Source organism: Sceloporus occidentalis, unplaced genomic scaffold (genome assembly GCF_023333645.1).
Source record: "Sceloporus occidentalis isolate IW3139 unplaced genomic scaffold, rSceOcc1.0.p SCAF_13, whole genome shotgun sequence".
NCBI lineage: Eukaryota > Metazoa > Chordata > Lepidosauria > Squamata > Phrynosomatidae > Sceloporus > Sceloporus occidentalis.
Window position 1 is genome coordinate 13,336,809 of NW_028316993.1, and position 245,029 is coordinate 13,581,837.

At 44.0% G+C, this 245,029-nt stretch overlaps 6 protein-coding genes across 24 annotated transcripts; 2 read left to right on the forward strand and 4 right to left on the reverse strand.

Moving 5' to 3' along the window:
* Window positions 1-2,394: 2,394 nt before the first annotated feature.
* NFYC (nuclear transcription factor Y subunit gamma) lies at window positions 2,395-43,797 on the reverse strand. Of its 5 annotated transcripts, none has more exons than XM_089478558.1 (10): window positions 43,632-43,797; window positions 21,973-22,082; window positions 18,697-18,768; window positions 16,469-16,582; window positions 14,630-14,725; window positions 8,246-8,419; window positions 7,439-7,597; window positions 4,692-4,799; window positions 3,226-3,285; window positions 2,395-2,766 (listed from the first exon to the last, which is right to left on the reverse strand). In XM_089478558.1, the coding sequence occupies exons 2-10, from the start codon at window positions 22,072-22,074 to the stop codon at window positions 2,647-2,649; spliced, it is 1,005 nt and encodes a 334-aa protein (XP_089334684.1). In that variant the 5' UTR covers window positions 22,075-22,082; window positions 43,632-43,797; the 3' UTR covers window positions 2,395-2,646. The 5 variants fall into 5 exon arrangements, with proteins under 5 accessions (XP_089334684.1, XP_089334687.1, XP_089334686.1 ...); XM_089478561.1 differs by lacking the exon at window positions 43,632-43,797 and adding an exon at window positions 43,356-43,378; XM_089478560.1 differs by lacking the exon at window positions 43,632-43,797 and adding an exon at window positions 43,249-43,270.
* A 5,664-nt stretch (window positions 43,798-49,461) lies between these two features.
* On the forward strand, window positions 49,462-96,097 carry LOC149305020 (regulating synaptic membrane exocytosis protein 3-like). Of its 2 annotated transcripts, none has more exons than XM_089478382.1 (7): window positions 49,462-49,844; window positions 74,317-74,581; window positions 83,904-84,045; window positions 84,691-84,803; window positions 86,248-86,349; window positions 87,327-87,466; window positions 88,275-96,097. In XM_089478382.1, exons 1-7 carry the CDS (start codon window positions 49,764-49,766, stop codon window positions 88,485-88,487), a joined length of 1,056 nt encoding a protein of 351 aa, XP_089334508.1. In that variant the 5' UTR covers window positions 49,462-49,763; the 3' UTR covers window positions 88,488-96,097. The 2 variants fall into 2 exon arrangements, with proteins under 2 accessions (XP_089334508.1, XP_089334509.1); XM_089478383.1 differs by lacking the exon at window positions 49,462-49,844 and adding an exon at window positions 62,999-63,193.
* A 1,495-nt stretch (window positions 96,098-97,592) lies between these two features.
* On the reverse strand, window positions 97,593-130,875 carry LOC149305021 (stromal membrane-associated protein 2-like). Of its 3 annotated transcripts, XM_089478173.1 has the most exons (11): window positions 128,819-128,893; window positions 118,788-118,922; window positions 109,650-109,783; window positions 108,104-108,189; window positions 107,658-107,736; window positions 107,062-107,142; window positions 106,221-106,299; window positions 102,149-102,243; window positions 101,468-101,633; window positions 100,263-100,582; window positions 97,593-98,853 (listed from the first exon to the last, which is right to left on the reverse strand). In XM_089478173.1, exons 4-11 carry the CDS (start codon window positions 108,184-108,186, stop codon window positions 98,728-98,730), a joined length of 1,029 nt encoding a protein of 342 aa, XP_089334299.1. In that variant the 5' UTR covers window positions 108,187-108,189; window positions 109,650-109,783; window positions 118,788-118,922; window positions 128,819-128,893; the 3' UTR covers window positions 97,593-98,727. The 3 variants fall into 3 exon arrangements, with proteins under 3 accessions (XP_089334299.1, XP_089334298.1, XP_089334300.1); XM_089478172.1 differs by lacking the exon at window positions 118,788-118,922 and having other exon boundaries at window positions 128,819-130,875; XM_089478174.1 differs by lacking the exons at window positions 118,788-118,922; window positions 128,819-128,893 and adding an exon at window positions 110,989-111,248.
* Window positions 130,876-135,116: 4,241 nt separating this feature from the next.
* On the reverse strand, window positions 135,117-161,905 carry LOC149305022 (uncharacterized). 7 transcript variants are annotated; one of them, XR_016271838.1, is made up of 14 exons: window positions 161,814-161,905; window positions 154,258-154,317; window positions 147,702-148,365; window positions 140,500-140,684; window positions 138,946-139,000; window positions 138,784-138,863; window positions 138,623-138,683; window positions 138,251-138,306; window positions 137,909-137,966; window positions 137,631-137,764; window positions 137,365-137,503; window positions 137,110-137,276; window positions 136,878-136,962; window positions 135,117-136,763 (listed from the first exon to the last, which is right to left on the reverse strand). XR_016271838.1 is itself a non-coding variant. In XM_089478731.1 (9 exons), the coding sequence occupies exons 3-8, from the start codon at window positions 147,783-147,785 to the stop codon at window positions 138,253-138,255; spliced, it is 519 nt and encodes a 172-aa protein (XP_089334857.1). In that variant the 5' UTR covers window positions 147,786-148,365; window positions 154,258-154,317; window positions 161,814-161,905; the 3' UTR covers window positions 137,775-137,966; window positions 138,251-138,252. The 7 variants fall into 7 exon arrangements, 1 of the variants encoding a protein (XP_089334857.1); XR_016271837.1 differs by lacking the exon at window positions 137,631-137,764; XR_016271840.1 differs by lacking the exons at window positions 137,631-137,764; window positions 154,258-154,317.
* A 5,027-nt stretch (window positions 161,906-166,932) lies between these two features.
* Window positions 166,933-218,705, reverse strand: KIAA0319L (KIAA0319 like). 6 transcript variants are annotated; one of them, XM_089479556.1, is made up of 21 exons: window positions 218,356-218,705; window positions 211,264-211,424; window positions 195,530-196,224; window positions 188,810-189,083; window positions 186,436-186,537; window positions 185,637-185,734; window positions 184,644-184,731; window positions 181,991-182,083; window positions 180,911-181,043; window positions 176,699-176,927; window positions 176,296-176,419; window positions 175,887-176,019; window positions 175,234-175,382; window positions 174,517-174,668; window positions 173,857-173,995; window positions 173,442-173,601; window positions 172,479-172,621; window positions 171,347-171,469; window positions 170,699-170,789; window positions 170,491-170,618; window positions 166,933-168,936 (listed from the first exon to the last, which is right to left on the reverse strand). In XM_089479556.1, exons 2-21 carry the CDS (start codon window positions 211,403-211,405, stop codon window positions 168,749-168,751), a joined length of 3,384 nt encoding a protein of 1,127 aa, XP_089335682.1. In that variant the 5' UTR covers window positions 211,406-211,424; window positions 218,356-218,705; the 3' UTR covers window positions 166,933-168,748. The 6 variants fall into 6 exon arrangements, with proteins under 6 accessions (XP_089335682.1, XP_089335680.1, XP_089335681.1 ...); XM_089479554.1 differs by having other exon boundaries at window positions 218,667-218,700; XM_089479555.1 differs by lacking the exon at window positions 218,356-218,705 and adding an exon at window positions 211,535-211,871 and having other exon boundaries at window positions 195,572-196,224.
* Window positions 218,706-219,034: 329 nt separating this feature from the next.
* Window positions 219,035-234,063, forward strand: NCDN (neurochondrin). Its single transcript, XM_089478524.1, has 7 exons — window positions 219,035-219,142; window positions 226,611-226,750; window positions 227,112-228,089; window positions 228,586-228,827; window positions 230,172-230,396; window positions 231,416-231,558; window positions 232,297-234,063. The coding sequence occupies exons 2-7, from the start codon at window positions 226,625-226,627 to the stop codon at window positions 232,731-232,733; spliced, it is 2,151 nt and encodes a 716-aa protein (XP_089334650.1). The 5' UTR covers window positions 219,035-219,142; window positions 226,611-226,624; the 3' UTR covers window positions 232,734-234,063.
* The last annotated feature ends 10,966 nt before the right edge of the window (window positions 234,064-245,029 follow it).

The following is a 245,029-nucleotide window of genomic DNA, read 5'->3' on the forward strand; positions in this document are numbered from 1 at the left end:
GAGGCTGCCTACTGTCTCCCTTTCTGGCTGGTGATTTGGTGATCTTCTATTCAACCATTGGGATTCAGAGTTAATTCCAACCTGAGTGGCAATTTAACATCGTGTCTCTACCTATGTTGATCTTCCTACCTGCCAGGAAATACGGCAGAGAACGCGTGGGTTTCTGTGGCCAAGCAATGATTCGATCCTGGGCATTTGGAGTCATAGTCCTAATGCTCAAACCAGTACACCGTTCTGGCTATGAGAGATTCACACTTCCAATATTTCTGAGCTTAACTAGGAGCTTGAGATACACCTGTAGAGACCCTTTTTTTGCCAGATAACATTTTTTTTGTTTTCAAATCTTCTTTTGAAACCATTTCCACACAAATTGCCAAGCTTAAAAGACTGTAACAGACTGGATCTCTGGCCAGCTTTTAGGACTATTCAAATGCTTCCGCTAACCAGTAAGCACAATTTCTTCCCCCACACTTTCTTGAGTTGGTTCCCCCTGGACCATCCAGATGTCTACAGAAACAAGATGCCGACGCTGGACGGTCTTCCTGCTTTCGCAGCTTTTTTTACAGTCCAACTGAAGGGGAAACCATGACTGTCAGCTATTTCTTAGCACAACCATCGTTCAAAGGGAGAAGAAGAAGCTTTCGTTTCTTAAAAAAGGAGGTGGTCCTACCTACTAAGCAGCATGGCAAAATCAACACATTCTGCATGTGAAATTATTACATCTAGATTTTTAAAAATGTGCCACAATTCAGTCTAACTCAAAGCAGAGGTAGAGGTTACATGATGTTTTTGCCTAGCAGTGCTGACACAACTTACAGCATGATCCCTAAAAACACCTATTGAAAGACTGAGATATAAACCTGACTCGAGTCCCATCTCTGTTAAGGAATTCTTGTTGTTGGAAGCTTTACAAGCAGACAATACAAGTGAAGACTCAGAACACTTGAAAATATGACACAAATGTTAGATACTATTACAATGTGCAGGGAATCACATCTTGGCTGAAACATCAATGTGGAGAGGTTGTACAGTGGGCCCTCTCCTTATGCGGGGATCTGTTCTGGATCCCCCTGCGTAGGGGAAAATCCACCTATGCTCGAGCCCCATAGGAAATAATGGGGTGCGTGCATGTGGCGGAGCGGCGTGCATGTACTGCAGGCACATGCGCCACTGTTTCCCTCCCAAGCAGCTTCCGCATAAGCTGAAAGCCATGTAAAATGCATCTGCACATGGCGCAGGCGCACTGTATTTGAAAGCAGTCATCTTAGCCACCATCTCACTCACTGGTGCATGCTATGTATTCAATTCTAGGTCAGGCCCACAGTGTGAAAGCAGGTACAGACCAAGGGTCTAGGCCTGGACACATCTGTAAACTCCAATGAACACATAGGAATAGGTGAAAAGAGCATGAAAAATATAGGTGATGAATAAAGAGTACACCGGACAGAGATAGAGACTCATATTATGGGTTTAGGCAGCAAGACATTCCCCATCCCTCATGCCATCCCAAATAAGAATTAGATTTGACAGTATGGATGGACAATGAGCTACTAGACTGATCTTTAATAGGTCAGGGCCAAATCTACCAAGTGAACTGCCTCAGGCAGTAGATTCTGGGGCCATTAAGTGGAGCAACTTGTCAATTTTATCCCCGGAAGGGAAAGTCATTTATATCTCCTACCTCGAGGGACCCAAAATGTCTATGGCCATTTCTAATCAAGCGGGAACTCTTTGGGGTTGTGTTCAATTGACTGGAGAAGCTGAGAGAGAGATGAACTACCATTGGAAACAAAAAAAAACAGTTTATTGCATTTCATGCAACTTTTGAACACAGGCATTGATTAAAATTTATACAGATTGTTCTTTTTTTTAAAAAAAACACCAAAAACAACAATGAACAAACTTCACACCTTGAACTAAAAACGTACATTTGCATGTCCAGAACTCTTCTAAGTAGTTCCAAAATAGATTAAGGCCGAAATATAAGCCTTCAGAAAATAGGTTTAATACATGAACAGCTGGCTGTTCTGCCTTCTGTTATTTTAATTCGAAGCTACCGATAGCAATATTTCAGTCTGGGACAATTTTCAGGCTCTTCAACCATCTCTTCCCTCCACACACATACACACTCATACCCTTTTTTGACTGAAATAAACAAAGAGACATGTCCACCTAATACTAATGCAGGAACGGCACAGGATGAAAATCCTGGCAGCTGCGATGCATTGAAAAGGGAGGTGGACAAAGAGTCAGAAAAGACGCTGGACCACTGAAGAAACTACAAAACGAAGCGCAGTCACAGCACTCGGCAACAGCCCTACAAAAATCATCAATTTATTCAGAGAGGCATTGTAGAGCAATAAACGATTTACAATTTCCTTTTTTAAAAAAAAAAAAAAAAACAACCCACACATAATAATAATAATAATAAAAAAGGTATACTGCGTTGTTGTCAGTTCATGGGGTATCCTTTTTTTTGCCCAAGAGACTGAAGAAGTTCATATAATACAACAAAGAGCGCAGCCCTTGGCAGCTGTGTTTCAAATGAAGATGGGGAAGGGTTGAAGGGGAAGAGAAGAGTTAAAGAGAACCCCAATTGGTTGGTGGCGCATCAATCCAGTTAGTGGGGCTCCTGCCTGGATCAGTTCAGTCTCCTGTAACCTGTGGGGCCTGTCCATCTGTCGTCTGATTGGTGGATTGGATGAACATGGGCTGTGTGATGTCCTGACCGGCAGGCATGGTCACTTGCTGGATCTGGTACAGTTGCTGCAAAATAAGAGGCAAAGAGACCCATTGATCCTTCCCACATGTGGAATTACAGTATCTTAAGAAAAACCCAACCCTACTACTATATGGGCAAAAGCAGGAGCCACTCCAACCACTATGGCTGCTCATGCCACATGCACACATCTGTAATCTTTGTTAGTCAACTCAGAGTAACTCCCAATGGCCAACACCAACATGCATTTTCTCCATATTTAGGGAAGGACTCAACAGCATGGAAGCAACAGCACTGTTTACCACCTTGATTTCAAAGGAGCAGCTAAGAGTCACAGGAGGAACTTCATACAAGCTACAGCATGAGCTTTTTCGAGGCATTAGTGAAAAGTGTGGCAAGGAGATGGGACTTCTCCAGCCTCTTTCTGTTTGGGCAACACTTAGGAGGTCCACCTCCTCCTGGAGTGCTCCAACCACATCCACCACCATGGGTCCCAAGGCTCATACCTGTCCATCTGTAAACTGGCTGAACTGCTGCTGTCCTTGTTGAACTTCTGTCTGTGCAATCTACAAAAAAAAAAAAAGATGGGTTTACTGACTCTGCTGCTCCATCCTTCAGGGATAGGAGTAGATTAAGCATGGCTTAATTGCAAACCAAGAAAGGGAGAATATACAGAAGGCTACATTTTGAGTGCTAAGGCCCACTTGACCCCACCAGCAAAGCTTTTCTTCTCTGGCTGGTGCCTGAGCCACTTGATGGTATTAACACCTTCTTGCCCTCATCTGAGTAACTTCCTGATGGAAAGAACAGACCAAATGTTCCACAAAAGTACAGCCCCTTGCAAAACAAACTTTAGCCAGAGAGATCACATGGACCAGCACTACCTGCGTTTGAAAGGAGGGAGAGGGCAAGAGGATAATGACGGCAGCTTAATATACATGTTAGACTTTCCCTGCACTTTGCAAGTGTGTTTTCTGGTTGTGAAAGTTAAGCATGAAAGCACTAAGTAAAAGAAAGTATTAGAAAGGAAGTAGTGGAGGAGATCCATGGGGTGTGAAAAGGGAAGACTCAAGACAAGACTTTTCAAAGACTTCATATATTTGAGTAACAGGCCTACTTTCTGAGACAGCTCTTATTTGGAAGGGGACAGAACTGGTGTAATTGCATGGTTGGGGACATAGGCATGGCTTGCACCATGACTGAGACAGGAGAGGAACCAGTGTTTAAAAGGAGGAAGCTATGTGTGTATGAACAATGAAGAAGGTAGAGATTCATTTTTTAAAAATAATAAAATGGTTCCCCTACGTTGTAGGTGAAGGTGTACCCTAGGTCAGAAAAGAACTGAAGACTACTACTATTCAGGATATACACGCAAAAGGAAGGATGCATTTAATGAACTTATTTAGCAGTGGCAAAAATAGTTCTTGCAAAGCCTGGGAAATTAGATACAGCGCTTGCACACAAAAGAATGACAATGTCAAGTCTGGCAGGTGGCCTAAACAGAAAAGCTGACCTATACAAAAGCTGGAAAGGGGGGGGGGGGGAGGAAATCAGCTTTAGTTCCATTGGCAGAAAGTTTGTGACAAGGTAATGGCCCAATTTCACATTCCAGTATCAAAATGCCAGGTTGTATCTTTTTTCTTTGTTGTGTATCCTGAAAGCAGCCGTTCTCTGCAAACATCTTCCCCGCCCCTGCCATTTAGTTAAGGGAATCATTTCCGGGAGTTGCTTTTAAGGTGACAATTGTGTGTGTAAACCTGCTTTGATATGTATGGTGGAGCAGGGCCAATGCTAACGTCCCCCAGGTAGCTGGATTATTTTTATCTTAATTAAAAATGGCAAGCACCAGGAACTCGAGTTCTGGAAAGCAAGCTCTTTCCTTGCTTCAGTAGCCACACCTTGGGAAAACCGGTGACTTTCCAACAGGGCTATTTTAGCAGCTATTAGCAACCCTTTGGAGGTCAGTCTGTACCTGCTGCGTGTTTGCTGCAAGTGTCTGGATCTGGCCCTGGACTACCTGGGTGCCAGAAACGGGCTGGGCTAGGCGGATGTACTGCAGTTGGCCGGCGTTGAGCTGAACCTAGAAAGAGTGGGAGGGAGGAAAGGAACACAGAGTTGGTAACCTGAAGCACCTGAGCCTGCTCCCTTGTTTCTAAGAGACACAGAGAAGAAAACACAAGCAGGAGGACTGATGTGAAATGTGAACAGATCCCCTGATGGCAGTGGACTTCTCTCTGCTATTCCCAGCCCAGCAGCACCACAGAAGGAAAGAAATTTACCCTGACAGGAAAGAAAACCATGGAGGAATTTCCAGCTTCAGCCCTGAGTGGTAGAAGGCACCAGGAAATAAAAGGTCTTTGTGCCCAACACCAGACTTCTCCCATTGCACCTTCACAACGGAAGGACTCCTACCCCACAAACACACACACACACCCTGAAGTGCCTTACCGGACACTTATACTGCCAGCTTTCCTGGTTGCGAGGAAGAGAAACCAAAGATGGGGCATTAATGTCTGGCAGGAAACTGTCACACATTTTCCCCACCCCATAAAAGAAAAAAGGCAGAAGCAAAGCATAGATTTAGAAAGGTACTGAGAGGGACCCCTGCAAAGTTACTAAGTAGTACTTTATTTCATGGCTTCTCTATTTTCACCAGTCGTCCCCCGACGAAAGCTTATCTTGCAGAATATTTTCTTCCACAATGTTCAAGACTGGTATTGGAAACACCAGTAGAACCTTATGCCAGAAGGAGCAGAAAAACGTGGGGAGACAATCATGGGCTTTTGCGTGACAAATTTAAAATGTCTTATGAAAAAATAAAATAAAGACAAGTTGGTTGAGCTCTGCTTGGTGGAAATACTCGACCTAAATTTCTTGACTTGTCCGAACACTACCTTGTGGCACACTGAAATATTTAACTTATGCCCTACCCTGTTCACAAAAAACCCTTACCCTCAGATACTAGTATGTTGTTAGACATGAAAGCATCTTTTTAAAAAAGGAAGAGGTAAGGAAAAATAAAGAAGTGCCTTAACATCTGCTACCAGTGCCTCAAACCTCCTGAAGGAGAAATTAGGAAGCTGAGTTTTCCTGTCCACTGATTTCTTCAAAACACAACATTTGTCGCTCACAGCAACCACTGAATGCAAAGAGCCCCCCCACACACACACACACACAAAATAGATGTTTCATGTCAGCACTCTATCCATATGTCTCTCCAGCCCTGAAGTATGCTGGCAAGTGTTTGAAAAAAGAGACCCCTAGTTAGACTTTAACTAGATTCCAAATGGACATGGCCCATTTTCAGGTATTTAACTTGTTGCTTTGCTGCACATAACCAATTTGATTTTTTTGTTTTTGCCTCAGAGGAGAAGAGTTATAATTAAATACTCCCCCTTCCTGCAACCAGCAGCTTTTAAAGGGCGAGTTTCAAGAAGTGCCTGCAAAAATACATTTTGCTATGTTGAGGAGGGACTATTTTCAAAGACCTGTACAGAACTTGTGTAAATGTTCGGCATAATACTTTAAAGTGATTTTTATTTGGGAGCACACAATGCGATTTACTGCCAAAATGTTCTGCATGGGAGAGACCAGTGACAGCACTTCCTATTCAGAGGAACAGAGAAGGTGGGTATGACGGAGATGTGTGAAAGTCAAGCAGGTGGTTCAGTGGATGGATGTGAGAAGGCACGAGGGCAGGACATGTTTAAAAATGTTTGCACTCAGGTCGCTTTGTAACACTTGCTTAATCTTCCAAGCCCTGTATCACACTGGAATAAAAAAAACAGGAAACCTGCTCCACCTCCCCAAAGAACTGCATGTTATGTATATAGCCTGCTGTTCCCTGGGTAAGGATCCATGGAAAGGGCCAACACAGGCGTTCCTCTTAAAAATCAGCTTCCTGAGAAAGACACAGGAAGAACCTCTTGAGCTGGAAATTCCTTTGGGTTCCCTGCCTTTCCAGTTTCCACCAATAACAAACACCTTTTGCAAAAGTCACAATTACAATAACTGCTCATTTGTGGACTTTTTGGATTAAGGATTTTTTTTGGTTCTGCTGTAACATTGTTCCTCCCCCAAAATGTCAGCTCTCTGAAACCCAGATGTCATGTATAATCCCCACCACCCACTACCAGCAGATACAGCCAACTCTTTTGAGAGCCACCTAGAAAAGCTAGCAGTGGTTAAAGAGAGATGGCAGAAGGTAACTGATGGAAGCAGGAAACATAGGCCCACAGACAGCCCTGGAGGAAAGAAGAGCTTGCACAGAGGACAATGGAAAGTGGGTATGGATTTTAGAGAGACAGATGATTCAGATATTCAGAAAATACTTGAAGATGTGTCAGGGGTGTGTTGGGGGTGATAAAGTTTGCACTTTCAAAGGCCTCTACATGCTAAAGGATGCCCTTTGTGATGACAGCTCCAATGACAGGCGGAAGACTTTACCTTAACTGTCTTCTTAATAACCTATATGCATTGCAGATAGCAAAGCAAATTTATTACTTCAGGGAAACTGTATGAGGTGGGAGCAATCCATCATACAGCCCTTTCTTATGGAACTGTACATTCCTGCACATACCATGTATGCTTTTTCTGAACCTATGAATCAGAGTAGAAGAGGACTTGGAGAGAAAAATTAGAGTAACAGAAGTGGCTTGATTCTGTGTGTGTGAGAGAGAGAGAGAATGTGGTGTTGGCATTAGCTGTCAGGTCTCTCACCGGTATTTGCTGGATTTCGCCTGTGTTGGTGATGATCTGCTGCATGACTTGCATGGTCTGTCCAGTCCCGCTCTGCGCCGGCTGTGCCTGCCCTTGTGGCTGCGCCTGGACAATCTGGACCTGCTGCCCTTCACCTACTTGCATGGTCACAGGAGTAGTCTGAGAGGAGGAAGCACAAGAGAAGCATCCTCAATTTGGTGGTAGTGAGGAATCTCATACAAACCTTGAAGTCCAGCTGTTGACAGGCAATACATTGAGGTCCCCTCCAACACACACACACACACACACACACACACACTCTCTCTCTGACACACAAGTCATGCTGTACAGGTAACAGCTGCTGCATTTTCAAACTCCCATGCAATCACAGTTGGGGAAAGAAAATAGAAGCAGAAACAATCAGTGGTGAGGAAAGTTGGCATTTTCTGCTGTTGGGTTAGAACCCAATGTAGAGGTCTGGTAGATAAAGAACAGGTGGCACCCGGGTATCTGGATGCACAAAAGCGCATCTGAGTTGAACAGAAATACCCATGGTATGGTGGCACAGATGAGGACCCAAATGTTGCACTTCTGTAGATCTTCTGTTTCAATTTTAAGAAGATGGTCAGAGGCATACCCCTGCACACTCACCTATTACACCACCCTTTGTAAGTCAGGGAAGCTTATGAAGAGCTTACGCCTTGCAGCTTTCCCTCCAAGCTAGCCCTCACAGACTGACATAGCGCAGCCAGGACACAGTAGGCTTAAGCATCAAAGAACACAACTGAAGATACTCTCCAGTCTTGCCCGCATAGAGAGAATACCCACCTGCCCTTGCTGAGGCTGTGCTATGATGATCTGCCCTGGCTGGATGGTTGTCGTGGAAGTGGTCGTCTGCTGTCCTTGTTGCTGCCCTTGCACCTGGACGGCTGCAGGTTGTTGAGCAAGGGTGAAGTAGTACTGGACAGGCTCTGCTGGGGTCACAGCCTGGCGCACTTCCTCCTGAGAAGAAAAAGTAGTAGGAGTAAGAATAGGAGTAGAAACAGCAAAAAAACTAAATTTGTCCTCTCCACCATACCCAGTGCAACAGCCAAAGGCCTATCAATACAAAAATGAGGGATTTCGCTAGATATAAGATACATTCTTTAAAAGTAAAGGCACTTAAAAATTAGTGAGAAGTTGCCACCATTCATCCCACTTCCATCCCTGTGACTAGCAGAGGCTTCACGTTTCAATGAAACTGTGCAGCTACTTGCTACTTTACTAAATGTTCCTCCTTTCCTTCTGCTCTTGAGATAATCTTTATGTCCCTTCTAGTGGTGCCATTTCTTTCCTCTGTACCAGCGATTTAGGGCAGAGCGTGCAACCAATACAGACCTCTATGCGCACATGACCCCGTTTACAGTTTCACCAGATGTGAAAGTTAGTGCTGGAGAGTCACTGATGGTTTTGTTGATGATCAGTCCAGGGCAGAAGGCGTAAACAACCTTCTCCCAGCCACCACAAAGTCACAGCTGAGAGTGTAGGATGTTTACACACACTGCTACACGGAAAATGCTGGATCAGTAGGGCCCAGGCCAAATGAATGCCACTGTTTCCCCACATAATCACAGAGGCAGAGGAAAAATCTTCATCACAGCTTTAAGTCAAGAGGTCACAGGAGTGAGGTGACTTTTCCCTACGGCTCTTGAAAGCTGTAACTGAGTTCAGCTGGTAAGTCAACAAACTTAGCATCCACAGGCAGCTGAACATCTAGTTCCGAATAATAGTAATAACAACAACTTATTTATTTACCGCCCACCCAATCACGAGGAATCCGGGTGGGTTACAACAATAAAAATATGTGGAATACAATAAAATCCAAATTTAGTCCCTTCCCAACCCCCCTCCCACCCAATACTAAAATTACAATTAAACTATCACAATTTAAAAAGTTAAATACAATAACTTAAAAGGGGGGAAATAATAGGTAGACAACCGACGCAGAATAGGTAGACACATGCATGATCTGTACAAGTCATTAGATGCCATCTGCTATGACAGCCCTCATTCATGCTCAGCTAAAGTCTACTTCAAGTGTGGCAACCTGCGTCCCTTGGGTGATGTAAGGCCTTCCAAGACTGCTTTTGTAGTCCTGAGCCCCTTCAGAGTCCCCAATTGGACGATTTAATGCTGCTCCAAAATCATGAACCGACTTGTGCAGAGGCCTCTGGGAGTGGAAAGTCACTTTTTAAATAGCCCCTTCACTCAGTACTATTTCACATTAAAAAAAATACCTGCTTTTCAAAACCAGAAGTGGACTTCTGCCCATTTTTGCTTCTGAATTTATTTATTTGGGGGGGGGGGGGTATTTTTTGGCAGTCAATGAAGCCCTCTGCCCTCTGATAGTCTCAGAATATGGACCACTAGAACCACTGCAATTGTGCATCCCTGTCTACTTCAATGTCCCCAGGCCACCCCAAATACATTACGCAAAGTAGTTTCCTATGATCCACACATGCAAAATCACTCAGAACTTTTTTGTTTCTAAAGGGCTTTGTGAATGAATGACTGCTTCGAACTGGCTATCAAATGGTCATTCATTCCATTTGCCAGCAGCCCTGTAGGTTAGCAGAGGCTGAGAGGCAATCCTGCCAAGAACGGAGGAAAGGATTCCTTCAGCGTCAGCTAAGGGTCTCTTGTGTGAAGTCAGTAGTGTGTGTCAAAGCAGCTGACCCTGGATTTACTGAGTGGGACTGGAATCTTTATGGAAAGAGGGAAAAGCAATCCCTTTATGACTCTACAAGAACTGATGACTGCTTTGCCAGCAGAATCTGGCTCTGCCCCGGCTTTTCATCTCAATAACTGACTTTAATCATCTCCTCACCATAAAAGAAAGCATAGCATTCCCGTCAGCTCAGTGGGGTAGGAAAGGGATAAACAGACATAAGCGGAACCTGTCAGAATATTTTGCAGAGTGCTCCCTCCCCCGAAAATATGCAGGCAAAGCACAGCCCACCAACTCTACTTGGTATAGCCAACGGTGAGGGATCGGTCTGACTGTTGTGGTCCAAAGACTGCACATGGGCTTCACATGACCCATACCATCCCCAAGAGGAGACAAAAGCCAACCAGGAATCTTGTAAATCTGGTTGGTGCCTCAGTGTGAGTTTATGTTCGTATGTGTAGACTCCCTCTGCTGGTGCTATATAGTGCTCGGTCCAAGTGTGGGGAACCCTTCTACGCTCAGGGCTGAATTCAATTTCATATAAGTTGGAGGAGTGCATTCCAGAGATTGGTGGAGACAAAGATAAGAGGCAGAGAGAAAATGGACGATGGGCTGAAAACAAGCAAAAAAGGAAAGGAGGGAGGAGACACTCCAAATCCGTGAAAACAAAATTCATTCGATTTGAGAACTAAAATAGTTCTCACCTCCCACCTCCACTTTTTTGCCCCATCAGCTATCCTAGTTTTGGGTCTGTTGGTCCAAAAATAAAAGAGCAAGAGCTGGTGTTGCTGATGGCAGGATGTGACCCAGCTCTAACTGTGTGACAGCTAAAGCCATTTCTTGCTTGCAGCGCGGCAAAACATTAACTAGCAATGCAAGCTATTCAAATGTCCAAGGGTGACTTCATTCTGGGCCAGAGCTCTGGCATGTTGCAATCCTTGGAGCCGATGTTGGGAGGAAGAGCCGCAGCTGACCCCCCAGGTGAGGCCTCCCGGGGCAGAGAGAGAACAGGTTTGAAACGGCACCTAACCTGTTCTTGCACTTGGAATGAATGGCCCTGCTGAAACCAGCTCAAGTGTGTTATTTTAGAATTCAGCCAGAAAAGAGGGGAGTTTGAGCCAACTCTGGAGTGTTACAGCCTGCCCTGCTCCAACAGTGGCTGCTGGTTAACGCAACTTGGTTCTTTGCAACTTCCCTGTGATGAAGCAAGACTGTTCTCATGCCACACCCAAATTCTTTCAGATTGGAACGCTGTGGGCATTCCTGCAACCTGTTAAGTCAGACTGCAGAACATCAAGTAGGCCTCGGGTTCAAACTGCCTGCTTTGTTTTTGACACTGTTATCTCTCCCCTTGTGCACTCAGGAAGCAGAAAAGAATTTGGTACACAAGGTCAGGCTGGCTCATTCCCTCCATTCCTGAGGTTCAGGGGAGAGTGTCGGTTCTTGTGCAGCCAAAATAGCACTGTCCAACGAGAAGGGCGGACTGTAGGCGTAGGAGAAGACCAAGGCTTAGCAGCAGTGCAAGAAAATATTTAAAGCACAAGGGGTGGGGTGGCAATTCCAAAACAGTGTAATGAGGACTGAAAGCATGCTCAGCAGCCACAGGGTGAAGGGAGAAACTGGTAAAGAGAGGATGGAATATACTGGGACAGTCTACACTGCAATACTTTCTTTCAGGTTCAACTTGCAGATCGACAAGCTTCTGCTCAACTCCTGAGTGTGTTTTATGCAACGAAAGATGCAAAGCAACATCTCTTGAATGATGTGAGTACATTGAGATGTTTCTGCCAAGCTGCAAACAGTGTCCTTGCTCCAGAGAGAGAGAGAGAGAGAGAGAGAGAGAGAGAGAGAGAGAGAGAGAGAGAGAGAGAGAGAGCAGGCAATGGTTCCAGCATCACTGTGCGTTCCTTTTATGAGAGCCACTTTCAGAAATTCCAGACTTGTATACACTGCCCTAGCTGGAATGGAATTTGGAAAAGGCACTCCTTGTGGTCACCAGACGATAGAAGCGCTGCTGTATTGATGTGGGATTGAATTTCAAAGGCAGTAGGCTGCCTTTGCAGCAATCCTGGGGAGGCAACTACCTCAGAGCTGAGGAATCAGGGCTATCTTAGGCCTTCTAACAGGAACTCTGGGATAACTCCATCCAACAGAAGACCTGATCCAATGTGAAGTAACTACTCCCAGGATCCCCTACATTTCCCAGGTCTGGAATATTCAATAGATATTTGAATTACATTGAGCTTCAGGAGAAACCCAGTCCACAATTTGATAGGTTACTGCAGAAAAAGTCATGTCCAACTGCTATCTAGCTAGCTACTGATTCTTTTTGAATTAGCTGTTAGTCCTGAAATTGTCTTTCCATACTAGCAAGCATTTTGCAGACGTTCATATGATAAGAATTGTTTACCACATTACTACAAACATCAAGCTGCATGTAACTATCTTTTTAAAGAACAGTTGAAGATCACAGTTTCATATAGCAAAGCATAATTACGGGTAATTGCATTTGTTCATACTCATCCCTTGTCACTTTCTCATCTGCTGCCTCCCACATGGTCAACATTTAGACTATAAACTTCTATTTATGAAACTCTGTCAGATGGTAGTGAGTTTAACTGGCACGTAGCTATGGAAAGGCACTGTCTCAGCCATAGGCAGGTGAAGGGAGGAGGTGAAAAGATACCACCTTGACCTTCTTTGAAGGAGGGAAACAGAAATAGTAACTTCTACAAATGATAATATGAAAATATGTGACAAGATCTATTAGAAAATCTAAGGCGTGTGTTTGTGTATTAGAGCGTATAACATTTTTGTAAGTTCACAATTATCTAGTTTTAAGGCTGATTTAATCTGGAGTTTCCCTCGAGCCCAGACATCTTCCTGGAGTGATTCTTCAATACAAACCCATGTGGTTTCAGGAGGAATGCAGCAGCCTGCCGCTGTAAACATCCGACTGAAAGCCCCTTCGAGCACCATACAGCTTCCAGTCAAGGATGTTTACAGGAGCAATGACTGCCTAGACAGAGTCAGGATACTTCATTCCTTGCTGGAAGGATGACGGACACAGGGTCTCCAAGTGATCCAAGATGGTTGGCCCCTTGAGTGGCTAGGAAGATCTGGAGTCTTCTAGCAGATGGCAGCACTTTCTATTAGTACAATTCTCTGCTGTTATTGTTCTAATAATCTGGTATCATACACACTGGTCCAACCGATAGGCCAAGATTGGCTGACCACACCAATGCCCAGGCTCCAGTTAAAGTTTGAGAAAGCTTTGAAAAGAGTAGCTTAAGCTTGCATATGTCCAATCTCTAATCACCTGGCATAAACCTATGGCACTGTGTGCAGGTTACTGCTTATATAACGGGAACCTGCTGTGCAAGAAATCGAGTGCCCAATTGTGTGCCTGGGAAAGGGGGGCAGACAGCACTTCAAATCAATACTCATGCTGCTTTCCACTATTCTTAAAGCATTCAATTATCCATCTCAAAGGTACAAGTAATACTACTTGTCACTCCGACATGACAGAAAAAATAAGGGTTTCAGAAAATAAAATGTATCAGATGCAGCTGACAGTTTAACCAGGCCATTCCCCCACCAAAAGTAGAAAGACTGTTGATGCTGGATTAAACAATACACCCCCAACAGAAGAGGACACAAACTCTGGCAGGTATTTAGGTCAGTGACACTTCCATCTCAATCCCAACAATTTATGGCCCAGCTCCAGTCTGCGTCCAGGACCTGTAACAACTCTGCCCATGGGCCTTCTACCACTGATTTGTGCTGCCATTCCTTTTTTCCTTCAGTCCCCTCTACAGTAGTCATAGATCTTAGTCTGTAACCCATCAATTAACTTTGTGGCGTACATTTAAAATCCACAATACTAAAACTGTGCTCAGTTTACATTGCTGCTTAACTTTAAATCATCTATTATTTACAAAGGCAGCTAATATATCCTAGGTGTTGTACAAGATGATGGAACAGGAGTATTGTGTTGGCACTGTATTAGTTAAGGCTACACTGAACATTTGGGGGTGGGTTAGAAAAGAAACAGCTTTCCACCCGAGTATGAATTTCCAAAACCCTTTCCTGCCACTGCCACTTTAATATTATACTTTTCTTCTTGGGAAAACTGGTTTTTGGTTTCTTTTATAAACAGATTCCAGTCAATCTGGCATCACCTAGCGAACATATCCCATAAGGTTTCCCAACCCACCAATTTGGGAGCGTGACAACATCAGTATGGGCAAAACGGGGCTGGTTGAGAATGAATACAGTGCTGCTGGAATGGTCCCAACACCAAGTAGGACTGGAAGAGCAAATTAAGGCTGATAAGAATAATGGTTCCCAAATAGCCCAAACAAGTTTACCCAGAGAGAAGGGAAGGAAAAGAGGAGAGGGCATATTTCCACAGGCAGAAATCTTGGTAAAAATTCTACAATCTCATGGTCAAATGTTAAGAGACTGTATGGGTGAACATAGCACAGGCTCTCTTTCAGCCTCACCTGGCGTTTGGGAGGCTTAAGCTCATCCCTTGGAACGATGTCAATGAGGAAGTCAAACTGGTCAAACTTGGTGATAGCCATGGCAATGTCATTTCTCTGCAACAAAACAGAAGACCATTATATCATTTTACTCAGGAGGTTTTATAACTCTTGCCTGTTTTTATGCTGTTAAAATTAGTCTTGCCCTGATTAACAAGCTACAAAGCTACAAAAGCATGTGGGAAAGAAACACACAAACTCTTTCACAACCAGAAGTTATATGAAAACCTCTATGGGAAAGTTAATTTCAGACTTTCCAACCCCCTGACATTATTCATCACTCAATGTAGTCAATCAATATCTGAACTTTGTTAAGATTACCTAACCAGAAATACACAGAATTCAAAAATCTAAAGTTAAGGGCACAAATACCATAAACTGCACAAAGGAGCCATGTCATTAACAGTACTAACCAGCTACCTTTTAATTAGAGCTGCAGACAGTTCATTTTCCCATACATTCCTCCTTGACTCTGTTGGACAACTCTCAATTCTGAGAACCTGAGTTTTCAACTTGTCCTCTCTACATCAGATTCTAGATACAGAAAGGTGAAAATTTTGTAGGCTCGAGGAATGAAGCCTCCGGGAAAGCTCCATGCAATGACTGGGGCCATTTGATTCAGAATAGGGCGGAGGTACGGGACATGTAATGCTTTTCAACTAGATGAGTGTTCCCCAAACTGAATCTTTCTGTGGGAGCTTTACCAACAATGTGAGGGCCCAGCATTTAAGGGATTTTTGTTTAAACATTGCCATTCCGATAATGAATCTCTCACTCTTAGGTCTACTTCTGTGCAACTCACAAGAAATCTAGGCTCACTATACTGGAATTTCTCCCCATGTGTTTGCTCAGGAAACTAGAGAAGCGGGATTCACAACCAATTCATCTAACTATATGAATGACTAGAACGGGGTAGGCAACCTTTTTGAGCCGGGGGCCGGGTTGCTGTCCCTCAGACAACTGGGGAGCCGAAGCCAAAAAATAAATAATCAATTTTTTAAAAAAAAAATTAAATAAATAAATAAACCGGGACAAATGTAGGACAACATTTTCAAATGGAGGACACTTTTATAAATAAAAAATGGAGGCCACGCGAAAAAAATTGCTGATTTTTTTAAAAAATGTTAATATAAATGCATGTTTCTGAGGCTTCTATAGACAATTGGCCCCCCTTGCCCCCGCTTGCTCCCCTTGCTCCCCCTTGCCCGCCTCCTCCTGATAGGCCAAAGGCCCCGGTGGCAATCGGCGGCAGGACCAGGCTGGGGCCGGTCCCAAGGCCTCCCCAGGCCGGATTCGGCCCACGGGCCGTAGGTTGCCTACCCCTGGACTAGAAAGAGAAGGAGGAACACTTCAGAAAAAGGGATACTTCCTCTCCCCATTGCTTTTACTTTCAAACTGCTGCCAGATATCAAACCAGTTTGGAAGTCACTAACAAACTGTGATTCTGCTGGTGGTGATGTTGGTGAAACTGCACAGAAATTTAGTGGAGATTCCAAGAATGCTACATTACAGAAAACACAGGGGCCACTTAGCCAGGTACCCAAACTGACTGGCAAGGAATAGTTCCAGTCTAACCACACTTCTTCTGGCCACCACTGAAGGGATGTGCAAAGAGCAAAGGAGATGTCGTGGCACTTGAAAAAGTAATGGGGAAGGACATGTTGCATGCCTGTAGTTGTAGTTCTTCAAGTGGTCATCTGTACTGCCACAGATGAGTTACCCTGCACCTGCGCAGTACACCTTTCAGAACCTTCTTGAGTGTCACAGAAGCATTTAGAGACCACAAAGAAGAAGCATCACCTGCAAGGTCCTGCGCTTGTTATCCTCTGTATGAATCCAGGCCCGTAATGTCAGTTCCGTGATGAATATCTGAGCAGCCTTGGCAAACAGAACAGGTGCTTCAGCACTAATCATCTACAAAGAAAGCAACAACATTTTAGCCCAATTGATATGGTTATGAACAAATTAAGTGCAGAGCTCCCACCCTAGTTTAAATCCACAGACCAAGTCAATTCATTCTAAAATGCCCTGGGACACAATTTGTGTTTTCTTTGGGGAGGGGGGAGTTGGTGCTTAAACAAACGCAGTAAAAGCATGAGCTGCACCTTTGTGGTGATTGTATTCTATAATGAAGGTGACACCGCTCAGAAGTCTCTCCCTCTTGCCGATACATAATGTACCCAAAGAATCTGGAGAACAGCCCTCCTGAGTCATCAGCAGGTTGATATGGGGAAGAGAAGCTCATCAGCATATTGATGGTAAGTCACTCCTTATCCTGTGATGCTTGCTTCTTATAGACATTTAAAGAGCACAGGGGATAGGATGGATTCCCACAGCACAAATGCCATAGAGCTGAGCACAAATGCCTTCTATGTCATTTTCTGAAAGCAACCCCGGGCATAGAAAGGACTCTATCACTATGCTTCTGGCATCTAAACCACAGAGTGGATCTGATATGATACCATGGATGATGGGACTGAAAGATCAACAGATTTCACTCCCCTCATCCACTCAGTTCTCTCTCAACAAAGACCATTAGCCATTTCCCTACAAAGCCCAGACCAGAAGCCAGGCTGGCATGGGTCTACATCAGGCATAGACAACTATTGAGCTTTGATGCCATTTTACCCTCCCATGGACTCTGGTGGGCAGCACTGCCACCCAAGTTTTCATTACAAGTAATTTTTGTAAGTCTATTCCTCAACTGTGCCCCCAAAGGGTTTGTAAATTAGGGTTTTTTTTAATTCAAAAAATGATTAATGGACTAAACATGTATGCAAAAATATACATTCAGCAATTTAAATCAAAGTTGTGAAGTGCTACAAGTAATGCACCCTCTCCACTATCATCCCCTCGGAGTCCACACAGTTCACACTAGCCATTTCCCCAAACTGGAAGTACAACACCAAAGCACTGTGTGCACATGCGCGCATACACACACTTCTCATCTTTTGGAGAGGCAGTTTTGTGTTCAATCCCCAAACGGTTACAGGTCGGCAAATGGTTTGTGCACTGGGATTTAATAAATTAGGATCAGTCTGCTGCATGGTCAGCATAAATATACTAAATGCAAACAAGAAGAAGTAAAGTGTTTTCATCAACCATACGCCATCTGCAAGGAAACATAGCTTCAAGTGCAAGGCCAGACAAGTAAAAATGGTAAGCAAGATGTGGCGACTGAGATTAAAAACAGTATTATTCAGATACTTTTGCCCAGCTGCATGAACTTGGGACATTTTAATCATCATTATCTGAAGCAATACAAAAATGCTGAAGTCAGGTCCTGCTCAAGATCTATGGAAGTTTTTGCATTTTCCCACAGCTCAGATTTTCTCCAATAATGCAGTTTTCAGCAACGCTTTCCCAGGTTTGAGTGCTGCCAAGGCTAGCTTGGAAGAAGACAAAAATAACCTGTCCCCAAATCCTGCTACTAAGGCAACAGAGGGGCAGAAGCAAATAGAAAGACTTTGCACCCACTCCTGCTCTGTAGGGAGACCTGGCAGCACCTTCTATCTGTGCAAAAAATGAACTTGGTCCTGTTGGCAGAACTAGTACTGATTAGTAATGCCACTCCAACTCTGTAAGGAGAGGTATTCTTGCTCTGCATGTACCATTTTAGCAACCATCCTAGTGATCTACTTGGCTCCACATTTCAACACAATGATTGCATGTCATGCAAATTAAAATAAAGGGAGGAAATGACCTGCTTCACCCTGTGAAAATGAGCACAACCAGATTTACACATGTGAGAAGCTGACGAACGCTCCTAAAACAGGATCCATAGAAGGCCCCTGGCATGATGGCCTTTCCAGGTCCAGGTATGACCTACTTCCATCCGGCAAGCCAACCCAACCCACCTGCGCCATGGCCTTTCATGCCCGCATCTGCGCTTCTGTTGCCTTTTAACACTCAGACCAGGATGGGAAAAAGGAGGAGTCTTCTCAGGACATGTTTTCAATAATAAAACAATGGGGATCAAAAGTCATTTATTGCCTTTACATGGGGATCACGCTTTTTGCCAGCTTTACCTTCACATCCTCATCTAGTTTCATGATCTTCTTAATGCGTGCCAAAGGAAGCTCTTGGACTCTGAAGTCTTTCTGTAGAAATCAAAAGAAAAGATGTGTGAGCCAGATATTCCAAATTTAGACATTCTACCGTAACCACAAAAACATGCAACCAGCCTAATTTGGCATAGAAAGATACTGAATGGGATACTGCTCATATTTCCCAAGTGGAGGTAAGTTTGGTAACTTTGTATTTGGTGCTCACCTTATCTTTCATTCCTGTTCCTTTACTACAGGTATACAAGCAGCCCACATTTGTTTTCTGGACAGTATGGTTTACTATAATCCAATTTCATTCTCTACAGATATCCAGGAGGAAAAGAATATAGAAATATATAGCAATGGTTTCCATCTGTGTTCAACCCACAGCATGCATTTAACTCAAGTCCACTAGAATGCATGCTGGCCACCAGCCAGCTAAACCAATTTGGGTCAACAATTCCTTGGGTTTCTTTTCCCAAATTAGGCAAACAACATAATCTTCAAGCCTCTGAACTAACTCAGGAACTGTGACGTGCCAGGGATAGAGTTGTGTGACTGCAAAAGAGGGTATCCAAAAACATAAACTTCTCCCCCCAAACAAAAGCACAAGAAACTAGGCTTAAGGACAGTAAATTCAACTCCCGAGGCTCTAAAATTAATCCTGCTTGAACAAATGAGGCTTGCATGTTATTTTTAAAAAAATAAGCCAGGAAGGAAAACCATTTTAAAAGTTCAAGGGGAAATCTGCTCTACAGCTTCAGGGACATTATGAACGAGACACTGATCTATCTTCCAGCTGTCCTTTAGTTCTCATGATGAGAAGACATGGAGTTTTTGTAGGGTCAGGAGGTTGTCATCTCGATCCTTAGAAGTTGTTACCTGTTAGCTCTGACTGTCTGAACAGTCTCAACAGTGAATCCTCTCCACAGTGTAGCCAACGTCCAAAACAGTTTAGCATGCTGATTAAACCTCTCTGGAAACAGCATCAGTATCTACCAGTCTCCCTTACTCTCAGCCGAGTTCTCTTTTTTAAACTTTATTTGTCATTACAGTGTATGTTCTTAAAAGCACAAAATCTTGCATTTTACTGTTTTATACTTAACATACATTGTACACTGATATTTTGTACTCTCGGCTCTGTTCTCTGTGTGATAAGATTCTGGGAAGTGTGCATTCCAACTGTAGATGAACATTTAAGCAGGTAGTACTTGGCAGGCAAGTCAACATGCGAGGTATCTGTTGAAACCAGGGATGTCTGAAAACTCTGCTTCTAGGACTGAGCCAGTGTGGTGTAGTGGTTTGGTTGTTGGACTAGGACTCTGGAGAGCAGGGTTCAGATCCCCGCTCGGCTATGAAAACCCACTGGGTGTCCTTGGGCAAGCCATACTCTCTTAGCCTCAGTGAATGGCAATGGCAAACCTCCTCTGAATAAACGTGGCAAGAAAACACTGTGCCAGGGTCGCCTTAGGGTTGCCCCAAGTTGGAAACGACTTGAAGGCACACAGGACTGGGGAAAAACAAAGGGGATGGGGAAGCAGGTATTTTGCTTGAGTGATCTTTCAAAACAGAACTGTGACAAGGCCAATGATGTCTCAGTCAGATAGCTGATGGAAATAAAACTTGTTCAGCTCCTGTGTACTTCAATGGACTACACACAGCTCAACAATCGATACCAAGGTCATCTCAACCTAAACATTTTATACACCTGCTGGCTGTATGGCACATGTGTAGCAGTGTGCTTCCATCTGCGTAAGCAGATATGTATATTTATACAAAGCTTTGAGTGGACTGTTCCTACAGGACATAATTTCAGCACCAATTAGAATCAGGGTAGCTGCAGAAGTCTCTGTATGTGTAGCAATTATTATTCTTTCACAATCCCTATTAAAACATGCACTCAGGCAGATGGGTTATTGCTTGACACTGAACGTTTTGTTCACTCACAATGCAACAAACTGATTCACATGGCCAGTGCGTGAATTTTGTTTTTAAATGCATCTTTCTTAGAAAGCTGAAGAGTAAGACTTTGTGCCACGCAGAGCTAAAATCGCAAATCTACAACTTCCATGTCCGAGAGCTCAAAGCATCGAAGGATCACAGCAATTAATTCTGGTTTTTATGCATTGCGATTTCACCAATGGCCCCTGAAAACATCTATTGAGTATCACACACCAAGAGAGGAAGCCTATCTTTAGCCTTGCTGGTTCTAAGCTGGCTTCTTGGGTTTAATGGGTTGCACTAACTTAGCCACTATTTGTTCTCGGAAATTAAACAACACTCTTCTGTTTAGAACCAACTACTGGAACATGGTGGAGATACAGATCTCTAGGATCATTTGGTGAAGAAATCTACAGAGAGCAAAACTAAACTGAAGTTTCTATTTTTCCTTTTCAGCCCCACATAATAATTGCACACAAACATAAGACAAAATCAGCTGTTTCAAAGAAGGAAGTTTTAATACTTCCTCTGTGGCTCCTCTTCCCTGTCAAACAAGACTGCAAATCAATGCAATCCTGACTTATGTTAAAGAAACCAATAACCAAACAGTGTGAAGGAAGCCACAGCAAGTGTGAAAGAGTTTCCATTTCTACACAAGCATAAAAAGACACAGTTAATGGATAAAGGAAAACCTTCTCAAGACCTTCTACATGATACTAGATGTTTTTTGTTTGTTTTTTAAGTAAAGAAAGACATGTTTTTTGGAAACTCACAAACGGGACATATGAAAATAGAAGTGTTTCCCCACTGCCTGACCTCTAGTGACAGGTATCCAGAAACACACATCTTCCATTTAGCTATCATGGTAAATGAACACCAGTTAACACTGAAAATGGATCCTCTGTGAATCTGATCCTCTTCAGCCGTCAACCTTTTTTGTTGTCCCACAGCAATTCCTCTACAGTTCCTGCAGAGTTATTTTCAATACTTTCCCGCAAATGTTTTACAACTGTGTCTCTTTTTGCAAAAACATGGATTCTTGGATTCTAACTAGAACTACCTGAGCTTCAAAAACTGTTCCAAGATTCTTCTGAAGGCACATTATCACATGGATATTACTTCTGTGAAATATGTGAGTTCACAAGACTGGGCATTTTTCATGACGGCACCAGTTTGTTGGCGCAACCTCCCAAAAAAAGACCTGCTAGGATTCCTCATTTACAGCGCTTTATAAATAAAGGTTAATAATAATAATAATAATAATAATAATAATAATAATAATGCTAACCAAGCTTTCTGGAATAAGGAATCTCTTACCACTGTTAAGTTCCGAATCTCCTCCATGACCCGAGGCCAGAAAGACTGGAGGCACTGCTGAGCATCGCTGTTGCCTCCTGCAAAGCCTCCATCCGTGGACATTATGGTAACTGTAAAGAGACCAAATGACACATTAAAAGCGGAAGGGAGACTATGGTTGAAGAGCTGCAAAGTTCACATTTTCAAAAAGGCCTCCAAGATAGTTTGCTAAAATGGACACACACAGAGCCTTTAGCGTCATCCAAAAAACTGCAGAAATTTCCTGAAACTCCCTTTCATTCTCATTAAGATTTTATATGTTCAATCTTGGAAAGATTTTAAAAAGTTATCAAGGGATTTTGCACGCTCAGATTCCACTCCTATGCACCGTGCCTGTCTGAATTAACTAAAAGCTTGCATTTGTGCCAAAGCGGTGTACACTCATCCCTCCATATTAGCGGCTTTGATATTTGCAGCTCTGATTATTCACAGTTTTGATTAATATGTTCTCTCTAGGAATATCTAGGTCCTCCTCTGGTGCAACTCTATGGTCAACTTTAACTAAAAGTTGCACTGAAAGACCTAGAGATTCCTAGAGAGAATACTCTACTAGGCCTTTGTAGCTCCTCTAGTGCAATTCTATGTGTAGTGTCTGTTGGATGTTGACCACAGAGTTGCACTGGAGGACCTAGAGATTCCTAGATAGATATCCTCTCAGGTAAAAACATGGTGTTTTTGTTATTTGTGTTTTTTCCATATTCACGAGGGTCTCGTGCCCCTAACCCTAGCAAATATGGAGGGACAAGTGTATTTAGGATGCATCTTCTCCTACATGAACATTTTTTGTCTCCCTAGATGGCTGTCCATGCTGTCCCCATACTGCCTTGGCTTCTTGTCGCTCGCCCCCAAGAGCCAGATGATGGAGAAACAGGAGACTCAGAGCTGGTAGTCTCCTCCTCTTCCTCCTGCCACCGACGTTCTCTTTTTGCTGCTCCACTGTTGAGACTATGCAGAGCCAGTAGGACCCCAGCCAATGCTGCAGTATAATATACAGATAGTTGTCAACTTACAATCCCACGTGGAACAAGATGTGATACTACAGAGATGGAGCGTGTGTCATATTTGTGTTAAGGTATTCATTCCCAAGCCACACGCCATACAAAATGAGAAGAAATAGAATCAAAAGCTCTGACTCGCCCTACCCATAGAAGCGGGTGCCCACTGGATCTCCTCATAATATTCACAGCAATGCTCTTGCCTCTTTCCTATCAGATAATTCTGTGTGTCTGTGGTGAGTGCAATAGAAAGATTTAATACAGAGCACTCAAAAACTACCAAACTCCAGAGGCTACAGATTTTACCAGCTTTGGATGCTGCCCATTATTTCGCTTCATGAGTCACGGATCCAAATTTGCCACTTGGCACACTAAACAGAAGCTAACTCTAAACCACAAAAGAAAAGCTCCTTTGAGGGCAAGGAATTTCTGCCTACCCACGGTAAGACGTGAATCTTGTCAATTTATTTCAGGGGGGAAAAGTGTGTATTGGCTACAGAGCTGCCATGCCAGAAAGCATTCATTATCCTTTGGGATCCAGCATAGCACCACGCAGGATGGACAAGAAGATTAGGGCGTTCTGATTGTGGGAGAAGCATCTGCAGAACCCTTCTAATAAATGCAGAAACCAATTAAGTAAACCTATCCATTTCATAATGCCTTCCAAATATGTTGATTTATGTCCATGCCACTCTTCTGCAACTGTAAAACGTAGAGAAAGTGCCATGAACCTTTGCGGTTTCATTCATTATTCTCAGCATCAACTCGAATAACACTTCAAGTCACTATATTCTTAGACTCTTATCCCTCCAAAGGCTAAGCATGAGAGGACACAAAATGAAGCTTCTTAGGATGAACCAACCAGGGTGGTAGAACGCGAAAGTTTTCCACATATCCTTTCCAGGTGTTGTCTTGCTTTCGGAAAAGACGTTGGGAGAATTACTTCTTAAGACTTATATAAGACCAACTTCACTTTGGATCCGGAAGGAACTACTAGCTAGAAGATTCTTCATTCCATTAATGACACCAGATCTGAACAGTGAAAGAGACTTGAGTCCAGTAATCTGTCATCTATGAGGAAGACTGCCTTAAACTGATTCCTTCTAACTAAATCATAGTCGTAGGTTCAAAAAGTCCAAGGAGAACACAATTCAAGTTTCAGCCAGGAAACAAACTGTGGACACATTAAGACATGTCACCTCTTCAAGGATCTCTACAGATCTGACAAGAACTTCTAGAGAAGTGGCTGCAAAGAGACAGTATATTTCTAATAACCGATTATGCTACTAACAACTGCTACCTAGCATTTCAGAAGATAGGGCAAAACACTCTCTCCCTGATCTATGAATGTCATGCTGGAAGTGGAGAGGAAAACAATTCAAGTTAAAGAAGAAGAAAATCTATAGACATGAGCTCCTTCTACAGAAGCAAAGCTCAGACCCTCACTTCATGGTTGGTAGGCAGAGCAAGTGTGGGAGACTGGAAAATCCTCCCAAGGAGAACTTAATCCCCAGCTGGCCTTGCCTCAAACTTGGACGGGAAAGGATGTCCCAAAGGACGGTAAACACTCTCTCTGGTCTACATAGGATAACTTGTTCCTCCAAAGGAACAAGAAAGTCGAGAGCAACTACCTGCTTTTGCAAGGGGCAACTGCCAGGACTGGCCGGTGAATTTTTAAGTCTGCAGAAAATGGACAAGGAAAAGGATTCCAAAGTGGTTTTCCAAAACGGCTGCATTCAAGATCTTTCCGAATTTGCACAGAGGGCTGAAAAGAAACTACAGAACGCTTTATTTAACAGTCTGAATACACATAATCATTCTGTGTGGTGGCGTAATGGGAAATGGCTTGAGGCCAATAACAATTCTGACATAAGTGAGTACGATTCCCACTGGCTTATGATCCATTGTGTGTGGTGGGTTTTTATTTTGGCCTTTTCTCAGGAAGGGAGAAGGAGGGACAAGAATTTCTACACTTCCTCCCCCCGCCCTCCAACATATACACCAGAATATGACAATACTGTTGGGAACATGAGTTGTCCAGGAGCAATTATTATGCAGACTATGGTTCACACTGTGTAAAATACTAACTTCTTGGGAAGGGGGGAAATTACAGTTCTAGATAATATTATGGTGGAAAATTATTAGCGGTTAGGTCTGCTGATACAAGTATGTGAAAAAACAAAAGTGCCAGAATATAAAAGAAAGAAGAAAAAAGTAGAAGCCTGCTAGGACTGGTTAAGATTTCTGAGGGTGGAAGTTAAAAAGAGTTTGTAAGTTGGGATGAATAGTCCCTAATGACCCAGCATCTGCAATGCTTTATGGAATTGACAAACGCTTTCTTGCCTTCTTCTCTAGAGCTTTTGGTCAGAAGAAGCTAATTAAAAGACAATTAATCCATTGATGTAAGCTGTTCGTTGACAGCTATAATACATTATGCAGCTACAGAAAACATGTATGCAATTTCCATACTGCATTTGGTACAAAGAGCTGGTTAGGAACTGAAAGGGCCCTGTGACACAAAGACACCCATCAGCTGGGAGCATATTGCCTTCTGATGGGATTTATATTGAGGAGTAGCAAGGTCATGACAGGAAAAAACACCTGATGACAAGTCCGCACCACCCAGCTCCTTGTCTCTTAATCGCAAGCACTAAAGAGGCCTCCAAAGAAGGTAAAGATCTCTGTGCATGGCGCATAGGCAGATAGAAATGGCAGCCCCGGCTCAATGGGCCACTTCATTCATTACACCCTTTTCTTCCAAAAGAAGTCGAGTTGTGGCAAGGTGATCTGCAACATCAACACGAAAGGCACAACATCAACACATAACAACATCAGTAAATGTTATAAAGAATAAGTGCCATTTCACAGAAGATTCTCAGCTCCTTTGGGATAATACCGGGGCCTAAGATTCATTGCTATAGTCAGGCAAAGTGAGAGTCCATCAGACCAATCCTTCCCAAGCTAACTCATGAACCAGACTAGCATTTCACCCCAGGGACCACATTTGTGCCCATTGCCTACAATTGTTTCTTTCCTAGAAACTCTCCAGAGACCAACACCAATCCAGGGACCACCATCTGAGCAACACTGCATTATAATGCCCAGAATCCGCAACAGCGCCTAGGTTCCTTAGCAAAGAAGCCAATGTGGGAAGGGCTCTCCTAGTAGAAAAAGAAAAATTCAGAGTTTTAGAGAGCTTTTGCTGACAGAGAAGACACCTCTATCAAATGAAACACAGGATAGAAAACTCTTTACTGGGGCCTGTTTATACTGAGAAGATCACAGACTGAAATGTGTCCTTATTTGCTTTCCTACACAAAGATGACAAGTATGGATTTAAGGACACACAAACTAATCCATCAGATCTGCTCTGCCTTGGCAGGAATCTCTTATGTAACTGCTCTTTCACTATCGGCCACTAGCGTTGGATCAGGACTTTCTTCTTCCAAGCAGCAATGCAATCCACTCAAAAAGGTAAAATTAATGAACAATTTTCCTTTACTCAAAACATCTATTTTGCACCCTGATCTACTTAACCTGTGCACTTGGCTAAAAGAACACATTAAATGTGCCAATTACTTGGCCAATGCTCACTTCCAGCGATGCTTTAGTGTCACCATAACTGTTAGGGTGCATCTCAGAGTAAAGGGTTTTATTTTACTGTTTCAAAGCCATGTCTAGGAAAAATACACATTCAAACGAACATGAGAATAGAAACAAAAGGGGGAGGGGATCAAAGTGATTGAAATGAAAATATCTGGCAATAAATGTGAAAAACAGGGGGAAAGGAAGGCAGTTCATTTGTTTCTCCCGTAACAACTGATGGAAAAAAGCCATGAATAAAGCCAAGTAACATGAGACACACTTGACAGTGGTACAGTACTTTCGGTGCCGAACCTCTAAAGAAAGCAAAAATCAAGGAATTTCAAACCCATTTTACCAAGTCGCATAATACCTTTGGCAGTCTTATATATAAACTGTTTCCTAACTTCGTAGCCCGCCTTTCTACCAGGATGGGATCCAAGACAGATTCATACAGTGGTACCTCGGGATACGAATTACCCACGTTACGAAATTTTCAGGATACGAAAAAAATTAATTTAAAAAAACTGTTTCGGGTTAAGAAAGTTTTTTCGGGTTACGAAAAAACTTTTGGTGCTTTTCGGCGCGATTTCGCACCAAAAAGCGGCTTTTCCCCATTAGCGCCTATGGGGATTCGGCTTGCGAAAGCCTTTCGGGTTACGAAATTGACAGCGGAACGAATTAATTTCGTAACCCGAGGCACCACTGTATTTAGAAATTGTACTTATTTATATAGTACATAAAAAAGGTATACTCTCAATTGCTTAAGCCTCTCACCAATATTTTTCCAGGCATCTCCACCTCCAGCCCTGTGAGGGAAGAATACAATGTTTTGCTGGACATGGTAGTGTCACCGGAAGTAGGTGCTTGACCTCAAACTCTTCCTGGCTCTAAAAACCTGTCTTTGTCCCAATGACATTTAGCCCAAGGGTAGGGAAAGTGTATCCTGAGGAAGCACATATGGCTCCAAGCTCTTTGGAAACCCAACAAGCCACCCTGAACTCCACAACTTTCTTCTGCTATGCATCACATCAACTGTCAGGGGCATGGAAACGTATTCAGGATGAAATCACCACCCAGGTAACTAAGTGTGCCTAAACATTATGAGGAAGATGTATGTGGATTTCACAGATCAGCAATATTTCTACTCTGATCTCAAGTGCAATGTGTAATTCGACCCTAACACAGGCCACTCTCATCATTTCCATACCTTGTGCGAGAGAGAATGGCCTAAGGCCACAAAGCGAGAGCAGAAAGTAAAAGCAAATCCACACCGCCTTGCAACAGCTACACGCTGGCAAGTTTAATCTCTGAAATGTTGAGGTAGCAATGGCATTTCTGCAGAAGCAACCCCATTATGCCATTTCAAAGCAGCCTTTGGAACAATAACTCTTCTGTTTTGTCTCTGCTGCACAGGGCATCTTAAAACCTGTCCAGCAAAGCTAATTTAAAAGGGTATGGGGTGGTGGGAGCAGATGTGCCTTAGAGTAAGATGTGCCAGCAAATTTGGAAACGTCTACAAGCGTTTTTAAGGCAAGTGGTATCAAAATGGCAATCCTGCCTGAAGCATTTCATTTGAAAATTAGGCAAAAGGCTGTTATGACCCGGCTCACAGAACCAAATTACCAGCTTACAGTGATTCCTCTGGTTCTTTTTGCTTTTGGAAAATGACAGCACAGACTGCTTGAAGTCGGCTGGGCATGTTCCTAAAGCCTAAAAAGCCCATCAACATTAATAAGAAGGAACAGTTCTGGCTCTCAGTGTAAAAGAGCAAAGCCTGGGAACGTACAAGTAATGTCCAGCAAAGGCTGTTGTGGACAGGAACAGAGAAAGGAGTTTCCTCTTTATGATTTTATGAGCTAGAACTCATAAATGCCTCCTTCCTCCAAGGTGAAGGGTCTAGCAAGATTCCCAACCTCAACTCAGGGGAAGAATAACCCAACAGCTATATATGCAAACAACTCAATTTGCATATCTTAAAATATTTAATAGAACACTGCTCTGGAACAAAATGGAAATGAAATTCCAGTCTAAGGCTGTAGCACACTCAGATGCCTTTAAAGCATCTATTAATTTTCCATGTTCAACTGCGTCGTTCTATATTTATCCTCCCAAACAAGACCGGAGTGTAACGCTGTATATATTCCCAGCGCTGGCACTTTTAGAAATACAGGATCATTCTTTGTTTGCTTTTCCTAATCTAGTTTCCCAGCATCAATAAACTGGGTAGCAGGGAGAGGTTGGGTAAACTCGGTGCAGAGGCTCATACATACCTCGGTCCCAACAAGCCCTCAAGGTTTATACGACTTTGCAGAACTCACAAGCAATCCTTTCCCCCCTCCCTACTTTCTTTTCTTTGTTCTAATTTAAAACTGCAATATTTGCGACTTTTGTCGTGTGTCTTTGGGTTGTTTCTGACTTGCGGCGGCCCTAAGGTGAAACTATCACCTTTCTGAAGCTGAGAGTGTGTGACTTGCCCAGGTCAGCCAGTGGGTTTCCATGGTCAGGAGGGAATTCAAACCCTGGTTTCCAGAGACATAGTCCAACCTTCAAACCACTACATCATGCTGGCTTCTCCTTGGCACCCTTTACAATTCAAAATAACTGTTATTTTGGGAACATAAAATCCATCATATATAATTTGGTTAGGCATAATGGTACGTTAAAAGCAGAGTTTATTCAGAATGTAATTGCAAAACTGAGCTTACTGTTTAAAGTTTTACTTTTTGTCTTATTAACTGAACTATAAGACCACGAACTATAAGGAACTATAAGCAAAAAGAAGCACCAATGACAACAGAAGAAGTAATTAATCAGTAAAAAGAACAAGATGAAAATGAAATCAAGACCAGGAATTGTAGTCATCCAATACTATAAGTAGTATCTTCCTCTTATGTAATTTTTAGAAATGATCTTGAAGTGGTAAATAGGGGAAAACCTTGTCTTAAACGGTTTGTTCCTAATAACCCAAAACCCACTTTCCTCCATTTTTCTTAGGAAAAATGCTTTGAGAAAAACCAAGGGAAAGTATGTTTTCCCCCCCTGGTTTGTCCATATCCACCCAGTTTTCTCTTCTCTAGAAAAAGTAGAGCAAAATGAGTAAATTTTTATTTGTTTCAAGTAAAAGGATTGCATATCAACACAAACAAAAAGTCAAAAACTTGTCTTTAAAAAAATAAATGAATGAGAGAAAGAACTGCAGAAACAGAGCCAGGGAAAAAAGTCTCTCTTCCTTATCAAGCAACTTTGCTGAAGGGCAGGAGTTTCTCTCCCAAAGTTACTCAATGGCGGGGCTGCTCCTACAATGCCATTAATGCATCATTACATAACTTGTTTGTGCACCCTACAAGTCTGGCCACATCCCGCCTACTTCTAAAAGCAACCAACACCATCCAACATCATGGTGCCATGGCCCAAGAAGTCAAGCAAGGCAGCCAGAGTCTAAAGGGAGTTGGACAACGCTCTCTGGTCCTTCCCTTCGGTCCAACAGCCACACTCCTCTGGCGCCAAAACAAACTACAGTTCCCATATTGCCTTAGCATTGAGCCATGGCAGTTAAAGCGATGTCAAAACCGGGTTATCTCTGCAGTGCGGATGCAGCCTATGTATGCTGCATGGGTGTGGAATTAAAACAGCTCAAGACCTGACAGCGTTTCCAAAATAGCCCACCTTAAAACAGAAAAACTAGACACGAGAAAATGCTATTGATGACTGAAACATCCAAATCTTAAAACAACAACAACAAAAATCAATAACATTTCTATTTCATTGCAGCAACTTAGTAGACTTACTCTACATCAGCCCCATTGGGAAGACTCAGGAAAAATCCCATTTCTTCAGGACAGTTGCACATACATATTGGGGTTGCCATCCCCTTCAACTTATAAGGTGAGTGTGTGGGACTCAAAAGGGTCAAATTGTGTACCATAGGTCTACATCCAGGCCTAGAACATTCCTGGAACCTTTTTCCCAACTCTACCTGCACAAGTACTGCTATAAAGGCTACAAATCTCTTCATACCGGGTGGAAGTTCTGTAGATATAATGCAGAGAGAACAGGGTTATATGGATCAACGCCATGTCATTAAGAACTAGAGTAAGCATATTCAGTCACAATGTCCCACTGTGGACATAATACAGGAAGCAGATATGGACTGATGTCTTTAGAAAGGGACTAGACAAGCTCCATCAATAGTGATCGGCCACAGTAGATCAACTGAACATCTGTGTGCCTCTAAACATCAACTGCTCTGCAAGTAAAGACGGGGGAAAGGCTGGCGCTTGTGTGAAAACTTCCCAGATGTACAAGGCTGTCGTTGGACTGGATGGCTCATTGATCAAATCTTAGGCAGGTATTCTATAGTAAAGTATGTACTCCTATGCGTCTAGAAATGAACTGGGCAACACAGGCTTGGGCAATGCAACTATCTCAAGATCAGCTGAGATCCTACATCACAGTCTATGTTTTGTAACTCGACAAATCTCTAACTATGTTACAGAAACACAGCAACCCCCTGTTTATGAGTTGTCAAGGTGAGCATCCCGGCACTAGCCAAGAGAGCTGCAATGCACACCAGGCACTCCAGATGCCCTCTGGACACTCTTGTTGTGCTACAGCACTTCTTCACAGGTTTCTGAATGCAATTCGGGGAGCGACACAACATGCACCAGTGCTCACAGCACATCACCACTGTTTTGCAATGGATGCCCACAGGTTGCAATGTAACGACAACCCTTGGAGAACAGACATTGCCACTCTGAATTCTTACTGAATTCTGGTTTGCACATGTTTGTCATTGTATGCTTTCGAGCCGTTTCCAACTTATAGCGACCCTAAGGCAAACCTATCACCTATTACTTGGCCAAGATCACCCAGTGGGTTTCCACGACTGAGCTGGGATTTGAACCTTGGTCTCCAGAGTCATAGTCCGATGCTCAAACCACTGTACCACCCTGGCTCTCATTTTGCACATCTTAGGGCCGTTTCAAAGATCTACCTTAAGTCCCAACCAAAATGCCAGCCATCATTCATAAGAAAAATGTCTAGTTCTTATGCCTGCACAGGGAAGTTCCTGAGAAGTAGTTGTGTTAACAGCAACGAGAGTGTGAACTTTTCTATGCAACAAACCACTTCTGAACAGAGGTACAATCTAGTCCATGAAAGTGAGCGCATACTAGAGGTACTGAAAAGGGGCCTAAACGCTAGTACGTTTATTCTGAACACAAAACTGAAAATGGCTGAGCTGACCAGCAAATCTGGTTAATGACATCCAATGCTATATATCCCAGGCCACAACCCAATGTGTTTTATAGAAGACACAGTGTAGATATACACACCACAGCAGTACCCCATTTTTGAGACCAGTGCTCCTTCTGAATTGGCATCTGAATCTCTTTGTTGGTCCAACAAGCACATTCTTTGAAAACAAGCTTAAGATGTAGCCTTTCCAGGCATCTTGAGATGCAAGCAAAAGCACCCTTAATACTTAATTTTTGAGTAAGCCCCCGTTTCAATAGCTTATTTTTTTAGGTGTTTACAGTTAGGACTAACTAAGCACAACAGATGTATGTCTCAGAAAATTAAGCTTATTTAATTGCAATTCATATGTTAGAGCCACAGACCAGGATAAAACCAGTATGCAGCCAAGGTTCAGAGGAGAGGCATGCCAGGCACAAATGAAATGACCTTTTCCTAGCGACCCGCCACAATCACGGTCTATCTGGAAAAATGCTTCACCTGCTAGGTTTAAAAAGTAATGTATTAAGTGAGAAGTAAAGCTCACCAGCATTGCTATTTGCATCAATAATTGTTGTTGCCTTTAAACCATATAGTTCAAGGACGCATTCAAAAATGGTACTTCAAAAGTTAAACATTTACTGGGGCTCGCTTTTTGTTGAAGGGTTCAGTATATAACTATTCCTCTACCTCCGCTGATGTCCTCCTGGAATGTTTTTGGGTGGTCTTTACCCAAAATCTTGCTCAACTCAACCTAAAAGAGCCGATAATTTACTGACGAAATAATAAAGCAGAGCAAGTAACAAACCGTAACAAAAACAGGACTTGTTATCCAGTTTCCCATTTAACAGCAACCAGTTCGAAGTGCATGAGAATATCTGAATTGCAAAAGGGGTAGAGCATTTTTCCTTTCTTCTCCACTACTCACTCGCTGTCACTGGAATGATTAAGTTCTCAGACATACCTGAAACATCGTATTAATCAAAGGCCTATTTGCTTACCTTCTATGAATCCATCTGAATCTTATTTGTATTCTGTTATCTTCCTAGTCATTACCACTGCAGGTAGTAGAAATATATTCAAACTATTTTCACTGGCTTGTGTTAACAGAATTAAAGGACATAAGAAAGTGAATGGATACAGCCAATTACTTTATACACTTAAGTCATATTCCCTCCCTTTTAAGGACTGCTATATGGAAATGTTGTATGTGAGGTGGGGTCACTATGGTCACTGGACCAACTGTTGCATTTCTCATGACATAACAAATCAAGGATCTGCAGGGACACTTGTTTGCCATAGACATGCCCTGTGTAATCCACTCCTGCTTGCAGCAGGATAGCTAACCAGAGCTTTACTTCACAGTTGAGTTATTGTGTTCTCACAATAATAGACAGGCAGCATCCTTCACTAGTTTGTTCCTCCCCAACAAACCAGGTTCATGGCAACCAGACCCTAGCCTACAGCCATACCACTCTGAACGTGCCCAATCTCGCCTAGTCTTGACTAGACACCTTGAATCCCATCCAAGGGAGAAAGGTGGGCTATAAATCAATTAAATAAATCAATGAGGACCAATAGGATTCAAACCAATGCATGCTCCTGGTCAGTTGAAAGACAGATCCAGGAACAGGGATTAAGCCTGTGTTAGATGGGGTTACACTCCCCCAGAAAACTCAGGTTCGTAGTTTGGGGGTACTTCTGGATTCAGAGTGGAGTCTGGAAGTCCAGATATTGGTGGTGACCAGGAGTACTTTTGCACAGCTAAAACTCATGCGCCAACTGCGCTTGTTCCTGGAAAAGTCAGATCTGGCCACGGTGGCACATGCCTTGGTTACATCCCGTTTAGATTACTGTAATGAGGCTGCCTTTGAAAAGTGCTCAGAAACTTCAACTGGCTCAAAGAGCTAGAGCCAGGATGTTAACTGGAGCTGACTACAGGGAGCATACAACTCCTTTGTTGCGACAGTACTATCGGCTGCCAGTCCGTTTCCAGGCACAATTCAAAGTGCTAGTTTTGACCTATAAAGCCCTATACGGCTTGGGTCCTGGTTATCTGAAGGACCATATCCCTGTATGAGCCCACTAGAGTCTTGAGATCATTGGAGAAGCCCTTCTCTTTGTCCCACTACCCTCTCAGGCGCATTTGGTGGGAACAAGAGAGAGGGCCTTCTCAGGGACTGCTCCCAAGATTTGGAACTCCCTCCCCAGAGAGGTCAGGATGGCTCCATCCATCCAAACTATCCTTCTGAGTCCAAGTAAAGATGTTTTTGAGCAGTCAGGCCTTTTAAGCTGATAAAGGCTGGGTTTGTAATGTTGTGCTATATAACTTTTAATGGTTTGTATTTTTAACATGTTATACAGCGGGCCCTTCCCTTACATGGGGGATCCGTTCCTTAAGGGGAAATCTGCGTATGCTCACACCACATTGCAAACAATGGGGTACATGCTCACAGCACAGGGCAGCACTCGTGCCATGGACATGTGCGCTCTTTCTTTAATTGTCACACAGTTACAGCGTAAGCTCAAAGTCGCATATAGTGCGTCCGCATATGGCACGGGTGCACTGTATTTTAATGTACAACTGTTTTAACTCTTTAAATTGTTTAATTAGTTTTTAAATTGTATTGTTTTATATTTGTTGATCGTCAACTTGATTTTTTATACTAGGAGAAAGGTGGGATATAAGAAAATAATAACAATGTACTGCCCCAATTTCTTTAACCTGTTCCCACATTGCCTGCCAAACAACAGAAGTGCAGAAATCTAGGACTCAACCCTATTATACTGCATGTGAGAGTGTAGTGTGCATACAGTAGCCTAAATCCAATTCCTAGTCTCAACTACAGTCCGCCCTTCTCTTACGTGGGGATCCGTTCCGGACCCCCCCCCCCCCCCGTGTAAGACAAAAAACACGGATGCTCAAGCCCCATTCAAATAAATGGGGCTCATGCCCGCGGTGGCAGTGCGCGGGGCACACACCATAGGAGCGTGTGCCATTGCTTCCTTCCGGTGTGCACCTCTGTGACTTCCGTCGCATGCAGGAAGTAAACTGTTAGATACGTTTGTTTATTTATTTATTTATTTGGGTATTTATATCCCGCCCTTCAGCCCTAATGGCTCTCAGGGTGGCTTACAATTATTATTTTTAATCCAACAGTTCCCTGCCCTCAGGCTTACAATCTAAAAGACACGAAACAAAAGGAGAAGGGAATGGTGGAGGGAAAGGGGATGAGGTCCAGGGGTTCTTCTCTCCCTCTGAGGCCTGGACCAAGGCAGGCTCATTCTGCTCTAGAGCTGAGGCTTGCAGTTGAATTTAGGCTAGTATTTCCATCACCATAAACAGGTTGTAAATGTATAAGCTGGCCTTTAGTTATCACTCCTCTGTTTATAAAGCTAGTGTCTCAAAAAAGACATAAAATATTTAAGCTGGGGAGAAAAGGAATTGAACTTAAACGACCATTATGTTCCCTTAAAAACAAATTATGGTGACCTATCAAATGTGCTTAGAATAGAGTGTGTGTGTGTGTGTGTGTGTATAAAGAGCACCACTAGCAAACACACCCAACTGCTGAGGTGAAGAACAGAACTAGTAAATATATATGTACTAGGTTTATTACTATCAAGTTGCTAATGGCCCCAGGGACTAGTAGTTGGAAGATACTCATTCCCATGTTCAGGGATAGACAACAGGATGGAGATTATATATATATCACAACCCCAAATCTCCCACTAGCCTCATGCCAACTACACAACCTAGTTTTTTCTTCTCCAAGTCTTATCTGACACCCTGCTGGCAGTCCAGACCATAGTGACGAAAAATGAATGCAAGACTTCAAAATTAGGCTCTGAGTAGAAGAATAATCCAGGTCATCAAAATGGCAACACTTATTTTTGTGTAGTCATCTACTACAATATCCAATTAATCAGTAGATTCAATTACTTCGAATCAATTACAGAATATGTATCTACAAGCCAGCCCTGCGGTTTCCTAACAGACACCTGTCACTCCACCTGTGTGCAAGTAGAGAAAGGCCTATACCTTTTGGCGAAGAAGAAGTGGGGAGTGACCAATATGTTGTGCTTGTAAACTTGTTGATCTGTTCAATCAGTAATGAGTGTTTTCAGAAAGAATATAAATAAATATAAATATGTGGCGTAGCGGTTGGAGCTCTGAACTACAACTCTGGAGATCAGGGTTTGATTCCCTGCTCGGCCATGAAACTTTCTGGATGACCTTGGCAGGTCACATGCTCTCAGCCTCAGAGGAAAGCAAAGCTCCTCTGAACAAATCTTGCCACGAAAACCCCACCATAGGGTCGCCGTAAGTTGGAATTTACAACTCGAAGGCACATAACAACAAATGCTGTGGGAAGCAATACACAGAGAAGCTCTGTTATGTAAGCCCCCCTGAAGAGGAAAGGTGTTCTTCCTACTCATTTAAGATGGTGCGCGAAGGAGAGCTTCTCCATTCACAACACTCTTTATTCATGAACGGATGCGCAAAGATTGTTGCAAAACCTGTGTGTCGGTTGCAGAGGAGAAAGATGGGAGACATGTGCATGCCAATGAGATGAGAAATCTTGCTTTTCCAGTACTCGCGATGCCACCAGGTCACCACAGCCTACATTCGAAAGATCTGGTTCCAGCAAAGGGCTGCCAGTTGCAAACAGGAACTAGACTTATTGAGAGGAGGTAGAAGGAACAGCAGTTAGGTCCCACGCAACAGAAAAGGTATCAAGGAGGAAGGGGAAACCTGATTCCGGTCTCCTTCAGCAATTTGTGGAAGGTCCCAGGACCAATCTTGAGCCACCAGGACCAATGGATGCCTAGATGTTTGCCAAAAGGGGTAATGAGCAGCTGATATTTGGAGGATCTGGTTCCAGCAAAGGGCTGCCAGTTGCAAACAGGAATCAGACTTATTGAGAGGAGCTATTTTAAACTTTCAGACAATCGTCCCCAAGGCTACTGGACAAAAGATCAGACAAGGGCATAAAATTTTGATCAGCTGAAATATCAGCTTTGTGGACGCTTAGGGAAGTAGGAGAAGGAAGACAGGCTCCTGGAGAGGTTTGCTTCTGGGCACTTGGTTAAAATGGCTTCAGGTTTTACTTCCCCAGCCTATTTCCCACCAACTAGCTTCCCCAGGTATTGCAAATAACTCCTTTCCCCCCTTCTCCTAACTCAGGATTCCTCTTGCCAGCAAAGAGTAGCATAAACAAACTTTGTCCTTCGGTTGCCAAAACTCAGGAGAAGCCATGCTTCAAGGTCACTCTTGCTAGCAAAGGAAGGAAGGCCTTGCTCCAGCAAGTTTTACTGCAACACTATTCCAACTATGAGGAACGGAGGGAGGGGAGGAAGCCAGTGAAAACTCAGGTATCATTCCTCACTCAAGGCAAACAGAACAGGTAAGACCTTTTGCTATGAAAAGCATTTCGGAGAGCACTTATTCCTCCTTCTCCCAGAGCAGACTGAGAGAGCTCAGTCAGAGGAAAATTCCAGTGACCTTCATCATCTGTTTGCAACGAAAAAGCAAAAGCGTTCTTAAACCTGTCAAAGGACAGCAAATGTCTGAGAAATAGATGTTAAGTCTTCTGGTACACACGGTAAACTCTTTCTTTTGCAGCCGACGACTGAAGGACGGAGTCTTTTTTGCTTAACCTAGATCTGGGGCACAAACCACAAGGACAAGAAGAGGCTGAGCTCCCCCCCCCCCATCCCTCTTAACTTCCAGGCATCAAAAAATGGGGCTGCTGGAGAGGTTTTAAGATCCCAGCGCATGGGAACTGACTTCGTGTTCGATGCCATACAGTCACAATGGCTGCTTGTCATAAAAGATGCGATCTATAAAAGCAATGCATCCCTCCCCCTTCCCACTTAAAACTACCCACATTAGAAGGGGGAGAAAAAGAAGCTGACAGATGGAAGAAAAATGCTGTCAGTTATATACTGTCAAGTCTTTCAAATGCATGGCATTTGCACCAACTCTACACACAGACACAGAGTAATGCATTATTAACCCAAGGCCCTTCTTATTCTAACCAAAAGATACGCTATGGGAACAAGTTTGTTCAAACCTTCCTCCCTCTGACCCACCCCCCAAAATATGTCCCTTGCAGTTCCCAAAATCAAAAGGGCACTAGAAGAACAACCCTCTTATGCTTTCTCCTTATGAAGGCTTCAGTGCATCTGAACAAAGACAAATTACAGGGAAGGAAGGAAAGAAGGAAGGAAGGAAGGAGGCAGGCAGTGAGAAAAGAAAAGAGCTCCAGTTTTTCAATCCAGCCTTACACCAGGGATTATACCTCTCTGCTCAAATTAATGGCTTTCCTCACACTTCATCCTTGCGAAGCTACAGAAATGACAGCAAGGCGGTGGGAAGGGAGGGAGTCAGCGAAAGGGCATGCAGAAGCCAAGGAGAAGCAAGGTAAGGTGAGGTATGCAAGGAATGCACAGGGGCCATTTTCTCAAACACTCTCAACTTATCTGCACTCCTGGATTCTTGGTTGCCACTACGTTAAATAAAAACAACAATTGTTTAAGGAGAAAAAACTTACCAGGGATTGAGTTAAGGTTATATATGGAGTTAAGTATGGCTTCTCTGACAAGAGCTCATGGTCTAAGTCATGGCTAGCCCTTCTCCCCAGGCAAAAGCAAAGGTGGAGGAGGAGGAAACAAAGGCTGCCGGAGATGCAGGAGGAGGTTTCCGGAGGGTCGGCTGCGGTGCCAAACCCAACAGCTGCCCTCCCAAGAAACTATTCGCCATTTCTCTTTGTCTTTCAGCTGACCCCTGCCTCAGTGGAAAAACTCCCAGGGACTCCACCGAAACACTGTGCAGCCTCCTTCCACTTTAACAGTCAAAGGCATTCAATCTAGCCTGCTATTTGACACCCAGCCTCGCCTCCAGCCGCATCTCACTGGCTCAGCCCTTCTGTCGAGAGAGACCCGAGAGCCGGCATTGGCTGCTCCGCTTGTCACTTACCTCCTTTTTGTATACTTCCTGTTTTAAAGTTACCTTGAGATGCAGAACAGGGGTCAGACACGGAGACTTCAAGCTAGGCACAACTTATATAAAAGAAATACCTGGCAAAGGCACACGTTTTAGTAAATGGCGGGAAAGGGACAATGGTCGGCTTGCCATCAGGCCACAATTGCATCCAGACGTCTGGCCCTGTCCTTCACGTCAGAGTAGGAAAGTCAAAGGCTGCCAATCCAGAGGTCGAGAAAGAAATATAAATAGATTGATACAAACTTGTGTGTGTGCTTTTTATGGCTAAACTGAAGCTTCATTTTTAAACACATAGCTTCACAATATAATTTCTTAGGCAGTGAAATACAAAATGACAGCAAGCCCCCACTTGACTGTCAAAGGATTAAAACAGGGAAGAGGAACCTTCGAAATTATCATTACAACAACCCTACAAAGCTGTAGAAGCAGGCTTTTTCAAGGGACTACCAGCAGGTTTGGATCTCTCTCTTCTCAGAGGGGTCTTCTGTCTAAACTAGTGGCTCCCCAAGAGCTTCTCTCACAACCCAGTCTTTTCCCAGATCAGCCTTTACAATAATGCCAGAAATGCAGCAAGCTAAAATAACTGTCAAGGACACATTCATTTAACTGCTCACAGACTCAGGTACAACTCTTTTAGCATGCATCTGGGTCTGGAGAATGTGTGCCTTCCATGAGAATTTCCCAAGGCTGCATTTGCATTGCTGGGCCTATTGGAAGGCCTCTAGCTCCTCTCTTGCCTTGCCTTCCTTCCTTTTTCTTTTAGGGTCATACCTTCCCCTCTTTCCCTCCTCCAGCTGAACCACTCTCTTCTCCGAAGGCCAAACAGTTCTTAAACTGTGTTCCAAAAACACACTATGGAAATGATCCAATTTGAGACCGCTTTAACTGCCCAGGGTCAGTGCTAGAGACTCCTGGGAGCTGTAGTTTATTGTGGCACCAGTGCTCTCTGACAGAGAAGGCTAAATGTCCCACAAAACTAATAATGTCCCCTTGGAGAGTGGTGGACTCTCCTCCTTTGGAGGTTTTTAAACAGAGACTGGGTTGTCATCTCTTGGGGTTGCTCTGATTGTGTATTCCTGCATGGCAGGATGGGGATGGACTGGATGCCCCTTGGGGTCTCTTCCAACTCTATGATTCTATACCATCGGCCTCTATCTCTGGCCTTTTTGGTTTGCATTAATTGTGCAAGAATAAGATCTCAGCTTAGATGTCTGGAGGGAGGGGGAAATGGATAAACTGTCCCACTGGACAATGCCTTACCTTCTATTAATGAATCACACAGGGACAGTGAAGATGTACTGAATGAACCATTGACAGGCATTGATTTGAATCAAGCACTGAAAAGACTTTCACAGCAATAATCTTCACAAAGATTAGCTTCAGTGGGAAGACGACGGGAACAAAAAGTGAGACGTGCAACCCACAAAAAGTATTTTACAGATAACAATTCACAGTGGAGCATAAAATGGCAGCTTACAGAGAATCACCGTACTGAACATTGGGCACTACTGCAGTGTTTTCACTGATGATAAGGTATTAAAGCTCATATTAATCCACTGAGTGACACACACTCTCAGCCTCAGACAATGGCAATGGCGAACTCCCTCTGAAGAAACATGCCAAGAAAACCCATAGGGTCGCCACATGTCAGAAACAGCTTGAAGGCACACAACAACAACGGCTCAAAACAGTTTGTGAGATACTGTTGTTTCAAGTCACTAGTGGTTGCAGGAGGATAAGTAGAAAGAAATTTTAACTTAACGTGCATAGGTCCAAAACAAAAGTTATGGTCACTTGCAATACCACTGAAATAGCTACAGGTATAAACCAGGATAAGGGAATATTCTGAAGCAACATACCCACAAATACCAACTGCGCACATATTCCTATGAGACACAGTCGTGAGTACCAGGAGACATTCACTCACTTCTATTACATCCACAGTTTATTCACAGCAATCCAGATTTGTGGGGGAAGGCTTCAACCTCTCCCAAAAGAAAACCCAAGGCCTCCCAAGAAGTAGAGCCAACGCTCACAGATGAGAAGCAAGAACAACTTGCCTTCAGACATGTCTCAGAAAAGAATTACCGCATGAGAAAAGAAGATTAAGAGGTGATATGATAGCCCAGTTTAAATATTTGAAGGGATGTCATATTGAGGAGGGAGCAAGCTTGTTTTCTGCTGCTCCAGAGACTAGGACCCAATGGAGCAATGGATGCAAGCTGCAGGAAAAGAGATTCCACCTCAAGATCAGGAGGAACTTCCTGACAGTAAGGGCTGTTCGACAGTGGAACAAACTCCCTTGGAGTGTAGTGGAGTCTCCCTCCTTGGTTGTCTTCAAATGGAGGCTGGATGGCCATCTATCGGGGATGCTTTGATTGAGATATCCTGCATGGCAGAATGGGGTTGGACTGGATGGCCCTTGCAGTCTCTTCTAACTCTATGATTCTATTCTCTGTGACAGTCTTTGCTGGAAGCTTAAGACAAAAACACTGTAAAATAAGCTGAAACTAGAGAGGAAAATCAATCCACACCCCAAAGCTGGAAACAGTATTATCAAGAAAAGAAGAGAAACTTAGGAGTATGGTTGCAAACACCTTTAAGAAATAACTAGGGTGACCGAAGTTGAAAATTAGCATTGGTAATATGAGTGAAAGATTACACCGTTATTCATCTATGTTTGGAATCAGGCATTTGTTTTGGTTACCTCATGTACAGAAAGCCCTTAAGGCACCTCTGCTACATCTGGTGGTGTCAGGTCGCAGTAGAAAAACAAGGCCATGTGAACCGAGATTTACAGATCAACTGTACACATGTGTACCCAAGCGTCAACGTAAGCGGTCTCCGTATCGCTCAACCCTCAGTAAACATGCACAGAGGTGGATCTCACAGTAAGAATCGCGCTTTGCTTTTTAGAGATCCGACCCAAGTTTCCTTCAAAGCAAAACAAAAATGAGGAAGGCAGCCTCACTCAAGAGACAAAATACATTTGGAACACACCTATTATGTATACTGTACCTTTGAGAAAGGAAATCAGCTACCTTCAAAGATGTTTTCTAAAAGAGGAGTAGGCACATCAGCTGAAGTGTAGCATGCCGTTTCCAAATGCATCTGAGGAAGTCGAGTTAAGTCTACAAAAGCTCATGCTACCGATTTCTTTCTTTCGGTTAGTCTCAAAGGTGCTGCAAGACCTCTCTACTCACAGAACTCATGCATTTCTAGCTACATTACAATATATTCACCTACCGTAAGTAATGTATGGACTTGCTAAAACTCTCCGGTCGCCAACCAAGGAGGTCTTCTTGTTGTCAACTGCCTTTGACTCAACCCCAACTCATGGCCATCTTATGGATGAGACATCTCCAAGCCCCACTGTCCTCCACTTGATCTCCTTAGACCTTTACGGAGCCTGGCAAATTCTGGAGTTTAAACTTTGGCGTCTCCTTTTTCTTTGTCCCACTTTTTCCCAGAAGCATCGCCTTCCCAAAGAACTGTGCAAACGTCTTTGAAATACTTATATCTTAAGGGGAAGCGAAGTGATTAAGACACAGTACTACAATTCCCAGTGTCATCTTACTTGCGAGACAGAACTCTGAGTATTACCTTTCAAAGCTGCTGCAGACAAGCAATTGACATTTGCCCATATGTAATGCTAAATGCAAAGAGTCAGGGAGCGGATGTTTGCCTGTGGACTTGTATTATCCTTGTATGGATGTCACCTGCTCTGAATTCACCCTAGTTCTTCTCCGATTTCCAGGGTTCGAATCCCAGCTCAGCCACTGAAAGCCACTGGGGGACCTTTGGCAAGTCACACTCTCTCAGCCCCAGAAGAAGGCCCACTGAACAAACCTTGCCAAGACTATATGATAAGAGTTGCCACAGAAAGGAAGCATGGCATAGTGGTTTGAGCAGGGGATTACAACTCTAGAGACCTGGGTTCGAATTCCTGCTCAGTTATGGAAACCTAATGGGTGACCTTGGGCAAGTCACACTTTCTCAGCCTCGGGGAAGGTAATGGCAAACCCCCTCCAAGCAAACATTGCCAAGACAGGCTTTGGAAAAGGGTTGCCATAGAGAGGCAGTGTTGCATAGTGGTTTGAGCGTTGGACAAGGACGCTAGAGACAGGGTTTGAATTCCTGCTCTGCCATTGAAAGCCACTGGGTGACTTTGGGCAAGTCACGCTCTCTCAGCCTCAGGGGAAGGCAATGGCAAATCCCCCTCTAAACAAACCTTGCTAAGAGAGACTCTGTGGCAGAGGTGCCATAGAGAGACAGTGTGGTGTAGTAGTTTGAGTGCTGGACTACCATCCTGTAGACCAGGGTTTGACTCCCTTCTCAGCAATGAAACCCAACCTTGGGCAAGACACACTCTCTCAGCCTCAGGGGAAGGCCATGGCAAACCTCCTCTGAACCAACCTTGACAACAAAACCCCAAAAGACATAAAGGGGCATCACCAGAGAAGTCAATCTGTGGACTACAACGCCCATAATCCCCCTCCTGCAACCAAGCGACCTCGATTTACCTAGAGACAGTTTTCTGCTTCAAGCCACGCCCCCGTTTCCCCTTAAGCCACGCCCCCTTGGCCGTTGAGAACCTCGTCCTGTCCTCACCCGGGTCTGTCCCTCGGCGGCCACCCATTGGCCGAGCCAACGTTCCACCCGCCTGCCTGGCCAATGGGAGCCGCGAACGACGTCTAGGCAGCAGCCAATCAGAGGCGCGGAAAGGGTGAATGGCGGCCAAAGGGAGGGAGAAGCGGGGGGGGGGAAAGAGAAAGAGAAGCGGCCAAGTCTCCGCTTACCGGTCTGTTCCGTGGCTTCCGTGGCGCTTGAGGCTCCGGCAGCGAGGAGAAGCGGCAAACCGGGAGCGAGGACGAAGGAGGAAGGGGGCGGGGATGTCACGGAGCGCGAACGAGCGGTGAAACAAGATGGCGGCGGGGCCGAGTCTGAGGGGGAAAGCGTCTGAGGCTCTACTGCGCAGGCGCGAAGCGGGCCCAGCAAGTACTCTTTTTCAAGCCGCCCAAATCCCACGGAGGCCACGAGATCTCGCGATAGTTCGAAGAAAAATGGCGACATCACGGAAGAGACTTCGCTTCCTTTTCCCGCAAAGGGTTCTGGGAATTGTAGTTTATTTCTGTAGTTTTCTTCTAGTGCAAGCTCTGAATCCCCAGGAAGTTCTGTTATTGTATTAATGTATTTTAAATATTTTTTAAGCTTTTTAATTATTTCATATTTTGACATGTAATTTGTTTTAATTATTGTCGTGATTTAAATCCTAAGTCTTGATCTTGGGAGATATACAAGTATAATTATTATAAATATCATAATAATAATAATAATGGCTATAATAATAATAATAAATATAATAATCATTATCAACTTTAACTCTGTTATTGCTTTAATCTATTTTTTAAATTATATTTTTATGGTATTTGAATTTTTGACATGTAATTTGCTTTAATTATAGTCATGATTTAATTCTAAATCTTGCTCTTGGGAGATAAATACATATATAAATATAATAATAATAATAATAAATATAAAAATATTTATATTATAATATAATAATACATATAATAATATTAAATATAATATTATAATATAGTAATAAATATAATAATAATAAATATAAAAATATTTATATTATAATATAATAATACATATAATAATATTAAATATAATATTATAATATAGTAATAAATATAATAATAATAAATATATAAATATTATAATATAATAACAATAATAATAATAATAATAATAGTAATTTAAATGTAGAGAATAATCCATTGTGGCACCGCTTTAAACTGCCAGGGCTCCATCCTACAGAATCCTGGGATTCGTAGTTTTGTGAAGCCCTTTAGCCTTCTCTGTCAGGCAGCACTGTTACCTCACAAAACAACAAATCCCATGATCCCGTGGGGCGCAGCCCATGGCAGCCAAAGCGGTGTCAAACTGCACTATTTCTACAGTGTAGTTGCAACCTAAGACCCTTCTCCCCAAACTACAAATCCCAGGGTTCTGTAGGATGGAGCCGTGGCAGCTGAAAGCAGTGCCAAACCGAATTACCCCCAGAGAGTGTTGCTGTACATTTAAATTACTACTATTATTAAATTATTATTATTATTATTATTATTATTATTATTATTCAAATCCCAGGGTTTTCACGAGATGAATCCCGTTTACACTTCCAGTTGTCCCTGTGTGATAAACTCCTTAGGGATTCCTTTGTTGTTGTTGTTGTTGTTGTTATCCACCCTTGAGTCAATCTCAACCCATGGTGACGAGATGAGACAGCTCCAAGATATAATATATATTATATATGTATATATATATATATATAATATATAGTTGCCCCTTGGAAACCTCACCCCCGTGAGTTCCAAATTTTGCGCACATTCAAGCCCCATAGGTTTCGAAGGGGCGCGTGCATGCGGAGCGCACGCCATGAACACGCGCCACATTGTTAATGGCAGTCGCCCCTCCGCAGATTTTCCAGTCTGTGGACATGGAAGAGTGACTATATATATATATATATATATATATATGTTATATTAGAGATTCCTAGAGAAAACCTATTAATTGGACCCACAAATAATCGCATCCGCAAAAGTCAAAGCCGCAAAAGTGGAGGTCTAACTGTACCCCCTCCTTGCCATAACCTATAGCAATGATGGCAAACCTATGGCACGTGTCCCAGGGATGGCACTCAGAGCCCTCTCTGTGGGCACATGTGTCATCGCCCCAGCACAGAGTTTGTTACCAGAAAGCCAGAGGGACATGACACTTTGCAATAAATAAGTGGGTTTTGGGTTGCAGTTTGGGCACTCGGCCTCTAAAAGGTTCACCATCACTGACCTATAGTAAAGCAATTGGTTGATCATTCAGATTTTAATGCTTTCAAGCCTTCCATTTTTCTAGCAAGGACTTTCAAGGGTCCTTGGTTGCGTCACTCCAATGTAAGAAAGATGCTGACAGACCTTCCGCCGCGCGCATCCGCTCCATCATGGATCTGGCTCTGGGGAGAAAGGGACCAAACTGGTCATGGATTTCAGGCCAGCTGGGAGGATCCAGATGGCCTCCAGATATTCCTGCCCACCTTGCCTCTTTTACTTCACCCCTCACCCATCAAGCAATGCCCCATTTCCCGTCTGATGGCTTTCCTCATCAGAAAGGTAGGGTTTCCTTAGAATGGCCAGATTGCTGTGCCAAAATCACATTCGCATATACACCTCTTTTTGCAGACCAAAGTTTGCAAAAGCGCCCAGCCGGTAAAAAAAAAGCTACATCTTGCAGAATGGAAGGAAAAGTCAGGTTTTTGGCACCAAGAAAAGAAAAGAAAAAGAGAGAGAGAGAGACTTTATTACTATTAAAACACATTCAAACACATTTTTGGACTGCAAAGCTAGGAAAGCAAAGAGACCGGGAAGGTTGCAGCATCTCTTTCTGACTCCAGATGGAGAGAGAGAGCAACCTTTAAGCCTCTCCTTTGGAGGAGACTGCTTTATTTTATTGGCCTGTTACAGACTGCCAAAATAAAGCTGCTTCGGGTCTCTTTGGAGGTATGCTATTTAAATGATGCATGGGTCCTAAGAGTCCGGAGGTCACGCCAAAGCCACACTCCATTCCTAAGCACTGGAGTGCAGCTTTGGTGCAGCTTCTGGATACTTAGAATGCATGCATCATTTAAACAGCATACCTCCAAAGAGACCCGAAGCAGCTTTATTTTGGCAGTCTGTAACAGGCCATTGTTTAATTTGAATTTGCTCTCAGGTCAGCTCTGATTTACGGTGATCCCACGAAGGAGAGACCTACCTTATACATTCCCATATATAAGTCTAGAAATTTCAGTCAAACAATTGACCCCCAAAAACCTGAGTCAACTTATCCATAAGTCAATGTCAGTACTTTAAGAGTGAAAGGCAAGAGCATAATCTGTTCTGGAAGCACTGACCCCTTTCTATTCTATCAACCATGCAGTTTTTAGTATGGACACAGTTATGCCTGCTGGGATTTTGTAAGACCTTTGGTATAATTTTCCTTCGCTTCATCCTTTAGGTCATTTTTTACATGCTCTTAAGTTTTTATCCAAAGGAAGAGGAGCGAAAATAGGAGGAAGGAATATCATCAATCTAACATGTTTATCACACTGGGGCTGATTTCGGCATTAAGGAGAGATTAAAGCGCATTTAAAGCATTAAAGTGAAAACGGTGAGGAATTGCGTGAATGATTATCACACGCAATTGTGCAAACGAAGTGACGTCGGAAATAAATTGGTCGCCGAAATCCCGAAAGTAAAAGCATGTGTTTTTAATGGTGACCCCTTTAATGGTGGGTTTTGTGCGACGTCGTGTGAAATCGTTTCGCGTAATTACGTGGTTTTTCCAGGATATTCACGGGGTAAACTCCCGATCTCCTTCGTGTGATAAACTCTATCGGGGGGCATTGAGCGTTAATCCGACATTAACCTGCGCATAAAGCGGCCAAAAGTAAAAAGCGGCTGATTTTGTCTGCCTTCTGGGTTAATATTGGGATGTTGGAAATGCATTGTCGCTGAAATAAGTAAAAAGATGCGCGTTAATGCTTCTTTGTGACCACTTGAACGGCGGGGTTTGTGCGACGTTGTGTGAAATCATTTCACGCGGTTACAAGATAAGAATTAAAGTACTGACATTGACTTGTGGATAGGTTGACCCTGTTTTTTCGGTTCAACTGTTTGACTAAAATTTCTAGACTTATACATGGTTCCCGGGATATTCATGGGATAAACTCCCCATCTCCGTTGTGTGATAGACTCCTAATGCTGATGACACCATAGAACTAGCAGAAAACCTCACAGATCTGGGCCGCCTGCTAAGGAAGAGCAAAGAAGAAAGCGCAAGAAGGCAGTCCCAAGTCCAGCAAATATATGGAGAATCACCTCTCTCTTTTTGGTCCCAAAAGGAAGGGCAGGGTAGTGTTGACTCCTAGAAAGCAGGCAGGGATTTACTGGCGATGGGGAATTATTTAATTGATCCCAGGTCACATTGGCCTCTATGGTGCAGCCTGCTGTTCCTTCGTAAGTAAGGCGCGGGCGGAGGGAAGAGCTGAGGACTCATTTCATTTCGTCATAGGTTGTTGTCATTGTTCCAAAATGCCCAGATCTGAGACAAAATGACCTCCACTCTTGCAACCAAACAAACCCCAAACCCTCTGAGGATGTAATTTGTTGCCACTGTGTGCTTTCAAGTCCTTTCCAACATTTATGGTGACCCTAAGGCGAACCTATCTTGGGGCTTTCTTGGCAAGATTTGTTCAGAGGGAGTATGCCTTTGCCATGCTTTGAGGCTGAGAGAGTGTGACCTGGCCAAGGCTGGGAATCGCACCCGGGTCTCCAGAGTCGTAGCCCAGTGTTCAAACCACTATGCCACACCTGTGAAAGAATCAATAGCTCCGGATTTGCTAGGTTTATGGGTGCAGGGTCCCCGTGAAAGTAGAAAAACCACACTACACCAAAGACATGTGCTCTGTGGGTTGTGTGTGCGTATGTTTGGTGTAGTGTATTCATTCTCTGTATGTCGTATGTGTCTTTGGTGTATTCATTCTGTGTGGGTGTGGTGCGTGGTTTATTCATTCTCCCTCTGTGTGTGTGGTGCATCTTTTGTGTAGTGTATTCATTCTCTGTGTTGTGTATATGTGTCTTTGGTGTATTCATTATCTGTGTGTGTTATGTGCCTGTGTCTGGTGTAGCCTATTCATCCTCTCTTTCCCTCTGTTGCATTCTTGTGCATCTGTGTCTCTGTGTGTCTTCCATACAGTGCGTTCATCCTCTGTGTGTTGTGTGCTTCTGTCTGGTGTAGCCTATTCACCCTCTCTTTCTCACTCTTTCTGTTGCATTCCTTCTCGCTGTGTGTGTTGCATTCGTTGTGTGTGTGTGTGTGTGTGTGTGTGTGTGTTGTATTCATTCTCTGTGTGTGCCTTTGGTGCAGTGCATTCATCTTTTGTGTTTCTGTTGTGTGCCTGTGTTTGGTGTACCCTATTCATCCTCTCTCTTTCCCCCTCTCTGTTGCATTCCTTCTGTGTGTGTGTGTGTGTGTGTTTGTGTGTGTTAGGTTTAGTGTATTAAGTCTCTCTGTGTTGTGTGCCTGTGTTTGGTATAACCTGTTCATCCTCCCTCTCTCTTCTGTCTGCCTTCCTTCTCTCTCTCTCTCTCTCTCTCTCTCTCTCTCTCTCTCTGTGTGTGTGTGTGTGTTGTATTCATTGTGTGTATGTAGTCATTCCCTGTGTGTGTCTTTGGTGTAGTGCATTCATCCTCTGTGTGTGTGTGCTTGTGTGCTTGTGTCTGGTGTACCCTATTCATCCTTTCTTTCTCTGTTGCATTCCTTGTGTGTGTGTTGTGTGCCTGTGTTTGGAGTAATCTATTCACCTTCTCTCTTTCCCCCTCTCTCTGTTGCATTCTTTCTCTCTCTGTGTGTGTGTGTGTGTGTGTGTGTGTGCGCGTTAGGTTTAGTGTACTAATTCTCTGTGTGTGTTGAGTGTGCCTGTGTCTGGTGTAGCCTGTTCATCCTCTCTCCCTCAATCTTCTGCCTTCCTTCTCTCTCTCTCTCTCGTCATTCATGTGTGTGTCTTTGATGTAGTGCATTCATCCTCTGGGTGTTGTGTGCCTGTGTCTGGTGTACCCTATTCATCCTCTCTGTGTTGCTTTCTGTGTGTGTTGTGTGGGTGCCTGGTGTTCCTCCTCTTCCTCCTGTTCCCTCCTTCCCTCCCTTTCTCCATCCCTCTCCATCCTCTCTCTCTCTCTCTCCATCCTTCCCTGTATCCCTCCCTGCATCCTCTTTCTCATCCACAGCAGGCAGAGATGCTCAAGCAGAGGCTGCCAGCTGAGAGAGACCCAGGAGGAGCCTGACTGACTGCCTTCTATCCTTCCTTCTTGGAGGGTCCCTTCTCCATCCCAATGGAGGACCAGGAGGACCAAGAGGAAGAGGAGGCTGGGAGCAGCCTTCCTGGGCAGAGACCCCCAGAGACCCCACTCCAGGTGAGTCCACCAGGGAGGAGGGCTTGCCTTGGCATCCACAAGGATGCCCACCCAAGAGATGGAAGGAACCAGTGTGAGTTGGGGGTTACTCCTTCTCCTACTCCTATAAAAACCTCTTACTCCTTTACTCCTACTCCCCAGATGTGGGGGAAAGCCTAGTTGCTTTGCTAGGCTGGTGTATGTGTATAGTATATAAGTGTCTCTCTTTGCCTCAGTCTCAGTCCCTTCCCCAGTGCACTATCATAACATTGTTGTTTGGGGTTTGCATGTACGACATACGACATGATAACAGGCATAAGGAGTAACAAATATATTTTGTTACTCCTTATTCCTACTCCTGTAAAAACCCCTTTGTATAATAGTAGTACTGTAGTAGTAGTAGTAGCAATAATAAAAGAAATCAGAGGCATAGCCCTGTTAGTCTGGGGAATCAATGTGCAAAGGGACCTGCTAGCTACACATCCCTTTGAATAATAATAGTAGTAGTAGTAATAAAATAAATCAGAGACATAGCCTTTGTTAGTCTGGAAGATCAGTGTGCAAAGGGACCTTGTAGCTATACATTTTTAATATAATAATAATAATAATAATAATAATAATAATAATAATAGAAATCAAAAGACATAACCCTGTTAGTCCGGTAAATCAGTATGCAAACGGATTTTGTTGGGCGATGACGACGACAATGACAATGACAGGCTTGTTAGTCTGGAAAACTAATATGCAAGATAACAAGATCCATTATTATTATTATTATTATTATTATTATTTATTTCTAAAAGAGACAGTCCTTGGAACCTGCTTTCTTACAGTCTGGCAGTTCCTTATTGAGGGCTAGGTACTTGGATAGGATTCAAATAAATCATGGGCTAAAACTCCAAAGGAAAGAGCTGGTAGACAGTGAAACTGAAATGATGAAGATGAGGATTATTATTATTATTATTATTATTGGGGGGTTAGAATTCAGTATTCTGTAGAGCTTCTACAAAAGTATTTTGCACAGACAGCTTATATTAATGCATGCACTTTACCCAGCTTCATAGCCTATGAATTCTTACACCTCCTTCAGCTTCCTTTCTTTGCCTGGAAAATGCAATCAAAAACATTTTTATAAGGTTTGCACTAAAAGCTGGAGCGGATACACCCCTCCAGGGAAAGCTTTCCCCCACATTCCCACTGCTTAACCCCATAGTATGTGTGTGTGTGTGTGTGTGTGTGTGATACCAAGACAATTTTGTAAAATGAAATAGCAGCCTTGCAGAATGAGCAAAGTGGGTATAATTCCTGGGAAAGGAATTGCAACTCTGGCTAAGTGACTACCTCTGGAAGGAAAATATTAAACAGGTGTAATTTTTAACTTCCTTTCAATATTATGAGAATATGCAGTTGCGGTATTTATTGTTTAGAAGATGGTCCCGTTGCCGTATTTGTCGTATTGGACATGAACATTACGCTCCTATATGGATTTTATTTGGGAACAAATGGAGCTTAGTGGAAGTTACTTCTATAACACAGGCATAGGATTTGGGTCTCAGGAAAATGAATAATCTTTTTAAAAGTAAGCACACACCAATGTTTATTCTCGCGCTGTGTAAATTTACAGTGCTTCATAAATAAAGGTTAATAATAATAATAATAATAATAATAATAATAATAATCCTACAATAACTGCAGAAGCACTATGTCCGGGTTGCCAATGTTTATACGGCCTTGTGCTCTGATGTCTTGGGGAGCCACTTCGTCTATAGATGTCTAGTCATTAGGAGGGTGCTGAAACATTTTTAAAATTATATTGAAATTAAACATTTATTTTGCCCTGAATGATGGACTGACAGACATATAAGTAGCGATGATATGATATTAGCTTGCTGTCTTTATAAAATGTTTGATTTTTGCAATTTGGTTGCATTCTTCTTCATTATCTTGTTCTCATGTTATGAGCAGCGTTGGGCGAGAGGTTTGCGTTTTTGCAGGGGTAAGAATGACTTCCGTAACAATGGTTGTGCTTATAAGCAATAAAAAACGTTGCCTCTTCACAGTGCCAAGTGACCAAAACCAGATCAGGAAGCAAAACCATGAACAGCTCTCCCTGTAGGCTTCCAAACAAGCCAAGGTGCCAGGATCCACCTTCTCGGAAATGAATCACAGGATCGCTCACGCCACTGAAAGTCTTGTGGGCGGACTATGGAGTTTATCATACAGGAGGGAATCAGCCAAATCCCGTGCAACACGGGATCGTTTTCAAACACATTGCATTGCGTATTAATCTGATATTAAACCACATAGAAGGTGGACAAAATTGGCCGCTTTTTACTTTGGGCCAATTTTGTCCCAAATCAATGCTGAATGCCCCCAACAGAGTTTATCACATGAAGGAGATTGGGAGTTTATTCCAAAAACAATCACGTAATTACGCGAAATGATTTCACACGACGTCGCACAAAACCCGCCATTAAAGTGGTCACAAAGAAGCATTAACACGCATCTTTTTACTTTCGGGATTTCCACGACAATGCGTTCCCGATATCACTTTATTTGCCCAGTTGCGTGTGATGATCATTCGCTCAATTAGTTGCCATTTTCACTTTATTTGCAACATGCTTTAAATACACTTCAATTTCTCTTCAATGCTGAAATCAGCCCCAGTGTGATTGACTCCGACATGTCCGAAAACGATCCTGCTTTTGCAGGATATTCCTGGTATTTAAATCCAGTTTTTGCGTGGGATTTGGGCACTTAGCCTCCCGTGTGATAATCTCCTATGGCAGAGTAGGCGGTTCAGCCTCTGCCCAACTTTGATATGAGGCCACCATGGAGAGGAAGAGCTCTTAACAAAGGATCTGCCAACCATCCACCTTCAGTAATCAATAAACTTGCTTCCAATTAGCTGGAATGAGATAGTGGCTGCTCTGTCCCTTCAGGGAAATGCGGCTAGGACTAATTGGTGGCAAGCTGAAACGCCTTGCCCCATTGCTGGGAATAAAAAAGCAGTCATGGGGTGGGGAATCGGGAAGCATGTGAGAGTGGGAATGAGTGCTGGAGGGTGTCCTGGGGAGCAGACTGGCACCCTTTTCTCTCTGGAAAGGCCTTGGATGCACTGCAGGAGTGGCAGAAATCTAACCGGCCAAAGTCCCCCTTTCACCCCAGCGCTATGACTTATTGCATCTCTGCCCTAAATTGGTGCTAGCAAATCTCTCCTTCTCTCTAGTCAGTGGTTGTCTTTAAAGAAGAGAAGTTATTTTAAAAGAAGAGCCAGGGGCTCCAGGGTCGACTCAGCCTGGCATCCTTCCATAGGTCGCTAAAATGAGTCCCCAGCTTGTTGGGGGGCAATTTGCTTCCATGTTGTAAACCGCTTAGGGAGCGCTTAAGTGCACTGATAAGCGGTATAGAAGTGGACTTGCTATTACAGTCAGCCCGTGCCATACGTGAGCTTCCCTTATGAAGCCGCAGTACAATTAAATGTATGTGCATTGGTTGCCCTGTTGCTCTATCCTGACTATAGTTTGTCTACGGCTCTATTGCAATGGTTCCAAAACATTGGTATTGCAAGCATTTCAGGTTTCAGTTCCAGATTCTTCAGCAGTCAGAAATTTGGGGAGCTGAAGTCCAAAACAACTGGGAGGATTGAAGTTTGGGAACCACTGCACAGTCTCTTCCCACCTGTTGCTTTGGTTATTTGGGGACCATATTTGAAGTGCACTAGCTTGGGTTCATTGCTGGGCACCTTTTCCAACAGGTTGCCTTCCCTCCAGATGATGGAGGCCATCAAGGCCCATCATCCTGATCCTCGGCCTTGTTGGCCGGAGGCTGGGAAGAGATATTTTGAAACATCTGTAGAGGAAGATCGATGCTTCTTGGATTTCACTCCGGAGAGAAGGAGCCCTCTGAAGCTTGCTAAACAAGCAATTAGCCAAGCGCTGGATTACATCAGCCGGAGCATCGAGAGAATATCTGGTGGCTGATTTCATTAGCACCAATGTTATTGGAGAGAGGCTGGCTAATTCTGCAGTCAATCCTGGACAGGCTATTTGGAGAGTGATGTTCCTTTTGTTTAGGAGCAGATCACACCCGCACCAGCACAACAAACCATTAAAAAATAAAACAGCAAAAAAAGTTGGGGAAAGCATCTCTTTATCTGGACTACAACAGCCGTGATCCATCCATTCAGACTCTATGATATGCCTTGTCACACTTAATCTGCAACTTTCTGTAGACTTTAGGAAGGACCAAAACTTTTTCTCCAGCTCTCCCCAAGCCTGGCTTTTGTTTGCAGAGTAAGCACAGTCTCTGCTGGGGTTTGCTCGAGGCCTTCTCCCAAAGGGAAGATTACGCCTTGTTGTTGATGAGGTTGCTTTGCCCTCGTGACACTCTGCCGCTTTGCTTTTCCAAGATCAGCCATTGCTTTTGTTTTATAAGAGGCAGCAAAACGCAGAAAGGTAGTCAGAAAGTAGGAATCAGCAGCTACTGGAGGATCTGGCCCTGTGGGTGCCATGGCTTGATCTATCCAAGTGCTGAGCGTTGGACATGTGCGTGTGCTGAGCATGGAACAGCTCACATCATTTGTGACTCTGTGAAGTCCCAAGAGAGCCAGCGTGTTGTAATGGTTTGAGCATTGGACTCAAACCATAGACTCAGACCAGGGTTCCAATCTTGGTTTGGCCATGTAAACCCACTGGGTGACTTTAGGCACATCACACTCTCTCAGCCTCGGAGGACGGCAATGCAACCTCCCTCTGAACAAATCTTGCCAAGAAAATCCCATGATAGGTTCTCCTTAGGATTGCCGTAAGTCAGAAATGACTTGATGGCACACAACAACAAGATGCACCAGAACTCTCTGACAGACCAAGCAGAATACTTTGCCAAGCTACAAATCCCAGGATTCCATAGGTTAAAGCCATGGCTGTTAAAGTGGTGTCAAACTGCTTTATTTCTGCAGTGTGGCAGGTCTAATATTGCCCTTCCCAGTAGACTCAGGCAAAAGGGAGCTGCGGCATCCTATCTCTTGCTTGTTCTTCCTCATTTCATAACATCTTGCCTGCTCTCTTATGTTACTTGGCCACTCATGTCCCAGTTTCCATCCATGAAATTTTGGAACATATGAAGAAATGTGGCATCCATACATTTGATGTGAGTTCCTTGTCAACAGATTACCAAGTAGGTGGCAGACTGGTGACTATGAAAGCATCTCAGGACCCAGAGAGACTTCCCAGCGATGCCATCAATAAGCATCACATCCTCCGCCAGTTCCACTCAGGAGAAATCTTTGCAGCCCTTCAGCTCTGATTACTTATCGATCTGGATGGCAGCTTCCATTAATCCCAACCGCTTTGTGATCTGGCCTTGTTTTACAGCCTCAGTGATGGAAAGTGTCATAGCTTGCTCCTCAAAGACGTCTGGGAACTGAAATTTGGCATGAGCCCTGAGGACAAACAGAGCAGAATCCTGTTGGGGGTCCCACACCTGTGTAAGGAGTTTATCACACAAAAGAGATTGGGAGTTTATCCCGTGAATATCCCGTAAAAATTGCATAATTACACGTAACCATTTCGCACGACATCACACAAAAGCCGCCATCAAAGTGGTCACAAAGAAGCATTTCTGATAGCACTTTATTTGCGCAATTGTGTGGCATAATCATTTGCGCAACTATTCACCATTTCCTCTTCATTTGCAGGATGCTTTAATCTCTCCTTAATGCCGAATCAGCCCCAGTGTGATAAACTCCTAAGTTTCCTTACGTGTGAGGTTGTAATTTTTTCCCCACCAATGTGCAGATTCAGTTTTCACGATTGTGTAAGTCGGGAGCGTAAGCATGGGAGTCATGTTTGCCAGGTTGACAAAACAGCAAAAAGGGACAGTTGAAATCCACAGCATGCTCTTCTGGTGCTCTTTCCCCCAATCCACCCAGATCTCTATGATTCTCACCTATTGCCTGGCTTCTCTAATGTGTTAGGGCTTGTCTACACAATTTAAAAACTGTACACAATTCCATAGCATTCAGCCATGGCAGTTAAAGCAGTGTTAAACTGCATTATTTCTGCAGTGCAGATGCATCCTGACTCTCGCCATCTTCACCCCTTGCTTGGCCACACACATCCTGCTTTTCATTTGTGAAATGTTGGAGATATTGCAAAAGGAAAAAGGAAATTATACACACACACACAGCCATACTGTATATACTCAACTATAAGTCGACAGCATGAGCAGTCAGTATTGAATGGCATCTGCTGGCACCCGGGCCCTGGCAGGAACCCACCTGCAGACCAGATGGAGCTCCCAAAAATGCCGCAGCAGAAAAAGCAAATAGGCGTGCGGCCCACTTGCTCCCCTGTGGTCTCTGGATCTCAGGGGAGGTCGATGTATGGCAGGCAAGTGAGCAAACAGATGGGCAGATGGCTGCGGCTGGTGGTCGTCTCCGTCTCCATTCCTCCATGACACAGCTTACTCCCTTGCCACATCTCCCACTGGGCATTGGGTCTACTGGAGCAAACAGGAGCTTAGCCATAAGAAGGGCAGGCATTGCCCTCCTAAATAAGAATTTCATTCCCCTACAGTCTCCATTCCCCAAAGATCTAGCATTGCAGTAACTTAAAACTTCAGCTGAACAAATTTCAAATTCTCCTGTATGATTTTTTTTTAACACCTTTTGTCTGATGAAGAAGCCAGGGACGCTAACTTGCAACATGTCTTTTGTGCATTTTGGTTGTCCCCATAAAGGGATCACTGTGAAGTTGAAGGCTTTCATGGCCGGCATCCATAGTTTTTTGTGGGTTTCTCGGGCTATGTGGCCATGTTCTAGAAGAGTTTATTCCTGACGTTTCGTCAGCATCTGTGGCTGGCATCTTCAGAGAATGAGAATTTCTTTTGAAACATGGGGAGGGAAGCATATCAACCGAACCCTAAAGCATCCAAGAATCATAGACCATAGGTCCAAAACGCACTGCAGAAGTAATCCACTTTGGGACTGCTTTAACTTCCCTGGCTCAATGCTAGGGAATTCTAGGAACTGTAGTTTTGTGAGACATTTAACCTCTGTTAGAGAGAGTTCTAGGGCTAAACTAATAAACTACAATTCCTTCCTTAGCACTGAGCCAGGGCAGTTAAAGTGGTCTCAAACTGGATTATTTCTGCCATGTGTTTTGGACCATAGTTTCTTGGCATCATCATCATAAATGGTGACGACAGGAATGTGGTACAAATGTCAAAACTAACCCCACGGATCCAATTTCCAGCCTATTTCTGATCCCTGTTTAGTGGGATAGACCCACTCTTTCCCCACACTCCCAGCTATTCGTAGGTTAGCATGAGAGCATGGGATGTGGCCAGAGGCAAGGAGAGATGGCATTGCCCAAGTGAGATGTGAAACATCCCTCTTCAGAAAGATGATTTTGGTGTGACAACCGAGCAGCTTGGAACCGATTCCCCTTCTCCTCTCCTCCCCTCCTTCTTCCTTGCAAATGTTGAGTTTGCATCCAATGCCTGCCTTCAAAAGTCTCCGTCATTTTCATGCAACCCAGGGATTGGGCAGCGCATGGCTGCAAAGTCCTGGAGAGAGTACGCAAACTGCAGCATCAGTTCCCTTGTTACTATGTGAGAAGTTTGATGCTCTGGCAGATCAGCTCTTGTGCAACCTGGTCACCAGATTTGTGTGGCTTTAGTGGCTGCGGGTTAAGACTGGCATCTTTGCCAAGGCTTTGGCCCACACTGGGAGTCTGGCTAAGAGTATTCATTTTAAGACAACGGAACACTATACAGTCAGCTCTCCTTATCCATGATGGAGTCCTTATCCACAGATTCAACCATCCATGGCTTGAAAATATTCCAAAAAATGCATACATTCCCAAAAGCAACAGAGTCCATTTGACTACAAAATTGTATTTAACGGGACTTGAGCATCCATGTTTTTTTGTATCCATAGGGAGTCCTGGAACCAAATCCCAGTGGATACCAAGGTCCCATTATATAACCACAGCAAGTTACTGAGTACAACATCAGAAATGTATGGTGCGTTACAGAGCACCCAAGAAGGGCACTCTGCCGCCGCCGCTGCCGGTTGCTACGTCCAGGAACCGCATCAGCCAAACCGGGCGCAGCAAGAAAGAAGCACCAAAATGGCACTTCTTTCTGGGCCCCGGAAGTGGCACTGCGAGGCGCTATTGCGCACTCACGGTGTCACTTCCACTGCTCGAAGTCTGGACGCTATGCGTCCACAATGTCAAAATGGCGGCCCCCGTGTGGACGGGCACCGCCATTTTGTACGGACTCAGTCCGTATTAGGGTTCTCAACCCTAACACGCCCCTTCCTAACCCTGGTACACCCCTTCCTAACCCTAGTATGCCCCTTCGGCACGTCTGTAACGCGCCACAATCTCTGGAAAGCAGGGTTCAAATCCCCACTTGTACATGAAAACCCACTGGGTGACTTTGGGCAAGTCACACTCTCTCAGCCTCAGAGAATCACAAGGGCAACCCCCCTCTGAACAAATCTTGGTAAGAAAACCCTGTGGTAAGCCTGAGGGCAGGGAACCATCTATCATCCCCTCTGTTGTAAACTGCTCGGATTCCCAGTGATTGGGCGGTATATAAATAAATCCTATTATTATTATTATTATTATTATTATTATTATTATTATTATTGATTTACCTTAGGATCACCATAGGTTGGAAATTACAGTGGGTCCTTGTTATCCGCTATGGTTTGGTTCCAGGATAACAAAATCTGTGGATGCTCAAGTCCTATGTAAATACAATGGCAGTTGAAATGACAACCCTTATATAAAATAGAAAATCAAGGTTTATTTTAAATATAAACTTTTTTTTTTTGAATATTTTCAAGCCATGGATGCTTGAATCCTTGGATAAAAAAATCCGTGGATAAAGAGGGCAGACTGTATTTGAAGGCAAACACACACACAACGCACATGACTTAGAGACTTGCCACACTGTGGAAATAAAGCAGATCGACGCCACTTTTAACTGCCATGGCTCCGTCTTGTGTAATCCTGGGATTTATAGTTGGATGAAAGGCATTACAGTAGTAGGCACTACACAATGTTGTTGCCCTGCAACTCCCAGCATCCTGCGCCATTGGGTCTGATGGGATCTGCAGTCCAACAACATCTGGAGAACCATTACATGAATGGGAATAATGGGGAAAATCCTTTGCGTGCCGCTTTTCAGCTGCAAATATGTTTCTTGGGCTGGTTTGGCTCTGTACAGAGAGGAACTTAGATGTTGCCGCTAATGCACACTACACTGGGGCATCTTATACTCCCTCCTTTATTGATCCTTGCTTTTGCTGTGCTTGAAACCTCAAACGCTGGTGGAGGAAGGACCCAGGCCCTCTTTATGGGCATGCACTCTGCAAAGTTTGCTCTCGGGCCTTTTCTTCTGCCGCGAATTGGATTAGAGGAATTAATCAGACATTTCCGAGGTCTCGACTCTCCCTGCTTTTTTGGGATTAAAGAAACTCCTGCCAGAGCTGTGAGCCACTGGTAATTGCTTCTCCTGGCTGCCAAAACCCTCACTTCCCTGGCTTCCTAGCAGTGAGAAAGAAGAGCTTCCTCTGCCTTTAGACGCAGGCAGGACAAGGATGAGATTATTATATCGTTTCTTGGCAGAACTGTGCTCCAGGGACATAGCTATAGGAGAACCAGGACCGTGAAGTCGGAGTCATAAGCAATTTGCACTTTAAATTTCTACCAACCATTTCCATTCCTACGGACTCTGACTCCCACTCCGTATACAGTAACCCCTTGGTATCCACTGAGGTTACCTAAATATGCGAATGCTCAAGTCCCACTAAATCGAATGACATCGTAAAAGAGCGTCCCTTCTATAAAAATGGCGAAATCAAGGTTTGCTTTTTGGAATTAATATACTTTTCAGATATTTTCAAGGTGTGGATGGTTGAATCTGTGGATGTAGAGGGGCGACTCCAAAGCTGACACTTAGGGAGTGCTTAAGCGCACTGATAAGTGGTATAGAAATGGACTTGCTATTGCTATTGCTATTAAATGCCAGTGGGGTAGAGTGGTTTGAGCATTCGACGTATGACTCTGGAGACCAAGGTTCAATTCCCTGCTCAGCCATGGATAAACCCACTAGGGAGTTTAACACACAAAGAAGATTGGGAGTTTATATCCCAGTAATTGTAATTATGCGAAACGGTTTCACACAATGTCACACAAAACCCGTCATTAAAGGGGTCACAAAGAAGCATCAATGTGCATCTTTGTGCTTTCGGGATTTTAGCAGCAATGCATTGACAATATTGCTTTATTTGCGCAATCGCGTGTGATAATCCTTTGCACAATTCCTTGCCATTTTCACTCTATTTGCAGGATGGCTTTAAATGTCCTTTAATCTCTCCTTAATGCCAAAATTAGCCCCAGTGAGTGACACAATCTCAGCCTCAGAAAACCCTGTGATAGGTTCACTTTAGGATTGCCGTGAGAAACAACTTGAAGGTACACTTCTCTTTCTCTCTATATATGTCCCCCCCGCTGTCCCAGTTTCCCCAACCATTTTTCAAGGCCAGTGTTGGAACTGGAAATTTGCATTTTAAGCACAACGTGGAATTTGAATGCCCAAATTAGGGCACTTTAGGTTTGCTGGCATCTGTCAGACGGTTTCATTTGGGCAGGTGTCAAATAGGAAGCCTCACCAGCGGTCACCTCTCAGATGGCAAATCCGATTAGACACAGGCTCCAGCACACACAAGCATGAATGTCACTCGGTATCTAATCGCACAACAAATCCTGTTTGTCTCTGTGATGGATGTCACAGACGGGAGCGATGCTCACAAGAACCTCTGCCTATTTATCGCCAACTCTGGAATTTGCAATTACCTAATTTTATTTGGGGGACAGTGCTGCCATCATAGCAATTCACCATCTTTCCATTTGTGACCCCTGCAATTTTGTTTAGCCTGCTGCATCTGTAGAGATTGTATGTTCCTCGATTCTGTTTCCTCCACCCCACCCTTGCCTTACTGGTTATCTATGCGCAGCTGCACATGTGTGCATGGATTAAAACAGCATGAAAGGACGGGATTTTTTAATGCAAGCACAGCATTAAGCGCCGGGATTCGGTTCCGTACTGTGATTTAATAAATGCACACATGCGCAATCGGAGCACGATTGCGATTCCTGTCCCCGTCGTGTTTTAGTCAATGGGCGTATGCGCACCTGCACATGGGTTTAAAGGGAGAAATATATGATTGAAAAATGCAGCAGAATTGTGCTCCTACCCCCTTTGGATTTCATTCTTGATATTTAGATATTCAGGACAAACTAAGAGAGAGGCTGAGTGGAAGGTGGAGTAAAGATACTCACAGCACAGACAGAGCTAGGCTTGGTGGACTGCTTTTGCTTGAGCCGTCTGGGGCCTTTGACCTGTAACGTTTGATTTGCGCATAACTATCCCCCGACAGACGCAGATGTCCTGGAGAGATGAGTGTGCCCATTTGAACCCAACCCAGGGTGGCAGGCAAATCTGGTTTAATCTTGGAGAAGAAGAGCATCCTTGGCAGAATTGGGGAGAATATTGCAAGGCCGCTGTATGGGACACACACATTTATCTTGTCTCGCCAGCCGTATTGTTAGCATTGTGGTACAAAGATTTTAAATTGTAGTGGTTGGAAATGATGCTCAAATTCAGGGATGTTTGGAGGACCAGAGAGGCACAAATAGCATGCTGTGAGGAAGTTGTTCTGCAAGGATGGCGGCATACATCTCTGCCCTGAAAGGAGATTCATGGATCACAAGGTCAGTACCAGGATGAGACGAAAGGTACGTCTACACTGTGGAAGTAATGCAGTTTAACACCACTTTAAGTACTGTAGCTCCATCCTATGGAACCCTGGGGTTTGGAGTTTACAAGTTCCTCAGCTTTTTCTGCCAAAGAGTGCTTCCTCACGAAACTAGAAATTCCAGGATTCTGTAGGATGGAGCTATGTTGGTTAAAGGGGTGTCAAATTGTGTTATTTCTACCATATAGATACACCCTAAGAGTAGTATCAGCCAATTCTGGTCTACCTCCCATTCTCTTGGTCTTAGCTTTCCTTGCCATCTCAAATTTACCATTCCCCCAACCTGGTGCCCTCTTAATGTGTTGAGCAGCATGCCCATCATCTCCCTTGGTGCTGCCAGCTGGGGCTGATGGGAGTTGCAGTCCAGTGCATCTGGAGAACACCAAATTGGGAAAGCCTCTTCTGACCAGTCACTTATGTCTCCCCCAGCTTGACACAGCAAGAAGTTAAAGAAATGGATAGCATAGGAGAGACAGAGAGATCTTAGCTGTTTCCTCGATTCTGTAGATTGCAGCCTGTCCTTGTACTGTATAAACATTAAAATATGCCCATTATTATTATTATTATTATTATTATTATTATTATTTACAAAAGCAGCATTGACTTCTGGTCCCTCGAGTTCTTAGCTTTTTGTGGGTTTTTCGGGCTATGTGGCCAAATTTGAGAAGAGTTTGTTTCTGACGTTTCTCCAGCATCTGTGGCTGGCATCTTCGGAGAATGCTGGCATGGAAGAGAGTGGGGTATATATACTATGTGACCAGAACAACCCAGAGATTAACATGTAAATCACTCCCTCTCAGCCAAGGGTCATACAATATACATATACCCCACTGTCCTCCATGCTGGCATTCTCTGAAAATGCCAGCCACAGATGTTGGCAAACATCAGAAACAAACTCTTCTAGAACATGGCCACATCACCCGAAAAACCCACAAAAAAACTATAGATGCCGGCCATGAAAGCCTTTGGGGTTCTTGTTGGGGGGCATTTATTTTATTTTATTTTATTTTATTTTATTTTATTTTATTTTATTTTATTTTATTTTATTTTATGTGTGGCTCCCAGAGGCAGAATTGTGGCCCACGGTCCCTCCGCCTTGGTCCACCCCTGCCTTAGAGAGTATGACTATCATGGGAGCCAATTTCCAATCATCTCTGGCATATTACCTTTGAATTTCTTCTCCCCTCAATCCTTCCTTTCCTTCTCCCTTTCTCTGATCCCCCCCTTTTGCTTTGGTTTTGGCTGTGATGAGAATTGGGTCAGTGAGGTAACCATGGCAATCCTTAAGCAAAAGAGAGTCTACAATCCCAGCTCCCTCCTTCTCTCCACATCATCTCTCTCCGGCTCTGTCTCTCCTCTTGCTTTGGAGATCCGCTAGTCTGTTTTTAAGCTGCATTTGGGGGGTCTTTGAGTCCCCTCCATTCGGAGACCGGGTGCATATGAGATAGGGCAGGTGCCAAGGCAGAAAAGCTGGTGAGCACCCAGGTTTCCATGATCCAGTGTGCGCTTGGATGCAAACCAGACCCATCTCTAGGTAAGCAGACTCCATCGTCTTCTCCTTGCAAGCACAGAGACTGAATTTTGTATTTGTTTTAGAGGAAGGGGAGAAAGGGAGAGGCACTTTCTTTGCACCATAAGGCTTGCCGGTGGCAATCTTTCGGGGCTCAACCCAGTTGTTGTTGTTGTTGTTGAGTGCTGCAAGAAAAGCATCCCCTCTCCGCCTCCAGCCTCACCCCATTCTAGACAGCTGAGGCTCTCTCTGAGCACCATCTCCAAACTGAGCCTGTAGTAAGATTGCAATTCGTGCATGAGCATCTTGATAGGATGGCTCAGCCACAGCCGTTGGGGAAGAAAGTGCAAGTTTTTGCTTTGATAGTGGACTCACCTATTCAGTATTCTCAAAGGATGCATGGAGAGTTGATGGTGTTCATGGTGAGAAGGATGACAACATCATCATCGTCATCATCAGCCATGATTCTATATCATGGTCTACATTGCATAAATTTACACATTCTTCTTCTTGTTGTCGAAGGCTTTCATGGCCGGCGTCCATAGTTTTTGTGGGTGTTTTGGGCTATGTGGCCATGTTCTGGAAGATTTTATCCCTGACGTTTCGCCAGTATCTGTGGCTGGCATCTTCAGAGAAAGATGCTGGCGAAGCGTCAGGAATAAACTCTTCTAGAACATGGACACATAGCCTGAAAAACCCACAAAAAACTTCTTGTTGTGCGCCTTCAAGTCATTTCCGACCTATGGCGACCCTAAGGCAAACCTTTTGCGGGATTTTGGTGGCAAGATTTGTTCAGAGATGGTCCATTGCTTTCCTCTGGGGCTGAGAGTATGGGACTCGCCTAAAATCACTCAGTGGGTATGATCGAGCGCAGATTTGAACCCTGGTTTCCAGAGACCTAGTCCAACACTGAAACTACAACAACATACTGGCTCTCGTTCTAGTGAATTGCAGAGGTGTGTATTGGGGCACTAGAAAAAGTGTCTGGGAGTGTATCAGGCTCTACTGATGTGCATTTGCACTCCCTAGCTAGTGTCCCAATGTGTATTGGGTGGGATATACTGATGGACACCAGCAGTCCCTTGGTATTGTTTGGATGGGCTAGGGAGGAAAGGGTTAAAACACACAAACACACACACACACTGCATGCAATCCTGATCTGTATTGCCTTCTTAGACGCTAGCATTAGAGGCATGCACACAACTTTGCATGACATGTTTTTACACATCATATATACCACAAGAGAATCATGTGGCCCTCTAAAATGGTGTTGGGCTTCAACTCACATCATCCTTAGCTGACCTAGCCAGTGTTGGTGAATGCTGGGAGTTGCAATCCCACGTCATCTTAGAGGGCTTCCCCATTCCCATCTCTGACTTATCATTCGGCCTTAAGGAAAATTACAAGATTTTTACAAGGCATCTTCAGAGCAATGCCAGCCACAGATGCTGGTGAAACATCAAGAATAAACTCGTCTAGAACATAGCCACATAGCCCGAAAAACCCACAAAAATCTATGGATGCCAACCATGAAAGTGTTCGACTTCACAAAATTATAAGACTTGGCCTAAAACTTTGACGCTGTAGAAGTAATGCGGATTGACACCACTTTGACTGCTATTGTGCCATCCTGCATAATCCTGGGATGTGTAGTTTGGTGAGGCATTAGCACTCTTTGGCAGAAAAGGCTGAAGACCTTGTAAAACTATAAATCCCAGGCTTCCATAGGATGGAGCCAAGGCACTTAAAAGTGGTGGCCAACTGTATTATTTCTACATTGTAGATGGACCCTAAGACTTGGCCCTAATTGTAAGACTTGGCCCTGATGCAACTTGAAAAGTTACAAGATGAAGTCTTAAAATTTGGCCCTATGACAGTTTATCCAAACTGACACTTTCCAGATGGATTTGAATCTGGAGCCCTAGCCAAGCTGAAGGATGATGAGTGTTACAGTCCAACACATCTGGAGGGTGTCAGCTTGGGCTAAGCTACCCAACGTCTTCGACATCACTTTCCCTCGAAGGCAAGGAGAGATCCTTCCAAATAAACACACTGCATTTAAAAGGCTAGAGATCTGATTGCCAAAGGATTCAAGGAAGCAAATAACAGATCCGAGAGCATTATTGCTATCTCCATTCCTGCTTTAGAAAAACAGATATATGAGATTCAGGAGGTAGTATTAAGGGGGCAATGGAGATAGTGATAAAGAGGTTGTGTGTTCTTTGGAAAACATGCAGATGTCTCCGAAACATTGCTTAAAAGAAGGCCGAAAGGGAATAAACCCATTAAGAGCAATTGGTTAGAGGACTTGAAAAACCCTTTTGGTCAACTAAAAAGGCTCATTATCTGAAATAGCTTAATTATTTCAGTACCCCAGCCTGAATCTTCTTGTTAGTTATTCACCTTAGTTTGTGGAATCAATTGAATTTAATGATCTCTTGACTCTGGGGTTGACAGTGAAATCCAAGATAGGGCTGCTATGCCATTAAGAGTTCTGCCCAGGGGTTGGCCATATGTTGTTGTTTTTGTGTGCCTTCGAATCGTTTCTGATTTATGGCTACCCTAAGGCACTCCTATCATCAGGTTTTCTTGGCACGATTAGTTCAGAGGAGGTTTGCCATTGCCTTCCCCTGAGGCTGAGAGACTGTGATTTGCTCAAGCTCACCCAATGGTTTTCATGGCTGAGCCAGGAGTCGAACCCAGATCTCCAGAGTCGTAGTCCAACACTCAAAACACTATGCCATGGTGGATCTCTTGTTGGCCATATTGCAAAGGACAGTGACATACGGCACCCACAAAACAGTGATACCAAATGGACAACCGAAATGCACCAAATACATGTTGCAAGCTTTCGAAGCTCCAGTGGCTTCTTCATGAGGCAGAGGTGTTAAAAACCATAGAGGGGGAGGATAAGTACTCACATGACTCAAAAGGGCCTGCCTATCTGAATGCCAGTACCCCCATGCCATCTGAACTGAGGACAACAACCACAACATCTTGACAAAATGCAGGCCTATGACTAACATCATCATATTTTTGTTTTCATCTTGTATGATTTTCAATACCTTTGCCTGATGAAGAAGCCAACGGAGCTTCGAAGGTTTGCAACAGGTATATTGTGCATTAAACGTATCACTGTTTTGTGGATTTGGCATGTTATTGCAATTGACTGTTGTGTTGAAGAAGGAATTTCAGTGCATTAAAGGTATTACTGTTTTGTGACCAATGCTTGATGAAATTCCTTCTTCCAGTAGCATAGTGGTTTGAGGGTTGGACTATGACTCTGGAGACCAGGGTTCGATTCCCAGCTTGGCCATGGAAACCCACTGGGTGATCTTAGGCAAGTCATACGCTCTCAGCCTCAGGAGAAGGCAATGGCAAATCTCCTCTGAACAAACGCCATGATAAGTTTCCTTAGGGTCACCATGTCAAAAATGACTTGAAGGCACAACCACAACCATTGCCTTGGTTTCATGTGGTCACCCTAACTGTCTCACCATCCAAAATGTACTTTTGTGAGTCTATTTAAGGGTACAGCTGCAGGAAATGGGGATAATGCAGGTATTACCTCCCAAAATAAGAATTGTGCTCCCCAAAAAGTTCTAGCCATTTCTAAATTTCTAGCAATAACTTAAAATGCCAGTTTGTTGTTGTTGTTGTTGTTGTTGTTGTATGCCTTCAGGTCATTTCTTACTTATGGCGAACCCTATGGTGTACAGTACCTATCATATCCCAGTTGAGAACTTAGGCATAGGGTTTAGGCAACTGAAGAAAAGAGGCAAGCCAAGTGACCCAGGGAATGTGAATCCAGCAAATATAAAGAATTCCAGGTATCAGTCTCTCGCTCTCTGCAATGCTAGACATTTGGGATCTGAAGGAAAACTTCATGGGGGGGCAGGATTCTTGTCTGGAAGGGCAATGCCCCATAGCTGCCATACAAAAAGGTGTTGCACAGATTCAGAAGTGAAGGGAAATAATGGAACCGACAATGAAAAGCAAAGGAGTTCATCCGACTGTTCAAATGATCCTCCGGTGCTTGGAGCAGAGATGCTCTTTAGTCTGGGGAACGAATCTGATGTACTCAACACAGTAAGCCGCCGCAGTGAAAATCGCATGCCAGCAGCTTAAAAGACGCTTCTGATTAAGAGCAGCTATGTTTAAAAGGCATTGGGATTGTTTTAACTGGTTTAACAGGCCTGCCTTCCGCCCAGCAAACGCCGGGGATTGCGGTCCCCTGAAGGGCGTTACAGATCTCTATAGGAGAGACTTCTCAGCACCTACAGTTTCCAAGATGCTTTGGGAGAAAGCCAAGTTATGTCAGTAGTGTTTTTGAGAATGCAGGTCACAGGAACTCCGGGAGATTTGTCAAGGTGAGGTTTGAATACCTTTTCACACCTTAGGTGAGCCCCGATCAAATATCTGGCTTTGTTTAATATTTATATGGGAGCCAGCATGGTGTAGTGGTTTGAGCATTGGACCAAGAAACCAAGGTCTGAATCCCTGCTTGGACATAGAAAACTCCTGGGTAGCCTTGGGCAAGTCACACTCTCTCAGCCTCAGAGGCAGGCAAAGCCAACCCCCAGCCAACAAATCTTGCGACAAAAACTTCCCAAATAATAGGTTTTACTTGCCAAGTGATAGGTTGCCATAAACCAGAAATGACTCAAAGGCACAGATGGTGAGACAACTAGGGTTGCCACATGAAATCAAGGAAATGCTTGCAAATTTGGTTTTGCCTGCTGTCTCTCCCAAGTTATTAACGCCAGGCAGCTTCCAGTGAGATCCTATATCAAAGAGATACGATGTGATGTTACACTTGCAGAATTACACCTGCACTACATCACCTTGTTATAGAATTGCAACATTGCACAAGCAATGCTTATGGCGCACTGATGCTCAAAGCAGAAGCATGCGTCACTGGCTGTCAGTGTGAAATGCACAGCGCACCATAAAACTCAGCAGCACTGCATGTGTGACTCTGTTTTCGTAAACTGTAGCTGAATATGGCCTTTCTGCCTGGGCCAAAACCCTCTGTCTGTTTGCGTAAGGGAACAGGTGCCTGCAACGGGCACCAAAAAGATGCTTGCCACTGCTTTCCTGCCCTAAAGGGAAGCTGTACAGTTTACATATTCAAAATGTGCACATCATGTATTTCCTTTAAAAGCCGCCTTGGGTATTGTGCACATCCTGAATGCCACTTGAGGAAAGGACCCCAAAGGGCCCAGTTGCGTATACAGTGGGCCCTTGGTATTCTCGAGTTTGCTTTGATACCAAAATCTGTGGATGCTCAAGTCCAAAATCTGTGGATGCTCAAGTATACAATGGTGTAACAAAATGGTATCCCTTATACAAAATGGCAAAATCAAGGTTTGCTTTTTTGGAATTTATATTCCTTTTCTAACATCTCCAAACCATTGATGGTTGAATCCATGGATAAAGAATCCGTGGATATGGAGGGCCAACCGTCAATGAAAGACGAAGTGGGTGAATGAAGAATGAAGGGTCCCATTATTTTGACTATTACGTTACGCCTTAATTTTCCCCTGCCGCGCTAAGTACTGCTTTGCCATTTACAACCGGCTTGGGAAGAAAGGTCTCCTGCCTCATTGGTTTTCAGGGGAAGAGAACAAGCGACCTGCTAACCCATTTTGCAGCACCGGCTGCTTCGTACTCTTGAGCAGCAGCCAAATCTTTGATTGAAAGGCTGGCGAATGAGGTCTATTTATCTAAATTTCCTGGGGAATGGCTGATATACAAGGCTAATTGGAGGCTGGGGGTGGCACTGGCGATTATTTCCATGCCATGTACAAGCCCTATTAGAAAGAGAACCTGGATCCTTAAGGGAGGAAATACAAAGAGGTTGCAGGCACTTTGTTCTGGGCTTGGAGGAAAATTCTCAATTCCACATCCAGATTCTGAGCTAAAGGGGCCAGGTCTTGCAGCTTGACTTGCAAAGCAAGCCAAAAGGGAGTTTGAAGCAGTCTACACTCCAATACCTTCCAACATTTCACAGATGAAAACCAGGACACTTGTAGGCAAGTGTGGTCAAGATGGCGAAAGTTACATGGACGAAGAAGAACATGCAAGCTAGGAAAGGGTGCAGTGGTTTGCTCTTGCTTGGGCCAACTGGGAAGAACAAGATTCCTCCCACTCCACTCTCCTCTCCCCTTTGAGTTAATGGAGTACAACATACTTTTGCACTTCGAAATTGCTTTGCTGGAACTGAAGTAAACAAGGCAGAGAAGAAACTGGGATATTTTAAAAGCAGATGAGGAGGCATAGTGGTTCAAGCACTGGAAACCAGGGTTTGAATCCTTGCTTGGCCATGTAAACCCACTGAGTAATCTTGAGCGAGTCGCACTCTCTCAGCCTCAGAGGATGGCAATGGCAACCCTCCTCTGAAGAAACTTGCCAAGAAAACCCCATGATAGCTTCACCTTAGGACTGCTACAAGTCAGAAATGACTTGATGGCAGACACCAATAACAAGATGCACCAGAGCTCTTTGACAGACCAGGTTGGATACCTCCCCAAACTACAAATCCTACAGGATGGAGTCATGACTTGAAGTTTAAAAGCTGCAGGTAGTAACCTCCTCACTCAGAGCCACTAGTTGTCACCGCTGCCTTTCTAAGTGGATGGTGCATCGCCTTTCACTCTTTGCAGGTTGCCCTTGTTTACAGGTGGATTCCTAAAAAAGCGGGTTGCCTTCCACCCACCCAGGCTGTGTTCAAGCGACTGCCACCCCCTCCTTTCACCACAGGATCCCTGGCATGCCCGCTTCATGCAGCCACTTGCCACCCACACAATTCATCAGAAATGGAGAGCAGGAGAGCCGGGTCCACCAAGCAGAAGTGGGCGTTGGGAGATGCCTGTAATTTACCACAATGGAGGGGGAAATCTTTGCTGGTTCCTTGCTGCTGTTTCTTGCAGGGTGGAACAGAGAGAGAGGAAGAGACGATACAGGATTTGCCAGCTGGAGGTGGAAAAAGAAAACCAGCTGGTGCTGAATAATTTCACAACATCTATATTCACGTAGAGATGCTTGTGATGTTACAGTATATGGCATCTGTAGTGGTGGAGGGACTGATGTGCTTTCCATTGTTCAATGGACACTGATGCACATCTGGGCACATCCCAGTGCACATCTTAGCACCAGTTAGGATGTGCCAAAGCATAGCAGGAGCACCCAGTGTGCATCGTAAGTGTAGCATAAATGCCCATTGAACATTGGAGGACCCTTGCTATGCCCAGATATTCATCTTGAATGTAAACAAATATAGGAATACCCACCTAACTTTTCCAAGCTTGGTCCCAACATCACACAATTGGGTGTCAATCCATGTGGAAGTTGTTCTCCACAAGTCCCATAGCAAAACATAACATGGCATGAGTAGGTGCATGCGGATAACCTGGTGCAGCAGCCAGTTCATTTCAGTGGAACTTGGGCAAAGGATCATCTTGCTGGATTGTGTCCCTTGGAAGGCAGTGACTGGGATCCTATTGGTGTCTTACACAGGTGTAAGTCCCACTACTGAAGTGGCTGGACATTTTTGACCTCATTCATTCATGGTTGTGGAAGCCGATTTGCACACGGGGTACTCCTGTTCATTGATATAATGGCTGTGTATACATTTTGTGCACAGATGCACTTTCCTCATCCCACATCCATGTGCATGTGCATTCGATTGTGTACTCAGTTGCACATGTTGTTAGTTTGGTTCGTTTGTGCAATGTCGCCATGTTGAGATGCATGCTACACCAACCACAGCCTGCAGATATTTAGTTGTTATGCTCCAAGGCAAGAAAATATCCTGGAATGGCCTGGCAGACGGTTTCTCTTCTTCGACTTGGTTTTCTGACCCTAAGAACCTCATTTGCTTGAGAGAGATGGGGTGCAAAATTGCTACCAAAAATGATGTAGATCTAGGCCAAGCTGAGGGAAGGATTCTGGGAGCCGTAGTCCACAAAAAGTAAATGATTTTCTGAGCAAGGGAGTTGCCTGTGCCTCTCAGAAATCCAGACTTTGCTCTTATTTCAATGTGATGGTGTGCATTTTTGTTTTGTTTTTTAATCCATTTTCTTTCTTACATCTGAAGCAGCATTCCTGGAAACGTTTTCCCAGGCGCCGGTACCAGCGCCTCCCTCCGTTATTACAAAGTGCCATGGCATGAATAATTTAGCTTCCTCTCAAAGATGGATCCATCCCCCATCCCATGGGAAAGCTGAATTATTGATGGCAAGGAGGAAAAGCAAGAGCGAGCAAGTTTCCCAGCCAAGTTTTTCACACCTTTTTGGGGAGGGGTTGAAATCGGACCTTCATTGGAAGTGTCACAAACACCGCAACTGGCCCAGAACCACAGAAGCAGCCCAATAACACCAGTGCATTTTTGGATCTTTAAGGGATGGGGAGACGGGGAGGTTCAAGTGGCATGGGATGTAAGGTTTTGGAAAGGTCCCCAATGATGCTAAAAACCATGCATGGTTCGCCATGCATCCGAGAAAGTAGACCAAGCTCATGCTACACCTTCTTTTGCCCATTTAGGCTGCATCCATGTTGCAGAAATAATTCAATGCGAAGTTGAAGGCTTTCATGGCTGGCATCCATAGAGGTTTGTGGGTTTCTTGGACCTTGTGGCCATGTTCTAGAAGACTTTATTCCTGACGTTTTGCCAGCATCTGTGGCTGGCATCTTCAGATAATTAAGAAGAATGAAGATGCCAGCCACAGATTCTGGCGAAACGTCAGGAAGAAGCTCTTCTAGAAGATGGCCACATAGCCTGAAAACCCCACAAAAATCTTTAGAAATATTTCAGTTTGGCACTACTTTAACTGCCGTGGCTCAGTGCTGTCGGATCATGGGAATTGTAGTTTTGTGAGAGATTTAGCCTCCTGTGGCCAGAGAGCTCTTGTGTCACAACTACAGATCCCAGGATTCCATAGCATTGAGCCATGGCAATTAAACCACATTTATTCTGCATTGTAGATGCAGCCCCAGGTATAGGATGGGGGATATTGGGATTAGTGGTACTCATGGGAAAAGGAATGTGGGATTTTGGCTGATAAAAGGTGAACATGACCCAGCCTGACTTTCCTGCAAAGCAAGATTGCATTGTTAAGATCGTAGCCTGATTCAGCAGAAGTCTCTCTCTCTCTCTCTCTCTCTCATATATATATATATATATATATATATATATATATATGAGATTATTCACATTAAATCCTTTTCAGAGGGGAAAAAGACCTTCTGGGATCACTATTTTCAATCCAAATATTGAAACTGGATAATACTTGGGAACGTCTGTAAGTAATGCGTTCTCTTGTGGATTACGCATAAGCCTTCGGAGAGATAAATCTAATGTACAGACCAGCCCTGTCAGTTTTTCTCTGGTCAGGTTTCAGACATGCAATTGTGAGCTTGTGTTAGCTGCAGATAGAAAGGTTTGCTTCTTTAAAAAACCATTCTTGCTTATAAAGGTAATGTGAGAATGTTCTTCCTTCAAGGGAGAGGTTATGTATCCCAAAAGGATTGAGAATAAAGACCAGTGTCTGCCATTGTGCTTTGTGTGCCTTGGTGAAATCAATTGGTTTATTCCAGGGCTTGGTACAGTTTGGGTGTTTTTGGACTATAATGCCCATAATTCCCCAATCATATGTGACAAATATAAATTTTACAAATGTGTTCTTTTAACTGGTTGGAAAAGGGATTTTTATAGCAATAGCAGCTTCATTTATATACCGCACTAAAGTAGTTTTTCTCCTTCCTTCCTTCCTTCCTTCCTTCCTTCCTTCCTTCCTTCCTTCCTTTTTGTAATGCCTCTCAATTTTCCTGAAGTTATTTTCCAGTTTCATACTGCTTTCTTGTAATGTTAATCTGTTTTTTGTGTATACCATCATGAAATCATCTTTAAGAGCAATGCACAGGCTATATATTTTGAATGAATGAATGAATGAATGAATGAATGAATGAATGAATGAATGAATGCAAGCCCACACACTCTCTTTCTACCACCTTCTCTCTTGAAATGTGTCTAAACCAGGTTACTATCTTGTGGCAACAAATCCCATTGACCATACAGTAGCGCCACATGGATTGATGGATGGTAAAGTAGCTTCTGGGGAGGAAAAGTTGCACTTCATGGGGAAAACTAATGGAGATTAGCAGTGTAATCCAGACCTTTTTTCATTGGAAAATTAACGCCAGGTGGAGAGACACCTTCCCAGGCCAGAATCTGCAAGAGTCAGTTTAAAGAAAACTATTAATTCAAGAAACCAATTACTTTAATAAGGAGTTGAGATCGTTTGCACCTGAACAGGTGTGGAAATAATGTTTAGAGGCCGCATGTGGCCTTCAAAGCCACATTTAGGGCCTTTGGGCCACTAACAGGTTCCCTTAAACCCCAGCCAGATTTAAAAAATCAGTGCAAAAAGAAGAAATAGTGTTCTTGCATGGCTCTAGGAGTGATGATTCTTTCTTTATGCAAGCTGCACATCAAATAAGAATTCGTTCCCCGCCAAAAACGGGAATGAATTCCCAGTCACTTCTTGGAGCAAAAGGAGAGAGAGGTTTGGGGTTGTTGCCTTGAGCAAAAGCACTGGATGAAAGAAAATGGGGGCTCTTTCGGAAAAGCAAGACACTGGAAAGAACGATGTGGCCAAGACTTGGCTTGCAGGCACTCAACGTTGAGTCTTTTGACCTTTTGGATATTCAAAACGTTTCTTACTCATTTCTGCCCTTTTGCAATGCAAAGGTAAAGAGAGAAGGGAAGGGCTAGTGCAGTGGTTCTCAACCTTCCTTTAATACAGTTCCTCATGTTGTAGTGACCCCAACCATAAACTTGCGGTGTCTCGGTTCCTAAGACCATCAGGAATATGTTTTTTCTGATGGTCTTAGGTTCGACCTCCCCAAAGGGGCCACAACCCACGTTGAGAAATGCTGGGCTAGTGGGAAAATGGCAAGGGTCTGCTGTTGGATAAGTTGTTTGACAGTGGAAATAGGCTGCCTTAGAAGATGGTGGACTTTTCCTCTTTGGAGGTCTTTAAATAGAGATGGAATAAGCCTCTTTCAGGAGTGGTTTACTTGTGTATTGATTCACAGCCTGTTCCTCCCACAGTTCCTCATCTCATCTCTTGCGTCTTCCATTGCAGATTCACCCTGCCAGCCAGGAGCCACTGAGACCCCCTCGGGTGACCATGCTGAACGGGGAGACGAGTTCGTCCTCAGCCAGGAACGTGATCCGAAGCTCCAGCATCAGCGGAGAGATGTACAACATTGAGAAGAGCAATGGGGGCAATCCGGATTCAGCTAGCCTATCGTCCACGAAGAAACGGCGCTCCAGCCTTGGAGCCAAAATGGTGGCTATCGTGGGTCTCTCCCAGTGGAGCAAGAGCACAATGCAACTCAACCATCCTGGTAAGGCTGACTCTCTCTTTTTGTGCTGCATCAGTCTTTGGATTGCTAGAGCTCCTTTTGCACAACCAAAAAAGTGCAACATATGTATAGGAGCTTACACAGATGTTAGGATACCAACAGGATTCCAGCCAGAGTTGCCCAGAGTCTTGGATTAGTGCAACCTAGAACCCAATATTAGCCATTGGATAGATTTTTGTGGGTTTTTCAGGCTATGTGGCCATGTTCTAGAAGGGTTTATTCCTGACGTTTCGCCAACACCTGTGGCTGGCATCTTCAAATTTATCTTCTCTGAAGATGCCAGCCACAGATGCTGGTGAAACGTCAGGAATAAACTCTTCTAGAACATGGCCACATAGCCTGAAAAACCCACAAAAATCTAGGGTTGCCAGCCATGACAGCCTTCGACTTCACATTAGCCATTTGACGTTAGCCATTTGTGCTGTAGCATCTTTGTCACAGGTGCATTCCCAAGATCCTGGGATGAGCTTGCTTGTTCTCCTGTGTGGTGGAGAACACATCTTGGCATCTAAACCCTTTCCCATTTTGTCCCCCTTCGTCTCAAGATGGGGTTTGTGTATGTGTGTGTGTGACATACATCTGCCTGAAATCCTGGAGAGCCACCATCACTAGTAGACTAGTAGACGCTACTGAGTCAGAAGGATCAATAGTCTGCCTTGGGAGGAAAAACAGATACTTGTCTTCCCATGCTGCTCCTGGCCTCTGCTATACTGCCTTGTCTTCATTTTGCATTTTGCCCTTTCCTCCCTACCCAGGATGTTTCTCCTTGAGGATTTTCACTCTGATCTACCCAGCAGACAATTTGTGCCTGGTTTTGGCTGTGGCTTAGCTGTGGACATCAGGGTCAGCTGCTGTGCGCTGGCACCGCACTTGCTAAGCCGTCGCCTTGTCCGCAGGAGTTAGGAAGGGTTAGCACATAATGGACAGCTCACGCCGGCTTCGCCACCTGCCCTTTCCGTCCCTTCTCTTGCCAGAACAGTGATCAAATTATAATCATTTAATGAGGGGAAATCCCATTGCCTTCTGTTCTGGTTCTCTCTTGTTTCTGCCCTCTCTCTTTCCTGTAACCTCTGACATTTGATGGAGGAAAACGTATCCAGCCATTTGACAGAAAGTACACAAGAGGGTCGCAGTAGGATGCTGGATAAGCCAAATGACAGATTTAGGACTGTAAGGATGAGTGGCCTGACTCTCCAACAAAGTTGGAGCAAACCCATCCCTCCCTCTCTCCTTCTCTCACACATGAAGGGTAGTTCATGCCATTTTGCAGCCAGCAAATCTCACGTTCATTCATTTCCTCAATGGATTTTGATTCCTGCAGCAGCTGGTGAATTTCCATCCCTGGTGAGCGGTTCATTGGCTCCAGGATTTAAAGGAGCTGCCCAAGGTTCTGGATGCAATTTGCAAAACATGTTTGGCACCTTGGCTACTTCCTTGTGTGGTGTAGTGGTTTGAGCGTTGAAGTATGGCTCTGGAGACCAGGGTTTTATTCCCCACTCAGCCATGGAAATCCACTGAGTGACGTTGAGCAAATCACACCTGCTCAGGCCTCACCTGGAATAATACTGTGTCCAGTTCTGGGCATCACAATTCAAAAAGGGTGTTGACAAATTGGAGCGTGTCCAAAGGAGGACCACCAGAATAGTGAAGGGCCTGGAGATCATGCCTTATGAGGAGAGACTTAGGGAGCTGGGCATGTTTAGTCTGGAAAAGAGATGGTTAAGAGGTGATACGATAGTCCTGTTTAAGTATTTGAAGGGATGTCATATTGAGGATGGAGCAAGCTTGTTTTCTGCTACTCCAGAGACTAGAACATGGAACAATGGATGCAAGAATAGGATCTGGAACAACAGATGCAAACTATAAGAGAAGAGATTCTGGAAGAGATTCCAGAAGATCCTAGGAGGATCTTCTGGACAGTAAGAGCTGTTCAACAGTGGAACACACTCACTTGGAGATTGTGGTGGAGTCTCCTTCTTTGGAGATCTTTAATCAGAGCCTGGATGGCCATCTGTCAGAGATGCTTTGATTGAGATGTCCTGCATGGCAGAATGGGGTTGGACTGGATGGCCCTTGTGGTCTCTTCCAACTCTATGATTCTATGCTTCTCTTGATTCTTGGCCTGGTTTGCCCAAGTTCAGTGCAGCAGAAGTTGAGATTGGAGGTAGCAGCAAATGGGACTATAACTGATGAGGGAAAAGAAAGGCATTTTTAATGAATAGAGCCAGAGAGGTTCCAAATGTTGTGTTCCATTGAGCGTGCTGTATCCCAGGCAACACACATCCCTCTTGGTAGAGTTCAACACCTTGGACAGCGAAGGTTGCTTTGCCACATCATCCCAGGATAGGATGCAGTTGACAGAGGAGCAAAACAGGTTCTGTTTTCCTTTCTAATGTTCAGTGCCAGGATGGAGGGGTGGCAGTGGTTGCTGGAAGACTGAAATTGCAGTTTGCCCGGTCCAGTTCCCCGTGGAGGGCCACCTGCGTCATGCCAGCCATCTCTGCAGCCCACGCTAAAACTGGAGACTTCCAACGCTTGCAAGCACCATTGGGAACTGAATTATATCTCAATTCGTAGCTCAGAGGCAGAACTAGAGAGGAGGGATGGAAATGGGATGCATGCAGCAATGAGCATATGAACATCTTGAGATCTCAACTCTGGAGCTCACCTTTCTGAGTCTTTCTGAAGTCGCTGATAGGATTTTATTTTATTGTTGACAGTGGTATCCATAAGAATTTAACAAAGCTGTACTCTTTGGCATGTTTAAAATTTGTGAGTAGCTGCTCACTTCCATGAGTAGTTAAACGTCTAGGGTTGATACTACAGCATTCAGATTTCTAGGGATGACAGAGAGCACTGGAGGATAAAGGCAACTTTGCAACATATGTTTTGTATGTAGATACAGAAATGCTAATAGATGCTCCTCTGTTCTGTACAGTTTAGGATTTGGTAGCTCCATATGTAGCCAAGAAATGCAATTTTGAAAAAAGAAGTTCAGTTTGCAATCATATTCTTAATACGTTGTACGTTCAATATATCAAATGTGATCATTTATGCCAAAGTTATACACAGTGGGCCCTTTGTACCTGCTGGTGTTTGGATCCCCCATGGGATGCTCCAGTCCCATTATTATACAGTAGCGTAGTAAAATGGTATCCTGTATATGAAACAGCAAGATCAAGAAATTGGCGGCATGAGCTTTCGTAGACTTCAGTTTATTTCCCCAGATGCATTACTGAAGTCTAGGAAAACTCGTGCTGCCAAGTTAGTCTCAGAGGTGCTACAAGATCTCTCCATGTACCGATTCTACGGACTTAACACAGCTATATCTTTGAATTCTAGCAAAATCAAAACCTTTTTGGGGGGAAAGAGTTCATGAATAGTTTTGAACTGTGGTTGGTTGAATGCATGGATGCAGAATCCGTAGATATGGAGAGCCAATTGTATAATGAATTTTACGTTTCTAAAATTACAAAGAGACGATGAAGAACCAGCTCAACTAGGCTCAAAGGAGAAAGAAAATGGTGGATGCATTCACAGAGAGGTGCACCTTGCTATCCTTTCCCCTCAGAGGATGCATTGTGCAAAAGATTGCACAAGATGACCAGAAGTAAGTACATAGCAGGTACACCCTCCGTCATGTTTTAGCATTTCAGCCAGAGACTTGCCACGGACACATTCCTGAGGACAACTGTGCCTCCATAGGGACTCATGTGCCCCTCAACTGGTGTTCCTGTTGCTGACGCATGAGTTAGGGAGTTTGTGTGTTCATGGCAGCTGCTATTCAGGCCATGCTCCACAGAGATGAATCACGAGGCAAGAGGGCCAGAGGAACTGCCATGTCGGATTAAGCCACCAGCTTGTCTGGCTTCCCTTCCTACGTCCGCCTTACGCTTCAGAAGAAACAAGGCAACCGACCGTCTCGTTCCTTGCTTCCCTCCCACAAAGCAGTGCGATGAGATGCTCTACTTGTGGAACACCAGCAAGTTCTCTCCTCTTCTTTAAATCAATGGTCTTAAGGTCATTTAGAAGATCTAAAGATGCCAGCCACAGATGCCGGTGAAACGTCAGGAATAAACTCTTCTAGAACATGGCCACAGAGCCTGAAAAACCCACAAAAAACCTCTCTTCGATAGTTTTTTGTGGGTTTTTTGGGCTCTGTGGCCATGTTCTAGATGAGTTTATTCCACCCTACAATCTGAAAGTGCTGCTGTTCCACTTTGACTGCTCTAGCTGCCTCTCTTCAATGTTTGATTTTGGCTGAATTCCTCTTGGGCACAATCAAAAAAATGATCAGAGGGTTATTTCATCCCTAACTTGAATACATGGTCAAATGCATACCTGATCCCACTGCAATAACATGAACACCCTCAAACCAAGGATCTAAAGAGAACACTTTCTCATGTAGATCTGGTTTCCCACTGCTGTCCGTTTCCTGTTTTTTTTTCTTTGCCTCTTTTTCTTGTCTTTTAACCTTTTCTGTTAATAAGATTCATTGCACAATTTTAAAACCATGAAAGAAAGAAACTAGCCAGGTGAATTGGGCATGCTAGCTTATTTGTTTTGTCTTATTTTTAGTGTTCTTATCATTCCCTTTCCGCCAGTCCCTCCAGATCCGCCGCTTTGGTTCGTCTTGTCCTCCAGATTCTCTGCTCCTTGGCATCATCGCAGGAGGGCCTGGTCCTCTTTAATTCCTGCCAGTTTCCCCCAAGGGAGAAGAAGACTAAGAGATCTGGCTTGGCACAAATGAGTATTAGTAAATGGAAGACAGAGCATGAACCCCACACATTTATTTTGCAGGAAGGAAGGAAGGAACTAGGGAGGGGATGTAAGTCAGCCAGATAGGGGAAGGATTGCTATAGCAACCTGTGAATGAGATACCAAAGCATTGATAAGGGCTGGGGAGGAGAGCAACGTGGAAGATGTTCCTCAACATTTTGCACAATCCTTGTCGCTTCTTGTTCAGCTTATTCTTCTGATCTACACCAGGTCTGCCTGGTTTTCTTCCCAGGGTTGCTGCTTTTTAAACCAGGCATGCTCCTGTGTCTTTAGTAGATGATCTTCCCAATAGCATCGCTGACTACCAGGTTTAGGATGGTCCATGCCACTGTAATTCCCATTTCTATTGTGAAAGCTGGACATTGAAGATGGGAAGGAGATCATCTCATTTGAGATGCACTGCTGGAGGAGAGTGCTGCAAATACGGTGAACTGCTACAAAGAGCCATAAATGAGTCCTAGAACAAAGCAAACCTGAACTCTCCCTAGAAGACTAAACTGTTGCATTTTGGCCACATCACGAGAAGACATGTCTCACTAGAAAAGACCATAATGCTTGGGAAGGTAGAAGGCAGTAAGGAACTGAGGAAGACTGCATTCAAGATGGATAGATTAAATTAGAGAAGCCAGGACCCTGAGTTTGCAAACCCTGAGCAGGGCAGTTGAGGACAAGGTGACCTGGAGGTCTCATTCATAGGGTCACCATGGGTCAAAATGGACTTGAAAGCAGTTAAAACACCAACTTCTTAGTTGTTGTCCTTATTGATATTTGCTAAACTCCTGTGGGACAATTAGTCATGGATGGAAGGGAGGCAGAAGACCTGTTTTCCCCTCCAAAACTCTTGCTTTCGTTTGAAGCAAAGCTTATATGGGGGTCACTTCTGGCTTCTGTGATAAAAGTCAGATGAGATAAAGGAGGCTGGGAAAAGCTGTTTACAGCAATCCTTATGGTCCACACACCACACAATTTCCATCCCTGTGTTTAGTATAGGCCAGATAATGTAATCCATTCTGCTTTTTAAAATGCATGCATAGGAATTCATTGCAAAGGTGAGTGATATTCCAGTGTCACATTGTAGGGATTTACCACTGAGCTGGGCTCAGGATCGGGTCGGACTTTGCTGGTGTCCGGTTGGTTCCAGCCCTGGCAAGAAAAACCCATTTGCCTACAGCCAGAAGCACAATCCAGTCACCAAAGATCCAGAGGAAGGATCTGCATTTCGTGCAGATGCGCTCGCCCTCCTCCTCAATCAGCCCCAAGGCATACGGAGGATGCTGCTGGTAGCTGCGTTTGGAGCTGGCGATGTTTAAAAATAGCTCTCTTTTTATTTTGGACTCTCCAGAGGCCTGGCAGGAGGCTTCTCCGCGTGAGGTTTCATTGCGCCAGTCAGCAAACAAATTCAGCAACTTGCAGTCGAGGGCCCAATCCACCCTGAACATTGTGAGAGATGGATCATGGAAGCAAGAAGGATGTGGACATTGCTGGAGCATGTCCAAAGGAGAGCAACAAAAAGGACCTGGAAACCATCAAGCAGCTTAGGGAGCTGGGGATGTTGAGCCTGGAGAAGAGACGCTTAAGAGGTGACATGACAGCCCTGTTTAAATATTTGAAGGGATGTCATATTGAGAATGGAGTAAGCTTGTTTTCTGCTGCTCCAGAGAACCGGATATAGAACAATGGATGCAAACTACAGGAAAAGAGATGCCACCAAAATGGTGAAGGGTCTGGAAACCATGAAACCATATGAGGAGTGACTTAGCCAACTGCTGGGTTTGTTTAGTCTGGAGAAAAGATTGTTAAGGAGTGATATGAGAGCCCTGTTTAAATATTTGAAGAGGTGCCATATTGATGATGGAGCAAGCTTGTTTTCTGTTGATCCAGAGAATAGGACCCATAGAATAGGAGCAATGGACTCAAACAACCAGAAAAGAGATTCCACCTAAACATTAGGAAGAATTAGTTTTCCATAAGAGTTGTTCAGGAGTGGAACTCGGAGGATGATGGACTCTCTTTCGGAGACCTTTATTGTGAGAGATAGATCATGGAAGGAACATGGGATGGGAAACCTCTCTTGTCACCATTGCAAAAGGTGACAACAAAAATGCACAGTAACACAATAAGCAGGGAAGGGTTAGGTGTTCAATTGTGCGAACTGGAACTTGTTTAAAAGGTGGATCACAGCTCCTGCACATTTCCAAAAACAATAGTCCGCCTTTCCCCCTTAAATAAAAGGGGCCTGAATTCGATGGTTAGTTTAAACTAGAGTGATCCAGAAAATGGTTTTGGGGGGACTTGTTGTGCAATGTCACGTGTCTTTCAAGCACACTCCAGGCTTCAGAAACAGATTCAGATCCTAACATGCGACTCTTGGAATCCCAGGCTGGCATCACGCTGGTTCCAGAGGGCAATGAAATTAGTTCATCCCTGAACAAGCAACAGACTACATTAAAGGACTTCTGAATGTTTTCTTTTTAAAAAAAGAGGTTGCATAAATCCCTGTGAATAATTTATCAAAAGGGCAGAGTTTGCTCAGGCTGGCGGCCCTGAGATCAGAAACCTGTTGTAGCGAACACACAGGCAGTGTGAAAATGCATCCCTTTTGATTATGGGTCTGTGATGATTTGTCTTACTCAAAGATTGGATGGTCTTTGGGAAGGGGACATTGCAACAAGGCTTCAGCTGCACTGCAGAAATACTGTATATACTCATGTATAAGTCTAGAAATTTAGGTCAAAAAACTGACCCCAAAAAACCTGAGTCGACTCATCCAGGGGTCAATGTAAGTACTGTATTTTATCTCTCATTTAAAAGAAGGAACTATCTCCTGGAGAAAAGCAATAGTATAATATGTGAAGCACTGACCCCTCTACTCTCTCCTCCATCCATTCTTAAGAGTAAGCACAAAGAGTTATGTCGGCTGGAATTTTGTCAATTCTTTGGCATTGTTTTGCTTTGCTTCATCCTTTAGGGAAGCGGTCCCCGAACTGTTCCCTTTAAGAGGTTTTGGACATCAGCTCCCAGAAGCCTCAGCCATATTGCCAATAGTCTGAGATTCTGGGAGCTGAAGGTTAGTTTGGGGACCATTGCTTTAAATCTTTTGCTATGCGGCCCTAAATGTTACCCTCAACTTATCCACAGGTCATAGCAAAATCCATCATTTTGGCCCTCAAACCTGCCCTCAATTTATACTGAGCATATACAGTAATCCAGTTTGGCAATGTTCGAACTTCCATACCTCAATGCTATATGGAATCCTGGGACTTGTAGTTTGTTGTGGCACCAGAGCTCCTTGGCGGAGAAGGCGAAATGTCTCGCAAAACTGCAGTCCCCAGATCTCCATAGCATTGAGCCATAGCAATCAAACTGGTGTCAACCTGGATTATTTCTGCAGTGAGGATGTACTGTGGTCAGACCAGTCACGTTGCACCAGCATCCCTACTAGAGGAAAGGGGCTGCTATAAAGAGCAGGGAGGCAAGCAGCCGTAGTTCAAAGTTGCTTTGGTGAGCCAACGGAAGAGGAAATTGGTTTTCATGTCATTCTTTGAAATTTAGAGCTGGACCCCAGGGGTGGGGAGAACTGGAGCAGAGGCAGATTTACTCTTCTAGATTTCTTGGTTTGTTGGTTTCCATTAGCCCATGGGCCCAGTGTGTATGTTGATGTTGTGTGCCTTCAAGTCCTTTCCGACTTACGGCGACCCAACGGTGAACCTATCATGGGGTTTTCTTGGCAAGATTTGTCCAGAGGAGGTTTGCCATTGCCTTCCCTCGAAGCTGAGAGAGTGTGACTTGCCCAACGTTATCCAGTGGGTTTCATGGCTGAGTGAGCAATCAAACCCTGGTCTCCAGAGTCATAGTCGAACACTCAAACCATTACACCACACTGGAGAAAAGTTATCACTTCCTTCCTCTTCTCTTCCATTTGCCTCCTAAATCTCCTACTGTTTTTATTGTCACCGATATTTTGTGCATTACTTGAGCAACTGAGCAAAAATACATTCATTGCAGTTGCCAACCTCACTCAGCCGAAAAAAACCAAATCTACATAAGAAGAGAGATATTTGCTTGGATATCCCATTTTATTTATCCATTTGCTTCTTTAACTATTTATTATCCCACCTTAGACTATTGAGTTAACCTGGGTGGCATCCAAGCTAAAAGCAGTATCAGCAGATTATAAGAATTTAAAGCAATCATTTAAATAGACTAAAACATATTAAAGTCATCACGTTAAAAGCAGGTTTAACAGGTGCAGGTTTAAGAGGTTAAAGAGGTTTAAAGTCACATGTATATATATTTTGGAGTAAGCCCTTTGTGCCAAAAGGTTTTAGTGGATAGCCACATTTTATTTGGTGTTTCTATAAAGCCAGCGCTGATGCAACATCACTTCTGGGTACCATTTTGGAGAAGAAAACAAGGAGAAGCAAGGTTTCTTTCTTTGTGTTGGAGAGAATGCAACCTTCAGAGGTGGAAAATTGGCTCCTAGCAATTGTTCACCTTCTGGTGTAATGGTTTTCTGTCGTCACAGATGGCGGCCCAAAGAAACTTCGCAGTAACATCCGCCGAAGCACGGAGACCGGGATCGCTGTGGAGATGAGGAACAGGATCACGCGGCAAGGCAGCCGGGAGTCGACCGATGGCAGCACCAATAGTAACAGCTCCGAGGGCACGTAAGGACCTCTGATGGTTAATATTCTCAGGCTGTATGCAGATGATATGCTTAGATGTTTGTGAGATAAACGTTAGTTCCCTATAGGGTTAGAATCATAGAATCCTTGGACCTTATTCCTTATGCGGGAAGTTTTTCAGCTGGGTTTGCAACAAAGAGTAATAACACGAAATTAAAGCAGACAAAAAGTCAACAAAAATGACACCTTTGGAAGAAATGTTGTCTGAAAAACATGCCGCATTTGCAGGTTTTTCCGACTTTTAAAATCCCATTTACGTGCGGGATTCGACTAGTGTGATAAGATCCCTAGAATTGGAAGAGACTCCAAGGGCCATAGGTGCTAGAGCTTTGCAAGCACTTCATGAAATGACAAATCCCAGGACTCCATGGAATGTAGCTATGGCAGCTAAAGTGGGATGAAACTGATAGAACTGCATACTACAGATGCATCCATAATCTGCTGGCTTTCGCCAAGCTGCTTCTCCAGGCCTGCCTTTCTTGGCAGCCTTTGCACCCACAATCTTTTCGCTCTTGCCACTTATGCCAGTATCATTACACCACTGTAGGGCACCAATAGGACTCCAGCCTGCTTCCATTTTGACTTCTCCCTCGCTTCATCTGCTGCCTTTGTTTCCCTTTTCTTTAGGTTTATTTTCCCAACGACTAGGTTGGGAGCCGAAAGCCAGTTTAGCGACTTCTTAGATGGTCTAGGACCGGCTCAAATTGTTGGACGGCAGACGCTGGCTACTCCACCCATGGGTGAGTGAACCTGTGGGACTAAATAATATGGTTTCAAAATTAAAATAACACACCAAATATAAAAGAGATCTCGTCACACCTTTGACTAACTAAAGAAAAAAGTTGGCAGGATAAGCTTTCATAGACCTTCCTGAGATGCATTTGGTGGAATGGAAAGCATCTGACAAAGTAGACTTAAGACTCTTTGCTTATTAAACCTAAATACTCATGCCCTCTCCTGATTGTCTGTGGAATAACACCCTTTTTTTGTTATGAACTACTATCAAGTTACATGTTGGTGTTGTTGTGTGCCTCCAAATCATTTTGACTTATGGCGACCCTAATGCGAATCTACCATAGGGTTTTCTTGGAAGATTTCTTCAAGAGGATAGGGAATGCACCTTTTTGTCTAGCGAACAAGACCCATTGTTGGGATCTGTTCCATCCGCTTTCTCTCCTTTGCACTGCGCACATCTGGCAGACTCTCCTTTGTCCTCTGCTGGTTAAAAACAGGAACGACAAGCACAAAGGAACGCATCCTATAGCTATGACCGTATGAGAAGGCGGCAATAGCAATAGCAATAGCACTTACCTTTCTATATCCAAGGCAAATGACGCCAAACATACTACACTGAGCTGGGAAAGTGTAGATTGCGCAAGGTCACCATGTGAGTTTCCATGCCTGAGTCTGGATTTGAATCCAGATCTTCTTGGGTCCTCATCCAACACAAATCATTACCCATCCTTATCTCCTCCTTTCCTGCTACTCATTGCTGTGAACGAGTAACCTTTGAAGTTTATCACACTGGGGCTAATATTGGCATGAAATAGAGATTAAAGCACATTTAAAGCATCCCGCAAATAAAGCAAAAATGGCGAGTAGTTGCGCAAATGATTATCACACACAATCATGCAAATAAAGCGATGTTGGAAATGCGTTGCCGTTCAAATCCTGAAAGTAAAAAGAGGCGTGTTAATGCTTCTTTGTGACCACTTTAATGGCGAGTTTTGTACAATGTTGTGTGAAATCGTTTCACATAATTATGTGATTTGTCTGGGATGTTGACAGGATAAACTCCGATCTCCTTCATGTGATAAACTCCTAAGAATCTAGTGCCGGGATTTCTTGCTTGCTTGCATTTCCTTTCCTCCCTCCCAGTCCCTTTTTGTTTTGTGTTGTGTCTTTAGATATATATCCTGATTTCTTGCCCATTTTTGCAAGCTGCTCTGGAACATTTTTGGAGTTTGTATTTTATCTGTTGTTAATTAGAAATCATAAATTATTATTATTATTATTATTATTATTATTATTATTATTATTGAGCAGGATTGAAAAGATGATTTGAACAACACACAAATCACAAAGCACTAAAACATAAGACAGATTTCCGGCATCACATTTTCTCGGCAAAAAAACACACACCCATCAAATTGTTTACATGCTGACTTGTCTCTGGTTCTCCAGGTGACGTCCACATTGGGATGGTGGACCGGAACGGACAGCTAGAGGTAGAAGTGATAGAGGCCCGGGGCCTCACTCCAAAGCTAGGATCCAAGACCATTCCTGGTGAGTAGCAAAAACAGAATGGAAGCCCAGTGTTAGAGGGCAACACACAAACATACAACCACAAGAGTTATATCTCTTCACCGCATCTGTGTCTAAGCTTGGGAAAGTTGGGAGTTTTGATACAACTTCCAGAATCTCCCACCTATCCAAATTTCTGAGGGTTGCTGCTTTAATTATTATTATTATTATTATTATTATTATTATTATTTATATCCTGCCTCTCCAAGCAGATCGAGGCGGCTAACAATGATAAAACACTGTTAAAACTCAATAAGACAGTTATCGTCATTATATCTCAACCCTCCCAAACCCACCCATCCACAATAAAATACAATTAAATATCCATTCCCTGCAGTTATTTAGAGACCTAGACATGTCTCCCTTATCCAGAATTCCCAAATCTGAAATATTCCAAACCCCAAAAAGTTTTTCATGGGTGACACCTTTGCTTTCTGATGGTTCAATGGACACAAACATTAAAATCATTACAAAATATTGCATAAAATTCCCTTCAGGCTGTGTGTATAAGGTGTTAAGTCAGCCTTCCGTACCCACAGATCCTTTATATATGGATTCAACGATTTGAAATATATTGATAAAAGTTATATAAATTCCAAAATGCAAACCCTGATTTTGCCATTTTATATAAGGGACATGCCTTTGTGTTTAATGGGACTTGAGCATCCATGAATTTTGATATCCACAGGAGGTCCTGGAACCAAACCCCAGCAGATACCAAGTGTTTAGACTTGGGTCCCATCTCCAAGATATCTCATTATGTATATACAGATAATATCAAAATCCAAAAAAAAATCCTAAATGCAGAAGCATTTCGGATACTTTTGGGTTTTGGAATATCTGTCAGATAAGGGAGAACCTGTGTCACTCTTTTGTGGATGAAGGATTTTGTTTTATTAGGCTTCATGGCCAACATGCCTTTGCCAGCCATTCACCTCCCTGTCTCTCTGCCGCTGCAGCCACTTACGTCAAGGTGTACCTGCTAGAAAACGGGGCTTGTTTGGCCAAGAAGAAAACCAAGACGGCCAAGAAGACCTGCGACCCGCTCTACCAACAAGCCCTGCTCTTTGACGAAGGCCCTCAGGGCAAAATGCTACAGGTGAGTGAATGCTTTCCTCCTCTTTGAAAGGTAAGAGGATTCTCACACACAACTGCTCCCCTAAAGTCTTTTGCTGGTGCAACGCATGGAGCATGGCTTCTTTAGCTGCCCTTGGAACAGGCCCTAGGGGATGCACAAGAATGAAGAGTCACCCTCGACCAGGTACCTACTGTATATGCTCATGTATAAGTCTAGAAATTTAGGCCAAAAAATTGACCCCAAAAAACTAAGTCGACTTATCCACGGGTCAAATTAAGTACTGTAATTTTAACTCTTGGTGAAAGACAAGAGGGTAATTTGTCCTGGAAGCACTAACATTATAGCTCTCCTCCATCCAGCATTTAAGGAGAACCCAAACAGTTGAGCCTGCTGGAATTTTGTAAGTCCTTTGGCATAGATTTCCTTTGCTTCATCCTTTAGATCAATGGTTCTCAACCTATGGGTCACAGAGTCTTTGGGGGTTGAACGGCCCTTTCACAGGGGTCACCTAAGACCATTGGGAAACACATATTTCCGTTGGTCTTAGAAACTGAGACACCGCAATTTAAGGGCTGGGGGTCACCACAACATGAGGAACTGTATTAAAGGGTTGCAGCATTAGGAAGGTTGAGAACCACTGCTTTACATCCTTTGTTACGTGCCCCTAGGTTTTGTCATCGACTTATCCATGGGTCATATCAAGATCCATAATTTTTGGCCCCAAAACCTGCTCTCGACATATACACGAGGTCAGCTTATAGTTGAGTATATATGGTACTTTTGGTTGTTATTTGCCCCGTTGATGTTTTTGCCCATTCCTTCCTTGTAGGTGATTGTTTGGGGCGATTACGGACGTATGGACCACAAGTGCTTCTTGGGGATGGCTCAGATCGTTCTAGAAGAGCTGGACCTGTCCACGGCGGTGACCGGTTGGTACAAGCTCTTCCCCACCTCTTCACTGGCGGACTCCACCATCGGACCCCTTACGCGCCGCCTCTCCCAGTCCTCGCTGGAGAGCTCCATAAGCCCCTCGTGTCCTTAAGGAAGACCCGGAGGAGAGACCCGGCAAAGAAGAACAGCCTGCGCCACCACCGCTTTTGGTAGCATGGTTTGTAAATACTCCATGTCTTTTTCCTCCCGTCTTTCCTTCTCTTTCTCCTTCTCCTCCTCCTTCTCCACCTCCTCCAAGGAGAGGAAAATCCAATGACTCCCAACGACTTTAGACATCTTTGTCCCTCACTCCGCAGATACAGGAGGAGAAAACTCCAGAAGGTGGTGGTGGGGAAGAGGAGGAATTTACAAAGGGGAAGGACAAAGAACGTGGGGCAAAGGAAGGGTACTATTACTGACCGACTCTCGATTCCAAGACTGTTAATGTCACCTTGAAACACATTGCCTTTGAAAAGGAGTCACTCGTTTTCTCATCCATAAAACATCCAGGAGAGCATCTCTCCAACTGACTCTTTGCAAGTAGCATGTTCACTGAGTAAGTTTCTTTCTTGCTCAGTATTGTTTTGTTTCCATATCTCTGAAGGAGAAGGTTGAACTTGTCTCCTGATTTCTTTTCCCCTTCTAGAGAAAGAAAGACAGAAAGAGATAGAAGGATGCAGTACTACTGGCTTATTTTTAAAGGGGAAAATGTAGCAACTCCAGACATTATGTAGCCTGCCACGTATTCACAGATCTCTCTGCAATATTTGTGTAGACATCTTCCCTCCTGAAAAGGAAGTGCCAACTGGCCACTTCCTATTGAGTTTCTGAATACAATCCTCCGAAGCGTTTGTGCAAGCACTTTTGTGTTTGCGGTTGTCTGCAGGAAGGGCAGGGGAGAGAGATTCTGCCAAAGCTGTAGAGGGGTAGAAACGATAACACGGTGCATTTGACATGACTGTTAAGTTTCGAGTGCATTTACGGTTCACATTTTGCTTGCTCGCCCTTTGAGCCAATTCATTTCTTCTCCTTCTCCAACCAAGGCATTAGATGCTGTGTCTCTTAAGGTCTTTGGGTGCAATCTAGGCTCTTGTTCGAGTCCCACAGAGGCGGAATGGGAACCATGCAAGAGCCCAGCTCTGTGCTGCTTTGCTTCAGCCGGGGATGTGCAAGAAAAGCGACAATCTCACTGGACTGTGTCCTGTGTGCAATTGCATGCCCAGCCTTTGTGCTTGGACCCATTCCATAGACCAAAAGGCAGGATGGTGGGCCACTGGTGTTCAAACAGAAGTGAAACGTACTAGGAAATACACAAGATGTTGAGCGCTCCTCTTCCAGACCCCATGAGCGGGCAACAGGGGAGCGTATCTCCTGGCTTTCTTACAAGGGGTAGTGTGAGTCTCTTGATTTACTAAATGTTTTGAATTCAACACAGTTTGGCCGCAACCGGAAAACACACGTGCTACGTAGTACGTAGCATTTACCCATCAAACACCCAGTGGGTTTTACATCTATGTAAATGTGCGTAGGATTTGGGGTTGTGAGTTGTGTGTGCGTCGTATGTTTATAAGTAGCAATCTGGCTCTCCAAAAGGAGGGCCAGACCCTGTAGCAAAACTGAGAATTAAAAGAAGCTTTTAATGAAGGTGCCTACAGAAATTTGATGAAAATACTCAGGGGAGATACTATTGGAAATCCTTGTTTCGCCGTTGTCGTTGTCGTTGTCACCATCATTATTATGAACATTTCACATGGACTGTACTATAAGAGAAGTAAGAGACCACTGGTGACCAGAGCAGGAGCAGACAGAGCATTTCTGTGCAAAGGATGCTTCACTTGGATATTCTGCTTTCAGGCTTGTCGGTGCTTGGACTGATATTTTTTCCGCATTGCACAAGCATATATATATATATATCGTATAGATCAAGTCAGTAAAACAAATGAACATGGGGTAGCCCTGTGGCTTCCATCAAGACAAAGCAACAAAAGGTTCTCAAGAAAAAACAACAACATTGGACTCAAAGAGAAACAACAACCACCAGAACAGATGGTTTTCCTCCATTATAATGGAACTGGAAAAGAAAGGAAACACTTTTTTGGTGATAAACGGAGTCGATCCTGCCTGTGCCTTCCAAGTGCACAAACAACTGTGCGGAAAGGAACACACCATTTTGGCAACTTGAAGCTGCTCACCTTCGTTTCTGTGTCCACAGCATCCAGACACTGGATTTCTGGGTCCATCAGATCAGACTTATCTGCTGTCCTGCAAGCAAGGACCTGGTCCAGTTGCTCTTTGGTTCCCAGATTCATGCTTTTCTCCCACTGTGTGCACTTGGTCGCTTGAATTTGTGATGGTTTTTCTTTTTTCCCTTCAGGATAAGTAATGTGCTGGTTTCCAGATTTTCACCCTAGGCAAAATTCTTCTCTGGTTAATATTTTAAAAGTCTCCAGCTCCAGCACACACACAAGCCACAAGTGTGCATTTCTGTGTTTGTCAAGTCACCACTCATGTGGATTGGTTTTCCCACCTCCGACTTCTGCATCGGCACATGTGAGCATGAATGAACACAGGCTGCCAAAGGAACTACTTTAAGTACCCTTACACTTTATCCATTGCCATTTGGGACACAGAAGAGTCCATGCATGTGGCTTTTCTTTTGCAGGTAAAGAAACAAAACGTTCTTGGAGGAAAAACTGGCCAGTCTCGGCATGAAAACCATGCTATATTTGATCTCATGAATTCGCCCTCCCAACCTACCTACTTCATTGTGGTAGTGGTGCAAGCGTGGCATGGTGGTTTGAGTGTGCAACTATGACTCTGGAGACCAGGGTTCAATTCCTGGCTTGGCCATGAAACTTGCTGGGTGACCTTGGCCAAGTCACATACTCTCAGCTTCAGGGGAAGGCAATGGCAAACCTCTTCTGAACAAACCTTACCAAGAAAACCCCATAAACAGTTTGCCTTAGGGTCACCATAAGTTGGAAACGAAGGCACACAACAACACGCAACGCCTATAATGCTCTCTTTGATACTGTCATGGCTGTGCAGGGACTGTCTCCCAAAGGCGCTGCATAGCAGAGGACTGATTTGGGATCAAAGTAAGAAAGGAACAGGGATCCCATGGGAAGGTGGCCATCCATCATGACTATGTACTTGTATTTATGTAATTTTGGTTGTGATCCGCCTCAATTCTTTGGCAGAGGCGGGATATAAATGAAAATTATTATTATTAATCTTATATTATTATGGAAAGAGCACAGCAGCCTGCAGTATTCTGACCAGTGAAGTCCCTAGATTTTCATTAGTGTTCGGAAGGAATGGCAGTGAGAGAACATGACTTCTGAACCCGTCTCATCTCACATTTTTCATCTCAAAAATTGCTGCAAGGCAGGAAAAAAAGGTGGACATCCAAAGGACAGAGACTTATGAATGTCCTGTATTTCACCTACAGTTGCATCCAAGCAAGGAAACCATGACATTGGAGATTCCAAAATGGGGCACAGTGCTCTTAAGCCAGGTTCTGGCAAGCCTGGATGAACCTATGGACCTTCTGGCCTTCACAATAGACTGGTTGATACAGCACTTGGTCATGAGCTGAAACCATCACGGACCAATATCACATCCATTAATTCCACCATATGTATTTCACCGACATCTAAGGAAGACTATATGGAATGAGGTTCAAGAAGGTTGTGGAGATATAAGGCCTGGCTGGGACATCAAACTGGTCAGCTCACATCTCAACATTTAGGAAGTACCGTATATACTCAGCTATAAGTTGACTTCATGTAAAAGTCGATAGCAGGTTTTGGGGCCAAAATAATGCATTTTGATATGACCCATGGATAAGTCAAGGGTAAAACATAGGGGCATGTAACAAAGGATGTAAAGGATGATGCAAAGGGATATGATGCCAAAGAACTTAGAAAATTCTGGCAGGCATAACTGTTTGTGCTCATCCCAAAGGCTGGATTGATAAGCTACAGCTTATTTTGCTCAATGGTCCTATAAGATCCCTTTGTGCAGTCTCAACGGTCCTACAATATTGATCTCAATATTGCACAGTGTTGTAACTATGTAGTGTGAAAGGGAGCGGATCCACTTCTCGACTGGTGTAGCAACACCCAGAGAAGCCACGAATTCTGCATTATTAGGGACTCGCCATATAGTTCAGGTTCATTTGTCTGCCTCGATTTCATACAGCGAAAGGCAGGATCCAAAATGCAAATCAATAAACTGATACAGATATTGCTATAGAAAGGCATGGTTTAAGGTGCTTGATGGAGAAGCTCCATCCAAATTCGCATGATTTGCTGTCACCTTGGATTAGAAGGCTCTGCAAAAAGACTTTGTAGCCCATTGCTGGCAATGTTTTCAAAGCCCCCAGAACCGTTGGGTACAGTGTATGTGAGATGGCAAAGGAGAGACCAGATGTGTCTTGACTGAGATGTGTGTAGCATTGTGGGTTGTGCGTTTTTTGAAGTCAGTGGTCTGTTTCCGTATGTTGAAGGGGTGGGAGGGAAGGGAAGAGGTGTGTGTTTGTATGTGTGTTCATGGCAAGACATTCCAAGCGTTGGTTGGAATGGTGGATTGTAGTCTGATGTTCTTTGCAAGGACCTTTGAAGCAATGCTTTCCCAGAGGCCAGAGACAACCTCCCCTCTTCTCTGGCTCTGGGCGCAATAGCCGATCCCGAGGCGGCGCGCCAGGCTCTTTCGCTTGGCGGCAGACCCCTTGGGACTGTCGACCCCTTTCGATGTTAGTGGCCTTGTTGGTTTTCTTCTTCTTCTTTCAAAAAGAAAAGGGCTGATTATCTCGTCGTCTTGTTAATGGTTGGTAATGGATTGAAAACCTTGTATTTCCCCCTCCGTTTGTATTTCCCTTACCTTTGCCCCTCAATAATTTCAAAAGTTAGGGTTGCCGATTTTTGAAAAATGGAGAGAGCCTTTGCCCTTTTAATGGTTGCACAGAAGGGGGAATTTCAGCAAGTGACCGTGTTGCACAATGAGCGACACATGCAGGAATTCCCTCTTAGGGCTTTGCCTGTTGTTGTTGTGTGTTGTTGTGTGCTTTCAAGACATTCCCGACTTAGGTGTGACTTTCCCAATGTCACCCAGTGGGTTTCATGGCTGAGCCAGGATTCAAACCCTGGTCTCAGAGTCATAGTCCAACACTAAAATTGCTACACCACACTGGCTCTAGAGTTTGTCTACATGGACAAATTACCCCAAATTACCCCCTGACTCTTTATGTCCTGTTAACATGATGCAGGGCCCAGACGCTAAATCGGATGCAGATTGTCTCCTTGATGTTTGCATCCAATTCAGGGCTTCCTCCCTTTAACATGCATTTAAACAACTCACCTTTTGATGCAGGTTTTTTTGGCTCTTCTTGCATCGACGGCAGTGACTGCCTTCATTCATGGTCCCTGCATGGCACTCAGTGCCACTGCTGCGAGTTCGAGTCACTCTTGAGATCAGATTGATGCGCCCAGCTTCAATAGCATGGCTGTATGCCTTGTTCTGGCCTCAGCAATAGCACTGGGCAACAAATGGGGGGGGGCGCATGGAAAGGCAGCCGCCCACCGTCCGCTGCAAGAGGCGAAAATCTGCAGCAAAAGAGAACAGGTAAAGGGGGGAATTTGGGAGGAATTTGTGGCCAGGAGCAACCTGGAGTATCCTTGACAGTGCAGACCCACCTTTAAAGGTACTGGAGCCTTCTCCAATTTTCAGTCTGGCAAACTTATAACGAAGTAGCACATGGATTGTGTCGAAGGACCCAGTGTCAGGATGTTCCAAGGGACCTTTTTCTTGAGTGTGGCCACTGCCACCATCTTGTCTTTCAAGGGAAGAGCTGGAGGCAAAGTCCAATGGTAGTGTTGCCCTTGATCGTTGTCCCAATTTTGCAGAATCTGTCATTGGAGACGGGAGGCAAGTCTACCTCTAAAGACTGCTTGGCTTGGAGCTGTATTAGACCTGGTGTGCCAGCTGGGCCTTATTTTTGTTTGTTGATGGGGGTGGTGGTAATTTTTATGCAGACATTCTGTTAAAATATATATATATATCTATAGCACTCAAGGCAGCTAAAAATGCCATTTAAAAAAAAAGTTTGTACCAAAAAACAAAATTCCACCAAAATAACAAAAGCGACAGACCAGTGCTTCAAATCTGATTTAGAAACTCAAGTTCACTGCCATCACTTTGCAACAGTAGATCGCAAAACCTTTGGGCGTTTGGGGCTCAAGCTCCCTGAAACCCAAGCCAAGGGTCAAGGATCATGGGAGACAGAGTCCCAAAGTCTTGAGAGCCATTGCACAAGCTTCTTAGTATGTATGGTCCGTTCCTTCTTCATCCAGAATCGCTGGCCTCTCAAGGTGTAATTCTGTAATTACATGATTTTTTTAACAGATTTTAATACGGTCTTTTAATATGAAATTTGCAGAGATATACACCGTATGAATCTGGTTGCAAGTGATCACATAATAATTAAACCAGAGAAATAAAAGGAACATTAATACAACGGTAAAACACAGTAAAGCACAGATTCAGCAACAAACAGGGATGCTTCTAGAAGTATGATGCAGAAAGGAAATGGCCAGAAAAGGTTTTAAAATACCAGGGGCAAAAATAACAAAAAGCAGAATTGGGAATATTATTTCCCTTGATCTAGACTCTACATTTCTACTGATGCAGCCTAGGATCATAATGGCTTTTTTTAGCCGCTGCATCACAAAGCTTCTGGTCTACTAAGACTCCCAAATGCCTTTCGCATTCAGGTTGCCAAAAGTAAACAGAATGAGAACATGGCAGTTTCTACTATTCAGGGGCAACTTTCTCCCTGAGTTGAAGGTCCCAGGTTGTCTTCAGGACAATCCCCATAACTGGAAAGGAAAAAGAAGACACCAGTTGCAGGAATGGGGCAAAGAAATGGGTGCTGTGACCAAGGGAGAAAGTTAACGTGAGCTGAGATGGTGCAGATCATCTGTTGCAGTAGCATACAATAGACATATACACAAGGCAGAAACAGCCATCTTGACAATAGCACAAAGGTGGGAATTGCAACTCCCAGCAGTCCTTTCCAGCACTGCTTGGAATTACAGTCCAAGAACACCATTCCAGCCCCAGCACAGAGTTTCTAAATCAGTTTTGGAAAGTCAAAATATGTCCCCCCCCCCCCCCCCCCGAAGATCAGCCAAGGGCACTTTCAATCTTTCTTTAAACCGGTTCCACTTGCCTACTATTATAATTGTGAAATGGTCTTTGCATGAAATGTATGAAATTGGAAGACAAAGAAAAAGCCCTAGAAATGAGGGGACAAGATTAGGAATTCACCCCATCTACTCACCCTGCCTCCGGTCCCAACGAGCACAAGAAAAGGCGGATGGGCTTACGACGGGTGGTGGAGAGAATGGTTACTGATGGACCAAGACAAAAATAAAACACACACAAATTCACACAAAATGGCAATTTTATACCTGTGCTCTGTAACGTTTTCTATGTGACGTGGTCTCTTTCCTAAATGTAAAACTCTTGTATTTTTTTCTGTGGGTTTATACGCAGCAGGACTGACCGCTTGGAGGGTGCACGCTCTATTTTGTAAAATATCCTCGATGATGACTTTTTCCCCCTCTTTCCAAAGGAGACAAGATGGGTTTTCAACAAAAAGTTAAACGTTTCTCCATTTGGCTTGTTAACTGCATGTACAGTATTTGGGCAGCAAGTAAAAGACCATTAAAAGTCAGTTTTGAAAACTGTTTCCATAGCGTGGTGCCTTTGTCTTTGGCCAACTCTTACCTGGAATCCGGTCAGTGTCTTAAACATGCATAGAATCACAGTCACATCCACTACCTTTCTTCTTTCAAGCCATCACTAAAAACTAGTATATAATTGAAAAACCATTCACAGATTCTTATTCCCAGACTACTCACCCCATCTGTGTTCATGACACTTGAAACTTTCACACAAGGGAGACCATGGCAGAATTGAGGAAGCAACCTGTGCGTGAAGAGCAGGCACTGAGCATAGGATGCAAAGAACTCACAGTTGCAAAATGGATGAATACAGCAGGCACAACAGTTGGTTCACAACAGTTGTATTCAGGAGGCCATAGCAGAAGCACTGTTGCGTAACCTGCCACATTGTGCATCCACGACACAACACCAGAAGTATCATTGCACAACCCACGATGCTGCACAACGACTAGCCATCCCAGTGTGCCACAAACAGTACCATAGCCATCCCAGTGTGCCACAAACAGTACCATAGCCATCCCAGTGTGCCACAAACAGTACCATAGCCATCCCAGTGTGCCACAAACAGTACCATAGCCATCCCAGTGTGCCACAAACAGTACCATAGCCATCCCAGTGTGCCACAGACAGTACCATAGCCATCCCAGTGTGCCAAAAACAGTACCATAGCCATCCCAGTGTGCCACAGACAGTACCATAGCCATCCCAGTGTGCCAAAAACAGTACCATAGCCATCCCAGTGTGCCAAAAGCAGTAACCCTAGACCCATTTCGTAGTAAGCAAGCTCCATGGGATACAATGCACAACTCAAGCGTATGTCCATGTATGTTGCCCTGTGTTGCTATTCTGCAGAGTGTTTGTGTACCATTGCGATGGGTGTATGACTGCATGCGGTTCTTTATGCTATGCTAAACTGAGGCCAAGTGGTCTCTGCACCAATTCATGCTTAAAGCAGTGGTTCCCAATCTTTTCTATGCCCCACACTCCTCGGAAGTGTTTGATTAATGTTTGCAACCCCCTACAAAAGCAGTATCACATCTGAAGATGAAGAAGTGTAACTTCTAATTTTTGAACCATAAATTGAACTACATGCAATACTGCAGGTTAACAAACTGGACTTTAAAAAGTAAGCTTTTAACTCGGTGCACAAAATGCAATCTTAAATTGAGCTATTAGATTCTAATTTATTTAGATAAAATTGAGTGATGATTTGTGACTTATCAAAGGACACAAGCCACTGTTTGTCGCACCACAGCTTGGGAATCCCTCTTTAAAAGTGTGCTGCCATCACAATTCCTGAAGGCCTATCTTGCATCCGTAGAAAGAGAACTAGAGATGGGATGCTCTATGCCACACATTGAATTGGAGCCTGCCAATAATTCAGTGAAAACGCTGGTTGGGAGAGTAGGAGAGAAGCAAGAGCACATAAATATTTTAAAACGGTGGTTGAAACATCAGGAGAAATGGGGTAATGTTGCACCGCAATATTTTTTATTAAGGAATTTACATATACACAAGGTAAATTAGACAGTAGAATGCCCAGCTTTTGCTTGCGCTGACAGCAGAAGTCTTTGAAAACACTGCAAGGTTGGATATTCTTCCCCATCGAAAAGGTTGAGGGGCAAAGGAGAACCAGGCTGACCCCAGTCCCGTGACTGGTACTCCACAACTACAACTTTCACACCGGCAAGTGTGCATGTTTGTGTGTCTCCATGTGTGATACACCAAAAAAAAGTGCAAAAAAAGTGCAAGGAGAAACTTGCCACAGGATCTTGGCCCATTTACAGAAATGTAAAAGAATAAAGGGCAGAGAGGAAATAATGTATTAACACCACAGGACAGATGGAAGCATAAGTTGGGCTTATGAGATCCCCAAATTCCAGGGGGAAACAAAACTAATTTGAAATTTTGCAGTCATGGGCCTCGCGGGAGAGTTTCACTAGCTCTAAGGAAAGTCAGTTTCTTGAAAGATGGAATTGTTTCTTGAAAATCAGAAAAGGAAAAATGGAATGTGGAAGTATGAGAAAGAGAAGAGAATCGAGATGAATGGGTTAAAGAAACGGAATATGAGATAGGGCAGTAAGGAAAAGAGAGGAACATAAACTCCAACTAGTATCAGAGGAGAGATGATGTGTTTTTCAATAGTTTCGGTCCACTTCTTTAAAAAAAAATAATGAGGATGCCTTCAAGGCAAAACCATCACCAAAGATATGAACCCGGAGTCAACTCGGCTACCATGGCTGCCCTTTCCAAAAGACCAAAGGTAAGCAGACTTGAAGTTATGGTTGAAATCCAACTAGAAAGTTCAGTTCCCACATTATGTCCCTCCTCTACAGCCCCCTCCACAAAAGTAAGAAATCTGCCCACAATTTAACAAGCCAAGACAGCAAAGGTTTTGATTCCATCAGTGCCTTAGATGTGGGCCGGGAAAGTAGCCCAGTGGTCTCCGTTACACACAAGGAAAGTCTGGCTGAGGCCATCGTCACAGGAAGGAAAAACTTACAGTAGCCTCAGGAAGCAACTTTAATACAGAAACAAAAAAACCAAACCAACAGGAAAACTGAAGCCAAAAAAAGGGGAAGATATGGTCCAAATCCAGATGCGTTATTTCCACACCTGGGAACTGAGGGTTTGATTGGTTCCTTGGGTCCCGCCTCGGCCCATTGACTGTCCGTACCCCATCATCCCATTTGTGCCGTAGAAGTTCATCCCAGCCATCTGCTGCGTCATCTGGGGAGGGAAAAGGCAAGAAACGGATCAGAAGACCTGCGCTCTCTTACATGCGTTTTGCAAGATTCCTTTCCGTGAAGCAGATTCCTGCGGTTTTCAACCCATTACACGAACGGGAATTGTGTGGGCCCTCAGACATTACCCAATTATAGCACTACGATTTCCCTTTAACTATTATGACAACATATGGAATCCTGGGACCTGCAGTTTATAGAGATACCTTCAGAATTCTTTTTCCAGAGAACAAGCTTAGCAATGCATTTATTTGTTATTCCTCTGAGCACTAGGGCCTGTTACAGACAGGCCAAAATAAAGCTGCTTCGAGTCAGTTTGGAGGTATGGTATTTCAATGATGCATGCGTCCTATAAGTCCAAATGCTGCACCAAAGCCGCGCTCCAGTCCTAAGGACTGGAGTGCAGCTTTGGTGCAGCATTTGGACTCTTAGGACGCATGCATCATTGAAATACCATACCTCCAAACTGACTCGAAGCAGCTTTATTTTGGCCTGTCTGTAACAGGCCTAGGGCATTCAATGTACAGTATATTTTAGAAGTATAATTAGATAATCAGATCCTATATCTGACCAGCCAGCTTGGTTGCAGCAGTTTGAACGTTGCCTTGTGACTCTGGAGACCAGGGTTCAAATCCCAGCGAAGCCATGTAAGCCCACTGGGTGACTTGGGCAAGTCACAATCTCTCAGCCTCAGAGGATGGCAATGGCAAACCCCCACTTGCCAAGAAAACCCTATGATAGGTTCGCCTGAGGGTCTCCATAAGTTAAAAATGACTTGGAGGCACACAACAACAACAAAAACAGCAAACCATTCTGTATCTATCCCATTTAATATGACTGACTGCAGTACAACAGCCCAACTAACAGTAGATAAATGTACACAGATATACAGTTGGCTCTCCACATTTTACTTTGACTTTTGCAGATTTGATTAATAAGTTCTCTCTAGGAATCTCGAGGTCCTTCAGTGCTACTCTGGTGGATGTTGACCATAGATTTGCATGGGAGGACCTAGAGATTCCTAAACAAAACACTCTTCTAGGCATTTATAGGTCCTCCATCATGATTCTTTAACAAACTTCTGGCGGATGTAGACAATAGATTTGCACAGGCAGACTCAGAGATTCCTAGAGGTGCTCTCTAAGGTTTTTAAAAAACAGTGTTTTTTATTTGTGGATTTTCCACTTTCATTGAGGAGTGGGGTCTTGTGCCCCTAACCTTAACGAATATAGAGGTCCCACTGTAATGTGGAAGATTTTCCACCATTCATTTCTGCTCTCATTGAGAGCACCAGTGTGGCCTGGAAAATGAAGGACGGGGAATGAAAATGGCCCCCACCCTCTTCCCAATTATGTACCCCTATCAGCCAGTCTAACCCCTAACACAGTTTCTTACCTGGGCCAGGTTCCATTGTAGCTGCTGCGCTGGTTGCACCCCATACATGGGTGGTGGAACAGGTGCCATCCCTGCCACATAGCCAGGCTGCTGAGCTGCCATCATGCCGTTGGGTACCCCGATGACGGCCGTCTGCATACCTCCAACGTAACCCGTGGGGATTGCCATTGGGGTCACCATGCCGGCTGCTCCTGGCTGTGCCATCATTCCAACCGGTGGGGCCATCATGCCGCCCATTACGCCACTGGGCGGTGCCATGCCTGGAAAACTGGGATATGCTGCAGGGAACCCCATTTGGGCCGGGGCCAGGAATACAGCTCCTGTGGAGGATTGTAAGAGTGTCAGTGCTGCTGGGAGAAATGCAGTGAATTTAAATAAATAAAGAAAGGGGTTTACAGTTGGCCCTCCACATTTGCGGCTTTGACTTTTGTGGATTTGATTATTCACAGATTTAATTAATATGTTTTTTTCTCTAGATCCTCCAGTATAACTCTAAGGTCAATAGCAACCAGAGGTCAGGCTGGAGAGTCATACAGAGAACACTTCTATAGGCATTTGTAAATCATCCAGCACAATTCTATGGTCAATGTCTGGCAGATGTTGACCACAGAGTGGCGCTGGAGGACATAGAGATTCCTAGAGAGCTGTTCTCTCAGGTAAAATAAATTGTGTTTTTTATTTGCGGTTTTCCCACTTTCACAGGCATCCCCAGCAAATGTGAAGGGTCCACTGTGTTTGCTTAGATGGGGAGGGGCTTCTCTTTCCCCAGGTCTTATTCTGATTTTTGAGTATACACATTTCTGAATATTAAATCTAGACGTGGACCTACAAGCAGAAGCCAGAAAGCAAGTCTTACATATCTCATAAGGGAGAATAAACTATTAATTGAAGGGATTATTACTTAAACGGCCATTCTTTTTAAAATGGTGGTCAGGGAGGGCACTCAGGGCAGACCCTGTTTGAAGTTCATGCTCTTTGGGTGGGAAAAGAAGGGGGGCATCACTGCCCTTCTCACCAACCGCAGCATCAACTCAAATGTTATCAGTGATAACTGCAGTGAGATACATCAGAACCCGAGCCACTCCAACATCCAAACTAAATTATCAGACGTAACTGTCATGCATTCATCTTGATGTGATGCATATAAAAGCGTCAGTGCAAAGTCGCCTTGCAGACTAGTGTTAGGTCCTCTTATCCCTGAGTACCTTGCGTAGGTAGTTGTGGTGTCTGGGAGCCATACAAAGAGAGGATGGAATCCTTGGAGAGCTGCTTCTTTCCCACCTCTTCAGCCTTGTTTCCAGGTTCAGGAAAAAGGTTCAGGTTTTCAGGAACAGACCCGGCACTTCCAGCTGTGGGCATCGACCCAACAACCTGATAAGAGAACATACCATATTTATCCCAGAAGGCTGGGGAGAAGCTGAAGAGGGTTGGAGAAAAGAACTCACAGCACTTTTCTTATAATGGTGAGAAACACTTCATATAAATATCTGCGATATAAAGACCAACACTGTTACTGACATACATGTGATTTCTTTTGGAGGGGACACAAGGGGCTGTTCTCAAGATCTGATTGAGATTCAGAAAGAAACAAAAAATGATACTGAATTCAGATACTAAAAATAGCATTAAATTAAGGCAAATTTGTTAACAAACAGCAATCAAAACATGGTCTGAAATGGGCGTTTGTTGCTCTCAAAATAGGCCATGCTTGGTTGCCTGGCGTGGCTGCAGATCAAACCATATTTAGGTGAAATGAATCAATTATGTGCTAGCCAGACCATCAAGAACATACATTTACCAGTAGCTTGAAAGTGTGCACTTAAACACCTCAACATGAATCTTCGTTTTTGCACATGGGTGCGCTGGCATGCTTGTACTCTCCTTACCTTCCTCTCAGAGGGCATGGAACCAAACAAGTCCAAGTCCTTCTCTAAACAGCTGCTAGACCTGCCATTGGGGAGGGTAGCCGAAACAGGGGCATCTGGGAAGAAAATAAGAGATAATGTTAGAGGAGAAGCAGTAAAAGGAGGCTATAATTCTAGGCAATCATAATCCAAATCCAAAGGGACTGGGGAAACCCTGGTGGCTGATATACCAAATCTAGATGACAAAGAATTACATTTTTTAACTTTCGACTGTAAATCTATCATTTAAATTGGAGACCAGTGTGGTGCAGTGGTTTGAGCATCAGGCTATGACTCTGGAGACCAGGGTTCAAATCCTAGGTCAGCCATGGAAACCCACTGGATGACCTCGAGCAAGTCACACACTCTCAGCCTCAGAGGATGGCAATGGCAAACCCTTTCTGAAGAAACCTGCCAGGAAAACCCCACAACAGGCCTGCCTTATAGTCACCAGAAGTCGGAAATGACTTGAAGGAACACAACAACAATCACTTTAATGATAGAATTCAAAGATATATTCGTGTTAGTCTGTAGAATCAGTATGTAGAGAGATCTTGTAGCGCCTTTGAGACTAACTGGAAGAAAGAAGTTGGCAGCATGAGCTTTCCTACTTCCCCAGATGCATTCGAAAGTAGACTTAAGTCTATGAAAGCTCATGCTGCCAACGTCTTTCTTTCAGTTAGTCTCAAAGTTGCTACAAGATCTCTCTAGATAATCATTTTAATGGCGTGATTTTAACTGTGTTTTACAATTTTGTTTTTGTTTTTAGCTGATTCTTTTTGAGAGCCACTTTGGGTCCCACTCTGGGACAAAGGCATCATATAAATGTATTTATTTATCTAAACAATATGTTCCTCATTCCTGTCCCCCACCCTTTGGTTATCCTATTCCCCTTTAGACTGTAACATTCAGGCTTCAACCAACAAGCAGAGTCAGAACAGAGAAGCAACCTAATCCCATTGTTTCAGTAGTTTGCCCTAGACTGGGCACTAGCCTCTATTTTAGTGGTCTGCACCATGCGCTAGTTTGGTCCCTGATATTCTTTAATCCCAGCTGGGTTTCATCCTTTACTTTTGTAGCACATCTTCCTGGCTTGCCTCTTCTGAGCTGCATCCCAGCACTGCAGCAGCGCACATGGCTTCTGCATTGCTGCTGCAGAAACAGTCAAAGGCAGCGTCCAAAACGGGTTTGCTCCAAGACGCTCCTCTAGGGAGCCACTCTTGGGCCGCTCACCCGCAAGCACAAAGGACGTGCCCACAAATTTGACGAAGAGGAACGGGTGCAATGCGGGGGAAGTGGAGTGTTTGCAGAGAGAGAGAGAGAGAGAGAGCGCATTTCACCAAGCGACATCTGCAGCTGCTTCCTTTAACCTCATTAAGCAGCTGATGCAAGGAGATGAGCAACTGCTCATCTCCTTGCAATAAGGGGAATTTCAAGCACGGCTTGCCAGTTTTGCTCTGCTGTTCTTTGAAGAAGATAAGCACTTAAAAACACCCTAATGAGGCTGGGCTCTAAATGTCAACTGTGTAAGCAAGAGGGAACAGAGCAACAGCATATGTAGCTCATTTTCAAGCTCAAGGCTACCTTGCTTAGATAGACTAAGGGCCAACTTCACCGCGTCATGGCTAACTTGGCTGGCCCTGGATCTCAGGTTTCTAAGCACAGAGAGGTTTTCACCCTTCAAGTCATCCCCAACACTGAGTGAGAAATATCTGCTTATCCAGCTGTTGTTAGATTGCAACACTCAGCATTCTTCAACACTGGCTATGGTCTGGGGCTGTTGGGGTTTGTAGTCCAACATCTGGGGAGTCACACAATACCCAGTCTTAGTTTACTGTTTTATCAGACTGGTACAAGCTCATACTGTTAGGGAACTACTGTTTGACTATCAAATTCCAGAATTCTCTAGCTAGCATGACTACTGTGAGATCCTGAGTTGGAATCAACAAAAGCTACTTTTTTGTGCTCTGTTCTGATTGAGTCTTGACATACCAGGTTAAAAACCACAAATCTAGTGGGCTAAAATTGTTGCCTCTGTCATCACTTAAGAGCGGTAATTCCCAAACTCTGGCCTTCCAGGTGTTTTGGACTTCAGCTCCCAGAATTTGAAACCACTGGCCAAGGTGACTGAGGCTTCTGGGTGCTGGAGTCGAAAAGACTTAGAGGACCTGAGTTTGGGAATCACTGAGTATATTTGCCTCTCATCTATCAGGGTTCAAGCATAGAGGTATAGTTAATAGAGTCAAAAGTTGTCTGAGAGAGTCGACTGTAACTCCACTGCACTCTCCTGTCCAGATAAGTCACAGTATCCTACTGGCACCTCTACTGGCTGCATGGTCAGGAACATGATGCGGCAGCTAACAAGGCCAATGTGATTTTAGGCTGCATCAATAGAAGTATAGTGTCTAGATCAAGGGAAGTAATAGTGTCACTCTGTTCTGCTTTGGTCAGGCCCCACCTGGAATACTGCATCCAGTTCTGGGCACCACAATTAAAAAAGGACATTGAGAAACTGGAGCGTGTCCAAAGGAGGGCGACTAAAATGGTGAAAGGTCTGGAAACCATGCCCTATGAGGAATGTCTTAGGGAGCTGGGGGTGTTTAGCCTGGAGAAGAGAAGGTTAAGAGGTGACATGATAGCCCTGTTTAAATACTTGAAAGGATGTCATGTTGAGGAGGAAGCAAGCTTGTTTTCTGCCGCTCCAGAGACTAGAACACGGAACAATGGATGCAAGCTCCAGGAAAAGAGATTTCACCTCAACATTAGGAGGAACTTCCTGACAGTAAGGGCTGTTCGACAGTGGAACAAACTCCCTCGGAGTATAGTGGAGTCTCCTTCCTTAGAGGTCTTCAAACAGAGGCTGGATGGCCATCTGTCGGGGATGCTTTGATTGTGATTTCCTGCATGGCAAGGGGTTGGACTGGATGGCCCTTGTGGTCTCTTCCAACTCTACGATTCTATGATTCTATGATAGAACATCAAGCCATTCCCCCTACTCCCTGGAAATACTTGGAAATTCTGTTCTGGAGTCTCTCTCAGCCAACCGGCCCTTCCAGGCTATTCCTGCTGCAAGCCAAAGGAAGGCAGATTTGCATCTTTGGGGGCAGGGAGAATGGAACTGCTTGTCACTCTGTGAATCTCTCAGCCCTCCAAAATCCTCATTATTGTCTGGTTCTGAAAAGCATGACATCATCCTACTGTGTACTTGCTGTGCTGCCTACCAATTATGTGAGGCAAGAGAACAGCACACTATGATAGCACATCACATATTTTGTTAAAGGAGATGTTATGAAGAAAAAGAAGAGGTCCCAAGAGTGTGGGCGGGAGGAAGAGACACTGAGTAACGGCAGTTCTGTGGCTCTCCGAATATTGAGTTTAACACCAAGGATCCCAGCAAGTACTGTTTCCATGCTTAATATTCAGCCAAGGAAGAAGCCAGAATGCTTTTATGTCAGGGACGCAGTGAACGGAGAGCTCCACGATGCCAAAGCTTAGCCCCAAAATAGGTTCAGTACCTTAGACCGTGCCATTAAATTTTGGAATAAAACCCATTGTAGAGTCACTGCACGCTTGCAAAACCTTAGGATCATACACTACACACACTCCTACATCTCACAAGCTATCTTTCAAGGAAGCCTGTCCATTTTCATCAGGGAGGAAGCTCAGGTTGAACCCTATTACCTTAGATGAGGAATTCATGGGCTAACAATGAAATCACAACAGGTTTCCTTTGTGGGAGAATGAGGAAACTGGCTGCTGCAAAGGAGGCCTGTTATGATTTCACTTTTGGCCCATCAGCTCCAGTAAATCTCATCAGCCCCACTTTGTAAGGAATGCGAGTGGGATTTCAAAACACTTGGGGGACCAGGTTTCCCACACAGACCTGTCCTACAAGAAGTTCTCTTCTCAAGAATGGATAGAGGAATCCTATTACTGCCACGCAACATTGCATCAACACCAGTTGTTTTTTTTATTTTGTGTAGGAACAAGAACATGACATCAAAAACATGTGGAAAGAACTGCCCCTCTTCCCTGGTTCAAGCCGAACGCTTACCAAGTCCTAGTAAGTCCATGACAGGCTCGGAAGATCTAGAAGGACTTTTCCTGGTTTGAGAATCATCTTTCTTCTGAGGCTGAAAGGAGTGAAAGTCACAAACAAACAAAAGTAAGGGGCTGCAACTGTTTTAAGGCAAAGTCTGGGGAAATGACCCTAAGGACATTTTGGCACACATACACAAAATTGGGGGTAGACAAAAATGGTCTTCAAATTGCTCAAAATGTGCTGAAGACACTGAAGCACTGACTCTCAGGCCCCTCCTGGAGTGATGGTCTGCATCCTAAAACACAGTCCCCAAATTGCCACAGAACTTTGTCTATCCTCAGTCCCCAAACTGCCAAAGAACCTTGTCCCCAAACTACCACAGAACCCTTGTATATCCAAACCAGAAGTAACTTCTGGTCACTTCTAGGTTAGGTTTTTGGCTAATTTTCAGCTCATGAAGACAAAAATTGGTCCCTGCACCTGCTCACCCCACCCTAATATACACCTAGAAAGAACAGTTTCAGTAGCTTCTCAGCTTTCAGAGACATCTTCTGTACCAGTTTGTCTACAAAGAAATGCCCATGCGCACACACAAAGAATCCTGGATCACATTGCAAGGCACACTCCAGTAGACAAAGAGCCATCAGGGGTCTCAGGCCTCATTGCCCCCTGGTTAAAACTGCACATCTGAGCTCACAATTCCCCTCTGAGCAAAAGGGAAAAGCATTAAGTGAGGGGGGTCCACGCTTGGTATGCCACCAGCCTGACATCACTCCTCTCCTCCTCTGCACTCAACACACCTCCGTCGGAAGTTCAGAAATAAACCACAAGCCACAAGAAGGGTTTGTCTTACCATTTTCACTTTCTCGAAGATAATCGGCTCCAACTTTTTTTCAGGGGGGCCCTCCTTTTTCCATCTGTCATCCTTTTCTCTCTGTGCAGACATTGATATTAAGTGGTAAGAGGGTAGGGAAACTAGCTGAACGTTAAAAATTTTATCTGTGGCCAAGTCAAAAACCTCCTCCATTAGCATGAATTCATAGAGCTGCACCCAGCTAGCCAATACAATAGACTCCCTACCCTGCCTGCCCCCGGTAGCAACTAATTCCCAATTCTCAAGCCATTTTAACACATAACTGCGGGATTAAAAACATTAAAAACAGTTCAGAATATACAATGAAAAATAACAGGCATCCTTGGTAGCACTAGAACAGGCTTCAGTGTCTGTTCAATTGAAGGTAGCTTTCTCCATCCAGCCCGCTCTAGACAGAGTTGACAACAAGCCCCTATCATCCCTAACTAAGTATCATGGATGATGGAAGTTGTGGCCACACACCTCAAGGCTGCCATGGTAGGGAAAACTTCTAACCATTGGAAGAGGAAGTTCTAGGCTAGCTGGGCACCACATATTCCTCAACCAGCAAGCGTTCTAACACATTTAACACTCACCCGTAATGCGTTGACATCAAGACTTCTGTCCAGGTATTTCTTCTTTTCATACTTGTCTCTGATAAAGCCCTCCACTGCTCTGGAGAGATGTCAGTTAAGGAGGAACAAGTCATACGCAAATAATTTGTGTATAATACTGTCAGAGAATAGTAAATCAAAGTCTACACCGTAATTGGACCACAGCAAAATCTAACCACTTCTCCACTTATCCTCATTATAAGGGTACGTACTGTGGTCATTCTTTGGCTAGGACTCTGCAACACTATTGCCCAGACGAAGAAGCAAGTGTCATTCTAGCATGTGCTATGGCACCATGTACCCAACACACATTCAGTGCCTTTTATTTATTATAATTATATTTATTTACCCACCACTGCCCTCATCTCCCCATATCAATATGAAAAGCCCCCATCTTCTCTGGGCAAAGAGAAACAGGAGAAGGATGCTGGTCTGTCTGAGGTCGCCTGAAGTTGTCTGGAAGGTAGGCTTCATAGAGGCGGTTTGCTTTGCCATTCCCCATCTCCTGCATGCACTGCAACAGAAAAAAATTATCAGTGGTAGCACATCAAGAGCTACCTTGTGCAAAAGGAGGCAAAAAGAGAGCATTGTGTCCCATGAGAAGTCTTCCCCTCTTCTCCCAAATTCTTCCTTTCTCAATTTCTAACCATGCAGTAACTGAAAACCTCAGTTGAGCATTTAGAAATAGAGTTTCAACAGCCAATGATAAGTGGCAAATGACCAAAGGAATGCAGATGTAGCAAATGTAAGAGTACTAGATATGAACTGCTTTCAATGTTTCTCTCTCTGTCTCTGCAATGCTAGAAATCTGGGGAGTGAAAGAAAATTCCATTCAGGAGGCAGAATTCTTACTTGTGAGTCAATGCCTTCATTCTGCCATTGTAACCCCTTCCCCATAACTACACCGCTGAGCATATTGTGTGTGTTTTGGAGCCTACAGCACAAATGTCCAGGTGGGTCCTCTTCATGCTGATGAAAGAGAGAGCAGGGAGAGAGTTTGCATCCCAAGGTGCACCAAAGTGGTTCTGGAAAGATGCTGTCGAGGGTGACTTAGCAGTTAATGTTGTGTCCTTGGTTTCTGGCATGTCAGCAGAAAATCGCTGGGTTTGTAACTGCCCCAATGAGAAAATCATGTTTTCTCACTAAAGGGACCTGCTGTGTGTTACCATCAATCTGTCATATTATAAAAGTAAGCCTTCTCTCTCTTTCTGAACAGCTCCATCATTCTAAAGCGCCGGAAGTAGCTTGGCTCAATGCATTTGTCCCATCTCATTCTTACAACGGCCTGCTGTGGATCGCTGTGGATCAACTTCCCCTCTGGCAGTGGCTGCTGTTCTTTCCCTACACTCTTACTCTAGTCTAGTTTTCTGGCTCATTTTGTTAAAGTCAAGCAGAACAACGAAGAATACCGTCATGTTATGGTTTGATGAGGCACTAACGCTCTCTGACTGAGGATGTAAATATTCCTCCCCAAACTAGAGCTCCCAGGACTCCATGGGATGTGGCCATGGCAGATGAAGTAGAAATATACTGCTGAGTGAAAGAGACCTTTGAGAAAACTAGGCCTAAGAATTCTCTCTGTAATATAAATAGGACATAAGGGAGAGCTGAATAGGCCAGCCCACAAGGTACAGGTTAGCCAGCCACAGATTATCTGGGAGTGGCATACTTGCCCCATTTTCTACTCACTTCAAACTTCCATGAGCCATGCATCCAGCTCCCCGTAAAACCCGAAGTGACTAAGACCACCTTTGTTTTTCCTTGAAGTGCTTTGGGGCCTACTGTCAATAGCGTGGGGCCTTGTTTCAGCTGAGAATAATGCACCTTAGAGGCTTACAAACAATTCTCATCTTGTTTTTTCCAGAAAAAAATATTTTTCCCAGATGAGGACCTGGAGCAGAGGGTGCTTGTCCTCCCCTAATACAAAAGATTTTCTCTCCAAACTGATGTGTAATCAGACACAAAGTGACTCACCTGTATTTGCTCTTGCGTCCATTGGTCCAAATTGACAGATTTTACTCGGGATATGTGGACACCCAGATTCCTGTGGATTCCAGCGCAGCGGATGCAGATGAACACCCCGATATTCCATGAGGCCCATCTTGGCCCTGCAGAAGAATAAGGGAAAACAGGTTACACACCTGGTCACCAGGTTAAATACCTGGGTTACCTTTGAGCCAAGGAGGCGCTGGCAAGCCAGACAGAAGAGTCCATCTACAGTGCAGAGCTGGCTTTAAAACATTCATTGTAGGAAACCAAGTATCACAAACATGCTGGAGAACGAGGGATTTATTGGGGAGACCCATGCTTCTTTTTCTTAGACAGGCATGAAACTGGGGAAAGAGGAAAGAGAGAGAACAGGGGTGCAGGCAGGAAAAAACTGTTTGACCATTTCTTTTCTGCCTACAACAGCTTCTAAATCTGCCCATCAGTAATCTGCACTCCATCTCACTATTGACTAATGTATGGCCTGAAATCATGTTGGGGTTACACAACTGTGTATGTTTTCTTCCATGTGTTGTTCTACTTTTCGAACCATTGTGCAACGGACACCGTCAACTCATAGTTATATAAGCCAAGTTCCAAGAATATCACCATTTCACATGGACATAAAACCTGCTCTTATTGACTCATTGTTCGACAGCTGGTTGAATGCTTTTTTTTTTTAACTGGGCCTAAAGAACAGGATACCAACCATGAAGTCACACATTCTTGGATGGCACATTTGATTCAATGAGACTGTGGAAACAACCATTATTCCCTATTGCACCATGGGAGAAGGAGCAAGCCCACTGACGGATACGTTATTGGTTGCACAGTGTCGGTATTCGACAGAATGTGGTGAGGAACAACCAGCATATAACTACATGAATGTAATTATTAGGCAGTGCAAGCACAATGCAGGATGCTGGCTATGATATTTTGAGCATGAAAGACTACTCTCCGGTAAAGAGATTTCTCTGCATTTCCTTTTGCACTTAGGCCTCTGTCTATACATACAAGAGAAAACAAGGTCAAGCAGAACAAACCATTTCAGACTGCAGGTGGGAGGGAAATACACACACATACACACAAATCTCCTTACAAATCTGATGGTTTTTTTGGAGCGGGGGCGGAAATTCAACTCCGCTTATTGTAAAACTGGCCACAACTCTGCTCCACACAAACCAGCAAGGAACAGCAATGTGGACCAAAGGAGGAATTGTTACTACTGGAGGCCGCAAGAGGCCGTTCACTTTGCTTGAATGCCCTTGAAACAGAATAATCAGATGCTCTGAATAGAGCCAGCAGTGATATGGAATCCGTGTCTCACCTGGGCAGCTGCTGACCTGTGCCCTGCCTGAAAGAGCCTGAAATCATAAGTGGAGAATCATTGTGGTGCAGACATCGGAGCTGCTATCCTCAGCCAGATGTGTGGGGAGTTCCCCCAATGGAAGTGTGGTTTTGATTTACAGATTTAACCCATTTTAACCTTCCTGGAAATGGAACACAATTCACAATCTGTACATCGGTGGCAATGAGTGAGGGGACACATTCAACAACATAGAAACTTAAAACTGCTCTAAAATGCACACAAACAGACTTTATTCATGAGTGGAGATATGCAAAATGTACATTTGGAAAAGGTGCGCACAAAATCATATTGGAGAAGAAAAGGGGAGAACATAAACCTGAGATGCATGAAATGCATAAGCTATAGTTTACCATTGTCTTCAAAGATGGCAACACAATCCCCCAATTTATGTTGAACTGAAATTCTCTCATTAAACACTAAGTGGGAAATGAATGCAACCTTCTGAATTAAGGATGCAAAATAGGGTTGTTTAGTGATTTTAACAAACCAAAACAGGGTTGTATAGTGACTTTTCTACTACACATTGTAATACTATATACTGTTTTGTCCTAACCCATAGACTCTCTCAGATCCGATACTGAGAGAAAGGTAGAGTATACATTAAATGAATAAAAATGCTCTTGGTGACTTACATTGGAATAACTCTCCGTTAATGGAAGTGTAAGACACTTCTTGGAGTGGCATTCTTAGTGGTGGAGGATAGAAGAGAAAATTACACCAGCATAGTTACAAGAACTCAGAATCAGCTTCATCTCATTTCCCAAAAGAAATACGTAGATAACACTGACCTCTCTTTGCAGGGCTGTGACTAGGAATATCAGACCATGTAACTCTTTAAACACTATATACAGTGGTCTTCCTACATTTGCTGGGGTTATGGGTGAAGGACCCCTGTGAATGGGGGAAAAACACAAATAAAAAAACACTATTCTAGGAATCTCCAGGTCATCCAGTGCAGCTCTATGGTCAACATCTGACACAAGTTGATCATAGAAACATGCTGGAGGACTGACAAATGCCTAGAGAAGTGTCTTCTCTGGGAACGTCTTGGTTCTCCAGCACAACTCTATGGTCAATTTCCAGCAGAATAGCACTGGAGAACTTAGAGATTCCTAGAGATAACATATTAATCAAAACCACAAATAATTGAATCTGCAAAAGCCAGAGCCGCAAATGTGGAGGGCCAACTGTAAACGCTTGGGAACAATGCAACTCAGTATAACTGCACCAAAGAAACCCAACTGGGGCAGGGGACCCATTGATGCATACACACATTTAGGTGGTTTGAGTTGTGTGAGACAATGCCTGGTTGAAGTATTATGGGAACAGACAGGCCACTACTGCCCAAGGTCAAAACCCCAAATCCTACTTTACTCTATGCATTTTCCCCACAAGCGCATGCAGGTCAAGGAAGCCAAGGGTCTGAATGAGGGACAAAGAACCCAACCAGCCACATTCTCAACTTTATTTTTAGTTAAACCAGGAATCATTCAGGGTGAGACCTGAAGCCCCTGTTATATTTAGCACCTGCACGGTTGAAAAGGATTAGCAACCTAGATAAAGCTCAGCCTCAGCATCACCTGGCAAGTTCACATCCAGGAATTCGCGCGCATGAGCTGGGGATGCTGGAAGCCTGGCTCCTGCCCCACTCACCACTCTGCACTACACATCCCTGGATGGCCATCTGTCAGGAATATTTTGATTATGTATTGCTCCATAGCAGGGAGTTCAATTAGATGGTTCCTTCCAACTCTATGATTCAGGGGGCAGGAGCAATCTGCCATATAAATAAAAGATTAGTGACTGGTAGTAAGAGTCACATGCCAATTTCATTACAAGAGCAGCTTTAAAATGCACAAATGAACTACAGTGGTCCCTCCACATTCGCTGGGGTTAGGGGTAAAGGACCCCCATGAATGTGGAAAAACTGCAAATAAAAAAACCCACTATTCTTTTTACCTAAGAGATCACCTCTCTAGGAATCTCCAGGCCCTCCAGTCCAACTCTATGGTCAACATCTGCCAGATGTTGATCACAGAATCATGCTGGAGGACCTACAAATGCTTAGAGAAGTATATTCTCTAGGAACATCTCGGTTCTCCAGCACAACTCCATGGTCAACGTCCATCAGAATTGCATTGGAGGATCTAGAGATTGTTAGAGAGAACATATTAATCAAAACCTCAAATAATCAAATCTGCAAATGCATAGGGACAGGTGTACTTGCTGTAGTACAAACATTTTGGGTAGGTGAGTAGCATTAGGTTGCATGTGCAATGGATACTTGTTTGGGAAGGTCAGGAAAAGAGGCTAGACAAGCCCAAGACGTTACATACAACAGTGTGTTTGTGCTGGAAAATGTAGCTGTGGTTGGTGGGAGGGAAACCCTGCCAGTACAGATAGAGAAACAGTAAGGACAAGCAATTTTAAGACATGATCCGGAACCCAGCACAAAATCCAGCATGCCTAAGCCCATTAAGCAAACATAACTTTGAGTTATATTGCTGCTTTATCTCTGGGACTTTCCAACAAACTTAAGTCACGGCTGTGAAGAAATCCACAATGGCCCCACAAGACTTATTTTTCCCCTTAAGAAAGAGGAACTGTAGTTGTCATTGTTAAAGGAAAGGATTATGCAGAGTTCCCCTGCTTTGGGTGGGGATCACAAGACTCCAAAGGTGAAACACAACGGATTAACAAGGAGTAGAAACCATCAGACAGACAGCATGGTAAAGTGGCTTGAGTGTCAGGCTCTGATTCTGGTGACCAGGGTTCAAATCCGTGGTCAGCCAAACTAAACAGAGCCATTGCAATCATAACCTGGTCAGCAAGTCTTCTTAGGACAGTGTGGTTCTCCATCTTCTTCAGATGGTTTGTGTGGTGTGTTGTTTGCCTCCAAGTTGCTTTCATCTTATGGTGACTCTAAGGCAAACCCATCACAGGGGTTTCTTGGCAAGTTTCTTCAAAAGGGGGCTTGCCATTGCCATAGCTCAGAGGCTGAGAGACTGTCACCCAACAAGTATTCATGGTCAAGTGGCGAAGCAAACCCTGCTCGTCAGAGTCATAGTCCAACACTCAAACCACTACACCATTCTGGTTCATTTGAGGACTGGATACTGAGAACAAAATCCCAGCAACCTAAACAAAGCCAATGCAATCTGGTCGGGAAGCCATCTTAGGACATTGTGATTCTCCATCTTCTTCTGATGTTCTACAGCTCTGAGAATTCCTGACTCCAGGCCAAAGTGGCTGGAAGTCCAACAACCTCTGGAGACTAAAAGTTGAAAACCAGTAGACTATGATAATCTAATAGTCTACTCCTGGCAGCCGAAGAAAACTGTAGCACAGCCTGGTCCAGCAAACTGAGCTTAAGAAGATTTCCAGAACAAGGAGGAAGAGTTCTTCTCATTGCGGAGCGATAAGCGTACATTCCGCGCGGCTTCATGCAGATTCAACTTTCAAATGCGCGCTAATACCTTGAAGATTAGTAAGGACAACAATCCAGCTGCTGAAAGGACCACTGCAGGGGGAAAATGCCTTACAACTTCTCAGTCTCCAAAGCCCAGAAGTATTAACTCGAGTCATGTTTTCTAGGGCAAGTAATGAGAAGAAGAAAAAGGCCAGACTACAGTTATGCCTTCCAGAGGGACAAATCTCAAGGGGCTTCCAGAATGAGATGTACTAGCTGCGTTGGCTGGGGAAGGAGACGTGTTACAACATGACTGCAAAACTCTGCACAGAGGCCTCCTCCGCTCCCATTTTGCTGCACTAAATTCTGCAGTGGCCACTGTGCTATATATAGTTTACTATCCCTATCATTATAACAGAGGATGCATCTGAACTCCAGAATTAATCCAGTTTGACACTGATTTAACTACCATGGCTCAATGCTATGGGATTCTAGATTTTTATAGCTTTGTGAGACATTTAGCCCTCTCCGTCAGAGAGCCCTGGGGCCACAACAAACTATAGGATGGAAGCCATGACAGTTAAAGTGGAGTCAAAGTGCATTAATTATGCAGTGTGGCAGCATCTACAGAAGGCAAACAGAGTGTGGGTAAGTTATGTGGGGGATGAGGAGACTGGCTAAGGACTTTTGACTAGGGAGTTCTGGGTGTTGCAGTACCCCTTCAAGTAACTTTCCCAAGTTCTGCAGTCATCTAATGCTTCACTGATAAGGATAGAATAAAATGCCAAACTTAAACATAGACAAAGTTCTTCTTTGCATATTCAGCAGAATTACTCCATTTGCAAGGCTGCAGTTTCTGCCAATTGCCTAGAAGGAAGTGGGGTGGCTTTCAGACTGGGTCAGTAAAGTTAGAGGGTTTTCAAACAGTTTCAGGGGATCATGGGCTTCTTTCATAAAAAATTCAAAGTCCTGGCTATGGTCTACAAAGCTCCATATAAGTGGGGTCCATTGCTGTGCACCTTTGAGTTGTTTTGGACTTATAGCGATACTAAGGTGAACCTATGATGGAGTTCCCTGGGGCTGAGACTATGTGAATTGTCCATGGCCACCAAGCAGGTTTCCATGGTCAAGTGAGGAATCGAACCCTAGCCTCCAGAGTCCTAGTCCAATGCTCAAACCAATACACCATGCTGGCTGTCAGCTTGGGTCCAGGTAACCTGAAAAAATTGTATCCTCCCATATGATCCTGCCCCAGGGTGACCAATGTCAAAATGTCCTCCATTTTGAGCATGACCAAGAAGCATGAATTTACATTTATATGAGTGTCTTTACCTTTTATTTGGTCACGTCCTACATTTTGCAGCGCCTTGTCCTCCTTTGTAGCTATGGCATCTGGTCACCCTGTTCTGGCCCTGCAGGGCCTTTCCTTTGGTCCAACTGCATTCATAGGGACATGGGACAGGTCCTTCTCTCACCCAGGAAAGGACTAAATTATCTATATCCTTGGTGTCTTACAAGTGACAGGAAAAGACCTATTCTTTTTAATTTCACTAGGCCTTCGGGATTTTTCCCCCCTAAAAGAAAGGGCTTTTGATCATGCGCTGCATGGCTTTTAAGCTGCTTATCTTTTCTCTTTTTCCCCTAATTGATGTTTAAATTGTTCAGAATGTTATGGATAATTTAATTAGATTTGAATGATAACCTTCTGAATATCTTCAGCTACCCTGCTTTTGGTTGGCTGCTTTTTGACTTATTGTAAAAATATACCAAGAAAACCCTTTGATAGGTTTGCCTTCAGGTCACCCGAAATTGGGAACGACTTGAAGTCTGAACATGAAATTCATTTATACTTCATATACACCTTTATACACATAGCCTGAGAGCAATTTTATACACAATATCTTTAATAATGTTGTGCCCTAAATAAAGTTTGCGTACACTGACCCATCAGAAGACAAAGGTTTAAATTATCTCAGCCGACCGCATGGACAATTTTTGGGTTTCAAAGCATTTTGGATTTCAGAAGTCTAGAGAAGGGATACTCAACCTGTATTTACAAAGATCCATTTTGGCTTTCACCAACACCCAGAACAACTTTCTGCTACACAGAAAGCAGGTTCTGTTTCAAGGGAATGCTTTTGTTCGCACTTTAAAAGCAGCGCATGTGGGTTTTATGAAGGCGTTCTGACATCTCTCAGAAGCATTTCATAAAACAGTCTCTATAGCAACCGCTCTACTAGTTTTTTTAAAAAAATTAAATTGAAAGTTCAGTTTTCTACAAAAAGAAGCTGTCTGTCTCGCGCACAAATCAAGAGACGCCAATTTCACAAAGCAGAGCCACAACCCCAGCAATATATATATATATATAATTTCATTGTTCACGGACAGGTAAATTTAAGTGCCAGCCTCCATTTTGTAGAGACGAAGAGTAACTTGGTGTCAAATGGCTTGCTACTAGCATTAGGGAATGTGGAGACTTCATCCATGTGCTATTTCAGTTTATGACTCCTGGTACAGTATTTCTAAAGCATTCTGTGCACATTAGAAAGAAGAATCCAACCTAGTCATGAATTCAAGAACATAGCCACGTTAATCTGGAAAATTAGGATACGAAGGGATCTTGCAGCACCTTTAAAACTAACGGATTAATAGAAGTTGGTAGCATGAGCTTCTGTGGACTTGAGCCTACCTCCACAGATGCATTCGAGGCAACCCTTGGTCACACTGGCTAATGGTCAGGTATTCTGGAAGTTGGAGCCAGTGGTGGCTAGTGGCTCCCATTGAATCCAGTCCAAGTCTTAATGTAGCTACATGAGCTGTCCAATGTGTCAAACTCTATTTCTAAGTTCAGGACCATGGATAAAACCTGCCAATAACTGGAATGGAGTCACTACTCCACTGACATGGGAACCATGAGCAGCCACTGGTTGAAGTCCAAAAACATCTTGAGGACCAGAGGCTGGGAATCAGAGACCTAAGCAACAGGGTCATCCCTTAGTTGCTAGCAGTTTGAAATATGGTTGATTTTGACCCTCCACATTCAGGCCGGTAAACCTCACTCAGAAAGGAAGAGTAGGAATCCGCTCCAGCCAACCAGTTGAGTGAACTGTTTGAAGGTTATCTTCCCCACCATTTTAGGGGTTTGATGAATCACACATCTACAGACAGAAAGGCTACGAATCTGTGTCTTCTCTACAAAATTGTACAGCTCATTGAAGATGTAAACATCTTAAACTGAAAAAAGAATAGACATAGTTATCAAGCTGGCCCCACAATTAACTTGCAACCGCAGGTCAGATCCATTTTAAAGCAAACTGTATATATTTTGCATCTTTAAAATCACCAACTTTGTTTTCTGGCACCAAGGAAATCCCACAGTAAATAAGTTGCAGGTGTAGACAGGTGGCATTTCCCTAGCATGGGACACAGAGAGGCTTATTTCAAGACAAAGCAAACCAAACCAATGTAATATTCCAGCCAGAATACCACAAAGGCAGATGTGTATATAAGCCAACCTCAGTGAGCAAAGCACCTAGTTGAATTCCGAATGACAATTCCACACTGGAATCGGGAATTCAAGGGGAAAATGGGATCCGATTTTAATTCTGGTACAAAGGAGCACACGTATACAAGCAATTTTTCTTAGTACCCTTGCCTTTATTCAGTAACAGCATGTGTTAATGGAATGCATCAGAGGCAAGGCTGGAAAAACCACCAGGCATGTAGAAATCTGACACTGGTACCAACAAGTTGTGAAATATTTATTTAGGCCTGTGCAGGGCTGAAACTAGAATTGCTGTCAACTACTGGGGAGCGGGGAGGTATATCTGTGCCTTGAAATTATATATATATATACACACACACACACACACACACACACACACAGCCTCACTCATGAGAAATATTAAATATCAAAGAGATGAATGAATGCTATGGTTCAGTACAAGAAAATTGAAAGAAAAGAGGTTCCACCTAAACATTAGGAAGAACCTCAACTATAAGAGATGTGGAATTGACTGTCTCAGAGGGCAGTCGACTCTGTTTCTTTTAAACAGAGGTTGGATAGCCATCTCTCAGAGTGCATTAGTTTTATATTCCTGCATGCGGGAATACACTAGATTGCAGTCCCATCCAGTTTTAAGGATTAATGATGTTAATAGCAAGAATTCGGTGCAATCACAAAGGTAAGGTCTTCACATTCACTTGGCGAGGTGCTACAAGAGGGCCAGGTTTGAGAGCAGGACTTGAGGAGAAGTTACCACAACACACTGGGGCAAAGAGGAGGCAAGGGAGAGGGGTAGAGGATGCTCAGACAAACTAGGAGGAGGGTTTACGGGGGGAGGGCAACCTTAAGCCGATGAGCAGAAACAGCAGAAGTTGCAATAATCCCCTGGTGGAGGCTCCATTTTGGGAAGAACCTGCAGGTCTTGTCACCAGTGGGTCTGGATCCAAAGGAACCTGTGGGGAAGACTGGGGTGTGGATCTGGAAGCAAGAGAGGAAGAGTTTGGGAAAGGGGGAAAAATCAGATACAGTACATCTACGCAACGAGTTCAGATTAGTGTTAAAGATTCAGAAAGAGATGCACATGCTAAGGAACTCCTATGTTAGCTCACTTAACAAACCATCCTCAATGTCCATGGATATGTAGCAGTTAATAGGTCAAAATCATACAGCATATTAGCTACTATACAGCCTGCCCAAAGACATGCTCTGTACGTGTTTTTCATGGTGGCTCCTGGGATCCAAGTCTCAGCTTCCATGTTCGTTGTTAAATTTGCCTGTGAACGATGCAATGACTTCCAGTGTTACCCATCTCCACTCTCATGGGCCACAAGTAAATACGGATGAGTTGAATAGCATTGTGACCACTAAGCAGAGACAAAGTGAAGCGGAGGTAGTTATAGATAGTGGAAGGAAAGAAAGGAGGCTGGGCAAACTGGACATTTTGTAAATATACGCCAGCTGTGTTAAGATGCTCACAACCAGGAAAGGGCCCAGCAATGCTAACTACAGACAGACCTTACTACAGGAACGGTGGGCAGCAGGTTTTGATGAGTGGCCAGTTCTGTGTGTGTTTGAAAATGTACTGCAGACCGCAAACATGACCTTAAGGAGAACTAGAAAGCTGTGCCAATTGTGCAACTTGTATTGATTATGCATTTTAAACTAATTCGCCTGATTGGGTCTGAATTTGCTAGGCAGCAGGAAGGGGGGGTCACTGAAATATAACCTGTAACTATTCATTACTACTACTGCTACTACTACTACTACAAGACAGTCACATATAGCTGCCTCTCTGACTTCTGAGATGTTTGTACACTTTCTGAAATGACATTTTCAGCCAACAAGGTTAGAAACTTGCTTTTCTTTTACAAAAAATAAAATAGAAAATAAAATAAACAGACTACAGTCTATGAATCTCAGAAAACCGAATTGTCCCAATTCACATCCAATATCACATTTTGCACTTTTCCCAAGCAGCTGCAAAATGGCAGCACACCAGCAGGCCTGCAATTTGAAGCAATTTCGTTTTGCGTTATTACAGGGCCGAACCTTTTGTGGAAAAGGGGCCATACGTAATGATTTCCCAATGGCGAAGAAAATGAAATAATTTTCACACACACACACACACGCAAATGGGGGTTAGCGAGGGGAGAGAAAGTCCTTTTCGAAACGCACAGAGGAGTCTGACTCAGCTTCGCCATCAGGCACTTGGAACGACAAAGGAGAAAACAATTTCATCATTTCTCTGTGCAATCGCAGGAAGTGAACACAACAGGATCTTTTGAGGAAGGCAGCCCTGGCAATAAGCAACCAAACTGACACACAGGAAGCTGGACAGATTGAAGACGTTTGGGGTTGTGCTTATTATGCTTACTCTCTCAATAACCTTTGTGCCCTGTATCCATGCATGACCCTCCATGATACTGCGTTACTACAAATCCTATTATCTCTCACTATCACCTATGTTGGCTAGGGATGATAGGAAGTGCAAGCCAAGTTCTGGAGTGCCATCCCCTGCCCACCTTACTCTATTTGCCCACTCTCTTGACCTCACCTGGAACTAGCCGTTATCAACAGGAATAAACTAAAATCCAGGTCTTTGTTCCTAGAAGTGCTCTTTTCAAGTTCCAGCCAGATTAAACAACCCGCTCTGGGTTGCAAAAGACAGTCACCTCCGTAATGTCTTTTGCCAACTGTTAAAAATCCAGAAAGCACAGTCAGATGCTCTGTTTAAGGCAAATTTCTTTGTCAGACCATTCAGAATGCCTACTTGGGAACAGGTTTCCATTGCAATCAATAAACTGGGCTGCAACTTAAAACTCTTAAACCCAATTTTAGAACAGAATTGGCTTCTAAGCAAGCCTCCTTATGACCTGACTGCCTCTTATCTCTGCTTTGCTCTTCCATGAAAACATGGTTTTTCCATTGGAAAAGACTGTCACGACTGCAATACGTACAGCACTGAACACATCTGGTATTAATAGATGCTGTAATACAGCAATAGTAACAGCTCCGCAAGCTGCATCCACTGAGACCTGGTTACTGACAGCACTCTGTGTGTGTGTGTGTGTGTGTGTGTGTGTGAAGTTTGATCAAAGCCACATCATTAGAGAAAGCTGGCACAGTTCGTATGAGCGTTCACACAAACGCATCCCCTGCCATCAAGATTCAGTCACGTTACACACCGCCTGATTAATCTTTTTGTTATTGTATTTGAAATTTAAGTTCATTCCTCATTGATGTGGCCTAAATGCTGGTTTAGACCTACGGCAATCTGCTTTATTGCCATTCCAGGTCTAAAAGATGTTCCTCATCCTGTACCCGCAAGGTTACTGCAGAAGTCTCTGTGCTGTGTGATATACAAGCTAAAAGGAAATTCAGGCTCAAGCCAAAAACAGCCTCCCCCATGTTCCCCCAAACATCCATTAAATACTATCACAGCAGAAAGGATTTTTCTCTTGATCTGTTTACTACCAGGACACAGCAGATGGTCTGACATCTAACCCCAAGCTTCACAGGCTCTGTGAGTGTTGCTGACTCACCCACCAGAAATTGGAAACTATGGCCTGTTACACACTGCCAAAATAAAGCTGCTTCAGGTCTCTTTGGAGGTATGCTATTTAAATGATGCATGGGTCCAGAGGTTGCGCCAAAGCCACATTCCATTCCTAAGCACTGGAGTGCAGCTTTGGTGCAGCTTCCAGAGTCTTAGGATGCACGCGTCATTTAAACAGCATACCTCCAAAGAGACCCGAAGCAGCTTTATTTTGGCAGTCTGTAACAGGCCACAGGCTCTCAAAGATAAAAGCTCCAGCATATATGTGCTTATGGGGTTCTTTCCATCTCCTCCATGGACAACCAGGGTTAAGAGCTGCACCTATATCCAGTTTTAACTATGGTTAGCACTAGCTAGGATCCCCATCTTTAACCAGGGGTCGAAGTGGATTTGCAAACCATAGGTTGGCATTTAACCACAAGCTGCTGGAAACCTAACTCACAGCAAGTTCATGTAGGGAAGGGAAACGTCTTGCAGGAGATGCGCCTGAGGAAGTAGACTTAAGTCTATGAAAACTCATGCTGCCAACTTCCTTTGGAGTTAGTCTCAAAAGTGCTACAAGATCTCTCTACATTCTTGCAGAAAAAGGAAAGTAACACAGAAGATCCAAGGTTCACACCAGATCTCATGCACATTTGCGCTGATTCAGACTACAGATTCTCTCTCCATCCCCTGCCTCTCTATTCATGGAGTCAAACCAAACCTGAACTGAAACTCAGAAACAAATTTCTTTTGCTTCCTCAGCCAGAGGAGAACCAGGGCCATTATTTCAAAAATTACTAAATATGAACCAGAGAAATAAATAGGTAAGGTTCAAAGGAGGGATTCAATCAAGCAATAGATATATTGAGGTACAACTCACTGGCTTTGTAGGAACCATGGTGAACATTTAAATGAGAACTAGTATCTGGAAGGGTTTCTGTATTTTGCAGTTTTGACAGGTTTGTTATGCTCTGTCCTCTTCAAGGCGTGGAGACCTGCTTCCTCTTTCGGATTTGATCAACCTACAAGGCACAGGATGGATGTACATACAATACAAAAAGACAGTCAACAAGGCAGAGGGCCTTCTTGGTGGATGCTCCAGATTTTTGAACTCCCTCCCTGGGGAAGCTAGGATGGCTCCTTCCTTCTGCTTCTTGCACCAGCAAGTGAAAACTCTTGCATTTCTAGAAGAAGCAAGAGATGCATCCCAAGATGCTCAAAAGATGGCAGAATTGTGAATTGTGCAGCAAAGCCTCACTCTGTGGGACTGAAGTGTTTCACTATCTTATATGAGAGTTAAAGACTGGCCAGCTTAATTTGGCATAAGATATGGTGGACTGCCACCCACTTCATCAGGCACATGGCACATTGTCAGTTGGGAGATATTTATACATAAGCTGGGGTTGGAGGGAGAGATGTGAAAACAGAAATGCAAAAGGTAGACAAGAACATAGGAAACTGCATTATGTGAGTCAGACCCTTGGTCCATCTTGCCCTTGTTGAATGGCTTCCCAGGATTTGGGACAAGATCCTTCTTTAGTCCCAGCCAGAGATCACTATTATTCCTGGAGGTCTCCATCCAGTATTAACCAAGTCTAATCCTGCTTAGCTTCCAAACTCAGAAGACATCAGGTGCATTCAGGGCCAACTGTGGCTATGGCCCCTGAACTCCACTTCTGTGGCCCCTGAAGCCCACCACCAGTCCTGCAATGCCATTCAATTTTTCCCCCTGAATCACACCGAAAGCCCCCAAAGCGTCAGAACATACAAAAATACTCTGAGAAGCACCTCAGAATCCTGTATTATTCCTGAAATACTTCTGCTGTTCGTCTGTAGTCCCTCTTAAAATGGTGTCAAGAAGTTGCATGACATCACTTTGGGTTGCCATTCTGAGATGGGCTGTACAGGAAAATTGAGGTATTTAGGCTTGCTATGGGATGGTGCGACCAACGGAGGGGGGGGTTGGGGTTGAATTGGCCCCTGGGCTCCATGCAAATGCACAGCCCAGTTTAGGGTGGTATGGCAGCCTATAGACATGGGTAATTATCTTAGCAATGGAGGTAATTATCTTCACAACGTAGCGTAGGTGACAAGAATATCCTAGCATGGATAAGCAAACATATGTATGGTGGCAGGTTTCACAAGCAAAGGTTGAGAAAATAAGGCAAATAATTATCTGCCAACTTGAGGCCATTTCATGCCTCTTGACGCATGAACTGCATTTACCACAATACCATGCTCAGCACAACCCAGTATTGCCTGATTCCAGAAGCAAAGCAAAGTGAGGCCTGGTTACTTTCATGGGGGATTAACAGGTGATACCTGGAGTCACCAGGTAGGTCTAGAAAATAAAAACTGGAAAGCCATATTCTGCTTGCCAGTCAGAGATGAAAATCCTGCTGTACATAGATCCATATTCTGACCTAATCATTATCAGGCACCCTCCTAAGTCCATACAAGCTAATGCCAAATTCAATTTGCCTTCTCTTTTCTGTTTTTCCTGTAACAGACTAACACAGCTCCACTGTTTTAGTTAATTTCAGGCTATTGCGAGCTGTCTGGCATCTAGACCTCCTCCCTAAGGATCCACCTGTCCTTCTATTACATGAGGCCTGGACTAATAAATCCAGGCTGACGTTTTGTACTTTGGACTCTACCTCTGCTTTCAAAATATACAAACTCACCCAGTCTGCTTTTGAAGTTCAGTGATCACCTTTTTCACACATGTGTGTTTTAAGCTTTCCCAATCTGTTTATGAGGTCCCTGCCGGAAAGGTTTTCAGACCATCTACCTGATAGTGTCGCCTTACACGACTTAAAATTAAATTAACATAAGATGACCCTGAATACTGTCAGAGGCGTTCCAGGGGGAACTTGAGGTTGCCTGCCTTTCGGTTGAAGAGTTGTCCCATTTGACCTCACCGTCATTCTGTAGAAAGAAAAGCAAACAAACCTGGAGAACAGTACACAGAGAAGGGCAGGCCCTACTCTATTGCTGATCTGGGTGTTGAGTATCCAACAAGCTAAGTTTTGAGAGATTAGAAACCAGATCTGAACCCACTGCCCTAGAAGCTGCATAGCCATGCTGTGTACCACACAATACTGTCTATAAAATACACACAAACACACACACGCCGAATCTTCCTCCATCCCCTCCTCCAAACCTCCTTCCATCCCTTCAGACTTTTTACTCCTGCATCTCTCTTTGTCCCTTGATTTATCAATATTTTGTAAATTACCCTCAACCGTAACTTCTTCTGGATAGCTTTCTGACAGCTTGGGCTCCAAGTGCCGACTGCCATTTATTTTTCTCATTTTAATGGCACACTTCAGTTTTAGATTAATTATAGGACCAAGGCATCTTGCTGTTTTACAGGCCACTCAAAAGCTAAGGCTGGCAGGGCCAGGTCATTAAAAAGAGACTCGAGGGGCTTTAATCAAGTGCTACAGAGAGAAGAACCATCAGCCTCCATTTCTCTGGAAATTGCCATAGAAATGTCATCCAACATAAGATGCTGGGAGACATGGGTGACAAAAATATACAAGAAGGCAAGTAGATTGAAGGCCAGGAAGTGGGAAGCCTTGTTCAAAACAACCGGAAGCAGCCACAGCTGGAAGATAGGCAGAGTAGGAAGAAACTGCAAAGAGCTTTCAGTAGTTTGAAGGGAAAGGGTAAGTCATTAAATACAGAGCTGGGCAAAATGAGACCCTCTAGATCAGTGATTCTCAAGCTTTGGTCTTCCGGGTGTTTTGGATTTCAGCTCCTAGAAGTCCTAGCTGACTTGGCTAACAGGAAGGAAGTCTAAGACATCTGGAGAACCAAAGTTTGGGAATTGTTGCTCTAGTCTGGTTGGCATCTCCCATGATCTCCCACTGTTAGCTAGGACTGATGGGTGTTGCAATACAGCACCATTTGGGCAGCTTTATTTTGCCTACTCCTGCCTGCATGTAATAGAACGTTGTTAAGAGCTTCCTACAGATTTCAAGTATTTTTTTAAGATACATACAGATGCACATGAACAAACATGGCACGGCGGTTTGCGTGTCATATTTAGACTCTGCAAGATCTGGCTAGGAATCCCTGCTCAACTATGGAAGCCCACTGTGTGACCCTGGGCAGGTCAACCCCTTTCAGCTTCCATGGCAAACCAGCTCTGAAAAAATCTTGCCAAGAAATCCCCATGATAGAGTTGCCATAAGAGAGAGGTGGCTTGAAGGCAGATGACACACACACACAACTTTTATCATGCGCTGGATCACAGCCACAGGCCCATCTAGTGCTAGTCAGTTGTGTGGATTGTGGAACCACAGTTGGGTTAGTAGAGTGAAAACTGGCCCTTGGCAGTCATGCAGTTGCCCACCCTGGTTAGTGCACATATGTGCCTACAAGTCACCTGTCGATTTATGGCCACTCCATGAATTTTTCAGAGGGTTTTCTTAGTCAAAGAATACTCATGGATGGTTTTGTCCATTCCTTCCTCTGAAATAGAGCCTACAGCACCTGGTATTCATTGGCGGTCTCCCATCCAAGGACTAACCAGGGCTGGCCTTGGTATGCTTCCAAGATGAGAGAGGATCTGGTGCCTTGAAGATATTTAGGCCCACCCCTGATTTAGAGCAAATATAAAAAGCTGCCTCGTAGCAAGTCAGAGCCTACATCAGTATTTCTGGCACCAATGCTGTTCAAAGTCTACATACATTCAATTTTGTGAACCATTGGTTACCAGTCTCTAGGAAGTTTTTCAGGAAAGAAAGATAAGATTGTAAATAATGGGCAGAGCATGATAACAGTCTCTGGCACACAGGGGAAAGCAACATTGCCAATCCCCCATATCAGATGGCTTGAGATACACTGTTCTACACTGACCAGCAGTGGCTTTCCAAAGTTTCAGAGGCAATTCTTCCCCTGCAAATGTAGGAACTGTACACTGGGGTGATGTCAGCCCTTTTGTTTCCCCATTTTAACATTCAAAGGCCAACAAGACTTTGCAGACACTCACAACAAGCAAAGGAAAAACATTCCTGCAAAAGATATAGGGGGGGATGGGGTGGGAATGAAGCCAAAGATATACAAGTTCTTTTGTTCCCTTTAAGGATCAAAGGAGTAAAACAGCAAGGACAGGGACCGGCGTAGAAGAGAATGCATGTTCTTGGACTTATCTTACGGATGCAGCAAAACAGAGAACGCACGCCCAACTCTGCGTATCTAGAGATGTGAAAGAGTACAGAGTAAGGCCAAGATCTAAGGAGTGATTTGCATGTTCAAGGGCATGCGCAGAGAGGGTTTTCTTTCTTCCTCCCTTTATAAAACATCCCCCAAACCCAGTTTTGGATGCAAGTTGCATGGAAGGCTGCTGTTTGAATATCACCACCCACCGATCAACCCCACAGGCCTGCAGTATACAGATCTTTGGATCCTGGCCTACATGTGCTTCCCTCCCAATGTGACACAAGCAAAGAAAAAGCAGAACCAGAAATGATAACAGAATTCAAGGGAGGCGACTCAAGGCTGCAGATGTCTAACATCCACAAAGAAGAATTGCTGGAGATCACTTTGGGTGTCCAAACATGCGGACCCTCCTTATGTTCAAATGTACCCTGTTTAAAATTACACATTGCAAGCCACGACAAAACAAGGCTGTGGCTTTTAGTGAGGATTGAATCGTGTTTTCACAAGATGTTCACACTCTCCTGCATGCCGTGCGCTGGAATGCGTTCCTGGTTTTACAAGGTCCTTAACTGCAATCGATATTCTTCTTTTTTCCTCTTAGGCTTGACAACTTTGAATCTGTGAAAACAAGAAGGGCCCTACCTTCCAGAGAAGTGAGCTAACTAACAACAAGAACAGGAAGCAGGTGTGGGTTAAGAAGGATGCCTGCAGAGCAAACATTGGCAGTTAACTCAAGCAAATAGACCAAGATATGCTTTGTATGTGTGTGTCTTCAAGTCTACAGAAGGAAGGGGGAAATGTTCTGTTTTCAGGATAACAGACTGGAGGGACACATCGTCTCAGCCAGAATTAGCCAGACAATGAGCAAAACCAATCTGCCTTCCAAAAAAAAACAATCTGGGAACCAATATTTTGAGTCAGCATTCTTCAGAATCCTTTCTAAAGACCTTGGAAACCACAGGCATTTTGGAAGGAAAGAAAAGACTGGGATCGCTTGATCCGTGCTCCTCAGATTTCTCAGCAGTCATGAGAAGGACTAGGAATCACTTCATTTAGTTAGTTTTGCATTTACAAGCAGGAAGTTGGGTCGCTTAAGATTTAACAAGGCAGGAGACAGAGTTAGTATTCAGAAGACAATATTGCTCATCGCTGATTTTAGTGTATGTATGAGTGATACACACACAGGCACCCAGATCTTCACCCTTCCCTTCCGATATGCTTTATGATAGGAAGGGGATTTATCAACAAGATTAATTCCTGACCTCCTCCCCTCCTAGCTAAAGGACTTATAATACAGTCATTGCTGTCAGTTTGCCCATTTGATGCCATTATGTAACAAACTGCATGCAGCATCCCCTAAACGATGCATGGGTCGTCCCCGCTTCCCAGCAAAAGGTACCAAAACACCTTCCATCCTTCCTAAACTCACCGGGACATTTATTAGATTTGATTTGATTTCTGGTCAGGACGAAAGAAGCGTAAGTGCCACCTGTTTGATCGCCCACCCCCTGGCCTCAGTCCAAAGAAAAGCAAGCATATACAAAGAGCAAACCGTTCTGACAAAGGGAACCTGCTGCATGGAAAGAAAAGCTCATCCCAACGGCACACGAAATTAGTAAAGCCAAGCTGAAATTCACAGCGTTTGGAGCTTGAAGCAACACGGAAATGTTCAGCAAAGGAAAATATAATGTCCTTGCTTGTGTGCACATTATATATATGTACATATAGGTGTGTGAGTGTGTGTAAATATATTAATATGCATACATATACATACAGTATTGTGAAGTCGAAGGCTTTCCATGGCCGGCATCCATAGTTTTTTGTGGGTTTTTCTGGCTATGTGCCCATGTTCTAGAAGAGTTTATTCCTGACGTTTCATCAGCATCTGTGGCTGGCATCTTTCTCTGGCATCTTTCTCTGAAGATGCCAGCCACAGATGCAGGCGAAACATCAGAAATAAACTCTTTTAGAACATGGCCTCACAGCCAGAAAAACCCACAAAAAACTATATACAGTGTTGTGTTTTAACACCAGCCAAGCTTCAACCACAAGGACGCTAGCATCTCAGGAAAGCCGGCCAGTTTTATCACCTTCTTTCCCGGTCCATCGCCTCCGGCTTGAAAGACTGACCCTCGCCAACCCCAGAATACAAGAAGCCGCATGTTACCTTTGGCCTGGCAGTCCGCACAGTATTTGTTCTCCTCTTCCAGCAGCAGATTGGCCAGGACAGCCTGATACCTGTCCACGTCTCGGACCGACTTGCCTGTCATTGCGGCAGATACAGAGACGGCTCTTTGTATGAGAGAGAGGGAAAGGGAGGAAAAAAGGAAGAAGATGCCCTTTCCTTCCTCAGTTCTGTAACAGAGGCCTCTCTGGGCACTGGCAAACCACACCCAAACCCCTAAAGTTTACCTGGCACCCCTCAACATCACCAACGCTCTGCTCTAAGGAGATAAGCTTATTTCCCCCCCACAAATACTTCCCTTCTGTGCCAAAAATGTCCAGCTGGGCAACACTTCGCTCACACCGATTTCACCACTGCCTCCTCCTCCGACCTGCCAATGGAAATCATGCCCCAAAATTACCCCGACATACAACATGCCACTGAGGGTTACCCTCCGAGCCTCTCGGCAGCCAGTTTCGGCACCCCAGGGACCCCCAAAATTGAAGGCATCACCCAGCAAAGGTATCCCTCCCTCCGTACCAAACCCTAAGCTCCGATCCACCAACTGCCTTTCAATCCACAGACTTAAGGTGCCCCCAAATCACCAATATCTAAGGGGTACCCCGAAACCAGAGACTTTGAAACCTAGCCTCATCAAGAGAATTGGGCACCTGGGTCCTACTGCTTCCCAAAACAAACCCAAGCAAAAGGGGTTTTCTTGCTGGTCTCCTCAGTCACCCCCAAATTTGCCAAGCAGAGTCAACTCCTCAGTCACCCCTAAAATTCAGGAAGCACATTCAATTCTTCAGACACCCCTAAAATTTGCCAAACACATTCAATTCCTCAGTCACCCAAATTTTGTCAAGCATAGAGTCAGTTCTTCAGCCGCCGCCAGCCCCCAAAATTCACCATTCGACTCGAGTCACCCCCAAATTTAATCAAACCTATCCAAGTCCTCAGTCGCCCCAAAATTGACCAAGCGCATTCAATTCCTCAGGCACACCCCAAATTTAATCAAGCTTATCCAACTCCTCAATCACCCTAAACATTTGCTAAAGGCATTCGACTTCTCAATCACCCCCTAAAGTCACCAAGGCTACTCAACTCCTGTCTCCCCAAAAACTTACTAAACCCCCTCCTCAGTCGCCCCCAAATGTATTCAAGCCTATATTCAACTCCTCAGTCACTCTCCCCTCAACTTTGCCAAGCCTATTCGACTCCACAGTGACCCCCAAAATACACTACAGTTACTCAGACACCCCCAAAAAGCTTCCAAGCCTATTCAACCCCTCAGTCAGCCCCCAATTCTTCAAATGTATCCAAGTCCTCAGTCGCCCCCAAAATGTCTCAAACCTTTTCGACTCCTCAGTCACCCCCAAAAATTATCTAACTTTTTTAACTCCTTAGTGACCCCCAAATTTTCTGAAACCTTTTCAACTCCTCAGGGACCCCAAAACAAAACAAACACCCTCCAAGAGTATTCAGTTTCTCAGTGTCACCCCAAAAAAGCCCTATAAGCCTATTCAAGTCCTCAGTCACCCCAAAATGTAACCACTCAACAACCATACAAGAACCCCAACACTTTTGGGGTGAGCACCCACTTCTGCCTCCTTAAAAAACCCCAAATTCAACTGAAATAGAGAAACAAGGTACTCTTAGGTTCCCCCCCAAATAATAATGTTAATAAACACCCCCAAATATTAATAATTAATATATAATAATGTTAATAATATTAATAATTGAGGGTTTTTGTTCCTCTCTCCTCCACTTCAGAGGGAATTCACCCCAAAATGGACCCCAAAAGCCCCCTTCAGCCTCTCTCTCCAAATCCAAGGCTGAAACACCCCATTTCCCCCTCAAAAACCCCCAAATTAGGCTCCTGAACCCCAAAACCCTCCCTTCAGCCCCTTCCCCTCCTTCAGTCTTTGGCTCTAAAGACAGGGAAAAGGCACCCCCAGCCCCACAATTAGCAATAATAAGTTAATTGGGGAAGGAAGGAAGGATAGAAGGAAGGAAGGAAGGAGGTGAAGTGAAAGAGAGGAGGAAATGGAGGGAGGAGGAGGAGGAGGAGGAGGGAGGAGCGCGACTGCGCATGCGCAAGGCGTCTCCAGGCAGCGACGCACCGAGCCGCCTCTTCATATGTGCGCATGCGCTCAACCCTCCCGGCCCTCAGGGAGGAGTTTTAGAGAGATAAAGGAAAGCCACGCCCCCTCCAGCCTCTGATTGGAGGAGGAGGCTATAGGCGATGGGCCAATCAGAGAGAAGGAGGGGCGGGGCCAAGCTGGGAGGATTCTAATGGAGGGAATGAATGAGTGGAGGAATGAATGGAGGGAAGAATGAATGAATGAATGGAAGGAAGGGAGGAAGGGAGGGAGGAATAAAGGAAGAGAATGGGAGAGAATGGGGGGGGGGTGGTGGAAAAGAAGCCATGGATAGGTAGATTAGATAGATGGATGGATGGATGGATGGATAGATAGATAGATAGATAGATAGATAGATAGATAGATAGATAGATAGATTTTTTATGCCACCTTTCTCCTAAAAGGCACCAAAGCTGACATATACACATACATGTATATAATATTATATACACACATACACACATATATATTATATACACATATCATATTATACACACACATACACACAGTTTTATATATGTGTGTGTGTGTATACACATATATATGTATATGTATATACACACATATATATACACACAAACATTATATATATATATATATATATATAATATAAATGTAAAATTTTATATATATATATACACACACACACACACACACACACACACATATATATATATATACATATAATATTAGATACACAGTTATATATATGTCATCTTTCGGCCGGTGAGGGAGTTCACCAGGCAGGTCCAGCTCCATCAGGGCTAGCCTGGAAGAAGGAAGAGCCCTCCCTCCAATCCATCTGCCTTGGTCCAGGCCTCAGAGGGAGAGAAGAACCACTGGACCTCATCCTCTTTTCCTCCACCATTCCCTTCTCCTTTGTTTAGATTGTAAGCCTGAGGGCAGGGAACTGTCTGATTAAAAATAATATTGTAAGCCGCCCTGAGAGCCATTAGGGCTGAAGGGCGGGATATAAATATCTAAATAAATAAATAATAATAAAATAATTATATATATATATATATATATATATATATATATATATAAAATTTTATATAATGATATAAAATAATTCTTTTTTCTCTTTCTCCTGGATGCCTTCCTCTCTTCTTTTCCCAGGTAAAAGGTGCTTGAGCCTCCCTTTTCCAAAACGCTTGGCATCGGCAATGTTTAGGATTTCCAAAGGTTAAGACCCCCCCCCTTCTCTCTCTTTTTATCATTTAAAAGATGTATTATTTATTTATTTATTATTCAGAAAATATTCAAGGGTAGCTGTGGATCCCAAAACCCATGATGCTCAGAGGTGAGACTGCAGTCCCCAGCATCCCTGGCTGGCTATTGCTTGCACAGGCTGCTGGGAGCTGCAATCCTCCTTTGGGCCAGTTTGTTGCCTCTGGACCTCGCTTGTTGCGTGGCTCCCATTTCGGGTGCCTTGTCCTCTGGTTGTTTTGTTGTGCCTTTTTAGGCTAATAATTTCTTCCTCCTCCTTCTGCCTCCGGTGTCCTATCTGCTGCCAGCCTGCATTCTTGGTCTTTTGCCATGCCTTCCAATAGCCCCATATAGACAGGCCAAAATAAAGCTGCTTTAGGTCACTTTGGACGGTATGCTGTTTAAATGATGCATGTGTCCTAAGAGACGGGAAGCCACACCAAAGCCACAATCCGGTCCTAAGGACTGGAGTGCAGCTTTGGCGCGGCTTCCAGACTCTTAGGAGGCATGTGTCATTTAAACAGCATACCTCCAAAGTGACCCGAAGCAGCTTTATTTTGGCAGTCTGTATGGGGCTTGTGTGTTTATCTGTTCACCATCCTGTAGCCCTCTATTACGCACCTTTGATTCTATGGCTCTGGAAAGCTCAGAAGCCATCATAGTCCTCTTCTCACCTAAAAGAAGGAAAACCTTGGGGAAATCACTTTTAGGACTGCAGCTCCCACAATCCACCAACCAGCATGGCCCCTGGGGTTGGGAACATCTCAGGCTCCGTCATCCTCTAAAAAGGGACTTGTGGGCAACCTTTTCTTATTTTTCAATCTTCCCGGATGGAATCAAACTCCCAACTCCCCAAGGCAATGCAACCCATGGCCATGGATGATGGGATCTGTAATCCTGCTGAAGCAGCACACGCATTCCCCCAGCCCAGCCCCAAACTCCACACCTGCCATTAGGAACATTAAGAGAAATGCCCATCTGGATATTCCTGGAACATGAACAGTCCAGATCAGTCATCGAGAGAAGACATTGTCGCAAGGGAATGTGATCCAGGAAACATTTCCAATGGGAGGAGAAACAAACCTCATTTCTAGCCACCAAATTCGTGTGTGTGTGTGTGTGTGTGTGTGTATATATATATATATATATATATATATATGTCTATATTTATATGCGTATTTATATTATATAAATACAATAAAAATGATGCTGCAGGTGACGGAAAGGGTCCATTCCTGGCTCTCTGGCGGCCTCCTCCTGTGTACAGAATGGGGCACACCTGGCTGAACAAGACTACATGTGAAAGGGATCTAGGAGTCCAAGTAGACCATAAGTTGAACATGAGTCAACAGTGTGATGTGGCAGCTAACAAGGCCAATGCGATTTTAGGCTGCATCAATAAAAGTATAGTGTCTAGAGATCAAGGGAAGTAATAGTGCCACTCTATTCTGCTCTGGTCAGGCCCCACCTGGAATATTGTGTCCAGTTCTGGGCACCACAATTTAAAAAGGACATTGAGAAACTGGAGCCATGTGTCCAAAGGAGGGCAACCAAAATGGTGAAGGGTCTGGAGGGACTTAAGGAGCTGGCGATGTTTAGCCTGGAGAAGAGAAGGTTAAGAGGTGATATGATAGCCTTGTTTAAATATTTGAAGGGATGTCATATTGAGGAGGGAGCAAGCTTGTTTTCTGCTGCTCCAGAGAATAGGACACAATAGAGCAATGGATGCAAACTACAGCAAAAGAGATTCCACCTCAACATTAGGAGGAACTTCCTGATAGTAAGGGCTGTTCGACAGTGGAACACTTTTCCTTGGAGTGTAGTGGAGTTTCCTTCCTTAGAGGTCTTCAAACAGAGGCTGGATGGCCATCTGTCAGGGATGCTTTGATTTAGATTTCCTGCATGGCAGAATGGGGTTGGACTGGATGGCCCTTGTGGTCTCTTCCAACTCTACGATTCTATGATTCTATGCATTTGGGCATATCGCCCTCTCTGTCCAACTAATTCCTCCCTTTAGCTTTCCTATGGTGAAGGGAGGACATTTTAAAGTTCCTCCTGTGCAAAAAACATGTCCTGGAAAAGGAGGACACCTTACAGCCTTACAAACTCATTTTATCTGTCTGAAATTGCACACTCCCCCCACCTCCTAATGTAGCACCCAAACCCTTTCCATTTTACTTTGCAGAATGGGAAGGGCATGGACAGGATTTGGCTTGCCAAACACCGGCACACAGCTCCGAAGCATGGCACTATAGTGCCTTTGAGTGTCGAAAGATCCCTGATGCCCTCTCTCCTTTCTTGGGTCCAGGTTGGCTGCTGTGGGTTTTGTCTTTTGAAATCCACCAGTTTCTGATGGAGAAGGAAGCATAGGCAATTGCAAAAGCAGCCTTCTCCCAGGACGCACACAATTACAAGCCGTAAGTGTACATCACCAGACGTCACCCACTTTCATGTCTTGGAGAAGGGTAAGTGGTGCTCCAACTACCTTTCCCTGTGCTTGCCCATCCTCCTTCTTCAATGCCTCCAAGGGCTATCCAAAGAAGAAATGTCTTCTTTTGGCTTTGGAGCTAAAGAGAATATTTGTTGTTTTTTGTGTATTTTTCAGGCTATGTGGCTATGTTCTAGATAGAAGATGCCAGCCACAGATGCTGGCAAAACGTCAGGAAGCAACCCTTCTAGGACATGGCCACATAGCCCGAAAAACCCACAAAAAACTATGGATGCCAGCCATGAAAGCCTTCGACTTCACATCAGAATATTTGTTACTCCTTATACCTGTTATACCCCTGCACACACAACACAAACACACAAAACCAGCCACACTGTTACCAGCCTATCCTGTGTGACGTTGACTCATCTTCCCAAAAACAGAATCCAAGAGGGCTCCAAAGTTTAAAGGTGGGCACAGATTTATTTTTCAGCCCTCAGATTCATAGGTTAGCAGGGGGGAAACAGCAAAGTGTATGACAGTATAGTAAATACACAAGTTACTATGAACATGAAATTCAGTAACAAATACTGTAAGAAACGCTGCATTAACATAAGGCTAGCCATAATCCAACCTAGATAGCAATACTTAAAAAAATAAAAATACCATAATATCATATTGAGGAGGGAGCAAGCTTGTTTTCTGCTGCTCCAGAGAACAGGACCCGGAACAATGGATGCAAGCTACAGGAAAAGAGATTCCACCTCAACATTAGGAGGAACTTTCTGACAGTAAGGGCTGTTTGACAGTGGAATGCACTTCCTCGGAAGGTGATAGAGTCTCCTTCCTTGGAGGTCTTTAAACAGAGGCTGGATGGCCATCTGTCAGGGATGCTTTGATTTGGATTTCCTGCATGGCAGGGGGTTGGACTGGATGGCCCTAGTGGTCTCTTCCAACTCTACGATTCTATGATTCTATGATTCTATGATATTAGTTAAATAATCACCAAAGACACAGAAATGCAGTAATACAATAGAAAATACAATAATAATTTTAAAAAATCCACAATAGTAAATTTTTTCCAGACTGGTCTTCTAGCAGGTGCCACCTTTTGGGGGGTTGTGGGTGCCAATGTCAGTTTTAAAAAAAACCTCCCCTGAACCCTAAGATGTTGGTCATTTGGGGAGCTGATGGTAGAGGAAAATTTTCCACATAGTCCTTTGGGGTGGGGACCTGTCTCCTTTAAATTCTCCAACCCTTCCAATCCCCCCACTCCTCAGCTTGTGTTGCAACCACCGTTGGCACAGTGGCATCCATCCCCTTTCCTAGCCAGGGGTGACTGGTTCTCTTGCCCTACTGGTGTCCCCACGCCAGTCCCTGGGTGCCAAGGGGTCGCAAGGACAGGACAGAGGAGAACATGCAGACAGGCCGAGGGCAAGAGGTGAATGAGTCTCTGCCCCTGCCTCTGCTTCATCCTCTCTCTGGCATCAGAACTGGTTCTGCATGCTCTCTGAAAGCCAGCCTCATAGTAGGGCCCACCGTACATTTGTTACTCATCATCTTCCTTGTTATGAATGCTTCTGTGTATTTTGGGTGGGAGGCTATGAAAAAAAGAGAAATCTTCTAGACTCAAGGATGAGGGAGAGAACACACTGCTCCAAAATACAGTCGTCCCTCCGAACTGGTAGCTTTGGAACGAACGGTTACCCCATAAATTCAGAGGGACAACTGTACATCTTTACATGCAATGGCATCTTTCTCCTCCCCGAAATACAACAGAAAAGAGTCCTAAGAGGTGACCTCTCTACTCAGCAGGGGCTAGAGTTCCCTCTGGCAGCCTGCAATCCTGGATTTCCCTTTGGGGTCATGGCATCAGCCGGAAGTGATGGCCTTTCAGTCCCATGGGGGGTTTATTTGCCTGGACAAGATCAGAGAAAGCAATTGTTGTTTTTTTGACTTGGCTAGCCATAAACCGATCTAGAGAGCAATATTTACAATAATAAAAAATGCCATAGTATCATACCATAGTATCAAACCAGTACAATAATAACAAAAGATGCAGCAATGCAGTACTGCAATACCAAATACAATACTGATTTAAAACAAACACAATAGAACCATTTGGGAACCAGAGGTGATGGTCTTTCAGTCCCATGGTGGGATTGTTTGCCTGGAAAAGAACAGAGAAAGCAATTGTTGTTGTTTTTTACTTTGCTATCCTCCCCTTTTGAACGCCGTAATATTTCAAATGGACATTCTCCCAACTAATGATTCTATAGCTCACCTAATGAAAGGCACAATTGTTCAAGAAGATGGAGGTGAGCACGTTCCATCTCGTATTCATGACCTTAATGACACTGGCTGCTTGCCTGCAGAGAACAGACAACAATTGTCACGTCACCATATAGGTTGGCAGAAAAGCTTGTAGGATTGATATTCCTGCATCTAGTCTCATCAAGTGGAATGGAATCCACTGACCATTTCTTCCCCAGAAAGAAGGAAGAAACAAATCTTACTTTAGTGACATTGCGACCCGAGTTATGTCATATAGCCCCCGAGGTGTAAGGATGTCCTCTGCGATGAAATTTGAAAAGATGGCATGAAAGTCAGGGATCCATTTGTCTCACTTTTCTGTCTGGTCCATGAAACGGATAATTATCGCAAGGCAACTGAGTGCACTTATCTGAGGAGAGAAGGACATTCTAGGCTCAATAAGGGGACACCTCTTGCGGCTGATCAGGACAGACCTTGTGTGGGAATGGTCTCCTTACCTTAATCCCAGACTCTTTCCCTGCCTCAACAGGGAAAGCGCAAGGTCCCCCACGAATCGCGCAAATCAAGAGGCATACCATCTTATCCACATTGCATTTTGATGACTTTAGCACACCCATCTGTAGGCCAAGACACTCCCTGCCAAGAGAAAATGGAAGAAGAGAGAAATCACATCCTTATTGGGCTACTACACCCAGAAAGGAGAAGCTGAAGACCCCGGGGATTTGTCTGAGAGGAGGAGGAGAAGAAGAAACAATCCATTTACGTGTCGTCTCCTTCCAAGACATGCTGTATAAAGGTGTCCAGATAGTTCTGGGCGACGGTGTCTGCTATAACCAATGGCATTATACCAGGGGAATGGGAGAACTGTTTGCACAGACTGTGTAGATGTGATTTCATCTGGCAGGGAACAAAAACAGGAGCGGGGAAATTAGGTAACTATTAGGTCTATGGAAGAGGTGCCCTGAAGAGGAAGATGCCTTCTTGGTGGAAGCAGGCAGGCTAGTGAGCGTTAGTGTTTTTCCAAGGAATACAGTGCCTTACCTCCTGTGATGACAAAGGAGAGCCTTCGTAAGGGATCAGACCACGTTCATTTTGGGTGCTGTGTGGAGAAACAAAAAAAGGTGAGATTTCGAGTGGCAACCATCAGATTTTTAATTATTTATTCATTATCTAATGAAAGGGAAGGGCAAGAGAGAGAGACGTGAGTTGGAAGGGATGGTTTCTCAACCGTCAGAGGAGAAACAAGACAAATGCCCCTCTTTGCCAGACATACCATTAAACCTGGGCAACCCAAGGGCACCTTTATGTGCCACTCAGGGCCACCATCAACAATAGCATCTGAAATCATTGCATTTTCAGTCCTCCCAGTTGAGAACACATTACCTTTATGAACGGGACGATGGATAATACATAGCTTCCGTTCCATCATTGTCTAAATCCTATACACAACAACAACAACAGGTTTATTGATTAGTCAACTGACCATATCAATGATAAAATACATAATATCAAGATACACACAGAGACAAAGCTGAGTCACTCCTTGAATTCATATAAAATTAATTAAAAAGTTACAACACGCGTAAATAAAAGCACAAAAAAGTTAAATAAAGCAAATCTAATAAAATCCTATAAACAATGGGAAGAGACGTGAAAGGGTGTCCATAGGGTCCAAGGGGGTGGTCTTTGGTTGGCCCTTATTCTAAATTACCTTTTCCAAAGAAGGAAGAGAAGGGAGAGACCCTGTTTAGTTACCTGTAAGATGACGGGTGTATTGGGATTAAATGTGCCCATCTCTGGGGGTTCTGTCTGTATTCTGTGAAGACAAAATAGACAACAGAACCGAACAGAAACTCAGCCAAAGAAAGGCCAGGGATTCCCTTTTGGCAGCCATTCTTTTTGCAGTTTTAAGGTACCTTTGGGAGTGATTCATATTGGCATTGCGTTCTTCCCTGTCTTGGATGACTGGGGAATCATTTTCCAACGGCAGAGACCCCTAAAGGGAAAAGTAGAATGCATTTGGATGCCTCTAACCACTGAGCAACCCATGATCCTTCAGGACTGCCATATATACTCACTGAACTCTGAGAGGTGTTCAGATTAGCAACACAGCCATCCCCTGCCTCTGGAAACCTGGGGAAAAAAGGGGAAATTGATTAAAAGCATCTGTCACACTTGGGGTAATGTTTAGGCTTGCTTTTCTAAGAATTATATATTGATGCCTCAATAAAGATGTTGCTGGACCAGACTTAAAGCTTGGGTCGTCCACTTGTGCAAGGAGAAAGGTGGGCTATCAAACCTACTCAGTCCCAAAATGTGGTCCATCAGGTGCTTTGGACTTCAACTCCCAGAAGCTCTTGCCCATGGGATCAAGAGTCAAGATCTCTAGAGATCTAAAGTCCAAGCCATTTGGAAGACCAAAGTTTAGGGATCACTGCACTCCATCCATCAATTTTGTTCCCAAACATATAGAAACCTTTTTAGCAATAGCCAGCCTTGATGGATTGTGAATCCCTGCTGCCTTCTGATGGCCTTTTGTGCAATTGCACTTTCCTCTGCAAGTGATGGTTTTTCATTGCCCTTCTAGAAAAGGAATGCAGCAGCTTGGAAACAACACAACAACAGCAAAACAACAACAACACTTAGGGAGCTGGATAAGTTTAGCCTGGAGAAGAGATGGTTAAGAGGTGATGTGATAGCCCTGTTTAAGTATTTGAAGGAGTGTTACATTGTGGATGGAGCGGACTTGTTTTCTGCTGCTCCAGAGAATAGGACATGGAGCAATGGATGGAAGCTACAGGAAAAGAGATTCCACCTAAACATTGGAAAGAACTTCCTGATGGTATGGAAGCTGTTCGACAACAGAAGACTGTTCAGCCTGGAGAAGAGAAGGTTTAGAGGAGACATGACAGCCATGTTTAAATGTTTGGAAGGGTGTCACATTGAGGCTGGAGCAACTTTGTTTTCTGCTGCTCCAGAGAATAGGACACAATGGAGCAATGGATGCAAAAAGGATTCCACCTCAACATTAGGAAGATCTTCCTGACAGAAAGAGCTGTTCAAAATAAAAGGGCAATGGAATAACGCTAACAGAACCTTTTAAAAAACACTACGTTGCAAGCTTGGATATACATAACAAGTCCACCAGTTTTGATTTCGCGTGATAACACAATGTAACAAATTGTTGTTCAAGATTCCTTAAAAAGTCCTTCCCATAGGAAGCTGGACAAGTCACACTCTCTCAGCCTCAGGGGATGGCAATGGCACACCTCTTCTGAACTAACCTTGCCAAGAATACCCCACGACAGGGTCGCCTTAGGTTGGGAAACAATTTTAAGGCACACAACAGTGGTTCCCAAACTCTGGCCTTGGATCCCAGAATCCCAGACTGAGACTGACAAGTTGGCTGAGGCTTCTGGGAGTTGAGGACCAGACACCCAGAGTTTGGGAGTCACTGGCACACAACAACAACAACAACAACAACAACAACAACAACAAACTTTAAGGGCAATCAACATGGCACAGTGGTTTGCGCAATGAACTAGGACTCTGGGGAACCAGAGTTTGAATTCTTAGGCAAGTCACACTCTCCGCCATAAGCCAGAAAGGACTTGAAGGAAATAAGGGCTTACATGTTAGGACTCGGAGTCCCTGGTTCCTGGGTTCCTGGGTTCCTGACCCCTTCTTCCTGTGTAGGAATAGACCCTGGTTCCTGGGTTGTAGCATGATTAGGCCCTCCGTTTTTGGAGGTTTTCAGAGAAGACCCCCTGGGTTGCCTCCAGCAGCTAAGGAGCTTTTCTGCCTTTGTTCTCATCCACTGCAATGGATAAATGAAAGATAAATTAGGCCCACCAGAAAAATTAGGATGGCCAGGCACACAAATCCCCCTCCCCACGCTTGACCTCTCCTCCTCCTCCTCCTCCTCCTCCTCCCACTCTCTTTGCAATGACCCCTAGGCATTCTGGGCATGGTGCCAGGAAGACGCCAAGATGAGCAGGACCCTTTCTGAACTGCCAACTTCCAACCTTTGGCCCAAGCAGCCCAGAAGCCAGGTCAGAAACCAACTGTTGGGTTCAGAACCATCTGGGGTCTCTGGAGCAACGATGTAAACACACATCCAGGGCAAGAAATGGAACCTTTTGGCGAGAAAATTCTTGTCCTGGCACTGCTCCTCTGCCATGAAGGGTGTGTGGGTGTATGCGTATGTGTATACAGTGGACTCTTGTTATCCGCTGGGGTTTGGTTCCATGATCCCCTGTGGAGAACAAAACCCGTGGATGCTCAAGTCCCATTAAATATAATGACATAGCAAAATGGTGTCCCTTATAAAAAATGGAAAATCAAGATCTGAAATTTGAAATCCATACTTTTTTGGAACATTTTCAAACCGCGGATGCTTGAATCTGCGTATAAAAAATCCATATAAAAGAAGGGCCGACTGTGCGTGTGTGTGTATTCTTCTTTCTTGGCTTTACTTCGCAAACGAAGATTCAGGAAGGACCATCCATGCTTTCTACAAGCGCGTTGATGATGTTGGATGTATCCTTGGAGCCTGTGCAATGGATTTTTCTGGTGGAGCGCAGCATGCACAGAACTGGCCTCACCCTTTAGACCACAGGTTTGTCTGCTGAGGCCTTCACAAGCATGGACGGTGGCAGCGAGGTCCTCGGGTTGTAGGTTTGATTAGAGTTTCCTTCTCTTAGATGGTTGAACATGCACCATCTGCCCGGGTTTGGGATTACACGGTTAAACATGCACCATCTGCCCGGGTTTGGGATTAGAGTTTTCCTTCTCCTAGGATGGTTGCCATAAGGCTAGAGAGCCCATCCTGCCCTTTGGCGCTCTTGGTCAGACCCTTCAGTTGTGACCTGTCTGGCATGGGAGGCCCTACCGGTGGCTATTATACCACCCCCAGCATAGCTCACAACTTCATTAGGGTACGCAAGCCTCTCCCCCACACAGTCAGAGCATAGCTGGAGGGGAATAGGAGTCCAGAAGATGACATCTAAGGAGGGAGGAGCCTCTTCCTTCAGGCTAGCCCTGGTGGATCTGGGTCTGCTTGATCACTCACTCTCAGGCCGGAAGATGACAGTTAAGGAAGGAGGAGCCTCTTCCTTCAGGCTAGCCCTGGTGGAATATATATATATATATATATATATATGGGAGGAGCAAAGCTTGCTCTTTCCTATTTTATAAAAGGGATGCCGTTTTAAAACAATGCTGTTTTTATTTGTGTCTTAATGCTAGTAGTACTGCATTCATTTTTAAAAAAACTTTGGACTCAGTGTTCTAGCTTTGTCTTCTTAAATATATTGCAACCCGCTTTGAATCCCATTGGGGGAGAAAGGCGGGATGGAAATCCTGGAAATAAATAAATAAAATGTCATTTTTACTACCCAATTGTATGGAGTAACTATACACACACACACACACACACACACACACATTTCTACCCTGTAGAAGCCATGCCGTTTCATACCGATACAATTGCTGTGGCTCCGTCCCACAGAATCCCAGGATTTGTAGTTTCACCAGGTCTTTTTGGCCTTCTTTGCCAAACTACAAAGCCCAGGATCCTGTAGGATGGGGCCAGGCAAGGCAGACTCGTCTTTGCTGTGTCTTCAGCTCTTGGGGCGCCCCACATTTGTGGGACAGTGAGAAGGAATGTCTACATATTATCATTATCCACTTTTGTGAGATGTGGGAGGCATGATTTGTAGGGAGGCCACCATAGCAGCATTCATATTGGCTCCTTACTGAGAGTTTATCGCGCCAAACTACCATTTTATATCTTTCTGGTCTGCAGAGAAAACCGCATTTCCTAATGCCCAAAAAACAAACACACACGTGTTTCTTGTGCAGAAAATGGGTAGAAAACAAGATCCTTGGAAAGGTGAGGAAGACGACATGCCCCCTTGACCCCTGCCCATCATGGCTGGCCGTCCAGGGGGGTGATGCCTTGATGGCACTTCTTAGACGTGTCATCAATGCATCCCTTAGGGAAGGTCATGTAACATCTGCTTTAAAAGAAGCAGACCGCTTCTGAAAAAGCCTTCCCTGGACCCCCTGACACGAAAAACTATAGGCCTGTATCCCGTCTGCCATTTTTGAGCAAGGTGATCGAGAGGGCTGTCGCTCTTCAGCTCCAAATGGTCTTGGATGAAGCCGATTATCTAGATCAGTGATGGCAAACCTATGGCATGCATGCCAGAGGTGGCACTCAGAGCCCTCTCTGTGGGCACATGTGCCATCATCCCAGCACAGTTTGCCAGAGTTTGTTACTAGAAAGCCAGAGGGACATGGCACTTTGCAATAAATAAGTGGGTTTTGGGTTGCAGTTTGGGCACTCAGCCTCGAAAAGGTTCCCCATCACTGATCTAGATCCATTTCAAACTGGCTTCAGGACAGGATATGGGGTGGAGACTGCCATGGTCGCCTTAACTGATGACCTTTGTCTAGGCATCGACAAACGGAGTGTGACCCTGTTGGTGCTCCTAGACCTCTCAGCGGCATTTGACACAATCGATCGTGACATCCTCTTGGAACGCCTGACAGAGTTAGGAATCGGAGGCCTTGCGTTGCAGTGGTTCCATTCCTTCCTCTCGGGCAGGTTCCAGAGGCTGATGCTCGGGGACAGTTGCTCCTCAAAAACAGCTCCTCAGGTTGCCATCCTGTCCCCGATGCTATTTAACATTTATATGAAGCCATTGGGAGAAATCATCTGTAGACATGGGGCGGGGTGTTATCAGTACGCAGATGACACCCAAATATATTTCTCCATGTCTGGGGCATCAGCGATGATGACAGATGGCATTTCTCCCCTCAATCAGTGTCTTGAGGCAGTAATGGACTGGATGAGGGAAAACAAACTTAAGCTGAATCCAGACAAAACGGAGGTACTTACAGTAGGGGCTCCTAAACCAGGTTTTGGGCTGCAACCTCCAGTCCTAGAGGGGTTCACGCTCTCCTCGAAGGATTGTGTTCGCAGCTTAGGGGTGCTCCTTGATCCATCGCTTCAGATGAGACATCAGGTGAATGCGACGGTCAAGAGTGCCTGCTATCAGCTTCGGCTGATACGCCAACTGCGCCCTTTCCTGGAATTGAATGTCCTCAAAATGTAGTACATGCGCTGGTAAGCTCAAGACTTGACTTTTGCAATGCGCTCTACATGGGGCTATCCTTGTGCCTAGTCCGAAAACTTCAATTGGTACAGAATATGGCGGCCAGGCTGATCGCTGGAACATATAGGAGTGACCATATAATACCAATATTAAAGTCACTCCACTGGCTGCCTATTAGTTTTCAAGCTATGTTGGTTATTACCTTTAAAGCCCTACATGGCTTGGGCCCAACCTATCTAAGGGATCGCCTGCTTCCATATAATCCGCACCGTACTCTCAGGTCCTCTGGGAAGAATTTATTGCAACCTATAAAAACTAGACTGACTGCAACTTCCCAGAGGGCCTTTTCTGCAACTGCTCCCAGCCTGTGGAACGGCTGGATGGGATCCGTCAAATCACCAACTTAGACAGCTTTAAGAAAGCTGTCAAGACGGATCTCTTCCGGCAAGCCTTTCCAGAATAAACTACTCGGCCAAGTGGTGATTGCCCCCCCAAACATATATATTATGACTCTGCCACTTTTATTGGTTTTAATTGTTATGTAATTTTAAATCCAATAATAACAATAATAATAATAATAATAATAATAATTTATTTCTATTTCCCGCCTCTCCCTGCGGATCGAGGCGAGATTACAGCAGTCAGAAAATTTCAACAATAAATACACATTTCAACAATATTAAATACATAGCATAAAAATATATATACATTACGGTCAATACAATACAGCTGGCTGACTCTCCGTAAAAAACATACAATACTGACAGAGGCAGGTTTGGTGGGTAGGTTCACCGGAAGAGATCCGTCTTCAGTGCCTTCTTGAAAGCATCTAAGGTGGTAATGAGACGGATCTCTTCTGGCAAATCATTCCACAACTTGGGGGCCAAGGTGGAAAATGCTATGTGAGAAGTGGTCACTAGCCTGGTATTTACGTAGTCTAGTGATTTCTCCCCAGTTATTCTGAGGGTGCGGGGCGGATTGTGTAGGGAGAGGCGTTCCCTCAAGTAACTTGGGCCCAAGCCATTTAGGGCTTTAAAGGTAATGACCAACACTTTGTACTGCGCCCAGAAGCTAATCAGCAGCCAGTGCAGAGATTTTAGTATTGGTGTTATATGGTCAAACCTCGATGCTCCGGTGACCAATCTAGCTGCTGCATTTTGAACTAATTGAAGCTTCTAAACTTGGTACAAAGGTAGCCCCATGTAGAGCGCATTACAGAAATCTAAATGAGAGGTTAACAGTGGAAGTACCATTGCTTCAAGGTCCTTTTGGTCCAGGTAAGGGCGCAGGTGGCATATCAACTGAAGTTGACACCAAGCACTCCTAGCCGTCGCATCTACTTGAGATGACAACTGCAGAGACAGATCTAGGAGTACTCCCAAAGTACGCACTTCGTCCTTTAGGGGAAGTGTGACCCCGTGCAGGACAGGTTGGCAAAGTTCTCTGCCTGGGCCGGGGGGTCCTATCGCTAGTACCTCCGTTTTCTCTGGATTCAACTTGAGTTTGTTTTCCCTTGTCCATCCCATTACCGACTCAAGGCAGGCATTTAGAGGAGAGATGCCATCCTTGGTCACTGCAAGAGTCGGAGACATAGAGAAATAGATTTGGGTGTCATCAGCATACTGATAACACCGAGCCCCATGTCTCCGGATAATCTCTCCCAGTGGCTTCATGTAAATGTTAAATAGCATGGGTCCCTGAGGGACCCCAGATATCAGCTCTCTCTTGGAGGAGCAGCTATCTCCCAGTCTCACCATCTGGAATCTACCCAAGATGTAGGACCGGAACCACTGGAGCGCAATGCTCTTAATGCCTAACTCCCTGAGGTGTTCCAGAAGGATACCATGGTCTATGGCATCGAATGCCGCTGAGAGGTCCAAGAGCACCAACTGTTTACTGTTTAATTGTCTTTTGGGGGGGGGATATTTTGTATATATGGATCTATTTTAACTCTTGTAAGCGGCTTTGATTGTTTTTAACAAAAACTGGGATAGAAATAAAAGTTTTAAAGTTTGTTTAAAAAAAGTTTCCTGCTCAAGACGCTGCTTTTTCCTGTTCAGGAAACTGTTTTGTTTTTTTATTTTATTATACAAATAATATACAAGTATACTACACACTCTTACCACCCAAAGACATAATATATAACAATCTAAAAACATACATTAAACATACCATCAAAGACAAATTACAACCGATCTTCCAGTTCACAACATCCGTAACCTAGCTTCTGTTATCCTGTATCCTGAATTAAAATTATCTAGGAAACTGGGGTTTTGCACAAGAAAAAACCTATGTTTTTCCCTGTAGAATAATTTCCCCATAACATTTCAGGACATTCAAATACGGAGGAGAAGGCTGCAGAGAAATATTCATTTTCTTCTGCAGTGGTGAGGAAAGCGCTGCAATTATTTGTTCTCCTTTGCCAGGATGAAATAATCCCCTGACTCAGAACACCAGCCCCTGACTCTTGGCTACTGGGATGTAGCCGGGGGGGGGGGGTTCTTGGGGTCCGGACCCCCCCTTCCATTAGAAAAATGAATGGTGTGTGCTGCTGCGCCGCCGCGCCCAAGCCCCATTATAATGGTGGCACTTAGTCTGGACCACCCCGCCATTCCTAAAATCCTGGCTATGTCCCTGTTGGCTAGGTATACACCCAAAATATTAAGACATCCATACCATGTAACACCCCACATCTATTGGAGCTGGGGTACAATACACAGAAGACTGCCAGCCAGGAAGACAATGGAGTTTATCACACGGGAGGAATTTCTCTTCATTTCGAATGAAAAGAAACTGGGGCCAGAACGCATTCATGTGAATTCGCTAGTTCAGTGAATTTACGTGAATTTGAATTGCGTTCGAACTGACTCCCCATTGCCAGGAAATAGCTTGCCATTGCCCGAAATTGCATGTGGTAGTCTATCATGCAATAACATTAAACTTCATGATTGCATTCGGACTGACTTCCCATTGCCCAAAATTGCATGTGGTAGTCCATGATGCAATAACGTTAAACCCCATGATTGTGTTCGGATTGCCATTGGATAATACTTCCAATTTCCCTTGTCTGATAAACTCCCACTTGGAATATTGTGTCCAGTTCTGGGCACCACAATTCAAAAAGGACATTGAGAAACTGGAGTGTGTCCAAAGGAGGGCGACTAAAATGGTGAAGGGTCTGGAGACCATGCCCTATGAGGAACGCCTTAGGGAGCTGGGTATGTTTAGCCTGGAGAAGAGAAGGTTAAGGGGTGATATGATAGCCCTGTTTAAATACTTGAAGGAATGTCATATTGAGGAGGGAGCTAACTTGTTTTCTGCTGCTCCAGAGACTAGGACCCAGAGCAATGGATGCAAGCTACAGGAAAAGAGATTCCACCTCAACATTAGGAGGAACTTCCTGACAGTAAGGGCTGTTTGACATTGGAACAAAGTCCCTCGGAGTGTAGTGAAGCCTCCTTTCTTAGAGGTCTTTAAACAGAGGCTGGATGGCCTTCTGTTGGGGATGCTTTGATTTAGATTTCTTGCATGGCAGGGGGTTGGATTGGATGGCCCTTGCGGTCTCTTCCAACTCTATGATTCTATGATTCTATCTATGATTCTATGATTCCAAATACAAAAGCTGGTGGAGGAGTAGGAAAATTATTTTTAAAGTGATTTTTAAAGAGCTTTCTTAGACTGTTTTCAGATGGTTTGTATATTTAATGTTTTACCCTTGTGTGGTTGAGAGGCTCTGTCTCAGAGGAAGGAACTGGCAAAGCTACCTCTGAGCCTTCCTTGCTTAGGAAAACCTTCATAACAGCATCTCATTATATCTAGTGGCATAGTAAAAACGGGTCCCTGATATAAAATAACAAAATGAAGGCTTGCTTTTTGGAATTCATATATTTTCAAGCTGAAGTTGTGGATAAAGGAGCGGTGGATATGGAGGGCTGAGTGTAAAATAAAATTAAAACAATGAAATAAAACAATTTTGGCATGTGGAGATACGTGGAACGAGACCAGACTTTCCAATGCAGCTTTCATGTGCCTCTACAGCTGGTTGAAGGGGACCAAATCCAGTCGCCAAGCGATCTGGTTCCTTTTTACCAGCCTTAGAGACCCACATGTATATCTATCCACTCCTTCCTTGTCTCTTCTCTCTCTATATATATTCTTTCTTTCTGATCCAGAGTTGTTTAGCGTTCCTGTAAATTGGCGACGGAGGTCCATTCTGGCAGGATTCCCATCCCAACAATACATACTTCTTAACATTCCATAACTCTGGCCGACTCCATATGGGGATATGAAGAAGTATGTAGACTCAGGAGGGAGGAAGAGGGGAGAAACTGATGGATCCCCTTGCCTTGGGTCTTGCAGACAAACCGGGCCAAAACCCTGCAAAAACAAGACAAGAAAAATCTGTTAGTTCCTGGAACTTATCTACAATCATAAGGGTTTATCACACAAAGATCGGGAGTTTATCCCATGAATATCCCAGCAACAATCACATAATTATGCAAAATGATTTCACATAACGTTGCACAAAGTGGTCAGAAAGAAGAATTGAAGCGCATCTTTTTACTTTCAGGATTTCAGCAACAATGCATTTCCAATATCACTTTATTTGCACAATTGCATGTGATAATCATTTGCACAATTACTCGCCATTTTTGCTTCATTTGCAGGATGCTTCAAATGCACTTTGTGCACTTTGATCTCTTTAATGCCCCAGTGTCTGCCAAAATCTATACATTAGATGGCCCTTGCTGGAGAACCTAGATGTTCCTAGAGGAGACACTTCTCTAGGCATTTGTAGGTCCTCCAGCATGATTCTATGATCAAATTCTGGCCAGTGTTGACCATAGAGTTGTGCTGGAGGACCTGGAGATTCCTGGAGAGTTGCTCTCTTACGTAAAAAGAATCACATTTTAAAAAAATGAACGGTTATTCCACATTCATAGGGAACCCCAGCGAATGTGGAGGGAACACTGTAGTTTATCCTCAGTTAACTCAGCAGGGAAGGAAGGGATGCTGTTCCCTGAGCTTTGCCAGGAGGCTCAGGCAACAGCAAACTGCTGCAGCATCTCCTAGTTGTTGTGTTGTATGTGTGTATACAGTATATTCTTGTGCATTTCATGTGGTAACAAAGCCGGGCTAGAGGAACTTAAAAGATCCCAAGCCCATAGGAGCTGCAAGCTAGCGCCCTCCAGGTCAGTGGGTCAGTGGATCCCATCCAGGTTTTAACACCAACTTCAAAGGAGTTGTCTTAGGTGCTGAAGTCTATCCATCCACTAGGCTCAGCCCCTTGGATAGCTCCTTTAAAGTGCAAAGGGAAAAGTGGACCGGAGTTAACATCCTACTGACATGGAAGCATGCTCTCCGTAAAACCGGAGTCTAATTCTCGGCCGTCTCCATCTCTTTCCACTCCCCAATTGCGAGAAGATGCTCTTGCCAGTTCTCATCAGCCTGGAGGGGATCAGCGGTAGGAAAGGCCTTTGTGTGCCAAGAAGGGAGCTTTGTCACGCTTTAACTTTCTGACCTTACATGACCAGGATTTTGCATCTTACCTCCCAGCTGCCCATTTTTAAGCACGGCCATCTGCAGAAAGATACACATCCTTGCATTTTTTTCATGCCATGGTTCCTCTTATGCATCCTATGCAATCCTGGGGGTCTTGTAGTTTGGTGAGGCACTAGAGCTCTCTGGATGAGATGTCAGAGTACTCCTCCCTAAACTGCAAATCCCAGGTTTCCATAGGATTGGAACCGCTGCATTTAAAGTGCTATAACTGTAAGTGTATGAGTCAGTAGTGGTTTGGATGTTGGACTATAACTCTGGAGGCCAGGGTTCAAATCCAAGCTCAGCCATGGAAATGCAATGCATGACTTTGGGCAAGTCACATTCTCTCAGCCTCACGGGACAGCAATGGCAAACCCATTCTGAAGAAACATATTAAGAAAACCCCATGACAGGTTGGTCTTAGAGTCGCCGTAAGTCGGAAACGACTTGAAGGCACACAACAACAACCGTGAGTGTAAAAGGGCCCTAGGTCTGTCTTTGAGAATCCAGAATGCAGGGCAGATCCATCGACTCAGGGGACATCTACACTGTACAAATAATGCAATTCAACACCACTTTAACTGCCATGGCTCCATCTTTGAGATTTGTAGTTATGTGAGGCACTACCACGCTTTGGCAGAAGGCAAAAAACTTTGTAAAACTACAAATCCTGGGATGTCATAGGATGGTGTTGCAGCACTTAAAGTAGTGTCAAAGTATATTATTTCTACAGTATAGATGCACCCTAAAACTTTGTACTTGTACAAGGAAAGCTTTCCACGGATGGACACTTGGTATGTTGCAGGACCCATCTTTGGTGCATCTGTGCTTGTGTGGGGAATAGTCCTTGTTAATACAGCCATCCAACACTCCATCAGAGAAAAGTGAATTTAGTTCAACTTTGCATTTGAAAGCAACATATTTTCAGAGAAATAACAATTCCTGAGACTTTCTAAACAGTTCGGATGGCTATGCGAATGGATCCTGTGGCACCTTGGAGACCAGCTGTGTATAAGAAGTTGTAGCATAAGCGTTTGTATGAAAGCTGACGCTACAACTTCTATTGTGCAGTTTGTCTCGACAGTGCTACAAGATCCCTTTGCAGACTGTTATTCCAGACTCATATAGCTATGTCTCTGAGTCCAAACTATTATATACTAAGAAGACTCGCTCGATATGCATTCACTTTAATTTACACAACCAGCCCTCCGTTTCCAGATTTTATATCCACTGAATCAAGCATCTATGGTTAGAAAATATTTTTAAAATATATAACTTCCAAAAAGCAAACCTTGATTTTGCCATTTTATACTAGAGACACCATTTTACTGTGTCATTGTATTTAATGGGATTTGAGTATCCATGGATTCTGCTATCGAATGGGGGTAATAATAATAATACCCCATTGTATATAATAGGACTTGAGCATCTACAGATTTTGGTATCCACGGCGGGTTTTGGAGGAGAGGTTTGTGCTGAGAATTTTATTCATTTTAACATTTGGCATCCCTTCTTCCAATGTTAACCTGCAAGTCCTGTGGATGCAAAGCTCTCTGCAGCACTTGCATGGCCAAATATCCAACCTCTGCAAGGTTGAAACGGTGGCATTTTCACCTAAACCAGCAAGGTTTCTTAGCAGTCCTGCCAGCTTTCAGAGGGGCATCGAGTGGGTCAGGGTGGCTTTTGTTGGGTATGTGTGTTGTTCATTGCAGAGTGTTGGAAACACATAAACTGAGGAACCTGCAGTGTGATCAAGGTGAAATTAGGGGATGGGAGGCCAGCGCGACATAGTGGTTTGAGTGTTGGACTATGACTCTGGAGACCAGGGTTCGAATCCCAGTTTAGCCATGGAAACCCACTGGGTGACCTTGGGCAAGTCACACTCTCTCAGCCTCAGAGGATGGCAATGGCAAACCCCACTCTGAAGGAATTTGCCAAGAAAACTCCACGATAGGTTCACTTTAGGGTTTGCCATAAGTTGGAAATGACTTGAAGGTGCACAACAACAAATTCCTTGTGACTTAGGAAGTCAGGAGAAGGAACATTAAATCTATTGCTTGCTTCTCAGCAGAAGGTGAATGCAGAGTACAGCAGAGTAGGTTTTTTAATATTGTTGTAAGCCGCATCAATCTCATTAGAGATGCAGGGTATAAATAGATTTATTATTATTATTATTATTATTATTATTATTGCAGAGTGGAAAGTGAGCCCTGGAACCACACGATTGGAGAGGAAAGCTAGCCAAGCAAAGACAGAGACCCTCTGGGGAGCCTTTGGAACCTGCTGCAACAAATCAATGAATCTTTGCCAATTATAGCAAGAAGCAGCTGTATTGGCCAAGCACAGAGATTCACACCCAGTTCTTTTCTCTTAACCTGGACCTTAGCCTGCCAAAACCAGAGAATTGGCACCTTTGTCTCCTGCCTAAAGGTGACCCATGAAAACCCGAGACTCTGTGCCAGGCCCTGAGATCTGGCAACCCCGTTTGTGGATAGTCTGGTACCCTGTTATGGCTGGCCTTGCGCTCACCGGACAAATGCAAACATGCCATGCTTGTAAAAAGCAGTATGTCAAATAAACTTAACAACTGCCTGGGTTCATAGCACTGTCTTAAAAGGCATGATCTGCAGTAAGTCAGGTGGACATCTGCAAGTCATGCAGCTGCAGGGCTTGCGGGATGCAAGCTGTAATTAAACCTCCGTTAATTAATTAAACTTGGGGGGGAAGGATATTCTTTCTCCCCAAATCCCTGCCACCCCAAATTATATTTTCCCTTCAATTCCCCAGATGTTTAGCACTGCAGTAATATAAAGTTCCAGTTGAGCATCCAAAGCAAAGGGATGCAAAGACAAGATCCCAAGGAATGCAAACCCATCAAGAGCTCAAGGCGTGACTGATTTTTTCAGTGTCGCCTTCTCTGCAATGCTAGGAATTTGGGAAATTTCAAAGGTTTAGGGGCAAAAACCCCATTTTGCACACACACACACACACCTGCCTGAGTGTCAAGAACCTCAGAGGCTTGCACAAATAAAAATACATGCAACCGTTCTTCACATGTCTGGTGACAGATCTTTACATTGGCAACGCTATCTATTCAGGCGGAGTCTGGACATTGAACCTTAAAAGTAAAAATGGGATCCTCCAAAATAAGGACGATGTGTCCGGAGATTGTGATATTTGTTGCTGTACTCTTTATTGTACATGTGTATCCCAATTATATCTTTGATTGCATCTGCACTGCAGAATGAATGCAGTTTGACAGGGCTTTAACTGCCATGGCTCCATGGTATGGCATTCTGGGGTTTGTAGTTTTAGCCTCCTCGGTCAGAGCAACCTGGTGCCACCTCAAACTTAAAATCCCAGGGTTTCATGGAATGGAGACAGGAACATTAAAGTTGTTAAAATGGCTAAAATTGCTTGCTTCCTTCAAGAAGAAAATGAGCCAAGAATAGCATCCTCAGTGTAACCACAAGCTATGTGTGAATATGTCACCAACAGGATTCCAGGTGACAACATCCTGATGGATTGTCCCAACCGCACCAGATCCATTGAATCAACAGGGATTTAGTAACTCCACAATTGGATCTAAGCTTTGTAAATCCCAAATCACTCTTCTATCCAATAGAATAATACCATCTGAGAGCTGGAAAGGGCTGCAAGGGCCAGCTAGTCCAACCCTCTGCCATGCAAGAAGACACAAACTGAAGCACTCTTGAATGACACATAATAATAATAATATCCATCCCAGGGTGACCACATGTCCCCCTTTTCGACCTTCTGTCCAGGAGGAATGCCAAAACGTCCTCCATTTTGAGCATGGCTAAGAAGCATGGATTTATATTTCTATGAGTGTCTTTTGCTTTTGTTTGGGAAGGTCCTCCATTTTCCTTGGCTGCCCTACATTTTGCGGTGTCTCGTCCTCCTTTGAGGTGAGGATGTCACCTTGGTCCAACCTCTGTTTTAAGCCCTTGAAGTTCAAGAAGTTCTTCCTAATGTTTAGGTGGGATCCCGTCCCTTGCAATTTCAACCCAGCCGAAAATAAGCCGGCTTCACTTTCTGCAAGACATCCCTTTGGATAGAATTCAAAGATATAGCCGTGTTAGTCTGTAGAATCAGTATGCAGGGAGATCTTATAACACCTTTGAGACTAAGAGAAAGAAAGAAGTTGGCAACATCAGGTTTCCTAGGCTTAAATCTACTTGCTCAGATGCTTTTGGACCAAGTCTAAGAAAGCTCATGCTGCCAACTTCTTTCTTTCAGTGAGTCTCAAAGGTGCTACAAGATCTCTCTACAGACTGATCCCTTCAGGTAACTACGTTCATTTAATTATGGCTATTTAACTAATTTAATTTGTATTTTATAATGTTGTTGTTTAGTCTGACAGTAGGGACTGGGGTTACCCTGGGAAGGGGATTGTGTATATGAATGTATGTATGATATATGTTGTAGAGGTTGGAGGGTCGCATGGAGACGGATGAGATGGATTTTGTCAATTTCAGACCAAGTTTAGGATTCATAAGGAGGAGATTGGAAGCGACTCTGGAGGGCAGGGAGGCCGCTTCAGAACAACAGCAAGGCACTCATCCAAATCAAGGCATTGATGAAGTTTCTTGGGGAACTTGCCAAAAAGCCAGGCTGGATGAAGAGCAAAAACACACACGCACATATGCGCACACATAGCCATGGCCTTTTGCTGCTCGGCATTTGCTATAAAAGGAAGTCTCTCACTTTTTAATCCCATCTCTTCCAAGCGCTGACCCTGGCTTGTTTCTGCTGCAGCTAGTCGGCCTAAAAGAGAGAGGTTCCAAGTTTCACTACTCAATGCCTTCTTCTCCTCCGCCTTGGCTCTGGTCCCTGCTTCTTCTACTAACCTCCCCTCCTCCTTCCTCCGCCACCTCCATCGATCCCATTATATAGAGACTGCATTAGCCACTTTATCAGATGAACACATTAAAAAAAAAGAAATTGAGAGCAAGAGAGGAGTGGGTTGGAGCAGAGAGACAAACAGGGCGGCTGCAACGAAACGGCGCTGGAAGTTTGTCAGGATACACTGCTTTAAATCGACACGGTTGGAGGATTGGGAAAGCCAAAAAGGCCATTGCTTGTTCAGACGCACCAAAATGAATTATACTTAGAACGGGAAAAAGCGGTCTAGCAGAAGAGACCATAGTGCCACTGGGGTCAAAAGAACAAAAAATCAAAACCTTGGAAATATTATTACTATTATTATTACTATTATTATTGGATTATCATGCCTTGGTTCTTCCAGTTTGCACCAGTCATGCCAGTCAGGGGATTCTGGTAGGAGTAGCCCCCAAAAGGCAACTTTTCAAGCTCTGCAGAAACTAATATTATGCGATGCCCAAATCTCACCAGTCAACAAAAGCAGCATCCTTTTTCCTTCTCACGCTTCTGACTCTCTAAAGGGGCAAAAAAAAGCCAGGCTGGATAAAATAAAACAAACAGTCAATAAATAACAAATCAAAACTAAAACCTCAAGCAGTCAACCCAAAACAAAATGGGCACCTCAGATACAGGCCTGGTATTAGGCTTACACTCTTGGAATGAACAGAAACCCTGAATAACCATTAGGCTCTGTCTATATCTCTTTTGTCACCGATGAGTGTTAACAACCAAGCAATACAAAAAGTGTATTCTTTCATTTTTGTTTCTACATTTAAAAAAGAGAATATTCATTTTAAAGTACTGCTGATGCAAAATGGTCTTTTCCATTGGAGTTGCTCCAGTCCCGGTGTCTTAAGGCCTGGGGTTCCCGGAGAGCAAAGTAACTTGTCCTCCTATTCCCACCCCAAATACAAAGACTGGTTCACTTTGCATGCCAAGGCTACATCACAGGACTATATATTCCCTGAACCCCGTCTTAACAGGGAATCATGGATCCCAGCAACTCATGGGGTGAGACTAAAAAAATTGCAGGTCTCCAATGGATTCTGCTTTACCAAATGAAACCGGAGAGGAGTCCCCTCAAAGTTGCAGACTGCAATGCAACCGGACACTTGATCTGTGCCTTACTTGGCGGTGACACTTTGTCAAATTCGGAGAGTTGGCACCCGTGGGAAAAGGAGGGACACAACATTGCCTGGATCACTGCAAGGCAAGCACTCCAATTGCTCTGCATTCTGCCACACGTCTTTCCACTGACCCTTCGGTGTGCCATTGCCCTCAAGAGCAATGATGTGTCACTACACATCACAACACTATGCTACACATCCCATTTTTGAACCCTAGCACATACCATTTAAACATGTCCCTTAAAAGAATCCCCCCCACACATACCTTCTCTCTCATACACATACATGCATCTTTTAAAACACATACATATACATGCATCCCTTAAACACATACACATACACGCATCCTTGAAAACTTTCTTTCATGCACATACATGCATGCTTTAAAACGAGGCCAGTCCAAAATGAGGGACCCCTTCCGTCCCATGCTCCGCTCTCATGCTCGCCCTCACCTGGACCTATCCCATCTATAGGATGCCGACATCCCTTATATATTTATATATACATATTGATATTGTATAGGATGTGCACAACATTTGCAAGACCAGCTCTGTGCCGGTGAAGGTTAAACACGCCCCACTCTTCTGCAGTGCCCAGCAATGTGTCTCCCCCATGCTTCATGCCTTTGCTCATCTCTTCCACCATCACCACCATCACTCCCTCCCAGCCTTGGGTATCACTTACAGAGGGCAAATGCCCATCCTCTCAGGCCAGGGTCGGTGGGTGGCCCAGGCCCTGGGGCTTGCCAAGAGCAATCTCCCTCCGGCTTCAACCAGTGCTCCTCTTGACTTTGCCACAGAAAACTCGTCTTCTCCTCCTGCATTCCCTTCCCTGGAAGCTGGCTGGCTGGCAGTATAAGAGGCGGCGGCAGAAGCAGCAGCAATGCCTCGCACAGATCAGCTTGAGAAGTTCCTTCCTTGGAAAGAAGGGGAGGGATTTCGAAAGAAGGGAACGAAGAAGACGAAGAAGGAGGCAGGCCACATGGAGAGTGTGCTGAGCTTTGCAGGGGTTCCCAGGTAGAAAGGAGGTGTGTGATGTCCCTTCTCCTTCCTTCCTTCCTTCCTTCCTTCTTTCCTTCCTTCCTTCCTTCTTTATTTCTTATTTACCTACTAAAATATTTATATCCCACCTTGTATCCAAAGATCTCAGGATGGTGTGCCACACGACGTCGGTTCAGGATGATAACCACTGCGTAAATGTATCCATCCATTTTGCACCGTAAAACCGTTCCATGCAAAACCCATTGACGACTCGCACATTTCCTTCTCCTGTAAAGAATACTCTTCCGACAGACTTCTGTGCCTTTTAAGAAACCCCCAGCTAAAAAATAATGGTAATTATCAGCTACCCATCTCAGCCCGAGGCGTGAAGACTTTCTCTCCCCTCTTTCTCTTTCATTTGCTCTCTCCCTCCAGCTGTCAACCGATGGAAGTTTGCACAGACTTATGCTAATGAAACCCTCGGTGTCTTTATTAGCCGGCAAATATTGTCACGGACGGACGTGCAACCGGCAGGACAAGGCGGCACGCTGGGCTTTCTCCTTTTCACCGGCAGTGTGCAAAGCGTGGAGGCCCACTGGAGCTGACAGGTTGATGACCTTCTGGCCTGGAAAGGTTGGGCTTGGTGGAATAAAAACTCACTCATTTCACAAAAAACTTGGCAGATGCGGGATGTAGACGCAGGGCCTATTATGGTTGCCAGAGATCCAGGCATGGCCTTGGCATGGCCTTGGCATGGCCAGCACCAGCAGCCCAAGGGCTGCTGCACATGGGTAATATTGCCTCGGATTTTGCATCTATGAAGAGGCTAGCATAGAGATTGCAGATCCAGTTTTCCATTTGTCTGTGCCCTTGTAAAAGTGTGCCCTTATAGGACTGTAAGAGCACCAGGATACCATCTGGTCTGAAGGCATATGAGGCTATGAGAACCAGCATGGTATAGTGGTCTATATATTGGACCAGGATGCTGGGAGACCAGGGTTTGAATCCCTATTCAACCATAAAAACCTACTGGGTTAGTTTTTTGTGGGTTTTTTGGACTATGTGGCCATGTTCTGGAAGAGTTTATTCCTGATGTTTCGCCAGCATCTGTGGCTTTGGCATCTTTTTTCTCTGAAGATGCCAGCCACAGATGCTGGCGAAACGTTAGGAATAAACTCTTCCAGAACATGGCCACAAAACCTGAAAAAAACCACAAAAAACTATGGATGCCAGCCATGAAAGCCTTTGGCTTTGCCTACCTGTTACTTTGAGCAAATCGTACTTTCTCAGCTTCAGAGGAAGGCAGTGTCTATCCCCCTCTGAACAAATCTCACCCAGAAACCCCCATGAGAGGTTTGCCTTTGGGTAGCCACAAGTGAAAAACAACTTGAATGGAAAAGACAACCATATTTCTGGAGATCCAGCGTGGAGGAGTGGTTTGAAAGCTGGATGATGCCTCTGGAGATGAGGGTTCGAATCCCTGCTTGGCTGCGAAGACCCACTGGGTGACCTTGGTCAAGTCACATTCTCTCAGCTTCAGAGGAAGGCAAAGGCAAACCCCTCTGAACAGACCTTGGCAAGAGGCTGCCCTTACGGTTGCTATAATGACTTGCAGGCACACAACTCACACGGTTACATACAAGCGACACACAAGGCTGGGTCCGGTCAGCATTTGTATGGGAGACTCCCTGGCCAATTGTAAAGGAGAATAGGGTCCTTCAAACCTAGAGACGGAAGAGACCCCAAAAGCCATCCAGTCGAACCCACTTCTGCCATGCAGGAATGCACCATCCAAGTGACACATGGTCATCCAGCCTCTGTTTGAAAACCTCCAAAGAAGGAGGCGTCTTCTACCATCAAATAGCTCTTACTCTCAGGAAGTTCTCCTTGGAATCTTCTTTTTCCTGTAGTATGAATCCATTGCTCTGGGTCCTACTCTCTGGAGCAGCAGAAAACACGCTTCTCCTATCCTCAGCATGACTTGGACCTGAGCCTCGTAGGACTTTAGAGGTCATAACCATCCTCTGAATTGCTCCTGGAAACAGACCAGCAGCACAATGGAGCTGTTGCAACAAGGGAGTTGTGTGCTCCTCGTAGCCAGGGCCCATTAGTCATTTGGCTCCTCCGTTCGATCAATGAATTGGATAAGAGGCTCCTGAGACACAAGCGATCAAGGAAAAAACCACTGCCTTGAGAATGATGGAGACCTGGGAGAAGGGAACTCCAGGACTTGCATGCACAAACCTTGCCATCACATATATTCTATACCATGGGTGGACTTCCATGATGTTCCCCATGAAAGTAGCATTTGGCCAATGAGGAACTACAAGATCTCTCTACACCATCACCATCACCATCACCATCATCATCATCATCATCATCATCATCTCAAAATGCATCTGAGGAAGTAGACTGAAGTCTAGGGAAGCTCATGCTACCAACATCTTTCTTTCATTTAGTCTCAAAGGTGCTACAAGATCTCTCGACATACTGATTCTAGAGACTAACACGGCTATATCTTTGAATGGAATTCGCTGATCTACTTGAGAAATGAACAGAAGGATTAGACCAGAAGGTGAGGAAATATAAGTCTCTCTCTCTCTCTCTCTCTCTCTCTCTATATATATATATATATATGGACTGCCACTCCCAGCATTCTTCAGCATTGGCTAGGCTGGCTAAGGACATGATGGGAGCTGTAGTCCGACAATACCAAGACAGACACAGTTTGCCCACTCTTGGGCTGAATCTTCACTGGAGAAATAATGCAGTTGGACACCGCTCTAAGTTCCATGGCACCATGCCTATGGAACCCTGGGATTTGCAGTTTGTTGCGGCACCTGAGAAATAACATCTTACAAAACTACAAATCCCATAATTCCTAAAGGGGGGGCCATTCTAGCCCTTCCTAGAAAGGGGATTCCAAAATTTAGGGGCAGCCACCGAGAAGGCCCTATTTCTCTTGTGTCCCCTTCCAAGGCTACCATTGAAGGCGACGGGACCGAAAGAAATGACATTGCCGCTTCTTGCGCGGCTCTTAACAAACATGCCAGTCTTGCCAGACATACTCTGTGTGTGTGTGTGTGTGTGTGTATATATATATAAAAAGAGAAACTTGCAGTGACCTTAATCCCAAATGCCGGCCCAGCATTTCCAAAGAGGATTGCCTACTGTCCTGATTGTGTCAAGATAATCCAGAAAAATGGCCATTATTCTCTGAAATCAATCTCTTTGCAGAGATGCAAAAGGGTCCAGAGCTTAAGTATATGAAACTAAGCACCCAAGGACCGCTTTCCTTAAGGAAACACAACCGTTCACAGCCGATCGTCAGAATACACCGTCTTCTAAGCGGATGGTGACTCCAGGATCGCAGGGATGGCATATCCGTTCTGGGTTTTAGCCTGAACTTTAAAGGGGACCTCCCATGTGCTGAACCTATTTGGGAGAATAGAGCAGAGAAGTCCAGGAGAGATCCTAAAAAGTTTGGATATCCTTTGCTACTGATAGGATGACCAGGACTTCTTAAGAGGGGAAAAAGTGTATCCCTCTGAGACTGTTGCCATCTATCTATCTATCTATCTATCTATCTATCTATGAACTAACTAGCTAGCTTCTCTATATTATCTGTCTGTCTATCTGTCATCTTTGTATATTATCTAGCTAGCTATCATCTCTGTGATCTATCTATCTATCTATCTATCTATCTATCTATCTATCTATCTATCTATCTATCTATCATCTCTGTGTATTATCTTTCATTTTTGTGTCCTGTCTGTCTGTCTGTCTGTCTGTCTATCTATCTATCTATCTATCTATCTATCTATCTATCTATCTATCTATCTATCTGTGTCTAGGGCAGGTAACAACAACAACAATAAAGGTACTGGAGCTCCCTGGATGAAATTTCTACATGCACTCCCCGTCCCATGCTATAAATCCCAGGATTCCCTGGGATGTTGCCATGGCAGTTAAAGTGGAATATATAGCATTATAGCTGTGTGGTGTGAATGGATTCTTAGGATCGGACTTAGGACCTAATGACAGTCATGCTTTTCCTTGCCTAAATGCAAGGCCTCCCTGAGGCCTCTACTCCTGCTGTCAGGTTTTTGGAAACAACAGGTGTGTGCCTTGTGCGATTTATGAGTGCGGACGCATGGAATCCATGACAGGTGGGTTTGCCAGTCAAGAAGCAGCTGTTGATAGCTAAATGCCAAATAAACGTATTGATTTCCCTTAACCCTGTCTTTCCCTGGAAAAGTAGCAGACTCTCCACATCCATAAGGCACACATTTCAAACACCTGGAAATTTGGGAACCACTGCCTTACAAGAAAGAAAGATAGAAAAATTGGATGGATGGATGGATGGATGGATGGATGGATGGATGGATAAGATGAGCCAGTGTGGCATAATGTTTTAAGTGTTGGACTATGGCTCTGGAGACCAGGATTTGATTTGCCAAGAAAAACCCAGGATAGTTTTGCCTGACCTGAAGGCACACAACAACAACAAGTCACTCTCTCTCAGCCTCAGGGGAAGGCAATGGCAAACCTCTCCTGAACAAATATTGCCAATAAAAACCCATCATCGATGCCAGCCACAGATGCTGGTGAAACGTCAGGAATAAACTCTTCTAGAACATGGCCAAAGAGCCAAAAAACACACAAAAACCCCTATAAAACCCATTATATGTACACCTTAGGGTTGCCATAAGTCGGAAAGGACCCAAAGGCACACAACAACCACCAGTCCCATGCTCTCATTCTCAGGAGAAGACAAAGGCAATCCGACTTTGGACAAATCCTACCCAGAAAACTCTAGGATAGGTTCACCTTAGAGTCGCCATAAGTCAGGAACGACTTGAAGGCACACAAGAACAACAGCAGCAACAATTGCAAGACCATAGTTTTTTGTGGGTTTTTCAGGCCATGTCCTAGAAGAGTTTATTCCTGATGTTTTGCCAGCATCTGTGGATGGCATCTTCAGAAGATGCTGGCGAAACGTCAGGAATGAACTCTTCTCAAACATGGCCACAGAGCCTGAAAAACCCACAAAATAATATGGATGCCGGCCATGAAAGCCTTCAGCTTCACAAACTGCAACGCCCCTCGCCTCAATCCAGCCCTTCCATCTCTGGAAGGATCCTTACAAAGGCCCTCCCAGTTGTAAAGTGTGGCCAAGCTCCCAGTTTGGCCAAGGATGGATAACACCAGTTTGCACGGCATGGAAATGGAAACTCATGCGCCAGAGAAGGCACACCAAAAAGGCACTAACCTTCCTACCTCATCCTTGCTACACCGGGCCCACCATCGACCAGACAGGGTCATTCTTCCATATTAAAAACCAGAAGTGGAAGCCCCTTGGAGGCCAGTGTCCCAGGGCAGAGGCAATGCTTTGCTTACGTACGCCGGGGCTGGGACATACCTTTCCCTCTTTTCCACCCCTCTCCACTCTCCAGGCTTTGCAATGTTTGCTTGCTATTTTTGGCAGGTCCCTCCAAACTCTGCTCTGCCTGTTAATAAGGCGAGGGAGAACTCCTTTGGGCCTCGGCTATATAAGGAAAGGTAGAAGGGTCCACAGAGCTAAATATACTGGGCACGAATGGAGGAAGGAGGGAGCGCAGCACATGATGCACGGCGAGGGAAGGGGAGGGAGAGCCCTGCTTTTTTGGCACGGCCGGTGGAAAAGGGATTGTGTCAGGACAATTCAGGAGCAGGCCCTGCTTTGCGCACGTACAGAGAGCTCAGGGCAGGGAAATCATTCCCAACATGCGACCCGACCTGCGCCATCCAAGGGTTTTGCACCTCATTGCAGAAAAGATGGGTTGCAATAATGTTTTTCCCCAGATGCAACATGGTAACACCTCTTGGTTATGCCAGGCCTCCTCCAGTGCCCACCAAAGGTCATGGCCTGTGGTTCTGCCACGCAACCTGTCACTGCTCTTATGTGCGGCACGTGGATCTGGATCTCTCTACACGTACATTGTATTGTGCAAACATCTGCACATTTTTGCACATTTGCACGGATGGCGAATCGGCTACACTTTCCTGGGAGTTTATCACACGAAGGCAATCTAGAGTTTCTCCCATGAATATCCCAGGGAAAGTGTGTAACTACGCTAAACAATTTCACACGACATTGCACAATACTCGCCATTAAGGTGGTCACAAAGAAGCATTAATGTGCATCTTTTTACTGTCGGGATTTCAGCGCCAAAGCACTGTTTTGTGGATTGTGGGTGTTGTTGTACTTGGTGAAAAGATGGTGCTCTCTTGGAAGGCCTTCCCCCTTGTTCCAGCTTTGCAAAAACCCAATGTACCAAGTCAGTTCCCAAAATGGTCCCAATGAGAGATCAATGCAAAGGGGTTCGAACCTGGGTTTCTCAGTGTCCTGGTCCAATGCTCTAACCATTGCACCCCGCTGCCTCATGCGGTTCCTGAATGTCTTCCAAGACTGCGGCAGAATGAGCCTGCCGATTGCTACAAATGCGTTGGAACGACAACGATTAATGAATGATTAATAAATTAATATTGATGCAAATAATGAGTTGCTCTCACCTCAGTCATCGCCGAAAAACCGCAGCGCTCTGGAAACAGGATTGTTGACCAAAGCAGATCCAAACTGCTTGCTTTACTTCGGCTGTTGCCTTTATTTTATCCTTGGACCCTAATGAGATTGTTTTGCTAACGGACTTTTCCTTCAACCCTTTCCTGCTGGAGTTAATGGCCTGACGCATTAGCAAGCGGAGACACCTTTGGAAAGACATAATGAATTTGTTTTAGGAGGCCCTATATGTGAGGGACAGGGAAAGGAGCGGCGATGTCTGGCAACATCTGTGCCGGTGGGGCGGAAAATCCACTCTGGGTTTTAGTTTGGACTTACGCCTTTGAAAGCTCGGACTAAAACCCAAAGCGGATTCACTGCCCCCCCCCAAGGCACAGGAGCCATTAGTCACCACCGTTTGGCAATGAATCCACTCTGAATTTTAGCACCACTCCTTGGAAGGAGTCCTTTTTTACAATATAGAAGACTCAGACTTATAAGGGTATAATGTATTTTAATTTTTAATGGAAACTTTTTATTGCGTTTTATGGCATGGTAGTATATTTTGTCGACGGCTGTGGCCTCGCGCTAAAGTGATACAAATAACTATTGAGAGGACAACTCGATAACTAGGCAGCCTTGCTAAAGGCCGGGTGACCAGGTATCCTCCTTTTCCAGGACATGTCCTACATGTCAGCCTTCTGTCCTGGAGGAATTCCAAAACGTCCTCCATTCTGAGCACGACTAAGAAGTATGGTGTTACATTTACATGTGTGTTTGTAGTTCAGAGCAATGCAATTCTCTGAAGATGCCAGCCACAGATGCTGGTGAAACATCAGGAAGACACTCTTCTAGAACATGGTCACATAGCCCAAAAAAACCCACAAGAAACTTTGGGGTTAGGACATGTAGTCGCCCTGTACAGAGGGACCAATGCATCTTTGCAGAAAGATATAGTACATGTCTGAAGCCCCATGACACCCAGCGTCCCCAGGCGTTTCCTATCCAAGGCGTTGCAGTCATACTACGTATCCCAAGACATTACCATACTTGTGTAAGGGTTGCACAGGAAGACAAACAATACACATATGGTGCAGGCCGGGTCTTTCCCCTTGCACCCTTTGGTTGCATTTGCACCCCTTTTGTCTGGCCCTGCTGCATTGGCGCCGGAATGGCGCTGGCCTTAACTGGCAGACTTCGTTAATTTTCCTTCAAGGACGCCCCTAATTAATCAAGGGCTTCATTTAGAGGCGGGGAAGATCCTGCCGCTCCAGTGCAGCTTGGCTGAAGGTTGATGCCTGAAGCTTCAGCAGTTTTTCCCCTTTCCCCTTGCTAAAATCAATAGCTGTCATCTGCATCTCTCTAGTTTGGCTGGCTTGGGAGCAGACCAAGGCAATGCCATCAGCGCCGTGGCCCATTCCTGGTGGTCTCTAGCAAACAAAGGAAAGGAGCAGGAAGCCCAATATATAAACTGTTTTAGCACTGAATCGCAACCTGGATAGGTGTGCGTGCGTGCCTCTATCCTAGCATTGCACATACATGTGTGCACATTAGACATTAGAGAGTAAAAAGAAGCGATGAAACATGACGTCTGACTCAGGTCGGTGCACTTAACCAAAACATACTTTCTGGCTTCTGCAAAGAAAAGACGGAAACGGTCACCATCAAATCTCTGGTTGGGAAATCAGGACACGTAGCCACGCAGAACACTTCTCAACTCAGTGTCGAAAGAGGCTCCGAAGGCTTAAAAGAGCAAATGAATTAAGATATTATAAGTACGCTGTACTAGTGTTTTGTGGTTTTTTTGGGCTATGTGGCCATGTTCTACAAGAGTTTATTCCTGATGTTCACCGGCATCTGTGGATGGCATCTTCACAGATGCTGGCAAAACGTCAGGAAGAAACTCTCCTCGAACATGGCCACATAGCCCAAAAAACCCCACAAAAAACTATGGATGCTGGCCATGAAAGCTTTCAACTTCACACTGTACTAGGCAAAATCTTAACACAATTTAAAGATTAAGCCACTCTGGTGTCTACAGTCAATGCAGGACCCTACATCTGGTTTAAACCTTCTGCAATGAAAGTGTACAAGGGATTCAGTTACAGTAGGCCCTCCACATTTGCAGCTTTGATTTTTGGTGAATTTGATTTAATGTGTTATCTGTAGGAATTGCTAAGCTCTCCAAAGAAATTCTGAGGAGGCTGACCATGGAGTTGCGCTGGGAGACCTAAAGGAGTGTTACAGACTACCAAAACAAAGCTGCTTCGGGTCTCTTTGGAGGTATGCTGTTTAAATGATGCATGCATCCTAAGAATCCGGAAGCTGCACCAAAGCTGCACTCCTGTGCTTAGGAATGGAGTGTGGCTTTGGCGCGACCTCCGGACCATCCATCATTTAAATAGCATACCTCCAAAGAGACCAGAAGCAGCTTCATTTTGGCAGTCTGTAACAGGCCAAAGATAACTAGAGAAAACACTCCTCTAGGCATTTGTAGGTCCTCCACCATTATTTTATGGTAAAATTCTGGCAGATGTTGACCACAGAGTTCTGTTGGAGGACCTAGAGATTCCTTGGTGTTCTCTCAGGTTAAAGAAAGTTGTGTTATTTTATTTGTAGTTTTTCCACTTTCATGGGGGTCCTGTGCCTCTAACCCCTTTTTTTAATGTTCATTAACATTACAATAGGTGAGTATATTATTACACGGTCTACTCTTTAACTATTCGAGGGGGAGGGGGAATGTAGAGACAAGGATCTGCCGAACCGTTAAATCTAACCCTTTTGTAGTAGTTTTTGCTTGCCAAACTTCACACTTCATATTTAAGAGTCAAGAAGTCCTTATAATTATACATTTGCTAGGCTGCGATATGTTTTTGTTGGAGTAACTCTCCAAGGGTGCTTTCAGATAAGATGGCTTGCTAATAACATAAAAACACAGTGTATCATCTATCCCGTGTTTCACTCTGTAACAGATTTTTCTTGTGAAAGTGTGGAATGAAAAACAGATGGAGAAATATCTGTGTGTGTTTGTGTGTTATAATTCAAAACCAATGTAGTGTGGACCACACAGCATGGTAACAGTGGAATGAACACCGCAGTCAGGTATGGAGCCGTTCTCTATGAAAAGCAGGAAAACTGGGTGTATGTGTGGAGCTGAACCGAGAAGATAGTCAAAGACGTAGCTGTGTTAGTCTGTAGAATCAGTACACAGAGATCGTGTAGTACCTTTGAGACTCACTGAAAGAAGTGGGCAGCATGAGCTTTCTTAGACTTAATTCTACTTCCTCAGACACTTTCCACTCCAACAAATGCATCTGAGGAAGTAAAGCTCGTGCTGCCAACTTCTTTCTTTCAATTAGTCTCAAAGATGCTACGAGACCAAGCAAAGAGGTGATATGACACACTGGGCATCCAGACAGGACTCCAAAAAGGAGAGCCACCTCACAGGACTCCACTGGGGTTCTTCTCTAAGAAATGACTGTCATATTCAATGAAGGCCCCCACACCACCTGTGGCTTCACAAATCCACAGGGATTCAGAAGATCATATACCGTGACTGCAGTCTAGATTCCATTTTGGGAAGGTTTTGTTTTGTTTTGTACACCTCTATGACCCAGCCCTTTCACTGCAGCCAAGGGATTGCAGAACTATCCCCTGCTTGGGAAGCAGAGCCTGGCCCAAAAATGAAGACCCAATTTCCCCTCCTCTGGCTTGCTTCCATGGGTACACTGCCTTTTCCCAACCAAGGGACCCCACACATACCTCCTGATATCTCAAGCAACTACACCTGCCATCCAATGTTGGGAGTGGGGAGAGAAAGAAAACAGGAGCCTCATTTACAATTGAAGGGGAGAGATGCCCCTGTGAACTGAGTCACATTTTATTCTTCATCACCTTCAACAAATCAGTAGTGCAACAAATCAGTAGTAAACAGAGCCTGGGGAAAAGCTGTTTTTCATCTCAAGTAAGGATGCTCAGCTTTTTTTTTTAATTTCCCCCCTTTCCGCACCCCCCAAAAGTCATTGATTTGGAGCGTCTAAAATGTGTATAGCATCCTCATCTTCCTGACGCCCCTTTCCCCCGGTCAGTTATTCTGATAAAAGGGCTAAAATGAGTATCATAAACCTTCAGGTTTGGGTCTGCCAAACTTTGGAAGGCCAGATCCAAGGGTACATGAGCCGGAGCTGGTTCTGCCAACTGGCTGTGAACTGGTGAGCACTTGAGAAATTCCAGTCTGTAAATGTATAGGCCCACATATTGAAGCACAAGCAACTGGCAGGGTTGCCCATGGGACACTGACAACACTGACCGGGAGAAGGAGCAAAAGGAAGGGAATGCTGGCTTCAGGTGTGCTCACCTTTAGAAAGACAAAAAGAGACAAGCTACTTTTCAAGTGTGAAGCCAAGGGAAGATGGGAGGTGGCAAGAGAAGGGAGAGAAAAATCACACACACAATGATCGCACAACTACGTAGCTTCCATTGGCTCAAAACAGGGAGGGGAGCTGGTGTTTGTATAGTGAGGAAACTTTCCATCTCTGTAAAGAGAGGCTCTCAATGGAGGCTCCTGTAGTGCTTTTGAGTAAAAGGAAGGTTTAAGGAACCTCTGTGACACTGGACAACCAATTTTCCCTGTGAGAAGCACACAACAAAGATGTCACTAACAGACAAAGAGGTGCAGGGATGGGGAATGGGGGTGAAGAGTAGGCATCCACCTATTGGGGATCAAAGGACTCAATCTGGCCATATCTGTCATTGACTCCTACCCCTCAACCCCACCTACACCTTGTGCAAAGAGTTTTGTGAGACTTACAGCATATTAGAGTTATTTTTTTAACAAGAAGAGGAATTTAGTGTCCTCCTGTGTTACTGACTACTAAGGAGGAAGGCTTTCAGTATCAAGCTGCAGTGTTGGGGAACAGGGCAAGGATTGGGGGAATCAAGACACTGAGGCAATCCCCTCTGTTCCCACCAGTGGCAAGACTAACAATAATTTAAAAATAAAAGTAAACCCTTTACAATCATAAACGTGGCCAAAAGGCAGTTTTGCCCCTTGTGCTGCAGATGATAATGCTTGGCCTTTTTCCCCCCAGAAAGAGGGAAGAGAGAGAGAGAAAGAGGAGCATCCAACAGCATCTTCCTGCAGTTGGAGTGAGTGCTTTTAAAAGAGCAGTCTGAGGCTTCTTGGCTTTCAGGGCAGAGAAGAGCCAAGCTGCGGGTCCTTGCAAACTAAACCTTTCCCTCTTGCACAGGAAGGTGAGTGGTGATGAGTGCTAGCCCCATGGCAAACACATTTTGAGGTGGACTGCAGGGTGTCCATTTTGCAGTCTGGGCAAAGCTTGCGCTTTTCTCACAGCCGTGGTTTGAGGTCCTGCGGCCTTTCAGAACCAGTGCCGATCCTGCAGTCTCTGTTTCACAGCTTCTTTTTTGACAGAATTTCCCTTGAAATCCAATTTCAAGTACAGGCAGTTAATATCTGGGGGGAAATTTTTTTTTTCAAAGACTAGCAGTAAACAAAAGGTAGTCTTCACATAATACGTTAGCAGCAGTATCCTTCAGAGAACACAGCGGGCCTCCAGAGCTGTCCTCACAAGCGTCCGAGGAGCAGCACAGCCTTCTGGGTCGTCAGCTGAACCTTCATGAGCAGCAGGCTCCTCCTGGCCCCACAGCTATAGGATCTCCTCCCGCTGGTTCTTTGGCTTAGCTGTTGCCTGCCCATTGTGCAGAAAGCCATTCTGGCTGTGTAGCAGTTTTCCCTTGTCTCGATCCGGCCACGTGAAGATGGCTTCATCACTGTCCAGCTCCGATTCAGAATGCATCAGACTAGTGTTCTGGGCCTGACATTTCTGTTTGCTGCCTTGGAAAGGAAACAGAGAAGAAACTATACTTCTAACTGAGTGGGAAAGAGAGTGATTCCTAGAAGGTATATATTACATGTTGCTACCAATGTAGCTTTATGCTTTATAGAACAAACAAGACAGCAGGACTTTCTCCAGAGGTGGTTATAATGTAAGACTTACTAAAACACATGAGACATGAGTAACTTTTTTTGTTCCAGCTGCACACACTTAGACTTGGGATGGAGTACCACAAATGTGTTCTAGGAATGGGTTTGAAGCATAAGGGACAGGAGACAGTGGCTGGCATCTGGTTAGTGGCATATGCAGGCATACATGCACCTTATGCCTGCATGTATCTTTTTAGGGTCAATGAGGAAGTTGGTATTCCCTTCTTCCCTCCACATCAAGCAAGGCCCCCACCCTGCTGTTGTTGTTGCCCCCATTCCATGCCTACAGGAAAACAGATTCCACTTCAACATTAGGAAGAATTTCCTAACAGTAAGAGCTGTGCAACAGCAGCAGACACTTCCTCAGAGTGTGGTGGAGTCTCCTTCTTTGGAGGTTTTTAAACAGAGGCTGGATGGTTTTTAAACTGATTCTGTGTTCCTGAATGGCAGAATGGGTTTGGACTAGATGGCCCTTGTGGTCTCTTCTGACTCTATGATTCTAAGAGTGCAGGAGGAGGACTAGAGAAGCATCCGGAACTTCCCAGATATGAAATGAGATCGTCCCCTGAGATTTTCAGAAGACCACATTGGATGAATAATCATTTTGGTTTTGGCTTCAGGGACTTAGCCAGCTGTCTGTCTGATCCCCACTCACTCTCCACTAGGCACAGAATTGGGGATTGGGCTGTAGAAGCTCTACAGAAAGATTTGGGGGGGGGGGGATCAATGAATGGCCAGCTGTGTTCATCCACAGTGAACTGCTATGCTATGCTGAACCACACAGAAGGCCAACCGATGGTCAAAATGTGGGATCAGGAAAAGGAGGAAAATGAAAGGCATAAGCCTCATCCTCTATTCACTTTTAGCTGTCTCCTGAAATGGATCTAGGTTGTTACCTCTTTTCTGATGTGCCTTTCCCTGCCTGCTAAGACAATGACTTCTAATCCCAGTTTCTCATTTTAGTAAGGCTGAAGGTTTGAGCCTTGCTATTTTTTCCACAGCACTAAACAGCTGGCAATAAGGGCCTGGCACATCTGGGCCACTATCTGTAGCCTCAGGTTCCACAGGGTTAGAGTAATGTCCAGGCTTAGCACTTTAAAAGGGAAACTGACAGGCCTAACAGAAAAAGGCTTCTCCACACCAAATTCTTTGGTGAATGTTGCTACCCTGAAAACGTTCATAGAGCAAATGGAGAAAAATGGCCCCCAATTTTGCTATGCATTTTGGCAGGCCTTGCTGGAGATGAACAAACCTAACTAGAACCACTGAAAACTCAGTTTTCAAGCCAACACGCACGCAGCCAGGGGCTTCTCTGTGCCATGCAGAGATTTAAAAACCCCAGTGAATAGAAACCAGCTTGCCTCAGCATTCTTGTCACTCCTAACCTCTTTTCTGATGTTTTACCTGCTTTGGGATTTGGTTTTAACTCCAGGCTCTCTTGATCCGTGGCATCCAATATCTTGTATTTGCTCTTCCTTTTGGGTTTCCCTTTACGTCTTAGGGGAGACAAACAAAAAAGGGAAAGCAACAGGCTGAAATTTAAAACAAAGTGCAATGTCCTCACGGAGAACAATTCACACCCATTTCAACTTAGGTTCAAAGCCTTACTCACCTCTTGAAGCAGCAGATCAGCAACCAAGAGAAAATCCCGACAGAGACCACAATGACAAACGATGCAATGACAACATAGAGCACGCTCCATTCTGGAAGAATGACAGAAGGTCAGTCTAAGCATCTGACTCTTGGATGAAAACAAGGAACCTTGTTGTTGGTTTGGGGTTGGGATTTTGCTACTGGCAGGCATGAGCACTAAGAGCTCTGAGTGGTCTCTGGACACAGAAAGGGGGGAAAAAAGGGAATGCTGGCCTTCCCTGAAATGGTAGAAAACGTGTGGCTTCTGGAGCCAACCTTGTCTAGCCAACACAGCAGCAGTATCTTCTGCCTGCAGTTGATGTTCCAGCTCACACCCAGGCCTAGGTCTCAGAAACTGGCTGCAGAGGTCTCTTGGTTGGAGAACATGCACTTCAAGTCTGCCTTCTCTCTCTCTCTCTCTCTCTCTTTTTCTCTAATATATACAATTCTCATGCTACAACAAACTGACGTCTGCCTAATGGGTTGCCCCTTTGTGGGCCCCTCCTCTACAAAATGCAGACATAAAAATTTTGTAACATTGAGAGACTTCATTGTGGCACAAAAATCTCCTGTGCATCCTGATCCATCCCCAAAGGAGGAAGTCTACCAGAAGCGGGAGTGTACCTACCACAGTTGCTCTCGCCATCACCCATCTGCACTTTGATGAAGTTCTCCATCCAGAAAGGATCACAGACACAGCGCTTGGTGAAGGAGTTGCAGTGTCCATGTTCTGAACAGTTCAGCTGGCATGCTAGGGGAGAGAGGAAAGATATATGCAGACACTCTGGCAGAATCAAGCAGCATGCCTGAGATGCACAGTCAAGTCTGCAGTCACAGGGATTAAAATAGCTCTTCACCTACTTGACATCTTAAAAGTGACAACTGAATCTCTGTGCCCCCAACTTTGTTCTTTATCATGGGTGCACTGTGGATGTTGCTGGCTTTCCCTGGCATGGCAGGATACTATGTTCCCCTTACTGAAGAAGAATGCAACTCTCCGGTTGGCACTTCTAACTAGCAGCTCAAGGCGTCTTTCTCCCTTTCATGCATAAAGAAGAAACTGAGCCCATCTACTTGTGTCCTGCTGGTCTTGAGAAGTAATGCCATGTAGTAGCCCTAGGAAATCTTCTAATCATCTACCTATCTGAAATATGTGGACAAAAATAGTTGTCTTCCTAACTCAGCTACTGTTTATTGTGACAGAGGTAACACATATACTGCATTCAGAACTCCCTGGCCTAATGTTGTGAAACAAAATAGTTCAAGGAGAGTTGGTGGCCTGAGCGGTGCTATAGCTACCAAGATGCCTACAGTTGCATTTCTATGTGCAGTAGTTATCTTTGTTTTCATAGGAATTTGAGGCACTACCCAAATGTGCAAATCCTAGTAATTTGGATAAGAGGTAGACAAGGGTATACACTGCAGGCAATCATATCTTCCACCATCTTCAACTCTTTGGTGATGGGGGGGAGGGGAGGAGGAAGGAATGGCTGCTGTTACCTGTTTCAAGTATTAACTTACAAATGGCTGACTGTAGGAAACCCATAACTGTCTCTTTGAGACATACTGTATCTGGTAGGACAAACGGGGCCCTGTTATGTAGCTTCTAGTTCATTTAAGTTGCTCCCTGCCATTACACTGTCTCATTGGAAGCAATGGAGTCAGGGAAGATCTGGATAGGTAAAACCTTTTGTTCTAAGGTGGTAATATAAAATGACAAAGAATGGAGAGTAGCTGATTCAGCTATTCTTCTGACTTACTGACTGTATTGATCTCCAGTGCCCGGAAGATCAGGAAGCCAGACTGTTGCTTCCGTAACTCGTTCTTGAGCGTCCATGCAACGTCGTGCCCTTTGAAGAGCTGGTGAGGTGGCTGATTCCACACATAGAAAACCATCTTTGTGCTGCAAATGACAAGAAATTTAGAGGTACAATAAGTATAAACAGAAGGTGGCTGGCCACGTTTGTGGATGGGATGGGGGACAGCGTAAGGGAATTATTTCAGAACACAACATTGTCAGTAGTCTGAAGAGTACTTCACATCACCATTCATTCATTCATTCATTCATTCATTCATTCATTCATTTGCCCATTCCAAACCCTTCTTTCTAATCCCAACAGTATTTCTGCTAGTAAGTCCAAGTACTTTGAGAGGTCAAATCCTGGAAACAAAATAATTATGCAAAAACAAGGAGCTGTGTACAAGCACATCTGCTCTGTCTGCATGATTTATTTACACTGCAGACTTCAGATTTTTCCAAAGCACAAGATGTACAGCTCTGGTTATCAAAGACAATGTGAGGAAAGACCTCATCCCATCTTCTAACCAGCAGAGCAAAGCAGCAGTGTGGGAATCGAGCTATGCAAAACCTCATCCTGTCTACCTGGCAAGGCAGAAACTACTCTATAAAAGAGAGAAGATGAAAAAAGAAAAAGGAAAAAAGAAAATGTAGTCATGTTCCATTTACTTAATGCTTCCTTAATTGCAGCCAAATATATATTGATCAGCAGCAAACCTCTTCCTCTTCTGCTTGGAGGAAGAACGATAAATGGCTGGTCTGAGAGAGGGAAGGAGCAGGGAACGAGGAAAGACAGGAATGGTAGCAAAAACCCAAAGCTTCTCTGCTTCTCAGCACAAGATGTTAAGAGGACACATTTGCCAAGGGCAACACAATGCAGACACTTTACTTCTGAACCAAAAAGTTCTGGCCCATGGCCCCTCACCTCTGTTCAGTGTAAGGTTGGATCTTTTGGACGGTGATGTCTGAATCCAAGACCCCGAGCAAAACACCAATCTGACGGATGAACATGCCCTTCTGCCGTTCCGTCAGCTGGCTGACATTCACATCAAGTATCATCTCCACAAGATTATTCTTTCTTGGATCTGTGGAGAATGCAGAGCTGGAATATTCAGGCCCATTCATCTCAACTGTGTCAATTCAAAATGTTAGCTGGCCACGCTGCCAGAAATTAGGATGGGATGCACTTAGAAGTATCCAAACAGAAAAATTAGTATGCTGTGTGAATTCTTGTATCCTGCTTACCACAGAAGCTGGGCTAATAAACTGGTTGTGCAGAACCTCAGAAAGACTTGGTTCTGAAAAAACTGGAAGGCTGGGGTGCTGAACAAGGAACTTACCAGGTTTGACTTCCACTGTGGCCCTCTCCATATCATTCTCGCCTTTGGCATCAGTCACTTTCAGGTGGAACGTATATATTCCCTCTACCAGGTTGGAGAGGAAAAGCACTGGATGGTGGTCTGAATTATTTAACACCTCCTGCATATAACAGAAATGCGTATGAGGGCAACTCACTTTGGAAACCTGAGCCACACAACCACAAGTCCAGGGTCCACTTTGGCTGGTTCAGAGACCAATTCTCCCCATCCTTATGGGGGAAAGAAACCACTGTCCTAGTGACGAGCCACAAGTACATACATCAAAGGCAGAAAAATCTGGGATTTTCAAAGGATTTTCAGAAGGCCAATTTTAAAAATAAAAAAGAGAGTGTGTATTTAAGCAACAAGACACATATCTGTTTTTCCCCCCAACAAACTAACTTGGCTTTCCTTCTGGAGCTGAGCTCCCATGACTGCGCTCTAAAGTACATTCTACATAACTGGCTTTAGCATGATTTTCAAGGGTCTGAGGGGAAAAGATCAGTACCTAGGCCAGCCTTATCACCTTGGTTAAATGCAGCAGATTCTACAGTATGTCCCAAGCTTTGTTGAACTTTGACAAGTTACTCACACAAAGTTAGACTCTGCAGAAAGCACAGCAACAATGCCAACTTCACATACCCCAGCTGCAGGACTGCCCTCATCCCGGGTCCACAGGTAAGTGACAATCCCCTTATCGTCTGTAGATCTGGACCCATCCAGCTCTGCGGTATTGGTAGGAAGGGTAATGACAACATTGCCAGCAACCTTTGCCACCGGTGGTTTATTTATCTCTGAGCAAAAGAGAAAGGAAGAAGTTGAGGACCAGAAAACAATGGAATAAGAATAAGAGCAGCAGGTTTTGGCTTTGCCCAAGGTAAGAATGTTAGCAAATGTTCTAGGCCAGCGCTAGGCATGGGACTCTGCTTAGAAATTAAAACTACAATCTTCAGAGAAGCCAGTCAAAATATAGTAGGCAAAAACTATGTACTTCATTCCCCTAGGAAAAAAACTAGCTAATCCTGAACTGAATTTTGAATCAAGTGGTTATATTAGGGTAAAGTCATTACAGAATTTACAGGATTGCTCAGGTTATAGTAAATTGGTTCTCTCTCTGTCTCTCTCCTCAACAGACACTCTGGACTCACAGCAACTCCTTGGGGTTGGTTAGGCTTGGCTGAGACTTGTTATTTGCCTAATGTCACGCAAGTGGGCCAAATGGGAATTTGATCCTTTTACCCCCCAGTCTACCACTCTTTAGACTGCCTGTGACACCAGTAAGAGATTGTGCTAAAAGGAAGCTCTCTCTTGTCTGAACACAGGGTCACCAAAATGCTTCTGTACTCTTCAACTACTCACCTTCCCTGACAATAACATTAACGGAGCTCCGGCTCTGCAGGTTCCGCTCATCTTTGACAGTCAATGTGAATTCATATGTGCCGACCTCGAGCCCCATAACTGTGGCTATGCTGCTGTTGGCATTCTCCAGTTTCACACCATCTGGACCGCTGAAAGATGCCCCGAGGCCATAGCAAAAAAAGTTAGGCAGCACAAAAGAGGAAATACACAGAGAAAAAGAGCCAGTGGAATTCTTTGGACACCTCAGCAAGATGCTAGCTTCACAGATCAAGTTTACCCTTTCTTGTATCATGCTGTAAGTGGCAGGGCTGGGATAGTGTCTCCTGCTTAAGGATTCTCCCTCTTCCATTGCATGAACAAAATGAAGAGAAGAAACATTTGCTCCATTCATTTGCATGAAATGCAGGGAAAATAAGGTGGGGTAGGGGGAGATGTTCCCTACACAAAAGACCATTTTGTGGGGAACTATATCCCTCTTCAGAAGATCTTCTGGGTTAATCATGCTAATTCTTACACTCTGGACAGCCAGGGCCCATTGTGCTAGAGCCTGCCTAGCGCTAATGCACTAAGATGCTTCTTCAAATTGTGTGTACAATATGCCTGTGTTTTTAGGGTAGGGAACTATATATGAAGTATGTGAAAGGGACACACACCGTGTTTTTTCCCAAAGGAAGGAGACAATCTTCTGGTCATCAGAGCTCTTGCTACCATCCAATGTGGTGCTGTCTACAGGGAGGGTCAATTCCTTGTCTGGGCCAGCATCAGCCTTGGGAGGTTTATTGTTTTCTGAGAAATAACAAGATGCGGAAGTGAGAGAAGAGGGAAGGCACTCTGGAATCTGACAAAGTGCTTACATTACAAAAATGAAAACAGCCACACATAAAACAGGTTTATAATGAGGCCCATCTAGTCCTTCTAATTCTCCACAAATTGTTTCTCATCTCTAAAACTCTACCATGCACAGATATAAAATCTGAAATGGATTTTCCAGAACTTAAGACACTTTTAAACTGCCTCATGCCAAACTTGGGGGTTTGATACACAAATGATATGAAAGCATACCAGGTTGCACAATCACCGTGACTTCGGCAGTGGACTGGTGGCCAGCCGAATCTGTCACCGTCAGCTGGTAGGTGTAGTCACCTTCACGCATTGCAGAGAGCTGCAAAGTCGAGGTCCTCACGCCCTTTGAAACAACAAAGCCCAAAAATGCAAGTCTCCATTTGGAAAGCCAGAAAACAGTACACCATTCAAATTAGGATGTGAGGAAGCAACAAGAGGTTGAATTGATATTCTGGTACAGGAATACTGCATGACACACTTCTGACCACATCCAGCAGAATCCATGACTGCTGCTGGATGCCCAGAATTAATCAGAGGATTCTACCTCTAGGAAATGTCTAGGAAATGTTTACAGAAATAAACAGGCTCCACTCTGACTGAGCATGATGTCTCAAGATCTCACCTGCATCTCCACCACCTTCCCTTTGCTGTTGGGGCTGAGGGACCATTCGTAGCTCACAATGCCATGGTCATCTGTGCTCTGGTTCCCATACAAGGTGATAGAGTTTTGGGGCAGGGTGATCACTTGGTTAGGGCCTGCGTTTGCCACAGGTGGATAATCTACTGCTTTGTTCACAGTGAGGCTGGCAGTGGTGGAGTTGCTGGCGCCATCTGAATCCACCACTGTGAGACTGAACACACACAGAGAGAGAGAGAGAGAAGGAAAGAAATTTAGTAATGAAGAAATGAAGGCCTCCAGGAGATACAATTAAGGGGTCTTATCTATATGGAAAAGAATGAACTGGAATTCTGGAGACTGTCTTCTTCTTTAGCGCTTAAGGAGCAAAGTTATAGGTTAAATTCAATATGCAGTGAAACAAATTGGGGGAAACAAAGGTAGATATGTGGAAATCCACAAAAGGAGATGTGAACATAAAAAATGTGAAGCCGCTGTGAAATGATACAGAACGTGCTTACAAAGCTGTATTCAGATAAATAACAAGAAAATACCCACCTCTCCCAAAGGCTTGGGCAAAGATGCAAACTTGAATCCATGACTTTTTATCATTTTTCAATAGAGAACTCATTCAATACATTCAACCTATTTTTGACAACATTAATTTTGTATGTATAGTGTTTTGAATATTGAATAACATAGAACGTTTTAAATACTGCACAGTTTCTGATGTTTCTGCATATCCTCTTTTAGTGCTTCTAAGTAAACCTCTTTTTTCATGTTCCAGGGTATCTGATTTTACTCCCCTTCTTTGGAATGTGCTCCTAAGTAAACAAACCTAGACCTTAGGAAATTATGAGCTCATTCACAACCACAGAGAACTGTTTTTGAAACAAGTCACACATCCACAAGCACTATCTGATTTCTCTGATCTGGCTAGCTGTATGATTTGAATGGGTTCACAGAACAGAGCAACTGTAATCATCCCCTTGCTTTTCTTAAAGTCTGGCAGCCAGATATATTTTATAACGTATAGCAACATGTTTCTGTGATTAGTCTTTCATAGCTCTTAATAAATTCATTTGAGATGTGGTGCTGGAGAAGAGTGTTGAGGATACCGTGGACAGCCCAAAAGACAAACAAATGGGCCCTAGAAAAAGATCTACCCTAGAAGCGAAGATGACCAAATTGAGGATGTTTTACTTTAGCCATATCATGAGAAAGCATTGCTTACTAGAAAAGACAATGCTACTGGTAAAGGTGGAAGGAAGGAGAAAGAAAGGAAGACTACATGCTAGATGGATAGACTCAACCAAGGAGGCCATGGCCCTAAGCCTGCAAGATCTGAGCAGAGCGGCTGAGGACATGGGGCTGTCATGAGTTGAAGTCAAAGGTAGTTAACAACAACAATAAACTTGTCCATTAATGAACAGAATGAATTCTTAAAAAAATATTTATTCAAATAGACATCCCAACATCACATTGGCAATGGGCTCCATAATTGAAATTGTTCCTTTTTGCATGTTGCAAAAATGCTGCACAAAGAGTGGCCCCTCTAAGTCAAGCATCAGAGTTCCCTGGGGGAGCACTGTTTGGCAACCAAATGCACGACACACTCTTCCTTGGTCTAACTCCAAAGTCACCTCTGCCTGCCAAGAAGAAGAGCCCTCCTCTCAACCACCATCTTGAGGGGAGAGAAGCAGAGTCATGATGTGTTATGTATTGTTAATCTGATATTGGAAACCGCTTTGATCGTCCACGGAAAAGCGGTATACAAATAAAGCTTATTATTATTTACAGACGCTGACAACCAACAAGTCCTTGGGCAAGGGGGACGTTTGGAATTGAACTGACAGTTGGCAACTGCGTTATAATTTTAACCTCCTCAACAGACAGCTCCCTTTTTCACACAGAAGGATCCTAGTACAGTTTTAGAGCACATGCTTTGCATGCACTTAGCCTTGAGCAGGTTTTGTTATTTTTTTTGGTTCTGTTTTTATATCCTGTCTTTCCTCCAATGAACTCCAGATGGCATGCACGACTCCTCTCCTCTCTATTTTATCTTCACAAAAACCCTATGAGAGGCCGGGCTGAGAGGGAGTGCAGCTGGCCTAGCGAATTTCATTGGGGTGGGGGGGACTTAAGCCTCATTTCTCAAGTCCTACCCCTTTATTTGCACCACTAGCCCACATACTATGCAAGGTAAAGGGCACCAGTCATGCATGCACTAGCAATACTCACAGCACACTACTGTAGTGTGTTGCACCTGAAATTATATGACGATGGTCTGGAAATATCAGCTGGTTGGGGCTATGTGGTTGGAATAATTTAGCCAGATTCCTTATTATGTATGTGTATGCAAATACAGCTATTCCAAAACCCAACAAATAACTAACATTGAGAAACTGGAGCGTGTCCAAAGGAGGGCGACTAAAATGGTGAAAGGTCTGGAAACCATGCCCTATGAGGAAGGACTTAGGGAGCTGGGGATGTTTAGCCTGGAGAAGAGAAGGTTAAAGAGGTGATATGATAGCCCTGTTTAAATATTTGAAAAGGATGTCATATTGAGGAGGGAGCAAGCTTGTTTTCTGCAGCTCCAAAGAACAGGACCCGGAGCACTGGATGCAAGCTCCAGGAAAAGAGATTCCACCTCAGAAAAATGGCCTATAAACATTTATTAAAATAAACAAAGAATCAGAATATACAATGAAGGGCTAGATGAATGAAAACTCAGACTTGGTATGTCAGCCTTGTAATATTCAAACCCTTCCAGTTTTGCTGCTCATAAGAGTACGCAGGACTATCCTGAGTAATAGTTTCTGGATCATGATGAATAGGTGATGAAGCACACTACAATTCAATATATGTGTGTGTCATATTTCGTATGCTAACAAGCATCTTGGGATTCTGTGGAAATCTTTAGTCACTGTTTGTCAGACCTCCCCATACAAAGCCAGCAAGCTGGAGTAATGACACAAGTTTGTGGACTGCCCAATTTATATGACCTGCTTGCAATTGTAAACTGTTTGAAACTAGTGTGCACTGCCCAAAACCAGAACCACCTTTCAAAAGGCTCTCCAAAAATATTAAATAAATCATTTCATAAACATTTGAAAAAACCTTATTAGGTATCAACAAAAGGAGAAGCATGGGGAGTTCTTAGAAACTAAGAAACTCAGCTGCATGGGCCAAGGCTAACTTCAAGTACGGAAATCTGTGCAACCAAGGTTCTGCAGATAGATCATTTACTGCACTGTGATTCTATTCTACATCTCCATAGGAAGTGGTCTGTAATAGGAGTCAGGCAAGTAGTTAATTATTTAAAATAACTGGCAAACCAAGCCAGGAAACAGCTCTTTAGAAAAGAAAAGAACATACAAAGAACGTTACTGAGTTTTTCCCCTCCACAGAAGGACAACACAACATTGGGATGTGCAATTTAACTATGGATATTGCACGCCGCCTATACTGAAAAAGATGCTTTGCGAGGCTTAGCACCTGTATTAGTAATAAGTTTTCATTTTTCAACACTTTGAATATCGCCACTACAAAGCAAACGGCAGCTGCACTCAAAATAACCCTTTCTCTGTAACTATCAAACAGATGCCAGCCACACTAAATCCAAAGAAAATTGAATTATTAACAGATAGCTCTTCTCAAGCAACCCTGAACCTTTTATAAAAGAAACTCATCTAAAGATATCCCCACCGAATTTATTCGTTTTCAGTTTCGGGCTTTAGAATAATCAATTTGTTCCTGAACCTTTTATCCCTATTCAGTAATCCATTTGAGATATTCATGGTGCAGTTTAATAGGTAGGCTATGCCAAATCCTATTTTTTTAGTGGTGTAGCTTAAAGGGGCAGTTAGAAAGAAAGAAAGAAAAACGAGGCTTGATCCAATTATATATTTTGTTGACTGGTTTTTTTACGCCTACTAAGTTGAGCAACTTAGTCAACTCAAACAGGTTAACAAGGGAGCTGACCATTTTGTGAATGCAAGCTTGTTTTGTGACTTGCCAGCTGTTGTGTTACTTGCTCACAGCATCAGCCTCCTTCGGAGGGATAAAGAAAATAACCAAAAGAATACAAAGGATAAACTAGCTTTCTGAGATACCAGGGTTTGATTTCACTAAGTGCTTTATGTCATATGTGTTAAAATCATGCTTTCGCTTTGGAAAAGTCAAGCCAGAAACACAACACCAGATTGCCTGCCTTACCTGAATGTGTAATTTCCCGGTACCAAGTTGGTCAATTTCAGAATGGGAGTGTCTGCAGATACCTTCTCCTCTCGAAGTGGTCCCTTCAGCTCTTCCCAGTGGTAACTGACTATTTTGTCGTCATCAGTACTTTCTGATTCAATGAAAACAAGGCAGTCAAAAGTTTTGTTTTTTTGCATTTTAAAAAATGATAACAACGCTTCCAATATATCTTGTTCAATATTTAATTTCCAATGAGTCCGGTTTAATGTCGTTGTGCCAGTACAGAGACCTCTTTTCACGATTGAAAAAAGCTGATTTTATTTCAAAATTGTGAAACTACGGCTAACGTGGCATGCCCTATGAGCAGCAGCTTTTTGTAAATCTACATTATAATCCCCAGAAACTGGACTGTAGGATTTAGCTGGGATGAGCAACAGCAAACTAGTAGAGTCCATGGCTTGGTATATAGCCAACCCCCCAATTCAGTCCCTTCTGTCCTCTGTTACACCATCCCAGTAACAGGGCTGGGAATGGCCTCCAAGCCTAAGACTCAGGATAAGCCATGCCAGACAGATACAATGCCAAGCAAGATGGACCGATGGGCTGACGCTTGCTTAAAATAATGGTACTCAAAGTGATGGTCCACAATGCCAGCCCTCGAGTCATTAAGCTGGTGGCCTCTGGCAAGTTTACAAGAAAGACAAAAACATTTGTAGCCAATAGGCACAAATATGGTACAGTGGAAAAAATATTGTTGGTCCCCCACATCAGATAGCTTGGGAAGCCCTGCTACAAAATATGTTGTATCATCCCCATATTGCTCTAATATTAAAAAAATGCCTGTTTTTTAAATCAGAAGTGGAGTTCCAGCCACTTCTTGGGATTTTTTTTTTAAGGCAGACCTATCACAGTTGCCAATTCCTAGTTTAAGTAACACTTTTGGCAGTGAAGACTGGCAAATAGTCTGAGCAATCCCAAGAACTGACTGACAAACAATACATCAGCCACATCCCTTAACAATCATTTTCTACTTCTTCCTGGTGATGTTTCTGTCCTGCCTGTAGAAACAGATTTGGACCGATTACATTAAATACTTACGGCTGCCATCGATGACTGTAGAGGTGGTTGGCAGCGAGATCTCCAAGAATTGGGGAGACACAATGGCCACGGGTGGCTGATTTACTCGAGGTTCTGCAACAACAAAAAGATCATGAGAGCCCCCACAAAATGTCTCCATTCTATGAAAAATCAGATTATTGTGGCAGTTTAAAGTAGGTATTATTGGTAGTCCTAATCTGAGTAAACCCATTAAATCAATTGATTTAATCAATGATTTTTCCTCCAGATTTCCCCAAGGCCCAGAATTCCTCACTACTGTTAGGCTGGCTAGGGCTTCTGGGAATTGAAGTTCAACCAAAGATTTAGAACCACACAATTAAATCCCACTGATTCATTTGTGCCTACTATAGTTAAGACTAGCATTACTCATTAGGTTTAAAGCATTTATTATGACATAAGGACTGCCAACCCAATTGTTATCCTCAATTGGGGATATATTGAAAGATGGCTGGCATACATACACTGTACCCACTGATCTAATTCCATCCTAGTCCACAAAAGCTTATGCCACATGGCCTTTAAGGTGCACAAGGTTGTTTTTAGGTTATTTTTGCTTCAACACAGAGAAAAACAACTACTTTTCCATGAAGTTGAACATAACAGATAGCTAAGACAATTATGAATCAGAAAATGTGTGGAGCAGATCTCAGCCATGCCTTAACTTGCCAGATGGCCTTAAGGAACTACGCTCTCTGAGCACCTCACACCACTATCTGCAAAGTGAGAGGCTACTGCTGCACTTCACTGGTCTCTTGGAAATATACAAACATGAAGTGGGTTGAACAGTGGTTCAAATTTATTTTAGACACCAGCTGTAAGTAAATAGCCTTAGCCAAGTCCTTTTTTCTCTTTACCTCCCTTACCCATTTGTATATGGGTGCAATACAGTTAACCTGCCTTGCAGGATGACTGTAAGAATTTCAGAGGGACTGCTTGTGAGACGATCTGGGGGCTTAAAAGACAGGCACTTGCTATGGGCTCAGCTGAAGTCACTGCCCTCCTTCTGTCACTCCAGGATGGATCCTGGATGCTCGCTTGTACATCTGAAGCGCCACTTGCAGCACCTAGCGGCCCTTTCGGGGAATAACTTTCTCAAAATAAATACATGCATTACTATCATGTTGCATAACCACAACTAGCTCCCACCTCTCTGGGATTAGTGGGACATGGAGATCCCAAGGCTGGCATGTTCAATTCTAGGAGTCCAGCACTGGCTATTGCAGCCTGCCCACAAAAAACCTCTGAGGGCAACATGGAGGCTGTGGTTCCACCACCGGCCAGCCAGCAGATTCCCTCAAAAAGATGGATGCCTACATTGTTTCACCTCATGCTGAGGAAAGCTATTTTGCAAGTAATCTTACATAAGAAGTGAGATGGATGGCAGCAAGCATCAAAGAACACACAAGCTGAAAGTAAAGCACCACAGATGTACCTCTGCTGCCAGGCTTGTTAAATAGCAATATTTTAAATCAATAAATGCAGAAATCAATGTAGAACTCTATTTTAACCAATGGACTATTAGGCAACTTAGACAAGATATTTCAAAAGCTCAGATTGAGGCCAGATGCTAGCATGCGGCTCCGTCTCTCTCAGAGCAACACATCACTTTAATAACCTGCTGCCCTGTTACATCAGTCAGTGCCATTTTCCTTTGACAAATGAGATCTAACCTTTCCTCACAAGATTTCATTCCTCTCCTTCAGAGAGATGAGTGATTGCAGTTGGAAACAGCTTATAACTTTTTCAGAGAGGCAGAAAATGGCATGAAATTGGCACTGCTCATGATGAGCATACTCAGTGGGTTCTGCATTTCTGTTTGCCACCCTGAAATGGATCATCAGTTTCTGGCAGGAGGAATGAGAAGCAGCCAAGGTTTCTTGTCTTGTTTGGAATTGGGAAGATGGCAGACAGCAGCATCTCTGTGATTGCTCTGAGCTTTGGAAATCTCAGAGCAAGATGGAACACTTTCCTGCTTCCTTGCCACCTCCAGGCTAAAGAGGAGCACTTGGTAAACTGTTTTGGCCATGGCTGGTCCAGGTGCCCTGAACACCTTGCCTACCCACCACCCAAAATAAGTCCCATGTCTGGAGGACAAGACAGAGGCTGGATGCTGTGTGGCAAGTGGTTCAGATACTCCAAGCTCCCTGGTTGACCAGTAAAGGGGGGAACAAAAGAAAGAAAGAGAGGGGGGGGAGGGAGTATTCTCAAGCTTACGCCTTTCAAATTGGATCTACAAGCATAAGGAATCTCTGGCAGTTCCCTCTTGAGTAAAGGAGATTAAAACAAGTATTGACTCCATGAGAAATGGAGAAGCCCCAGGACAAATGGTTTTCCTGTTAAATCATATGAAACATATTCAGAGCTATTGCTTGCCAGACTCTCTTGTTTGTACCAAAAGATGTATCAACAAAAACATAGGGATTGAAGAAAGTATAATGGGGCGGTCTTCCATGCCCTTTCATCTTACTCTCTACTCCACAAAAGTTCTTTTCATATAAACTTCAGTTGAGTATCTATTCATGACATCTAGCATGCTTCTCAGACCTATTCAATCCAGCTAGCTATTTTATGGTGAACCCAGGGCAGGTATAATGCATGAGCTGATGGGACGTAATGCAGTGACAGAGCTTACCTGGTTTAACCGTCACATTCACCATTCCTTCTCCGTGTGCATTATCGCCATCTACTATCACATTGAATTCATACAGTCCCACTGTGAGCTAGCAAAGGAAAATGGAACATATGAGCAAGACCACACTCTGTTAACTCACTGATGGTATATCTACACTGTAGAAATAACACGGTTTGAAACAACCTGCAGTCCACACTTTGCTCACCCCTGGGCAAGGAAGTGCTTTTGTACCCAGAGTGGAAGAGAAAGGAACTCAACAGCAACTAAAAGGCCCTAGAAAGAAACTAACCAACCAGACCCACATTATTCCCAAGTACAGAAATAAGAGGAACAGGAAGAAAGGTTTGCAGGTGCAATTCAGAACTAAAGAACACTGGCTTTCTCCCAGAGATCTATTCTAGGTTTTCCTGGCTGCCTAATTTAGCTGCCGTAATTCAACCTCCTGCCCTGAGCATTCTTGATGGCCCAGATAAAGAGATTCTTTCTTTCCTGCCCTGCTGAAGAATGGGCTGGTTGAAGGCAGCTGCCATCTCACTTAACAGCACTGAAGAGCCATGCAAATATCTTATGTAGATCTTACTGATTACTAGAAAATTCACAACTGTTATCACTAAAAGGTCCTCTATACACGAGTACTCAAACACTGTACCTAACTCAAATTTTTCTGCTTATTTGAAGGGAAAGAGAAGACTTCAATTCTCAATGCTTCTCTATATGTATACAGAGTCCAAGCCAGGTTCAACCATTGATGTTTCTTGTTAAACGGAAAGTAGCAGGGATGAGAAAAAGCTCTGGCGAAGACCTTAGAGAGGTGCTGTCAACCAGAATAATATGGAATCAGACAGGCTCAAAGTCTGGAAATGTAAAGCATATAAATAATGACTCTCTGCTACATTTGCCTCATCTAGCTTCAACCTTGCATAATGAAAATGACAGCCTACAGCTCTCTTAAGATGGTGGACTCAAACGAAAAGTTGTTAGGCAGCAATTCACCTTAGATAACTTGAGGATCTGGGAGTGCTGGCCTTCCATCTCCCCGCTATAGTCTGTGGGGTGTGTGATCAGCCTCCAGTCATAGGAGTAGCTGGTTCCTAAATGGAAGTACATCAGATGTTAGGAGGGCCCACCATCAAAAGAAACAAAGAATAACCAAAGCTGATGCTTCAGGTGATTCCAAATCTAAGCTTAAGGCAAGGGTGAACATGCACTGAAGGTCTCTTTAAAACGCAGATTTTTGAAATGCCTTCCAGTCACTGAACTGTTTTTTCCCCCTCTGTTCTCCAAGGAAAACAACATTTACAGACAAACCTAGATCCTATATCAGGAGCAAGGAAGTATATAAATTAAATAAATACAGTCGGCCCTTCTTATACACTGATTTTTTATACACGGATTTAAGCATACACGGTTTGAAAATGTTCCAAAAAAGTATAAATTTACCTTGATGTTCCATTTTTTATTAGGGACACCATTTTGCTATGTCATTATACTTAATGGGACTTGAGCATACACAGATTTTGTTATACACGGGGGATCTTGGAACCAAACCCCAGCGTATAACAAGGATCCACTGTAACATACAACTGTGCCCTGCAGAGGTGATTTCCCCTCTCTCCCCAAAAATACCCCAGGAGTTCCCAGGGGATGCCAAGGGCCACATGAGGTGCACAATTTATTTTGTGCATTTGTATTGGTCTTTAAGGAGAGGTTAGTTAGGCATCTTTTAGAAGTACTGTAAGTGTCTAGTTTCAAATACAAGTTTGCTACCATATACTCTGTAAAACAGCCCTACCTTTAGGAGGTGGAGGCAAGACATACGCATTTAGCTCCACTTCATTCTTTGGCAGAGTTACCTGGACACTGTCTCCAGCAGAAACTGCCAGTTTCTTAATAACTGAGAGAGAGAGAGAGAGATACAATCAAAGGTCAGAAAAGCATTGAGGATAATTTCTTTTCACAATTTCCATTCCTATACTTGGATACTTGTGCAAATAAGATCAACCTTGTTTGGAGACAACACTAAACCATGGTTTGGTGTTATGTGCATGAGCTGCAGTGAGATTCAAGATTCAGTCTCTCTGTGGTATATCTGAGAGAAAGAGGCCAGGCTTTTTTGCTTTCAAACTAACAGGGTTTCTCATTGCTTATGAACTGAGGAACTCTAATTGGTTTTAACTATGGTTTCATCCTGGCTTGTTTGCACAAATCAGAATTCAAATTCAGTTGTAATGTAACAATAAATTCTTTATTTAAAACAGTAAGTGAAAGCATATGGTACTATTTCAGCTACAATGGAAGTGAAAATGGGAGAGGGAACACATGAGTTCTAGGCTTGCTGTTTTGCTTGTGCACACAGAGATCAATCACAGTTTAAAATTACATCCAAAATGGGCCAGTATGGAGGAAAAAAATTGCACACTTCTAAGTAACCTTTCATAGACTCAATACAGCTGGAGCCTTAGATATTTAAATGCATACTTTGGATGAGAAGTAAATTTTACAACCCCAGACACATCAATCATTTGCAAATTATCATGGGGTCAGAACAGACAGGCCAAAATAAAGCTGTTTCAGGTCACTTTGGAGGTACTGTATGCTGTTTAAATGGCACATGCATCTTAAGAGGCCAGAAGCTGCGCCAAAGCTGCACTCCAGTCCTTAGGACTGGAGCATGGCTTTGGCACGGATTCCAGTCTCTTAGGACGCATGCATAATTTAAACAGCATACTTCCAAAGTAACTCGAAACAGCTTTATTTTGGCCTGTCTGTTCAGGCCCATGGTTTGGAAATAACAAGGTACAAACAACTGACTTGTAAAATCTCATCCTTTCAGTGCAAGTGCTATTTTGGATTTTAAACTCAAGAGAATAAGTCTTACTGGTACTGGACCCAACTAGAGCAGACTCATTAAATCAATTGCTGAATAGTGAGTTATGTATGTAAATCCGACTGATTCAATGAGTCTATTCTAACTGGGAATCCACAATAAGATGCAGGGCGAGGTGAATACAAACACATAACCACCCAGATAATGAAAATCTCTGCTATTTTCTGGGAGATCAACACAGGTGTTGTATTCACTGAGGGGCCTTTCAGTCAGATGCAGCAAGGATGAAAAGCACATAATCAGATACATTTCAGGAGACAATCCAACTTCCCTCTTGCAGAGACAAGAGCCTCTATTTATTCAACTGTAAACTTATACTTCTGCAAACAAACCAAGAATTCACAGTATTATGAGCTGAAAAGAGAGAAACATTTTAAAGATCTGAGCAGGTATGCAGAATCCATAAAACCTTCTATGCCTTTCAAAATGGTATGCTATCACCGAATTTGATCTTTGAGCCTTGTTCCAACTTAAGAAATATTGTAGTTTCTTTGAAACAGGTCAGCCATACAACAAAAGTGATCTGACATTCCAGCTTCAATACCAAGAAATGCTTTGAAAACACACAATCCATTTCGGAGACAAAACAGAAGGGAAAAAATCAACATAGACATCTGCATTATACTGAATCATGCAGCTCAGTATTGTCTGCACCAAGTGGCAAGGGAAGAAAGAAATCAGATACAAAGGGAAAACCATGGCCAGCGTAGCCAAGTTTGCGGAAGAAATCTGAAAGGACTGTTTTGGAGCATTTGGGCATGAGATGTTGGTGTGAAAGTCCCAACTAGGTTACCTGAGAAGTAACAAAGCTGGGATGAGAAAATATAAAACAGTCAGATGAAAGGTAAAAATATAAATAGATAAAAGTAGATCTTACACTGAAGGCTGGGTTATAGATAGTCCTAGAAGAATCTGAATGATTCCTTGCCATTGTTTATTTACTTCAATTGCTTTATCTAAATGAAGTTAATAAATACTGTTTAGCAATGACTGCATACAAGGAAACAATCGAGATATCTGCTCTGCTTAATCAAAGGATGTTCTTCGCAAAAAAGTAGATGAGGAAAGATCAGCATGATCTCTATCATGATCTGGTACAACAGAATCAAGGGGTTAAGCAGAGATGACAAAATCTGCAATCTTAAAAATCAGAAGAAAACCGGTCTCAAAGCTCCCTCTTGGCAAATGAACAGTCAGTTTAAGAGCCAAGGCTGTGAAAACTTGTCAAGGGTCTTTAAAGGAGTTTACTGTACCCTCTACTGCCAAATATAGCTCTTACCTGGTGTTGGGGCAGCAGTGCTGGGTAGAACGGCAGGATTGGCTGGGACCGCAGTAACGTTACTGTTTGTGGGGGGGCCTGTTGGAACAGAAGTAACTTGCTGTACCTTCCCAGCATCCTTTGCCTGAAAGTTACTAGAAGTTGGAAGGGCCTCCTCCAAGGGGAAAGGCTGGACGGAAGTGTTGCTGGGTGGCTTTGCTTGATCAGAGTTCCCAACTGGGCTGGGAGATGTAGCTGCTAGAGAAGGTTCTGGTGTAGGCTCTTCCTCAGGATCCTAGTATTTGTAACAGTGAAAGAGGGGAAGAGGAAGAAATCATGGCATTTAGAAACAAACTCTTAAACCAGACAGCTACAAAGATTTTTTTTCATCAATCCTGTTGAATGGCCTCAGGAGGAATTTAATCAATTCATGGCATAACCTAGACACTGAGTATCATCAGATAATACAACTGTACCTGGATTGTGGCACGTCTTCCCCAACGTATTATTAAAAACCAACATGGTTTCTAATGATACATGAAGCTTAGCTCTAGGAATCCTATGGATTGCACTTTGTTTAATATAAATACCTTGCCTTGCAAGGTATGCCAATCTAAACCCTGTTGAAAATCGCAGCTTGAGGAGTCCTACTGAACAAAATGGATATATGTTCTGAATCTGCAGACCAAAACCCCCCAATTCAGGTGAAAATCAGCCAAAATAGTGTCCAGGAATGACATTGTGTCTTAGGTATACTGAAACACATAGCTGCAGCCCATTGAGAGGGCACAGGAAGGAAACATGGCCCTTGCTTTGTATATAGTTGCCCACCCTTTCTATAGAACATTACTAATCTCTATTTCTGTTGCTATTCAAAAGCAGCACAGCCTGCATGCAAACAACATTTCTAGTGTTACAGCCAAGAACTTAGGCAAAGGGTTCATTTTAGCCCCTTCTAATGCTACCAGTTTGGAGTGCCGTGACAAACTGCTCAGACCAGGGTAAACAACCCCAGGGAGCAGATGAAAACCATTTCCTTTCTTTCTTCAGAAAATTCCTTTTCCAAGCCCTGCCCATTCCACTGAAAAGCCCGGAGCAGCAAAATCTGGACATTTCAGCTTTAACTGGGCTATTGCGTATATGCTGCATGCTTTCTTAAAATGATCTCCTCTGTGCTGCATCACTTGGGCAGTTAAACTACAGCACAAAGTAGTGCCTACGGTTTTTCGCAACCCATATCCTTGTAGCAGACTGAAGGGCAAAACTTTAAAAGGCCCACTTGAGGGCCCTAAATTGATGCAGTTACTGGGAGCAAGGATGTCAGTGCATTAAGCTCTGGGTTAGAACTCTTCATTTCAGGGACCTCTCTTAGCAGGTCTGAGAAGATGGCTCTGCTCTAGATATGCCACCCACTGGAATTTAAATAGTCAGTAAAGGGGATCTTTGATCTAAGTAACATCAGAAAGTGCAAAAGAGAAATCTGACTTGATAGAGACAACCCAAAATGTGTCACGGGTGAGGGCTGCGATTGTGTGCATGGTCTATTAGATTGATTCAACCTGGATTACCAATGTTAGTGACAGTACTGATTACCTGGCTGAGTATATGGTTTTTTCCTCCCCATTTGTCATGTTCAGCTGTTATGAATCCAAGATATTGGGGGGGGGGGGGGGGGGACTGGGAGACAGACAGCCTGTATCAAAACACTCATCAAGAAAGCTCCTATTAAGCCTGTTTTGAATCAAGAGGAGTTTACTCATCCATAATGTAGGTGTGCGTAAGTGAATGCACCCAGAAATGCATTTGCCTTCATATCACCTGTCACAGTGATCCCATGAATTGCAGGACATTTTCTTAGGCAAGGAATCCTCATGGGTGGTTTGCCATTGCCTTCCTCAGAAACAGAGCAGTCAGCACCTGATATTCCTTAGGCAGTCCCCTTCCAATAACCAGGCCTGGGAGCTTGTGCCTTCAGGATATTTACCCCTCAAATATAGGTATGCACACTTCTGACATGTGCAATAAGTACAGAGAATTTATAATGGGTGTTTCTGTTACAAGAAACTGTATTTTTTTCCATTTCACAAAGTGCAATCTCTTTTTTTTTTTTACTGATGAAATGTGATTTTTCAGTGTATCCAGCTGACATACATCCTTCAGTGTCAATTGGGATGATGTCGGGGGCAGAGGGCACATTTCAACACACCCAAGAGAATCTTGAACTCTGATCACGGTGCAAAAGTCATGGGGATTTAAATGAGGGGAGTCGTAAACTGAGTCAAAAACACTGACCAAGATAAAAGGCAAGTCAGCTACGTCACAAGAGAAAGAGCAGGGTTCACCACACTGGACATAAAACAAATTCCAAAAGCTATATAAGTTAATACCTTTGTTAAGGCCGCCCAAATGCATAGATGCATTTGCCGTGTATGCAAACATTAAAGAGCATCAGGCATGATGAAAGACTGGTTTGTAGAGTCATATTGTCTGCGCCGCATACTGAGGTATGATGGAGGCAGAAATGACTAGAGACATTTTCATTTTGAGCTAAAAATGGGAAAATATTGCTTGCTATGGCCCATGGGAGCAAAAACTGGCCCTCTAACCACTACAGCTGCCTACCCCTGCTTTGTTGTATTAAGTTTCACTTGAAGCAGCTCCTAGTCACACAGGCAACAGAAAAAGAAGTTTGTCCCTCCTATTTTGAAAATATAAAATCCCATTTTAAACTCAGAACTGCCTCTACCTTGGGGGAAGGTTTCAAGATCCTTTATCAGTAGGAAACAGTGAGCAACTAGGCAACATATTCAGGAATAGCCATCTTGGCCATGAAGCAAAATAGGCAGAGAGCTGCTAGGCAGCCTTTATAATGACAAGGCTGAAAATCATTTAGGAGTGCTTTAATGGTTATAGAACCCATTAGGTAAAATAAAGTCAACAGACGCCAAGCTATGTGTGGGACAGTTTGGCTTCTTCTAGTTGTGGTTTGAGATATGGCCCTGGAAATCAGGGTTCAATTCTGCGCTCAACCACAGAAACCCACTGAAAAACTTTGGACAAGTCACACACTCTCAACCCCCAAAAAACCTCTTAATCAATTCGCCCAAGTGTCTCCATATGTTGGAAACATCTTGAAGGCACACAACAACAAATGGCTTGGAGTGGACATCATTTCAGAGAATAATAGAAGTGGTAGAAATTACTCTTCCTCCAACGTACGGTCTTACAATTCAATGGTCAGATTCAATGTTCTCCAAATCATAGAAAAACCAGGATTGGTCACAAGACAAACTGTAAAATATATACTGGGATAATAGTTTATTGGTGTAATCAAAGTCAGGCAATGCATCATTAAGAACAGGTCTCTCAGTTAAGAACAGGTCTCTCAGTTTCACCACCTGCTTTTCTTAACACCTTACCCAATAAAGAGATTTGGAACTCCCAAAAGCCTGAACACATCTTGTGCCCTTTCAAAGTTATTACACTTGTGAATCGCAACTGAAGCAGGAGTAAAAAAACTGTTAACTTTCCCTGGATTCCATGAAGACATGTGAAGGATTCTGTAACTACTGCTTCCTCCTTTGTATCGCTTGCAACGCAGCAACCACAACCTTTGGAGGGTTGCTTCTGCAGCTGTACTGCAGTAATGCAGCAGTCACTTTAATCAGCTCTGTGCTTGAATGCTTCTCTCCACGGAGCCCCACAGGAGCCATTGACCAAATGTGCAGTACGGCATTTCAAAATCATCCACAGAGCGGAAGAAGAGAAGTTGAAACCAACAAAATCCTACATGCTCTAATGAACACGCGCCAATTTGGCCAGACCATTTTTTATCTGCGCTAAAACGTAAAGATACCTTCCTGCAAGGAAGTGTTCCTGTTGTGTGGAAACTGTGTTTTTCCAAGCTCTTGAAACGAAATGTTTCATTATTGGCAAAATGTGCTTCCTTCCCCCGCTCACCCTCGGTTCGGGTGTCAGCTGCAACAGCTTGGGTAGCGGTTACGTGAATGTCACAGGCACCCAAACACAAGTGCCTCTGACATTAGCACCAAAAATGATTAATAACTCCCCCAGCCTGATGCTTGCATCACTTCCACTCAGCAAGGCGCTCCCTCCTCTCCTGCTCTAACAGGTGGCAAGAGTTTAATGCTGGCAGAGCGTGAAGATAAAACATGGACACGTTTTTCCAGCTTGCTTGGACAACAACCGTGGGATAGCAAAATCTAATGGACTGTTTCACCCTTCTTTTCATTCCAAACATTAGAGTTGGACCTTAGTATCTGTGGTGCCTCTGTTCTGGACCTCCCCCTGCCGCCATGGATGCAAAAAACCAAGGGACCTCAAGCCAACTAAAATGGTGAAGGGTCTGGAAACCATGCCCTCTGAGAAGCAACTTAGGGAGCTGGGTATGTTTAGTCTGGAGAAAAGAAGACTAAGAGGTGACATTATACCTCTGTTTAAATATTTGGAAGTGTGTCATGTTGAGGATGGAGCTAGCGGCTCCAGAGACTAGGACCCAGAACAATAGATGCAAACTACAAGAAAAGAAATTCCTGTAATTCCTGACAATTGCTTTTTGACAGTGGAATGCACTCCCTCAGAAGGTGGCAGAGTCTCCTTCTTTGGAGGTCTTTAAACATAGACTAGATGACCATCTGTCGGGAGTGTTTTGACTGTGAGTTCCTGCATGGTAGGGGGGTTCGACTGCATGTCCCTTGGGATCTCTATGATTCTGTCATGACCTCAAAATGGCACCACCATTAGGCCAATGAGGCTTGCCATCCATGGATGCTCAAATCTGCCAATGAAAAGCCCGTGGTTGGAGTGAATGGCCTGTATTTGTCCCTAGAGCAGGAGCAAACAACTGTGCTCCTACAGTTCCCCATCAGCCATTGCCAGCTTTGTCAAGGCGGAAGGACTATGGGAGATGTTGTTGTTTGTTATGTGCCTTATGCATATGTGGTGTCCAAGTAATAGAGGTTCTAGCACATTATCTACTTGAGTGCCAACTTCATTCAAGCTGTAGGGAACATTATCTGGGCCCCTTTCTGTCCAACATGAACAAATGGCCTGTGTTGAAAAAACTTTCTTTCTGAGTGACGCTCATCATTCTGTGTCTCATAAGGTGGCCCTCTTTGCATCAAAGGCTGACAATTTAAGGGGAAATGTGGTGCAAAGAAGGGAGCGTGCTTAATTTGCAAAATTTTATTATTTTAATATAAGCTGTCATTTTTATTGTTTTTATCGTACATTTAAAACATTTTGAAATGGTCTGTAGACCAATCCAATAAATCATTCATTCATGTGTCTTCAAGCTGACTCTGACCAATGGTGACTCTATCCTAGAGTTTCCTTGGAATGACTCAAGGTTTGCCATTGCCTTCCTCTGAGGATGAAAGGTCACCCAGTGGGTTTCAGGGCCAAGCTGAGGGAATAAGACCCATGTCTACAGAGTCATATGCCAACATTCAAACCGTGTACACCACTCTGGCTCTCAAGGGATATATTTTACACCTTAGTCCTCTTAAAGTCAAAATAGCATTACAGATCTCAAATTCCAAATAAACTGGGTCCTTAGACAAGCAGACTTCTCCTAATTAGTAAGGAGACACAGCAACGCTGTTTGCACTAAAAGGCTTACCTTGAAGTTGTGATGAGAAGCAAAACAGCCAGCTTGGAACAAACTTTTAAAAGTACCTAATCGCAGCTGGGTCTCGCAAGTGGAAAGAGGCGGCTGCTATGCAAATTATGCCCTCTTTCCTTACGAAGAAATTTTGCCTCTGGGAAATTTCCGTCATTTCGAAAGCCAAGTGTTATGAAAGTTCACCAAAAGAGAAGTCACAAGCGGGCCTTTATGGGCAACTCTTGGAGAGTGGCCTAGAATGGCAGCCAAACATCACAATCAAGAGAGTTTCTTGAAGAACCTTAATTTAACATTCTCCACTCAGCTGGAACATTAGGAAAACTCCTGATGGCTCAGGACACAGCACTTCCAAACAGTCAGAATTGGCAGGGAGATTAGGGAAAGATGACTGCCGACTACCAAGGGGAGGAAGGCATCAGTCTTAGCAGACAGGCTGTAGCGCAGCCTCTGCCACACCGGAGGATTGCAGAAGGACTGTCTCCTGTGAGATACCAGATGGCCATGGTTTGGGGGAAGCATCATTACTGATCCATTGCTGAAGCAGAGAAGCCAAGCAGCAGTTCCTAAGTGACTACTAAGAAGTCAAGGGCTGAGGGACAGCTGAGTCAGCCAGAGCAAAGTTAAGCCACGCTGTTGTTTCACACATAAACTAGGCCACTTCCAAGTTCCTAGCCGTCTCCTTTGGCTCTGGGCCACATCCTGCTCCACAAGCTGGCAGTTCCCATTTCACAGTGGCAGCACGACCTGAAACTGTGAAATCTGTGTACAGAATCCGATGCACGGGAATAATATCTTTCAAGAGCCACAGTGTACTCAAACCAGACACAGTTAAGCAAGGGGTTTCCAAACAGTGGGAGTTCCCAGGAATAGGGATTCTACCATCAAGTTGTCTGCAGGGTAATTAAAAACGAAACAAAGCACACTTCATTCAGAACACCCTGTTTCCGTTACCACCTAAGCATCTATGAAGTATGAAGGAAGAAATCAAGCAAACGGGACAGGCAACCAATTGCAACAGGATGGGTCATAAATCGTTTTGCCCAACACAACACACATTAACGTTGACATGAACATCACATACTCAGTCATTCACTTACCCCCACAGAGCCACTCCCAGTGAGGTCACTTGATCTGCTTACATTATTGCTGATGGGAGAAAGCGGGCTTGGAGGTTTTGTCTTTCTTGGATCTTCACTGTTTGTCCACGGGTTTTTCTCTGGATTAATGTGGTCTGGGAGATGATTTGCTTCTTGATCTGAAGACTTAGGCTCTGCAACATCCTGAGGGGTAGATTTACTATCCAAGGGCTGAGGTGGAACTGGGTGGATTGCAGGACTCCCACCGCTGGGGTCTGTCTCTCTCTTTAAAGAGCTTCCCCCAGCACTTGCCAGTTGCGGTCTCTGAAAAGGTAACTCTTTGAGGGACCTTCGTAGCCTTGCTTTACTCTGAGGCCTCCCTGTCCAGTCCAACCACGTCGGAAGGTGAGCTCTCCTCTCCTGCGCAAGCTGGGGATCTATTGTGTGCTCAGACTTTGTTACAAACACCAAGATGGAGTCAGTGCTGTCAGTCCAGGTAGCTTGACAATGATGAGGCTTGGTGCAGTTCACCTGGATACACATCTTCCCCAAGAGCCAAAAGGCATTACAGGAGGAGCTTTGACAGCAAGCGGCTTCACAAGACTGGACAGAGTGAAATCCTTCTAGCAGCTGCAGGTGAACCCCACCGAATGACCTCAAATGGGTCCCGTGCAGAAGCCGCGTTGGCTGGCATGTGCTTCTGCTCCAGCTTGCATCTGAGCAAAGAGAAGTTAAACAACAGATGTTTTTGAGAAGCATCAAACAGAACAGGGGTTACCCAAGACATTCTGATGTGTCTGAATTTTCCCATATGTAGCATAAACAGACTTGTAAATCAGTTTGCAAGTTTCTCTCCTTTAATGGTATTCCAAAAGTCTGCCAACAAACCTTGCCTAACAGTAAGGCTGGCCCTGGCAAAGAATGGTTAGATTCCACCCAAGAAGCAGTGCCTAAGCAAGCCATTCCAGGGATTCCTGTCCATTTCTTCTATTGAAACAGCAATGCTTTCTCGGTTCCACCATAACCCATCTTGCACTCACAACTACACTGGTGGAAGAGTGGCATGGAGGTACTCTCCCAGGCACTACTCTAATTGTAACTGTAGTTCAGAGCAGCGGAGACCTGTTTTAAGTCCCAAATGAAGTTTGCAACAATGGTGACATATCATAAATCAAGTCTCCGCTTCCTTTCTTTGTGTGAAAAATCATGCCAATGCTCTTCACAGATGAGGAGGCAGGCACTGCCTGATAAGGCAAGTAAAAGAGATTAATTGCAATTTTTCTACAATAATAGATCGACAAAAATGCCATGCCATTTCCTGATGAAGATGTAGCACAAGCACACACATAGACATCTTTATTGGCCACCATGCTGCTTTCTTCCCCTGAACCAGAATCTTAAGGGTCTACATTTACTACAAAGATGAATCAACGGTGGTATTTTTCAGTGTTGCAACTCACATTTGTTCTTGTCACCAAAGCCAGAAAAAAATTGGAAGTTGGCTCAGGCACTTTGTTCTAAAGAGTGCTGGTTTAATAATCCAATCTATTCAGAAGGGCCTCATCTTCATACCTTCACAGCTCTTTTGCAAATTGTTAAGCCAAAGGTTGGGAGGATCATTGCACCCCGGGTTGGAAGGACTGCGGAGTACAGCACAGATGTTTACAGCGTCCTCTCTTATTGCATTGCTTTAGCCTTGGGAATTCTCTCTGCCCTAATATGCAATTAACAGTGCACACACAACTCTGAACACAGCACAATAAAAAAAAATACAAGTTAATAAACAAATTTGCATTTTTGCCCCAGGAGGAACTTTCCCCTCCTGACAGCACTGATTAAAATAATAATTTTGCTCACCAAAAGCATCTCAGGAGGACAAATCATTGGGGCCTATCTTCAAGAAGACATTTGCTATTGATGCTGTTGGAGCTCATCCTGTTATGTTATCCTGTCACAGGGCGAGTCCATTCTGTCCCTCCAGCTATGTTGCCCTGCAGCTCCCAGCATCCTTCGCCATAAGCTATCCCAACTAGGACCCATGGGAGTTACACGCCAACACCATCTGGACGGACACACTTTGTCCATATACAATCTGAAGATCTTCTTTCTCTAGCCAGTTTCATTGGAATTACTTCCCCAAAACTTTCCTCCACCAATATTAAGAGAAAATTTACACAGAAGGAAGCTGCTAGGGTGTCAGCAAAGGTTCCTTCCAAAAGTTGAGCCGATGTACTAGCTCAAGCTCTGCAAAAAGTTGGCAAACCAGACCCCTTTCGGCAGAGCAAACAATGAAACAAAAACACTTGACATATTATTTAAAAGAGTACTTTTATGCTTTGGCGTTTTATTATGCTAGAATGGGAACTTGAACCAAAATGTTCAATTGACAGGTAACTTCTGGGTCTGAACAAGTGGGCTTATGGAGGTAGATCCATAAACAACCTGGGACAGGGATCTTCCTGGAGCAGAAGAAGGGGCTAAACCAGCCTCTCCTGATAAAATGGTTCATGTGTGTGGATTAAACATGATGCCATTCTTGCTACAGGACAACTTTTTAGGTAATTTCAAGACAGGCAATTTCCAAAGGCACTGTTCTCCTTAATACTGTAACCTTACTGCATGGGAAGGCTGCCAGTCTCAAATCTACTGGGACTGAGTTTGCAACTGTCCACAACATAGTAGATCGCGAATCTGGAGCAGAATCAAAATCAGGAGGAGATTTAGACCTGTGGGGCCACCATGAAACTCCAGTCGAGAAGGTGAAGTAGGAAGTTAACTGACCAGAACACCAAAGAAATATGTTACATAGCAGTGGATCGGGGAGTTCATATGGTCATGCCTGATCACTCTATGAAAGCTTCCAGGAGAGACCATTACTCAGTTTGGGACAGAAAGGGATCTCTTCAGCTGCTTCTTTGCCTAATATTGATTCAAAGGTCTACTCCCCTCATACAAAGAGTCCTGTAGTCTGTGTTTATTATATACAATGCCTACTCACAAGCTTCTCTTGAAGAGCAAATGAATGTGGCTAGGGAACCTACCAAGTTTGTGTGTGTATGCACAATTCCAAGGTTGAACAAAAACTCACACTACAATGCAAGACTTAAACAATTAAAAGTTTTCCCAGTCCCTTTGGACTAAACCTTCATGTCTGCAGGTTATGCGGTGGGGAATGGCTCATACCACAAGGCACCTGTCCTGCAAGCCTGTCTATCCCATTTCAGCCCAAAGCACATTTTTAAACAGCCAGCTCTTACAGACAGAGGCAGTTTTGAATGGAAACATTACCAAGTTAACGTCTAACACCGCTGGTAAGGACGCGTGCGTAACCCCGCCATCTGCTCAGCCTCAAAAGAACCTAGAACGGCATAGCAGCATCCAAGAGCAATTAAGAAACTCCATAAGGTGTGATTTTCTTCTTTAACACAGGAAGAGATTGTTGGCTGAAATGCTATTCCAATTTTTCGCCCAAAACAAACACGCACACAGTCAGTATGTTCCAAAACATTTTCTAAATGTCAGTCTTTCTGAAATTACTGTTGAAAAAGCTGGCATTTCTTAAAACTGAAATGACCAAAACTCAGAGGACAAAGTGGATGAGTGGGCATGTACATGACAGAGAGAGGGACAGAGTACACACACACATACAAGCATTTCCATAAGCCCCTAAATGCATTTAGAAGGAATTTGGCCAGTTGAAACATTGGCACCAGAAAAAATAATTTGGCCAAGTGAAATGCTGGCACCAAAATGGACACAACACTTCACTGTGGCACAATGTACTCATGTCCAGTGGTAGCTCCTATTTGACTAGATGTACTGTGGCACATTAATTTTGTATTAGAAAGAAAATATTGGATCTGAGTAGATGCTTGTATTCTCCTAAATTATATCCCTCAAAACTTGGAGTTAAGATGAAGGCCTGTGCAACTGGAACCTTCCTAGACTCATCATCCAAGACGAAAACTCACTCATGAATGTATCATGGTTGATTTGTTTGTCCTTCTGTGTGATTTGAATTCAAAATGATAACTAAATCTAAGTGTGTGTCTATCCAATTGCCCACCCCTTCCTTACCAATTTCTCATCCTATGGAGTACCACTCCAGAGATACACCCTAAACTTTAAAGCAGAGTGAGACAAAGCGCAACCATCCCCCAAGCCTCCCAGAAATCTCCACCAAGCCCCCAGTCTTTAAAAAAAAGATTGATAAAATCTGATGCCCCAAAACTACACAAAATGTGCCCAAACCACAGCAGTTCGCATTCCCTGACCATCTTTGTTGTTAACTATCTTCAAGTCAATCCTGTCTCATGGCGATGCTGTGGATGAGACATCTCCAAGACTCCCTGTCCTCCACTATTTTTCTAAGTTCTTGCAGATTCATACCCATGACCTCCTTAGTTGAGTCCATCCATCTAGCATGTGGTCTTCCTGTCTTCCCAAGTCCCTCCACCTTTCCTAACATTATTGTCTTTTCTGTTCAGTTGTCTCTTCTCATGATGTGACCAAAGTATGACAGCCTCAGTTTAGTCATCTTTGGCCCTATACAGACAGGCCAAAATAAAGCAGCTTTGGGCCACTTCGGAAGCCATGCCAAAGCCACAATCCAGTCCTAAGGACTGGAGCACAACTTTAGCGCAGCTTCCGCACTCTTAGGATGCATGAATCATTGAAACAGCATACCTCCAAAGTGACCCGAAGCAGCTTTATTTTGGCCTCCTCAAAACCCATACAAAGTTCTAAAACTCAGCAAACATGTGGCCAAAATGGAGACCACAAGTGAAGCTCCATCACTTTGAATGTGCTGAAACATGTTGGTGCAGCCAACCACGTGGCCATAGTGTGAGAAATGGCTCCCATACTCTGTGTCATCATCCACCCGATTTAAAGGCACTTTCCAAGGGAACAGATGGAGAACACCACCGAAAGAGGTAGGCTGAAAAGCTCCCATGCACATGTAATGTGCAAACATTGGGATTAAAAAGAGAGAGAGAAGCCTTACACACATTTATATGCCATTTCTTTAGACAGGCATTTGTACTCACAGAAGAAGAGACTTTGCTAAGTAAGAACTAGTACAGTTTCTGAAGATGAATGACATAGAAACTGTTCTGTATATTAATTCTGTTCTTTCTCTTCACTATGGCTGTCTGTATCCAAACCCCGATGAGACCTTCTAGCGCACGCAAACAGACACACACGCCAACGGTATATGATAAGATCTTATAAAATATTTAACCATGTGGAGTGTGGAAATAGAATAATTTCTCCTTCTCAAAACACCACCGCCAGACTTTGGGGAATTGTACATGGAAATTGCTTGGCAGCAGCAGATTCAAAGGAGATGAAAGGATGTACTTCATTTAGTGATTAGCTTAAATTTAGAAGAGCACAAGACATGAGGAAGAAAAGGTCTATCGGTTCTAAGAGCCAAAAAAAGCTTTAGTTAAAAAGATTTGGCTCCTTCTGCTTTTCTGCAAAATGGGGAATCTAACTTGCTTGTCAGCATTCCTGATGAATCTGGCCATTTGCTGCTGCTGGACACAGAGACCTCAAGCTTTAGCCTGGCAACAAGAGACATGAACCACAGGTTGCTGTTTACCCTCCAGAGTCTCATTTCAGGATTCTCACTCTACCCTCATTTTCCTTTTTAAAAAACGGACCTCAGGCAGATGTTTCCCCCCATCAAATTCTTATGCGAACAGAAGAGCAGGCAAAGGATGAAGAGAAAGATCATGTAAACTGCGACAGAAGGAGGTACTGCAGAATATTTCCTATCAGTGAGGTTTATTGTCTTCTCTGTTCTGTGACGGATGCATAAGCATTTATTCCATATACAAAGTACAAAATAATGTTAAAAAATCACTCTGGAGTCTAGATGGTGCCTTACAACGGCAGCATTAGCAGTTGTGAAGATTTCATTTTAATACAACTGTTGCCTACTTGCATGGCAATCAGCCCTTCGGATCCACTGGATTAGTTCCCATCATCCCCAGACAGTCTATGCACTGCTTACATTGGGAAGGGATGATGGGGAGTGTAATCCAGGTAATGTGGAGGGCGCTAGGGTGGAGGTTGTTTGATCAGATCTTTACATTTAGTGTTCTAAGGATTAAGGGCACTCCAAAATAGATATCTGGCCTCTAGACTGGAATAGTTGGCCTCCAGGAGATTAAACTACAAACCAGGTCAGAGGGGCTTGAGCCACACTGAGTTCAGGAAACCCTTAGAGTACACTCACCAGTTTTTAAGGGAAAGGTTATTACACCAAACCTAATAAATTCATCTTTTGGAACCATAAAGAGAGATTTTGTTGTGTGCATTCAAGTCGTTTCTGACTGATGATGACCCATCACAGGGTTTTCTTGTGCTGAGAGTGTGTGTCACCCAATGCATTTCCCTGCCAACCCTGATCTCCAGAACTGTAGTCCAGCGCACAAACCACTATACCTCTTTGGCTCTCCTGGAGAGATGACAAGAATCTAGTAAACCAACCACAAAGATGAAGAAAGGATAGATACGAACCTCAGTTTGTTTCTAGAAAGCAACTTTCCTTGCTAGTCTTTTTATGCTATTCATGTTTGCTCTTCATAAAACATACAGCTCTCTTTAAATCTGAGTTTCCTATTACAATACCTGGGTCAGGAGGATGGGACACTTTCCAAGTTCCCTTGTCATTTTGTAAATATTCCACCTTCCCTTTCACTCTCTTCCTTTGATGTTCCTGATATATACCTTTTTTACACTAATAATTTCCATTAGGATTTAAGACAAATACAGTGTATACCATTCTCGGTACAGAAATCCTTGATGCGGGTGTGTGCATGTGTCTTCAAGTCACATGTCAAATTTCAAGCTGTGGATGTCTGAATCCATGGATGTAAAATCCGCTAATAGGGAAGGCCAATTGTATTTTGAATACTCTTCCACAGAGCTCTAATGCTGTAGTTCAGGGGATTCTATGTACCCCATCAAACTCAAAATGCCAGGATTGCACAGGATGGAGTTGTGGGACTTACTATGTGGAGGCCCCCTGATTCCAAAATGCTTCCCAGTATAATGTGAAGGGACAAAGGTTACCAAAGCACTGGGCAAGAGAAGTGGATGATTTATGGTACAATTACATGCCCCTTTGCCCCTATTATTCTTCAGTGGCACTCCTCCACAGGAAAGGACAAACTGTATGGCTTAATATTCCCCTTCCTTTTTATTTAAGAAAAATCCTCTTGACTCTAAAGCACAAATGGACAAATACAGATTTAGATGTTAAGGAAACATTTTCAACCATTTCTCTCCTCCTTCCCTGAGCAGCCTTGCTGAGTCTTTCATATGGCTCCTGAAAAGAGCAAAGGAAATGTTCCAACTCAGTTTTCTTCGGTTCCCATTGTACGCCTGCTTCGTTTCCAGAGAAAGAGAAAAATGATAAAGGACCTCTGCAGAGAGCCTAGCTTCTGCAATTTTGCAGTGCTAAAAATGGAAATGCTAATTCTTGATCATAAATTAATCCCTTCCCCATCTCCACCCGCCCAGTCCCAATTTTCCAACGACAGGCAGCCCTTTCAGCCTTTGCCGTGTGGATGGGCAATACAGATTTTTTCCCCTGTCAGGCTCAACATTTTACTAGTTATTTCACTGATGCCTAATGGAGCTGTTCTTGGTCGTTTTAAAATGCAAAGCAGAATAGGCAATTAAATGAAAAAGAAGAGCCGGTGTGGTGTCATGGTTTGAGTGTAGGACTAGGACTTGGGGAGATCAGGACTCAAATTACCACTCAGCCGTGGAAAGCCTTTGGTGGCCATAGTGGAGGCTTTCCATGCCTGAGTGGTAGTTGGAATCCTGATCTCCCAGTTAGCCCCAGTCTCCCAGCCTTAGAGGAAGGCAAACATACTCTGAATTATTTTTGCCCTTCAAAAACCCCTAGGATAGGATTGGCATCGGTCAGAATTGATTTGGAGCCATGTAAATGTAAACAAAATACTGTAAAAGGTACACCTTCCAGAACTTATATTCATGTATGGTATACTGTCTTTTTTACTGATCCAAACAAGCACAGGCAGAGTTGATATAACAGCATGAAATAGTATATCCTTGGTTCCAGTATAAAGCCCAGGGAGATTTAGGAAACTCATCTCTCAGCTTCAACTATCATCCTCGTAACTGATGTAACAATAATGATCCTATATTTTAGGATGAAGGTAAGGATTGAGACAATGGCCTGTTACAGACTGCCAAAATAAAGCTGCTTCAGGTCTCTTTGGAGGTATGCTATTTAAATGATGCATGGGTCCTAAGAGTCCGGAGGTCGCGCCAAAGCCACAATCCATTCCTAAGCACTGGAGTGCAGCTTTGGTGCAGCTTCCGGATTCTTCGGATGCATGCATCATTTAAACAGCATACCTCCAAAGAGACCCGAAGCAGCTTTATTTTGGCAGTCTGTAACAGGCCATTGTGTGTATATGGAATACTGATGTGGTACAAAAATATTCATTTTTAACTGCAGTATGTGTTTCTATTTTATTATGTTTTATATGTGTTTTTAAATTTTAAATAGATAAAATTTTGGTTTAACCATGTCTTAACTTTTGCACTGAGAACTTTTTAGCCGTACTGTGCTTTTAAAAGGTTGTAGTAGTGTAGCAGTTTGAGCACTGGAGTACAACTCTGGAAACCAGGGTTCAAATCCCTGCTCGGCCGTGGAAACCCAATGGGCAAGTAACACTCTCACAACCTCAGAGGAAGGCAAACGCAAACCCCTTCTGAACCAATCTTGCTATGAAAACCTTAGAATAGGTTCACCTGAAAGTCATCCTAAGTTGGCAACGCTTGAAGTTGCACAAAACCACCACCACACTTTAGATCCTGTGCTGGAAGAAAAAACAGGATATAAAAATAAATATCGTACTAAAAAGAAATCTTGCTGCTAAGGAGTTCTATGTAATTCACAATTTTTCTAGTCATGATAATGCTGTAATCTGCATTCTAGACTGTTTATGAAAATAGCCCCCATTCCCATCCACCCCTTAATAGAATCCTGAGAATGGCATTACATTTTAAGCAATGGGCATGGACTGATTTACATCCCTCATTACTTCTCGTTGCTGCAAAATTTTGCACTCCCAACATTTTGTCCCTGTTTAACACACAGCTGTACCACATATTGGGCTGAAAAAGGACAGGTGTCATAACAGTGAGAGCATGATGTCTGTCAAAGCGTCCGCCATTCATTTTACATAGCAAATTAAAAGTACTGGCAGTGTTGAAAGGGGGGGGATAAAAAATCTGCTATGACTGCTGTTGCTGAGTCTGAGGGTTTAAGAGCCAAGTTCACCTAAGAAACAGACTCCTTGATGAAAAGGGCCAACAGCCAACATTCAAAATTTATGGCAACAGATCCCTGGAGATCTCTCAGACTTGCCCAGTACATGTAGTCTTAGGTCCTTTTTCTTCTCCTCCTCCTCCTCTTCATTTTAGGGCAAATTTAATTTGAAGGAAACCAGAGCGGAGAGTACTTCAGAGTGCAGTATTGGTCTACTGTGTTGATTAAACTGTCAGACACCATAAAAATTCATTACAACATAATTAAAACAGATGACACAATATGCGTGCCAGCTTTGAGAAGGAATGGCAAGGCAGCAATTGGGGGGGAAGAACCTGAGAATCTTAAAAACGTTTGGAAAACGCCAAATGTTTCTAATAGGGTTTTCTTGCCAGCTGCCTTCCATTATGCTTTGAAGCTGTATGCATCTTTGTTTATTTGCATTTGTCTCTCTCCTTATCACATACAGTGAATTAAAGTAAGTTCTCTATAGGACTGCTCCCAGTCCAAAGTCCTAAGCTCAAGCAGAAACTGAAATCTGCTTCTTAAAGATGCTTGCTTTGGCAAACCTCCAAGGGAATAGAGTTCCCTAAATAAGGAGCAGAAAATTGGGCCTCGATGAGTGACCTTACTCATACTTGTTTGAAGTATCCCTCTCACTCCTCAGCTATAGAAGTTCACAGAAGAAATGAGATACAACCATCACAAACAAAGATGCTTTGGGTCCATGGGATCTCATTACATTTTCTATATATTATAAGTGAAGGAGGTCTTGAAAGTTCTCAGAAGCATCCAAGGACCAAAGCAGATGATGCTGAAGTGCATGAGTGCCTTTCACGTTCACAATTTTAAGATGAATTGATAAGAGCCAGCATGGTGCAGTGGTTTGAGAACTGGACTATGATCTTGGAGACCTGGGTTCGAGTGCCCGCTTGGCCATGGAAACCCACCTAACTCTTTTCAGCTTAGAGAGGAAAAGGCAAACCCCCTCGTGAGAACATTTTGCCAACAAAATCCTGTGGCAGGTTCAACTTAGGATCACCCTAAGTCAGAAATTACTTGAAAACACATGAAAGCTACCTCCGCACTGCAGAAATAACATGGTTGGACACCACTTTAACTGCCATGGCTCAATATTACAGAATTCTGGGAACTGTAGTTGGTTGTGGCATGGCTCAACACTAGGGAAGAGCTTTGCTCTGGTGCCACAACCAACTACAATTCCCAAAATTCCACAGCATTGAGCCATGGCAGTTAAAATGGTGTCAAACCAGATTATCTCTGCAATGCAGAGGAAGCCACAGCCCAAAAACTGAAGGGTCGGGAAGAGAATCAGGATCAAGGCTGTGCCATGTGGAGTGCTTAAGAGGTGATCTTTTCCCTACTATCGCTGGCCCCAATTAAAAACACTTTCCTAAAGCGTTTGATCCAGAAGAGAAGTTTCCGTCTCAGGATGAATACAGAAGAGTGTGTGTGTGTGTTTGCGGGGTTGTTATTAGGGTGAGCAACAGGAGAAGAAAAAAGGGTTCAGCTCCCCCTCTGCAAAAGCCAAGGCTCTGATCCAGATCTGGCTCCCTTCCCACATCCTGCTTTTGCCATTTCAGTGCTTTTAAAAAAAGCAATGAACATCAGACATTGGGTGGTATAGAAACCTTTAACAAAGAAATATGCAAAAAGGCATTTCGCATCCTAGCTAGCTTTGCTCTAAGGGGACTTGAACTGGGGAGTTCAAGATTTGTGGATGTTGTTGTCTTAGCAACTAATTCACTAACCTCCTCCCACCTCTCAGCTTGGAAGGAATATTAACACTAAGGGGAGAGAGAAAGGGAAACAAACAAAGGATGGGGGAACAGTTTCCCACCATGGAAGAGAGAAATAGAGCTCATGCTTTCTCCCTCTAGTTGTCTCTCTGCCTGTTTTGTGGAAAGCCTACTGAATTCGCAACAGGCTTTATTACATAGGTCCACAACCCACTGCAGAAATAATCCCGTTTGAGACCACTTTAACTGCCCTGGCTCAGTGTTAGGGAATCCTGGAAGTTGTAGCTTGTCTTGGCACCAAAGCTCTCCGGCAGAGGCGGCCAAATCTCTCACAAAACTACTGTTCCCAGACTTCCCTAGCGTTGAGCCAAGGCGTTAAAGCGGTCTCAAACTGGATTATTCCTCACGTGTGTTTTGGGCCCTTGTGAGTGTCATGTACAGCTTGACTTATGGGGCCGACATACCTTCCTATTGGGGAACCAAACCATTGCTTGAGCTGCTAGAAGTACTGATAGGATGCAAATGGGGACCACGTTGTCCCCTATGAGTCTGTCCCGGGTTTTGAAATCCTCTGAGAAAAAGCCCTCTTCTCTGTTTCAATATCCTTAGAAGTACTGTACATCTAATAAGACAAAGAAAGAGACTCTTCTCAGGGGCTGCTTCCATTCCTAAATAAGTTAAACTGCACCTTCCTTGCTATTCTTCCACAGGCAGAAACCTTTCTGTTTCAAGAGAACCCTTAAGAGCTGATGGCTCAGGGTAAATGGACATTTTCACAATGTGATGTATTGTTTATATTGGTTGTTTTCCCCCCCTTTTTAACTGGCATGCTTTTAACTGTTTCTAATTCTATGGATTGTTTAGTTGTATCTGAATTCCTGTAGGTGTTTTCTTCCAAAGCTGTATCTGTTTTGACTTCTGCAAACTGTCTTGTGTGGCGGAGAGTGGGAAGAGTTTCATTTCGTACCCAAACACACGCATTCGCCCACCCAGCCACCCCCGCAAATCTCCCTCAAGGCTTTTAAAACCCTCCAAGTGGTGATAGTGTGCGTGTGTGTGTGTGTGATAGCACACTCTCTGGCCACGTGAATGCTGAGCGAGGGCTCCAGCAGCAACCAAGCGGGAAGCCAGCCACAAGATTCATGCAGAGCCAAGAGAACAAAGCCAAGATTGCTTGCATGTTCCTGAAGAAACAGCTCCAGGAGGAGTCCTCCAAGCTCCAATTGAAAGGAAAGATGCCTTTCAGCTCCAAATGTTGATTGAGCATATGAATTATGTTTCGGAGTAAGAGGCGTTTTAGTGCCTCTTAAAACACACCCACACCTACAAGCATGCGATCTGTGGTCCTTTTCCTGGTGCCGTTAAAAAGAAAGTTCATGAAACTGGGAATGTATGCTAACTTCTAAGTAACCTAAGTCAAACCTAGTTGAACCTGGGTCTTGGTTTTTCCAACTCCACTATTCACCATGCTGGCTCCTTCTGGTCCAAGTTTCTGGACCTTGAACACGGCCTGAGATGGACAGGCCCTTAAATGTCTAAGAAGAACATGTGCGAACTGGATTAACTACAGGAAACCCAAGACAGTTCCTAGGAAGCTTTATCAACCTGCATTTCTCTTGAACTAGTCCAATGTTATTGGCAAAACATGACACATAAACTAAAACCAGGTAGCAACTGTGGCCTACCTGTCTCCAAAACCCTCCAGTTCTATTTTAAGTTGAGCTTTCGTTATTACAGAGACATATCAAGCAGAAAGAAAAGCAATCAGAGGCTGGAAGCAAAAGCCTGAATTTATTGTGGCAATCAAGTCACATGAATGCCAAATATATGCAACAAAAGCCATCCAGGATCCAAATCTCATGTTTCAGATCAAAGGATGACAATTTTGCAAAGAAAATCCCGTTCCTGGAGTGTGACAGAGCACTGCCACATGGCCACTCAATCTGAGCTAAGAAAAATGACAGCCAAACACTGACTATAAGACCATGATGTTGTGAATCAACAACAGGCTTTAGCAGCAAAATGCTTAAGCTATTGAAAATTGAAATGTTTCAGTTTCAAATGTCTATGCCTCACATTATCCCTTGGATCCATAAAATGAGGAGGATACTATACAGGGTTGCTATGAAGTATTATTTTTATTAGTGCTAACAACGCAGCTACAGAGTGTAGACCTCCCTGTTCAAAACAAAGTGGTGAACCTGTTACATTCATTAGAATAAAAAACAGATGTCAGTTGCATACTTCTGGCTTACAATAACTTTCCATCATCTCCTTCAGTGGCGATCCATGGTATTTAATATGGTATGTCAGCCTTACACTTGTTGCCAGTTCAAAATAAAATTAGTTATGCTCTAAAGCACAAACTGTTGGGCCACATTCGTGCATCCTTCTCTCACAACAGGTCCTTGCAATGCTGTGTAGCTAACACTGAAAGGAAAACAAAGTTTATTTCACAGCATGGATTCACAATCACATCGTTGTTTGAGAACAATAAGGGCTTTTCAGGCCACTGCATTGTAAGAGCTAGACAATATCCACTTGTCCGGTGATCAGGACCAAGGAGAAAGCTGTCCATCACAATAAATGTATGTATTTGTTCGGAATGCAAATTGTGACTGAACAAAAGTTTCAGAGACAGGATATGCCAATTTAGTATGCTAGTGTAACCCTTCTAACCAGAAACAGATGACATGCACGTCATGGGCCACATGCGATCCACCAAAGCCATCTGATCCCCTCAAATATTCTGCTATCGCCACAAAAATCACATCACTGCCACCAAAACCAGCCAGCCACCACAGATAAGACTGCCACAGTCCATACTCAAGCACCGCAAAAAAATATCATTACTGCGGTTTTCTTCCTGCTTCTCCTTGTTTTCTCTGCTTCTTTCCAGCTTCTATGGACAACCATCACAGAGTTGTGCTGCACAACACAGAACCAGGGTAACTGCTGCCAAACTTCAGTGGCTGCATCTAAATTTTGGTGGCAACCACAGCCATATGCCCCTGATGGGCTCTGGGGGCCAGTGTATGCTCCTGATCATGGGAAGTTGCTCACTAAAGAAAATAGCTGCCCAAATTAATTCAACAAAGGACCTCTGGGGCTTATTGTGTATTACATATTAAGTAGGGAATGTGGCCCTCGGAAATATGAGTTCCACTATCACCCTGTGAACCACAACATTAAAACATCTGGCAAGACGTTCTACCATAGAAATCGTCAACTTTCAAAAATATGTTTGCAAAGTAACAATAATACGTCGGAAAGGGAAAGTTTCTGCACATAGTACGCATGCCTTCTTCCATCAAGGCTCATATCTGTACTTGAAAGGTCCTGAAAGACTGTGTCCATGGATAAGAGCAGAAAAACGCCGTGGTTTTTGAAACATGACTCTGTGAAGCTCAGGAAACAGGAGACTAATCTCAGTGAAACAAAGCAAAGTGGCAGCAACATTCCCACCAAACACACAATGATTACTGCTTACACGCCACAACCCTCCCCCCTCCATCCAACCAATAATAAACCCAGCATTTTCAAGCAACCATGCCATGTGTACACCAAGCGGGAGATTAATGACTCACTTGCTGCACATCAGCTTAATCAAATTTCCCACTTGCCAAATGTCAGAGATAGGAAAGGATAATTACAGAGACTACAGAAGCAGCCCAGGAGGAAGAGGGGGAGATTTTACTAACTACTAGTCCAATGAGATCAAATGCAACTATGTCAGTGTAAGTTCTCCCTGTACTCTGGTTTTTAAAAAAACACATCCCAAGCCTGCCAAACAGAAGGCTAGTTTTAAAAGGATTTTTAAAACCCCCAGATAGAATGGGAAAAGGCAGGAAATTAACTCAGAAATTCATCTCATGAAAGCGACTGTCATTTTGAGTGGGCTTAACTATCCCACTACCTCTTCCTGCTTTTACGCAACCAACAAGTATTTTCATTCGGAATATAACATATTCCTCTTTTCAGAAGAAGATTAAACTCTGAGTCTTCCATCTCTCAAAAAGGCATAATGTTCATGTAGGATAAAAAGCCATTTCACTACTGGTAGCGTTCACTGCTTTTCCTTCCAAAATTCCCAGAAGCCCTGGAAGGGAAAACAGTTTTATCTGAAGCAAGCAGCAAACACTATAATGAAATGTACAGACTTGGCACTATCTGTTTTGCACCTGAAGAAATGCGTCGTAGGAAAAACAGATCCCTATTTAGAGCTTTGTATTTTAAAAGTGGATAAACCACAATGTGAAACCTCAAAGCACACAGATGGTCTGGAGGCGTACTGGAGAAAGGTGCCACCTTAACAAGCCTTGGCTGAAAAAGCATGCCATGTGGGAAGCTCTGATCCCTTTAAACAGGCTTTGGATAGACACCGCACATGCTTAAAAGCAGCTCAAGACGGTGACAGTGTTCAGTACAATGATATTTAAGACATAATAAGCACCAACCATTATACTTTTGTAACTTGCACTTGTTGCTCTGGACATAGAAATCATGCCATATAAATCCAAAGTGCTAAGATTTGTATTTTTACTTACTCATATTGGGAGTCCTAGACCAGAAGGCCTTTCAAAGGGGCTTCAAATGGTAAGTTAAATATAACACATATTTGTTTAACAGTATTCTTTAAAAACAACTTAGAAGTAGAATTAATTGTTAAGTGTCACCTGTATAGGACGAGAGGGCACTGAGGCAGGCACACATGTAGAACCAATGAAGATGGCCCAGACACCTGGCAGCTTTTGTGAGGAAGCCTCCCAATATGTTCAGAGAGCTGATGCCAAAGTTGTCCTCCAATCTCTTCTCCATGGTGGGCAGACCTAGAAGTCTATAAACAAAAGACAGAGCTGATCTTCATGAAAGATGAAGGAAACCCTCCCTCCCTCGCATACACACCTTCCGCACATAAAAAAATTACAAGGCTCACAGACTACATACACAGCAGCAGGGGAACAGTACTCATGGCTCATCGCTAAATTCATCCTTAAGAAATCATAGAGAATTATCCCAATGGTACCTTGGAGCTCAACTTTAGTTTGGCCCAAAGAAGGCCATTTTGTGAGTTATATCAGGTGATGTTCAAATACATGATTGAGCAACTACACGATGAGACACCGTCAGTCAATCCTCCACTGCAGTTACCCACACAAGCTTAGAAAGCTGCCTCCTTGGCATCTGTTTGCTGCCAGCCAGCAGCTTTCATGTATGAGAACAGTAAGCCCAGAAACAAGCCCACAGTTGGCGACACTACCGCTTCCAAAAATACCCAACGCAAGCAAACCTGCACTCCCAGCAAACAGTGCTGATCCAATTATTTTTTAAAAGGTGCAATGTGTAGGGCTCGCTATTTTGCAAAGGTTCACTGCTGCAGAGGCAGCAGTCAGCCAGTTTCACTTAGGTATACAAAGCGTCAACAAATCCAGCCCATTTGCTAAGCAGGTAGAACTAAATGGCACTGTTTGCTTGTTTGCACTGCCTGGCACCAGCCAAGAAACATCAAGGAAGCAGGAGGTGAGAAGCTCCGATGAAGAGCCAATGAGAGGCTTCTCCAGCAGCCATCCACTTTGCTCTGAAGAAGGACACATATCACATTATTATTGGTCAGACAAATGGGGAGCCTTCTGACTGTTCTTGGTCAAAGGAAACAGATGCTTGCAGATGGAGATAAAACAGCAAAAGTTCCAGTCCTCAGGCTCTACTGAGAAGGAAATCCCAATAAACACAGTGACCATGCACAGCACATGGAAATTAACAAGGCAATCCTATGATATTCAATGGTACAGCTAAGGTTGGAGCTTTATAAAGATTCCCAAAGACTTTATACTTGTGTCTTGAGTATGAACAGGACTGACTCTCTGCAGGACCTGTTTCTCAAATTTACCTCCAACATTGGGCATGCCAGACGCCAATGCAAGCCTCACTGTGTTCTCTACTACATAGGAGCCTGTACAAAGGAAGGAGACAAGCTGGATTCCAAGGAAAGATCTTCTTTGAATTGCAAATGGACATTACACTTCCTTGACTTTGAGGTGCCAGCCTGCAGATAGCCCTCCCTACCATCTGAACTAGGACCAGAAACAGAAAATGCAGGCTTATGACTAACATCTTCATTTCTTTCCCTCCTGTTTGCCTGATGAAGAAGCCAGTGCGACTTTGAAATCTTGCAACATGTAGCTGTGCGTTTTGCTTGTCCCAATGACAACTGTTTAGATGTTACTGGATTTGCTATATGGCCAACACAGCTACCCCTAGATGCTATGTGACTTGATATGAATGGAAAGTGAATCTCAGAGGCCCTGCAACACTGCAGAGGACTGATACACTTCCATTTGTACTGGAAGCCATTATTCTGTAAGACGTCTTCGCAGTATGCAGCCTTATGTTAACCAAGGCATGCTCAGTTTACCTGTCTCATAACAGCTACAGGGATGAGATCAGCCGATGCACAGCATGTGATTCCATCCTCACGCAGGAGTCAATTCTGCTGTGTAAATCTTTAGTAAAACATCTTACAGTCACAAGCTCAAAGTTCAGATCTGTCAGCTACCAACACAGAAGTGTGTTTGCATACAACAAGGAATAACGTTTGGATCAAGAAGTTGCTAAACAGGATGTTCCTCTGGTATAACAGCAACACAGACAAAGGTGGGGTGAAGTGGGCAATATTAGTATTTAAGCAGGTGTTACTTTTAAAGATGTTGACCTTTAAAAGAGAGGCCTTTCTACAAGGGATGAAAGTTTAAGCACTCTCATAAGGCAATGTTTTTGTTGTGACTACACACGCTTTTGGGGGGGAAAGGGGTCTTTTTTCTTTAATGAAAAATGTTCGGTTCTCAACATAATGGAGTAAAAAAATGTGATACGGGCAAATGCTGAAAACAAGAAAAGAACTGCGCATCAAGAAGAAAACAAGGAAGGAACTGCAAAGTAACATTTTCCTATGTGAAGTCGAAGGCTTTCATGGCCGGCATTCATAGTTCTTTGTGGGGTTTTGGGGTTATGTGGCCATGCTCTAGAAGAGTTTATTCCTGACGTTTCGCCAGCATCTGTGGCTGGCATCTGCAGAGCAATTCCGGCGAAGCGTCAGGAATAAACTCTTCTAGAACATTAACACATAGTCCAAAAAACCCACAAAAAACTAACATTTTCCTGTTAGATTTCAGAACAAAAGAGTGTCAAATGTGGGAATGCCTTTGATTGTCGCATGCATCTAATGGACTGGACAGGGTCCTAAAGCTTATGCAATAGTCAGGCTTATCTTTCTTGTCACAAGACTTGTCACTGTTTTTAATGCATTTAGCATGTTTGCTTCCTTTCTTAAATAGCAAGCGATAAGATTGGGATCCAAGGGAGGTGTTTTTAACCCTTCCCTGATGAAATCCAAAGGAAGCCAAAGGGATTAATAACTTCAGATGCGAGCTGGAAATTCATTGGGTTCCTGCATGTGTTGTGGGGTTTGCTGTGCATTAGGAACAGCTATTTAAAGTGTGTCAGTGGTTGGCCTATACCTGACTATCCAAGCAACATGAGGATTAAATAGCTGACCCTAACAGACATAAATGAAGAGCTGCTTTTAATATCGCAATTTGACCCTAACCGTTGTACTCAGCGCTGCTAAATATGTTCAATGAAAGATAGTTACACTCAGCTTTCAAAATATGAAGCATATGAAGCATTCACACACTATAAAGTAATTTAGTGGAAGATAAGAAACCTTTTTGAGGACTGAGAAGTACGTAGGTCTCCTCCAAGAGAAATAAAATTCTAACCAGTTTAATTTACACCAACGGATTAAATTGACTCATTTCGATGCATACGACCTTTTAAAAGCTTGCATCCAATGTCTGAACGCCTTTAGATAGATGCTCACAGTTCAAACACTTATTCCGGCCCATTTCACCAACTCTAGGTGTTTTTTCCCTGTTGTTATTGCTTAACACCTTCTTTCACAACTGCTAAGCTCTTGATCAAACAAATATGGTTAACTGTTACAGTGCACAAAGGACAAGACACCAAATCCTTAAGCGAGGGATTTAGCGGCATTAGTGAAAACGTCCCATCACATTAGAAGGTGCCTAGCAAAACCAAAATAGGGGGTTTTATGGTTTTCAGTGCCCATTGAAAAGGTTACTCATCCAGCTAACAACTTCATTTTTAAAGGATATCACATCATTTCCAGCATTTCTGATGCGTGAAGTTCTCTCTCAATTACAAAGGGAGCCGTACTTGTCACACTCAAAATGTCTACTTGCAGAGATACAAAAACAAACGGCAATGAATGGAACTTGGCCCCTATGGTTCTGTGACTCACAGTTCAGATGTAGAGAGATCATGTGGGACTTTGAGACTAACTGAAAGAAAGAAATTGACAGCATGAGCTTTCGTAGACTTCAGCCTGTTTCCTCAGATGCATTTATTGCCTGCATTTCCTCAGATGCACAGTTCAGAGTGAATAGGGAGCCCAGAGTAGCAACTCATGCAGATACACAGCAGGCAGCCTCACCGAGGAAATCTGCTGCATCTGTGCATCAAGAGTGGATGAATGGCCCAATCCTCCCTCAGAAAACCTGCTTCCTATAGAGGCCAACTAGGTATTGTCAAACCTAAGTTGCATCCGCACTGCTGTTTGACACCGCTTTAACTGCCATGACTCTATGCTACAGAATCCTGGGATTTGTTGTTTGGTGAGGCAGCAGACCTCTCTGACAGACCAGGCTGAATACCTCACTAAAGTACAAATCCCAGGATTCCACAGGATGGAGTCATGACAGTTAAACTGGTGTCAAACTGCTTTATTTCTGCAGTGTGGAAGAGCTGCTAGTGCAGCAATAAGTTAACATGGAGACAGAGTGGACAATTTGTTTAAGGCTGACATACTTCAGATCCTACAGACAGCATACAGAAAAGATGATCCAAAGCCAAGACTTTTTCAGAATAAGCTCCCAAACAAGCTGACTTTTGGGTTGCCCCAGCACTAACCAGGCCTCAGATAAGGCAAATCCATCTCTTCCCATTGATACCCATGGGGACTAACAATCAATATCCTTTAACATTTCTATGGGGCATGAACAGATTCACGAACAACACTGAAAAAAGGATGCCTTCATTCCGCTCTAGAGAATCATGGATGTTTTGAACCAACAAGAACTGAAGATTATACCCTGCCTAAACGCTACCAAGGAACCTGTCAGGAAGGTAACGCAAAACAATTCGGAAGGCGACAAATTGGTTGTCTAGTGAGAGAACAATCCAAGCCCATTCTCGCTCAGACCTAGAGCCAGATTTAACACAAGCTCCCTCTGCGCAAGGATTAATTGTAGGGTGACACGGAGAGAGGAGGAACTCAGAGGCTATAATGGGTAGAGGAGTGAGCAACCACTCGCACATCAGAGACAAACTCTAATGTTCAAGTGGCTCAATATCCTGTCCTTAAAACGAAGCCACAATGCACATGGAGCGTATTAAACTACACTTCCCTACTTTCCAAAGCTATAGCTGTGTTAATCAGTAGAATCAATCTGTAAAGAGATCTCGGAGCACCTTTGAGACCTTTCAGTTAAAGAAAGAAGTTGGCAGCAGGAGCTTTCCTAAACCTAAGTCTACTTCCTCAGATGCTTTTTACTTCCCTTATTGGTATTCAATTGTAAACAAGACTCTCAGCCTACCTGCCAACTGTGTTCGCTGAAGATACGTTAGGAGGTTCAAGTCTAGACCAAGACCATTTGCTGCCTGAGGCAAGAGACAACATGGGACCAACACCCCATTCACCCAACTCTTTACCCCAATATGAACCAACAGAAATAACGTAAAGACGAAGGCTTTCATGGATGGCATCCAGAGTGTTTTGTGGGTTTTTCAGGCTATGAGGCCATGTTCTATAAGAGTATGGCGACTCTATGGCGAACCTATCCTTGGGTTTTCTGGGCAGGATTTGTCCAAAGAGGGCTTGCCTTTGTCTTCCCCTGAGAATAAGAGCGTGGGACTGGTTGTTGTTGTTGTGTGCCTTCGGGTCCTTTCCAACTTACGGCAAGCCTAAGCTGTACCTATAATGGGTTTTATAGGTTTTTTAGTAGTGTGGAGTTGCTCCTGTTGAAACAATAATGGAGTATCAAAGTTTCAAAAAGTATTAAACTATGGTTGTTGGTGGTGTGCGCTTTCAAGTCGTTTTTTTGGCTCATGGCAATCCTATTGAAGGGTTTTCTTGGCAAGGTTTGATCAGAGGTGGTTTGCATTTGTGGTCCTCTGAGGCTAATTCCTTGACTTTGGTCTCCGTTCTGGTCAGTGTTTGAGCCAAAGTATGGGAACTCTTTCAGAGCCAGCAAGGCAGAGTGGCTTGACCTTTGGACCATGACTCTGGAGACCAGGGTTCGATTCCCAGCTCGGCCATAGAGTTCCACTGGGAGCCCTGGATCGCCATAAAGGTAAGTCACACTCTCTCAGCCAGACGGCCAATGGCAAACGCCCTCTGAACAAAGCTGGCCATGAAAACCCTGTGACAGTTGTGTCTTGAAGGTCTTGAAATGACTTGAAGGTGCAAAGCAACAACAACATGAACAGCATATGAAAAGAATTGCAGAATAGTAGTTTGAGACTATGGCTCTAGAGACTTGGGTTTGATTCCCCGTTCGGCCATGGAAACCCACTGGGTGACGCTGGGCAAGTCACACTCTCTCAGCCTCAGAGGAAAGCAATGGCAAGAATCCGTTCTGAAGAAACCTTGCTGAGGAAACACCAGGATAATAGGGTTGCCTTAGGGCAAGTCACACTTTCTCAGCCTCAGGAGAAGGCAATGGCAAACCTCCTCCAGACAAACCTTGCCATAAAAACCCTGCGATTGGGTCAGTGGGAAATGACTGGAAGGCAACACACAACAACAACATGAATCACACGCACACTTATATCTATATGAAAAGAATCATAGTGTAGTCGTTTGAGAGTTGGACTATAACTCTGGAGACTTGGGTTCAATTCCTTTCTCGAAACCCACTGGGTGACTTAATAAGGGCAGGTCACACTCTCTCAGCCTCAGGAGACGACAGCAGCAGACCCATTCTGAGGAAACCCTGCCAGGAAAACACCAGGATAGTTTGCCTTAGGGTCGCCATAGGGGCAGGTCACACCATCTCAGCCTCAGGGGAAGGCAACGGCAGAAACCCATTGCCAAGGAAACACTGGGACAGGTTTGCCTTTTAGGGTAAGCCGCACTCTCTCGGCCCCAGAGGATGGCCAATGGCAAACCTCCTCTGAGCAATCCTTGCCAAGGACACTTCAGATAGGGTCGCCATTGGGGCAAGTCACACTCTCTCGGCCTCAGAGGAAGCCAGTGGACCTCCTAAAACAAATGGCAGCCATACTTGCCCATAGAGAATCATTGGGGGACACTTGCCCATAGGGAAACATAGGCCAAGTGTTCAATGACTGTCTGTGAGCAGGAACTCTCCAATGATTCCCTATGGGGCAAGCATGGCTCCCCAGTGGGGCAAGCATGGCTCCCCAGTGGGGCAAGCATGGCTCCCCAGTGGGGCAAGCATGGCTCCCCAGTGGGGCAAGCATGGCTCCCCTGTGGGGCAAACAAACATGGCTGCCATTTGCTTCAGCCTGCCCCCTGAACAAACCTTGCCAAGGCAGCCTCAGGATCGGGTCGCCATGAGGGCAGGTCCCACTCTCTCAGCCTCAGGGTCTCCATAAGTCAGGAAGGGCTTGAAGGCACACAACAACCACAACCACAACCAGAGCATGGATGGAAAGCACTGACTTACCAGGGGCGCCGCATGATGACCAAAGAAGGCAGGCGAAGAAGGGGACGCCGAGGAGCCCCAGCCCCGAAGGAGAGGGGCCCCTCAGAGGCAGGGACGGAAGCTAGTAGGGCCCAAAGCCGCCTTGTCAACAACAACAACAACAGCCCCGCTGGGGTCGGCAGGCCTCGCCGTCGCCATGGCAACCGACTAGGCCTCAAGCCCTTCCTCCGTTCCGTCACGCAATTAAAGCGAAATAAAATACAACTTAAAACGCCCCGAGAGTCGCGGCGCCTCCCCGGCCACAACTCAGCCTCAACCTCGGCAAGTTCTACCTCATTCCTTCCCGCCCACTCTTACATCTGGCTTCGACCGGAAACAGGCCTCAGCGGCTCGACCAATCAGAATTGAAGGGGGGCGGGATTAAGGGACGGCCCCCTGGCGACCGTTGCTACGGCGCGTCTCCCTCCCCTCCCCGATATGCAAATCGTTTCCAAAGGGGCGGAGCGTGTGTGAGAGACAGAGACAGAGCGAGTTTGCCCTCACTCGACATGGCGACAGCGACCTCTAGAGGCGCCTGACTAACTCGACGCTCCATTGGTGGGCGGGCTGGAAAGTGCACGCTGATTGGTGGATGGGCTGGAATGGCGCACTGATTGGCCAATTTACCTCAAAGGGGCGGGAGGAAGAGTAGGTTTGTGAAGCCAAGGAGTGAGGGAGTCCGCAGAGAGAGGGAAGAGGGACCGTTTTGCGCTTTTTCTTGCCTCGCGGTTCCACCTGAGAGGAAGGATAAAGCAAACCCCAAAAACAGGTGAGGAAAGGGAGGCATAATTGGGGGGTGAAAATATGATTAATAGTGTGGTCTGAGGGGGCTTTGGAGGCCATTTTGTGAAGGTCTGTGGGGGGGGGGAAGACCCTCATGTGGCGCCTTTGAGGGCAATGCTGCCTCTGGAAGCATCCTTTGGGGCCAGAAATGCAAGAACATGCCCCTTTTTTTAGGGGCTGGGAAAGAGAAAAAAGGGGCTTTGGGGAGCAATTGGTGCAAAAATTGCTGCGCACTTCCATTCATTTACACCCCCCACAAAAAAATCCCAATATGCAATAAGAGGGAATATGGATACATATATATATATATGGGTTTGGGTCTCCCTTGTAAGAAATGCTTGGGACCAGAAAAGGTTTTTTGGGGGGGATCCTTCCCCCCCCCTCAGATTTTGGGGATATTTGCATAAAGGGAATGAGACTGTTTTAGAGCTGCCAGTTTTTCATTTCCTGCACCTTATAGTATACACACCTTATAGTATAGTATGTGGTATGTTAAGGTGTACGCACTTCAGATTTCGTTCCGTACGCCTCATGCGCTTATGCACATTTCATGCACCTTTCGTTTCATCTCATGCACCTTTTATGCTTTGGACTTCATTCCATAAACCTTATACACTTCATTCCATAGACCTTTCCTTTCATGCACCTTATACACTATAGATTTCATGCCATAAACCTTATGCGTTTCATTCCATAAACATTATATACTTCGGATTCCATTTCATAAGCCTTATACACTTCCTTTCATTTCATGCACCTTATGCACTTCAGATTTCAGTCCATAAACCTTATACACTTCATTTCATAAACATTATATACTTCATATTTCAAGCACCTTTTATGCTTCAGATTTCAGTCCGGGAACCTTATACATTTCATTTCATGCACCTTATATACTTCAGATTTCCTTTCTTACATCTTAGGCACTTATACATACTTTATACACATTTCATTTCATGCACCTTATGCACTTCAGGTTTCCTTTCTTACATCTTATACACTTATATATGCTTCATACACCTTTCATTTCATTTCATGCACCTTATGCACTTCAGATTTCAGTCCATAAACCTTATGCATTTCATTTCATAAACATGATTATATACTTCATATTTCATGCACCTTTTATGCTTCGGACATCATTCCATAAACCTTATACACTTCATTCCATTTACCTTTCCTTTCATGCACCTTATACACTATAGATTTCATGTCATAAACCTTATGCATTTCATTTCATGCACCTTTCACTTCATGCATCTTATACACTTCAGGTTTCCTTTCCTACATCTTATACACTTATATATGCTTCATACACCTTTCATTTCACTTCATGCACCTTATGCACTTCAGGTTTCCTTTCCTACATCTTATACACTTATATATGCTTCATACACATTTCATTTCACTTCATGCACCTTATGCACTTCAGGTTTCCTTTCCTACATCTTATACACTTATATATGCTTCATACACATTTCATTTCACTTCATGCACCTTATACACTTCAGGTTTCCTTTCCTACATCTTATACACTTATATATGCTTCATACACATTTCATTTCGTTTCATGCACCTTATGCACTTCAGGTTTCCTTTCATACATCTCATACACTTATATATGCTTCATACACATTTCATTTCACTTCATGCACCTTATGCACTTCAGGTTTCCTTTCCTACATCTTATACACTTATATATGCTTCATACACCTTTCATTTCACTTCATGCACCTTATACACTTCAGATTTCAGTCCATAAACCTTATACACTTCATTTCATACACATTTCGTTTCATTTCATGCACCTTATACACTTCAGGTTTGGGTCCTGAAAGTGGGAGCCAAATCTGAACATGAAATGCATTTTAGGTTTTGTCTATTACACACACCTTATATACCTAGCCTAAAGGGGAAACTATAAGTATTGTGCATGAGAAACAGGTTGCCTGCATATAGATAATGAGGTATTTTGGATTCGGGACCCAAATCTGAACATGAAATGCATTGATGTTTTGTATATCCTTTATAATATGTGTAGCCTGAAACACATTACCTGCAATACAGGTAAAGAGATACCTTGGAGATCAGACCCAAGTCTGAACATTAAATTCATTTATGTCTCATATATACCATATATATATAGGCTGAAGGAGAATTTGTGCATGAGAAACACATTACCTGTATAAAGGTAAGGAAGTATCTTGGAGATGGGACTCAAATCTGAACCTGAAATGCATTTTAGGTTTCATATATATATATATGCGTAGCCTGAAGGGGAAACTATAAGTACCTTTAATAATTTTGTGCATGAGAAACAGGTAGGAAATGAGGTATTTTGGAGACGGGACCCAAGTCTGAACATGAAATCCAATTTATGTTTCATATATACCTTATATTCGTAGCCTGAAGGAGGATTTATCGGTACGTTTTAATAATTCAGTGCATGAGAAGCACATCACCTGCATATAGGTAGGTAAGGAGTTGTCTTGGGGATGGGACCCAAATCTGGACATGAAATGCCTTTTGGGTTTTGTATATACCTCATAAACATAACCCGAAAGTGGTTTAGACACAACACGAAGTGCATTTTTATGTTCTGCATACACTTTAGACACATAGCCTGAAGGTAATTCTAGGCACGGTGTTTTTAATGAGAAACAGGTTGTGTGCATTGGGCTGTTTTCCCCTCCTTTGCATGGATTTCCCACCCTTTGGCTCAGCCTATAATGAGAACGGAGAGACTGCAGTCAAGAAACCCAGGGAGACTAGGGCTGGGAAGGGCAGCTATGAAGGAACTAGACAAGATCCTCTGGCGTAAAGATATATCACTGAAGACTAAGTGTGCAAAGGGATCTAGCAGCACCTTTGAGACTTTGAGAGAGTAGGACTAACTGCATGAAGCTGGTAGCATGAGCTTTCATAGACTTTAGCCTATTACCTCAGATGTATGGGGTTCAGGTCTAGGAAAAGCTCATGCTAACAGCTTCTTTCTTTCATTCAGCCTCAAAGAAGACCCCTTGGCATACTGATTTTTCCAACTTATGTCTTTGAACGCTACCACTGAATACTCAAGTTAGGATAGTCCATGCCATCGTATTTCCCATTTCTATGTCTGGGCAGTCAAGAAAGCAGATAGCAAGAATATCAGTGCATTTCAAATGTGCCGGAGGAGAGTTCTGCGGATACCATGGACTGCTAAAAAGAGCAATAAATGAGTCCTTGGTCAGATCAAGCCTGAACTCTCCCTAGATTTCAGCGGTTCGCAACCTGAGGGTCAGACCCCTTTGGGGGTCGAACGACCCTTTCACAGGAGTCACCTAAGACCATCAGAAAACACATATTTCCAATGGTCTTAGGAACCGAGACACCGCTCCTCTGTCTGGGGGTCACCACAACATGAGGATCTGTATTAAAGGGTTGCAGCATTAGGAAGGTAGAGAGCCACTGCCCTAGAAGAAGGTGACTGAACTGAGGCTGTTGTCCTTTGCACATATCGGGAAGACGTCTACAACTCACTAGAAAGGATTACAATATTCGGCAAGGTAGAAGGCAGTAGGGAAAGAGGAAGACTGCATTGCAAGTGGATCGAAGACTCCATGGCCCTGAGTTTGCAAGACCTGAGTTGATGATGGCAGGGTGACTTGCAGGTCTTCCCATTCACAGAGTCGCCATAGGTTGAAGTCAGCTTGTGTTGACAACAACAAGGGTTTACTGTGTGTTTAATGTGCAGGACAGGATTGCAAACCTGAAGTGCTGGCATCCACCTGAATGGTCTAGAACTGGTTTAGTCCTTCCTTTTTTCTTTTTTACAGGCAATTTTTGTTGAGATTCTTCGACATACAGTAAGATAGAAGGAAAGCAGTGTATAAAACAAAAAGAAAAAAGAGAGCAGGAGAAGGAAGAAAAAAAGAGTGAGAGGGACCAGTTTATTCCAGGTGACAACTCCGGCCCCCAACTCCATGGGTTTGTGGGTCTTTAGACTGGTTTCAGGGGCCGTGAATCCTCCTTTGCCCCTTCTGACCAGGAAGGCAGGTCCTCCTCAATGGTAGGTAGCCCCACACCTGTAGAATCCCAATAGCTCTCTGGTTCCCTTGGATGGGTCCCCCAAGACCTCTTTGACAAAAGAAACCTCCTGAGCTTTTTATTGATCATAGGACTGGCCTTCTATATGCTTTTAGCAGGCTGGAACACAAAATCCTGTTGTAAGCCACCTTGTGATGGCTTACGTCTTAAAATATGTAGTGTAAATATATTAAGGAACTAAAATCTGCATGACAAGGTGATAATGAGGATGAAAGGGTGGGGGAGAAAAAGGAGAGGTATAAATATACCCGGCAAGTTGGAGTACGCTGTGATTCAAACAGGGTTGTTGTAAATCGCTACCTCAGCCCTGCTGTATGGGTCTAAACTAAGAGCAGGGTGCAAGGTTTTTGTAAGCTGCTCTCTGTTTCAGCCCCATTCTCCTCCCTAACATCCCAATCTGCAGTAAGAAAACATTGATAGTAGAATAGGATTGAAATTGTCTCATGCCAGTCCCCAGAACATATGAGGATCCTGCAGCAGGAGAGTAGCAATAGTCCTTTGGTTTAATTAGATGTAACCATAGGTTTCTCCCATTTTACCATGGGTGGAAAATGAATATACTAATAAAAGCAACTCGCAATATGCGCAACTGGATGCAATAGCTTTTAAAATGCAAGCACTAATCATTTTTTGGCAGGAGCAGCACATAAATCTGCATGTTCAGTTACATAAGGATCCATGTCCCCATGTCACTTTCATGTTTGCTGTAACATGGCTCTAATAGGCATCTTTTTCAACATTGGTGCACAAACTTTGCCTTGGAATCAATATGCAAATCCTTAAAATGTATGGTATCCCTGTGGATCCCCTTAAGTTTGCGGGTGTTACTATGCTTCCTATCCAGAAGACAGGGGCACAGTTCAGAAATGTGATTGTGTGAAAACTGCATGCTGTAAAACAGAAGCAGAGGACCTTTGGTTGTCAAGGCGTTTTCGATTATCACTCCCACAGTGCCATGCCATTGGAAAGATTGGTATGGCTTTCTCTAAGCTAAAATCCAGTAATAAATTAATAAATAAGAATTAAAGAAAATGTAGCCCATCGTTAAAACAAGAACGACTCCATCCACAAAGAGTCCATATCTGTTTCGCTGAGTCCGGAAGTGAAGCCCTGTGAGGAGCAGTTGGGGGAGTGGGTTAGGTTTAGTCTGGAGAAGAGAGGATTTAGAGGTGATATGATAGCAGTCTTTAAATATCCAAAGGGAAACGGGGTGAGTTTGTTTTCTTCTGCTCTAGACGAAGACCGCTAGAGCAAACCATTGGGTTCAAATGACAAAAGAAGAGATTCTGACTAAACATTAAGGAGTATTTTCTGATGGCAAAAAATGTTAGTAGTGGCATAGACTGCCTTGGAGGGTAGTGGCTTCCTCTTAGTTGGAGGCTTTTAAACAGAGGTTGGGTACCCACTGTCAGGGATGCTTCAGCTGTAGGTTCTTACCCTTGTTGGGGACCAGACTGGATGACTCCTGGGATCCTTTCCAGCTCCAGAGTTCAACAGTTCCTTCCAGGAAGACAAGCTCAAAAGAACCTGCGTTTCTCTCTTTGCTCAGGGCAGGGCTTGAGGCTAGCATGAAGCTGCCAAGTCACTGCGGTGATAGTCTGGGTTTATGCCTTCCATGAACAGATGTCACCATTACCACTCTAACCATTACTCTGTCAGTTGTTAAGGTGCCATGAGACTCCTTGTTCTTTTCTCCTCGATGATACACTGCCAAAGGATCAAAATTAAGCAGTAAATCTGGGTTGCAGATTTTTAAAAGCCTGTCCCCCACATCCATAGACTGGCTTTTTGAGAGGAGGGCAGTGAGAGAGTGGACAGGGTCTTGGATGTTACATTCTAAATCTAGCACTTCTTTTTGCCTATTCTCTGTTTGCTAAAATTAGTCCTATTAGCATCTGTGGAATGCTTTGGGGCTGGGAGTTTTGAGGTGCTGGAACCCTTTGCACATTGACCTGTTTGCCATGAAACGTACTGCAGAGCCCTTTATGCGTTATAGCATGGTTTTTTTACAGCCTGGTCTGAGGCAAGGTTGAGGGGAAAGTAGAACAGCTTCTCTTGCTTGGTTTCTGGATGCGCTGCAGTCATCAGCAAGGGTTTCTGACTCCCCGTTGTCTAGCAATAGCAGGAGCCAGGAATGAATTTTGCATGAAAGTACTTGTGCATTTCGTTCTGATGCAGAACACAAATTCCTACCCTGAATGTGTGCTTAAAGCAAGAGTGGGAAACAAGCAGCCCTCCAGACGTTGTTTGACTGCAGGTTCCATTAGCCCTAGCCAGCATAGCCAATGGTGATGAATGCTGGGAGGTGGAGTGCAGCAGTGTTTGGTGGGGTGTATGCTTTCCGTTCCAGGTTAGGAGGCAACCTATTCCTCCCCTGTCACCATGTTTCAGCCGGCTCTGCTTATGGTTCTTAGGGTTCTGGGGTTTTCCTTGAAGGATCCTAGAAAGCTGAAGTCTGCCCACTCCTTTTCTAAAACATCTGTTTCTGTGTGCAGAGCTGGATGAACCTTTTAGATAATCATGGTGGACTTTCCTGATCAGAGAGTGCCCCCTAGAAAACAAACGGCAGGTGCATTTTGCAAAGGATGTATCGGGCAAGATGCTTTTCAAGGAAATCTCACCACCTGTTTGCTGAATCTCTTGTTGGACTTTGCCAGTAACCTTCCTAGGTTCATAGCTGGGTCTCCTAACAACCGTTGTTAGCTGTCTGAAGTGTCTAAAGACTACAAGATGGGAAACTGAGTAAACAGGCTTTGGGTTCTAGCCTTGGTTCCAAAACCTCATTAATTTTGTTATTGTCGTTGTGTGCCTTCAAGTCATTTCTGACTTATGGCGGCCCACAGGCAAACCTAAAACAGGGTTTTGTTGGCAAGATTTGTTCAGAGTGGGCTTAGCCTTTGCTTTCCTCTGAGGATGAGAGAGTGTGACTTGCCAAAGAATTCCCAATGGGCTTCCATGACTATGTGGGGATTTGAACCCTGGTCTCCAGAGTTGTAATCCAATGCTCAAACCACTGCATCACACTGGCTCCCATACATCATTAAATATAAACGAAGTTTAATAATTCTGGGCAGTAGCACCATATTTTTATATGCTCTGCGCAGTAACGGAGTCTTGATAAATATTTTATTGGCAAATGCAAAAGCAACATCAAGATACTTTAGACTCTTCTGCAGAAAGATCAGGGTGTTGGGGTGTGCACCCCACCAAGATGCCAGCTTTCCAAAAATGAAATTTCCTTTTCCTTTCTTGAACATTCTTGCCTTTGCCATTAGCACCAAATACCTTTGTATAGAAGTGTGATTTGTTTAGTGTTATTAAGACAGAAGTCCTATTTGTCTGAGAATGCTTCTGGTTTATACTTACAGACTAAGTTGGCATCATGGCTTCCAGTGCAGGAATCGTCCCTGAGGATGGTGAGAGCAGCAAGAATGCTACACTGGAGAGATGCCTGAATGTGTTTAGAGATGCAAGTAATGATAGCGAACAGTTTGCTGCTCTGCTTCTGGTAAGAATCTGGCTTTACAGTTCCTAGAAAGGTCTGCTTTTACTTTATTTCTACACTTGCCCATAATATTAATCTTAGTCCAGATTGACGGGACTACAACTCTCTTCACTGCAAAATAGAAGTAATAATTTTTGCTCATAATAATTGGCATCAGCATAGCTCTTCTTTGTTCAAGTGCTTGAGATAATAACTGGGCTAGTAGCATGTTTAAGGAATCTCAGTGCCTTCAAAAAGTAAAGGAGAGGGAAAATCCCAGGAAACAAGCAGTCCAGCTGAAAAGGAATGCTAGCCCAGCTACAAGCCCAGTGAAGCCATTACAGAAACCGCACACATTTCTGATGCTTCCTTATATGTCTTTCAGGTGACCAAAGCTGTAAAAGCTGGAGAAATCAACTCCAAAGCCCGCCGGAGGATCTTTGATGCCATTGGCTTCACCTTCCCAAACCGGCTTCTAACTTCCAAGGATGCCCCTGAGGGCTGCCCGCAGCACACATTCCAGGCCCTTGGCCTTACCCTGCTGGCCTGTTTCTGCACTGACCCCGATTTAGCCAGGCACCCCCAGATCCTCAACAAAGTCCCCATTTTCAATGATGTGATTTCATCCGACAGCCCTGTAGATGCTTCCTGTAATTCCATGATTGACGACACTTACCAGTGCCTCAGAGCTATCCTGGGCACTCCCAAGGGTCCCAGAGAGTTGGTGAACAGGGGAACTCTCTCGGCGCTGTGCGTGGCCTACGTGAGCCATGGCTATGGCTACGATCAGGCCCTTCAGCTGCTTGTAGGGCTCCTGACGGCGGTGGAAGCCAAGTGCTGGCAGAGGGCCACTCTTGACCTCATGAGTGTTCTTAACAAGCTCAGTACAGAATTCCAGAAGGCTGAAGACATGACCAAATTCCAGATGTGTGAAGTGCTGCCCCGCTTTGTGCCTCCCATCCTTCCGCCCACTTCCGAATGCCTCCAGCCCCTCTACCGAGGCCTCTCCAGCATCCTTACCAGCAAGCTGAGCCCTTCCCAGCGAGACCCGGCCTTGAAGCTGGCAGCTTGCCTGTCTCAAGCCTGCGGCTCAAGATGGATTCCAGCGGGGAGTGCCGGCAGCAAGTTCTTCGCCTTGTTGGCCAATCTAGCCTGTGTGGAAGTCCGTCTGACCCTGGAGGAACTGGACCTGACTCAGGTGGACAAGAAGCAGGAGCTCATGGCTGCTTGTTATGTCCTGATGGAGCTCGCGATTGCAGAATGCACCCGGGAGAAGGGGTCACTGCTGCAGAATACACAGAAAGTGCAGTTGGTGATGATCTTGGAGGAAGCCTTCAGGGCTGTCATCCATTACTTGAGACAGGTAAAGTGGTCCTCTGAAAAGGGCAGCTGGCTGCTCATGGCTATGAATTTGAAACTTTTCACTGTGCTGGGTTTTCAGGACACATTTGGCATCCAGATGAGGGAATTATTTAAGTGAAAGGAGGCTGACATTAACACACAGGGAAATAGGCCATAGAAGAGGACAAGTAGCAGAAAAGGCCATGGGGGGCAAGTTGGAAGTGACATGGGCTAAAGAGAACAAGACAGTTCAAATTTTCTCACAAGGATAGTACCTATTTCTATGGTACAGTTGTCAAGGCCTGAAAAATACCTTCTGAGGGCAGAATGGTGTTTTCCTAGCTTCCAGTCCTGACTAAGTAGCTGAGGCATATATCCCAGGAAACTGATGTGATCCTTCAGGCACTGATGTACATGAGGTTTTATGTTCATGTTCCTTCATCTGGGTTCACAGTGCCTCTTATCCCAGCTCTCATTGATACATCTTCAGGTTTGTGATGGTGTTGATTATTCCACAGGTGGGACAGAAGAAGCTGGAGGATCCTTTCATCTTTGCCTCTGTTCGAATCCTTGCAGCCTGGCTGGCTGAAGAGACTTCTTCCCTCAAGCAGGAGATCTGTGAACTCCTCCCATTCCTCATCCGATATGCCAAGATGCAATTTGAAGAGGAAAGGAGAAGCAGAAGTGGTTTGCAGCATGAGATGGAGCAGGCTGGGCAAGGCAGCGCCCAGGAACCCATTTGGCGAGGGGATGCTCTGAGGTGAATCACACAGAACTGGTTTATTTTGCTACTTTAAGTATCTTGTGCCCTCTAGTTTCTACGCTGCAGCTATTTTGTTTTCTCTGAATTTAAAGTGCTGAAGCAGGGGGGGGGGGAAATCTGAAAGTGAGCTTAGAGCCTGATGGAAAAGATAGGCAAATTGGCTTCTACGTTCTTGAACCCAGGGGTAGCTAGGAGTGTTTCCTGTCAGTTGCATCTCATAAGGCTGACTCCTATTGTATATGCAACTAGTTGTGGGCTAACTGCATAGGCTGCCAGTGATCTAGGCCTAGCTAGTACTGTTTGTTATTGCTGTGTGCCTTGAAGTAGTTTCCAGCTAATGGAGACCCTAAGGTGAACCTAGCATGGGATTTTCTTGGCAGAATTTATTCAGAGGGAGTTACCTTTGCCTCCTTCTAAGGCTGAGAGAGTGTGATTTGCCCAAGGTCACCCAGTAGGTTTCCATAGATGAGTGAGGCTTCAAACCCTGGTCTCCAGAGGCATAGTCCAGTGCTCAAACCACTACACCATGCTGGCTCTCAGAAGAGTATTGCTTCTAATCTCTAAAGCTGTTTGAGAATGCCTGTGACCAAACAAGTGCTCCCATGGATTAATTTAGTAACGGAAGCCTATATTTCCACTTGCCTCTGTTTAGAGCTTCCCTGTGTTCTCCCATTCCAGCTTTTGCACTTGGACCTGAATGCCTTCTGCAGCAATTCAGACTATAGTTTAATAATATGGCTTCAGCAATACCACCCCCTCCAGCCAGGGCTATGAGACTGCTTGGGACAGGTTTCCTACTTGCCAGCTCCCCCAGGTTGAGCCAGCTCCCAATCACTGGTGTGAACTACTCAGTTCACAAGGATTATGCAGCAATTTTTTCTTTACCATGTGGGAGCAGCATTGTTCTAGAGGTGTTTAAATGTAGCACAAAAGGCTCCCAACTGAGTCATCTACATTCATTGTGGACCTTTTGCAATCTCCTTGGAGCTGAATTGCATTAAGAGCTTGGCCTTGGAAGAATAGCAGCCTACACTGACTCCTGCAGTTCAGTGCTGCCATTAGAGTTATTTTCTTCTATTTTCCGTTGTTATTTCATAGTCAGGGGTTCTTCAGTCTCTCTGCTTCCATGCTGGGTTTGGTTGGCTACTTGAGCAATTAGGCACTTGGGGAATAAACAGGCTGGCAGCCCACCTTGCTTTTAAATATGCAGAGGTTGCACTTAAGTGACTTTACCCCCTCTTTAAGTCCAAGCTGATGGCTCATGCAATCATAGACTTCTCTGTGAACCAGCTGTTAAACCCATTAATTTATTTCCAGTTCGTTCTTCTTTTTCCATTCCAGGTTCCTGCTGCCTGGTTTAAGCCACCTGACTGCAGAGGATCGACCCCGAGAGATCCTCATTTCAGAGGGGGCACCCATTCTCCTGTGCCAGTATTTTCTGCACCGCTGGGAGACGTTTGTTTTAAACTCCGAAACAGTGTCTGCAACCAAAGCTGTGGAATCCAGTCTTCAAACATCCTGTGAAATTTTCCTGAATTTTGTTGTCACTGCTCCAGATTTGATCAGGTACGCAGAAAAATGTCCAGTTTTACTACCTGGGTGATGCAAAGGCCATTGGCTAAAAGCAAAAAAATTTGACTGACCTTAGCGCCTCCTGATCTGTGACAGGTCCACTGAGGATTTAAGATCAGCCAGGAAAGTTCTGTTTGTGGCCCCAGAGTAATGTGGCCCTTAGGGCTACCTCATGCAGCATACTTTCTCAATAGCAGTGGCCAGGTGATGAAACATTCGTCGGTGAGAGATCTAGTCCCATACCCCATACTCTTTTGTCATTTTTAAATATGTGCAATTTTAGATATGTGTTAAGTCTCCCTTATCTGGAATTCTGAAATCTGAAATATTCCAAAATCTTAAATTTGGTGGCTGAGAAAGTGACACCTTTGTTTCCTGATAGTTCAGTGGACATGAACTTGGTTTCATGCACAATTATTTAAAAATATTATATATAAAATTAACTTCAGGCTATGCGTATAAGGTCTAGTTGAAGCATAAATGAATGCCGTATGTGGACTTGGGTCCCATGTTCAAGATATCTCATTATGTATATGCAAATATTCCAAAATCTGGAAAACTCCAAAATCCAAAACATCTCTGATCCTTGCATTTTGAATAAGGAAGACTCAACCTGTAATGTGCAAAGTCATACTTGATATCACAAAATCTGGATTTCAATTTCCACTCAGCTCAGGGTGGGTTGCCCTGCATCCTGTCGGCCTCTCTTCTCCCCTTTTACCCCATGGCTAGGGTATTGAGAACCCTATTTCCCTGATTTCAGCCACTTGGCTGAAGGTAAAACTCGTTCGACAATGGAACAAGGTTGTTCCCAAGTGTGGTAGAGTCCCCCTTTTTTGGAGGTTTTTAAACAGAGGCTGGATGGCCATCTGCCCCAGGGAGTGCTTTGATTCTGTCCTTGCATGGGAGAATGGGGTTGGATTGGATGGCCCTTGGGGTCTCTTCCAGCTCTAGGATTCTAAGTGCAATTTACCTTAGAAGGCACCTTCTCTTTTGCTCTTTCCCGCCTGCAGCCGGGAAGATTGCTTTGCCACCTTGATGGACACCTTGCTGAAATCTCTTCCTTCGCTGCTGCCGCAGAGGGATCATCTGAGCCTGACAGCCAATGTGACAACACTGGGGCTCATGATGGCCAAAAGGCTGTTCGCTTATCCAGGCAAGAAAGAGTTTAGCCATTTCAAGTTAACAAGTGTGAAGTAAGAGCAAGCGGGAAGCTACCAGAGCAACCGTGGCCTAGCTCTTACTGTAGTGATGGGTCTGTGAGTGGGTTGTGTGTGCGTTACTGTGAGTGGGTGCTCACATGATTGAATGCTCATTCTATTTATTTATCTATTTATTTATTTAAATTCCTTCATGCAGATGACTAGGACACAACAGTGAAGGGTTTTACCATACCCTTCTCCCTGAGGTGCTAGATTTTTAGTGGTGGGAAGAGATTAGAGAATATATCATCCTCTTGCATGGGAGCCCAGCCCCTAGACCAGTGATGGTGGACCTTTTAGAGGCCGAGTGCCCAAACTGCAACCCAAAACCCACTTATTTTTTGCAAAGTGCGGTGTCCCCCTGGCTTTCTAGTAACAAACTCTGGCAAATTCTGCTGGTCCAACAGCACATGTGCCACAGAGTGGGCTCTGAGTGCCACCTCTGGCACGCATGCCATAGGTTCGCCATCGACACTGACATGTATCCTACCTCCATTATAAAAAGGCAAGAAGGGACTTATCTGTTCATGCCACTGCCAGTGTTGGTGACTGAGTTACTTTAATTTGAATCTGTTCCTAGGGAGAGGTGAAGCTTATCCTGAAAAGCAGTTGAAAGGGAAGCACCTCACAGAAGACCTATGTAGACTTTGGCCCATCACCCCACACAATACTATTCTGTTTTTCATCCTCAGGTCTCCAGGGGACTCCGGAAGCGGAGGGCTTCTTCGTGGCTGCCATCCGTTTCCTGGCGGATGCCTACATTGCCCAAAAGGGTCCTGACGGGGAGGGCATGATCTTGAGCGTGGCTCCTGCCTACAAAGCATCCTGGCCAGTTGTCCGTGAGCTGTGGTTCCTGAGCATGCAGGCCTTTGCCAGCTGTGTGCCCCTCTTCCTGTGGCTGCCTCAGGATGTCTTGCGCTCTGGTTGGCTTCAGGAGCTCCTGGCCGCACTGGGGCGGGTGTCTCCGAAGTCGGTGGAATTGGAAGTGGTGCGAGCTTACCAGGGCATCCTGGTGGAGCTGGCCCGAGCCAGCCAACCCTGTTTGGAGATGATCCAGCAGCACCGGGGTTTGGAGCTGGCCAACCTCTATGGCATGGCGGCCCTGGAGCAGTGCCTGTCTGAGCAGTGATCAGGCTCAGGCGTGCGTGGTGGTAGGAGAAAAAAAGTGTTTTCCCTGAAGCAGTTTGATCATTCTGTTTCACGCAGATGGATGTTCTCTCATCGGTAGGGCATGAGATATGGCAGGCCTCTCTTCTTCCCAGATGGCTGTGCAAAGTTACAAAACATGACGTGATTCCGATTATTTATTTATTTACCTATTTATTTATTTATTATTTTCATGCTGCCTCTCAGAGCAGAAAAGCCCTCTCAAGGCAGCGCACAGGAACAAGGTACAATCAGTTTTAAAAATTAGAAAAGAGCAGCGTAGGACAAACCCGAGACCAAACGTCTGGGGAAATTGTCTTATTTAAAAAGATATAATATGCCATGGCGGGTGATAAAATCCATTCCATTAATTAAAATGTTGAAGTGAAAAGGGCTCTAAGGCCCATTCTTTAAAAAACAAATAGACAAAGAGGGGGGCCGAGAGTATGTTTGTGGCTGGGAGTTCCACAAAGACGGGACCACCACTAAAAAGTCCAATGATGTCGTCTAACTGCATGTTTCCTAGCTCTCTGTGATATCGTAGAGTAACATGAAGCAAAAGTCTTTACCTGCTGGCAGTAACACAATCGCACAATGTATGCCAATGCACGTTAGTGCTGCTCGGTTGACTCTAATGCACTGTGAAGAAAGCTAGTTTTGCTCTGGAGAGAAAGCAAATAGGTGTGGAAGGAACTCTGGTAGTATCCTAGTGCAGGAAGGGAGGGATATTTATCTCTGCTTATAGCGACTGTACCCAAAGTGTCCTTTGCTAACCTTCATCAGGCTTCTGGGTAAATCATGCCTTTACCATCAAAGGGCACAATGGGTAGATCTCAGGCCATCCAATCATTGATTGCCTCAGGACTCTGACGTTGTTGAAGCTCTTTTCTTGAGGATGCCAAGATGTTTTTTTTTCTCTTAGACATTTAATTCTAATGATTTATATAAACAAAACCTTTTGAGGATTCAAATTCTTCCAAGGCAGCTTACAGTTAAAACTCAAACTACCAAAAACAAGCTTAACAAGGCAACGGCACCCTTTTGTCATGGGGCAGCTGCTGTCAAGTTTGCACGTTTTGGTTTGGGTCAATCATGAAACTTATATCCCACTTTTCAAGCCAAATAAAAAAAATCCACCCAAGTGGCCTACAATTTTTTAACATATATAAAAATAAAGGAGAAAACTATTTAAATATAAGTAAAACCAATCCAAAATGTAGTGTGCGGAGGGGAAGGACACTCCAGCCGGAGGAGGCACAGAGCTCTCCTGGCCTGTCTCCCTAGCTGGCCTGCTCCTTCCAATGGGACTGCTAGTAGTAGGTGGCCCTGTGCAGGAAGGGTACAAGACGTAGCAACAAGAGGTGGAAGAATGGGTTCCCTTCGAATCCACTGCTGTTCGTGGAAGAGGCATTTTCCTGGGCCAAATAGTTAAAAGAGGGATCTAAACTCTCCGGACTGTGAACGCTTGCTTGTTTTGGCTTCTCTGTATTGTTCAGCATGGAGGCTCCTTGCATGCAGCCAGTAAATATTATGTTCCTGAGTCTGGGGCAGGATCAGCCTGTGGAGCTCTGGCCTTGGCTCATTCTCCTGGTGTTTTCAGTTCAGTAAATAAAAGTGTTTTGTCTTGTAATCGAGGCTTGGGTCATGTTGATGCGCGCATCTTGTTCACCTCTCGTACTCCCACTTGGAGCAGCAACTCAGGCGGGTAGCTTTATTGTACATCAGTGTACATGGTGTTTTACAAGTAAAAACCCAGTTTACACACAGGCGAAGGATAGAGTGTAAATACCTGTACAGTGGTACTCTTGATATCTGCTAGCGTTTGGCAGTAATTCCCAAACTCTGGTCCTACAGTTGTTTTGGACTTCAGCTCCCAGAAGCCTCAACCATCTTAGCCAGTAGTCTGGGATTCTGGGAGCTGTAGTCGAAAACAACTGCAAGGCTAGAGTTTGGTGCAGGCTCACCTGTGGATACCAAAATCGGTGGATGCTCAAGTCCCATTAAATACAATAGAATAGTAAAATAGTGTCCCTTATATAAAATGGAAAATCAAGGTTTGCTATTTGGAATTTATACTTTTGGGGAATATTTTCAACCATGGATGCTTGAGTCCATGGATAAAAATGTCATGGATAAGGAGGGCTGACTGCACAATACAATTATAAAACAGATTATCCAGATATAATACTATATAAATAATGTAAAGTGATAAAGGCATACCATCAAATACATACAAGTTATAAAACAATATCAAACTAAAACTCCAAAAGCTTCGGGGGCGATTTAAAGACAGCAAAAGAAGGTGCAGTCTGCAAATGTTGAGGGAGGCAGTTCCATGAATATTGAAAAGCAAGAGAGAGGACAAAGCCAAGCCAAGGAAGAAGAAAACCTTGGGTGAATGAGAAGCCAAGAATTCGTAGAACACTGTCTAGTGAGCCATGAAAGAAGCTAGGTCATGTAGGGCTTTAAAAAGTTGAAACGAGAAGCTTGCAGATCCTAGAAGGGATTGGCCTTGTTTGCCTATTGCAGAACAAGAAAACAAGGCTTCTTCTGGCACTTTAAAGAGCTGCCAATGTTATTTGGCATTGGCTTTGGTGGAGTGCAGCCCATTTCATCAGATGCACAGCGTGTTTGTTGGACTGCGGCCCGCTTTGTCTGATGGAGGGGCTGCAATGTAGAGGTGTTGGTTGGCAGATACTTCTCTGCTTGCTGAGAGGAAGGGCAATGGTGTGTAGGAATGGAAAAGCAAAAGGTGCCAGCAGATGACCCATTTTTAACAGCCACGGGGAGGTAGCAAGGTTATTCTGGCATAAATAAGATTTCAGTAATAAATAGTATTAATCTAACCCAGGTATAAAAAGATAAAAGAGTTTAACCCCTTGGCAGGACCTTGGAATAAAAACACTTGGATAGTGTCATAGGCAAACTTGTATGAGTCAGTTGCTTAACAGATGCAATATAACATTTAACCATACAGCTAAGCAACTCCTCTGTGCAGATTTGCTGTTCAAATCATGACCTGGTGGCAAATTTTGCCGGTTTCCATCTTTCCTGGCAATGTCCACATGCCACACGCGTGTATCTGCCAACAAGGCAGCCCTCCATGCACCCGATGAATAAAAAGGCTGCAGTGCGTGAAAAGCTTGTGCCAAATAAAACTTTGGAGTGCCACCTAATTTCTTGGTTTTCACTTGAAGCAAGAATAATACAGTGGGCTGCCCACATTCGCTGGGGTTAAGGTCGCAGGCTCCCGTGAAAGTGGAAAAACTGCAAATAAACTTTCTTTTTTTGTCTGAGAGAACTTCGCTAGGAGTCTCTAGGTCCTCCAGCACAACTCCGTGGTCAGCATCTGCTGGAAGTCGACCATAGAATTGTGCTTTTGGGGTAAATTGGGGGTAATTTTTGCTCTTAGAAGCAGAATCATAGAATTGAAAGAGACCACAAGGGCCATCTAGTCCAACCCCCTGCCATGCAGGAAACCTCAATCAAAGCATTCCCGACCGATGGCCATCAATTTGGGTTGGTTGGTTTGCGGGCAATTGTTGCCCCTAAAATCACTCAGCTCTCAATCGCAGGAAAATGCATAAATATACACCAACGCGGCGTAGTGGTTTGACTGCTGGACTATGACTCTGGAGAGAAGGGTTCATATCCCTTCTCATCCATTGAAACCCACTGGGTGACCATGGGCAAGTCATACTCTTAGTCTCAGAGGAAGGCAATGGCAAACCTCTGAACAAATCTTGCCAAGAAGACCCCACAATAGGGTCGCCATAAATCGAAAACGACTTAAAGGCATGCAACAACATACATCCGAGCGCCCCAGATCCCATTAAATACTTAAATCAGGGCAGGGAAACACAGGTTTCCAATGGTCCTTGGAGAGTTTCCAGAAAAGAAGAGTTGTGGCCAATGGGCACAAAGATGGTCCCTGGCACTTGGGAAGATGACCTGCAGGTCTGCCACATCAGGCACATTATGAAGCCTGGTCTTAAACCACTGCACACTGGAACCAGTTGGTTGTGGAAGAAACCAGAGGGCAAGCAACCTTGGATTTAACCCAAACTGGTGACCCAGGACCTAAGGTAAGATGTATTCTGGAGCAAGGTGTAACAATGCCATTAATGCTTTATGGAACTGACAAGTGGAAGTCCAGCTAGTCTGTAGAATCAGCATATAGAGAGATCTTGTAGCATCTTTGGGACCAAATGCATCCGAGGAGGTAGACTTATGTCTACAAAAGCTCTTGCTGCCAACTTCGTTCTCTCAGTCTCAGAGATGCTACAAGATCTCGCTACCTTTGATCGACGCCAAAAGAAGAATACAAAGAAGGGGGTTTGGGTGAAAGGGAAGATTATGGATAGGGCTAAGGAAAAATGGCAAGGATGGGACAGAAGTAGGTTAAATTATTAATCGGGTATAAAAGGTAGCAGATGAGGCCAGTAGCTCCATTGCTTTCTTGCGTCAAATCCATAATGCGTTTTACAGAAGTTACTCTGAGTTTGAGCCGGAGTGCCATAGTGGTTTGAGCGTTGGAAGGCAACTCTGGAGATCAGGGTTCGATTCCCTGCTTGGCCACAAAACCCATTGGATGGCCTTGGGCAAGAAGTCACACTTTCTCAGCCTCAAGGGAAGGCAAAGGCAAACCTCATCTGAACAAACCTTGCCAAGAAAACCCCATGATAGAGTTGCCATAAGTCGAAAAGGATTTGAAAACACATATACACAGGGCTATAATAGGACCTATCCAAAGTCCTGAATTCTGTTCCCAAACTAATATCAACACCCTGGAAAGCTCCTGTAAATGGCTTCACCACATTGAAGCAACAAAGGCCCAAAACACACTGCAGAAATAATCCAGCTTGAGACTGCTTCATCTGCTTCGGTGCTAGGGAATCCTGGGAACTGTGGTTTATTGTGGCCCCAGAGCTCTCTAACAAAGAAGGGAAAATGTCTCACAAAGTGACAGGCTTCCCTAGCATTGAGCCAGGGCAATTCAAGCAGTCTCAGACTGGATTATTTCTGCAGTGTGTTTAGGACCATAGATACTTATTACTTCTGCAAAGCAGATCAAATTATATTTTTCTCTCATTGTCCCGTAATAAAGCCCTGTATAAATCCCATAAAAAAAGCACAAGTGCAATGCATCTGAAAGATGGGCCCTTGTGGTCTTATTCAGGACAGGCAGAAAGGCGAACTTTCAGATTGGAAACTTGGCACAGATTCTAAGGGAACCCTCAGGCCAATTTGATATTTAAAACAATAAATAAAAGAATGTCTTTATTAATTTTAATCACTTTAATTCTGGGTGCAGCTTGCAGGACCACTTCTGTCACAAGGTGGCAGGCGAATCAAATGAAATGTTTGTAGTTTGCCTTATAGCCACTAAGCAACACTAGACTAACCTAGAGCTATTCTTTAGCTTCCCATAAGAAACCAGCTTGCAGCTCTCACCAGCCCTTTGCCTATTCAATATGACTTCAATCCACTCTTCTCCAGCACCAATGAATTTATTTTCTTCTTAATCTGCTTTGTTCTTCTTATTATTTATTGATAGAGAGCTGCAAATTTACGCAGCGCTGTGCAGACAATCAGTTAAAGATAAAATAGAATCAAATAAAATAACTCTGCCTATGGTGTACTTTGCTAAAACAATTTAACAAAATGCATATTAAGACATATTAACATTAAATAATAAAATATAGCAAGCAAATCAAAATAAACCTTCTTCGCTGTCCAGTTCTTGCAGCCATAGTTTTCAGTTGTATATCTTTACTTTACACAGTTGTAGTGATCTGATGCCACTTTAATGCCCACGGCTTCATCCCACACCATTCGGTGCTTTGCATTTTGGCAAGGGACTTTAAATTCTCTACCAGACAGCTCTAGCGGAGTAATCAAAATACCTCTTTATACTACAAATCCCAGGCTACTATAGTCATTACACTGCTCTCAAGTTGGGACGACTTCAAAGAACTTGGGAACTACAAATCCCTGGATTCCATGGGATGCGGCCATGACGAAGTCAAATCCAAAGTGCTACGATGTCGCATGAAAAGGCCTATGGAAAATAAATGCTTGCAGGTTGTTCTTATTGTTGTGTGCCTTCTAGCCATTTGGGACTTATGGAAAACCTAAGGTGAACTTATCATAAGGTTTTATTGACAAAATTGGTTCAAAGGGGGGGTCTGCCCTCAACAAAAGCCTAACACATTTCAAACAAATTTAACTTTTGAAGCTGCGTGCCTTCAAAACCTTCCCAGCAGACGGGGACCTGCAGGGTTTTCTGGGGCTGAGAGTATGTGACTCAAGCAAGGATTTCCATGGCCAAGCAAGGATTCGAACCCAGCTCTCCCGGTGTCCTAGTCCATCACTCAAACCACTGCACACCACACTGGCCCCATACAGACAGGCCAAAATAAAGCTGCTTCAGGTCACTTTGGAGGTAGGCGGTTTAAATGATGCATGCATCCTAAGAGTCCGGAAGCCATGCTTCCATCCTAAAGACTGGAGCGCAGCTTTGATGCAGCTTCTGGCTTCTTAGGACGTATGCATCATTTAAACAGCATACCTCCAAAGTGACCCAAAGCAGCTTTATTTTGGCCTGTCTGTATGGGGCCAGGTTGCATTTCAGAATTTTCCACTAGATGTCACCATTATGTCAAGGAAAGGCTTTCTCTGTGCATGGAAGAAAAAAGAACTTGTCCCATAAGTCCTCCATAAAACCTTATGGTTCCAGCCACAGTATCTGTATAAGCTTCTTTGCTCTTGACCCTTTTCTCATCCAGTTGCACATGATGTGCAACTAGTGACCCGAAGCAGCTTTATTTTGACCTGTCTGTTTGGGCCCTGAGTCACAAAGTGCCTCCTAATGTTGAGCTGGAATCTCTTTTCCTGTAGTTTGCATCCACTGCTCCATGAGAGTCTCTGGAGCAGCAGAAAACAAGCTCACTCCATCCTCAATGTGACACCCTTTCGCATATTTTGCATTACTAATACTGGACGATACATCCTTACATCACAGAATCCCAATGCAAGGCCACATTAAACACACCACAACTTCAGCATCGCCATTGACAATAAAACAAACTTGCAAACTTACACAAAGCGCACCCAAATGACGTACAAATAAACCTAACTCATACAAACACATCTGTTGACTTCTATAACTTCCCTCTGATGTTATATGTATGTATATTACTATTATTATCATTATATATTCTCTATATTCTTTTTCCAATATTCAATTTCCACTTTTTGGAAAGTTTACCAGCCTCTCTCATGTCTATTTGTTTCCTCAACCGTTCCTCTAATGTCGGGGTTTGTGTTACTTTCCACTTTTGTGCATACAGCATATACATAATATATATGTGCATATATATAAAATACTAATTTTGAATATTTTTCTTCCATTTCCACTCTTAAAATAAGTTTCTTCTGCTGCTCAGTCAAAAACTAACTTCAAACCGTTAGGCCTGGTCCAACGAAGGCAAAGGTCCACCTTTCAGAAGTATAATATTCCCAATATTCAGTATATTCAGACTCATATTGCTTGGGGGAAGGATTATATTTTCATACTTCGGCTCCCAGAAACTAAGCCGGTTGGGGGATTCTGGGAACTGAAGTACAAAAAACACATCTTTCCCTATCTATGGAAGCTCCATTAGAGATAATACAGTTCAGGACAAGCTGTGGAACAATGCAAGAGCTTTGGTCTTTTCTGTCTTCCATCTTCCAACCCTCCTTTTGTTGTCTGCTTGCTTTTTACACTGTTTCGACTCTTTTTCTCCCCAGCAAAGACAGAATTGGCTTCCTATGGAAGAGATGGACGATGGGCATTCAAAAACGAGGTGGAAAATCACTGCAAAATCCAGCATGTCTGATCCAATTTGGGCGAATGGAACAGATCGAGTGGAACGTCCATGAAACTCCATAGAAGTCGCAGGCGCTACATCCTCGAAATGCACTTTTTAACGTTGCCTTTGCTGGAGAAAGGATAATAAAACAGTGGCACGAAGGAGAACACAGCAAACCCCATTTGAATCACTCTTCCTTTTTCTTCCCCCCTTCCTCCTATTCCACTTTCACGGCTCCCCCCTTTTAATGCTGTATTTAATAGAAATAAATTAGAATAAACAGTCGAAAGACAGGTGCCAGGGCAATATGAAAAGAAAAGGCATAAAAACGCATTTAATGAGCATTGTTAATTAAACCTGGAATTCGAAAAGAGGCCCGAGTTTTGGGAATTGAGAGGAGTCAAAAATGAAAATGAAGGGAAGAATCGCTCGGGGCAGGAAGAGAGGAATGAAATTAAATTTAATGTGGGGTTCTGTTTGTAAATGTCGATCACACATCGGAGCGCATTACGGCTTTGGCTAAAGGGTTGCGGTCTTCCCCCCCCTTTTGCTTCACATGCCATTGCTCTTCTTGCCTGTCTATTGCTTCCATGCTTGTTTCTGCAAAACCAGACAGTTCTTTAGCTCTGAAAGCAATAAATACCAGCAAAGTTACTTTAAAAATTGTATTCGTACCATCGAACTGGCCCTGATTTAGACAATTTTGCTTAGTCCTGTGCTGTCTCATTTTTTCAGCCGCTTTTAAAATGTCCTGGTTTCTCTCCTTTCCTCCCCTTTTGTCCTCAGCTTAACTTCAATTGCTGCAACTATACCTCGAAGTCGAAAAGCAACAATAGCATTTAGCATCCATAGATTTTGGTATCTGGAACCAAACCCAGAGGATATTGAGGGACCACTGCACTTCCTTTGCAAACCAGAGATATGGTAGCCTAAGCTTTCATAGACTTAGACCAGCATCAGTCCATGAATCTGAGGAAGCAGATCGAGGCTGCATCTGCACTGCAGAATTAATACAGTTTGACAGCGCTTTTAAGTGCCGTAGCTCAATGCAATGAAATTCTGGGAGTTATAGTTTTGTGCGATACTGAGCTTTCTGGTGCCACAGCAAACTAGACCATCCAGGGATGGAGCCATGGCAGTTAAAGTAGTACCAAACTGCATCACTTTTGCAGTGCAGGTGCCGTCCGAGCCTATGGGCCCAAACAGACAGACCAAAATAAAGCTGCGTTGGGTCACTTTGGAGGTATGCTGTTTAAATGATGCATGCGTCCTAAGAGTCTGGAAGCCGCGCCAAAGCCATGATCCAGTCCTAAGATGTGTCCTTGATTTCCAAGGTTTCTTCTGCTGCATCAGCGTCTGCCACGACAAGAGATCAGGGCTGTGTGTGTGTGTGTCAGCTTCACACAAATCCAGAAAGAAAATAAAGTGGAGGGCAGAAGAGGAATGTGTGGTACAAGGTGTGACATTCCTGAGAATCTCAGCTTTAAAAAGAAATATAGCCCCTAGGGTTCAGAAATGGACCTGTGACCATGAATGGGCTGCCAGTGAAGAAAACTCAGACGCAGTGAGTTTCAAGGTGTTCAAGGATAGGACCGGACTGACCTGAATTGGCCCCTTTCCCTTAAATTGTGCAAAAATGGAACTTCGTACAGATTTATTTAATTCCGAGAGGCTTTGCAGAATTTCAGCATGTCTTGCCACATGTTTAAAACTACTACTACTACTAGTAGTAGTAGTAGTAGTAAAAGTTCGTGTTAAAATAATGGCCCTGCAGATGCAGAAGAGGACGGTCGCAAGTATTTGCAAGCAAGTCTTGATGGTGATTCTGTTCACAATTGGCTTTCGGTGTCTTGCAATTGGACACTCTTTGACATTTCAAAGAAGAAAATTGGGAGATATATGGCCACAGAACATCAGAGTGTGGTCAAGATGGTAATAGTAATTCATGAGAAAGAGCAAATAGGAGAGGCTGCAGTAGATTGCTTTTGCCTGAACTTACTAGGAAAGGCAAGACTCTATCCTATCCTATCCTATCCAATCCTCTCCTCCATTAAAGCATGGTCAGGATGGCTCTCTGGAAGGCACAACAGTGCCTCTGAGCCTACGCAGAGTATATTGCCCTGGTTATATCCCCTGCCACAAATCCAGATCCTTCCCACCATTAAAACCATCAGGTCGACATTCACAGACATAGCTGGGTTAGTCTACAAAGGGTCCTTGCGGCCCCACCGAGACTATATAGGCCCAATCCACACTGCAGAAATAATCCAGTTTGAGACCACTTTAATTCCCCTGGCTTAATGCTAGGAAACCCTGGAGATTGTAGTTTATTGTGGCCCTAGAGCTCTCTCTGACAGAGAAGGCTAAATGTCTATGAAAACCACAGTTCTCAGATTTCCCTAGCACTGAAAAAAGCAGTAGAGAAAGGGCATTGGCTGTAATAAATCATATAGAGAGATAGAGATAGAGATAGAGATAGAGATAGAGATAGAGATAGAGATAGAGATAGAGATAGAGATAGAGAGGTTGAATCTGGTTCAGTAGATCCAGACTATATGAGAGATTATGCTACAAAGGTCTAGTTCTTCTCAAAGGTGCCTTTGCATTCAGATACATGATGGATGGATGGATGGATGGATGGATGGATGGATGGATGGATGGATGGATGGATGATAGGCCCTACAGGTTGAGCCTTCCTTATCCAGAATCCCCTGAAAAATCCCCCAAATCCAAAACCTTTATTTTTCATGGGTGGCTGACGCACTGAGGCCTTTGCTTTCGGAGGGTTCGGGTTCGCTGTATGCAAACTTGTATTATGCAGCAGTGCAACTAGGTAGGATTAAGTGGCACATGTTTACAATGACCTTCAGGCTATGTGGGCAAAGTGCATAGGAAACCTAAATGAATTTCATGTTTAGACATGGGTTTCATCTCCAGGATCTCTCATTAGGTAGATACAAATCCTCCAATATGGGTCCAAAACCCAAAACATTTCAGAGAAGGGAGCCTCAACTTGTATTGCTATGGTTAAAAAATGGCACCGTGTTGCTCTCTGAGCATATTCAGAGCCCACTTTCCTGATCTATTGACTCCCACCTCCAAGGTACCTCTTTGGATAAATGCAAATATTCCAAAATCTAGTGGAGAGGAGCCAAAACCCCAAACATTTTGGATTAAGGAGACCTCAACCTGTATGCCTAGTGTTAAAAATGGCACAACAGTGCCTCTGGGCATACTCAGAGCGCACCTTCCTGAGCTATTGTTTTGCTGAACAACATTGTGCTTCAATTTTGTATTATATTCTGTTTCCTAGGTCCATTTTATTTTGTTCCATTCTGTTTTATGTACAGCGCTGTGCAAACTTGCAGCGCTTTATAAGTTTAATAATAATAATAATAATAATACCTTGTATCAACCATTGTATTTCACTCTATTATTTTACTTATTTAGTCTATTTATTCTAATTTTTTATTTTATTTTACTTTATTTTATCTTATTTTATACCGGTCAATGATTGAAATAAAGATGACGATGATGATGATGATGATGATGATGATGATGATGATGATGATGATGATATTGGCTCCTATCTCCAAGATCTCTCTTTAGGTCGATAAAAATAGTCCAAAAATGAGGAAGGGAGGGATCCAAAAGTCCCAAATCCAAAATCCAGGAGGGGTTAGGGACCCAAAAACCCAAACCATCTCAAGAGTCAACAGATCAGGAGAGAAGGGAGCTTCAGCTTGCATTGCTATTGTTAAAATATGGCACAAGAGTGCCTCTGAGCATACCCAGAGCCCACCTTCCTTACCTATATATATATATATATATATATATATATCCACTTTGAGGATGCAAATCCAAAGTGTGTAGGAGGGGCTGTGCTTTTTGGGAGGTGTGTCTTCCATATCCCCCCCTCCCTAAAAAACATCCTCAGCCCAAGTTTCCAAAGGAGTTTTTCTTTCCTCTGGATGCAGCTGCCTTTGGAGAAGGGCTCTTTTCTCCCTCCTCAGCCCTTTAAAATACATAAAACAAGAAGACCTTTCCAACTGGGAAACCAAACCCTGGAATCTAGACACTTCTCTGCCTTCATCCCAGCTCCCCAAAAAATTCACATTAAAAAAGAAAACCCCAAACCAAACCCACAAATCCTTTTTTATTATTATTATTATTCCTGGATGCAACTTCCAAAGCAAAGAGAGAAGAAGAAAGGATTGTGTCTGCAAAAAAAGGGGTAAAAAGGAAGGTCTGATGGATTGAAAGTGTCAGCCCCAAAAGAAGAAGGAGGAGGAAAAGAAGGAGAAGGAGAAGGAAGAAAAGAAGGAGGAGGAGGAGAGGGATCCCTTTTGTCTTTTAACTCCTGGAAGGCTGCAAAAAGGACCCAGTGGATCTGGTTTGTTGGGGGGGTTTTGGGGAAGGAAAG

Bases quoted from the DNA above. Each gene is read 5' to 3' on its own strand.
- NCDN (XM_089478524.1), top strand. From the start codon at position 226,625: ATGGCTTCCAGTGCAGGAATCGTCCCTGAGGATGGTGAGAGCAGCAAG. The intron at 228,090-228,585 runs GTAAAGTGGTCC...ATTATTCCACAG, and splicing joins TCATCCATTACTTGAGACAG to GTGGGACAGAAGAAGCTGGA. The intron at 228,828-230,171 runs GTGAATCACACA...TTTCCATTCCAG, and splicing joins TGGCGAGGGGATGCTCTGAG to GTTCCTGCTGCCTGGTTTAA.
- LOC149305021 (XM_089478172.1), bottom strand. From the start codon at position 128,921: ATGACAGGCAAGTCGGTCCGAGACGTGGACAGGTATCAGGCTGTCCTG. The intron at 109,784-128,818 runs GTAACATGCGGC...ATTCTTCTGCAG, and splicing joins TGCGGACTGCCAGGCCAAAG to GGCCAAGATGGGCCTCATGG. The intron at 108,190-109,649 runs GTGAGTCACTTT...TTTCTGTTGCAG, and splicing joins GGACGCAAGAGCAAATACAG to TGCATGCAGGAGATGGGGAA.
- KIAA0319L (XM_089479552.1), bottom strand. From the start codon at position 211,578: ATGAATTTAGCGATGAGCCATGAGTACTGTTCCCCTGCTGCTGT. The intron at 181,044-181,990 runs GTAAGTATTTAA...TCATTGAATCAG, and splicing joins TACAGTCATCGATGGCAGCC to AAAGTACTGATGACGACAAA. The intron at 174,669-175,233 runs GTGAGTAGTTGA...TCTTTTGCTCAG, and splicing joins TAATGTTATTGTCAGGGAAG to AGATAAATAAACCACCGGTG.
- NFYC (XM_089478558.1), bottom strand. From the start codon at position 22,074: ATGTCCACGGATGGAGGCTTTGCAGGAGGCAACAGCGATGCTCAGCAG. The intron at 16,583-18,696 runs GTAAAGCTGGCA...CTTTCTTTGTAG, and splicing joins AACTAGATGAGGATGTGAAG to ATGATTAGTGCTGAAGCACC. The intron at 14,726-16,468 runs GTGATGCTTCTT...GTTTTGTTGCAG, and splicing joins ACAAGCGCAGGACCTTGCAG to AGAAATGACATTGCCATGGC.
- LOC149305020 (XM_089478382.1), top strand. From the start codon at position 49,764: ATGGAGGACCAGGAGGACCAAGAGGAAGAGGAGGCTGGGAGCAGCCTT. The intron at 49,845-74,316 runs GTGAGTCCACCA...CTTCCATTGCAG, and splicing joins CCCCAGAGACCCCACTCCAG to ATTCACCCTGCCAGCCAGGA. The intron at 84,804-86,247 runs GTGAGTGAACCT...CTGGTTCTCCAG, and splicing joins GCTGGCTACTCCACCCATGG to GTGACGTCCACATTGGGATG.
- LOC149305022 (XM_089478731.1), bottom strand. From the start codon at position 147,785: ATGAAGGTTTTCCTAAGCAAGGAAGGCTCAGAGGTAGCTTTGCCAGTT. The intron at 140,685-147,701 runs GTAAAACATTAA...TATCCATTGCAG, and splicing joins AGCCTCTCAACCACACAAGG to TGGATGAGAACAAAGGCAGA. The intron at 138,307-138,622 runs GTAACTAAACAG...TGTTGTGTATAG, and splicing joins ATACACCCGTCATCTTACAG to GATTTAGACAATGATGGAAC.